The sequence below is a fragment of the Ceratotherium simum genome, chromosome X (assembly GCF_057802395.1).
Source record: "Ceratotherium simum simum isolate JZ-2026a chromosome X, ASM5780239v1, whole genome shotgun sequence".
Lineage (NCBI taxonomy): Eukaryota > Metazoa > Chordata > Mammalia > Perissodactyla > Rhinocerotidae > Ceratotherium > Ceratotherium simum.
This window is the reverse complement of record NC_141940.1, coordinates 114,439,525-114,690,061: the sequence shown is the minus strand read 5'-3', so window position 1 is coordinate 114,690,061 and position 250,537 is coordinate 114,439,525. Positions and strand designations below refer to the sequence as shown.

General features: G+C 39.7%; 3 protein-coding genes and 1 non-coding gene across 7 annotated transcripts; 2 read left to right on the top strand and 2 right to left on the bottom strand.

Moving 5' to 3' along the window:
- Positions 1–16,420: 16,420 nt before the first annotated feature.
- On the top strand, positions 16,421–179,894 carry CDKL5 (cyclin dependent kinase like 5). 4 transcript variants are annotated; one of them, XM_087427669.1, is made up of 19 exons: positions 16,421–16,547; positions 71,499–71,728; positions 74,277–74,311; positions 117,065–117,110; positions 126,994–127,130; positions 131,758–131,878; positions 133,822–133,881; positions 137,098–137,188; positions 140,548–140,737; positions 146,107–146,187; positions 150,854–151,005; positions 155,866–156,832; positions 160,793–160,894; positions 161,177–161,282; positions 164,651–164,774; positions 171,631–171,730; positions 175,649–175,771; positions 176,933–177,052; positions 179,495–179,894. In XM_087427669.1, the coding sequence occupies exons 2-19, from the start codon at positions 71,665–71,667 to the stop codon at positions 179,879–179,881; spliced, it is 3,006 nt and encodes a 1,001-aa protein (XP_087283795.1). In that variant the 5' UTR covers positions 16,421–16,547; positions 71,499–71,664; the 3' UTR covers positions 179,882–179,894. The 4 variants fall into 4 exon arrangements, with proteins under 4 accessions (XP_087283795.1, XP_087283797.1, XP_014646620.1 ...); XM_087427671.1 differs by lacking the exon at positions 175,649–175,771 and adding an exon at positions 174,479–174,538; XM_087427670.1 differs by lacking the exon at positions 16,421–16,547 and adding an exon at positions 43,254–43,293.
- LOC147912003 (gap junction alpha-1 protein-like) lies at positions 71,685–93,403 on the top strand. The gene is made up of 3 exons (XM_087427673.1): positions 71,685–71,728; positions 74,277–74,311; positions 91,471–93,403. The coding sequence occupies exon 3, from the start codon at positions 91,534–91,536 to the stop codon at positions 92,446–92,448; it is 915 nt and encodes a 304-aa protein (XP_087283799.1). The 5' UTR covers positions 71,685–71,728; positions 74,277–74,311; positions 91,471–91,533; the 3' UTR covers positions 92,449–93,403.
- Positions 179,895–192,271: 12,377 nt separating the features above from the next.
- Positions 192,272–206,299, bottom strand: RS1 (retinoschisin 1; the record flags this gene model as incomplete). The annotated part of the gene is made up of 5 exons (XM_004435223.3): positions 192,272–192,511; positions 194,603–194,798; positions 197,030–197,171; positions 205,560–205,665; positions 206,228–206,299. Coding segments are annotated over 5 exons (669 nt in total), but the record flags the coding sequence as incomplete, so codon positions are not given.
- A 12,051-nt stretch (positions 206,300–218,350) lies between these two features.
- On the bottom strand, positions 218,351–218,423 carry TRNAV-UAC (transfer RNA valine (anticodon UAC)). Its single transcript has one exon. It is a non-coding gene; the product is annotated as a tRNA-Val (tRNA).
- Between the last annotated feature and the right edge of the window lie 32,114 nt (positions 218,424–250,537).

Genomic DNA, 250,537 nt, shown 5'->3' with positions numbered 1-250,537 from the left:
AGATTTTTCCTGTTGCCCCCACCTAGGAGGGCTTCCATCAGAGAAGTGACAGCTAGAGGCTGTGGGTAGTGGCTCTGGGGATGGGAGCTGGAAGGGAGATTTACACCCATCATTCAGATACCCTCTATGCAGAGGTCAACTACAGCCAAGATGAGGGGTGGGGAGAAGTGGGTAGGAAAGTGGGGGGGTGATGTTCATGGGTTGTTAAGAGAAGAGCTGAGGGCTCCTTCTCCCCTCTACTTCCTATGAACCCCTGTGGTCAGAGGAATTAGGTTTGGTGAGGGAACTGAGCATGCCCTACAAGGAACTGGAGTAGAAACAAAAGGGCCCACCACACCCCCTGGTCACTTCAGGTGCCTTGAGCCACAAGCTAGGCAGGTGATGATGGCGGGAAGTGGGGCGTGGACACAGGATTTAAATCAAACGCAACATTCGAGTTTTAAATTGGATTGATTTTTAATAGCTGAAAAAGACCTTAGAGTCAGAAAAACTGTCCAAGATGTAAAGGGACACAAAAGGCAAATTCGCCAGAAAAACATGGTTCGAAGTCGTGATTGGTGAAAAATAAACTGCTTCAAGTTTATACCCCAGAGAATTGAGCCTGCTCAGTAACAGCTAATCCTCATAAAGTCCTTACCATGGGCCAGATACTCTGCTAGGCATTTCACAAATAGCCACTCACATAGACCTATGAGGTGAGCACTATTAGTATCATCATCATCCCCATTTTACAGAGGAGGAAACTGAGGCACAGAGAAGTTGAGCAATTTGCCCAAGGACATGACTAGAGCTGGCATTTAAATGCAGGCAATCTGGCTCCCGAGTCTGTGGTTTTAGCCACTAAGCTACACTGTGTTACCAACCATCCACTTTCATATGGCATTCTATTCTGATGTGGTTTTCCCTCTTGGGTCTTTTAAGGCTGACATTTCTGTTCTTTCTACACTGCTTGTGGTTAAACTTAGTGCCTGGAGGACAGGCAGAGAGGTTTTAATAGTTTAAAACGAGGTACTAGACTCACATTTCTAAAATGACATTTTCCCAAATGGTATGAACTTTAAATGAAAACATGTAAGATCTGACAGTCTGATTTAAGGTCTGAGCAGGGCCAAGGAATAACTAATGCTCACCTTTTCCTACAAACAATACAAATTTACACATTGATTTGATTCTTAAGCTTTTCTCCTAGGTCTTGATTGTATTATGAGGTCTAGGCCCAGATGGGCATTGCATAAGTACTTTTGACAAAGATTAGAAGGCTTGTTTCATTTTCTGGAATTGTCCCACATATATCTAGGATAAAAATCTCTTACATCTTGGTGACCACTTGTTTATTTATTATTGAGTCCCATAATGAGTAGCACACAGGGGATCTGTAGCAGGATGCTTCTGAGACATCTAATAGAAACTCTGACTCAAACTGTCTTAAATGCAAGGAAAAGGCAGAATTTGTTTAATTAAGCAACTCGGTGGTGTCATCAAGAACCCAGTTTTTTTTTCTCTTTCTTTCTATTTTTCAACCTGCCTCACTTAATATATAGGCTTTGACCTAGGCTGGTTTTCCTCGTACTCACAAAATGGCTGCCAGTGGCAACCGGGGTGCTTGCTTCCTTGTTCATCCAGCAGGATAGACAGGGAAAATCTCTCTCTCAAATCACAGGATGTTAAGTCCTTTCCTTTAGTCTAATTAGGCCAAACATTGATTAAGACTAATAAGCACCACTGCCCTGGAAGCGTGGATACCTGAACACAGTTGGGGTTCTATTATAAGGAGGAAGGAGCAAATAGAGGCTGGGGAGGCTCTGAAGCTGTTTCTTCATCTGGGAAAAGGTGACCTGACAGAGAATCTTGCAGAGAATCATGAGGCTCAGAGATAATGTATGTAGGGTTGCCAGATTTAGCAAATAAAAATAGAAGATGCCTAGTTAAATGTGAATTTCAGATAAAGAGTAAATAATTTTTTAGTATGAGTATGCGTGCCTCTTTCTACAAACACTACAAATTTACACATTGATTTGGCTCTTAAGCTTTTCTCCCAGATCCTGATTGCATTATGAGGTCTGCGTCCAGAGGGGCATTTCAAAAATGGTTTTTTTTTTTTTTTTGACAATGATTAGAAAGCTTATTTAGTCTTCTACCCTTGTCTCACATGTATCCAGGATAAAAATACATACTTCTACTAAAAAATTATTCCTTATCTGAAATTCAAATTAAACAGGCCTCCTGTATTTTATCTGGCAACTCTAAATGCATGTAAAGTTCTTGGCTCATATCAGGCTTTCATTCAGTGGTATTAGTGCTCTTTCTACATAAGAAAAGAGCTCAGTTAAATGGCAGCATGGTATTTTTAACTCTTACTAACCTAGAAAATACACGCTTTTGATCAAAATTGCAATTAATTGAACTGGATGTGGCTCCAAGAAACCCCTCACCACTACTCAAAGCCAGACCAGAGCAAACGTCCCTAAGTGGAAGGTCATATTTGTATATATGGGATGGCACATTATAAAGCATCTAATATTACCCCTTAAGATTAAATTGGACCTATATCAACAGATCTTCAGTCACTGGTTTTTCCTTATCTTATTCTGAAGCTATACAGATAAACCATTCTTCCTCTGATTCAAAGGTAATTGCTGCTGCAGTTCCTGGGACAAAGGCACTAACATACAGGGATGAAAATGGAGTGACTGCTCCAGGAATTCTGGCTCCACATGGGTGAAGCTTGAGGTCACAGTGCTGTTACTTTGCATCTGGAGGAGGCAGGAGACTAAAAAACTCTGTGCCGTTGCCTGACTCCATTTTCCCTCACTGCTAATTCATTGTTCCTACCTGTAAAATTTTCTAATATGCTTCCTGAAAAGCTGAAGAGAAAGCAGGCACCTTCGTTTCCTCATCAAATATTCACCATTTTATGAAAAAGAAAACCCTGTTGGCTTAGCAACCAGTGGCCAAACCCAGCATATTGTTACATATTGTTACCAGATTCATGACAGGAATAGATTAAGTGGATTTTATCCAAGATTATCTATTTTCCATTACAGTACAGTACTGCATATTTCTAATTTGGTGGCTGCTATGACCTCACACACTTATTTTCTATGCTTTCCCTAAATACTAGGAAAAAAATCTATTTTTCCTCTTTGCTTTAAGTGGGAATTATTATGCAGCTTTACATAGATTTGTCTGCAATGTCTTTTAAAAATTATTTTTCTTAATTTTCAAAAACTGGCATTGGAAATGTATCTCCTTCCATTTCATCACCTCTTCATCCTCATTGGAAACCTGATCCGTGGTAGGTATTAAGATCTGTACATTTCTACTGGTTGGGCGATGACTTCATTGCTTTCATGCCAGCTGGGGAATCTTGTGTGGCGGAGCATTGGACCGAAGCGGAGCTGTGGGTTGCTGCTGCTGCCACTGCTGCAACAGCCCTTCGCATGCATCCAGCTGCTGTGTAAGGAATCCTCAGACTACTAGTTCTTTGCTCCTAATTCACCCAAGGGATTGTAGGCTGATGGATGAGTGTACGTGTGAATGTGTGTATAAATGTGTGTATATATGTGCGTGTGTGTGCACGCGCAGCTGCAACAGTTGGGCAGCAGCAGCAATGGACTTCGATATCATTTTTACCATCTACAGAGATAAACCGTCCTCCATCCTTTATTTCCAAGTAGTGCCTCGGCTGTTGCCCCAAATGTGCTCTCCCCACTCTTCCCTACCCCCCCGCACGTGTTCCTCCGGAGGGAGGCCAGGATAGCTGCGCTGCAGGCAGGATTCCCCCTTTTTTTCCGCAGTGACAGGCGGATTCCCGGGCCTCCTCGGCCCCCCACCCCCGCAGCCGCCCCTTTCCCGGTCACGATCTTCTCGCCCCAACACCCCCTTCCCCCTATAGCTCGCGGCTGGGCCCCGCCCCGTCACCCAGCCCAGGTTGCTGGGGCCTGGCGGGGCAACCAAACCTGGCGCGCCAGAAGGCGCGACGCACGCGTGCGCGCGCAGGCGAGCTTATACAAGGAACCAGCCGTCTTCGGCTTCGGGAACCCGAGCACGAGCGGCACGGGCGGGGCGCGCGAGCCCGAACCCGAGGACGAGCGCTCTCTCCGCATTGGCTCCTATCAGAAGTGGGCGGGGCGGAGGCGGGACCTGGCGGGATATGAGGAGCTTCTGCATTGGCCCGAACGGGACGGCCGGGGCGGGGCAGTTAGCAAATTAGGCTGCGCATTCGCCTCTGCGAGAGGGCGGGGCCGGAGGTTTCGATTAGTTGTCGCCGCCGCTGGGGAAGGTAAAGCGGCGACGGCGGCCTCAGGAGCTGTGGGGTCTCCGGCTGGAGGTGGGGGACTCGGCGGGGTGAGTAGTCGCGCCGCCACCCGCCCTCCAGGCCCTCTTGCCTTCACATGCGCTCCGCGCCCACCTAGCTTCTCCCGAGAGAGGGGACCCACCCGGTCCCCCCGGGCAGACCTGAGAAGGGGCGGCGGCGCGGGTCGCCCCAGAACGGGGAGACGCGGCGAAGGGCGCCCCATCCCGGAGTGGCCCCTCCCCAGCGTCCCATTGCGCCGCTGGAAGGGCTTCCCCGGCGCGGGGCTGGGGCTGTATTTTGGGGGGTGGGAGACGGGAGGGTGTGAGGAGGGGCGGCGGGTCGAGGCCTCCCCGCGGGGCTCCCTTCTGCGGCGGGTTTGCGGCGTCCCCGCCCCGCCGCCCCCGCGGCACGAGCTCCCCCGGGCTTGCGGCGAGGGAAGCCCCTTCCCGCTGGCGCCGAGCACGAGCCTGCGCGCTGCAGCCCCCTGCCCGAGTTCCGAGGGAGCCCGGGACCCGCCGGGGGCTGCGAGCCGCGGCCCCGGCCCTGCTGACCTTGGCTGCCCGCGAGGGTGGGCGAGCGCCCCACTGCCTGCCCCGCGGCTCCTCCAGCCTCCCCCGAACAAGTTTCAGGCGTCGCTTTGAAGTTCACGACTGGCAGAGTGGGGAGAAGCCGAAATTGGCCCCTTCCCAGACCTTCATACCCGTTGCACACTCATAGAAATGAAATCCTGGGGTTTGGAACCATTTCCCAGAAAGAACAGGTCCAGCTCGCATTGACACGTTTTGTGCCCACGTTGGGGGAAAAATAACCTGAACATATTTCAGTGTAAAGGCAGATCTTCCTTTTGAAGCTTGTGTTTTTCGCTTCACGTGAGTGTTATAAAGCACATATGCCTGAATAAGAAAAGCCTGGCCTTAGTATCTCCACAGTGAGATTAGACGGATGCTGTGATATTTAAGTAGTTGCAGATCAGTGTTCTGTTAACACAATCTATTTTAATTGGCTGAAATTTAAGCTGATTTTAGAAAGTATTGCAGACAGAATAATTTCTTCCCGTGCATCTAAATTAGGTTCGTTTGGACGTAATGATTATGTAGTTAATGTAAAAGATTACACAAATTAATTTGAGAGCATTTGACTGAAACAGGAGACATAAGTATGTATAGAATAGGATTATCGTTTTAGGTAACATCTGCTGGAACATTTCCAGCTTGTTCCTTTCTTGCTGTAGGGTTACAAAAAAGACATCTTTACCGAGGCTATTCGGAATTATATGTAAATGACATTTAGATATAAATGTTTTTAATTCCCGTGTTTTCAAATGTTCATAAAATGTGAAGAACCTATGTTTACTTGTCTCTGTATGTTTAGTGTTGAAGGGGGGTAGTATAATCTTATATTTAACAGCTTAATTACGGTTCATTAATAATAAATTTTTTTAAAGGTGTGCCTCCTTTTGAGAACATGATAGTTGAGTACCTTAGCAATCCTTTTAATTTCTTTATTAAAAGTACTGTTTTAGGTTTGAGCATTTTTGGCGTTGACACTGGAACAGGAGTAAGGAAGCCTGCAGCGGTATTACCAGTTTGACACCGCCAGTGGGTGTTTCTGTTGACAAATGCAGAGAAGAGAACATTTGGGAAGGAAATCTGTTTTTTTTTTTTTTTTTTTTTTTGAGGGGTGGAAGGGGTGGGGGGTGGGTCAGGGGGGAAGGAGCCAGAAGAGAGAACTGTAGAACTAAAGCTGCCAGCACAGTGTATGCTGAGCATTTCACAAGTACAAGGAAACTTAATTAGGATAAAAAAATTCAGTTTGGCTGTATTAAGTAATAGAACGCCAAAAGAGGCATGCTAAATAAAGTTAATCATTCCAAGAGTGTTAAATAATCTACCATTTCAGAGGAGTTGGAGGGTCTTCAATTGGAGAGAATGTCAAATACTTTGAATTGTCTTGCCTTTTTAACATAATCAGTGCAACAATTAATTTGACATATATATATAAACAGTTTAGTATTCAAATTTTGCTTATTTAGTGTGTTTCCTAAGCCTAATTCTTAAAAACAAAACTTGATGGATTAAGAAAAACAATTAGAAATAAGCATTCTTTCTCCAGAAAGGAGTCCCCTTTTTTTTTCCTGCTCAGATTTATTCGTGGTTTAGGACTTGTGGTAGAGATTTTTACTTATGCAAGTTCCCTGGACTAAATATGCCATTATTTTTTCATAGTAATTTTCTTGGAGTCATTTAAATCGGAGTGTGGCATCTACAGTATTCCCTGGGGTTTTAAAAGAAAAGGCTCCCATTGAGGGAAATTGCAGGGCCATCTTGCATAGATGAGTAATAGAAGGTTGACTGATTGCGAATCAGATGTATTCTGTTCCAAATATGCTGCATGGGGTTAAGGCAGTCTCATTTAATGAGAACCAGATTTTGCATGGTATTTCTACTTTGAAGGTGCAGTACTGTTACATTACGAATTGAAATACAGAGGTGGAGAAATTCCTTCAAGTATGCTTTTTTTCCTCTCAGCCTTGCTTCACCACTGTGTCCAAGAATCTGTGAGAGACTCTCTTTCAACAATAGTTGCATTGTTGGAAATGACAGTGGCTTCTCTCGCAGAAATTTAACCTTTCATTGTGATTTACATTTCAATTTACTTTGGGATAGGAAATTCAGCTATATCTGAGAATATGGCTGTAGGAAATTTGTAAGGAAATGAGCAGAGAACATAAGCCGTCTTCAGTGTGACTGTTAAAAGTTCACCTATTTTCCCCTTCCATTTTGGTAACTTTGGTGGTGGTTTCCTTTATTTCTTCTGGATATTAGAAAGTATGCTAGTATAGTATTTTATTTTTGGCAGTTAGTGTAGGGACATGACTTTTTATGTAATAAATTTGTGTCAAATAATAACAAGGCATTTAAGAACAAACAAATCCACATGCATGGATCCAAAATGTGAGGGAAATCCTTTAGGTAACCCTTAACTTTGGTAAAAGAATAGCAAAATTTGAAGTATTAATTTGCTTTCTAAGTAGAAAAGGCTGTTTACTCAGAGTTTTATTTTAGGTTCTGAAGTTTTATTTTTTGGCAACATCAAATTCCTTGCTAGAGGAGGAGATAGAATCTGAAAAGTTCTTTATCATCTGATGATGGTGTCAGTTGGATCACATATTTCAATTTATGAAAATAATGCAATTAAAAGACAACAACATTTAAACTTTCTGTTTGGGAGGCTTTTTCAATTTACTTTCAATCTTAAACTCAACATTAGAAGTCTTTTGTTGGTGATGCATTACTTTAGTGTTTGAATTTAAGTTCTTGATAATTTCTAGAATATTTCTTTTATATAGAGCAGTGCATGGATGACTCAAAGGTCTGGCATCATTTCTAATTCAAGTTTGTACACTTATTTTTTCTTTTATATTTTTATTATTGAGGTCACAATGGTTTATAACATTGTGTAAATTTCAGGCATAGCACTTCTTTTAATACTGAGATATGAACTTGGATGTAATTCTGTTGGCGGGTGTGAAAGCTGCGAGTGAGGAGTTTCTACCTAAAGAGCCTGATAACATTTTGACAATTCAGATTTGGGAATTAACAGAAAATTATTTATTAGGTTAAAAGGACTTAGCCCATTCAGGTCTTTGAAATGGATTGTCAACACTTTGAATTAAGCTCTTAGAAACATTTGTGTTTGAGATAGATCTAATTAGAATCAAGTTTTGGATGTGATCTCTCTTTTGGGCAGTCTTCTCTATAATAGTTAAATTATAATATTCTATTTATTGAGCCTTACTGGATACTAGATACTATGGCAAATAATTTACTTGCATGAATATGTGTGTTCTCACAACATCTCTATGAGACAGATGTTTTTCTTATTTCCAGTATACACTTGACTAAATGGGCTCAGAGAGAAAATAATTTGCCCAGATTACCCAGCTAGTCAGCAGCAAAGGCCAAATTTCCATCCAAACCGGTCTAACTTGAACCTGGGCTCTTCAAAAACATGCTTTCTGCTTCTCTTTAGGAATCTGATTTCTCAAACATATTTTGAGTTCCTAAAGTAAGTCACCCCTGGGGCGGTACTAGAGGTATAAAATATGCCTCCTGGAGTTCACGCACTAAGTTGGCAAGACCTTCTGACCTTTAGTCATATGGGAGGCTGAACTCAGATTCATCAGCACTGCTGGATAGGACACCTGGCAGTGCACACTTTTCTAACATAGGGCCATTAGTTCTGTTGCTGCATAAATGAAGGTGGTACATAATTATTTACAACCAAAATGAGGTAGCTGTTTCTAATTAACGCTTGGTGTTTCATGTTTGTGCATGTTCCGTTATAACTTTTGACTGACTTTGATTAAATTTGCTACACTAATAAATGTTATGAAGATAATCCTTGAAGTCAATTTTGTGGTTTAGATGCACTCTTGAAGTAAAATGGCAGCCATTACAATTTGTAGATGGATATCTCTTCTGTGATTGTAATGACTTCAGTGAAATAAAATCTGGAGGTGAAGTCTACAGAGGTATATTATATTATTGCTGCTTCGTAATACATAGAAGTTGGATGCTGACAAAAATTTTTCTACTTGAAAGTAGAATTTTCTGCTGCTTAAAGCCTCTTGTGATTGTGTGTGTGTTTAAAGAAGACCCATCATAAGAGAGCTAAACAGTTGCTTAGCCCAAAGGATGCTCAGAGGTCCATGTTAGGGAGGAAAAGAACTTAACATCTTATTCTGTAATTGATGAAAATCACTTTTGTCACTTATTAAAGTTAGAAAGGAGTGATGAATATTGTAGAACCTCAGGGCTGGAAGTCATCTTGGCCAAAGCAGGACAGTTGTTCTACAAAGATGGGACCTATACATAAGTCCTTGTGGATTTCTTTGCCAAGTATGGGTTTTCAATATGCATTTTTAACAGCTTTATTGAGGTATACGTTACATACCATAAAATTCACCTGTTTTAAGTGTGTACTATTGAATGATTTTTTTGGGTAAATTTATGGAGTTGTGTAACCATCACTACAATCCAATTTTAGAACATTTCCATTACCCCGAAAAGATCCCTCCTGCCACACGCGCATTTTCTACCTTATTTACTTGCTTCCATCTAGATTTCTTTATCATCAGACACCGATAAATGAAGTCATGTAGATCTTTAAACATATCTTAATTAATTAATTAATTTATTTTGTGAGGAAGATCAGCCCTGAGCTAACATCCATGCTAATCCTCCTCTTTTTGCTGAGGAAGACCGGCTCTGAGCTAACATCTATTGCCAATCCTCCTCCTTTTTTTTTCCCCCCAAAGCCCCAGTAGATAGTTGTATGTCATAGTTGCACATCCTCCTAGTTGCTGTATGTGGGACGCGGCCTCAGCATGGCCGGAGAAGCGGTGCGTCGGTGCGCGCCCAGGATCCGAACCCCGGCCGCCAGTAGCGGAGCGCGCACACTTAACCGCTAAGCCACGGGGCGGGCCCCTTTAAACATATCTTTAAAACATAAAAGATATCTTTTAAAAATATCTTCTTGCACATATTACAATTTCTTAGCACTTTTTATATTTTCAAAAGTTTTTGCCTAAACTTAATACATAGCAGAATATAAAGGACAGTACTGCAAATGGTATAAATTATTGTCTTTGTGGTTTTGATTTGATTTTGTTGTGCTCTTTTTTAAACAAGCAAATAAAATACAATGTTCTTAGTGATATGTTGGAAAAGCAGGAATAAGAAATCAAGGTAAAATATAATTATTTTTTGCCCAATATAATTATTGGGCAAGAAAACATTCCTTTAAGATTTAAGACCATGGGCAAAATAATTGGTTTTCTTGATTTTAAGCCAATAACATTGTACATTTTATTGTTTGAGCGCTAATCCCCCCTGAGAGATTCATGTCTACTGTGCAAGCATAGAGCGGGCTTCATTAAATTCAGGTGTTCAACACATTGTCTACTTTCTGCATTGCTTCAGACTGGATTGTAGTGGGATTAAGCATCAACTTAACCTGCAAGGTACCATAGCTGCTTTTTCCTGCCTGCATCATTTTCTTTTTAGATACCCCCAAGGGTGGGCAGGGGAGTAAAGCTAACTTAGGAACGAGTTGTACAAGGTAGGCTGATCTCCCCCACATTTCCAGGTGTTCTCCTTGGCTCAGCGTACTGTGTGTAGATGGACACTGCTGATAGGATAGCTTAGGGATGTTGTTTTTGGAGTACACATAAGAGAGGAATGCAGTGGTTTGGTTGGAAGTAAAGTGTTTTGGAAACTGTCTAACTTTCATTGCTTTTATATGAACTTTTCTCTATGGAAAGTGACCCTTACAAGTGCCAGGCAGGTAAATCAATAACTCCTTGTGTGGTAGTTTGTGTCTGGATTTTTAATAACAAACAGATTGGGCACAGCACTGCTCTGATAATAATAATTTACTGTAAATTCAATCATAACTGGTTTGAAATAGGTTTATTTTTTTTTAACTGTTTAACAGCTATGGCTCTATGATTCTGTTGTTACTTTGTATCCTGTGTAAGAGAAAGGCCTAATATCAAATAGTAACATATGAAGTGCTTTCTGACAATGTAACTTTTTTTGACTTAGAGGGAAATAGTGATTTTGAAAGTAAGAACTTTGGTTTCTGGCAGTTAACAAAACATATGGATGAATACATTATGTTTTTTTTTTTTTTTTAAGACTGCCTTAAATTATTTTAGGTAAGTTGCAATTTTAGATCTCAGTTTTAGATTTTGTATTATGCCTAAAGATTAAGTTTTTGGCAGTGTAAAACCATATTATAATAATCAGATTAAGCACACACACAATCATGTGAGGAAGATATGGCAGATAAAAAATGGTGAAAAGTAATAGTTGAAGAACAACTTAACTTGAATTTGCCCAGATACCCCGATATTGACCAATAGTAGAAACTAGCTTCCTGATGAATGGAATCCTTCAGAGATTACAAAAGCTGGTTCATGTGTGACATATCCTAGACTTGATCCACACATGCCACCCTGGTTTGACAGCCTCTTGTGGAACATGGGACATATTAACTTTAATTGCTAGTAATTATTATTAGTAATATTACCAGTAAAATTTAAGATTAGCATTGCAAACGAAAAGAAGTTTTATTTTAATTGTTAATAATAAATTGAAAATAGTTGAGGTAGACAAAAGCTAATTTTGTGCAAATTGGTATTTCATACTTTATCGATTATTTCTTTCTAAGATAACCTGCCCTACATCCTGAGGATCTGTCCTTCATTTAGCAAATATTTATTGAGTGTCTATAGTGTACCAAACTGTGATAGAGGCTGGATAGAGTGGTACATACAAGGGAAGTAGGCCCTGCCCTCAAAGAATTTAGTCTTGAGATATAGGCAGAGGAGAAGTACAGGGCACTGTGGGAATATATAAACAGGATAGGGATGGGGGATTTGTCCTGGGGGGAGCAGGTAGGAAGGCCACACTGAGGAGGTAACATTAAAGTGAGACCTTAAGGATGAGAAAGACCTGGTCTAGTTGGGGAAATAAGTTTTCCTGTCTGAAGGTCCAAATGCCCTCAGGCAAGGTGAGAGAGAGGCTTTTGAAACACAACCTTTGAAAGAACTGAAAGAAATCCTGAATGGCTGGAACGTAGAAAAGCAGGTGACCAGCAGAAGTAGGCTGGGGCCAGGTCTTGAAAAGGCTTAGTAGGCTATCTGCTGGGTTTTTGAACTTGTCCTAAATCTTCTGGGAAGCTTTGAAGGTTTTAAGCAGGGATATGACGTGAAATGCCTCCCAAAACGAGTTTTAGCTCAATGGAACCTTGATAATTTAATAAAAAGGTCATAATCTCTGCAACGTAAAATATTCTTCCCTCATCTCATTAAAATTTTTGCAACTGCTTCCGTGATTGATTGTTGTCTATGATACTCTTTTCATTGTTTTTATAGAAATTACCTTTAATTTTCTAAAGGCTCCTCTCTTTCTTTTTCCTTCACCATTCTGTTAACCTTATATAGGAATGTCATTTCTATTTATAACTGAGTTAAAATTTTTTTTTCTAACAGTTTTAGCTTTCTTCCATATTTAAACTTATAACTTTTTGCTGGTTTTTTCCCCCAGACACTTTTAATCTGCTCAAGGTATTTAATATTTTAATGAAATGTTTCATTAAATATCAACGTTGAATTTGCTTTATTCTTTTTTCCCCCCAAATACAATGTCTTAGATCTAGTTTAATATTTTTCAGCATTTATGCTATTTCATATTTTATGAAATCTCATTTGAGCACCTACACTGTTTTTAGAGAATTTTGTTAATATTGTTTAGGAGCACTAATCTTTAACAAGAGTACCATTTTCAAGTTGGGTTCACATTCTTTGACCTTATCTTTTATGTTAAACTGGTCTCTGTCAAGCTGCTTATGTTCAAGCGAGCTTATGTATATAAAAGTGCTGTAAAGGTGTTATTTTATATATCCTGATTTGTTTCTTTCTCTTTCTGCAGTAAGAGTCCCTACATGTTCAGTTCTTTTTTGGAGATCTTCAGTCATGCTCAATTTTTGCTTGCCTTGATGACTGAATGAGCTTTCATCCAGGTCTCCCTTGGTGTAAAGTTGTCACTTGGTGCCTGTATAGAATGCTGTTGCCCGCTTTCCCCCTCCACATAGACCAAGAATAGCCACAGCATCACCTCCTTCTTCAAACATTTCCTTTGAAATCTATATTTTGATGCAGCCTCTAGCTTAGTTCACTTTGGCCTTGAGTTCTGAGGCTTTTTTGAACCATGCTATACCTGCTCTGTATTCTTTCCTCGTTGCTTTAATCTTTTTTTTTTTTTCCCCTGGCGCTGGTAGCTTGAAGAGTTTGCAGTGGTTTGTGTCATTACTTTTTTCACTTCCTATCCAGCCTAGGACATTTATTTTGAAAGTGTTGCCTCATCTCAGGTTTTAGAGTTTGAAGCTGATGATTTTGTGCTAGCAGCTTCTTGAGCATCCAAAGCGACTGCCCTTGATTTCGAGTTGTGCTTTCGAATCTGTCCCTCTGCACAGGGTTGGTAAAGGAAGGCCGTCCTTGTCTGTCTTTGGCTGACCTTATGATAGGGTAACGGTTTGGGGGTCTTGGTGTAAGTGTTCAGGCAACTGAACGGATGTCAGCATCATGGTAAGTGATGGAGATGCACAGCCAAGCTGCAGTGTTGTGCCCTCATGGAGTTTGTAATCCAGCAGAAGAGGCAGAAAACAATGGCTGAAGTCCAGGATGGTATGCACGTTCAGGTGGAAATACAGGGTGTTGGTGTTCTAGGCCAGGAGGGGTGCCCTTAATACAGATTTAAGGGAATAGGGAAAGGCAGTGATTCCTGACTGTTTGTGAAGAGTCTTAAAGGAGGCCCAGAATATCAGGTGGTGGGAAGGAGTTTTCCGGCAGATGGTGTATTCAAAGACATAGAGCTAAGAATGAACATATAAAGCTGGGAGGATAGCAAGAAATCACGTGGATTTATGTATTGCATGTCTTGCTTTGATGCCTTTACCCCAGCTCCATCCCAGGATCTTGATTTTCTTTCTTCATGGCCATCTTTTGGCTTTTTTCTGTCCATTTTTACTTTTCTCTGAGAGCATACGAAGTAAATACTAAGACCAGGAGTTTAAATAGGGGTGTGCCTTTCGAAAAATGGATCAACAGATGGAATTGGTTTTCTCATGTATGCTCCGTGGAGGCATGGAGTGTTGACTATTGTCTCCTCAGCATCTAGCCCATTGCCTGGCACATAGGAAATGCTCAATAAATAGTTCTCTTATGAAAGGTGCCTCTTTTCTGCCCCCTCCCTATCTTCTCATGTCAGTGCCTTCCTTGTTCAGTGGCTTCTCTTCTCTGTCAGGTACATATTTAGTGGATCTTCCTCTCTGCTTGCCCTGTTGACATGCTTGTCCTATATCTAGTCACTAGTCTCAGACATAACTGTGTTATAATTGGATCCATATTGGTGTATGACTAGGTGCTGATGACTCCCTGTGGGGCTCCTGAAACTTTTCTACCAATGTTTACAGTGTGGCAGATGAGGGGGAGGCCAAAGTCGACAACTGTGAGAGTGACATTTCTTTTGAGTTTTTTCATGATTAGTGCATGAATTCATTGAAATGCTGAGTTCTATTCCATAATAAACTCTTGTGTGTGTGTGCATAATTGTGTTTGGATATCTCTGCATTGTACACTACTTACCATTAACAAAACCACCATTCTGTGAAGATATTTGCTTATTTATCATGTGGCTTCACCCCCCCCCCCCCATTACTGCTTATGTCCCTCAGATTGGAAAGCTGGTTTTAAAAGTGTTACCACATTGAGGTAAAATATTTGCCTTACAGAAAGGCCCTCTGGGGATGCAATGACTTCACCAAAGAATCCACCATACAGTAATAGCTGGTCAGTTAGATGGATGGTTTTCTTTTTTTTTTTTTTAGCATGCTGTAGTAGACTTTTAAATATGCCCTCTACATTTTGGTAATTTCTTACATTATGGGTTCCACTTTCCCAGAAAACTCACAGCCCCAATCTCTTTTACAGCTAGGATACAGGCTTGTGACCTAGGTTTGACCAGTCATTTACATAGGTGAGACTTGCATATGGAGATGAGCATTGTGAGGTAGCCATCATGTGTAGTTGAATTGATGACCTGGTGATCATGTTGACAGAGGTGTTTGGTTTTTAAGGAGTGGCAATAGCAGAGCTTATGGAATCAGTCTCGAGTGGTGTTGGTGCTGAGTGGTGGCAATAATTTTTTTTTTTTTTTTTCGTATTTATCTTCCTTTCTAATCTCTGATCACCTGGGATTTAGATATCCCAGTGGTTAGATATCTCATTATTAATATTTTGGAATATTTTCAACCATTATCTCTTCAAATATTTCTTTTATCTCTTTCACTCTCCTATGTCTGTGTTTCCAATTACCAGTATGTTTGATAATGTCCCACAGCTCTTGAATGTTTTGTTTTCACTCAGTGTTTTGGTTGGGGTAATTTCTATTGACCTATCTTCAAGTTCATTGATTCTTTCCTTGACTAGGTTGAGTCTACTAAGAGTCCATTGAAGGCACTCTTCATTTCTCTTAACTGTGTTTTTCATTTTTAGCACTTTCATTTTATTCTTTCTTATAGTTCCCATCTCTCTACTGAATTACTCATTTGGTTTTGCATGTTGTTCTCCTTTTGGGTTAGATCCCTAAATATGTTACTCATAGTATTTTAAATTTCATTCTAGATATTTCCAACATCTGATTCTCTGTCTAGTTCTGATATGTTCTTTGTTTTTTCTGAGTGTTGTTTTTTCTTTGCCTTTTCTTATGCCTCATGATTTTTTTGTTGCAAGCCTGACTTATTTTGTAGAACAATAGAGACTGAGATACATAATATTTATGTCTATAAATGGGCATGTCTTTCCTTGTGCTAGGCCTTTAGTGCTGGGATTTGAGTTAATCTAGTTAGGAGTTGGGCTGGGTTTGAGTTTGGTTGTTGCAGTGGTTACCCTCAGTGTACCTCAGGCTTCAAATTCTCATAGACAGACTTGGTGATTAGGAGGAGTTGGTTTATTTTGTTTTGAGTTTCAGGTCTTCCTTTTGAACTGTGGCTTAGAGAGGGTCTCCTTACATGCTCTTGTTCTTCTCCTGTTTCTCTGCCAGTAGTATTCTGCTGTTTACTTATTACTGGAAGTTGGTGAGCTTGGAGGTAGGGAGTGATGGTGGGGTATGGTCTTTTGTTCTGATTAAACCTCAAGTTTAGACCTGCATCAGTGTCCCAAGATCTTGCCCCTCCCCTGGCTGTTGTGGTGGGCTCAATGTGGAATCCTGCCCCTCTCCCAGGAGTAGGGTGCCAACCCCTTCCCCCAGCTGCAGTGAGTTTTCACCAATGCTTTAAGGGTAGAAGTGCTTATTGGCCTTTCTTTCACGGGTGAAGGCTTTTCTTCCCTAGTGGAGATAGGGAGAGAAGGATCTGAGTGTATTTCTGGCTCCTGAGGCACAGCTGCAGTTCCCTTCCCCCCACGTTTGCATCACAATGGGCCCTCCTCAGGGCTCTTTCCTCTCTCTGAGTGCCTGGTGGGGCTGGTGGAGGAAGACCCTGCAGAAGGTTGGGGTCTCCCCAGTTTCTGCCACCCCCAGTGGTTTCACGCTGTCCCTTCAGCAAGCCACTTCAGGTTTTTATCAATTTGCCGGTTATTCTAGCTGAACTCCTCTTATCAGTATCCAGTTGCAGTCTACCCCAGGTGAGTACAAGGTTGTCTTCTCTTTCCTTGGAAGCCCTGTCTCTCCTAAGATTTTGAGCCAACTGGTTGTTCTATGAGGGATTTAAAGCAAGTCATGAATTTGAAATTAGTCCAGCTCTTTTTCATTGTAAGGGCAGGCGGCTATGATCCTTCCAGCTTTCTTATTCTAGGGTGGAAGACAGAAGTTTGGTTACCCTTAAAATTTTCACATGTACATTTAACTAAGTCTAAGCTTAATTATTATAACTATCCTCCTGAATAAGACAAAGATTTTAGAATAGTTTACCTTTTAACCCTCATCCCCTCTTCCATGTTAGTTATCTATGCTTTAGTTTTGCCTTAAGCTACCTGAAGCCTATGAAAATAGTGAATATTAACTAATCTACATGTTTTCCAAATTTCTTTGCTCACTGTTCTTCATTCACCTATTTCTTCCTTTTGGGTTCAGTTTCCTTCTTTATAAAAAAATGTTCTTAAGTGTTTCTTTCACTAAAGGCCTGTTAGTGGTAAACTTGGTCTTGGTGTTTCTGAAAGTGTCTTTACTTCACTTTTTCTCTTGAATGAGTGTTGAGCTGGGTACAGAATTTACATTGACAATTATTTTCCCTCAACACTTTGATAATGTTCTTCTCTTGTGTTTTGACAAGTCTTCTTAATAAGAAGTCTTTAGTCAGTTCAGGTGTAATTTCTTTGTAGGTAGGTAATTATCTCTTCTCTTGGGCTACCTTTAAGATTTTTTCCTTGTTTTTGATCTGCAGTTTCTTTGCGATATCTCTAGATGTAGATTGGTTTTTATTTATCCTGCTTTTATTTGGTGTACTCCGTCAGTCTGAAGACTCATGACGCCTTCAGTTGTGGAAAAAACTCTTAACCATTATCTTTTTATTTTTATATTTTTTGCTGGGAAAGATTTGCCGTGAGCTAATATCTGTTGCCACTCTTCCTCTTTTTTTTTTCCCTCCCCAAAGCCACAGTACATAGTTGTATAACTTAGTGGTAAGTCCTTCTAGTTCTTATATGTGAGCTGCTGCCACAGCATGGCTGCTGATGAGTGGTGTGGTTCCGTTACTGGGAACTGAATCCGGGCTGTGGGAGTGATGAGAGCACTGAGCTTTAATCACTAGGCCATCAGGGCTGGCTCGAGTTATTATCTTTTTAAACATTGCTTCTCCATTTTCGGAATGGTTATTTAGATATATATTGGAGTTTTTCATTGTATCCTCCATGTTGCTTACATTTTCTTTAATATTTTCCATTTTTACTTCTGGTGATTTTCTGACACCCATCTTAGACTTCACTAATTTCTCTTTAGCTATGTCTAGCAATGTTGAGCTATGTTTAGCAATAGACTCATTGGTTAATCTTATTTATTGAGAATTTTCCCTAAAAACATTTGACTGTATTTTTAAATGTAAAAATTTCTGTGTTGTTTTCTTTCAAATCTACTTTTTAATTTTTATAAGGGCATTTTCTCATCTTTTCTTGGAATATTTTAAAATATAGTTATGTTTGTCTCCTTTGGATTATTTTCTTAGTTGTTCTTGAGGAATGAAATCTCCCATTTGTCTTTCCTCTATCTCTCCAAGTTTTGCTTGTTTCTTTGTGTAGTTTGCAATATTTGACAATTTAGGAATTGTTTGCCTGGGCCTGTCTTTTGGGATGCTCCTTTGGGTGGTTTTGCATTTGTCTCTGATGGGACCCTTTGGGTTCACTGCTCCTGGAGAGGTTTGGTCTATTCTCAGATGGGTTTCTGGCATCCAGAGGTCAGATATTGAATTTAGAATCAATATCTGTGGTAGAGCAAAGACTTGGGTTTTCCTTTTTGCTTTGGTCATTCCTTCTACACAAAGTCCTGGGCTGCTGTGTGTAGCTTTTCTTTTTTCTTATTCGCCGAAGGACAACCTTTTGTATCTCTTGGCTTTATGCTGGTGGTTCACTTCCAGCTTCTTTCCCATGCATGGACTTGAGGCACTGTCTCCAATTTCCTGGTCCCATAATCATTTGAGTTTGCAGCCCTTGGTTTAGAGGGCAGGAGTGAGCAGGTCTTTGCCCTGTGAAGAATCTCGTTTAATAAGCTCTTGTCTTTTCAGCCACTCCTTTGTGTTCTAGTCTTCCTGACTGTTGGTCAGGAAGTAGTTCATCCAGTTAAGAACCAGGAAGTCGGGCCGGCCCCATGGCTTAGCGGTTGAGTGCATGCGCTCCGCTACTGGCAGCCTGAGTTCGGATCCCAGGCGTGCACCAACGCACCGCTTCTCTGGCCATGCTGAGGCCGCGTCCCACATACAGCAACTAGAAGGATGTGCAACTATGACATACAACTATCTACTGGGGCTTTGGGGAAAAAAAAGGAGGAGAATTGGCAATAGATGTTAGCTCAGAGCCAGTCTTCCTCAGCAAAAAGAGGAGGATTAGCATGGATGTTAGCTCAGGGCTGATCTTCCTCACAAAAAAAAAAAAAAAAAAGAACCAGGAAGTAATTGCAACTACAGGCAACCTCTAACTTGAACAGATTATTTTCCAGAAGTTCATTTAGATATTGATTGTATAGAACACAGTTCATATTATCTGATAGGAACTATGTTATTTAAAAAAATGGGGTTAGTTTCCCAGGTAAACCTCAGGAGTCTATTCTTTCCATGATGCTGTTAATTCATATAGACTTGTGAGCTCTTTGGGACTATAATCAGTATGTAGAAGGTGATTTCTATGGGAAGGTGCATTTTAGCATTCTCAGGGAGAGAAGGGAATATGATGGTTTCCAACTTCAATTGGTCTTCTCTGGTGTGACCTGCCAGCTACCAGTCCCTGTTAATTGTTACAATCCCTAGCCACTGTTCTCAACTCTGCCGCTAAATCGTCACCACTCATACTCAGCACACAGCCTTGCCTCCACTCCACTGCAAATATGGAGGGCCTTCTGGCTGATTTTCTGCAGCTTCTGGCTCCATCTGTAAATTGATTAATCCATCTCTCCCCAGAGCTGCTCTTTCCTCTTGTCTCAGAGGATGAGGTGCTTCTGCTGCTGTTTGAGGCCAGTCCCTTGCCCAGTGCCCTCTGTTTCAGTGCTGCTGCTTGGCAGTCTTTTTCCATCAGTTATTCCCTCTTATCCTCCCCATCCTGTATCCCAGTGGTTCTCAACCAGGGGCAATTTTGCTCCCCCAGGGGACATTTGGCAATGTCTGGAGACATTTTTGGTTGTCACAACTAGAGTGGTGGTAGTGGTGGTGGTGTGTGCTATCGGCATCTGGTGGGTAGAGGCCAGAGATGCTGCTAAACATCTTACAATGCACAGCACAGCCCTCTGCAGCAAAGAATTACCTGGTCCCAAATGTTGGTAGTGCCGAGGTTCAGTAACCTTGCTGTATCCCTAGAGTCTCGCTTTTGATTCCTCTGTTTTTCTCTGCCCGTTATCTTATTCCTAAGGTTCTCGTCCTAGAAAACCTTCCCTGAACCACTTGTCTCCTCCTCTCCTAGCTACCCAACCTTCTCCTCCCCTTCTCATCTAGACTCTGAGAGAGTGATCTATATAGTCTATCCATTTCTCTTTCGCTTCTCAAACTTCAGCTCTTGCTCTCTGACTTCCCACTCTCACACTAAAACTGGTGTTGCTGAGATCGCCTGTGACCTGTGTGCTGCATCTAGTGGATTCGTTTAGTCCTAATTTTACTTGACATTTCTGTTGCACCTGACGCTGTTAATCACTATCTCCTTGAAGCAGTGTGTTCCCTTGGCATCCTTGTTCTCCATGTCCTTCTCTTACATTTCTTTCTCTGCATCCTCTGTGAGCTCATCTCAATCCACTTACTCTTTACATACTGCTGTTGACTTGGGTTTGACTTCTTGGCCAAGTGTTATCATAGGTCATTGTTTCAATTAGACCCAGAGTTTCAGTTCTACTCATATGCAGATGTTTTTCTAAATTTCTGAGTTCTTCCTTGACTTTTCCCTACCAAGCTTCAGACTCATTCTTAATAACTTGCTGGAAATCTATACCTGAATATTCTGCCTATACCTTATACTCAGCTTGTCTAATGTGAAGTACAGCATCCTTTCCTCCAACTTGCTCCTCCTCCTTAATTGGAAGAAAAAAAAGAGAAAGGTTAATGGTTCCACCATCCAGCTAGCCTCCTAAGATAGATAGTTGAGTCTTGTCTAACTCAGATATATTATCCACAGTTGCTAGTATCATATAAAATGTGATTTTGATCATATCACCTGCAGTGGTGCTTTCTTGCTGACAGGAGAAGGAGAAAGTGAGAAGAAAGGCTGAATTCCCTTATATGGCCCATCAGGCTCTCTTTGGTATGTTCTCTGCCTATCAGCCTCTCCAGCCTCACATCCTTTCCCTGTCTGCCTCAAATGCTATGCTCAGGCTTGTAGAGTTCCCCATAAAATTCTGTTTCAAACATGATGTCTTTACTTAGGCTATCTCCTTTGCCTGGAGTGCAGGGTTTTTCTGTAGAGTGTGTAGGTCGCTAGCTTGCTGGGTGGTGGGACTTGCTATTCCTCATGGCACTTACAGTTAGTTGGCACCTTTCCCCACTTCTCTGGCCTCAATGTTATTGAGGAGTGTTCCTTGTCTGAACTATCATTTGCGAGAGGCAGGACTGGGTAAATGCTGGCAGTAGTCCTGCTGACAGGGCAGGGAGTGGGCACGGGGAAAGGTGTTTCACAACTCTCCAATTATGTGCTTTTCTATTAAGCCATTTCTTTTCTTAGTCCCTACTACCTATAATTTTGTTATCTTTCAAGGTTCTTCTGGAAAAATGTATCTTTTGGAGGAGATCTCTTTTATTTGCCTACATGAAGGTGTGGGTTCTTCAGCTCTGTTGGGCTTTGCCATCCATTCGATCTTAACCTGCTTCGTAGCTCCTTGGAATCCCTCACTGATCTATCTGCTGGGAGCATCTCCTACATTCCCAGGGCTGCTCTGGATTTAGTTTTATATTTCTTTTGCTTATTTCACTGGGTTTTAGTGTGGGAGGAAAGGTAAACACGTGGTGTTCGGTCAGCCATTTTAAAGCAGAGCTTCAGAGTCCTGTACCTCATGTGTTTTCTCCTTTTTCTCTTTTGTAGACATCATGGCAAAGAATGTCTTAAAGTGAATCCTCGAGTACATCTTTGATCATTTTCTTAGGACACTAGTCTTATAGCCCCCTTGAGAATCACAGGTGATGGTAGATGACACAGATGGGTGTGTGCCACACCTGTGAAGGGTGTAGAGGAAACACTACTGATTCACCTAAAGGGAAGGTTGCCAGTTAAAAATGTTTATTATTTTGGCCAATCTGGTCAAATGGTTTCTCATTATTGTTTTTTGTTGGATTTTAAAAAATTACTTGTAAGATTGAACATTTACAGAATTTATTTATTGGCCATTTATATTTTTCTTTGTATATTTTCATGTTAATAAATTTTTTTTTAATATCCTTTTGTGGGGTTCACTTGATTCTTTCCTTTTAACATGAAATAAGCAAACGCTGCCAAATGTAAGATCCGTTGCTAATTTTTTTAGTTTAGATTTATTATGATCTGATTCTTGGAAATGAAAATCCATTCCTGGTTTTGTGATTATTAATACATACCTCACAAGGTGGCTGTGAAAATTAAATGAAATAACATAGATGAAGTGCGCAACACAGTACTTGGTACATAATAGGCAGCAGTAAATATTAGTTCCTTTTGTGCATTCTTTTTCCTTTGCCAGATTATTAAAATAACTACAGTACTCCATACCTGAGAGAGAGAGAAAAAAAAATCACATGTATTTACTGAACCCTTATTAAATGAAGGGCAGTATGCCAAATGCCTTGAGGGATATAGAGATGTTTAAGGCTGCTTCCTGTCCAGGGATAAATAAATATTAGCTTACTATATATATTTTTACCTTTCTAGGCTTTTTTGTTTGTTTGTTTTCAGACATGCTGTTCTGAAAACCTTTCAATCTTTAAACTGTGTTTATTTGAGCACAGAACACTTTAAAGGTTGGTCTGCCACATTTAAGCCATTATATTTCTATGAGAATAGCTATTAGCTCCATTTTATAGATGGGGGCCTTGAAGGGTGATCTGCCCAGTTTCTGGCCAGGGTAAAAAAAGGATATATTGGGATGTAGAAGAATGCTAACCATTGTATTTCCAGCCTCAGTAGGTGCTGGATAAATATTTGTTGAATGAGTGAATTGTTTTATTAAATGGTATGTTAAGCCCATTCCTAAATCACGTCTTCATCTCTTACTGTTTTACTCTCCCCCTTTATAGTTTATGCTGCTAAAATCGTTAAAATAGGCTTTAAAATTCAGTGGTTGGTAGAGAAGACGTTGGAATTTGGAAGACAAATGCTCCACTGTTTTAGTCATAATGAAAAAAGGCTTCGAGAGAAGGTTTTTGTGCCGATACTGATTGTATGTGCCAATTTAATTTTTTGCCCTTGTGCTGATTCTTTGTAAGACCACCTTTCTGGTTCATGCAACAGCTGCAAGGAGCTTCCTAAGTTTGGGGCCGGAGTAAATGGCCCAATTTGTTGCACTCTAAGCATGACTCTGCTGTTAATAGTCAGGTTTTTCATTTAATCTCTAGTAAAGTAGGAAAAAATTAGCAATTATAATTAGGCTCTGGAGATTTGAGGGGAAAACTTCTTTTTTTTTTTTTTTAAAGATTTTATTTATTTATTTTTTCCCCCCAAAGCCCCAGTAGATAGTTGTGTGTCACAGCTGCACATCCTTCTAGTTGCTGTATGTGGGACGCGGCCTCAGCATGGCCGGAGAAGCAGCGCGCCGGTGGGAGCCCGGGATCCGAACTCGGGTCGCCAGCAGTGGAGCGCGCTCACTTAACCACCAAGCCACGGGGCCGGCCCGGGGAAAACTTCTTAATGGATGAACCAGCAAATATACAAACTTTAATGGAATAAGTGATTCACATCTCAGAGTTTGCTCTGTATTTAGCTTTTCGTAGTTGGTTGGCTTGAGTAGTGAAATAAGGGCTCTTAGTAAAATTAAGACCCTGTATAGCATTGGTGGTGTCAGCCTACAAATGACAGAAACCAATTTAAGAGGCAAAGCATTTATTGAATTGCTCTTAATGAATTGCTGTTTGAGGAGCACAGATTCACGTAGAAACCCAAATAGTGTCCCAATTACAGGAAAGAGGTTTAGGGTTTTTATGGGGAAAAGGGAGGATGAGGTGAGTTGTATTAAAGAAGAGGTCATTGGTGCTTGATAAGATAAGGCTAGGTTTGTCCTTCATTGATTGGTTAGCTATCTGGTCATCAGCAAAGTCCAATTTCATCAGGCCTTACGGACAGGTTATTCTTGTCCTTACTGACTTATTGGAATGCTGGCAGTTTGGTCCAGTTTGAAAGATAAAGAAAACAAGATGTGCAAGGCAATTCCTCTGAAATGGCTGCTCCGGCTCTATTTTAACATGGCTCTACTCATGTTATCTTTCACAGTGGTGGGACATCCATGGACCTATTGCAGACAGCGGTATTAACATATCTCCTTTGCCCTACACATGGAACATTCCATATTGTCTTAAGCAAGCTTGCTAAATTCACTTCTTTTTACAAATTTTTAGATAGATCTGTTGATCACATTTTTGGTTTTCCCAGTTCATTTTTCTACTCAGGATGCATTCAGTGAGGCTTACAAATAACCATTGTCTTATTTGTAAAATAACGTCAGAGTTAAAAATACCCCTTTGGGGGTTGGAAAAAACCTTGGTTTGATTCTGGCGTTGATACTTCCTAGCTGTGTGACCAGCGACAAGGTATTTAATGACTCTGGGACTGTTTTCTTATCTTTATAAAGTGTTAGGATTAAATTTGATAATGTGTAAACATACTTAGCATCATGGCCATGTATGGAAGTGCTCCAAAAGTACTGTTTTAAGCTATGTGACTTATCTGTTAAGGATATAGCATAGTGGCTAAGTATGGGGATTCTGGAGCCTGACTGCCTGGGTTTGAATTCCAGTTCTGACTGCTCTCTTAGTCTCCTTGTTGGTAAAATGAGATTTCTGGTAGCCAAGGACCATAAAAGGGTTTTTGGGAGGATTAAATAAATTAATATAAATAAAGCAGCTAGACCAGTGCTTAGCACAAAATGCTATCTATATGTTTTAGCTGTTATTATTTTATCACATTTGAATATCTGGTGTGCTACCAGATTTTTTGTTTGAAATATTTTGTTCTAATGGAATTTTTTGCATCTCTTAGGATTTTAAGCTCCATGAGGGCAGGGTCTGGTCTGTTTTGTTCACTACAGTACTGCTAACATCTGGTATAGTGACTAGCATCGAGTACTTACTGAGTAAATATTTGTGGAGTGGATGAATGATGAATGTTCCATTTTCCTTGAATTGTGTTTGCCAATATTCTAATTCAAGTAGTTTTTTCATTATGTCACTGTAAAAAAAAAAAAAAATCTGTAACAAAACTTGTAATAAGTTCCCAATGTTTACAGGCTGAAATCCAAGTTTCTTAGCTTTACATTCAAAAACCTGTGGAATCTAACCATACCCCAGTTTCTTCTCTTTTAAAATGTGGAATTTTGAACTTTCCCTATCTCATTTCAAGTGTATGATTCTCTGGGTTGTGAGTTAATTCCCTGGGTGGTTACCATGTCCAGTAAAATGGTAAACATGAAAGCACTTTGCATGTTATATAATATCATCATCATTATTTATAATAATCCTCTAGTGTTTTTAACCAAATTTTGCTGGAATGTGCCCTTTTCTTTTTGCTCAATTTAACTGTAACCCCACCCATTTTTCCAGTCCTAGTCCAAATCCTCTTTCTTGTGTAAAACATAACCTCCCCAGTCTAAAACAAGCACTCTTTTCTTTGAATGTTTATGACCATTGTGATTTGTATAGTTCATTTGGTAATCATGAATCTGAATCGTTTCATCTTGCCTGTTGTCTTGATGTATTAAGTGGGATCTTGAAATGTTTAATTCTTTTTTGTTTTTGTTTTTTTTTTTGCTGAGGAAGATTAGCCCTGAGCTAACATCTGTGTCAATCTTCCTCTATTTTGTTGTGGGTCGCCGCCACAGCATGGCTTGACGAGTGGTGTAGGTCCATGCCTGGGAACCGAACCTGAGCTGCTAAAGTGGAGCACGCTGAACTTAACCAGTCGGCCATGGGGCCAGCCCTGAAATGTTTATCTCTCAATGAAACCAGTAAACATTTATTGGACACCTATATTGTCCTAATCTCTGGGCACAAAATTTTCATGTATTAATTCCAGTTTTCACAATTGAATTGTAAGTTAGTGTTAAAAGGTAAACTGAGGCATATTAAAATTTTTGTGAGTTTGAGAAAAAATCAATTTGAATTGGGCAGTGCCAAACTGGCAGTGGTTAGGAGCTCTCTGCTGACAGGAGCCAGGGGAAAGACTTATATAGAGAAGATGCAGTAGCAAAGAGAGGAAATATTTGATTGGCTGTAGCTTAAGGCCTAGTTGACTGTTTGTGATTGGCTCTCCTTAGGTTTTGATTTCCTAACCTTGAGGCATTTACCGGCTTAGATTTTGGTTTGCCTATGTAGGCCACCACCTCAGTCTAATGGCCTCCTTGTTTAATTAATTTAACAATACTTTAAGAACAAAGACTATGATGTGTACTCCCTGGTTTCATGAATGATTCCTTTGTACATAATAAAATGTGGCAGTGGGTGATCAGTTGATGTATCATTAATGTTAAAATCAAGTTGCAAACATCATTTCCTTGTTAGAACCAGTCTAGCATTTGTCTGTGATATCTAGATTTTTGTTCGTATTGGTTCATATTTATATTTTCATCTTTAGTTTGTTTTCAAATATGTGGACTTATTTCCTACTTATTTCTCCTCCACCAAGGTAGAAATGTTATCTTTCTTTAAATTGTTTACCTTGGATTTTCACAGATCCTTTTGGACAACTACTATTTCCCCCACATGTTATCTTTGTAAGATCTATCTCTGCAGTGTTTTATGAGGTCATTTTGTTTTACTCTTTGTGCATCAAGATCAAAAGGAGAAAATGTTAGTAGAATTTTCATTATCCATAATGAATTTGTTTTTTAAAAAATTGTTTGAGGTTGAAACCAATAGCAGCAGCCTAGCCCCAGTTGAGGGTATTTTGAAGAGGCAGTTAGTAAATAGTCTTGGGGCTTTCTGAAGGAGGGGGCCTTTGTGCAGAGACTTGAAGGAATAAGTGTTAGCGCGATGTTTCTGATGGGAGCCCCCTTATTTGATGGATTGAAGTCAATAATTGGAAAGTTAATTTCAAAAATTGGTAAAGCTCTAAGTAATTCATTAAGAAGGCACAAATAACATAAATATTTTGCCATAAAGCATGTTTCTTTGCTAGTGTTTTGATGTAGGGCCCAGACCTTTTTTCTGAGTATGGATCAGCTGACTGAAGTTCAGTGTCATCTTTCTTGGGTGAACCGTTCTCATAATCCATCCTATCTGTACAGTAGGTCCAGTTTTAATTTCTTGAAAGTGGAGCAATAATATAGACAACTTATGAAACCACCTAGGGCAGAATTGTAGATTTTTACCATTTTCTTCTGTCTTTTAACATTATCTAACCCATATCTAATTTGACAGCCACATTTTTAAAGTGACTCATCACCTTTATTGAATCTTGCCAAAACATCCAATATAATTTTCACAGAAACTGCAACTTTCTTTTAATTGGTTTACATACTATTTAGTTGAAAATGATGTGATGGCTATTATAAGAGGAGTTGACAAATAGTTTTTGGGAAGAAATGCAACTGACTTTTGGATGCTAAGCCTTCAGCTCAATTTAAGGGAAGAGAGGTGTGAAATTGAACTAGTTAGCTATTAGCCAAAAACATTTGTACTGTTGGCACCAGCTGGTCTGTTTCACAGAGGTAATGGGAAGTTGGTAACTGTTAGGTCTGTTAAGAGACATGCCGGAGGGCCAATGCGGCTTGAGTGCACAGTGCAAATGGACTTTTGTAATGCATTTTGTACTTTTCAAAAAGTCCATTTTCCATGAATAACATGCTTTTTTACAATATAAGAGAGATAACTGAATATTTCACAGTGCCTCTCTGTGAGGCACTCTGTTCAAATAAGATCGCTGTGCAGGCTTTTCCCCAATTAGAATTTCCCCCTTCTCCCAGGCATACATAGTTTCTACCTCTTCTGGGCATGTAAAACACCTTGCATATACCTTATTTGCACTTCTCGTGTGTAGTTAATTCACCTGTTTGCCTCTTCTATGAGCTCTTCCTTTGAGGAGCTTTTGTACACAATGTCTGATCCACAGTTGGTGCCCAACAAATTGAATGGAAGAGAAGTTCTAGCCACTTCTCCTAGCTGAGATATGGTTTTGCTGAGTCTTGCTGAGCAAGTCTTGCTGCTGATATGGTCTTGCTGAGATATGGTTTTCATTGATGTGCCGTGAGTGAATAAGCTGTTATTATGTATAAATTCAGTCCAGAAAATATTTTAGTATAATTATACTCAACTGAGTATATTATATCCCATATGTTCAAGATACTGTGTTATGTCTACCAAGTACTGAGTTTAATAGTACATGGTTCTTGTCTGTGGACCTGTATCTTAATAGTACAATGGGAACATATGGGGAAGTGAGATTAATTAGAGCCTGGGGGAATCTGAGCGGTTTGAGAGTACGCAGGACCTGAACTGGATTGTGAGGAGTAACGTTAGGGCTTTTGGGCACATATTTACTACTTTATGGCATTTGGTAGTCTGGATGTCCTTCAACTCTCTTCCCTTCTTTTCTGTCACACACTCCCAGTCTTCCTACTTCCATTTCTAGCCTTCTTCCCCTGCAATATTTTTGTTTTCTTTAACAATCTGCCTTTGGCTGTCTTCTTCCTCTTTCTGACCTTTCATGCTTTATTGTTTTAACTCTAACCCTGAACTTCTGGGAATATGCTTTTCTTTCTTGTACACATCCATAACACTTCTTCAGTGTCTCTCTTACAGCATTTATAATTTTTTTGCCTGTAGTTACATACATAACATGCTGTCTACTGGACTGTAACTTCTGGAGAGCAAGTTGCATCTTTGTAGTTCTTAAAGTATTTAGCATACAGTTTTGTAAGTAGTAGGTGCCACGTGCCATTGTCTTAAATTGAGCTGCTTTCCCCAAACTCAGCTCCTCTTGCAGACTTTCTTTTTTCTGTTCATGGTACTAGAGTTCTCCCTTTAGTTCCACATTCTGGTCAGCAAGTTCTCCTGCTTCTGTCTTCAAAATGTTATTCGTAGCCGCACCATTCTTTCCACTTTTGTTATTGCATGCCAATTAAAAAACACAAATATTGGGTACATATTATATTCTGAGCACTGCATGGGTGCTGGGAATACAGATATTACAGATCCAGTCCCTTGCTCTTAGAATACCAGCGGGGAGAGAGAGACGCTTGTTTTGGCACTTTACTGAGCAAATGTTTATTGAACACCTTCTCTGTGCTGTGTGCTATTGTAAGCACAGATGTACTGGAGGGTTCTTTTTCACAGACTGCTCACTTCCAAAGGGAAGAGGCCTAGAAAACACAGCTACTGGATCTCCTCTGTTCTAAAGTGCATTTTGCTCCCCAGGCTTTAGCATTTCTGAAATCCAGATGAGTCTTAACCCTGCCATGTATGTTGAATGTAGTCTTTTATTCCCCCTTCAATAGCTATTAAATTGATGGTGCTTACAACTAGGAGAACCTTATCATTGGGGAACTACAGTATCAATGGTAAGTATTATGATAGAAGTATGTGTAGAATTGCACTGTCAAATATGGTAGCTTCTTAGCCACACGTGGCTACTTAAATATAAATTAAGTCAATCAATTAGACATTACATTGATTAAATTTAAGGTTAAATTAATTAAAATTAAATAAAATTAAAAGATTCAGTTCCTCAATTGCACTAGCCACAATTCAAGTAACCAATAATTTGACTAGCGGCTATTGTATTGGACAGTGCAGATATAGAACATTTCCATCATTGCAGAATGTTCCCTCGGATAGCACTGGTTAGAATGTGGTTCCACACTTAACCTGGAGAGTTGGAAAAGCTTTAGTCAGTTCCTTCCCAGCATTACTATTACCTGTTTTACTTCAGAGAGGTCAGGGGACTTGTCTTTTCCTTCTGTCTTTCTTTGGTTTTACCCTCAGGACCTGGGACAATAGATAGTAGGTACCCAGAAAAAGCTGGAGCATTGAAGCATTTGGATAAAAGAGGGAAAGGCTCTGCATTTTCATAACAGGGAGGCAGCTTAGCTGGCTTTATTCAATGTTTATCCTGGTGTCCTTTTTTAAAGAGTGTTTTTTTTTTTTTTTTTTTTTTAAGCAGGGTCATTCTTTTTCTCCCAGCTTTATTGAGGTATAATTGACAAATAAAATTGTATATATTTAAAGTGTACAGTGTGAGGATTTGATGTGCATATACATTGTGGAATGATTACCACAATCGGGTTAATTAACGCACTCATCCCCTCACAGTTACCTCTTTTTTTTTGGTGAGAGTACTTGAGATCTGCTCTCTTAGCAAATTTCAAGTATACAATCAGTATTAACTATAGTCACCATGCTGTACATTGGATCTTCAGAACTTATTCATCTTATAACTGAAAGTTTGTACCTTTTGACCAACATCTCCCCCATTTCCCCCATCCCCTGGCAACCAGCATTCTACTGTTTCTGTGAGTTTGACTTTTTAAAAAAATTTTAGATTCCACATACAAGTGATCCAATATTTGTCTTTCTCTGGCTTATCTCACTTAGCATAATGCCCTCTAGGTTCATCCATGTTGTCACAAATGGCAGAATTTCCTTATTTTTTTTTTATTGATGTTTTAATAGTTTTTAACATTGTGAAATTTTGGGTTGTACATTTTTGTTTGTCCATCACCATATATATGACTCCCTTCACCCCTTGTGCCCACCCCCCACCCCCCTTGCCCCTGGTAACCACAGTACAGTTTTCTCTGTCCATGTGTTGGTTTATATTCCACATATGAGTGAGATCATACGGTGTTTGTCTTTCTCTTTCTGGCTTATTTCACTTAACATAATACGCTCCAGGCCCATCCATGTTGTTGCAAATGGGACGATTTTGTCTTTTTTTATGGCTGAGTAGTATTCCATTGTATATATATATATACACCACATTTTCTTAATCCAATCGTCAGTCGAGGGACACTTAGGTTGCTTCCACTTCTTGGCTATGGTGAATAATGCTGCAATGAACATAGGGGTGCATAAGCCTCTTTGGATTGTTGATTTCAGGTTCGTTGGATAGATTCCCAGTAGTGGGATGGCTGGGTCATAGGGCATCTCTATTTTTAATTCTTTGAGGCATCTCCATACCGTTTTCCATGGAGGCTGCACCAGTTTGCATTCCCACCAGCTGTGTATGAGGGTTCCTGTTTCTCCACATCCTCTCCAACACTTGTTTTTTGTCTTGGTGATTATAGCCATTCTAACAGGCGTGAGGTGATATCTTAGTGTTGTTTTGATTTGCATTTCCCTGATGATTAGTGATGTTGAACATCTTTTCATGTGCCTATTGGCCATCTGTATATCTTCTTTGGAGAAGTGTCTGTTCATTTCCTCTGCCCATTTTCTGATCAGGTTGTTTGTTTTTTTGTTGTTCAGTTGTGTGAGTTCTTTATGTATTATGGAGATCAACCCCTTGTCAGATGTATGTTTTGCAAATATTCTCTCACAGCTGGTGGGTTGTCTGTTCATCTTGATTCTGGTTTCGTTTGTCTTACAGAAGCTCTTTAATCTGATGCGGTCCCACTTGTTTATTTTTTCTTTAGTTTCCCTAGTCTGGGTAGGCATGTCATCCGAAAAGATTCCTTTATGACCAATGTCAAATAATGTGTTGCCTATATTTTCTTCTATGCGTTTTATAGTTTCAGGTCTCACCTTCAGGTCTTTGATCCATTTTGAGTTAATTTTTGTGAATGGCGATAGCAGATGGTTCACTTTCATTCTTTTGCACGTGGCTGTCCAGTTTTCCCAACACCATTTATTGAAGAGACTTTCCTTTCTCCATTGTATGTTCTTAGCTCCTTTGTCGAAAATTAGCTGTCCGTATATGTGTGGTTTTATTTCTGGGCTTTCAGTTCTGTTCCATTGATCTGTGTGTCTGTTTTTGTACCAGTACCATGCTGTTTTGATTACTGTTGCTTTGTAGTATGTTTTGAAGTCAGGGATTGTGATGCCTCCTGCTTTGTTCTTTTTTCTTAGGATTGCTTTAGCTATTCGGAGTCTTTTGTTGCCCCATATAAATTTTAGTATTCTTTTTTCTATTTCTGTGAAGAATGTCATTGGGATTCTGATTGGGATTGCATTGAATCTGTAGATTGCTTTAGGTAATATAGACATTTTAACTATGTTTATTCTTCCAATCCACGTGCATGGGATATCTTTCAATTTCTTTGTGTCATCATTGATTTCTTTCAATAATGTCTTGTAGTTCTCATTGTATAGGTCCTTCACCTCCTTGGTAAGATTTATTCCTAGGTATTTTATTCTTTTTGATGCAATTGTAAATGGTATTATCTTTTTGAGCTCTCTTTCTGTTAGTTCATTATTAGCATACAGAAATGCAACTGATTTTTGTAGATTGATTTTGTACTGCAACTTTGCTGTAGTTGTTGATTATTTCTAATAGTTTTCCAATGGATTCTTTAGGGTTTTCTATGTATAAAATCATGTCATCTGCAAATAGTGAGAGTTTCACTTCTTCGTTACCTATTTGGATTCCTTTTATTCCTTTTTCTTGCCTAATTGCTCTGGCCAAAACCTCCAGTACTATGTTGAACAGGAGTGGTGAGAGTGGGCAGCCCTGCCTCGTTCCTATTCTCAGAGGAATGGCTTTCAGTCTTTCCCCGTTGAGTATGATGTTGGCTATGGGTTTGTCATAAATAGCCTTTATTATGTTGAGGTACTGTCCTTCTATTCCCATTTTGTTGAGAGTTTTTATCATAAATGGATGTTGTATCTTGTCAAATGCCTTCTCTGCGTCTATTGAGATGACCATGTGGTTTTTATTCTTTGTTTTGTTGATGTGATATATCATGTTGATTGATTTGCGGACGTTGAACCATCCCTGCGTCCCTGGTATAAATCCCACTTGATCATGGTGTATGATCTTTTTAATGTATTGCTGTATTCGGTTTGCCAATATTTTGTTGAGGATTTTTGCATCTATGTTCATCAGCGATATTGGCCTGTAATTTTCTTTCTTTGTATTGTCTTTGTCTGGCTTTGGTATCAGGGTGATGTTGGCCTCGTAGAATGATTTAGGAAGTGTTCCATCTTCCTCTGTTTTTTGGAATAGTTTGAGAAGGATGGGTATTAAATCTTCTTTGAATGTTTGGTAAAATTCACTGGAGAAGCCATCTGGTCCTGGACTTTTATTTTTTGGGAGGTTTTTGATTACTATTTCAATCTCTTTACTTGTGATTGGTCTATTCAGATTCTCCATTTCTTCTTGGTTCAGTTTTGGGAGGTTGTATGAGTCTAAGATTTTATCCATTTCTTCTAGATTGTCCAATTTGTTGGCATATAATTTCTCATAGTAATCTCTTATAATCCTCTGTATTTCCATGGTATCCATTGTAATTTCTCCTCTTTCATTTCTAATTTTATTTGCTTGAGCCTTTTCTCTTTTTTTCTTAGTAAGCCTGGCTAAGGGTTTGTCATTTTTGTTTATCTTCTCAAAGAACCAACTCTTTGTTTCTTTAATCCTTTCTACTGTTTTTTTTGTCTCAATTTCATTTATTTCTGCTCTGATTTTTATTATTTCTCTCCTTCTGCTGACTTTGGGCTTTGTTTGTTTTTCTTTTTCTAGTTCTGTTAGGTGTAATTTAAGGTTGCTTATTTGGGCTTTTTCTTATTTGTTAAGGTGGGCTTGTATCGCTATGAGTTTCCCTCTCAGGACCGCTTTTGCTGCATCCCATATGGTTTGGTATGGCATATTATCATTTTCGTTTGTTTCCAGATAGTTTTTGATTTCTCCTTTAATTTCATCAATGATCCATTGGTTGTTCAGTAGCATGTTGTTTAATCTCCACATTTTTGTCACTTTCCCAGTTTTTTTTTTTCATGGTTCATTTCCAGTTTCATAGCATTATGATCTGAAAAGATGCTTGTTATGATTTCAATCTTCTTAAATTTATTGAGGCTTGCTTTGTTTCCCAACATATGGTCTATCCTTGAGAATGTTCCATGTGCGCTTGAGAAGAATGTATAGTCAGCTGTTTTTGGATGGAGTGCTCTGTATATGTCTACTAGGTCCAACTCGTCCAGTTTTTCATTTAAGTCTACTGTTTCTTGATTGACTTTTTGTCTGGATGATCTATCCATTGATGTAAGTGGGGTATTAAGATCCCCTACTATTATTGTGTTGTTGTTAATGTCTCCTTTTAGGTTTTTTAATAGTTGCTTTATGTACATTGGTGCTTCTATGTTGGGTGCATGTGTAAGTGATATGTCTTCTTGGTGGAGTGTCCCTTTTATCATCATATATTTCCCTTCTTTGTCTTTCTTAACCTGTTTTATCTTGAAGTCTACTTTGTCTGATATGAGTATGGCAACACTTGCTTTCTTTTGTTTGCCATTAGCTTGGAGTATTATCTTCCATCCTTTCACTCTGAGCCTGTGCTTGTCTTGAGAGCTGAGATGTGTTTCCTGGAGGCAGCATATTGTTGGGTCTTGCTTTTTAATCCATCCTGCCACTCTGTATCTTTTGATTGGAGAGTTCAATCCATTTACATTTAGGGTAATTATTGATATATGAGTACTTAATGTTGCTGTTTTGTCACTTATTTTCTGGTTCTTTTGCATTTTCTTTGTTTCTTGTCCCATTTGTTTTGGACTGCCAATTTAGTTTGGTTGTTCTGTCTTATGACTCTTCTAGTTTTCTCTTTGTTTATCATATGTGGTTTTGTTTTGATTATTTGTTTAGTGGTTACCTTGAGGTTTGTGTAAAAAATCTTGTGTATGAGATATTCCATTATCTGATGGTCTCCTATTTCCTTATACTAAGTCAATTCAATCACTTTCCTCTTCCCCTTCTAAGTCGTTCTTGTTATACCTTATTCTATCTTGTGTTGTGGCTGTGTGTTTACAGTGATGAGGTTAATTTTATTTTTGATGAATTCTTTCCTTTGATCTTTGATTTTAGTATTTAAATGGTTGCTAACCTATTCTGGTAAAGATCTACTATTTTTCTGAGTTTATCTACTTATTTTTCTCCTTGCTCCAAGCTTTGTATTCCTTTTCTCTTCTTTTTTCCAGGCCTGAGGGCCTTCTTGAGTATTTCTTGTAGTGGGGGTCTCGTGGCCATGAACTCCCTTAGCTTTTGTTTATCTGGGAGAGTTACTGTTTCTCCATCATATTTGAAGGATATTTTTGCTGGATAGAGTATTCTTGGCTGAAAGTTTTTGTCTTGCAGTATTTTGAATATATCATTCCAGTCTCTCCTAGCCTGTAAACTTTCTGTGCAGAAATCCGCTGAGAGCCTGATGGGAGTTCCTTTGTACGTTATTTTTGTCTAGCTGCCCTTAATATTGTTTCTTTGTCATTGACTCTGGCTAGCCTTACCACTAGGTGTCGTGGAGAGGGCCTTTGCCTGATGATGTATTTAGGTGACCTGTTGGCTTCGCTTACTGGTATTTCCTGCTCCTTTCCCAGATTTTGGAAATTCTCAGCTATTATTTCCTTGAATAGGCTCTCTGTTCCTCTTTCCCTCTCTTCTCCCTCAGGGGTACCTATAATTTTTATGTTACATTTCCTAATAGAGTCAGATATTTCTTGGAGTCTTTCTTCATTTCTTTTTAGTCTTAGTTCTCACTCCTCTTCCATCTGGAGCATATCTGTATTCCTATCCTCTAAAATGCTAATTCTTTCCTCCATATTGTCAGCTCTGTTCTTTAAAGATTCCAGATTCTCCTTTGTCTCCTCCATTGTGTTCTTCATCTCCATCAGCACTGATTGGTTTTTTTTATGATTTCAATCTCTTGTGAAGAAACTCCTAATCTCATTGTATTGTTTGTCTGTGTTGTCTCGTATTTTGTTGAGTGTTTTTATGATAGCTATTTTGAAATCTCTGGTTTAGATTATGGATATCTGTGTCTTTAGGGTTAGTTTCTGAGTGCTTGTCATTTTCCTTCTGGTCTGATGATTTCATGTATCTTTGCATTGTGGTTCCTGTGTTGGCTTTGTTTTTCCTCATCCTGGAAATCTCTGGTTGCATTTTCCACCCGCCTCCACTGTGTGGTGGTAAAGGGCTGTGTACTCTAAGCCGCCTGTGCTCTGCCGGGGTTTTTCCGCTGCGATCTGCGGGTCGGATCGCTTGGTCCGGTCTGCCGTGGATTGCTTGGTCTGGTCTGGTCAGCTGAGCTGCAGGGTCCGGTTTGCCGGGAGGGGCGGGGCTCTCTCTTTTGCCCTCTGGGTCCCTGGCCCGGGGGGCTTCTCCTTCGCTCCTGGTTATCCGCTCTCTGGGGTGCTCAGATGTTGATGGTAGCCCTGTGGCTCTTCTGAGTCCTCTGTGTGGGAGTTTCCCACTGGCTGAGAGAGCCCGAAGAGCTACGGTTTCCCCGCAGAGGGCCGCCCCTCCCCCCTCCCTGGGAGTCGCACCAACTGGGATCGCTGATCTGATGGGGATGGAGAGGAGTTCTCCTTACCTCTCCCCACTTCCTCCGGGGGGCCCAGCACGTTCCACTCTCAGATGTGCGGCAGTGTGGATCTTTCTGATCTAGCTTTTCTCTGTCTGGGATTCTGTTGTTGGTCTGTGACTGTTCCTTTTGTTGTATCTTATCAGGGGAAGAGTTCACGGGAAACCTCACTCCGCCATGATGCTGACGTCCAGAATTTCCTTATTTTTTATAGCTGAATTGTATTCCAATACACCCTCCCCCCCTTCATTTTCTTTACATTCATCAGTGGACACTTGGGTTGTTTCTGTATCTTGGCTTTCTTGGCTGTTGTGAGTAATGCTGCAGTGAACATGGGAGTGCAGGTATCTCTTTGACATACTGATTTTGCTTCCTTCAGATATAAACCTAGAAGTGGGATTGCTGGATCATATATTAGTTCTATTTTTAATTATTTTAGGAACTACAGAGGATTTTTTAAACAAATTTTATCACATTGAAAATTTAAGAACTTTTACCTAGGTTCTTATCACTTACCAAGTGGCATTCAGCAGGTGGCCCACTATATTAGAAGGCTATGTTTGGTGGGATGTACCACAATGAAATTTTCCAAGTTTCCAAATTTGGTGTTTGTAGTACTATGTGTAATTTCTCAGGGAAGATATAATTGGACACAATGGAAGTATTTACGTGAATTGTTCACTCCCATGGATTTATTTGTCATTCAGTGAGTGTGGTTTGCAATGATTGGACCAAAAGTTTACTGAATCTTGTTTCCATTTTATTGTGTGGTAAAACACAATTTGTCCACTCTCTTATTAATGGATATTTAGATTGTTTCTTGTTTTTGGCTAACACAAATAAAACTACTAGGTACATGTCTTTTGATGGACAAATGCTTTCATTTCTCTGGGGTGCATACCTAAGAGGGAAGTTGCTAGGCCATAGCATACGTACATAATATCAAACAGCTTTCTAAAGTAGCTGCACCAATATATGTTGCTTTCTTTTTGACACCAGAAAAGATTAAAGTTTGTCATCTATGCATTTTACTATCTGAGTGTTTATTGTCCCCAAGCCTGTGTGAGTTAAGTCATTAATGACATGTCACAGACCTTTGGGGTCACCTTCAAATAAATCTGAAAATAATATAGACCTATCATATCATTCAAATAGCGTTAAAAGAGTTCAAAAACTAAGCATTCTATCCTTCTCTCCGTTAGCAGTCTTGATTGACTTTCAAGACACGTGGTCTTTGAAAAAACTGGTTCCTGCCTTTGTAAGTTGTTTTGAGTGCTGGGTTCCTGTTGCCTTTTGCTATGGGAACTAGTGTACTTTGCCTGTCATTGATATCATTAGCTACTATTTCAGGGCTTACAGTGTGAAGTGTGTAGCAGAATAAAGAACAAGACCCTTTTGAAATGCTACTAGTTTAATTCAGGAAGTTTCAAACTGAGTTCTTGATACTTGCAAGGTTCTGTCCTGGACATCTTCATGTCCAAAGACCAATGAGAATGAGTCTTCTAACCTCATAATCCTAGTTCAGTGGATCTAGGAGACACACGTAATGATACAAAACCAAATATATTGTCACTAGGATTACAAATACAGTGCTGTGGAGATTCCATATCACAGCATATCACATCTTATTTGGGTTGCAGAGAGGGGAAGGTACCTGTGTACAGATTCATGGAGGTGGATTGGTATATGAGGTAAATCTCGAACGGATTTCAATTGTGGTGGTTGTGTATGCCAAGGGAAGGGAATTGCTTGATGGAGTCATGGAGCAGGAAAGTATAATCTACACCAAGTAGACTGTGGTCCCCAGACCAGCTGCAGCAACAGCAGCATCACGTGGAAACTTGTTAGAGATGCAAATTCTTGGGCCCCACTCCAGGCCGACTGAACCAGAAACTCTGGGAGTCAATCCCAGAAATCTGGGTTTTAACAAGCCGTTCCAGGTACTGTGATGTGCTAAAGTTTGAGAACCACTGGCCTGCACTTGCTTGGTCAGAGAATAGTCAGTTGCCCTTTGGTTGGAGAGTAAGGTTTAAGAAAGGCAGTGATGAGAACAAAAAGGCAGGATTAGAGCAGGGAACTTGAATACTAGAATGTGAGTGTGTAGGGGCTGGGAAACCGTTTCAGTTAAGGAAGGGACATCCTAGGAGCCTACTTTAGGAAGAGTAAGCTGACAGACTTTTATAGGATGAGTTAAAACTAAAAGATATTGGAAGCGGTGAGGTAAATTAGGGGAGGAGTAGCCTTGGGAATTGAAAGGAGACTGCTGCTGAGGAGCAATTTGGCTGGGCTGGATAAGCCTTGACAGCCAGCTGGGTGTCAGGACAGAGGCAACTGCCTCAGAAGAAGTTGAGGCTTTGAACTGGGGTATTCGGAGAGCATGGTGCTGCCTTCTGAAGCATTGTGGGCAGAAGGTGGAGATGCCACATGGTATGGGATGTGGGATATGGGGGAAGCTCATTTCTTCTAAAAATAAGGATAACTTCTTCCCCCGAATGATACAACCTCATTGTAAGAAATTCAGACACTCAAGGGAAAGTGAAGAAGAAAGCAAAATCACCTCAAATCCCACATTCCAGAGAGAAGCAATACATTTTTCTGTTTAAATATTTATGACTATTCATTTGTGTATTTAAACTCAGTTTTGTATACATGGAATTATACAATTCTAAAAACAAAATTCTTTAGGCAAATTGATCTTGAACACTTGTCAATGTTTCATACATGAAAGAGTGTACTCAGGTCAGTTGTGTTTGGAAATTGATGGGTTTTATATTTGGGAAATAGTGTTTATATAAGCAGCTAATTGGTAAAGATTGCAATTTCATTTCACATGGTCAAATCTGGGGCAAAACAGTCTGAGATGCCTGGCGTGCCAACATTAGTCTGGGGAGAAGAATCCTAAATATATTTAAGACAAAAAAGATGAAACATTGTGACTTTTATTGGAATAACAATGTAATTCTTGTGTCTTATAAGAACCAATAATATCTGGCATAAACGGTCTCATATATAGGTCAATACCAAGTTCCAAAATTCTCCTTTTAAATAGGCAACCAGCTACTAGTGAATTTTCTAAGCAGCAAGCAAAGATACAGAATACAGTTTGCTCATTTCTTAGTTTTGTGAAGGAATTTTTTTTCATTGACAGAATATACCATGTTCTATAGCATGATTTTTTACTTAAGATATTATAGCCATTTTTCTCTATCAGTAAATATAGTTAAATAATTTTAATAGTGATGTGATTTTTCATTTATATTACATGACATCATTTACTTTATCGATCCTACCTTGACTAATATTGGGTTGTTCTTTGTTGTTGATTATTGTGAACAGCACTGCAGTATACAACCTTTGCAGTATCCATCTTTGCCCATTTGTCTGATGGTCTCCTTAGCATAAATCTCTGGAAATAGGATGGATTTTTGAATCAAATGGTACTCATACATTTAAAATGTTGATGCCTTTTGCCAGATTACCCTCCAGATACCCTCCAGAAACCTTTATATTCCTACCTCCTGTGAATGTGAGTTCACATTTTTCCATACCTATGAGAAGACACTAGATATTTATCAGTTACTTTAATTATTACCAGCCTGGTAGGTTAAAAATGATTTCTCTTTTTAAAAAATTTGATTACTAGTGAGATTGAACAGCTTTTCATAGGTTTATTAGATATTTGTATTTCGTGAAAGGCCTGTTTATATCTGTTCTTTTCCTGTTTTCTCTTTGAGTGCTTATATTATACTGATTTGTAAGATGCTAACTACAATTCTGGGACCAATTCCACTTCTGGTCACCAACTGGGATTTTGCACCCAATTCCACTGTGTGTGTGTTGGGGGAGGGGCCTGGGGGGCATTTCCACACCACCAAGCAATTCTCGGACACCAGCTGGGTATCCTACAATTCAACTCAATTCTGACACTATCTACCTGGAGATAGTATCAGATCCCACAGGTTAAGGGCTCAGTTATACAAGACTGCCCCCTCCCCCTTCAGATGCCAATCACAAGTCTAGGTGCTCACTGGTGCTTCTGACTAACCAGCTATAGATTGGAGGTTCCAATGACCCCCTCCTTGGGTTCGATTAATTTGCTAGAGTGGCTCACAGAACTCAGGGAAACATTTTACTTGCTAGATTACTGGTTTATTATAAAAGGATATAACTAAGGAACAGCCAGACAGGAAGAGATGCATAGGGCAAGGTATGGGGAAAAGCTTCGGAGCTTCTGTGACCTCTTCAGGCGTGCCATTCTCGCTGAATCTCCAGGTGTTCACCACCCAGAAGCTCTCCAAAGCCTCTCCTTTTGGGTTTTTATGGAGGCTTCATTACATAGGCATGATTGATTGAATCATTGGCCATTAGTGATTGAACTCAATCTCCAGCCCTTCTCCCCTCCCCGGAGGTGGGGTTGGGGTGGGACTGAAAGTTCCAGCCCTCTAATCAGATGGTTGGCTCCACTGGCAACCTGTCCCCATCCTTAGGTTACGAAAGGGCTTTCCAAAAGTCACCTTATTGACATAACCTTTGTTGTTCTCATCATTTAGGAAATTCCAAGGGTTTTAGGAGCTCTGTGCCAGAAACTGAAACAAAGACCAAATATATATTTCTTATTATATATCACAATATCACACTAACATGTTAACCTTTGTCTCAGGATATTCAACCTTGTCTCGTTTTTATTATTTTGTAAATCAAGAGGTGTACATACTCGCCCATTGACTTAAACACTTAATAAGGTATACAAGACCTCAGTGAACAGCTCAGTGAATTGTCACAAAACCAACATTCATGTAACTTGACCCAAGTGAAGACATAAAACATTGCAAACCCCCAAAAGTTAGTGGTGTATCAAGGGCTGGGAGTGAGGGGTGTGGTCTGTCCCAGGTTCAGACAATAACAGAGTGCATTTTCTATAGAGAATTTAAAATCAATACAATTATTGAGTAAAAGTTGGTCTGCTTTTTATTATCATCATGCATTGACCATTTAAAAAATGTATGTGTGTGTATGTAGTATCTGCTCTGTGGCTGACTAGGTCTCTCTCTTTTTGATGACTAGAAGTTCTTAATTTTAATATAGTCCAGTTTATCTGTCCTTTTTTTATGGTTGGTGCTTGTTGTATCCACAAAGAGATATTCTTCTACATTATCTTTTAGAAGCTTTATTGTTTTGACTTTTACATTGAGATCTGTAATCCATCTGAAATCAATGTTTATGTATGGTGCGAGTTAGAGGTCAAGTCTAATTTTGTTTTCTCTTATGCGTATCCAAATGACTTAGCATTGTTTATTGCAGAGACCAGACGTTCCTCGCTGGTCTGCAGGGCCAATTTTGTTGTACAACAAGCATCTATTTCATGTGTGATCTATTTCTATGCTTTCCATTCTTTCCCCTCATCTAGTTGTCTAATATACTGTCTTAATGACTGCTTTGTAGTAAGTCCTGATTTCTGGAGAGAGTCTTTTTGTTCTTCTTCAAGGGTGTCTTGTTTTCCTTGGTTGTTTGCATTTCTGTATACATTTTTGAATCAGCCTGTAAATTTCCATAAAAAACTTGTTAGGATTGATTAGGATTGCATTGGGTCTCTAGATCAATTTGGATAGAATTGACATCTTTACAATGTTAAATCTCGAGAACATTGACTATCCCTTCACTTGTTAGGTCTCCTTTAATTTTTTAAAATACTGTTTTCTTTTTTCTTTTTTTTTAATAATTTTACTTATTTATTTTTTCCCCCAAAGCCCCAGTAGAAAGTTGTAGGTCATAGCTGCACGTCCTTCTAGTTGCCGTATGTGGGACGCGGCCTCAGCATGGCCGGAGAAGCGGTGCGTCAGTGCGCACCCGGGATCGAACCCAGGCCGCCAGCAGCGGAGCGCGCGCACTTAACCGCTAAGCCACGGGGCCGGCCCTAAAATACTGTTTTCTATGTAGAGGTTTTCCACCTTTCTTTTTTTTTTTTTTTTTTTCTGCATTAGAACATTTTAATAGTATGATTTTATTACTGAGATTTAATCTTAAAACTCTAAAGTCTTTTCTTTGGGGCCATTTGGTGTCTTCAGGGAAGCATTTTCTGATCTGCCTCAGGAGTATCAACCTGGCTGCTGCCGTTCCGGTAGCTGGAAGGGGCCGGGGCTGAGGATCTCATTGTTCCAGAAGCAGACTCTTGACTTCATTCTTCAGTTTCCATTCCAGCATCTCCAACCAGCCTGAGTCCTTGGGCTGGAGCCTCCGTGAGCACCTACTGAGGGTGAGGGGTTATTATTGCACAGAGTAGGGGTCCAACTACTCAATCAGATTTCCAATCTCTTCCTTTTTGTAGTTCCATGCCTTACTCCCTCCTTAGTACTGGTGATTGCAATTCTTGAGCATTTCTGGTGATTTTTCAGGGAAGATCTGTGTGCTGCTTTTCAGTATGCCCTTTGTAAGCACTTGAGTTTTACCTTTCTTTTTTTTTTTTTTTTTTTAGTTTTTTGTTTATTGCAGTAACATTGGTTTATAACATTGTAAAAATTTCAGGTGTACCAAGCCAAGACTTGGAAGCAACCTAAGTGCCCATCAAGGGACGAATGGATAAAGAAGCTGTGGTATATATACACAATGGAATACTACTCAGCCATAAGAAACGACGAAATCCACCTTTCTTTTTGTTTATTTCTAGGAATGTGATATTTTTTGATCGTATTGGAAATGTTATTAAAAAACTCATTTTCTAACTTTATTGCTGGTATATAGAAATACAATTGATTTTTGGTTATTAACTTTTGTACCCCTCAGCTTTGATAAACTCATTTTTTCTGGTAGTTTATTTGTTGATTATTTTGGATTTTCTATATGTACAGTTGGTGAATAATGTTAGTTTTTTTCCCTTCATTACCAGTTGTCATATTTTTGTCCTGCTTTCTACTTGTTTGCAGTGGAAAGCTTTGCCTGAATTAACCAGTCAGCATTATTGGAAGCAGAGATTCTTCCTAAGTGGAAAATTAAAACTGCATCCCATTCTAATTTCTGAATTATCTTTGGATTTAAACCCAAATCTCTGGGTTCCTCAACAGCCATGAGGCCCAGTGAAAGGTAATAGTATCTTTTGGGACATCATAAAGATTCTTAAAGGCTGTATAAACAAATCTTATGAAATCTTTTATTTGAAATATTTAAAATTTAATTTTGATGGTGAGAACTCTGTGTGTATCCCAAGGACTTATATATGAAAGTTTATCAGTAGTTGAAAGAATTCTTCAAAGTAGTGGAGTCACGAGAGAAGCCACAGGGCACCTCTGATGTACTAATTTTTCTTAAGCATCATTCTTAGACGTCTCCTACCGGAGGTAGCCCAAGGAGCGCTCCACCTTGCAGAGAGCATTGGCTTGCTCGGGTAATGCTGTGTGGTGCCAGTAGAGATGAACTGCAGGAAGAACTCTCGAAACTGCGTGGGGAGAGAAGTGGCATGTGAGTGTCAGTGTGGGCAAGTGTCAGGTAGCGTTTCACAGAGGAAAATTCCAAGTCGACTAGTAAGTTGGTGGGTTGTAGCTGAGGGATCAGAGTCTTGTCGAAGCTTGTCCTCTGGCACTGTCATGCATGCTCCTGTGAGCTGGAGGAGTCTGTGGGCTGCTGTCGTCAAGGGAGTCTACAGACGCTGAGCAGTCTCAGGAAGATGATTGCAACTTAAAACAGACAACCTGTGCAGGGTCATCTCCGTTGGGGAGTCTGTGCTAGCCTGGTCGTGGTATTTCAACAGTAACATAATGGAGCTGTAGAGATGGACCGGCAAAAGGCCATGAGCAGGGCTGTATTGACTATTTGGGGAATTATGAGAGTGGGCAAACAAAAGCTGCAACTGTAATTAGTATTGTGGAATGAAAATCATTTTTCTCCTCCCCACTCTTTTGTTTTTCACAGCACTTTACACATGATAGGTATTTAATGTTGTATGTTTGTGAATCATTAAGACTTGGAAAACTTTTAGAAACTATTGCAAGTGATAACTCAAATGTGCTTGTTTAAAAAAAATTAATATCTTTAACCAGTCCAGCAAGTTAAATAATTTTATTATTCCTCTAGATTAAAATTTTTAAAAGATCAAGTTTAGAGGAAAATTGTATTCTAATTTTGGAGCATGATATATTTACATTCAATTTGCACTTTTCTAGTTAAAAAAATATAGCTGTAATTATAAACAGCAAGTGGATGGGATGTGAGACTGATTTAAGTTAAAAAAAAATTTGTGACCTTAATTAATTCAGAATGTTCTGTATTCTTTTCAAATATACTGACATTGTAAGAAAAATTTATCTTCATAGTAAATGTTTTAGGATTCTATAGGAAGCCACATAGAGTAAAATGCTACTTATTTCTTTTTCCAGTGGTGTTTTACTGAATCATTTTATTAGTTGTATGTGCCTGTCTTGAGTTGGGAATTTATGCAGAGGGCTAAAGACATTCTTTCCACCCAAAATATAAACTCTATTATACCATTTGTGGGTAGGGATCCAATGGTGGGCCTTTAGTAAGGACAACTGCTAGCTTTTACAATTATACGTGTTTTATAGAATAGCACTATCTTGTAAAATAGTCTGTTTCTCAGAGTTTTTCTAGATGGAATAATTTTAAACACTGTTTAGGAATCTTCCTTTCAGATAAATTATGAGGTGAATCTTTTTGTAAAACAAGGGTTCATTTATTAGTACAAATATTTCCTAATCTTCTCCTCTCCTTCCATATATATTCTAGCTAATTATAGGGCTGGGTTTTCATATATACTAAATTTTCTCAGTCACAAATAGTGCTTTAGAGGTTAGTACCTGAATCTGGTCTTTAATTATGGTTCTTGCTCATGGCAGAATGTCTTTTCAATTGTGAGTTGTTTTTATGCCCTTGAATATAGCAGGCTAACTATAGGATATCTTAATGTCACAGTCATGAAAGAAATAGTTGATAATTCATAAAAGCTGTATGAAAATGTATATTAGACCGTTAAGACTAAGTTCCAAATAGATCCTGGGAAATCTTTAGAAAAGGTGACTTAAAAAAAAATCATTGAATCAGACCTACTAGTGTCTGTTTCAGGACTTGAGTGCTTAGTATATATTCATTTCTTTTTGGGGAGAAGATGTTTCTAATGATTACTTCATAAGTTTTACATTTTTATTTTTTTTATTTTTCTTTTTTAAATTTTTGTGCTGAGGAAGATTTGCCCTGAGCTAACATCTTTGCCAATCTTCCTCTGTTTTTATGTGGATCGCTGCCACAGCATGGCTTGATGAGTGGTGTAGGTCTGTGCCTGGGAACCGAACCTGGGCCGCCGAAGCAGAGCACGCCGAACTTAACCACTAGGCCACGGGGCTGGCCCTATGTTTTTATAATTTTAAAGTTAGAATTCATGGGCTCGTTTCAGAGAAGACTTCTTAAAAATTACTAATTTTTAATACATTTGTCTCCTCTCTTAGCAAGTCCCCAAATGACAAATTGGTTAAAACAACACTTAAAAAACTGAAATATTAACAAATTACTCTATTAAAACAACTTAGAATAAATAACTATTATAATTTGGATTACTTAATATGTATTTTTTATGTGCTATATATAGGGAGATAAAGATAAATGTAACAGAGCAGTCTTTGTCTGGAATCATTTGATAGGAAAGAAAGCAGCAAACATTTCTCCCATATAGAAGTCAGTGGATAAAGTGAACCTGGTTACCTCAGGAAAAATTCAACTTAGTAGTGATAGGGAAGTGCCTTTCAGTAATTAAACCCATTCTGTTAATACTGCTGGATTACAGATTAATTGCTGAATTTTGAGTATTTTAGTCAGGATTCAGTCTGAGAAATAGAACCACTGTGAGTGTTATAAGGGATAAGGGATTTATTATAGTAATCAGAGTGTACACAATTGTGAGAGGAGCTGGGTATGTGAAAATCAGGAAGGGGAAGGATCAGAAAAACAATCACTAATAGATCCTTCTGAAGCACTGGTACAAGTGGATAAGTCAGAGCTTACTGGGAAGATTTTAAGAAGCCAAGTGTGCACAGCCATCAAAGTGGGAATGTAAAGAGGATGACTGTGGAGAGGTGTGTGGGAGGCTGTTGCCTCTGTAGCTACTGCCTCCGTGGATCCACAGCCCACAGCCAAGTATTTGTTGATAGGTCTTGGACCACTGTTGGTCAGGTGAGGAAGAAGAGCTGGACACAGAGGGGACGAGAGGAGAGTGAGGACAAACTGAACCCTGCCAGGCATCTCTGCATTTGTCCTCACCTTGTCTAACCATGACGATCTTCCAAGAGTTTGCCCATCTCTAACTTGGTGTACCATGCAGGAAAGGGAATTCTGGGAAACACAGTTCCCAGGTGGACCAAATTCACAATAGAATGATCCAATACATTGAGCTTCCCATTTTGGGTATCTCTTTTGGCCTCATCTCATCAGGAGGTGGTGGGAATACTTTGAGCCTCAAGATTTCTGTTTCTCTGTGGTATTTACTGAGGAAATGTTCATTTGCTATCGTCACTCTAGAATTTAAAATGCTGTACTTTGGATAACTTTTCTTCTTTTTCTTATTAATACCATGGCCTTTTCCTAATGTATTTTACTATATAATTTCTCTATATCTTATATACTGATTTTTCTCATTGTTATTAAAGTTTTACAAACCCAGTAAATGAATTCCAGATCAGAAAATATCATTCAAATTTTGGAGAGGAAAACAGGTACAAAATTCAAATATGAATAACTCTATATAGTCTTTGGTGGATTTGGGGTTAAAAATAACCAAGTGTGCCATAGGACTTTGTGCTGACTTTCTGAAATGTTAATACCCCACTCTAGTAATGGTGAATGAAAGGAGATGACTTTTTGCAAGAGATTTTAATTTGAGGACTTCTAGGCTCTTTGAAATACAGAGCCTCAAAATTTTGTCAGCTAGATTGATGCATTCAGCCAGCAAAATTAAGTGGTCTGCTATTCTCCGACTCCCACTATATTCTTTGTGTTCCAGGTCTGCCTTCTGTCTTTTGCAGTACACATGTAACATACATACCTGCTAGTTCTTGATTTTTTTTTTTTTTTCAATGGGTGATCTGACAGGGTAGGGGAGTAAGGGCATGGTAAAAGATAGAAAGTGCTGAAAATAATTTTCATTTATCTCTTTCCTGCAGTGCATAATGGGGGGGGATTCATTTGTCTCCTTGCGCTTTAATTTTCCTTTTTTTCTTCTCTAGGGTTGGAGAATCTCTTCTAATTTCTTTTAAGAACATTCACTGATAATGACAAGTGTTCTGGAGAGTTAGATGTACCTCTTAGATGTAGTCTTAGAATATTTAGTATATTCTAAGTTGGCTTCCAGTATCTGTTCACTTTTAGTATAGTAATTGAATTTTTTGGTTGGCGCTTGCCATCCAGGTAAAAACTACATTTCCCAGTCTCCTTTGCAGCCAGGTGTGGGTACAGGATTTGGTCTTGGCCAACAGGACATGAATGGAAACGTTGGGTACATCTTCTGTGTTGTGCCCTAAAAGGAAAGGAGTTTTGCCCTCCCTTTACCCCACTTTTTCCTCTTTGTGGCTGGGATGCAGGCAAAATGGTGAGGGCTGAAGCAGATATCTTGGACTGTGAGGTGGAAAGCACTGAACACTTACTCAGACTTTTACATGAGGGAGAAATAAACTTCTCTTTTATTTAAGCCACTATTATTTTGGGTCTCTCTGTTAGAGGAACCAAATTGATTATCTAATACATATATTACTATATTAATGGGGTATACTTCATATTATAATTAGGCAGTGTCTTAAGGAATAGAAACTTACTTAACAAAACATAAGTAAATGAGATTTTATTGTAAGAACCTGCGATATCTCTGACTCAATTGCAGGAAATAATCAGGCAGTTGCTTTTCTTGCCTACTGTCTCAGAATTGTTTCTCTCCAAGTCATTTTCAAATTTCTCACTCATTCACTTGCAGATAGTATGTTATGGCTGCCTCAAAATAGCAGCCTAAGCCCCTGAGTTTACAGGACCTTCTAATCAGCTTTCTGTAGCCTGTTACTGTCTTCGTCTCTGAGTTTGAATTCCCATCTCCTAGAAAGGAGAATATGATAGGTCCAGCTTTGGCCGGGGATTTTTCTCTAGTTCAGTAAGCTATGGCCAAGGGGCAGTGTTGCATGATGTGTACGACTGGCTTCGGGGACTATGGATGGAATCTTTTTTGTTTTTTTTTTTTTTAAAGAAAGGAGTGTGGCTGGGGGGAAAGGATTAGCATCTTGTGTAGACAAAAACTTAAGACAATTGAGGTTTTTTGAAATGTGTTCATACTTTCCCCTTATGGTTCAAGTGGTTCCTTAATTTTAGTAACATTTGGAAAGGTAAAAGTTTTGAAATATTGCAAGAGTCCTCTTAGTGTAGGCTAGGTCATAAGTCCTAAAATAAAATGCTAACATTGCTCATGAGAATGTACAAGAATATCGTGTAAACCTATGAATCATAATATATACCATGTAGTTTGAAAAATGCAATTTCTGTTATTTGACAAGACGGGAAAGATGATGATACAAATTGAAAGATAAGGAGTTGGTTTCTTTTTATATTATTTATCATTAGATAATATGATATAGCTTCTATTTGGTACCTTAATCTAGAACAATTTGGATAAAGTTGGCAATGAAGTATCCTTCCATACTAAATTTGTTTTCTGAATTTTGGAACATTTCTTGGAGTTTGTCCCTGTGGATGAAGAACACATATTGGCTGGGATTAGGAATGTTTATTAGGAGGTATAGATAATATTCATTTTATAGGTTATTAGAACATTTTCTTTAAATGCAGATCAAAACTGAATTAATATGACAGATGCTTCTATGCTTTCATGAAAAAAGGAAAACTAAAACTAACAGAGCACTTATTTTGTGTGCCACATTGTGCACACAATTAAAGACTCTTTAATAGAATATGTGAGGTAGGTAATTACTGTGAATTATATCCTTTTAAAACAAAAACTCTTGAGGCAGCCAGGACCCCTTGCTTAGTCACTGTGAAAGGTGCCTGACGTTATTTGATGTTGTTGCCTCAAAGAAGAAAGTAGAATAAGATGCTATACAAAAGGTAATGGCTTCAGGCAAAAGTTTTGTGGTTTTTATTTTTTCTTCCTATCCCTCTCCCCACCTCAGAGTTAACACCATTTCCTTTTGGTATCTTTCATTAGTGGTCCAGAAAAATCCAAGTTAGAAGTGAGACGTGTGAAACTAATCCTTTTACTTCTGATTGGCCATAAAGATGCTCTGTTTAGAACAAAATTTAAATTTCACTTCTTGCCTAACTTAGTCTCTGACATCTAATTTTATTTAAGTTTAAGAACTGTAGTATTTTTAAAGATCTGAGGAGAGGGGATGGTGTATGAAAAGTAGGCCATCAAAGGCCTACCTTCATTGATTCTAATGAAATAAAATCTCTACAGATTAAAATGATCATTTTTGTTCCCTTGATAACATCAGTCTAGATTTTGTCCATTTTTATAAGCATTTCTGGCAGTGATTATTCACCGCATAGTCTAGTTTGGTAACAGAAAAATTCTAAGGCTGTGGTGTATGTTAATTATTCCTCTAAAAACTATCCCATTTCTGTCTCTACTGCCACTACCTTAATTAAGGTCCATACTATCTCTCACCAGGCCTTTTGCAGTAATATCATAATTGTTTTGTTTGTCTCCAAGTTTCTACCTCTTACAAACCATGCACCCCATCCCCTACACCAGTACTTTCTGATTTACAAGTTTAGTGGTGTCACTAAACTTAGAAACCTTCAATAATTTCTAATGCCTACGGATTAAACTGTACACACTATAGTATTACAATCAAGGCCCTTTTACAGCATCTTAATTAAATTGTTGAAGTGACTTGCCCAATGTCACAGAATTAGTAGCAGAAGAAAGTAAAGGTGGAAGTGTGTTTTGCTGAACAGAAGAAATACAAAACTGTGAAAGTGGAATCCCTGCTCCTAGGGACCTTACTTAGTGAAAAGGCAATTCAGGCAGATAGGCAATTCACGGCTTAGGTGTTGACTAGTCCAAAGTTAGTATTCAAATGAACATAAGATGGTACCTGAAGTTTGGAGAAGCTGTTGACCAAACTTCTCTAAAGAAGTTGGATAACAAGTATCTTATATACTGAAACACAGTTTTCCCATACTGTGGTGTTTTTATATATTTTAAACCTTGTAATTTTTAAATAGAATTTTAAGAAAATGCTATTTGGAAAAATAGCATCTCTACTTTTTTCCTGTAAAGTGTTGTATACATCATTTGTAATACGTTTGAGCCTTTTAATGTTTAGTATTAATACAAATGAGAATGGATGGTGGTACTTTAACATTCCAAACTTGATCTGTTGCTTTTCTTGGAAAGGACAATATAAACAACTACTTTAATGTTTATGGTTATTCCTATTTTCTAATATCTGAATTTAAAATATATGTTATGTAGAGTTGTGTTTATTCATATAACAGATTTTAGATTTTGTTCCTGCAATATATTATTAAAAGAAGCAACATTACTATTTCTTAGTAACTTGTGTAACTCAAGACTAGAAAACTTATATTCATCAAAGTTGGAAATCAGAGTTAAGCACTGATACGTGAATAAAGGATGGGTCTCTTGAGTATTTTCTCTGCAGTTGATCCCTTATTACCTATCTCTTGCTTGTGCTCATCCAAATTTTCTTATTTCTTTGGTTCAATTTTTAAGTATCTTGGGACTCTGTTAGGTGCATATATGTTTATAATTTTTATATCTTCCTGATGGATTGATCCTTTTATCACAATAAAATATCCCTCCATCTTTAGTAATTTATTATTAAGTACTGATTACTGATTATTGATTACTGATATTGATTATTATCTTAGTTTTTACCTAGTAGTTTTTGTCTTAGTATCTATTTAGTCTGATTGTAATATAGCCATACCAGCTCTCATATGCATGGTATACATTTATCCTTTTTACTCTCAACATGTTTGTATCTTTGAATCTAAAATATGTCTCCTCTAGACAGCATATAGTAGGATCTTGTTTATTTATCCATTCTGACAATCTTTACCTTTTGATTGGATTGTTTAGTCTATTCACATTTAACATTGTTATTGATGTGGCTGGATTTCATCTATTATTTTGTTTTCTATATGTTTCATGTCTTTTTTCTCTTTTTTTTTTGTTGCTTTCTTTTATATTAAGGGAATATTTTCTAGTGTAGCATTTTAATTCCTTTAATGATTTTTTTTCACTATTTTGAGTTATTTTCTTAGTGATTGCTCTAGTGCTTACTATATACATACTTATAAGAATCTACTTCAGACTAATGCTAACTTAATTCCAGTGAGATATAGCAACATTCCTCCTATATAGTTCTATTCTCTCTTCCCCCATTTTGTGTTATTGTTATACATGTTATGTCTATATATGTTAAAACCCAACAATATGTTGTTATAATTATTACTTTATATAATTTTATCTGTTAAAGAAGCTGAGAGGATAAAGGAAAGCAATTGTTTATTTGTAGTTTGTTATATTAACCTTCTTATTTATCATTTATAGTTCTTTTCATTACTTCCTGTGGATTTGAGTTACCATCTGGTGTCGTTTCCTTACTCCAATGTAGCTTTGCTCCCACCCACCTCCTTTGTGCTTTTTTTTTTAATGTGGATTCACATTACTGTCTAGTGTCACTTGTTTTCAGCATGAAAAACTTCCTTTAATATTTCTTGTTAGGTGGGTCTTCTAGCAATAAATTCTCTCAAATTTTTATTTATCTGGATATGTCTGTATTTTGCCTTCATTTTTTAAACATAGTCTTGCTGGATATGTGATTCTTGGTTGACAGTTTTTTCTTTCAGCACTTTGAATGTGTCATCCTGCTGCCTTCTGGCCTCTATTGTTTCTAATCGGAAGTCAGCTATTAATCTTATTGAGGATCTCTTGTATATGACAAGTTGTTTTTCTCATGCTGCTTTCAAGATTTTCTCTTTGTCTTTCCACATTTTGACTATGGGGTATCTGGGTGTGAATCTCTTTGAATTCATCCTGAATTCATCCTACTTGGAGTTTGTTGAGCTTCTTAGGTGTGTAGATTAATGTTTTCATCAAATGTGGGGAGTTTTCAGACATTATTTCTTCAAGATTTTTTCTGTTTTTTTCCTCTCTCTCTTCTACTTTTATTATTCGCATTATGTATATGTTGGTCTGTGTATTAGTCTGAGTTCTCTAGGGAAACAGAACCAATAGGGGAGATAGATAGATAGATAGATGGATAGATAGATAGATAGATTGATTCTGATTGAGAGAGAGAAAGAGAAGGAGAGATATGGATAGATTTATTATAAGGAATTGGCTCTTGTGATTATGGAGGCTGAGAGGTCCAAAATTCTGCAGTCTGAAGGCCTGAGAATCAGGAGAGCCAATTGTGTAAGTTACAGTCCAAGTCTAAGGGAGGAGAAGACTGATATCCCAGTTTGAAGACCAGACCATCAAGCAGAGAGAGTGAATTATCTCTTGCTCAGACTTTTGTTCTATTCAGGCCTTCCATGGATTGGATGAGGCCCACCCACATTGAAGAGGGCATTCTGCTTTACTCAGTCTACAGATCTAAATGTTAATCTCATCCAGAAACACCCTCACAGACACACCCAGAATAATGTTTAACCAAATATCTGGGCACCTTGTGGCCCAGTCAAGTTGACATACAAAATTAACCATCACAGTGTGTTTATCAATGTCCCACATTTCTCTGAGGCTTTGCTTAGTTTTCTTCATTATTTTTTCTCTCTTTTCTTCAGATTGCATAATCTCTATCAATCTATCTTCAAGTTCACTGATTCTTCTGCCAACTGAAATTACTGTAGAGCCCCTCTAATGAGTTTTTAAAAAATAAACTTCATAATTTAGAATAGTTTTTGGTTTACAGAAAAATTGCAAAGATAGAGAAAGTTTTCATATACCCCACACCCTGTTTCCCCTATTATTAACTTTTTACATTAGTCTGGTACATTCATTACAATTAGTAAACCAATATTGATACTGATTATTGATTATTTTATTCAGATTGCCATAGTTTTTACCTAATGTCTTTTTTCTGTTCTAGAATCCTATCCAGGATACTACATTATATTTAGTTGTCATGTCTCCTTAGGCTCCTCTTGGCTGTTACAGATTCTCAGACTTTGTGATTTTGATGACCTTAACAGTTTTGAGTAGTACTCGTTAGGTATTTTATAGAATGTCCCTCAATTGGGACTTGTCTGATGTTTTTCTTGTGATTAGACTGATGTTATATGTTTTTGGGAGGAAGACTACAGAAGTGAAGTGCCATTTTCATCACCTCATATCAAGGGTATATACTGTCAACCTGACTTAATCACTGTTGATGTTAATCTTGATCACTTGGCTGAGGGAGTGTTGTCAGGTCTCTCCACTGTGAAGCTGTTCTTTCTTCCCTTTTCCATACTATCCTCTTTGGAAGGAAGTCACTTTATGCAGCCCACACTTAAGGAGTGGGGAGTTATACTCTACCTCCTTGAGGGTGGAGTATCTACATAAATTATTTGGAATTTTTCTGCATTGGAGATTTTTCCATTCCCCATTTATTTATTCAGTCATTTATTTATATTATTATGGACTCATGGATATTTATTTTATACTCTGGGTTATAATCCAAATACAATACTACTTAATTTTGTTGCTCAAATTGTTCCTGCTTTGGCCATTTGGAGCCCTTTCAGTTGCCTCATGTGCCACTTTGACATAACCTATCATTTTTTTTTTTTGAACACTTTCTGACACTACAAGATGTTCATCTTTTACATTTCTTGCCTCAGTCCTAGAATCTGCCATTTCTTTAAAAGGTTCTGGTTCCTTTTATTGGGGAATGGTATTAGAAACCAGGATGTGGGTGCCAGGTGTATGCTAATGAATTTTTCATTTTGGTTATTGTACCTTTCTACTCCAGAATTTCCATATGGTTCCATTTCCAGTATTTTCAGCCAATCTTGCCTAGGATAGAGCTTCTGCCCTGTGAGTGAGGGCTGGATGGAGGCAGGGAGCTCCTGTCCTCTCAGCCATGCTTCCCCGCAATAGAGTTTCTGCAACATGGAGCTGTGGGCAAGGGATGAGAAATGCTGCCAACCTGCAGCTCCCAGGGAGAAACTTTTCACCCTAGACTGGGAGCTAGGGTGAGAGGATGCCTTGTCTTCTTGGCTACCCTCACCTGGAGTAGATCTGGGGGTGGTGTGGAGGAAGGAAGTGGGTTGTGGCTCAAATGCCACAGATAGGTCATTCTTACCAAGATTCTAGTAGATTTTCTTGAATAAATGTTTCTGCATTTGCCATATGCTCTTAAGGCAATTTTGAAACACTGTAAATAGGTTTTTTTTTTAAATAATTTTTACCAGTTAGGATTGTTTTGCTGGGGAAGAAGGTCCATGTGGAGCTTCTCACACCACCATTCTGGAAGTGCTTCTCCTGTTTGGTTTAATTTTGTTGGATAAAGTATCACGTACGGAAACAGTGTTAGGAAAAGGTATTTCATCTATTCTAAATAATATTCTTCATTGCTTCCATCATGTTTTCTCTATCCTTTGATAGTAATTAATTGATAGCACGTTTCTTTATAGTTTAGACTCTGTAATTCACTTCTCGCTGTATTTTATTTTTTGAAAATGAAGCCTCATTTTATTTTTCCTAGCTCAGGCAGAATACTTCGATTTGTAGTCCTGTAACTATACCTTTTGTGTGTGTCTCGTTTCTGTGGTTTCTTTCATGAAACTTTTTAGGACTCAAGGTAATGGAAGTGCATTTGCTTTTCCTCCAGATGAAATGCTTTACAAATATACCTCATCACTTCTGCCAGATGCTCTTCCATTTGTCAAATTTTGCTTTTGTCTTGGCCCAACAGAAAATGTTTCACTTTATACAGTTAGTTGAAGGCATCTTTACTTATATAACTATAAATTATCAGTAATATTGATAGTGCACTGCAATTTCAGAAGTGGTTTTGGATTTAGCATAGTTCTAAATTGTTTAGGCTGAGTGGAAAATTTTCCAATGATACTGTTCAACTTAATAAAATAACATTGCTTTGCAAATACTTTAATTGTCATCAGAACTAAACACTAAAATATTGCTTGCCTTAAAAATGTTTTATTTACTTTAATAAAAATAGTTAAATATGCTAATAATTAAAAATGCTAATTATATTTCACAAATCTATTATTCCTTTTGGGTCTTGATGTAAGAATGTCTTTAAGTGCAGGTTCATAATTGAGATGATAAATCCCACTTTCTATAGTGTTAGCCTTCTTATTTCCATCATCTGTTGTGTTAAATTAGCGTTATTTAATTACTAATAATAGTTGTTTTTTATTATGTGGCTACTATGCATCAGAGGCTTTATTTATATAACGTTGAATCCTCACCATTAGCCTTTAAGTAGTTAGTATCAGTCCCTCCTAGTAAATGAGAAAATAGGCTTAAAGAGGTTAAATAACTTGCTCTTGGTCACATAATTAGTGAGTTGACACCCAGATGTGTGTATTCTAAGAATAGAAAGAGAGGTCTGGATAAAGGAAGAGTTGGTACCAACAGGCAGTGCACTGTGCCTGATTGTTCATCATCTTAATTGGTCTTGGGTTGTTGAAATAATGATTTTTCATCTTCTAAGGAGGACATATTATAGTTTAGAAACTAGAAGGAAATTCACTTTTGGTTTTTAAAATTATTAGGATATGTTAGCCTGTGTTAACATAGAGAAGCCTATTTTTGATTAATCAAAATAGAAGATAATAGACAATATTTAAGTTTGGAATGTGTGTGGGTTTCTTTAAAATACTGAATCCTGTGTCAATGGTTAAGTAAACTGGGAGTTGTTTCAAGGAAAGTGATGATACCATGCTCAGAAGCAGGCTCCGTGGTCAGCAGGAGGTTGTCTAGTTTTCCCACCTACTCTGTTGGGAATGGGGAGAGGGCCCTTCAGTCAAGCCAGAGCAGAGCTCCTCCTCAGAAGCTGATTAGGAGACCTGGATACAAGCTTTGTTTCCCCGTTTGTATAATGAATGGGTAGCGTTTACTCTAGCTTTCAGATTCTGTGATTCCCTGAACAGGAAGATAGTAGTTGGTATTTCTGGGGGCTTTACATCCTGTTTGCATGGAATTAAAAACACAAGTAATAAAGTTGGTTGGTACTATTAGAACTGTAAAGTAAAATGTACTGTAGATAACCCACATACAGATAGTAATTGACAGTAATATTGTTTACAAGTTCATTCTCTGTCAATTACTTTTATAAATATGCATAGTAAATTCTTAATTAAGAATTGTTAGAATGGTTTATCCCAAGCCCATTTCTTTTCTTTGTTTATATCTTTTGGAAATGTGGAATGTTATTAAGTTTTCCCTCAGTTGATAGGCAGAAAAGAATTGAAATGCAGATTGATTTTTTTTTAATACTTCATAAAAAGATTTGATACAAAGGATAATAAAACTGACACCTCTCCCCCCCATAAAGCTTTGGAAGTACCTGAGTTTTGTTTACGTATTTTGTCCTAGAAATAAAAAAAAGTTTTTGAGTACCTATTTCATATGCATGGCCCAGACCTAGGATATAGTAGAGATATGGTGTCTAGTTTCTAGGAAATTATGATTTACCTAAGGGAAATAGATATTCAAACAATAAATGTTTAAATAAGTATATGATGAATGTCATGTAAGTGCTGAATGTAAGAATTTATAGGTTATTCTTTTAAATTCTTATCATGGGAATCTATTAATTAGTCTTAGGAAACTAAAGAAAAAAACCCAGAGTTTATAGAGAATAACTTCTAACTGGGCTGAACAGAGAGAAGGTTATAATCTACTTGATTTTTAAAATGATGGCTAACATTTCAGTTGGCAAAGACTGGGGCCAGGGGTGGAGAAATGATCTGAACAAAGGCACAGAAGTGAGAAAGGGAAAGGCATGTTCTAGGTGTTGATGAGTAAGTATAGTTGGTTTGGAGCCAAGGATTCTTATAGGAGAGAAGTGGGCCAAAGGTTATTGATAAATTCACAGGAAAGCAATCACCGAAGTTTATAGTTAATTTCAGATTAAGTAACATAACTGCCCCAAGCCTAAATTTTCCTCTCTGTAAGATTAGGCCGGGTGAGATGATCCCTAACCTACTTAATAGGTGTTCAGTAGGTATTTGTTGAATGAATAAATGAGTGAGCAAGTGAAAGAGATGTCTTGAGCTATTTTCCTTGATATCATGCCGTAGGAATTTGGACTTTTTTTTGGTAAGCAGTGGGACATTAACAATTTTTGATAGGAACAACCTTAGTCTAAAAAGAGTAAGTCATGGTCTCTTCTTGTAAATAATGATTTTCTGTTTTTTAAAATTGTTTCTTTCTGTAGGAGTCAGTGGAATTAAGTTAAATCTTGATTTTCTCATATTTTCAACTTATATGGCTTATATTCCTTACTGTTGACCTGAAGTTCAACTTTGTATTCATGATATCTCTGTATTGTCCAGCATAAAACTTCCCATAATAAATAACAAATAAGACCCCATAGTTGTCATGTAATATTGTTTTCCGTATGCTCCTCTGTATTCCCAGTTTCACTTAGCAAGTGTCTTGATACACCCAATAGTCAAGGCAGAAATTTTGAAATCAGATGATTCTGCATTTCTCACTCATCAACTGTTTTTAAATTGTCACTGTCTTTTGAGTACACCTCCTAAATATCTCAAATCTATCCACCTTTTGTCTGTTCTCATTGTTGCTGCATTATTTGAGATTTTCATCATTTTGTGCCTGGCCTCTATCAGTAGCTTTCTGATTAGTGTCTCTGCCCTAACCCTCTTCCTGCCGCCATGGTGGTTTTTCAGAAACATAATACTGTTAAGTACTCACTAAAAAGCTTCTCTTGATTTACTGTTGTCTTGATTTACTGTTGTCTATTTTCTTGTAAAGCAGTTGAACTCTTTCTTCAGATATAGGGAAACACACCTGTGGCATGGCATACAAGGCTTTTTGTGATTTAGTCCCTGTCTCATGTCTCTACATTCCTGGACCTGTGCCCCAGATTTCAGATAAGCTGAATAACTTGAGTTCTACAAACACTCCTTGTTGGGGTTTTTTTCTTTTAACCTTTGGTTTAGCACACACTTCACCTAGAATGCCTAGAATGCCTTTACCCTTTTGTCTATCTAATATTCTGTTCTTATTTCAAGAATGTCACCTGAATCTCCTGAGTGATAAGAGTGTCTTTTGTATGCTAATAGGATGACTCCTGGCAGAGACCCCTAGATAACTAAAGGAAAGGGCCCCCTCACCAGAAGGACCAAGCCATGATTAGAAGGTTAGAACTTTCAGCCCCCTCCTCCCACCCCCACCTCTGGGGAAGGGAGAGGGATTGGAGATTGATTACATCATTGGCCATTGGTAATTGAACTCAATCATGCCTACATAATGAAACGGCCACAAAAACCCCTAAATGACAGGGTTTGGGAGCTTCTGGGTTGGTGAACACATCGAGGTGCTGGGAGATGCTGGGAGGTGGTGTTCCCTAAGAGGGCGTGAAAGCTCTGCCCTCCCCGCCCCATACCTTGCCCTATGCCTCTCTTCCATTTGGCTGTTTCTGAGTTGTATCCTTTATAATAAATCAGTAATGGTAAGTAAAGAGTATTCCTGAGTTCTGTGAATCATTCTGAAGAATTATCAAACCTGAGGAGGAGGTTTGGGAACCCCCACATTTTTAGCCAAGTCAGACAGAAGTAAAGGTGGCCTGGGGACCCAGGACTTGTGACTGGCTTCTGTAGTGAGGGAAGTCTTGAGGGACTGAGCCTTTAAACTTGTGGAGTCTGATGTTAACTCTGGGTAGTTAGTGTCAGAATAGATTGTAGGGCACCCAGTTGGTGACAGAGAATTGGTGTGGAAAAGACATCACGTATTTGGTGTCAAGGACACTTAACCCCAGTTTACAAATGGAAACAAACCAAATTTTCAGGAGACTGCTCAGCTCAACATTAAGTTAGTGTGTGGGAGAGCTGTAACTTAAAAGTCCTCTTAACCATATCTTTTTTTTAAAATTGTAATTTCCTTGAGGGAAAGAACATATCTATCTTTTCTGTTAACATATTAAATTTTTATTATTTATTAGTCATGTGTTCAAATCTCTTTCGAACTTAATTGGATGCCTTCATCAATTAATGGCCTTGATGAAATTGCTTGTAATTTTGATTGCTATTTGTTTGGTCAAAGTAATGTTACTTACCCTTCTAAAGTTAGCAGGACAAACAGCTGAGGAAGTACAAGATCTTTAGCTTGATTTTCTTCAGTTCATTTTATATTTTAAATAGGACACAATTATCTCTGTAAATAAAAATAACTTCCTCCCAAGCCATTTGGAAAATATCCCAGACTTCCTCTTCATGCTTTGCAAAGTTGCTGCTGTCTAGTCATTATTACTATTTGTTTTTTCCCTTTAACATAAGTGACCCTCTCAGGAATAGCTTCATCACCAGATGTTTGGCCAGCAGTATTTCACTTATTCTGGTTTTGCAGTTTTTCTGAAATAGGCTGGAAGGTAATCACTCCAGTCCTTCCCTTGTAAAATGATTTTACTCAACTGCCCTTGAAACTTACCTTGGTAAGTGATTTGGAACCGTAAGGAAAAGAGAGAGAAGGTAGGATATATATATTTTATATTGGTCCCTTATGAATTGACATCTATTAATTGAGGATTTTGACACTCATTTTCAGTTTGAGAGGTTCTGAGTGTTTAGAAATGAAATTGTGGGACTTGAAAGCTAGAAGGGACCTCAGAGATCGTCTAACAGAGGAGCCTTATTTTTTAACTGAGGAAATGCAAGTTCTCAAGGTCAACCATAAATCTGATACTTTGCCTTGGTGAGAGAAACCCAGGTTTCCAGAATCTCTCTGATGTAATCTCCAGTCTACAACTTCAAGGACCAGGAATCTAGAGACATGGTAAGAAGGTCAATTTGTGACAATGTTAACACCGTTTAGCCTGGAAGCAGCCTTTGTGAATTTTCCAGATTATTGACAGTGTTTGAAATTGCTTGATGTCTTCAGGCCCAATAAACTCCACCATGTACTTTTATACTTTTCAATTAGTAGATTTTCAAAAAACAGCAATAAACTTCCTTTTTCAAATATAATCTTACATAGAACCCGTGTACAAAACAGATATAAGTGGTATTTAATTAGAATACAATTTTAAGTATAATTTTGATTTATGGGAAAATAAATTAGAAAACTCAAATTTGTGAAATGCTGTATTAGAGTACATATGTATTTCACTTCTGTCTCTAGCTTAAAGTAACTGAATGGATGTATCATAATTCATTTAACCAGGCCCCTATTGATGTGTATTTAGGTGGTTTCCATTCTTTTGCTCTTATAAACAATGCTGCAGTGAATAATGTATGCTCACCGTGTGTGTGTGTGTGTGTGTGTGTGTGTTTCTGAGGATAAATTCCTAGAAATGTAATTGCTGTGTCATTAGAGTATGTTTATTTTTAGTTTGGAAAGATATTATCAAATTGGCCTCCAAAAAATTGTATCAATATACATTCCCACCAGCAATGTATGGGCAAGCTTAATTCCCTCGTGCTCTCATCATGGTGGTATGTTAATTTTGGTTTTTGCTAATCTGAAAAATTGTATCTCAGTGTGTAGTTTAAATCTTCAGTTTTTATTATATGTAAAGTTGAGTAACTTTTTATATGTTTAAGAGCCATTTGTGTTTCCTTTTCTGTGAACTATTTGTTCATATCACTTTGCCCATTTTTAAAATTGGGTTTCTACCCCTCTTATTGAGTAGTAGGAACCTTTTGTGTATTGGGATATTAACTCTTTGTGATATAAGTTGCAGATTCTTTTCCTCAGCTTTTTATTTCTCTTTTCCCTTTGGTTTTTGCCTTTTTCATTTTTATGGATATCTCAACGCAAACTTAACATGGTTAAAATGAAATCCTGGATTTCCTCCATTCCCTGAACCTGTTCCTTTTCTAGTCTTCCTCACATCAAGAAGCAGCAACCTCCATCTACTCATAGCTCAAGCCCCAAACCAAGAAGTTATCCTTGATTTCTCTTTCCCTCACTTCCCATCTCTAATCCATCCCCAGTTGTATTGGCTTCCCCTCCAAACATATCCCGAGTCTCTCCATTTGTCTTTATATCCACCAGTTTAGTTCATCCTGTCCTTATCCTTCACCTGGGTGGCTGCAATGGCTTCCGAGTTGTTATACCCCCAAACTGACATCTCCCCTTCCAGGCACCGAGCCATTCTCTACTCTGTAGTTTATATGATCTTTTCAAAATGCAAATCATCTGATTGTCATACCCGCTCTGAACCCACCCCTCCCATTCTTGTTCAAAACCCTCCAGTGGCTCCTTATGTCTCGTGAAAAAGATGAAACAACTTAAAATATCCCAATCTACTATTTCTCCAGCCTCACCTTGTACTAGGTTATTAACTACCCCACCCTCGCCTCCTTTGAGTCTCTTGTGTCTGCCATGTTCCCTCCTGACTTGGGACTTCCACATAAATCCTTATATCCTGGAGCATCCCTCCTCCTCCTCCATAAGTTTGTGTCGAATTGTCCTACAGATCTCAGCTCACTCATTGCTTTCTCTGGAAGAGCCAACCCTCCCTAATTAAGTGGAAAACCTCTGTTACAAGCCATTGTAACACCTTATATCTCTTTTTCATAGCACTTATATTTACAATTTTATACTTATTGTGTGATTCTTTGATAAACTCCAGGAGATAAGGGATCCTATCTGTTTCCTTTACTGATATGTCCCCAGCGTCTAGCAAAATGCCTGCATGGTATATGGTTAGCTCTCAAGACAGAGTTATTGAATGATTGCTTTAATTGTAGGTTCTTAGGTGTAGGGTTTACAGAATGTACGGTTTTACCTTTTCCGAAAAATGTGACTACATTTGCTCTTGGCCAGTCTTCATTCTCATCTTCTTTTCCCTGTGACTTTCCCCAGACCACTAAGGTTCAGCAATCTCATCTCCAAAGCCTTAATGCATTTCAGGGATGAAGTTTATCTAGGCCAATGGTCTTGAATTCATTTAAAGCCTGTAAGTATTCTTTAATAGTCTTGGATTTCAGTTCCTTCTATCCTTTTTCATCTGAAGGTTATTTTATTTGGAGTAGAGGATAATAACTTAGACCACATTTTCTGACCCATATCAACCTGGCAAGATCTATGTGGTCCCCAACTTCTGTTAAATTTATTTTAAATTCAGTTATTTAGAATTTGGAGAGCAGAACAAATTATCCCATAGAAACCGTGATCAAGTTGATACTTACATTTTCCTGAAGGTACCTTGAAAACCTTTTCAACCAATAGTGTAACTTAAATAGTACAGTATTAGTATGAATCCTAAATTTCTCTGATCCCAGTTTAGCTCTTTTTTCCATTCTGAACACTGAGGCCCTCATATTCTCAGGAAAGGCTGGGAGTTTAATAGGATTGGCAGTGCTGGGAAAAAAATTGAGTAGTTAGGTGGGAGATACATTGAGTTGATGTTGGGTTTCCTGCCTTGTGGAAGGATTCTAAAGGTAAAGGATGGGGAGGCAAGCTACATGTTTGGTAGTTTAAAATTTTTATGCTATTAAACTGTGTGTATGTTACTCATGATAGTCAAATATCAGTTTGATTTACTAATAGGAACTGAATTATAGAGAATGGATTGATAAATCAAATTACTCCCCACTATTGGGGTAATAAAGCAAAATGAAGAGCCTATTAATTATGGGTCAAGTGGTCCCATCTAGGAAGAAAACTAAGTAGGAGTGCATTATCTCCTCGCTTATATTCAACACGGAGAATTCTCTACAAGAGAGTAATTAGGATGTTTTTTTCACAAGGCTGGGCTTTCCATAGAAATGGTTTCCTTCCATGCATGGATCACGAGTTTTAAGATGCTTTCAAACCATTTGAACTCTCTTATTATAACAGAAGTTTTGTCATGTACCAAATTCATTCCTGTGCAGTTTTCAGTGACAAAATGGTTCTCTCATTTCTATGTATTAAAAAAATGCTAGAAACAAAAACAAAACTCATGATTCAACTGATTTTGTACTCTCTTTGGGAAGAAGAAAAGACCCGTTGAGATGAAGATTATAATTTCAGCAACAAAGGAAACATTCAAGGCCCAGGCAACTCTTAAATTGAATACTAATAATACATGAAATAAATTATAAGCCTTATGTTTCTGTCAGTTCTTGTAGGTACCTGCTTACTTGCCAATGCAGAAACAAGATTGCTTAATTCTAGGTGTATTTCTTAGTGCAAGACAAAATCCACTTTAAAATGCATTCTCTTATTTGTTTACAAAGTTAATGGTGAGTAATCAAAAACTCAAACGATTTTTGAGAGATTCTTAGCAGCTTCACGTGGGAAAGGACCTTAGAGGACATCTAGTTTAGTACATGACTGTTTTCTACCACGATCAAACTGCTTCCAGTGGCTTCTTACTGCCCCCTGCTGGTCCCCTACTTGTCTGCTATGCTTCAGATTGCAGATGGTCTCTGTTCCTTGAATTTATCAAGGTCTGTAAGACTCTCTGTACTACCTGGAGTGCTCTTCTCACATCCCTATTCCCGTGGCTTGCTTCTTTACATTAAACATTTCATTCAAATCTTACCTCCTCAGATAGACCTTTCTCAGACCATCATATCTAAAGGGCCCTTCCTTCTCAATTGCCATAACTCTCTATCATAAGACTATTTTCTTTCCTTTATAACACTTGTCACTGTCTGGAATGGTCATGTTTGTTTGTTTATTGTCTGTCTCCCCTCACTAGGCTCCATGAGAGCAGGGGTTTGCTCTATCCTGAAGCATCTACAAGTTGGCTGGCCCACTGTGTGTATCTGACAGATATTTACAGAATGAATGAGTAACCGTTGATGGTTCATTGTTGTCCAATCACCACTAAGCTGAAATCTGTCTCCTTTTCACTTCTACCACTGATCTTAGTTCTTCCCTCTGAAATCGCTCAAATCACGTGCTCTACTCTCTCTTTTTTGAAGGGTCTTCAGACATTTGGATGTCAGTTATCTCTCGAGGCCAAACTCACCCAGTTTCCTCACCAGCTTCTTAGGAGAGAGGGTTTTGGAGTGCAGTCATCATCCAGGTTATGCATCACTGGGAGGTTTTGGTTTTGTTGTCGATACCCAGCACTAGACACAGTACATTATGTGGAGTCTGAGCCTCAGAGAGAGAGAGTTCAGTTAACCTTTTTTGTTAATGTAATATTGAAATGCTTTATCTTGGATGGAAATTCTTTTACCTCCCTATAAATGACCAGGGAACTATTTATATATGATGTCATTATCAGAATTACTCTTTGAGTTCTTAAAAACCTGTTTTATTGTGAAATATAACAACATAGAAATACATAAAATATAAATATACACTCTAATTAATGTCTATTTAACTATGAAGTGAAGAAATAGAATATTACCAGTGTCCCAGAAAGCCCTTTTATGTATCTTTTGTCCATCTCAACTCCTCCCTGGAGGTAATTTATATCCTGATTTTTATAAGAAACACTTCCTTGGTCACTTATTTTTTATAGATTTACCACTTATAAATGCATACTTAAGCAGTATAGTTCATAGTTCAGCTTTGCCTGTTTTAGAACTGTATATAGGGGGCCGGCCTGGTGGCGAAGTGGTTAAGTGCATGCGCTCCGCTGTGGCGGCCCGGGGTTCGCAGGTTCAGATCCCGGGTGCGCACCAATGCACCGCTCATCAAGCCATGCTGTGACGGCGTCCCATATAAAGTAGAGGAAGATGGGCATGGATGCTAGCCCAGGGCCAGTCTTCCTCGGCAAAAAGAGGAGGATTGGCATCGGATGTTAGCTCAGGGCTGATCTTCCTCACAAAAAAAAAAAAAGAACTGTATATAAACAAAATGATACTGTTAGTTTTCTGTTGTTTTGCAATGAATTACCACAAGCTTAGCGGCATAAGACAGCACCCATATATTAGCTCACAGTTCTATAGGGCAGAAGTCCCTCATGGTGTGGCTGGGTTCAGTTGATTTCTAAGATCCAGCTCTTTGTTCTTTTTTTGTGTGTTTGTGAGAAAGACTAGCCCAGAGCTAACATCTGATGCCAATCCTCCTCTTTTTTTTTTTTTTTTTTGCTGAGGAAGATTATTTTCATTTTTTAAATATTTTCTTTTTTTTTTTTTTTTTAAAGATTTATTTATTTATTTTTTTCCCCCCAAAGCCCCAGTAGATAGTTGTATGTCACAGCTGCACATCCTTCCAGTTGCTGCATGTGGGACGCGGCCTCAGCATAGCCGGAGAAGTGGTGTGTCGGTGCGCGCCCGGGATCCGAACCCGGGCCGCCAGCAGCGGAGCGCGAGCACTTAACCGCTAAGCCACGGGGCCGGCCCTAAATATTTTCTGATATATGCATATGTAATGCTCTCAGTTCTCTCCAAGCATTGCTTTAGCTTCTTCCCATAAATTTGTATTTTTGTTATTTTTAAATATATTATGATTTCTTCTTTGACTTACTTATGGATTATTTTAAGAATATATTTGTTAATTTCCAAACACATGAATATTTTCTAATTATTTCTTTTGTGATTGATTTCTTGTATACTTGCACTGTGGAGAGAGAACATCCTCAGACTTCAATCTTTGTAATTTGTTTTGGATTGTGTTATGGCCTAGCACATTATCAGTTTTTGTAAATGTTCTGTATGTGCTTGGGGAAAAAAAGATATTCTTCAGTTCTTTGCTACAGTTTGTAAGTTCATTTGGTCAAGTTTTAAAAATATGTTTAAAATCTTCTGTATCCTGATATTTGTCTTTAAAACTGTCCATTGAGTTCCTTTGCTGTTATTCTATCTTTCAGTTCTAGAATTCTAATTTATTTTTCAAATTTGGTCTTTCACCTTTTGGACCTTCCAGTTCTGTCAAAATGTTCAATTCTTGGGTTTTTATTAATTCAACCCTGTAGTAGTTTTGTAGTCTATTGATTCTTGTTCATGGTGTCTTTTCACCTTGTGTGTCTGGCTCTCTTGATGATGTACTGCACAAAGTAAATGAGAAGTTATCTGTAGAAGTTATATTGTGAGGCCAGGTTGATGTTATCTTCCTGCAGAGACTTTCTTTTTTTTTTTACCCCCTCCTTTGCTTTCACCAGACAACTGCTGGCACTACCAATCTGAATGTGGGACCACCTCAATCCAAGGTACACTTCGAGGTTTATTTAGGTCACCCGGTTGACAGAAAGCTACAATTCAAGTCTGTCCAATGGCTGATTTCTCTCTGGTTTCCTGTATCTTGGGGGTATAGCTCTTTGGGGTTTCGGCTTGAAGTGAGTGATGGCTCGCTTCCTCCTTTGAAACACTCTTGCCTTTGACTTTTTTGCCCCTGGATTTGTACGTGTTTCAAGAGCAGGCCTGCTTTTCTTCCATTTTTTTCTGGATCTTCAAGTGTCTGAGGGCTAAAACCCTTTTGGGTGGTTTGGATTACCTCCCTGGGTTCTCTTCTTTTACCTTGATTTCAGCCAGGTAATTATTTATAATCTTGTTAAGTTTGGGGGGTTTTTAGACTGTTTTTAAAAAGTGTTTCCTCCAGTATTTGTATTTGTCCTTAAAGAGACATTTCATCCAATGTCATCCAATTTACCTGAAGCTAAGTTGTCTGAGTTTTTATGCCTTAAAAAATTAATCTGCATTATTCACATACAATTATAGTTAAATTCAATTTGGCATACATTTTTTTTTCTCAATATGAATACTGGTAATTAAAAGACTGTCTTGATACCTATGTTATGTATTTCCTCGCACATTTGAATTCTGATTCCCAATTTGCATTACTCGATTTTGATTTCCACAGAGAATAGGTGAGACCAAATGTTCTTTATGTATACTTACATACAGAGTTTTTGGGGTGCTGAGTCGTCTTAGTGGGAATGATTTAATTTTTATCTCTAGTTTCCTTTGAAATGAGCCATACCGTTATTGGCCGAGAGTGGAATATTTAAATGTCTCCTGAGTGTTCTTCCAAATCAGCCACAGAAAATGAAAGAATGATTCATTCTCAGAAACACTCTGAACATCTTTTACCTGGAATGTAACTGACTTAGATCTTCATGTGGCTGGCTCCTTCTTGTTATTGATATTTCACCTCAGATGTCACCTTTTTAGGGAGGCCTCTCTTGTCTGAGTAATGACTCCTTTTTTCCGCTTTCGTTACGTGTATCGGTGTCTGATAAAATCTTGTATTTTTTCCTCCCTCAGCAAAATGTAATCTCCATGAGGACAAGGACCTTGCCTATCTTGTCTGCCACTGTCTTGTGTGTCTTACTTACTCATTCTCTGAAACATGTTAGTAATTATTCATTTAATAAATGAATGAATAGAATAAATGTTTATTTTCTTCTGATATTGTGACATTGTTTTCTCTAAATGTCACAGTTATCCTTTAAAAATTTGTGATTCCATTGAATTAAAGTTAAATTTTCTAAAATAAGTATTGTGTCTACTTTCTCTTGCCTTCCTTTTTGCAAAAACATTTTGTAAATGTTGAATGAAAAATCAGATAATAAGAATCTGACCTGAAGTATATGTTAGAGTGTCAAAGATATTTAGCATTAGGGACAACTGTGCCTTTGTTATATATTGAACTGAAAGGAGGTCAGTGTGGCTGGAGTGAAGCAAGCCAAGGGAGAGAATAGTTGGAGATGATATCAGAGGAGGGGAGGGGAAGGCCTTGTGGCTCATGCGGACTTTGACTTGCACTCTCACTGATAGGGGAGGCCATTGGAGGGTTTTGAGCAGAGAAGTGACATGATCTGACTTATCCTAAAGACTTTTGTGTTGAGAACAGACTGAAGGGGGAGGTGAGTGTGGAGCTGTAGGGATGTTTAAGTATGGTCTACTTCTGGGCTCTCATGTCAGTTCCACTGGCTGAGTTGTCTGTCTCTGCCAAGAAGACACTGTCTTAATTTGTATAGCTCAATTGTAACCCTCAATGTATTTGGTAGGCCATCCTGCCAGATCCTACCCTCAAGGCTGAGCCTTCTTTTCTTATTCAGGAGGGTGTTGGTTGTACTTGGAACTCCGCTCTTTCATACATATTTTAGAATCGGCTTATCTGAATTCCTCAGAAAACCATGTTGGGATTTTGATTAGAATTACACTGACTGTATAGATTAATATGGAGAGAACTGACATCTTTGTAGTATTGAATCTTCCTAGCCTTGAAATTGGGATAACTCCATTTATTTAGGTCGTCTTTAATGCCTTTGAATAATATATAAATGTATACATATAACAAATATATATGTAAATATATATATTTGAATAGAGATCTTGAATATCTTTTGTTAAATCCTAAGTGCCTTTTTTGTTTTGTAAATGTGATTTTAAAAAATTACATGTTCCTTATTGATGTTTACAAATTAGTTGATATTTGTATTTTAAACGTATATTCAACTACCTTGCTAGCACTTATAATTCTAATAATTTGTAAATCCTTTGAATTTTCTATGTAGACAATAATATCTAATCCTATTTTGCTTGCCTCTTTCCAATCCTATATATTTTATTCATTTGTTTTTTCTTATTTTACTGAGCTGGCTAGAACCCACCAGAATAATGTTAATAAGTATTAATTGTAGGACTTCTTGTCATGTTCTTAATTTTTAAAGGGACTGTGTCTAATATTCACATTTAAGAATGATGTTGTAGGTTTTTGTCAGATACTTTGATAAGTTTGGACATATTAAAAGCATTTAATTATGGACATATTGCTCTTTAGAAAGCTTGTACCAGTTTACATTCCTACCATCAGTGTATGAAAAGGCACATTTCTTCTTGTCAATACTTGTCCACATCACATGGGGTACACATTTTTTAAAAGTTTCAAATTTCATAGGCAGCAAAGAAAATTTCTTTACTGGTTTTGATTTATTTCTTCCTTTTAAACCAATATTTTGTGTTGATACAGCTGTTATTCTTAAAGATAGGATAGGTTTTTTGAAACAGAGAACTTATTTTGAAATAATTTCAGATTTAGAGAAGAGTTGCAAAGATGGTACAAAGAATTTCCTGTTTCATAGACCCTTGACCCAGATTCCCCAAATGTTAACATTTTACCATATTTGCTTTATGACTCTCTCTCTTCTTTTCTTCCTTCATACACATGTACATATTTTTTCTGAATGGTTTGAGTTGCAAGCTTTATGTCTAAAAACTTTGATGTTCTTTAATCTTTTTTTGTTTGTTAAACTTTATATTAAACTGTCTTATTCTAGAGATTCTGGGCTGTGCCTTATTTAATCTAAATATAATTGACATATAACATATTAGTTTCAAGTGTACAACATAATGATTCGATGTTTGTATATATTGTGAAATGATCACCACAATAAATCTAGTTAACATCCATCACCACACATGGTTACAAATTTTTTTCTTGTGATGACAACTTTTGAGATTTACTCTCTTAGCAACTTTCAAATATGTGATACAGTATTATTAACGATAGTCCCCATGCTGTACATTACATCCCTAGGACCTATGTATTTTATAACTAGGAGTTTGTACCTTTTGACCACCTTTACCCATTTCGCTATTTCTTAAAACAAGGGCATTGTTTTATAGAACCACCGTACTATTATCAAAGTAAAAAATTATCATTGATACAATATTATTATCTAATCCATAGACATTTAAATTTTATTAGTTACCCTTTATAGCAAAAACTCTTTTTTCTTGTCCGAGATCCAATCCAGGATCATACATTATGTTTAGCTATCATGACTCTTAATCTTCTTTTCTGGAACAGTTATTTGGTTGTTCCTTGTCTTTCATGACCTAGATATTTTTAACGAATACAGGCCAGTTACTTAGTAGAATGTCCCTCAGTTTGGGCTTGTCTTTGCTGCCTGTGGTTAGGTTCAGGTTTTACTTTTTTGGAAGGAATGCCACAGAAGAAGTGATGTTGTGATGCATCCCATCAGCAGGCATATGATGTTGACTTGTCCTATTATTGATGATGTTCACTCTGATCACTTAATTAAGGTAGCGTCTAGCAGGATTCTTCACTATGAAATTACTATTTTTCCCTTTGTAATTAAGAGATATCTTACAGGGAGCTACTTTCAGACTAGATAATATCCTGTTTTCCATCAAACTTTCAACCACTAGTTTTAGCACATATTGGTGATACTTGCCTGAAATAATTATTACCACGGTGCTTGCCAAGTGGTGATTTTCTAATTCTATCACTACATTTATTATTTGGAATTATACTCTAAGGAAGAACTTCTCCTTGTCCCCCATTTATTTATTTATATCATTAAGGTCTGGTGCTTTTTTATTTTATTCTTTGGATTGTAATCTGCTACTATCCTTATTTATTTTGTTGTTCAAATATTCCTCGTTTGATCAGTGGAAGTCTCTTCAAGATGATTCCTGTGTCCTTTAGACATGCCCCCATCATTCTTTGAGCATTTCCGTACTTTCTGGCACCACAAAAATATATCCTGGGCTCATATTGTACTTTTCCCTGCCCTAGCTTGGGAATCAGCCATTTCTCCAAGGAACCTGGGTGCCTTTTATTGGCTCACTAGCTGTGCTCATGGCTGTTGGAGTGTCATTGCTTCTAGGCCCCCTCAGCAGACAGAGCTAAGGAGTATATGTTTGTGTCTATGCGTATTTACACACTTATATTGATTTCTACATCTCTCTATATTAAGAACTGAGCTTATATGGTTAACTCTGATTCCAAACCTTCCTCTTTTTCATATTTGTAACTTCCTTTTATGAGAATAAGAGACCAAACTCATTATCCACAATATATTTACTTATTTGTTCAATCCTAGACTACACATAAAGAAGTTTCTTATCTCTGTGTAAAAACAAATGTCTAAGTAGTTGTAATATTTATGTTTCTTTTTGTCTTTAGCTTGAGGAGAGTATGTAGTTAAAATACTGATTTCAAAAGTTACCTGGGGTTAATTCTTTTCCCCCTGGCCCCCTTCAGTGTGGTTGTTATTCATTTCAAATATAGTTAGGTACATTTGTTCGTTTGGGTTCCATTTTGGGTTCTTTCCTTCTATTCTTTCTTTCTTTCTTCTTTTTTTTTTCTTAGTGTATGAAACATTAACGTGGTAAAAGAATTGTGCAAAAAAGTAGGATAGGTTATTAGAGTACTGAGATATAAAACTTATGGCTTTTAATTGTGTTTGTTCTTTCAGGGGGATCACTTAACACTTCACAGTAGAACAAATATGTGAAAGTTCCACCGACCTGTGAGAATTTCTTCCTTCAGACATTTTGTGTTCTACTTACTGCACAACTGTCTCAGAAGTTCTTTTTTGATGCCATGTTCTGTGGCTTACATAAAAAGAGGAGTTTGTCTTCATGAAGATTCCTAACATTGGTAATGTGATGAATAAATTTGAGATCCTTGGGGTTGTAGGTGAAGGTAAGTTTAGCGTTCTTTGACTTTTTGAGCAATGTACAGTTATACCTACCACCAAAAAAGTTGCTAATTCAGAGCCTGTTAATTTAACCTATGTTCATTCATATGTGTGCCTAAGAGTAAAATATTTAAGGTAAAATTACTCTTAAACTATTTGAGTCTTATTTTCCAATGGGAAGTTAATAACATTTTAAAACCCTTTAAAGTTCAGTAAATCAGGGATTTCTTGAGGCCGCCTTCATTTCATTCTTTTCGTTAGCAATCGTGGTTTCTTTAGTCTACAGTTTTTTGGTTACATTTTATTTTTATATAAGCTAGGCTTATTTTGAATAACTTAAAAATTTTTTGTATAAGTTAAATTTTACTTAATACATGGTAAATAAATGAATGAGTAACTTCTGTTTGTCTTTGAGTGGGACAAACCGCATTTTATAAATTCTGAGGCATACAATTTGGTTGTATTTTAACATCTCTGAAATCAAGATGTGTGTTATAATAATCAGTAGCATGTCATGGTTTAATAGGCAGCACTTTTTTTCCCCTAGTAGTATACAAAATAATGCTTATAATTAATGACGTCATCGATTTGATGAAATATGGTAATTTATTTTTCATAAGTCTTTCTGATTTTTCCTTCTTAGTAATTTTTTTCTCTTAAAGATAACTTTATGGAGATTTTGATAAATGATTCTGTTAACAGAGATAAGTGATTGTGATTATGATAATTTCTTAACATTCATATCTTTAAAGAAAATGTTACAAAAATTTTATATTTCAGAATTTTCAAATAAATTTTGAATTTCAAACTAAGTTAAAAATTTACCTATGTGAACAGCAAAGCTGTTCTAGATTTTAATATTAAGTTGTTAAGTCCTTTTCAAGTCAATAGAAACAATTAAAATATTGTCTAATTATTGGTTGTTTGCTTCAAGGTCTGAAGTTGAAACTGTGTATAAAGAATGGATCTTTCTTCCTTCACCAGTCAACTCCTTTTTCTTTTCTTCATTGATGTTAATTATGTAAATAAAATTCATTCTCAATGTCTTATCTACTATCTGTTTTATAATAGCTGCCTTTTTTATTTACTTGTTTTTTGTTTTTTCAAAAGTGTTACAGTTAGAGACTTATACAATAAAGCTACTGACTGGAGAAGGTCAGCTCATAGTGTGTAACAGGGTTGGAATGTTCCAGATTCTGGACCAAAGTTTTTCTGGATCATAACCTTATTTTTCTTAGTATACCATAGGTGATCATCTTCTCAGGGATTGGCTCAGGTTAACTCAAACTACCAGACTGTTATATGAATCAGAATATGTCAGTTTAAGTTGTAGTCAAACCATCATTGCCGTATATTTTTTTCTTTGTAAACTATCTCAGATGCTTTTTGGCTAAGAAATACAAATATATTAAGGAAATTAAAAACTGTCAAGCAAACTCGACATTCCTATAGCCTATACAGTGTATTTTCATCCTGTAGAAAAACTAGCATGGGCACTTAAGTGAGGATTGGATGATTGCCTGGTGATTGTGGAGTTAAGTTGGATAACTATAATGGCTGGTTCCATCCTAACTGTGATAATAAGATTCATCCATCTCCACCAAAATGAGGGAGATTTGTTCTGGTTCCCCAGGCTCTATTGGAGACACGTTTCCCAGTTTCATCTCCCTGAAGTCCCTTTCTCATAGATACATGCAGGCTTTGCTTGTCTGTTGATGTCAGTGTTCTTGACATTTTTACAAACGTCAGTTATCATTCATTACATTTTGATTCTCCTAATTAGGTTTTTCACAATATAACTTTAACCTCAGTTTCCTGGGTACCTTGCTGTCAACTCGGTGTTCTGCCTCTAAGGAAGTAGTTTATTGGCTAGGTAATAGGATATGTAACCCAAAAGGTAGTGAATCTCATTGAAATATACCAAAGTAAGTGGGAGTACTTGGCTATAAATGGCCAGAGATCCTTGGACTGCTTGTGGCCTGTGCCCTTGTATTGAGTATTTATTTATGGCAAAAATGTAGCAACTCCTACCAGTTATTAATTGGAATGCGAGGGATGTACTATTTTCCCAGTTGGGAAAAACACTCCAGTACCCTAGAAGAGGATTCAAATGTCTTCTAGGAGAGAACATACTTGGTAGGCTCTGTGCTTGAGCTTACTATTGGGAAATCATTAGCTCTTAAATTTTAAGGTCGCTAGAATCTTTTGAGTTAATTTTCATTTACTCTTAAAGTTCTTATGTCCAAATCTTGTCTCCAGAAATTTTTAGCTGAAATTAAAAAAATGTCTCAAGTGAAATTTTCTTTAAAATGAGAAACATTTAAAAATACTTGCTGGGAAGAGGGTTGCTTATACTCTTGGTTTATAAAAAATATATAATAAATATCCATGCTCTCTTTATATGTGGCTCATTGCTTTATCACTGCAGCATATTGTCATTTTAGGAATCATTATTATATGCTGATAACCAATGTAAATATAATAGAACTTTGATTTCTCCAAGAGCTGTTGTTTGTTTATGTGCTCCTAACTGTTTACTTCTTTTTATTATAGGAGCCTATGGAGTTGTACTTAAATGCAGGCACAAGGCAAGTACATGGTTTTTAATAAGAAGAAAATGTCTGTATATGTTTAACTATTTTGAAACTAATGTATTCTGTACATGTGGATATATAATTAAAACTTTATGGCTATGATGGTGATGCTTAATGAAGTAGAATTAATATGTGAACACAGAAAAAGGAGACTACTTGTGGACAAGCTTTATCATGATTAGGTAGTCATTAATTCTTTGCAATGGCGTGCTATTTTTTCAACCGACCTATGTAAGGGTTAAAAGCTGCCTAATAGGAAGAGAGAATAGGTGGTAGAGAAGAAATCAAGGTTGTGACATTTAATTTATATTCAAGTACTTAGAGCAAGGAGGAGTTGCAGTCAGTCAGTATTTTTCACATAGACCAATAATTTAGATTGGGTGAGGGACCTGAATACAGATTTTGAAGAGTAGTAGATAGGTGTTGGTTATGAAATAGGGCTTGAGATAATAGTGTATGATTATGATTATTGGCTGTAGTTGATCACTCTTGGACAGTCTTCAAATGAATCTTATTATATAGATATTTGACTATGATAATAATCACCAATTATTCAGGGAAGTTACTGCAAGTTTCCATAGCTGTTGCTCAGTAGTGAGCATGTTTTACTTAGAGACTAACTGTAAGATGGCAGGTGTTCAAATATCAAATCATTATGTTGTACACCTGAAACTAATATGTCAATTATACCTTAATTAAAAAAAATGGCAGGTGTTGAAACTATAACAGTTTCAAACATTAAGTTAAATATTTTTCTATTATGATATACCTAGTCTGAATATTAATATCTGGCCTTGTGCTATTTTGTGTATAATTTGTTAAGACCAAGGTTTAAAATTTTTTGTGATATTATATAATGATATAATTTATGTCTGAGATGAGTTTAGCAATTTAGCCCAAGCCATTTAGTTTAAACTCTCAAATCAATCTATTTATCTGTCTGTCTGTCTATATCTATCATAACATGTATGTACAGTCATGCGTCGCTTAATGACGGGGATATCTTCTGATAAATGCATCATTAGGTAATTTTGTCATTGTGAGAACATCATGGAGTGTACTTATACAAACCTAGATGGTATAACCTACTACACATCTAGGCTATATGATACTAATCTTATGAGACCACCATTGTATATGCAGTCCGTCATTGACTGAAGCATCGTTATGTGGCACGTGACTATGTAGAAATATGTGTATACGTAAATAAAGATGATATAATTTTTGTTTGCTTTTTCTTTCCTATAGTACAAAATATTACTTACATTTTGGATTTAAGGCTTCATGACAGTTGATATATTTTGGAGTTTTAGATCACAAATTGCATACTTTAATTCAATGAGTTTTTTATTCTTGAAATTCGGTGTTTGAATTATTTTATGTTGGTAATAGTTGGCTGAAGATCTCTGCCAGTAAATCCTCAAGAAATGGTTTGAATACTATTGATTCTTGATTCAGGTTGGTTAAGAATTTAAAATAATAAATATAATCAAAATAAATGTAGCACCTTGAATACTTCGTTAAGAAATATTACCACAGTTTGAAATTAAACAAATGGAAAGCTCTAATGAAATGCAGTGCTTTTAGTGAGTTGCCTTGAGTTACAATAAATTTCTGAAGCTTTAAGAAACTAAAATTCCTGGGTAGGTACTACTCAGGGGAAATAGATCGTTAGTTTCCAAGTTAAATTTGACTCTTTCATGAACATAATACCTCCTTTTGTACTTTGGCTCTGTTTATATAACATAACAAATGGAAGCTTCAGCTTTTAATCTTAATCTTGGAGTTTTAAAATCCAAAGATTTCTGATATATAATGCAAATCTCCCAACAGTGTTTTCTGTGAGTCTTTGTCACACTTCTTCCTGTGACCTTTTTCCCTATACTTTCTTTTGACACTCTAAGCTCTCCTTCTGCCTTTTATGTAAAAATAAAGTTTATTAGTTGAATATATTGTTTTTATCTTTCCTTATGTCTGGTTTACTCGTTTGTTAGAATATGCTTGCTACCTGTACCTAGTTCTTGTGATGCACACTGTTGGTGCCAGCAAGATGGGCCCAGAGTGAAAGTGGATGAGAACAGGCATCTCTGCTCTTGGGAAACCAACTCTAAATGTGAACTGTGATTCCTAGTGGCTATGTGTAGGGCACTTTGAGTTACAAGGATGAATAAACCATGGTTTTCTTGCCCTTATATGGCTTATGATCTGTCTTAAGAGATAGAAGAACAGATACTTTAAAAAATAACCTGGGAGGTTGCTACAAATGATAGTGCATCTGAAAACCCCCTTTTTACTGCCCTTCACTAAATGAGGGACTCACAGCCCAGCTCTCCAAGTATTGTTGCTTTTTCCTTTCATTCGCCTAAAAAGATATTGCTGAATGGAAAATTGAAAGCATAAATTAGTGCCTAACACAGAGTAATATAAAACTCTTTTTAGAATCTGCAGCTCTTTAGTCATTAGACTTGTTATAAAGAATTTGATACTTCTGGTAAGATTTACCCTTTAGGACCAAACAAATGGATTACTATGAAATCTCATTATAGTTAAAAATGGATATAATCTTCCTTATTGTATGTATTATATGTAAAATAATCATGCTCATATATTTTGCATACGTTTAAAAAATTTAATAAAATGCTTATAAAAGTGTATAAATCGGGTCTGTGTGATTACATATGCATAGGTCTGTGTGATCACTTATGCATAAATTTGATCCTTTTTTGAAAAGGTTGGCTGTGGATGTGTATATAATTAAATAATTCCTAACATTGTATATTTGAGCAAGTGTGAAAGGAAGTCGTAGTTTGCATCTGTGTACTGTTGCAGGAAATGTAAAGGTCATGTTTATAAACAGATATATCTTGCTTTTGTGAATACAATACGATGTTGGGCTATTCCAGGCCAAAGACCATATTTCTTAATTTACTGAAATAAATGCTGCCCAATTAAAAAATAAAAATGTAACTGTACTCTTTTTGACAGTTTCTGTTTATTGTTGTGTGTACACATTGGCATGTATATGAAAACTCTTAGCAATGACTGTTCAGCTGTTTATGGGGCCTTATGACTACTTACATTTGGAAGAAGTTCTTGTTGGACTTTACCCTGCAGATATGCATTGCAGATTTTCTTTTTATTTGCATGTCTGCTTTGAAGTGCCTATGAGGAGGGAGGCATGTTTTACCGCACACTTTTCTTTACAGAAGCCCAAAGAGGTATCCTTACGACAAAGTAGGGAGATTGGAATGGAGTTGAAATACGGCGATGCGATTAGAACTTGAGGCAGGAGAGGTTGTGCAGCCAGATAGAGGTTGGAGGGCGAGGAAGTGTTGATTCATGTAGTTCCTTTACTGTGGCTGGGATTGGCTTGTGAGAAGTTTTTCTGTTTGTTTTGAAGTAGTAGGTGACATATACTCTTGAGATAGCTAATTATACAAAGCCATGAACAATCCAGTATTGTGGTACAGCCTATAAGTGTTCAATAAATAATAAAGTTGACTTAAATTACAGAACCAAAAATAAAGGACACTATAGAGGACTGTTGCAGAGTAGCAGGTCCCTATGGAGGGATTAAAGATGATCTCAAGGATTTGTGGTAAACTGGAAAAGCATTGGTATCATTTAGCTGACTGAAAAACGTCAAAGAGTATATAAGTTTGGGGGAAGAAATAATGAATTTGGCTTTCGTAATAAAGATTAAAATGGCAGCAGAATGCCAAACCTGATATTAATAAATACCACACATATTGAGCATCTACCATATGCTAGGCACTCTACTAGATGTATTACATTTAATCCCCACAATGACCCTATTCTTGTTCCCATTTTACAGATGAGGAAACTAAGTCAGAGAGAGGTTCTGTAACAGGGCCAAGGTTATGCAGCTGTTAAGAGATGGAGCCAGGCTTTGATCTGACTCCAGAAATAGCTAACTTGAGCATGAAATGGAACTGTGAATGATATGAACCTTCCAAGAGGGAGTGCAGAGCAGAGTGAAGGCCATGTTTAAAATGTCTCGAAAGGAGAGGGAGGCAGGTCTCTTGAAAGTAAGGAAGAAAGATAGTCTAAAAATAGTATTCACCAACAGTGTAAAAATTCATAAAAGATGCATAATGGCATTCTGCTGCCATTTTAAATGAAAATCCATTTCATTTAACAATGCCGTTTATTAATGACCTCTTTAAGTGAAACGGTACGTTGAATGCCAAATTGCAAGGGGTTAAGGAGAGAGTAGATAGAGAAAATCTGGATTGTGCCATTTTTCCTTTTTGAGAGTTGAGAAATTGAGATTGAGTGTAGAAGGAACTAGAGGAGATTTGATTAAATATTTACTAGTCAGGAATATCTGTATTTCCCCTTATTAAAACACATTCTTTGGCTGTTTGTTATTACTTAATATTCACAATTTGGCTTTTGATACAAGGCTTCATTTTTAGCAAGCATTATACATTTTGAATTAGTGATTCCTTTTTTCTTTTTCAGATTAATTTTATTTTTCCACTAAAAAGCTGAATGATCATTTGGTTACTTTTTTTTAACTTTAAACCAAACTATTTTAAGAAGGTACTTGAGGAAAAGTCAGTGAACCATCACAAATATAACAGATTATTTATAGTCTTCCATCTAAAACCACATAGTTATTTTCTACTTAAAATAAACTTTTCTTTTTTCAGGGTTCTTTTCCACGTTAAATAAAACAAGTGTTTTTGTTTAATTTTTAGTTTTAGGTTTTACATGTGAATTGAGATTTTAAAACAAAACTTAAATAGATGAGTCAACAATGAGAAACTGAATATATGGGATTAATTATGTTATTCATCATCACTTTCCTTCTTATTTAAATAAAAATAAGATGTGGGTTCTTGTTTTTTGCGTGCAAAATTTCTAGCATTTGAAGAAAATTATAGAGAGGCTTGGAGTTTTTAATACAGATTGTAAGAACCTAGAAATAATTCAATATTAATTGATTATTTCATCATAATCATTTTTTTAAGTAATTACTCTCTCCTAAATAACATTAATATACTGCAGGTAATGGAGATTAATAAGATGCCAATGTTAAACTGGACTTCGGGTCAGGAGCAAAGACAGTAGGAATCATTAGTGGAGGAAGACATCTTCTGTCTCCTCTTACAGAGCCACTCATATAGAAACATTACTTCTGTGTGGTTTCCTCTCTCGACTTGGTTTTTGTTGCTGATCTAATTAATTGTAGAACAGTCTCTGGAATACTACAAAAGTCTCACTAAAATCATACTTCTTTGTATTATAATATTTTATATATCCGATTCTGCTAGTCTGTTGATATAGGAAGAATGACCCATGTTTCTATTGTCTTGATATCAATAAAGGATATACTGGCTCATGTGTCAATTTCCAGGTGAGTCTGACTTCTTTAGGGAACTAGAAGAATTTTGGGCTTTTGCAGGCTTTCTGGTTGCCTTTATCCTCATCATCCTAATCTGGATTTGTTTTTTTGTTTATTTTTTAGTAAATGAGATAAGGGGATGGTCATATTAGAACTAGCCAGTACTAGCTCTGCATGCATTGTCTACACAGAAGACTTGACCTCATTCATCCTTCTTACAGTGACTCAACTTCTAAATGATCATCCCTCCGTTCCCCCAGCCTAGAGGATGAGTTGGCTGGGGCACTAGATGGACTTTAAAGTCCCCTTTTCTTCTAATCATAAAAACATAATTAGTTCAAAGAAGAGAACATTCTTTCTACAGCTTTTGAGGATGAGTAATTTCATTAGTCTCTGATAAATGTCTGTGGTTAAGGGATTTATACTAATAGCTCTTTAATGTGACTTTTCTTCAAAACTTTAAGAGCAAAAATGAGTGTGAATCATTTTTCTACACAGGCCTGAAATATACATTCACTGGAAATATAAGAAAAGGAACTGATCAACAAATGCCCATATAGTGGACACTTTTAAGTAGTTAAGCATAACTCTTTATCAGTTGTTGAAATCAGCGACTGGGAAGTAGCACATGGTGATCTATTGCTACGTAAAAAGAAATCCGCCCCCCCAAAAAAGAAACCCAACCCTGAAATACTCTTAGAAGCTATAATTCATATTATACGATGCTTTTGAGCTTTACTATTTCTTTTTTTTTTTTTTAAAGATTTTATTTATTTATTTTTTCCCCCCAAAGACCCAGTAGATAGTTGTGTGTCATAGCTGCATATCCTTCTAGTTGCTGTATGTGGGACGCGGCCTCAGCATGGCCAGAGAAGCAGCGCGTCGGTGTGAGCCCGGGATCCGAACCCGGGTCGCCAGCAGTGGAGCGCGCTCACTTAACCACTAAGCCACGGGGCCGGCCCTGAGCTTTACTATTTCTTAATTTAAAGGTTTGTTTCATATGTTAAAGCATTTTAATTTAAAAAATCAAATTAAAAATTTTTTTCTACCTCCTGTACTTAAAGCACTGTGTTCTAGGCATGGCATTGTAAAGTAAAATTCAACCAAATATCTGTTTAAGAAAAATCTATTGAGTGCCTACAAAATGTCAGGCACTCTACTAGGCACTGGCTCTGCAAAAATCATTAAGATGTAATTCCTGTTTTTGAGGAATTTAGTCGAGCATGTATAAATTAAGAAATATAAGATCGTGTTTTCTTTTGTCAGGGAACGTAAAATATAGTTCGGGAGAGGTAAATTTGAGAGAAGATTGTGGTTGAAATGATAGTGTGAAACCTTCTTTCCCATTTTTTTCAATAAATTCTCCATTAAAGACTGCTTAGGAAAAAACTCATGTATAAATAAAGAAATAAAGAAAAAAAAGAAATAAGCATTTCCCAGAAATCCATAAGAGAACTACCATAAAGATGGGAATAGAATTAGGAAATGGCACTATTAGCTGATGACAGCTGAACGAGAATGGTGTCGTGAGAACCTTTGTTTACCTCTGAGTGTCAGAGGGCCTGGAATCCTAGGTGCAATGTTGATGGATTGTAGAACCTTCCCCAAATGGCACAAATGAAACTTGATCCACGTGGCCCAGGTCATTTCCTTTAGGACCACCATATTATGATGGGCAGGAGAGCCTACCCTGACAACGTAGATCCGGAGTTGGCAAACTACTGCCTGTGGGCCAAATCTGGCCTGCCGCCCATTTTATAAATAAAGTTTTGTTGGAATACAGCCACACTCATTCATTTATGTATTTTCTATGGATGCTTTTGTGCTAAAATGACAGAGTTGAGTAGTTGTAACGGAGACTGTATGACATACAAAGCCTAAAATATTTATTTTGTGGCCCTTAACAGAAATAGTTTGCTGACTTCTGATGTTGAGCAAGCCCTAACTAGGAGAATAGAGTGGAAACAGCATAGTGGCCTCAGTGGACCAACAACCTCAATTTCTATTTGTCTCTTTGCCCTTGGTGCTCCTGGAGCCTGAGGAATAGAGTTAATAAAGTGTGAGACTTCCACTGACAACTACTTTTCCCTTGAGCTGGACTTAGGTAAATCCTTTGAATGGCTGGAAATTTTATATTGGTTACCTCTTTCACATATCAACTGTCAGAACAGAGAAGTGGACTTTGCTAGGTACGGGGCATACAGAGACACGTACAATCTATTCACCTTGACTGTGTTCCATCACTGGCCTGAGTAGCTCTTTTTATCCAAAGATGAATACAAAGAAGAAAACAGTCTCCATGAGGCTATGAAAGATTACTTGAGTCTAAGAGAAGGACATTCTCAAAAAATATGAAAAGTAAAATTCTTTGGAGACAAAAAACTTGAGATATCTTCCTAATTATAATTCAAGTGGATGTAAATGAGAAGTTAAGAAGAAATAGCAATAATTTGTGTTTCAAGTACCTCTTAACTTCCAGGCATTGTGCTAGGTGCTTTGTTTTTACTACTCTTTAAATTCTCATAACAACTATAAAAGTTAGAATTATCTTCCTTTTACATGGGGGAAACTAATGCTCAAATGGGTCCATTTTCTGAAGGCCATCTAAGTTAGTAGATGGTAGAGCCAGGAATTAAGCCATTTTAGGCCCATCTTTTTTTTTTTTTAGTTGAGATTAAATTCACATAATATAAAACCAACCGTTTTAACGTGGCATTTAGTACATTCACAATGTTGTACAATCACTACCTCTATCAAGTTCCAAAACATTTTCATCACCCTAAAAGAAACCTTGTACCCATTAAGCACTCACTCCCCATATCTCCCTCTACCTATCCCTGGCAACCACCAATCTGCTTTCTGTCTCTATGGATTTACCTATTCTGGATATTTCATATAAGCGGAATCATATACAATGTGTGATCTTTTGAGTTTGACTTATTTCACTTAGCATAATGTTTTTGAGATTCATCCATGTTGTAGCCTGTATGAGTACTTTGTTCCTTTTTATGACTGAACAATATTCCATTGTATGCATATACCACATTTTGTTTATCCATTCATCTGTCGATGGACATTTGGGTTGTTTCCACCTTTTGACTATAGTGAGTAGTGTTGTGAACTTTCATGTACAAGTTTTGAGTCCCTGTTTTCAGTTCTTTTTGGGTGTGTACCTAGGAGTGGAAATGCTAGGTAATATGGGAATTCTTTGTTTAACTTTTTGAGGAACCTCAAAACTTTTCCACAGCAGATGTACCATTTTACATTACCGTCAGCAATGTACAAGGGTTCCAATTTCTCCACATCCTTGCCAACACTTCTTTCCTTATTTTTTTTTTATTGTAGCCATCCTAGTGGATGTAAAGTAGTATCATATTGTGGTTTTGATTTGCATGTCACTAATGATTAGTGATGAGCATCTTTTCATGTGCTCGCTGGCTATTTGTATGCCTTTTTTAGAAAAATGTCTATTCAAGTCCTTTGCCTATTTTTCCATGGGTTTCAACCATTTGTTGAAAAGACTTCTTTCTCCATTGGATTGCCTCTGCTTCTTTGTCAAGGATCAACTGTGTTTGTGTTTAGCTGTTTGGGGGCTCTCTATTATCTGTTCCATTGATCTATGCGTCTGTTCTTCACCAATACCGTGCTATCTTGATTACTGTAGCTTTATAGTAAGTCTTAAAGTTAGGTAGTGTCAGTCCTCCAATTTTGTTCTTTTTCAGTATTGTGTTGGCTATTCTAGGTCTTTTGCCTTTCCATATTATCTTTAAAATCAATTTGTTGATATCCACAAAATAGCTTGCCGGGATTGGGGTTGCATTGAATCTGTACATCAAGTAGAGAAGAATTGACATCTTAACCATATTGAGTCTTACAATCCATGAATACAGAATATCTCTCCATTTATGTAGATCTTTGATTTCTTTCAACAGAGTTCTATAGTTTTTCGCATACAGATCTTGGAAATATTTTGTCAGATTTATACCTAAGTACTTCTTTTTTTTTCTTTTGGTGGTAATGTAAATGGTGTTGCTTTTAATTTTAATTTCCAATTTTTCATTGGTGGTATATAGGAAAGCGATTATCTTTTATATATTAACCTTGTATCCTGTGACCTTGCTAGAATTGCTTATTAGTTCCAGGAGTTTTTTTGGTAGATTCTTTGGGATTTTCTCTATAGACAATCATGTCATCTGTGAACAAAATAATTTTGTTTCTTCTTTCCCAATCTGTATTTCTTTTCTTTTCTTGTCTTGTCTTTTTGTATTAGTTATGGCTTCCAGTACAATGTTGAATACAAATCGTGAGAGCTTATCTTGTTCTTATCTTGTTCCTGAGCTTAGTGGGAAGGCATGCAGTTTCTCACCATTAAGTATGATGTTAGCTGTAGGTTTTTTGTAGATGTTCTTTATCAAGTTGAGAAAGTTCTCTCTATTCCTAGATTGCTGAGAATTTTTATCACGAATGGGTGTTGAATTTTGTTAAACGCTTTTATACATCAATTGGTATGATCATATGATGTTTCTACTTTAGTCTGTTGATGGTGGTAGATTACATGAATTGATTTTAGAATGTTGAACCAAGCTTGCACACCTGGGGTAAATCCCACTTGGTCATGTTGTACACTTCTTTTTATACATTGCTGAATTTGATTTGCTAGTATTTGTTGAGGATTTGACATCTGTGTTCATGAGAGATATTCATCTGTAGTTTGCCTGTCTTTTAATGTCTTTATCTGGTTTTGGTATTAGGGTAATACTGGCCTCATAGAGTGAGTTAGGAAGTGTTTCTCTGCTTCTCTTTTCTGGAAAAGATTGTAGAGAATTGGTATCATTTCTTCCCTTAAATGTTTGGTAGCATTCACCAGTGAAACTATCTGGGTATGGGACTTTCTTTTTTGGAAGGTTATTAATTATTGATTGATTGTCTTCCATAGAAATAGGCCTATTTAGATTGTCTGTTATTCCTTGTGTAAGTTTTGGTAGTTTGTATCTTTCAAGGAATTGGTCCATTTATCTAAGTTATCAAATTTGTAGGCATAGATTTGTTCATAATATTCCTTTATTATAAATCCTTTTGATGTCCATGTGATAGTGATGACTCTTCTTTCATTTCTAATATTAATAATTTGTGTCTTCTCTCTTTTCTTGATTAGCCTGGCTAGAGGTTTATCAATTTTATTGATCTTTTCAAAGTACCAGCTTTTGTTTTCATTGATTTTCACTATTGAGTTCCTCTTTTACCGCTATAATTTTTATTATTCTTTTCTTTTCCTTGCTTTTGGCTTAAGTTGTCTTTTGTCTTATTGCCTAAGGTAGAAGCTTAGGTTATTGATTTTAGGTCTGTGTCCTTTTCTAATATATGCATTCATATGCATTCAGGGCTATAAACTTTTCTTTAAGCACTGTTTGCTACATCACACAAATTTTGATTTGTATTTTCATTTAGTTCAAAAAATTTTAAAATTCCTCTTGAGATTTCTTTTTTAACCTATGTGTTATTTAGAAGTGTATTGTTTAATCTTTAAATATTTTGAGATTTTCCAGCTATCTTTTAGTTTTTGATTTCTAGTTTAATTCCTAGTTTAATAGTGGTGTGAGAGTATACTTTGTATGATTTTTATTCTTTAAAATTAGTTAAGTTGTGTTTTATGGCCCAGGATTTGGTCTGTCTTGATGAATGTCCCATGTGAGCTTGAAAAGAATATGTATTCTGCTGTTCTTGGGTAAAGTGTTATGTAAATGTCAAGTAGATCTGGTTGATTGATGGTGCTGTTCAATTCACCTATATCCTTACTCATTTTTTTGCCTGCTGGATCTGTCAGTTACTGAAAGAGGGATGTTGAAGTCTCCAAATATAATAGTTGATTTGTCTATTTCTCTTTGCAGTTCTATCATTATTTGCCTCACATATTTTGATGCTCTCTCATCTGGTGCATACATATTAAGGATTGTTATGTCTTCTTGGAGAATGTATCATTTTGTAATTTCCCTCTTTATCCCTAATGATTTTCTTTGTTCTGAAATCTGTTTTGTCTAAAATTGATATAGCGACTCCAGCTTTCTTTTGATTAGTGTTAACATGGTATGTCTTTCTCCATCCCTTTGCTTTTAACCTATCTGTATCTTTATATTTAAAGTGGGTTTTTTAAATCCACCCTGGCAGTCTCTTTTAATTGGTGTGTTTAGGCCATTTACATTTAAAGTGATTATTAATATATTTGGATTAATATGAACCATGTTTGTAACTTTTCTATGTGTTATACTTTTTTTGTTTTTAAACAAAAATAGTCCCCTCTTTTTCTGCGTTCTCTGATTTTAATTGACCATTTTCTATGATTCTGTTTTCTCTCCTGTCTTAGCATATCCATTATACTTCTTTTGAAAAAGGTTTTTGGTTGTTGCTCTAGAGTTTGCTACTGCTACATTTGCAACTTATCTAAGTCCCCTATCAGATAACTCTATTCTGCCTCCTGGGTAGGACAAGGACCCTGTACCAGAATTTTCCTAATTCCTCCCTCTCATCCCTTGTAACATTGCTGTCATTCATTTCACTTATCCAAATGCTATAATCAGCAAATACATTTTTACTATTATTACTTTGAACAGTTATCTATTAAGAATAGGAAAAATCAATTTTATTTTACCCTCAATTATTCCTTTTCCCATTCTCTTCCTTTCTTTGTGTAGATCTGACTTTTTGACCTAAATCGTTGTCCTTCTCTCTGAAGAACTTTTTTAAACAGTTTTTACTAGGCAGGTCTACTGGTGACAAATTCCCTCAGTTTTTGTTTCTCTGAGAAAGTCTTTATTTCTCCTTCACTTTTGAAGGATAATTTCACTGAATACCTTCTAGGTTGGTGTTTTTTTCGTTCAGCACTTTAAATATTTCACTTCATGGCTTCTGACAAGAAGTTGGATGTACTTGTTATCCTTGTTCTCTATAGGTAAGATGTTTTTTTCCCCTCTGGCTTCTTTCATGATTTTCTCTTTGTGTTTGGTTTTCTGTAGTTTGAATATGGTGTATTGAAGTGTAGGCTTTTTGGTATTTATCTTGCTTGGTGTGCTCTATGCTTCCTGGAAGTGTGGTTTGATGTCTGTTATTAATTTTGGAAGATTCTCAGCTATTATTGCTTCAAATATTTCCTTTGTCTTATTCTTCTTCTTCTGGTGTTCTAGTTATGCCTCTTATAATTGTTCCATAGTTCTTGGATATTCTGTTCTGCTTTTTTAAATTCTTTTTTTCTCTTTGCATATTAGTTTGGGAAGTTTCTATTGACATATCTTTAAGTTCACTGATTCTTTCCTTGGCCATGTCCAATCTACTGATGAGTCTATTAAAGGCATTATTCATTTTTGTTATAGTGTTTTTGATTTCTAGCATTTTCTTTTAATTCTTCCTTAGAGTTGTGAATGCTTACATTACTCATCTGTTCTTGCATGTTTTCTACTTTTACATTAGTGCTCTTAACATGGTAATCATAGTTATTTTAAATTCTCTATCTGAAATTATCCGTGATAATCCCTAAATCTATGCCTTATCTGAGTCTGGTTCTGATGCTTGCTTTGTCTCCTCAGACTTTGTTTTTTCTTGCCTTTTAGCATGCTTTTTAATGTTTTTAAGAAGCAAGATAGGATATATTGGGTAATAGGAACTGTGGTAAATAGGCCTTTAGTGAAAGGTTTTATGTTAATTGGCTAGGAGCTGGGCTGTGTTTAATGTTTGTTGTAGGTGTAGGTGCCAGAGGCTTCAGTTTCCTCTAGTGTCTTTTTCTTTTGTTTATTTTTCTCTCCCATTGTCTTTGGGTTTTCCTATGAACTTCTTTTTAAATAGAGTCTGTTTCTTGCAACTCTTTCAGTTGTAATCCACTGTTACTGTACTGGAACCCTAGTGACATGGTGGTAAAGTGTAGGGAAGGGGAAGTGTTCTATACTCTTAGGACTAAATCTTAGTCTTTTGGTGGCCCTGAGTCCTGGGCTGCAACCTTCAGAAATATTTCTTAGCCATTTTCCCCCTCTTCCTTTTAGGTGAAACAAAAAGGCTAGAGGGGGCTGCAGTTGGCTAATTTCTGCTTTCCCAGGAAAACATATAAGGCTCTGGTAAATTTTTCCTTGGAGTGTTAGCCTTTGTTAAGGAGAACATTCTGGGCTTATTTTAAAACTGTTACTTTTTCCCTGGGCATATTTCATAATGGTTACTTTTCCCTTCCTCTTACCCAAAAGGGAGAGGATTTTTATTGGATCTTCACCCTGGGCGTATTCAAAATTGTTACATTTCTCTCTTCTTGTTAGCCTTTGTTAAGGAGAACATTCTGGGCTTATTTTAAAACTGTTACTTTTTCCCTGGGCATATTTCATAATGGTTACTTTTCCCTTCCTCTTACCCAAAAGGGAGAGGATTTTTATTGGATCTTCACCCTGGGCATATTCAAAATTGTTACATTTCTCTCTTCTTACTCAAAAGAGGAGGAGACTGTTCCTGGATCTTCACAGTCAGAACCTGGTGAGGTTCCTGGAGGTAAAGCCACGAGAGTGTGGAGGCTCTCCTAAGATTGTGCCCCCAGGAGTTCTTCCTCGCAAACCTTTGTTAAAATTACCATTTACATTTTCTTACTAGTGTGTTACTCCAGCACCTTCTGCTCCAGGTAAGCTGATCTTGGATGTGATTCTCTGTATTTGCCTGTCTCTCCAGATTTCAGTTCAGTTTGCCCTTTGTCTTGAATTCTCTGATAAGCCTAAGAAAAGTTTTTGATTTCCAGTTTGTTCAGGTTTTTTCTTGTAAAGACAGCAGTGATGATATCCAAGCACTTTACATGTTGGAGCTGAGACCTGAAATCTTACGTTTATATTTTAAAATTGGAAATATCTTGTCCGGTTTAAAAATAATGTTCAGCAAGAGGTTTTTAATTTTCCTATGAACTGTTTGCTTAGCTGAGATGACTTATTCTCAGTTGTTTTTATCCCTTTGAATCTCAGATCTATATATTTTCAAAATGCTTAGTAAGAACTTTTTCACAACAAAATATTTGAAAAACTTAAGAACTTCATGTAGTTTTAGAAAATTGCTAATAACTTGATCCTAAATTAACTAGAATTATTGATTTTTTTTCCCCCACAGCACTGTTTTTTGTTTCATCAGATACCTTCCATAAACCCTGCTAAAGTAGTTTCAGGATTATTTTCTTTAACCTTCACTTGTAATTATTTTACCCCACTTGTTTTTGAAGAAATAACTCAATTTTCTAAGGCACTTTGAAATCTCTGGAGACTAAGCTCTGTTTAAATTTGAAAAAGTAATGAGAATAAATGCCCAACTCTCATGCTGCTAAAGGTTTATTTTCAATTAACCTTGAAGAATGTATTAATTATAAGCTATAGATCTTGGTGACTTTAGCTTAGTAGGATTACTTGCAGAATCTGTGTGATAGAGGACAATTTGGCTAAAATGCGTTATTTAAGTAACTGAGAAAGTACTGTGTGTACTTTAAAGTCATGTAATTTGATTACTTGCTAAAAAATTACATTTTGGGAGGCTTCAGTTTTTATCCTTGGAGAATAGTTGTAACCAACTCAAGCAATTGAGACATTGTAAATTGCATTAACCTTGCCCCTTTTTTAGGTTTCATTTTAAGTTTTATTTTTCTCACTGAATCTACTGTGAGGAATAGCCGTTAAACCAAGAAACAAGTTAGCTGCATAGTATTTAAGATTGCTTATTAGTTGGCAAATTCATATTAAGTTTATTTTAAGAAATATTTTTCTCTTTTAATTTTCCTAATGGTTTAAGATGAATATCTATCTTTGGGAATTAAAGATTTTGTTTTTTGAAGAGAGAATTAAAATATTAAACATTATGAATGTTATCTTAATATACTAAATAAAATTTGTTTTAAAAAATGATGAGTCGATGCTGTGTTGAAATGATTTGGTTGAAAATAATTATTTTTTGCCATGTAGTAATCAATTAGCTGTGGTCCATTTTAAGGTAAGATCCATTTGTCTAGCATGCTCTGAATTAGAGGCAGAAGCCTTTCCCTAGGCTTTTGCTTAGAAACATTTCTTATAAAGAAATGAGGCTGTCAGGAGGAAATGGAGAAAGAATAGCAGGTCTTCAGTAGTGGCACAGTCATGTGCTATGCCCCAGGCCAGTTTCCACCCACCCTCAACAGATTAGTGGGTGATATCAGTGTTGTTCCTCCTGAAATAAAAAAAAAAAAACAACAAAAAACCTCTTGCTATATTATAACAATATCCTAGAAGAAACCCATAAGAATGAACGCAGCATATCAGTGTTTTAGTCCTAACAAAAAAGTTTCCATGTGCTAACGATTCAACTGAAGATAATGGTTCACATTCAATAAATAAGTATTTAAATTGAGGCCCCTGTTGGCAGGGCCCTGACTTCTAATCCCCAGATAAGGAGGCAGCGGCAGCTCCTCTTTTTTTGTCCTGGTCTTGCTACTTCCTGCTAACTGGGATGGCACCTATCTTTGCGAAATGCCCCCTCATTCACCACAGCATTCAGCACCACAGCTGCAGTGTTGATCGCCTGTTCCCCTCCCCAGAGACTCTCAGGACCAGCCCCATGATTCTTGACATCCTCTTTTACTTTTTCTCACCGTCAAAACTCACTGGCTGTCCATTAGCAGAGAACCCTCATCCCTGTACTGCTCTGTACATCCTTCAATCGCATCCTGTCTCTTCCCCCAGCCCTCCCACTGTTCCCTCAAGCTGCCACTGTTCCCTCAACTGCCATTAGAAATTTCTCCCATGGCCTCAGTCTTGCTCCAGCCTCGCAGTATAATCCCGCTTTCTGCTTCTGGGCTTCTCTGCTGCTGTCAAGCGGAGGCCTGAGGAGCCCCCTCCGGCACCAGTTGGCTACTTCTGCCTCTACCTGGTAACCATGCTGCTGCCTTTCAGCTCCTTGAGTACCATGAGTTCTTCTCCCTTCAGACTTTTGCCCATGCTGCTTCCTTCACATGCAGCAGTTTTTCCACTCTTCGCTTGGCTGACTATACAGTCCGATCTGGGTTTCCTTACGTTAATCTCTGTCAGTGCCAGTTTGTTTCCTTCTTGGCACTTATTTAAATTTGCAATTGTACATTCACTTACTCACTTAGCCTTTTTCACTGATTCTAAGATATACATTACCCCCCAATTTTCTGAAATTGGGGCACATCTTATACTGGTTGCCTTGATTGCTTTCTGAATGGTAAGTAAAATAATGGTTTATCGTACAATCAGTTGTGTCTGAGAATTAATAAAATACTGCACCTTTAATTATCTGTTTCCCCCAGTTGATCGTGAGTTCCACAGGAATTCTGTCTGTTTTACTCACCAGAGGAATCAGTGCCCAGTACAGTACCTAGCACCTAGTAGCACTGAATAAATAATGCTCGAATGAACATCATTACCTATTTGGGAGGTGATGGCCCTAATATGTCTGAAGATAAATCAGTCAATATATGTGAACTTTTAAGTCAGTTTCTGTGTTTGAGCCTTTTCTTTGGAGATTGCTTTATTCTGGAATTGAAGGAGACCTTTAGATGTGTCTATTTTGTTCCCCCAATTATGTAACTTGTCCTATTATCGATATGTGTACATCCTTATTTAAAAGTATTTACTCACCATGTATGAAATGAATCCACATAAGCTTTTATCAGGTATCAGCAACTGTCTTTCATTAGGGGGAAGAGTGAGGAAGGTACCAAATAGCAGACTTGTAAACTTGAGATGATTTTGAGTGCTTGAACTTACTCTTTCATTTTACTTCATCCTCCAAGGAGTGCAATCACTTGGCGTGCCTACTTCACTTCTTTTAAGCGAAAGAACAGCGAACAGGCAACATGAGTGACTGGAGTGCCTTAGGCCAACTCCACGACAAGGTTCAAGCTTACTCTACCGCTGGAGGGAAGGTGTGGCTCTCAGTCATTTTCATTTTTCGAGTCCTGCTACTGGGGACAGCGGTTGAGTCAGCCTGGGATGATGAGCAGTTTGGCTTTCGTTGTAACACTCGACAGCCTGGTTGTGAAAACGTCTGTTATGATAAGTCCTTTCCAATCTCTCACGTGCGCTTCTGGGTCCTGCAGATCATATTTGTGTCTATTCCCACACTCTTGTACCTAGCTCACGTGTTCTATGTCATGCGAAAAGAAGAGAAGTTGAACAAGAAAGAGGAGGAACTCAAAGTTGCCCAAACCAACGGTGTCAACGTGGAGATGCGCTTGCAGGAAATTGAAATGAAGAAGTTAAAGTATGGCATTGAAGAACACGGCAAGGTGAAACTCAGGGGGGGCTTGCTGCGAACCTATACCATCAGTATCTTCTTCAAGTCTCTCTTCGAGGTGGCGTTCCTGCTGATCCAGTGGTACCTCTATGGCTTCAGCCTGAATGCGGTTTACACTTGCAAACGAGACCCCTGCCCGCATCAGGTGGACTGCTTCCTCTCTCGCCCCACAGAGAAAAGCATCTTCACCCTCTTCATGCTAGTGGTGTCCTTGGTGTCTCTTGCCTTGAACATCATCGAGCTATTCTGTGTCTTATTCAAGGGCATTAAGGACCATGCAAAGGGTCTGGAATGTGAGACTTACCACAATACATCTGTTCTGCCGAGCCCTTCCAATGGCTCCTCATCAACTGTTCCTCTCTCCACCGTGTCCCCTCCCAGGGACAAGCTGGTTCTTGGAGACAGAAACAGTTCTTCCTGCCGCAATTACAACAAACAAGGAAGTGAGCAAAACCGTGCTAATTACAGCGCATAGCAAGATCAAATGGGGCAGGCAGGAAGCACCACCTCTAACTCACACATACAACCTTTGATCTCCTTCATGATAAACAGAATTCTAAAAAACCTAACTACTGGGCACTAGCCATTGTAGACCAGCAGCTGTTCTGTAGAGCCAGCGGTCATGCCAGCAGCAGCCTAATGACCTAGAGATCTAGACACATGCTTGAAAGCATTACGATTCTGCTCAACTGTTAAAGAAAAGGAAGGTGCAGTAGAAAGTGTACTTTTGTTCCAGTGGAGGTGGTACTCAGCAACCCCAGTCTTAAGGCTTAGCAGACTAAAGACATTGGACTACCAGGGTTCTTTTGGGGTATCTGGGATAGGAGGATGAAAAGAGAGGGATTAATGGAGGTACATGTTGGTATTTAAAGACTCAAAGAACTTACCTTCTAAATAAAAGTTGCATTAGGTGAGACATAAGTAAGGGCTTTTTCTCCCATACTCCCCTAGAATGGTTCAGTGTTTGTGAAAGAGTGATAGGTATTTGCCACGTATTGGTACGAACAGATGCAGTATAAACTCAAGAACATAGATTTTAAAATAATGCATACACAGTGTTCAAATTCCAGCCTTTCTCATGGATTTTGTGGTGTAGGCCACATGATGTTTACATTACACAATTCCTACTGTGAAAGTAAAGAACTCTTTCTTTTTCCTAACCCCTTCACCCCATGTATCCTATTATGGATACTGGTTCTGTTCATTATGATTTTTGGTCTTTTGTAGAAAGATGTCGTGAATGATTTCCTTTTTCTGGAATGTAATCATTGATGTTTAAATGATAGAATTTTAGTACTGTAAACAGCACTCATTAATGTGAGAAACTTAAATGCTTGTAGAGTTGGACTGTTAAATGTTCTTACATGAATTTTGCAGTAACTGATAGTTCTTGGCTTTATCCTACTTAATAAACATTATTTCAAAACTTGTATTCTGTTATGAGTTTGGCAGTCTGTCTTTTGGGGGCGACCAACATTTTTGGTGTTTGTACTAAGATTTTATTTGGAATGCAAGAGAGGTTGAAAGAGGTTTGAATATTACCCATGTAACTAATTTTTTTGAAATACATACCCTACTAAATAAATCTAATCATTTCTCCAAATGCCTTTTTTAAAGCTCATCACAGAAGCTTGGTGAAAATGCTGAGCTTAATATTTTGTTCTTGCATGACAGCTACATAAGCAATTTTGTACACTAGTTACATTTCTTGTTAAACTACAGTCGTGTTCAGCTTTATTGCATGCAACGTAGACCTAGTCTATCATATATTCTAAAAAGTGTTCTTTATTCAATACAGTTTTAAGAGAGCAACCCACATGTCTGCCTCCTCTGAGAACTTCTGACTGCACTGATCTTTCCTAGTCTTTTGCACTCTTCATTGGTACATCTTAATCGAAGCAAAATACACTAGAATCAGATTTTTAGAAATGGAATTGCAGTGACTACGTTACAGAAGGTTTTAGTATTACATCTTTAATCATATGTAGCAGGATCACAGATATACTCACTACTTCCAGATGTGCAAAGAACGTAGCTTCTTTTTTTCTTTTAACTGATCTACTCTTCATCAGAAGCTTCCTCCCGCCCCACAGGGCACTGCGGGAAGGAGAAAATGCGGACAATTTAAACATTAAATCTGCCAATCCACACCATTTTGCTCTGACAGTTTAAACAGTCTCATTTGGAAAACCCAGTCTCTTGGTTCAACGAAGAGTCTTTCTGATTTTCTTCTCACAAACCGTTTCATGAGGAATAATCCCCATTACTTGTGAATGGGATGTGTGTTTCTGTGGGGCGCTGCAAAACTTTTGAAACTTTGGAATCATATTGAACACTGCCACCCTCACTTCCTGTTTCACATTCATCTTCACATATTGCTTGCTTGGTTTTCTTTAACATTTTTATCTTGAGATAATTATAGATTCACATACAATTGTAAGAAATAACAGATTCCGTATATCCTTTAATCTCTCCCAATAGTAACATCTTGCATAATTATAGTAGAATATCGTAACCAGAAAACTGACATTAATATAATTCATCGACTTATTCAGATTTCGCCTGTTTTATGTGCACTTATTCGTGTGTGTGTGTGTGTGTGTGTGTGTGTGTAGATTGTGTAGATTTGTGTGACCACCACAATAAAGATACAGAATAGTTTTATCAAAAGAATCCCTTGTGCTCTTTTTATAGCCACAGCCACATCCCTCCCTTCCCCTCTCCCTAACCCCTGGCAACCACTAATCTGTTCATCTCTATAATTTTGTCATTTCAAGAATGCTGTTTAAATGGAATGATACAGCATATAACCTTTTGAGATTGACTTTTTTTCACTCAGCATAACTCTCTTGAGACCAATCTAAGTTTTTGTGTGAACCAATAGTTTGTTCTTTTTTATTGCTGAGGAGTAGTCTATAGAATGGAGGTACCACGGTTTATTCACCTCTTGAAGGTTGTTTCCAGTTTTGGCCTATTACAAATAAAGCTGCTGTGAACATTCGTGTACAGGTTTTTTTGTGAACATAAGTTTTCATTTCCCTGGGATAAATGGCCAAGAGTGTAATTGCTGAGTTGTATGGTTAAGTCAATGTATAGTTTTGTAAGAAACTGGCATACTCTCTTTCTGGAGTGGTCTACATTCCCATCAGCAATATATGAGTGATCTCATTTCTTTACTTGCTCACCAGCATTTGCTATTATCACTATTTTTTATTTTAAGCATTCTAATGGAGTGTAGGTGATCTCACTGTAGTTTAAATTTACATTTCTCTAATGGCTAATAATGTTGAACATCTTTTCATGCTTATTTGGCATCTGTGCATCCTCTTCAGCGAAATACCCATGTGTGTTTTTTCCATTTTCCAATTGGATTGTTTGTTTTATTACTGTTGAGTTTTTTTTTTTTTAAGTTCTTTTTTTTAAAGATTTTATTTATTTACTCCCCCCCCCCCCCCCAAAGCCCCAGTAGATAGTTGTAGGTCATAGCTGCACATCCTTCTAGCTGCTGTATGTGGGACGTGGCCCCAGCATGGCCGGAGAAGCGGTGCGTCGGTGCGCGCCCGGGATCCGAACCCGGGCCGCCAGCAGCGGAGCGCGCACACTCAACCGCTAAGCCATGGGGCCGGCCCTATTACTGTTGAGTTTAAGGAATTTTTAAAATATATATATACAGGCATACCTTGGAGATATTGTGGGTTTGGTTCCAGACCACTGCCATGAAGCAAATATTACAATAAAACGAATCACACGAATTTTTTGGTTTCCCAGTGCATATAAAAGTTGTTTACACTATATTGTAGTCTATTAAGTGTGCAATAGCATTATGTCTAAGAAAACAATGTACATACCTTAATTAAAAAATACTTTATTGCTAAAAAATGCTAACCATCATCTGAGCCTTCAGTGAGTCGTAATCTTTTTGCTGGTGGAGGGTCTTGTAAAAATCGCAGTATCTGCAAAGTGCAATAAAATGATTATGCCTGTATTCTGGATTAAAAATCCTTTGCCAGATATGTTTGAAAATATTTTCTCCCGGCTTGTAGCTTGTCTTTTCGTCACTTAATAGGGTCTTTCACAGAGAAAATATTTTAATTTTGATAAGGTCATTTATCAATTTTTCCTTTCATGGATTGTGTTTTTGGTGGTAAGTCTAAGAACTCTGTCTAGTCCTAAAGATTTTCTCCTTTGTTTGCTTCTAAAAGTTTTATTGATTTCTATTTTGCATTTAAGTCCATGATCTATTTTGAGTTAATTTTTGTATAACTTGTGAGAGCTAGGTTGAGGTGTTTTTTGTTTTTGTTTTTGTTTTTGGCGTATGGATATCCGGTTGCTCTAGCACCATTTGTTGAAAAGTCTGTCTATCCTTCCTCCGTTGAATTGCTTTTACAGGCAAAAATCAGTTGAGCATATTTGTGTGGCCCTATTTCTGGGTTCTCTGATCTATCCCATCGATCTATGTGTTTATCCTTCTGCCGGTATCATACTATCTTATTGTTAGTGCCGTCAAGTCGATTCCGACTCCTGGTGGCCCTGTGGACAGCAGAGTGGAACCCTGCCTGGTCTTTTTGCACCATCCTCTCACCTTCTGGCATTGTATCAGCCAGTGCTCCACTGCTCTTCATAGAGTTTTCATGGCAAATTTTTTCAGAAGTGGGCGGCCAGGTTCTTCTTCGTCTGTCTTAGTCTGGAAGCTCCGCTGAAACCTGTCCCCCATGGGTGACTCTGCTGGTGTTTAAAATACCAGTGGCATAGCTTTCAGCATCACAGCAACAAGCAGCTGCCACAGTATGACAACCAACTGATGGGTTTTTTGATTCCCTGACCAGGAAACAAACCTGGGCTGCAGTGGTGAGAGTGCCGAATCTTAACCACTAGACCAGCAGGCCTGGCTATAGTAAGCCTTAATATCAGGTATAATGATTCCTCCCACTTTATTCTGCTTTTTCAAAATTTCTTTAGCTATTCCAGGTCATGTGCCTTTCCATTTCAATTTTAGAATAAGCTTGCCTATGTCTATAAAACACTTGCTGGGATTTTGGTAGGAATTGCATTAAACCTGTATATCAATTTGGGGAGAATTGGCATCTTGTTAAGTCTTCTAATACATGAGTACAAATGTTTCTCTAATTTATTTAGGTTCTCTTCAGTTTTTTTCATCAGCAATAATTTTATAATTTTCGGGATACAGATCCTATACATATTTCATTAGGTTTATATCTGACTTTCATTTCCTTGGAGCAATTATAAATGGTATTTTGCTTTTAATTTCTGTCTTCACATTTTTGTTGTTTGTATATAGAAATGTGATTGATTTATGTGTGTTGATCTTGTATCCTACGACCTTGCTAAACTCACTAGTTCTAGGAGTCCTTTGGTTGATTCCTTAGGATTTTCTGTGTAGACAATCGTGTCATCTAAATAGTGTCAGTTTTATTCCTTCATTTACAATCTGTATCCTTTTTGTTTCTTTTTCTTCGCTTATTACTCTTATTAGAACTTCTAATACTGTGTTAAGTAACAGTGATGAGAGCAGATATTCTTGTCTTGTTTCTAATCTTAGGGAAAAGACATTCAGTCTTTCACCATTAAATGTCATGTTAGCTGTAGGGTTTTGTGGATGATATTTATCAAGTTGAGGAAATTATCTTCTATTCCTAGTTTGCCAGAGAGTGTTTTTTTAAATCACGAATGGGTGTTGGATTTTGTCAAATTCTTTTATCGCATCAATTGATATGATCATATGATTTTTCTTCTTTACCCTGTTGATATGGTTTCCAAATGTTGAATCAGCCTTGCATATCTGGGATAAATCCAACTTGGTCGTGGTGTATGTAGGTCTTATTATACATCACTGAATTTGATTTGCTAATATTTTGTTGAGGATTTTTGTGCCTGAGTTCATGAGAAATATTGGTCTATAGTTTCTGGTTTATTATTTCCTTCTTTCTTTCTTTGGGTTTATTTTCCCTTTCTAGTATTCAGGTAAGAATTTAGATTATTGATTTGAGACCTTTCCTCTTTTCTAATGTGTGCATTTAGTGCTGTACACTTCTGTCTTAGTACTGCTTTAGCTGCATCCCACGTATTTTGGTATAATGTATTTTCATTAAGTTCTATAAAATTAAAATTTCCTTTGAGACTTCCTCTTTATATGATGGTTGCTTTGAAATCCTTGTCAGATAATTCTGACATCTCTGTGTTAGCATCTCTTGATAGTCTTTTCTCATTCATGTTGAGGTTTTCCTGGTTCTTAGTATGATGAGTGATTTCCTATTGAAACCTGGACGTTTTGGGTGTTATGCATTAGACTCTGAATTTTATTTAATCTTGTGTTTTATCTGGCCTCCTTTGACACTGCTCTGGTAAGGGGGGGCGGGTGCCAGATGGGGATGGCAGTCCAGTTTCCTCACTCTCCCTCTGTTGACACCCGCTGGGGAGGGGCTTCTTGTTACTGGTATAGTTGGGAGTTTGGCTCCCCACTAGGCCTCTGCTGACCACCCTGGCTAGGAGAGGCAGGAATCCCTTTTCACTGCTCCCCACGTAGCCTCCACTGGCACTCCTCTGGCAGAGGGTTGGACATGCTCCCCACTCTGCCTTTGCTGGTGTGAACGGGGCCACAATTTGCACTGTTTCATTTGGCTGGAGTAGAGTGGTTATTGTCTAAAAGTTTTCCATCTTGCTAGGCTTCTCCTTTCCTGGTCCTTTAGCTTGAGAGAAGCAGGCTATTATTGGGGCTATTTTTTGTCTGTGCCCATGGGCATTTCTGAGTTGCTTGTTGAAGTAGTTTTATTAGGATTGCTTTAAAATCCTCATCAGATAATTCCAACAACTGATTCATCTTGGTGTTGATGTCTCTTGTCTTTTCTCCTTCAAGTTCTGACTTGCATGGTCCTTGGTATGACGAGTGATTTTTGATTGCATCCTGGTCATTTGCATATTAAGAGACTCTGGATCCTTAATCTTTTTTGTTTAGCAGGCAGCCTCCCTGTTGAGGGATAGCATGAGGGCCGGGGGTGTGTGTCTGTTCAGCTTCCCGCTTGGCCTCCTTGACACCACCTCTGCGGAAGTGTTGCTCTTACTCCACTGCCTCCTTGCAGACGGGTGGGGTGGATGTTCAGCTCCTCACTTGGCCCTGCTAACACCTTCCGAGCGAAAGTGGACCACTGACTCACACTGCCTATTGCCTCTGCTCCGTTCTGCAGACACTACCCTGGCAGGGGCCTGGGAGGAGATGGAAGGTCAGCTCCTGACTGGACCCATCAACACCATGAGGTGGGGAATGGGAGCCCTGCCTGTTACTGCCAGGCAGGGCATGGGAGATTAGCTCCCTGCTCAGCCCCACCAACAGGGACAGCATCAGGCGGGGGAGCTGGAGCAGTGCTGCCTGCTTTTTAGGAGTGTATGGAGTGAGTGAGTATGTGTTTGTGTAAGACTGTCTACCTGATTAGCCCCACTGAAACCTCAGTGGAAAGACGGTGCAGTTTTTCCATTGATGTTTGCCTGGAGTAGGGTAAATATTGCCCAAAAGATTCTCTGTTGTTAGCCCATCCTTTTCCTGGTCTTTTGGCTGTGGAAACAGGCTTTTCTTGGTACTTTTTTGGAACCTCTTGTCGGTTCCAGGTTGGAGGCTTCTGCAGCACCCTATTGGGATACATGGGAGACAATGAGGAAGCCCAGGGAGCGTACTGCCGTGGTGTTCCTCAAGTCCCGAAGTCCCTAGGCAGTCGTCCTCCTCCTTTCCACCTTGTCTTCCGGAGCATGTTTGTGTGTTATGTACGGGGATTTTTAGTTTTAAGAGGAAGAACCTGGGAGGAATGGGGCTACTCCACCTTTACCAAAACTAGAAGTCTCCACGTGTGTGTGAAAATTCTGTAAACACTGCTTTTTATGATAATAACATCAGTTCATTTTTCAAATATACCATGTATCGGGCACTGTGATTGACTCTGGGGACTACAGATAGGACTGAGACATAGTCCTTGCCTTGAGAGACCTCACAGTTTTGTAAAGTTCAAAGACCTATGAAGTAGATTTTAATTTGCACCATGATACTCAGGTAGAAAACACAATTCTTTGTTTTAGAGATAAAACTAAATCTAGCTCCACACCACCAGGCTTGTGGTATTATTGGAGCTCCTTTGCCTCCCATTGACTGATAAGCCTCCTTTGGTTTATGAGGTACCAGGCAAATGGGGAAGGGGCCTAGTCCTTAGCGCCTTGTTGTTTCTATGTTTAGGGTTACCATTTTTTGCCAGGAGCTGCCCTCCAGTGGGCGTTGTGTCCCAGACCCCACCTCTCCAGGCTATGGTGCTTCGTGATCAGACTGGAGGAATCTCTCCAAGTACCATGACTGTCCGACAAGTCCTGGACATCCCTCTGCCTCATACAGAAGCCACAGCCCTGTGATCCTCCCAGTCCTAGAGGATCCTCCAGTCCTGGAGGAATGTCAGCTCTCTTTGACATTAGCCTATTAGCTGGGAAGTTCGGCTCTACTACCTTTGTGAGTCTGGGTTTATAATAGTAAGGCCTGTTAGTTCTCCCCAGGGCCAGGAGAAGCCCCTCAGGGGCCAACTCCATGCTCTCTGAGTTCCTTTGGAAACTTGCTTTGGTGATTTGGGAATGCCCCAAAGTAGAGCATTTTGAACTGTCTCCCTGATGATGATAATAGTGGTAGTAACATTTTAGCTCATGTGTTGTTCTGAGCATTTTACTTATATCCTCTCATTCAGTCCTAATAGCAACCTCAGGAATAAGTGATATTATTAGACCTAATTTTCAACAAAGGAAATTGAGGCACCGAGAAGTTAAGTATCTTGCCTAAGGTCACTCAGCTAGTAGGTGATAGAGCCAGGATTCAAATCCAGGCAATTTGGTTCTAGATCTGAAGTTCTTGCCCTCCTTCTGGGTGTGTAACAACCTTTGAATTTCACTTTGCTTTATTATTGTTTGTTTGAAATTAAGATTGTGTCTGAAAGAAGTGCTTCTAAAAGGTATCACAAAATTAAGTGTAATTAAAGAATGTTTCTAATTAGAAACACTTTGTTTTCTTTCTTATGAAACCACATGGGTAGATCTGGCAACAGGAGTATGAAAAACAACTCACCCAGTACATATCTTATATTTTAAACTGTTTGGAGTATCATCCTCTAATGAGATTTTTTTATTTGTTTCTGAAAGTAGGAAATAATGATTTTGTTAGAAATTTCTGCTTTTTTGTTTATTGTTTAGAAAATTTAACCAGATTATTTTTTATTATATATATCTATTATATATCACATCTTTTTATACATTTGTGATGTTTTCTATTGCTTTAGGTGCCTTTTTGTTCAAATGCAGGTAGGAGAATAACTAGAAGGATGTGATTCACAAGTCGTTATATAAATATTTTCCGTGCTATTAGATTGAAAGTCTACTTTAGGGGCTTATTGTAAAGCAGTTATAATGTAGCCAAGTTCCTCTGTTCAGAAAAGATTCATGCTGCCCTTTATCTTGCTTTTTCAGTGAAATGTTTAAATTTTCCATTCATTTAAAATGTGGAATCAAGTTTTATTTACATACATATTTGATGTGCTTGGTAATATAATCTAACAGTTTGTTCTATTCCTTATAAACACAGAGTGTTAAATATAAAATTTCTGCCATGTTTTGTTAGAGAATAATGTATAATTTCTCCTAAAGTCATCCACTTTCTTTTTCTGTACCATTGGTTCTTAAATTGCCACAGGCACATACCCACTATGTGATTTATCTGAATCACTATGTGATTTATCTGAAGTAGATATCTTTTTCAAATTTGTAATTAATTTATCATCCATGCTGTTTGAACACATTCTTTGTTGATATATAAAGAATCTTTGTTAGTTCTAGCTCAAGATAAACCACAGGACTGAGCTTTAAAACTTTAAATTAATTCATTAAGCAGACATTTGCTAAGGCATCTGCTATAGCGAGTCTTGCTGGATGTTTGGGATGAAGGACGGGAAGGACATAGTTAGTGATTATAGAGAGCCCACATTCTAGAAGGGAAAGGCTTGTGACAACATAGTGATTGAGATGTGGTCTCTGCCCTTGAGGAGTTCACAGACTGTCAGAGAATGAAAATGTCAAAAAAACAGCTCATTTATTTTCAAAACTCAGGTGATTGGTCCTTTTAACAAGATAATGTTTCAGTCTTTATTTTCTACGATGTTTTTAGTTACAATAAAATTTACATATCTCATTTCTATGCCCTGTGTGTCCATTGCCTCATTTCTTCTTGGTCCCTATAAGATCCTTAAGAGGTATTCAGGGCAGCTGAACTTCCGAACTCCTCCACCCCACCCTTTTGGTGTGCCTTTCTGCTAGGTCTTCGGGGCACAGAGTTGTGTGAAGCGCCTACGCTCACAGATCTTAATTACGGTCTGGGGTGAGAAGTGAAGCCGAATGGCAAATCACAGATTCCAGTGCAGTTGTGGTAAGAGCTTGGTTGGAGGTATGGCTAGGGTGCTGGGGACCACAAAAGAGGAGCACACAAAACAAGCTGAGGGACCCAGCAGTGCTTCCTGAAGGAGGGTTTTGAAGGAGAAAAAAGAATTCACCAGAAGTGGCAGAGTTGGCGTCTTGTCATTTAAGTAACAGCTAAAAACATCACCTCCTGAGTACTCCCTCACTCAGATAAATACTCTATTGAATTGCCCTGTTTTGCTTTCTTTATAGCAGTTACCGTTATCTTCTTGTCTGTTACTTGTTTACTTATTATATGTCTCTTCCCTCCAGAATGTAGCTGCCATAAGAACAGGGACCCCCTTTGTCTGTTTCCTATGTATCCCCAGTGCTTAGCCCAAAGCCCTTCACGCAGTAGGGGCTTGGAAAATGTTTGTTGATTGAGTAAATGAAGAAAGGATGAATGCTGGAGGCAGAGTATGAGCAGATAAAAGCAAGTATGTATGAAGGTTCAGTTGAGAAACTGCAAATAATTAGGTGTGATAGGTATAGGGGTGCTTTTTCTTAAAAGTTAGGAGATGAAGCATGGAATTAAAACTTTATCCTGGAAGCCTTGAAAAGCCTCCAGGCCACGTGATATGTAATACATCTTTTTTTCCCCCAGTCCAGTGATTGACAGCAGAGTATGTTTGAAGTATCTGTTATGTTCAAAACTGACGACCTCACTGAGGCCTTTGGAGAATATTACTAGAAGAGGATTTCAACTACAATGCTTCAGTGATATTCTTGATGTCAAGGAACCAGACATACAAGAATTTTGTTAGGTTTATAGTGTTCCTTGGCTAATTCTCTTGAGACATTGGACTGCTTGAGACTTACATTCCACGGTTGTTTCAAAGGCATGACCACTTTTCGGATTTTTGTCTCTTCCTCCTCCTCCTCTTTTTTGCTTTAGCACTCAAGGTGGCATATATGAGGTCGACCAGCTTCCTTATGTGGTGGTGGTAAACAGCTCCTCTTCCGTGCCTGTATAACAAAATGGTACAGTTCGCTTCTGCAGACATTTTATTACATGCCTAGCATGTGTAAGATGAAGTGCTGAATACTTGGATATAAAGATAAACCAGGCTTAGCTCTTTCAAAAATATCACAGGCTGCTGCTGATTTATGTTTGATACTCATCTCTTTCTATGGTAAGAGAAAGCGAATCTGGCGTTTTCTAGTTTTCTCCATAATGCATAATATAAGATATAACAAGTTTTCACTAAATTAACTAGATACTTTGAAAATAAGTTTTTAAGAAAAGAGAAGAAAAAATTGTTGCTACCTATGTTGAATGTATTTTTCAGTTTTGTACATGGATATAGTTATGGCAAAAAGCAGTGACTTGGAACTTTTTTCAGATTTTGCTCGTACCATTCTGTTTCCTTGTCTCCTTATGTGTGAGCATATCTGTCAGAAAGCATGCTCACGTGGAGGTAATCCAGTGCAGTTGTTGGAATAGAGAACTTCTAAGTTTCTCTTACTATACCTATCAATCTTTCACATCTTGCTGTTATTATAGTAATCCTGTACCTGAGAACCTTATGCCTTAGTAGCCTAAAGATATTAGACAGAACATAATTTCTGTTGCTTTTGAACTTTGGAGTTTCTTTAAGTATGTTTCTGTCCTAAAACCCAGGCATATTTCTCATGAATTGTAAAAAACTAAACTTTGGTGTGTTGGCTTTCTTTACCAGATTTCAGTACTCTCATTTTCTTATTTTATAGGAAAATGTAAAATTAAGGCAAAATATTTGCCAAAAATCAAGAATTATGGATTTTATATTTTATATACACACATGCTTGATTCATCAGCTTATTGATGAATAAAAACAAAATAGAATCAGATATTCTTTCAAGTCGGGATTTTATAACCATTTTAGCCTAACTGTCTCTAACTTCAGCAGAAAGTATGAGTAGATGTTCATGGATCTGGTTTTTGTTAGGCCTCCCAGGAAGCAGTAAGCCACTTGCCTCTGTAGTAGCTCTGCTAGTGTTAGCTTTCTGTACATTGTTTACCCACCAGTGTCTACAAAACTTAAGTGTGCTGACTTCAATGGTATCTACATAATTTACCGGAATAATTGGCCTTGAGAAAGTTAGGCACAGTCTGTTCTTCCCTCAATAAAGGAATCTGGAGCAAGCTGTCTATTACTAGTTCAACAGAACAATAGATTTTTGTCTTCGTTTGGACCATGTATTTTTATGTTGATCATCCATCTATTTTAATTTTAAACCTTTCTTTGTTTTTTTCTTCTATTATTATAGCTGAATCTTTATACATTTAACGGGAGTAATATTTCTGGAATACCTGGTGATGTATCTTTGGTCAATAAATTGGTTTTTCTCTCCTGACTGTTTCCTCTATCATGGTTCCAGGTAAGAGGGGAGGGTGAATGCCTCTACGTTTGTAGGGGAAATTCCTTTGAGACTTAAAGTCGAAATGAAAGATGGCCCTTCCAGGTGCCAAAGGAATGTGGGCAGAAGAGGCAGAGTTAGGGCATGCAAGTCTTGACATGTCTTTCCCCTTACCCCTCCCACCACCTCAGGGAACAGAAATTGTGGGTGTAGGGGGACAGAAGGTTGAGAGTAAAGCCAAAAGTGAAGGAAGCTTATGCCCCACTTCCCTCTGGGAACTCAGAGAAGAAACTACTTTGCAAGGTTGCCTCATCACAATGGAAGCAGCGACAGCAGAGTAAAATGTGGCATACTGTGGTTAGGTGGAGAGAGGATTCCTGGGCCTCCTTCAGCTTGTGAGTGGCTTCTAAGGAATCCACGTTACCGCACACGCCAGGTACCTGGATTGAGAGCCAGTGAACCTGTCAGTGGAGATGCTATATCGAGGGGCAGGCTGATACCAACACTATACAGTCATGCATAGCTTAAGGTTGGGGAAACATCCTGAGAAATGCATCATTAGGTGATTTTGTCGTCGTGCGAACGTCATAGAGTGTACTTACACAAACCTAGACGTTATAGCCTACTACACAGCTAGGCTGTATGGTACTAATCTTATGGCACCACCATTGTATATGTGATTTGTCATTGATCAAAACGTCATATGATTCTAGTTGGTGGCCAGGTCATGGGTGTAAATGAGATGGCAGAGTCTAGATGTCTTCACCAATTAAAGCTGAGAAGGAGCCAAACAACCAGGTCAGACCTCTGGGCTCTAAGCCAAGAGCACTTCCCTGAGTTCACAGCACCCATGGGGTCCAACAGCCACCTGGGCTAATGTCCAGGGTCCAGGCCTATAAGGAATCTTTTCTTGGAGACCAGAGAGCTCTAGGGGACAGCACAGGGGCCTGTGTGTGTTTATCTGAGAGCCCTTCCCTTACCACAGTGAAGTTATATAACCCACCCACATCCATACATCCGGCTGCCATCTTGGTAGAAGCAGCGAGAAAATCTGAGGGGAAAACTGAGCATTTACCTGAAAGAGACTCTAAACCAGAAAGGACTGAGCTACCGTAGAATGCAAGTCAAAGTCAAGGTCAGAGCTTGAAAAGCAGGGTTAAATCAGTTATTGGAAATTAAAAAGGTACATTTTCTCGGCACATCTTAGATTTAGTCTTGGAGGATATATTTAAATTTTGTACTCCTTGTTCACTATTGAGCACAACTTAAGTCCAATGATTGTCTGATTGAGGTTGTAGATTGCCTGCATTTGGCATTCTTAATTAATACTATCTTTGTCTCAATCACTTGATCACTAGAAGTGGAATTTTAATTTTCTCATTATCTACCCATTGTTATAAAATAAAATAGTACTTACAGTTGCACAATAACTACACTATGGACATGATGGTTAATATTACTAAACTGAAGTGCTGTCTGGCAGGTATCGTTATATCATGTATATAATTCGTATATATAATTCCTTCTGAACTTTAAGAGATTAGTCAAATTCCTGCCTCCTAAAGGACTTCTGGAGAGGGCCAGATGAAGTTTTGAAGGATCTTATCTTCATTATCTTCATTTTTTGAATGTACTCTTTGAAATTTCTATTCACTTGCTGATATCCCACAGTCTGAGTCTGGTGTAGACACAGCAGTTGGAGAGCATCTGTATATAATGTCTGAAAGTGTGGGTTATATGAAAATCAAGTGTATTTTGAATTTTGTGTGATCTGTAAATACAGAGCTAAATTGTGTTTGAAAGTTCACCTGTCTCCCTTTCTATTGAAAAGAGTTGCTATTTGCTCTGCCAGAGACGTTAGTGAAAATTCTTCTTTGGATGCCTCATTTTCATTTTGATAACTACATTTTATTTTTTGAACATTTTATCAATTACCTAATCTTTAATATTAACATAAGGCAGTAAATTTATATCAGTCTATAACTATGAGGTGAATTATTTTTAAATGATTCATTGTAAATCAACTTAATTGAGGTACAATTTACATACAAGAATGTACCTTCTTATATACAATAAAATGTACCCATTTTAAGTGTACAGTTCTGTATGAACTAGTTTCCTTAGTTCATCATGGTTACATCCTCTGACATCATCAGCCAGTGTCCCTTCAGGTTGATGTTGATCCGCTAATAGTTACACTGAGCCGTATTAAAAGTACTTACTAAGGCTTTCTGGGTGTGTAGGTTTGTCGCACTTAGCAACTAAATGCTCCTAGACTTTGATGTTTTTTATTCTTATATTTGTGGCATTCAAATGTCAGCAATCTAGGTGGTCCCAAGTCTCACAGCCTTACTGGATCCGCTCACTTTTAATGTTCGAGTAAAAATAGTTCAAGACTTTACTGCGTGAATTCCAGTGGCCTCCTTAAGAATGTGGCTTACATTTTCAAGAGTCTCTCCCTTTGATTTTCTCTTCCCTCTAAACTCATGTTCTTATGTCTCACCTCTAGAGGCTCTTCCCTTCTTTCTTTTCCACATCAGCTCAAGCTTTCCCCCTTTTCCTTCATTTCCCCAAAGTGCCACTAATGTGAAATGACTGAATGTTTGTAGCACATTTGCACTGAGGATTTGGTGACCATGTTACTATACAGCACTGTAAGCAATGTTAAGTGTTAGCCAGTTCCCAGGTCTGTGTTCCAGGTCTGTGTTCCCAGGTCAATGTTAAGTGTTAGCCAGTTTCCATCACTAAGAATGTCTCACACTGCACAGCTGTTAGATATTGGTGGTTATGTGATGTCTCTGTTCTCGTATTACTTTTTGCCAGGGTAGAGGAAATCTAAGTTTTGTTACAGAATAGAATAGAGGTGACAATGAAGGAGAACAATCCTTATTTTATTGTTTCACGTGGAGAAATCAACAATGATTTTTTAATTTGGTAAGCTTTCTGATATAACTTGATAAATATTGGCAACCTAGTAACTGCAGCCATTTTATGGTAATACTGTGGAAGAAATGTTTGACAGAAAGAAAACAATATTGGTTCTGCAGTATATTTTTAAGATCTGCAGGAGGCCAGAGTAGCCAAGTAGCAAAAGAAGTTTTTAATCAAGACAGTGTATGTAATTCCTTCTGAACTTTAAGAGCTTAGTCAAATTCCTGCCTATTAAAGGACTTCTGGAGAGGGCCAGATGAAGTTTTAAAGGATATTATCTTAATTTTTTGAAACTTTCTGAAGAAAGAAAGAAACAGATCTATTTTAATATGTCTCCTGGGGATATACTGTCCTTAAAGAAATGTGAATGTGTATATTTGTATTCCATGTTCATGTTTTTTTTTTTTTAATTCCTTGTATACGTCTTTTTTTCTTTTTAAAATTATGGTAGAAAAAGGTGTTTCTCTGTTAAGCTGTAGTGGAATTAGGAAATGATGTCCAAAAAGAAGGATGGTCTGGGCCTGCAGGATGTAAGTACTGCAATGCAGTACAGTGAGACATTTGTGCTGGATCTTCCTCTGTCTTGCTCAGCACACTTTTGGACCAGTCATATGTTTATTTCTCACCCATGTGCTTGCAGTCCAGTGGCAGAATCAGACCTTTATCAGATGGTCATATAAATATGTGAAGGTGTCACTTTAGTAAAAGTTATGAAGGACAGGTGTTTGCTAAGAGAGCATATGGGGCTTCAGACCTAGTCACGGGGAAGGCTTCCCTGAGGAAGTGGGGATTGAGCCAAGGCCTGAAGGATAATGTAAAGCTGAGTGGGGCAAGAGAGGGCAAAGCTTTTAGGAGCGAAGGGAACAGGCCCTATAGCAAGAGAGGTCACAGTGAGAATGGTGGGGCTCATCAAGCAAGAGAGACCTAGGGAGAGGAGGCTGGAGAGCATCCCAGTGGTCCCTGGGTCTACCTTGTTGGGCATGTGAGGGGGCTTTGACATAGTTCTTAGGGTCGGGGAGTTTTGGGAGAATTTTAAGGGAAATGGTGGGGCATTGAAATCAGATTTCCGTTTCCAAACGAAGAGCCTGATTGCTGAGTGGCGGACATATTAGAAGGGTTAGGAGGCTAGGAGTACTCCAGGTAGGAATGCCAAGGACTCGAACTGGGATAGCAGTGCTCAGATAGAGAAGAACAGTGGACCGATTTGAAAAAGATTTAGGAGGCAAAAATCAATGGCACTTGGTGATAGACTGGGTGGATTTGGGGGTGCAGACAAGGGAGAAGTGAAGAGTGATCCTAAATTTCTGGCCAGCGTTCACTGAGGTGTGGGGACAGGGGACAGGACCAGGTTCAGAGGGAGAAGATGAGGGAATGGTTAGGCATTCTGTCTAAGTATTTTTTACTCATTTATTCTCATTTTACATCTCAATAAAGTTGTATGGAGGGCAGATCCAGCCCAGAGGGGGTAGAAGGGATTTGATATTTTCATGGAAATATATGAGAAAATAGATTTTGTTACATAGGAATTTTATTACTGACTTGGCTTGAAGGCAGTTGTTTTCTGTATGAGTCTTTCTTGGTAAGATCTCACTTCCCACATCTTCCCTTTTTGGCTGCATGCTATCTCATGTTCTTGATAATGTATTAATATTTTCTTAAGACTATCCTCTTTTTAGAGGCTGAGCATGAAGTAAAATCATTTTGAGTTTTCCTTGTAATGCTTTTCAAAATGTAAGAGTTTTCTTGAAGTACTCTTAGCATACAAATTATGAACAGTTTAGAGTTAACACCAATATTTCCTGTGACAATATCCCTATGATGTGAACCTTTGTAGCAGTTTTGCTAGCTATTGGTGTAGATTTTGTGTGACTCTGCCAAATTGTTTTAGGCCAAATGAAAAGTATCACTGAATTTTTAACAAAAAAAGTAAATAATATGTTTTTATATGTCTTTTGGTATATTTCACTAAATACTGTTTTAATGGAACCATGTTACACAAGTTATTATAAAAGTAATCATTGTTTTATGAAAATGAGATGAGTAGAGATTTTAGTGCCATGACTAATAGCTTTAATAATTTTTGAATAATTTTTTAATCATCTAATTTTCAACTAAAATTTCTTTTCACAGTATATTAGTCTTTTCAAAAGCTTTACCATATCTCCTCAACAAGTGGTCAGTCTGTCTTTTAAGGAGGAGTGTTTATAGTGGAATACCACAAAATAGTTAAAATGAATAAACTAGAGCAGAGTTTCTCAATGTCAGCACTTTTGACATTTGGAGACGGGGAACTCTGTGTTGTGGGGCTGTCCTGTGCACTATAGGATGTTCAGCAGCATCCCTGGCCTCCACCCACTAGATGCCAGGAGCCTCTACACATTGTGACAACCAAAAGTGTCTTCAGGCTTTGCCAGATGTCTCCTGGAGGCACAGTCATCCCCAGTTGAGTACCAGTGAACTAGATTTATGTTTAAATCTCAGATACACAATGTTGTGCTTAAAAAAAAAAGAGCTGTGTGCAATATTGTGCCAGCTACGTGATTTTCAGTGTACAAAACGGTAAAATTGCTAATGGGTAGATTCATTTGTAGTAATAAAAATGTGCATGGGAATGGTACATACCAACTTCAGGATTAAAATTACCCCTGGGGAGAGAAGGAATGAGAATGAACAAAGGTATGTTTATGACATTTTATATTTCAGAGAGAGAGATCAGAAGCAAATAAACCAACATATTATCAACTTAAATCTGAAAAGGGTGTACATTTTTTCTGTATATTTACATGATCAATCTGTTTTGAACTCCTGTGGCATACCATATAACATTTGTTGTACTTTTTAACTTTTTTCATAAATTTTAACTTTCTGTTGTGAATTATTACGTACCAGGGTGTAAGCTTCTGTGTATATGGGACGCTTCATTTACTCACTCATGTCAAACTTAGGATGTGTCACATAAGCCTCACATAAAGCAGGGCCCCAGTAAACAGTTCTTAGCTGACTGGCTGGAATGCTCCCTTTCTTTGCTCTAGATTGTTTCCTTCCTGATTCGGTCTGAAGTACTTAAATTCAGTAGTTAATCTAACTTTTAGTATTGGCAAACTGTGGTAGTTTATAACTAAAAAATAGTGCAACTTAAGTAAAGATCTTTAAGAGATTTCTTGGAAAACAGTCTAGTTTTTATCATTGCGTATCCTGAATAATGTTTTGTATTTCTACGGTACGTGGCAAACACATATTAGCTCCATTGTGTCTACCTACTATGGAATGTATCTTGTGCTTGAATTTACTTCCATTTTATAATTTAGCTCATAATGTAAAAATAACTTAAATAATTTGTTATTTTAGAAGGTTTCCATGAATTAAAAGAATAAAGTTAAAGATGGAAAGAATGAAATATTTGTATATACTTTTAGGTGTAAATATTATAACAGGCATTATTAGAAAACCCTTTGAAAATTTTTGTTGGTACTAACATGTATTTTTGAGAAAACACAGAAGAGAAATAATGATGCCTCTCCAGTGGTGTGTATGTGTTTAAGAATATATCCTTATCAACAACAAAACTTACATATGTGGCTTGCAAAGGCAGTATAGCATGGCCGTGGATGAGAAATGGCCTCCAGAATCAGTCCTCCTGGATTTAAAATCTTAGCTCTATTATGTAGCTGTATGGTCTTGGGGCAAATTATGAAACCTCATTAAAACTCAGTATATCTTCATCTGTAAAATGAGCATGATGAAAAGATCCTCTTCAGGGTGTTGATTTGGGGATCAAATGAGATAATACATGGGAAGCACTTAGTACAGGGCCTGGCACAGAAGTGCTTAAAAATAATAACCTAAAACAAAGCTTACTTTTTCAAGTCCCATATCGATCTATAAGGTGATAGTGTCTGTGTTTGTAGGGTTTTGCTCCTGCTGGAGGAGCGTGTCAGTGTGTGAAAGCACTTAGACAGTTGGACATTTGCATACAAAACAAGGGTTGAAATATTTTTAAATGCTTTAGCAGTCAAGTAATATTTCCTGCTATTTGGATGAAGAAATAAGGAATTTCCCCCAAGGAAGGGCTTCCTCAGAGAGTAATTAGAGAACGAATTGTAGAGTATAACCTTTGGAGTGGTTTAACCCATGAATAGTAGAGTAAAATAAAATCAATATTTTTTTCTGTTCTGTTTTATAATGCATGTTGGATATTTTAAATTACAGAGCAAAACGTTTAGAACAATGACTCCTGCTACTTCCTTATACAGTGTATGATCGGTTTAGAGAATTCACTGTTCCAGAGCATAAGTAAATCAAGTTATGTAACTGCATTTTAAGTAAGTTAGTAAATTTTATGATTATTAATACCAATTAGTTGCTTTGCCAACATCTTAAGAAGGGACAGTTGATTCTGGGAATAAACCAGTGACTCAGGACCTTTAGACAGTCAGCAGCAGGAGTGAGTTTTGGTTACAAGTCTCTGTGTCCAGTATGGTTGTTCAGTAATTGAGGCATGATTTTTATGGGGTGGAGATCTTGAGAATACTGGAAGAAATACAGGCCCTCCAGATATTTTTCTATTTGTCACTACTCATAAAATTTATTTTTCATTCTCTTAAGTTTTTTTTCAGCTGAGGAAATTTATTCTGGAAAGTGTTAAATGTCTTGATATAGCTTGCTCACTTGTGGAGATAGCGGTACAATCAGGAACTCTTATCTTTTTGCATTCCAAAGTAATATAATTCCAATTCTGAGGCAGAATTAAGGGTGAGGTATGGAATTATCATTAATGGTTTACTTATATATTTTATCACATCCTTGGCTTGTTGTTTAAAATGTCAGCTTTTAACTAGCTCATTGTTTAAACAAAGCAAGACACTGAAACAAGTAGCAAATCTGCCTATCATGCTAACTACAGCTTGTGACATTCTGTTGCAGATGTTGTGGGGGCAATGGCATGCTTTTGTGAATAAATTGAATTTAAAACAGTTTTTTAGAGTTATTTTTCATATATTTTTCTTTTTTTGTCTACACTTATGTGTAGCATTTCTGGGTGGTGGTAGTACAAGTAATAAAACTTGGTGTATCACCTCCTACCTCTCCGTTAAATACTCATGAAGATATTAAAAAAAAAACAACTCATAGAAGTTCTGTAAATTAAGAAATTAAATGTTGAAGATCATTGGCAAAGTCCAGGGAGATGGATTGAAAAATGCAACCTTGAATGTCATGCTATTTATTCTACTTTCTGAGCCAGAATAGGGCAAACTATCCAAAGAGTAGGAAACCACAGGGGCTAGAAATAGGCAGCCATCTACAGTGGTAACCATCATCTGACCCTGCGCGAGCTGGAGTTCTTTGTCTCCCACCAGCCCACATCAGCACCTGTATTGCCAGATCTTTTCAGAGACTAAATGCCCCAAATACAGTAAGGCAAGAAGTAGAGAAGGATTGGAAGTGGCATGTTGCATCCGAGGATTCATAGATCCCCATGGCGAGATGTGGTGAACGTAGAGCAGTGGGAGCAGGATGTGCTAGGAAGTGTGGGCTTGGCAAAGAGCTTATTCAGAGAACCCTGCCCAGGTGGTCTAGTCTCAGACCAGCCAACCCGGTGAGAAGGGTTGCCAGGAATCCAGGATTTGAAAATGGGCTCGGGTGCATCAGTCTGCTGTTGAAATTCAGGTGGTGAAATACCCAACTACCCTTTTTGCTGCCAGATGCCAGGTCTGTTGGATCTCTTCCTGTCTTTGTAAGGATGAGTTAAGGAGGTGGGGGGACCTTATGAAAAGACATGGGAAGATAAAGAAAACACTGCTCTGAAGATTTAGAAGCAACACATAGTTCTAAAAATGATTTTTTGTAACAAGCAGATGAAGTTAAGTCTCCTAAAGGAGAGCCAGAAGGAGATATGACCTCTATAGTGAGAACAAGCTGAAACAAGGCAAAAATTGCAGAAGTTGGCTGAGATAAGGAAAGAAGATAAAGAAACCTAAAATGGAGGGAGTAAAAGAACAAAACACCTATTTATCGAACACCTACTGTGTGCCTGCTATTCTAGGCACTTATGATGCCTAGCAAACAAAATATACGAAACAATTATGAAAGATCTAACCTGAAAGTTACAAGGTTTCTAGTGGAAAATATTAGAAAAATAGGAGTAGAAACAGCATTTAAGGTTGCTGGAAAAAAACTTTTCTAAGTCCTTGATTTCCAGGTAATATTAGTTCAACACACACACACAAAAGTAGTGGGCATGTATCAATAAATTTGACTATGTAATAATAAGTTATATTCAACAACAACAACAACAAGACCCTAAATAATTCAATGACCACAACAATCTGGGGAAAATATTTGTAGCAAAATTTGGCAACAGCTTCGCATCCATGAATCAGTAAAAAAAAAAAAAAAATTAACCTTAGTAGACCTTATTTCACTTACCAGTTGACAGAAGAAAAACTTCTTGGATCTCATTGACATCTCAAGACTTTCTTTAATGATTGTATTCAGTGTTGGCTGTGGTTATAGAGTGGGAATTCTCATATACTGCTGAAGAGAACTGTGAAATGATATATTTTTGGATATTAGTTTGGCAGTAATGTTTATACCCTTTGACCCAATTATATCACTTACAGAATTTACTCTATGGGAATAAAGATGCAGATGTTGAATTATGTTCATTGATAGACTGGTTAAATAACCATCTATTAAAAATGGTTTTAAGATTTGTGGTTACCAGAGGGGAAGGGAGGCAGGGGGAGAGCGAAAGGGGTAAAGGGGGACATGTGTATGGTGACACATGGAAACTAGACTTTTGGTGGTGAACACAACGCAGTCTGTATGGAAGTCAAAATATAATGACGTACACCTAAAATTTATACAATGTTATAAATCAACGTGACCTCAAAAAAAATGATGGTTTTAAATATTACTTAATGACAGATCAAAATGTTCCTCATACAATATCAGGTGAAAGAAAAACAATATACAACGCTATAATACAATATTACTATTCCAATTTGAGAAAAATTTACTGGAAGAAAATATACCAAAATGCTAGCAAGGGTGACATGAATAGTTTTTGATTTCTTCTTTCTATTCCTTTTATACTCTTCTCATTTTATACCCTTTATATTCATTTATATTTTCTGTAATGAGTTTGTATTATTTTTATAAGCAGTTTGAATAAAAGTGAAATGTGAAATTCTTTCCAGCATCTTCTGCTCTTAATCGCATGTGTTTTCCACCAAACACTGAATTGATTTTATGTAGAAAACTACATCTACTTGGCTTCCTTCTTTAAGTAAATATATAAACCGTATTGAGTGTGTGTGTGTGTGTGTGTGTGTGTGTTAAGACGGGATTTCCATGGTATTGGTGAAAGGATAAATAAAAGAATAAACATTTCATTTTATTTGATCCCCTTTCAGGCAACTGTTTTATACAGTAAATTCTATTTATGAGATGCCAGAAACTAATGAATGGATTTCTTTCTTTAAGATGGTGTAAGTGTGCTAGTTATAAGTTTAAATTTGTAGTTGTATCAGGGGACAGATTTGAACTAAGCAAGACCTTTTATAAAAAGACGAAGTTAACACTTAGGATGCAATAAAAAGATGTAGGTGGGACTCTGAGTTTAGAGTGCAGTATAGGATGAAACACTGCCTGGAACAACTCGAAGTTGAGATGTGAGCAGTTTTATTCTCTTCCTGGACACATATCATGCTACCCCTTTCTTTGTGCTGTTAGTGGAGTTTCCTGACAGGGTTTTTTTTTTTTTTTTGGTGATGAAGATCAGCCCTGTGCTATGCCGTAGGTAGGTTGCTAGCCAGAACCATTTGAAAAGGAGCAGGGTAAGAAAATGGTATCAGTGTATTAAGAGAGAGTAGGTACCTAGAACAGTTACCTGGTTCCACCTGTACTGATCTTCTAGCTGATCATCCCCCACATCACTTTGAATTAGTAGTTATTCCTTCCCAATAACAAAACAGTTACAATATCAGAAAGTACCTGGAAGAGTGAGTACAAATAAATTGTATCCCAAAAGCTGTCTGTACTCTACAGTTCTATCTATTCCTCTATTAAAAACAAAAACGTAGTACTTTTAAGAAGAATCTTTTTCCTCAATAGCCTATAGCACTTATCAGATAAATTTTTTTCCTTTAACACAAATATGAAAGCTGTTATTTTCTTCTTTTTTTAAGGGGCAGGTGAGAAACAGAAAGTGTTTGATTTACAGACATAATTACAACTCAGGGTTTGTCTTTCAGCGTAATGATTAAAATGGTCACTTTTTTTTTCGCATTCATGATCCTCCTTGCTTTTGTAAAGAACTAAAGAAAAGCATATATTTTTAATACATTAAGGATTTGTACCTTGTTGGTTATTGCCTGGTATTGTGTCCAGTTTTAAAGCCTTTGTTTTGATGCAGGGACAATCTTTTATTAAATGATTTGCTCCTACAGATCTAAAAGTGTACCCACATAGAGTAAAAAAGAGCAGACCTGAGTCATTCAGAAGACCTTTCTGTATGACATGTTGGCTTTGAAGAACCTGTGTATTATTTTACCAAAAGCTTTTTTATTCCTTTTATAGACCAGAATTAGACATGAGTTATTTAATCTAATGGTACTTAGTTCTTAGCGTTTCCATTTTCTTTCCAACCCTTATTTTCTTCTCCTCCAACCTAAAAAGACAAAAAAAAAAAAAAAAAAAAAGACTTGTGGTGTTTCAGTTTAAAGTAGGGTCCTGCTCACAAACTACTTCTGTTAGTCCAGGAGAGCTAAATAAGGGCAGGGGGAAGGTGGAGATTCGTATTTGGTGGCAAATGTTTATCCCACTTTGGATTCACAATGACCATGGATAGTGAAGAGCTGCTGAACAACTAAATCTGTTAGGAAAAGGGAAGTGAAAGGAGGAGACTCAGGAGAGGCATTCTGCTACCAGCAACTACCAAGTATTGTAGAAGCCTGTTCTCTGGTCTTCGAAGCCCGAGTAAAATGTGTCCCTGGGCTTCAGAGGGCAGTACAGATGCTGCTCTGTTGTCAGTCATCCTGGCACTTTTGTGTAGCCTAAAGACATTGACACTTCTGGTTTATTCATGTTCTATCACCTTCTCTGCTCTTTGCCTCCCAACCCCTACCCCTTCTCCTTTTCCTTCCCTGACAATGTCTGCGGAGTGGTAAGAAAGAGAATTTTGTGAACCAAGAAATGAAGAACTGAGAAGGAGGAGGATCTGTTTTTTACTCTCTGGGTTCTTGCTACTCTTTCCCAGAATATACCCCCAGACAATTGGAATTCTTAATTTGAAAAACACTGGAGAATGACTTATTTCTGCTTCTTTTCCTTTGCAGGAAACACATGAAATTGTGGCAATCAAGAAATTCAAGGACAGTGAAGGTATATATACATATATATATATATATATTTGTTTTTTTTCTTTCTGTATTTAGTTTTTGTGAATAGAATGGTGGTAGAGATAGGATCTAGCTGATTAGACTCTGTTCCTGAGATTTTAAAGTCTTAATCTCAGAAAGTGAATATAGTTTATTTATTATCATGCTTTGCTTTGAAACATCTAGTTCCTTCTGTGTGAATCTTTTCAAACCTCATGATATTAGAAAACTCATCTTGTATTTTAAGGTATTGGAAATCTTGCTTCAAATGCTGGGTAGAAGGCATACTATTTACACTGTTTCTAAGTATTACTGAAATGAGAAAACTAATTTGAAGTAAATACTTCTGTGGGTTCACACAAGTAGGAAGTGCTATGTGAAAGGTTTCAGTATTGGTTACTGTGCTCTCTGGTTCCTAGTCAGTTAGAAATACAAGGATAAGTGGTATGTAGACAGTATTGAGGGAGTGATTTCATATTTAGAATAACTCATTGGAAGAATAAAAGCTTTACAAGAAGAAATACCATACTTGGAGGCTTTGGTCACACATCCAGACCATTTCAAATGGAGTATTAAAATTACCCTATGCTAGGCAAGATAGTTTAAGGTAAAGCATTAAAAAAACAGTAATGTACACAAAAAAAGTAAGGTACAAAAACAATAAATACATAAAGCATTTCAGTAGTTCATTAGGTTTTAAATCTAGACTATTTGCCGTCCAAAGATAACCAAGTAGAAAAACTGACCACAAAGACACCTATGGCCTTTAAGAAGCTCTAAGCAGGATTTTTCCATCTTTTTTTCACAGAGACCTACAGTAGAAATATTTTTTACATCCTAACTCATTATCTACATACATGATGTCCTATATATAACTGAAGCAAAAGCGTCACAGAACTACTTTATTTTAGGAATGTGAGGTTCTCCACTTTCCGTTCTTTCCTGCTCATATAAATTCATATAAATGCCTATTGTGGCATCAAATACATTGATTTCACCACTAATGAGTCACAACCTGCCATTTGAAAAATAGTGCTCCAGGAGTAAGAGGCACCAGCATAGCATCAACCCCCATATCTAAGTGGAAGTATGACAATAGCAGTCATAGCCTACCTTCATCAGTACACATTGCCTAAGTACTGTAAGACACCAGCCTCTCTATTTGTGAACAGTTTCATCACCCTTACCTTAGAGACTTAGCAAATATTAAATCACAAAAAAGGCTCACTAACAAAATCCTGGGATAGATTCAGCAGTGTTTGATGTGCTGATTATGTGGAGCGGGGAGCTTGAGCAGCCATTGTCTCTGCAGCCTTAAAGAGAAGGCAGTAAAAAACGCTTTTAGCTTGTTCTAAAAACAAAACAAAACAAAACAAAACAGAAGTGCTTCAAATGGTGTACCTGTAGTCTAACAAGGAAGCAGTAGCCCCAGGCCAACCCACTATGAGATCATTGGAAATGAGCTCTTTGAGCAGTGGCTTTGGGTTAACCACAGGCGGCTGAGAGACAAGTGGTGATCTACTAAAACTAGTGGTTGCAACAGTAGATCAAAGCACAACCTTCTCATGTGTGTAAAGACTTCTGGCTGTGCATTCATCTTGTAAGGCATATCATCAAGCGTCAGTTGCCACTAAAAATAATAGTTGTCATCAAATTTTTGAAAAGCATCTAGGCCACGTATGCCATTGCTTTTTTTAAAAAACACTAACATATTCTTCACAATGTCTATCCTATGTATACCAATTTTTAGCTTCAATTAAATGATATATTTGTACCTGTGTTAATGATACCTTCAAAGTGGCAATCAAGAGTGTATCTGTTGAAATTCATTGAGCACTGAGCCAGAGCTATGAAGGTAAATCAGGTTCAGATACTTTAAAGAAGCTTATGACCTGTTAGTAGAATTAAGACCTGTAAATAAATAGCAGTAAAACAGAGTAGAAAACAATCAGTGCCTGAATGAATTTGTATAATTTTGAAGGGTTAGAGATTGTTTCTAGCTGTGGCATCCTGGGAGTGTATGAATAGCCGACACATTATAGGAAACATTTGATCAGCCCTTATTTTACGGAGCTGACAAAACATGAATCCACTCTGCCCTCATCTCTGCCTGACCATTATCAGTTACCATTACCTTGCAGGCGTGCAGTCTTCCCCCCTACCCAACTTGCAGATGGACACCTTTGTAGGTGTGCCTGTACATACTTCTAGAGGGACACTTCCTAAACATTTCTGTGATCGAATCTGGAGACATATCCAATTATTCATAACTTTTAAGTTCCAATCCTATTCTAGGCACACTTTCCTACTGGTTCCAGTTCTTCCTGGGAGATCTCATACTCTCTTTTCTGTCTTTACCCTTTTCGTCCTGTCAGAGTAGTACCTTGCTTAATGGAAAGTAAGGGAACATGAGTGGTGAACAACCTTTTTGGAGTGTGAAGTGTGCATAGATAGTCTAGTACAGATGAGGATGTCCATGCAACCCTTATGTAAACCACTTAATTCTGAATCAGTTTATCATCTTAAATTTCAGTCAAGCCAATTATAATAAAAAATAGAGTTTCATGATAATTTTGCCCTTATTGTCATATAGCTCTCTTTAATCTGTTCTATTATTCTGAAAATATTCTTTTGATATTATGATAGTGACTTTTCTAAATCCAGTGTTTAAAAATCTTTGTGAAGATAGTAAAATAATCCTATAAAAACATTGTTAAACTGAAATAGGATCTGAACTTGGTCTGACCCATGTTCAAGCTAATCAAATGTTCTCACACTGATGGTATCAAGGGATATTTTATGAGAGTATATATTACCTCTCTTAGCTTTAAGAGATTATGATAATGCCCTATTTTCTTGTTAAATTCGTATGTATCCACAAATTTGAAAAAAACGTTTTTGAAACTACATTTTAAGGTAGACTACTATGTAGTTCAAGAGGTCCTTGTTGTCCCAGGATAATAGATCATTATTTAAAACGGGAACCAAAATTTTATAGTAAATAAAAGGTTAGATTGGGACTTTTTAAGTTGGGAAAATGAAACTAAAATTATGAAAATAAGTTTACTTTATCTTATAGTTAACACAATTTAGGTTATAATAGCAATTATGTGCTATTTCTGAGAAGAAAAAACCAAGTGTTATCTTTTGGGGAGGAGGGGCAATTTTTACAGTAAAATTGTAGGCTAGGTCAATGAATGACTTTCACGGTAAAAGAGGATCATTAAAAAATACACAAAAAGCTTTGTCAGTTTACTCTTCATTTTTGTATGTTCTTGTCTTTCTATCTTCATCCTCGTCAGTTTTTTATTCTCCAGTTGTTAGCTGATATAACTCAATCAGATCATTTATCAGGGTCTTTGCCTATGATCCTTCCTGAAAGACTTTGACACACTGGTTGGGGATAAAAACTCCTGTTAAAAAGGAGGAATGTTTTGAGTGATGACATTTTTATCTGAGATTGCTTCATTAGTTAATATTTTATTGTTTTGATGACTTTTGCTTCTTTATACATGATCATAAATATGGAGTCTCGATAATGAATTCTTAATGATACCCTGAGTGATAGTATTATGTTTGTCTATTAATGTAGGTTCCCACAGAGAAACATTAATTAATAAATACCTAACCAACTAGAAGTCTCCATAGAATTAGTTCTGCTCAGTATTTGGATTTTCTGAGAGGAGAAAAATGACCACAGACCAAACAGATACTAGAGATTATTTAGTTAAAAGGTACTTTTCAGACTATGTATAATGATAAATTTAGCCTAATTCTCCTACCCTTCCTATAACTCTAATCTTGAACAATGAGATTTGATGTTCAGATGTTCTACTCTTCTATCACTATTGGATCATCATTCTCATGCACACACATGTATAAGTGTCTGCCAGCCTCAATTTATTAAATAATCCAAGAGCACTGATTTAGACTAGATAGCTTTGGACCAGAAAGAATTAAAAACATTGTCTGTTCAACATTTACTTGAGAGGGTCCTATGGTCTAGAATTTATTTTTTTATTTTTATTTTGTGAGGAAGATCAGGCCTGAGCTAACATCCAGGCCAATCCTCCTCTTTTTTTTTTTTTTTTTTTTTTTTTTGCTGAGAAAGACTGGCCCTGGGCTAACATCTGTGCCCATCTTCCTCCACTTTATATGGGACGCCACCACAGCATGACCTGACAAGCGGTGCATCGGTGCGTGCCCGGGATCTGAACCCCGGCCGCCAGCAATGGAGCGCGCACACTTAACTGCTACGCCATGGGGCCAGCCCCTAGAATTTATTTTTGATATACATTTGGATCTTCTGATGTGACAACACCTTTTGCTTTTTTGGACTTTTCAGTCTTTCCCCAAATTTACAGGTGATGGGGTGAGGAGGGATCCTCCCTACTTGTCAGTGGGCCTAGGTACATGGTAAGGAGGCTGACTCTCAGGGCGCTGTGTAGCGGTCCACGGTTAAGATGGAATTTAGGTTGTGCCTCTGCTTTTATATCAAATAAAATTGCTTGCATTTCATATCCTGCTGCTGCTTATGTTTTCTGTAAATAAATATTTTTCTCTTGGAATGGACATATTTATTCTTCTTAATCATAAGAAAATGTTTAACTGATCGTCCATTCTTTCCTTCAATTTATTTCATCCTTATTTTTACACAGACACTGGAAAGCTCTCTCCTGATCTCTGGATCGAGGGAACTCTGGTTTCTTATTTTGAATAATGGTACAAAACAAGAATTCATAATCTTTGGTCCTTAAATTCAAGAACCTGATTTCTCTGTAAGAGAGACCTTGAAACAAAGTTTCCAACCCTGGTTAAACAGAGAATTCAGTTAACTAAGCTGGAGCATTCTGGCTACTCCTGGTTTCCCCACACTTCCTTTTAATGTCCAAAGTGGGTCTCGTTCAAACTTCAGGGATTCTTCTAGGATTTGGTGAACATTTTGCAGTTTTCATAATTTAATAAGTTCCCATTGTGCTTTACCTCGCCTTCATCTCTGAAGATTTCAGGGTTCTCATCTTTTTTGATATATATGACAGCTGCACCACCATTCAACTCCCCCTGGCCATGTTAATTGTCCTCCTGTTGATATTTCTTCTTCAGTCAGGGCAACCAGACTCAAACATGGTACCCTTATGGTTTTGTGCAAAGATGGGTTGACTATCTTCATCCCCCACATTGTACCTGTTTAAAGGTCCATTTTTGGGGCCCTCTTTGGCTATACAAGAATGTCAGGTTTGTGATTTCATAAAGTAGGTTACAGCTATTTCTGGATTTCTTTTCTAAGCCCACAGTTCTTTAAAAATAGAGCTACAATAGAGTTTTTGCTCATCTTTAGATTTTTCTCTTTTCATCACTTATTTATCTTTGCATTTCTTTTGCGTCTGTGATCTTTCTTCTTAAAAGTTGTTTTCTTTTACTTTAGTGAATCTCCCTTCTTGATTTTTAGATGTGTTAGCTTGCCTAACTAGCAAGCTTAGAAGTAGGTTAGTTTTTGGTTTTTTTTACATAATGTCCTTTTTCTACGCTGCCATTTAGTCATCACTCAGTAGAATTTATATAACTTTGTCAGAGTTGCTGCCTGAACTAAGCCAAACACCCACAGTGGTAACTGATGACCAGGTCCACCGGCATGCACTGAAGCAGGAATCACATGGAAGTACCAGCTCTTAGAGCTGGAAGGACCTTCAGAATCATCTAGTAGGACCCCAACTCTAGTTTACAGCCAAGGAACCCAAGGCCCCAAACTGCACAGTTAGTATGTGATTAACTGGGACTAAGATGCAGACCCCAGGATCTTTGTTGAGTTTTTCTTCCACCCATACCACGCTGCTTTGCCACTCAGCTAAGGAGTAGCAGAGTCTAGACCTGAACCTGGGTGTTCCTGCTCACTCTCCAAAGCTCACTCACTGCCTTACGCCATGTCGCCCATGTCCCTGTGTTCTGCTCAGTGTGATATTCTCTTCATTCATCCTGAGAGAGTTATTCTTTCTAGACTTGGTTTCTTCATTTGTAAACTAGAGGAGCCTAGCCTAAATAAAGAATCCATGGGATTATTTCAGCTGGAAGGCAGGGATTTTTGTGCTCACTTCAGTTGGCTGTGCTACCACCTTTAAAAAACTGCCTCACTGAAGAGCTTTGCTACTTTCTGAACCTCTGAGGAAAGAAGCACGTGTAAGTGGAACGTGCATTCCTTTTCCCCATCATCTGGTCGTTTAGTGCCACAATTTTCATCATAAAGTACAGGGTAGGCCAGGAACCTTAAAAGTACTCAGAGAAGGAAAAATGATAGGATATATCAAGTCATGAAATAATGAAAAGTAGACCATTTTGCTTGCACTTAGGGAATTAATAACTCCACTTCCCGCCTGTTCCCATTCATTACAATCTTAGTGCTGAAGCACTTACCTCAACTTTTAATACCTATGACTGGCATGAATTAGAGAAGCCTTCATTTCCTAAAAAAGATAGGCTACTCAAATGAGGTGGCTTTGGCACTGCGTGCTAGGTGATTTTGTGAGCTTCTTTTTGAAGGTTCGTTTTTCTTCTCTCTATACCATTGTTAAGTAGAGTCAGTATAGATTTGAATGATGTATATATAACAAAGTACCAAAATTTAATGAGGTTTAGGCTCATAATCAATGAGATTTTAATGAAAAGAAATCACAGATCATTAGATTTGGAAAAGACCATGGGATTTTTAGGGTGTGTATGGGGGGATGCCTGTGGCTTGCCCATAGTCACATGTCGCGGTGTTAGGTGATTAAAAGGATTCAAAATCGAGGTCTCCTGAATCCTACTCCAATGTTCCTTCTGCTAAAGCCATTCTGCTTCAGTCATTCTGAGGTGGCTTTATCTGTTAGTCAAAGTGAAACCGCCACAAGTTGCTAATAATACAAAGCTCCCTTTTTTCAGTGGCTTTTTAGGCACCAAGAATCCACCAAGCATTTGATTAGAAAAGATACACCAGCTGTATTTACTTTGGACTTTGTTGCAACATTTATTTGTACCCAACTCCAGCATAGCATATGGATGTTTTTAATGATTCAGTATATATGTGTTCTTGACCCTTAGTGCTGTCAGTTTTCTGGGGCCTCCATTTTTCATAATCACATATTGTAGAAGACAACCAGGGGTAGAGGTGAACAGGGGAAAATAAATTCAGTTTGTCTTATTGCCTGAAAAGCTGCCCTTTCAAAGTTCTAGCGAGAGGAGATTGAAAGCACTGTACTCAAAACTGAGAGGGCAAAGTGCCTATTTGCCATCACATTGCTGCTTCCCATAAGTCTTAAGGGAATAAGAGCTAGCCACATATGAGCAAAGATTTCCTCAGGGCGCCAGTGAAAGCATTCACGTAGGAAGTATTTATTGATCCCCTCTTTGTGGCAGGTATAGTGCTCAGTGATAGGGTGTGAACTGTTGAACAGCAGAACTTAGACCTGTGCTCCTAGAGCTCTCAGTTTAGCAGGAGTGGCCACACAAGTGGTAAACCAGTAGGCAAACAAATACAGTAATACAAGTGGTGAAAGAAAAGTTCGGAGGACTGCAATAAGGAATAACGGGAGTGGAGGCCTGCTTTGGTTTAGTGGTCTGGGCACGGCTTGTGAGGAGTGCCATTTAAACTGAAACTTGAAGGAGCCAGCCCTGTAAAGAGTCTGGGTAGTAGAATGCGAGTTCTAGCAGAGGGACCAAGTTCAAAGGCCCTAAGGTTGAAAAATAAAGTTTGGGGCTATTTTGGGAACTGAAAGACTAACGTGAAGGAGGAGGAGAAGGGCATGAGATGGGGATGGAAAAGCAGACAGGGACCAGGTCATGAGTTGTCTCTTGCTGAATTACTTCCTTGTTGGAAGATCATTTGCTTCTTATTGAGATCTGCATGGCATTCTGTGTCTTGGAGATAGGTGGATTTTAGTTTGATTACCCCAACCTTGAGAGTAACTCAGATGGGATAGCAGAGGAGCAGGTTAGCCTTCTTCGGAAGACTAAAAGCTTTTAGCATTCCCTAGACTTTAGCAGTTCTAACAGTCACAAGACACCACTTCTCTTTCTCAGCCCCAACTTGCAGAACAGCTGGACCTCTGTCCCCCAACCCCCCAACCCCCACAATCCTCTAAGCCACTTTGGGAAGTCCCCTGATCACATTGCATCTCCCTATTGCCAGGTGGCCCCCACTGTTTTGTGCTCTTTTCCCCTGCCATGGGCCCTGTGAGTACCCAGTTTCCAGTTGACCCCCCTGATGTGGGCTGGTTCACTGCTTATGCCACTGTTGGCCTTTGCTCCTGCTAGTTCTTGCCTTCTGACAGGCAGTATCTCTCTCTCTTCTTTCCTAATCTGTGCTCCAGCATTCTCCAACAGTTTTCTTGCTGAGGTAGGGAGAATATTTCACTTGTGTAACCAGTTCACAAAGGAGTGTTGACTTCATGTTCCCTGTTTGTTACAGATCCTCTGGTGCTACAAAGACCCTGCTTTTATTACAGTCTAATTTCTTTAAACTCGGTTTGAATGGGGGTTGGGAGAGGGGCTGGGATAGAAAATAATCGAAGTACTACTGGCACTGCATTTAGAATCTCCCCTCCTGCTTTGGCCCCCTTCAGGCTTTTTCCTCTTGTGTGTCTTGCCTAGGAAGCATTTCTTCCTAGAAGGCATCTTAATCTTTCTCACCGCTTTCCCCAAACTCCATTTTCTTCCTCCCCAGACATGTCTGAACCTGAGGGTCACACAACTTAGACTCTCAAGCTAGGATTCTGACCCTTACCTAAAACCTTGGAGCCAAATGTGTTGTAGACTTCATAACTTTTGGATTTTAGAATGGAAATATAGCATGTTACGTTAGCACCCCTTAATCAGATACTATTTCTAAAGCATATCATGAATATTCATACTAAATGGGATAAACAAAGACTGTAAGTGGTCTCATGTCAGTTCAGGTTTTGCCTCTAAAGAGATTTGCCATAAACTTAGAAAAAGCGTTCAGGTTTTAGACTGATTTTGGGGTTTTTGAAATTGCAGATAAGGAATTATGAACCTGTATCCTTGTTTATACATACGTAAACATGATAGGTAGACTTTCCTGGCTAAATCTAAAGCTGTCATAAAAACTTATTTAAAATGAACTATTACTTTCCCTGCCAATTAATCCATTAGAGTTACTGTGACTTCTGTCCTTCCTCCGTGTCTGTGGGGGTTAGCATGAGTGAAGTTGATGATATGGAAGGGTATATTGGTTCAGCATTAGTTCTCCAGCCCAGTACAGCTGTACCATCTGGGATGGACAGACGGACATGCCACAGGAGGACAACAGGAACCTATAGCAGCTGCTATTTAGAGAGAAGATCAGACACTCTTAAAATTCCCTGCAACTTGACTGTGAGCTGCATTGTGCATGCCTGGCACGTGACCTCTGTTCACTAAGGTGGCTCACATGCAGCCTGAGGAATAAAATGCTCTTTTAGGCCAAACTTGAAAACATCAACCTGCTACAGATGCTTCACAGAGGTTCCTCTGCCCACTGAGACTGTTGATTTCTTTTTACCCTTTTAAACTCCCTCCTTCCCCAGTATGTAGTGTTAGAGTTAAAATGACACTGGAGTCATATGTCGTATCTATAAGTCTATGTTGTACACATACGTTATGCTCTAAGGAATATAATAAAATAGAAGCAGAAAATTAGGTTTGTGCTGATCAAGTAAGCCTTTTCTTCTTTAAGTTTCTTTTTCTTGATCCTTTCACTAAAAAAATGTGATATTTAATATTCCACCCTTGGACTTTTTATGCAGAAGTACTCAAAGTGGAATGTGAAATTGGTATGTTTTCAGTGTTCTTACAATTTTTTGAACAGTGGTTTGAAAGCTTTAATTTTACTCTATTCACCATCATTTACATTCTAGAAAATGAAGAAGTCAAGGAAACGACTTTACGCGAGCTTAAAATGCTTCGTACTCTCAAACAGGAAAATATTGTGGAGCTGAAGGAAGCCTTTCGTCGGAGGGGGAAGTTGTACTTGGTGTTTGAGTATGTTGAAAAAGTAAGTCACTAATGGACTCTCTGGAGATTTGCCTGACTCTTTTATTTAGGGCTGTCTCTGACATTCTTCAAGGAAGTAGTATTATCTAGTATGAGTTGTCAATGTACTCATAATCTGAAGACTTTAAAAATGAAAATATCCATAATCATTAAAAATCCTGAAGTATATTGAAGGATTTTGTACGATTTTACTGTACAGAGATAATTTTAAATAGTGTATTGATTTGGCTTCTGAAGTCTTAGAATCTGTGTTCAGCAAGTAATGTTTAGATTGGTTTATTTTAATTAAACCTAAGCAAGGCCTTTGAGGGAGAAACAAGTAAATTGACAGTGACGGTACAGGATGATAGAGGTATGTGTAAGATACCTCGCAAGCGTAGGATGGGTGTCTGAATCAGACCTAGAGTGGCGACTGAATGGGCTCATGAAGCAGCCTTTTGTGAATTGCCAGTGCTTTGGCTTCAAGGGAAGAAGATGTGCCAGGGGGCACAAGGTGAGGCTTGAGGAGGTAGATGAGACCACAAGAAAGGAATTGGAAGCATGGGAGAAAAGAAGAAAAGCACACATTGTTCAAGTTTTCTGCGTACTTGCTTTAGTAATTTTTTAAAAAATTGTTAACTGTTAGTGACAATTTTAATGATGTGACTTAAGGGCAAATGTACCCTACAGTAGTCAGTATTGTGTGCCTATGAATTTCTTGGAGAGCAGCTGACCTACAGCAGTTATTGTCAAGAACTTAAATAAGTGCCTTAACAAGAGTAGAATCAACTAGAGCCAGGCAGACCTTTAGAGGTTTCCTTGATGAGTAAATTAGGGGGCTCCTGCTAAACTCCTATTTTATTATCTAAAGAAGATTAAGACTGGAGAGGTCTATGTTTGCTCTGGGCCAATTCCCAGGTGCTTTGTATGTCATAAACAACAGTGTCACCACCACCACCATTGTCACAAAATGGAAATCAGTGGTGCCAAGATGACTCACCAGTAATGTGCCTTTTGAATTAATTCAGCCTTTAAAAATTATTTTTCTAATTAAAAAAATATATATAGTGATTTCATTACAAGCAAAGCTTGAAAAATATTACAGGGCTCTTTGTTGTTTTAAAACACTGTTTTATGTTTCTTTTCCAAAATCTGTATTAAGATTTCTTTTTCTGTGTCAACGTAGGTATTTTCCTAAGGGACTTTCTCCACCAAAATAAAACTGAAATTTGATATTTAAAAAAAGTTATTAAAAAAGGATGGCTGTAAAATCAGATGTTCGTTATATTAATTTTTAGTTGTCAAAAATAATCATGCAGTTTGCAGTTTTCCCTGCCAAATAATAAAATTCTGACAGATCTATTTCAGTTTATCTGTTTTATTTCTGTTCTACTCATGGTGATTGTTGACAATTAATAACAATTTAGTATGAACAAATGGAGAAATCGCCTCTGTGTATCAGACCATTTGTCGTGTCTGAGATCTCTCTGCTGGTAAGTGGCAGAGCTGCTGTCAGAACTCCCATCTTCTGACGCTCAGACCTGGGATTCTTGCCCTGGCCCTGTGGTTTTTCAGTGGAAGGTGACTATCACACCCTCCCATCAGTGGCAATGCCTAACAATTGACAATGAGTCTCAAGAGGGCAAGGAGAAAGATGCTCTTAAAGGGTAGGAGGTTGTAACAGAGACCCAGGATTACAGTGACTTAAACAAAATAGAAATTTCTTTCTCCCTCCTGTACAAATACAAAGGTAGGCAGTACCAGGCTGGTATGGTAGCTCTGCTCCACAGCCGTAGGAGACCCAGGTTGCTTCTGCCTTTTTTGCTCTACCACCCCTGAGATGTTGCCCTTGTCTAGCTCTCATATCCCATTGGCCAGGACTTAGTTTTATGGCCACACTAACTGCAAGGCAGAGGGGAAATGTACTCTTCATTCTGGGCACCTGTGCATCTACTTACAAATTGTATTACTGTGGAATAAGGGAAGAATGGATATTGGGGGCCATTCCTCTCTGCTGCTGAGGAATTTAGAGTTGAACATGAAATGAAACATACAATTTATTTTCTATATTACAAAGCCCTCTTATTCCTCCTGTGTATTGGGTACCTCCTGTGCATTTGTTACTTGAAAAAGGCAATTCAAGTGGAGAATCGTTAAAAAAAAAATGATGCATGCATACTTTAAACATTTTATTTTAACTGAAAATATATCGATATATATTCATTTACCACTCTTTAGAGGTAAAGTCAAGGTCTGTTGAGTATTGATCTTCTGATTGGAGTTCTGATGTGTCTTTCTTGCATACATCATACCCATAACACATCAACTGTGAGATCCTGTGTCAGCTTCTTTAAAGTGAAGCAAAAGTTTAAAAATATTGCAAAGCAATCCTCACCCCCACCAGCAGCCACCCCTTGCCAGTGTTTATAGTTGTTGCATTCACATTTGATTAGATGGAGGCAATATGTTTAGTGGCTTTCCTTTATTAAATCTTTCCAAAGTATTAAACTTTGTTTTCTTATAAACAGCAACTCTGTTTTTTTAAAACATTATTTCATTGGTTTATTTGATATTTAATTATATTAAAATAACAAGTGCATCTGTTATAAGTAGGTATGGAAGTGTTATAAACAAACAACTGATTGTTTCTATGTATACAACTTGATTGGTGGGAACAAAATCGTCAAGTTGTATTAGAGCAGCGATTTTCTAACTTTTTGGTCTTAGGACTCCTTTACACTCTTAACATTACTGGGCACCCTAAGAGCTTTTTATTTATGTGGGTTTTATCTATTAATATTTATCATATTAGGAGTCAAAATTGAGCAATATAAAATGTTTATTCATTTAAAAATAATAGTAATAAACCTATCACATGTTAACATAAATACGTTTATGTTAAATACGTTTATGTGTCAGTCATTCATTCAAGTAAAACATGGTGTTCCACAAGAAAAGTGGCTGGTTCAGTTTGCAACTTGATTGCCTAAGTGCGTTTCCTCAAGACAACGATCAGACTTTGATATGCAGCAGAAGTGCTTTATGCATATTCCTCATTTTATCATGTAGATTCCTAAAAAGACATGTACTCAAGAATTGAAATTTAATAAAAGTAATAATTTTTACTGCTTCATCAAAGACATCCTTAACTAAAACTGGCTTTTTTTTTTTAACTGAAAGGGTTGTGGCATTGAAGAATCCAATGCCTTGATTCATGCTAAGGTGCCACCAGTTTACCCATCGTTGCTTTGTGCCATCAGTGTAAATGCCAACAGTGAAAAAGACAGACAGCTGGGTGTTACTCTGAATATAGTTTTGACTTCATGGGCTCTCAGCAAAGTCTGAGAACCCCCTCCAGAGATCCACAGATCACACTTTGAGAAGTGCTGTCCTAGATGGTCATCTACAAACAATAGGCTCTAATTCTGCCATAGGCCTTAGTCTTGTGCTTTATAGAGGGAATGGAGACTGGTTGGTTGATCTGGAAATCCAGTGGAGACTGGTTAAGTGGAGTTTCTACTTAGTAAAAAATTCTGCATGAATGTCTCTGACTCCAGACTAAGATTTTTTTTGTGTGTGTGAGGAAGATCAGCCCTGAGCTAACATCCGTGCTAATCCTCCTCTTTTTGCTGAGGAAGACTGGCTCTGAGCTAACATCTATTGCCAGTCCTCCTTTTTTTTTTTTCCCCAAAGCCCCCGTAGATAGTTGTACGTCATAGTTGCACATCCTTCTAGTTGCTGTATGTGGGATGCCGCCTCAGCATGGCCGGACAAGCGGTGCGTTGGTGCGCGCCCGAGATCCGAACCCGGGCCGCCAGTAGCGGAGCGTGCGCACTTAACCGCTAAGCCACGGGGCCGGCCCCCAGACTAAGATTTTTGAATTTTGATTTGTTTGGGGTCTGTGAATTTTTATTTCAACAGTATTTTCTAGCCTGTTTTAATTTCTTAATGATTGTATTGATCACTGCGAATTTTAGGGATCATTTCCTTTAAGAATATTTTCCAGGGCCGGCCCCGTGGCTTAGCCGTTAAGTGTGTGCGCAACTAGAAGCAACTAGAAGCAACTAGCAACTTCTAGTACAGCAACTAGAAGGAGGTGCAACTATGACGTACAACTATCTACTGGGGCTTTGGGGAAAAAAAGGAGGAGGATTGGCAATAGATGTTAGCTCAGGACTGATCTTCCTCACAAAAAAAAAAAAAAGAATATTTTCCGGGTCTCCCAGAAATATCTTTAAGGCTTGATTTGCAAAATTCTATTAAACACGTATAGTGCACTGTGTTAAAATGACTGTTTCCCTCCTCCTTTATACATTACAGTGTGTTGTCTCTACTTTGATTGCTTTTCCCTTGAAATTATGCTGAAATGATGCCTGAAAGGTTTTAGGGAAAGTGAAAAGTGCACAGGGTTTTTATTTGGGACAGCACTGGGGAGTAGTAAAAATGGAATTTCTCTTAGAAGAGAACCTTGATTTAATACAAGATCCTGCTTCAGCATGGAAAAGGTTGTAGATGGAAAGCAAAACAATTAAAAAATGCATGCTGTGTATTGGATGAATTATCATCCAAGATGCTATTTTAAATTGTTAATACATGATTTATGGGCCTGCCTAATTTTGGAGATTAATGACTGCCTATTTAATTTTTAGAATATGCTTGAATTGCTAGAAGAAATGCCAAATGGAGTTCCACCTGAAAAAGTAAAAAGTTATATCTATCAGCTAATCAAAGCTATTCACTGGTGCCATAAGAATGATATTGTCCATCGGGGTAAGTATGGAATTTTTGAAATGGAAAATATTAAGGGAAACATCAAATCAAGTTAACAATAGAATATGTCACGTATTACTGTCTTAAGAATATTTCCATAGACACTGACGTTCCATTTAAATTAAATACATTTTGAACGTACAGGATATGAGACATTGTTTGGCCTCCATGTCTCCTTTTGTATTACCGAAAGGACGGACTGCAAATTTATTTGGATATTATGGTGAGATCTCTGTTTGTATAACCAGATCCACTCTCAACTGTAGAAACACCTAGTGATATAAAAAACTCAATAGATGCGAACTTTGAAGCTTGCTTGGTGGGGAAAAGACCCTCTCCATTGCCTTTTTGTCCTGCAGGTAGACCAGGTAATGTGAAACAATCCAGAATCAGGCTTTAGAGGTGGTCCCTAAGTCACTGACCCCCCTTAACAGTCACCTCTCATTTCCTCTCAGACCCAGGTCCTCCAGTCTGAACCTTTACCCTCTGATTTTCCCTACCCATTAGTGAAGAGTGCCCATTGTTTGCAGGTTGCGGGCATGACCAACCTTGCATAAAGGCCATGATTATACTTCCTTAAGCTGTTTTATTTTGTTCTTTATTGACATGAGGTGGATAGTTTATAGCAATAAAAGGCAAATTACTTGCTCAGCACCATTTTTGACTCTACACCATTTATCTTCTCCTGATAATCTCTCTTGCATTCTAGAGTTTTACAGTAATGGGACACAAATTGATACAATAATGAAGCTAAAAGATTGCAACATTATCAGAAAATGTTGCAGTATCCACTTCTTGTCTTTGAACTGTCAAATAAATGAATACTACATTTAATTTACCTATACAGACACACAAGGATATCACTTTAAAAAGAGTCTCACTTTAAGAATAGCTTAAAGGTCGTGTGAAGAGTGCCAAGTCCTATTATTTCTAGAAAGAGAGAGTATATGTTTCTCTTGTGTTTGACTTTCATAGCAGTTACCTTATCAAGGTTGTTGGTGGCATGGATAGATCTCCAAGTCAAATGGACATCTAGTGTCAAGGGTAATGATTCTAATAACAGTCTATACTCGAGTTTGAGGATATTAACAAGGAACAGATTTAGCTGCATTTCCGTAGTGATACTGTGATTTGGTTAAATGTATAGTGAATTAATGGTTGTGAATTAGCAGTAGAAACCATGATTCTGAAATCTACAGATTTCACTCCTACCTCTTCCCTTTCTCCATTTTCACCTCTACCATATGATATAGATGACGGATACTCTAAAAATAGAATTGTGAGATGCCTTTCAAGGGGAGAATTAAACTGCATCTTTTGTGTATTTTTATTCTTCAACTCCCACATCTTCAAAAGATACATGGAAAAAATGAGAAATCTTATCTTGACTCATTTAGTATAGCTTCAGATTAGATATTTATAATTGTGAACCACACAGAAAAGCTAAAGAGATATGTAAATATAGAAATTATACAGAAAATTGTAACAGAAAATATATCTTATATGTATTTTTTCTTACAGTAAATATAATGCTATCTACTTACTTTCATGTGTGTTTTTAAGGTATCTTGTGGGTGTAAACATTTTATAGTCTATCTCCAAAAATTTGTATTATTAGTATTTTATAAAGTAAGAATAGTCCTTCAAATGTGATGGCCTAGATTCAATTATTCTTACATTCCTTTCAGAGATCCAATTAATACCTTTAAGATTTAAAGGGAAAAAATATTTTTGAAATTGTGGTCTGCGTGCTTCTCAAAAAGAAATTAATTGAAACTTTTATGTACCAGCATAAAATGTATCACTCTGCTTTTCGCTGCTACAGGTTTCAGTTCAAGTTACTCTGGATATTTCTAATTAGGGGCTGTTACAGTGATCTAACAGTGTCAATCAGCAGACTTGGAACATTTTTTAATAATTGTCTTTTAATCTTGATACTCCAGATATAAAGCCAGAAAATCTCTTAATCAGCCACAATGATGTTTTGAAACTGTGTGACTTTGGTAAGTTAAAAAGAAATTGAGCCCTGTAAGTACAGAATTAATTTAATATAACACATAGGTAGCTTTTACAGGCATATTAAAAGTATTTATTGTGTTTTGACTTAAATTAGCAGGGGAACATTCTGTTGGGTCAGATGTTAAAAAATCGATTGCTGGAAGAGTACTACTCTCTTTTTGCTCTGCATAATATTGTCTACTATTTTAAAAAATTCATCATGCAGTATTTGTTTAATGAGAATTCAAAGCAAATACATATATATGCATGTATTCGTAAGCCCAGCATTTAATCACCCCAGAAAAAGAATTTTCTAGGAAATACCACTATGGCCTTGTGGTTTGAGTAGGATAAAAAAATATTAAAAAATTTTTTTCTTAATGTTGATAGAAATTGTTTTAGGTGTAATCAGAAACACTGAAAAGATGCCTATGTAAATATACACATACGTATTGTGTACATGCAATAGTTATATATCTGTAAGGTCAAAAGGCATTTTTATTTATTTATTTTATTTATTTATTTTTGTGTATGAGGAAGAGTAGCCCTGAGCTAACAACTGTTGCCAATCCTCCTCTTTTTTTTTTTTTTTTTCTGAGGAAGATTGGCCCTGGGCTAACATCCGTGCCCACCTTCCTCTACTTTATATGGGAGGCTGCCACAGCATGGCTTGATGAATGGTGCGTAAGTCCACACCCGAGATCCGAACCCGCGAACCCTGGGTCACTGAAGCGGAGTGCGTGAACTTCATCACTATGCCACTGGGCCAGCCCCTCAAAAGACATTTTTAGAACAATTCCATTTATTCCCTTTAAATGTTCAATGAATGAGATTAGTAACTGATGTATAATATTCCAGCTCCTGGTTGAGTATACAAGGATGTTTTTGTTTTGTTTTGTTTTTTGATTTTCTGATTTTAGTTTTAGATGCTGTCTTGCTAAGGCTAGAACAGTTTAAACACCAAACACATTCCAATCTAATCAGAGAGAGACACACACTGAACTCCAAAATGATAAACACAAATTCAAGATGAATTGAGATGAACGAATACAGAACCACTTTGTTTTTTTTTTTTTTTTTTTTTTTTTTTGGGGAGGACCAGCCCTGAGCTAACATCCAATGCCAATCCTCCTCTTTTTTGCTGAGGAAGACTGGCCCTGGGCTAACATCCATGCCCATCTTCCTCCACTTTATATGGGACGCCGCCACAGCATGGCTTAACAAGCGGTGCGTCGGTGTACCTGGGATCCGAACCGGCGAACCCCGGGCCACCGCAGCGGAACGTGCGCACTTAACCGCTTGCGCCACCGGGCTGGCCCCTCAGAACCACTTTGAAAAAGACTTTGCAGTATAATGACTCAAGGAAGTGTTTGAGTTGTTCTCTCTCTTAGTAGAAAATTCTGTATTGTTTCCCGTAGATATAAAACTCTGTATTAAGTGCTATTAAACATTTAAATTAAAATAATTCAGAAAAGTTTTAAAACTATAAATTAGGGTGTTTAGGTTGTGGGTCACTTTTTAAAATTATACTTTTGCCTAATACATATGCTGAGAAATGACTTTTTTTAAATGTTATTTTTTCATATATTCAAATATAATCACAAATACAATGTAGACCTCTGCATATAAATGAGAATGCATTGCCTTATCATAAGCATGAGTTAGATTAATGCTTAGGAGATGGATCGCACAAGTGAGAAATGGAAGCATTCTAAGAATTCACTTGGTAGAATGACCGATTTTGTCCAGTGTAGCAATTGGAAGCATGCATAGCTGTTTTCAAAGAATTTGAATATTATGAATCTGCTTGCCTGAGGAAAATGTTTTACCGGGCTTAATTTTCTTCATACTTTATGATAAGGAATATTGCAAAGAAGAGTCCTGCTGTATCCTAAACATCTTAAGTGCTTAGAAGAATAAAAAAGGAAAAGATTTTGATCTTGGCATTTTTAGCATTTCCTTAGCATTATGATTTTCAGGAACAATATCTATTTCTGAGTTCCTATCCGTGATTGTGATTCCCACCCAATTCTGAGCCTTTGTGCACCTTATACTCCCTTTGCTATGCATCCATGATTCTGTGGGTTGGTGATCTGTTTAAGCTTCCAAGTTACTGAAATTTGTAAAACAAGTTATAAATACAAAAGAGATGCCCGTAGAGTGGTTAATAATAGGAAAAGAGTATCCTTGGTCTAGCATCATTTCTTAAAGAAAAGACAATTTTAAATGGTCAGGAAATTCCACATGGCAGCACCACACGTGGCATTCTGTGCCCTGTGCATCCCCGACGAGGACTTCCTAACTGTTTTCCCTCCCAGAGCATGTAGCTCCTTTGTTTGGCTTGAAGAACCCAGATCAAAAATATGAATATTTCTTCAGAATATGTCTTACAAAGAAGTATTGATTAACCGAAGTTAGTTTTTTTTTTTTTTTTTTGCTGTGGTTTTTATTTTTTACTGTTCCATTTTAAGAAACACTATTTTCTACTTTTCAAAGCTGACATGCACCTTAATTTTTACCCCTAACTTTAATGTTCTGGTTCTCTATAAATATTCATAATGAACCCATATTGCTTTTGGTGAGTTCGATGGGTAATTAACTTACCTGCTGGTTTATTTTGTGGCCCCAAAACCTTTTGAAAGGGTTAGGGGAGAGGAATAATGATAAAAGTCTATAAGGTAATTAAGATATCCCTAATATGCTTCTCAGTCACATTAGGAGATGAAAATAATTTTGGCCTGCTTTATTTCCATCATTGCCAACCATTAGTTGTTTACTAACTGATCAGCAACAATAGATATACAAATACTATGTAAGTGCCGCATAGCAGAATTACTGACTGGCTGCGATATGCTAGTTCAGCTTTGACTTCTGGCTCTTGTGGAGACTTCATTTTGTTCCTAAGATTTACATTTATGGGGAGAGCTGATTTAAAAGTATGCTCTGAATGCTTATAAAAATATGCGATGACTTTGAAAACATGGATTTCTTTAGCCTAGAGGAGAGACTGGTTTTATAGTGAATACATTGTATATTTTACTTAATGTATGAACAATGGACTAACTTTTTTAAGTAACAAGGACACTGATAAACAGCTCATTCAGTACCAGTCATTATGTTCTTTTGATGTTGCTTTAGGATATTACTTGCACAGAAATATTTTGCCAAAATGAAATTATTTCTTTTTCAAAGTTACACCTTTGGGCTTTGCTATCTTTCAGGTTTTGCTCGGAATCTGTCAGAAGGCAATAATGCCAATTATACAGAGTATGTGGCCACCAGGTGGTATCGGTCCCCAGAACTCTTACTTGGGTGAGTTGCCTTCCCCAAATAGAATGACGTCTACATATCTGCTGATCCTATATCATTAGCTTTGAGACCATCTATGGAAGATAAGAACTTCAGTTCATTAAATGCCAATTACCTATTGTAGTGTAACAAACTACCTAAAAACTTAATGACATAAAACAAGCACCATTTTATTTGCCATGATTTGGGGTGCCAGCAATTGGGGGGAGTCAGCAATTCGAGTTCAACTGGACGATTCTTCTGCTGGTCTCACTTGGAGTCGCTCATGTAGCTATAGTCAGTCAGCAGGTCATCTGGAGGCTGGTTGGTTTAGGGGGTCTCAGCTGGAACAGACCATCTCTGTTCCATGGGGACTCATCCTCCAGTAGGCTAGTCCAAGTTTCTTCATATGATAGCAGAAGAATTGCCTGAGCAAGAGGGCAAGCCCCAAAGCAAAGGTGGTTTTCAAGCCTCTGTTTGCATGACTTTTGCCTCATTGGCCAAAGCATGTTGTTTGGCTAAGCCCTGATCCAAGGGATAGAGAAATAAATTCCACCTCTTGATGGGTGGAGTGGCAGGTGTACAGAAATGGGAGGAATTATTGCTGCCGTCTTTGCTAATAATCTTCCACATTAAGAATGTGGATATCCACAGAATTTCACATTATGGCTCATCTGTTTGTTAATTCATTCATTCAGCAATTACTTACAGAGTATCTCTTATGTTCAGCCACTTGGCTAGACACATGGTGTAAATATTGAACCAATTGCCATTCTTTTTCTGAACAATGTAAATCCCCTTTGATGATAAATGGCTATTCAAACTAGCACTGCATTGATATTTTCCTCAGCAATACCTCCATGTCCATCCACTTTGTGCCCATCCTTCCACTTTCAATGCTGTTTCATTCATCTGTCAACACCAGAAAAGAGTCTTCTGATAAGGTTCTTCTTTTTAATACGTTTTAACTTTAGAGCCTAAGAAGGAGCCTGTAGTCTTGACTTCCATCATTGTTTCATTAACAATTCTCTACCTACCCTAGTTGTATTTTCTTATTTTCCCTAGATTGTATTTCCTTCTTTGGGACCATCTAAGGATGGAGAAAGAAGGCACACTCTACAAATAATTTTAGATAAATTATGGTGGTAGTGATGACCAGTGCGTTTCATGTCTTTTCTTTAGTTTGCCATACATGTATCTGGGAGACATGAGAAATTTAATTTTTAAAAGATACTTTTTATATAATAGAAATATAAATTTCTGTATTTCTTCTGAAGGTCATGATGACTATATGTTTAAGTTACTCACTGAGGGTTTATTTTTATGTTAGCAATTGATTTCCTAGTGTCTACCAACCATTTGGTGGTAATCCCTGATTCATTGCTGACCTAGCCTGTAAGAATTATTGGTGTCAGTTATTGAAAGCTTTGCTGTTTTTTTGAAATCAAAAGCTTGCACTTTATCCTGGGAAACAAATGTTGGTTAGTCACTTCATTATTTCTCTTTGTGTGGATAGATTTTAGAATTTCTATGCTCATTTTTAAACTTGGATTTAGGATTGATTTTCTTTCTGTGATTCTTCTGTGTACCTCTTTTTAGATTCACTGTGATGCATAGTCCATTTTCTTTTGGGAGGGATTGGAATTTGAGTTTGGATAAATACTGGACAGTATTTGCCAAAGAAGAAATGAGTATGAAGTAGATCATTCTTAGAACCCCATCTGAGAATTCAAGTATGGTAGAAAGACTTGTTATAATATGGTTTTGTCTATAAGATGGCCCCAAGGAGTTAATTCTGAGAACAACCTTATTGTGAAACTTCAGAGAGTATTTGCTGCCTAATAATAGCTATCAGAAAATGGAAATTATGTTGAGAGATATGTGGGAGCTACCAAAGTAGATGGGGACTCCAACTAATTTGAGCCAAATTGAATATTGCCAATTAAACGGTTGTCAAGTACTAGTTGAAGAACCATATTATTTGTGTAAAAATCCCATTGAAATCAGTTGATATTTGATTAACATTAAAAATTTACATTTTTGTACTTCTCAAGACTGTCCTTGACATTACAAATAGTTCCAGCTGCATAAATTATTCAAATCAGTTGACAGAAGAAAAATAGCTTGTAGTGGGTATGTGGAGATTTTCCATAGGTTTTTCCATCTAGCACTTTTCTCTCTCTCATACTTGGGTGAAAGAAAGATCAGTATCCTTCCCTCCCCAACAAGCTACCAAAAAAATTTAAATGAAGTTTCCTAATATGATCCTTAGGTTTTTGTGGGAAGGAAATGAGATAAATAAAATATTGACTTATTGTTACAATGATTTATTATCCTAGAAACATATTCTGTATTATATTAATAATGCTTTACAGTATTTGTTAAAAGTTTTATATTACTACTATATCATTATGGCATTCTAGAATTTCATCCCATATATTTTTCAAGTATTTTATTTTGGCTTTTCCTTCTCAAAGTTTAGATTATTTGTGTTTGAAACTAAAGAAAATATGGTTTCTTAATCTACGGTATATAATTTGACTTAAGGCTATAGATATTGGGGTATACATAATTTGACTTAAGGCTATAGATATTGGGGTATACATATAAAGCTTTTTGGAGGATACCTAGATTTTTGTGTATAGCCTCCATTTATTAATAACAGTAACATTCCTAAAGCCCTCTGGTAAACTCAGATCCTAGAAGAGAGCTATAAACCCCTAAGTAAATGGAAAAATGGTTAGAGGGAAATAGCTGTCATAAAGCCCCATATACGTAGGGTACAAATAGATTCAGGTAAATAATCCAATAGAGTTTAGCACAATCTTAGCTATTACAAATTGTGACTCTGTGCAGTCAGAGGTTAAATAATATTCAGTGTTCGTTTAAGAAGACACATAAGTCAGTAGTACATTTTAATAGACTGAATTCAAAAATGGATAAGATGTAACTTGTTGACCTGTAGAGAGCTTAAAGGATAATTACCTAGAAAATACATTTCCTGGGAGCATTTCATTCCCCAAGTGAGGTGTTAACTCATCAGATGTTTGTGCTGTATTAGGGTTTTTTAAGCCATTCATGTTCAAAATATGCCTGGATGTGAATAGATTTCAAATCAGTGTATATTAACTAAATTGTTATTAGTTTATTAACTATAATAAACTATTATGGGTTTATTAGCATAGATTTATTCACTTGTGTTCTGAATTTTTACTTGGATATCCATAATTCCTTTTTTTCAACTTCACTTTTGTCCACATGGCACTTTTTAATTCCTTAAATACACAAATGTGTTTTAAATCATGAATCTGTTAAAAATAATTTGGAAATTATTAAAACATGTTTCTTCAGTTGCCAAGATAATCTCTCCCTTTGTTTTTCAGAGCTCCCTATGGAAAGTCCGTAGATATGTGGTCAGTGGGCTGTATTCTTGGGGAGCTTAGTGATGGACAGCCTTTATTTCCTGGAGAAAGTGAAATTGACCAACTTTTTACTATTCAGAAGGTGCTAGGACCACTTCCATCTGAGCAGATGAAACTCTTCTACAGTAATCCTCGCTTCCACGGGCTCCGGGTAAGAGGCTTTGCGAAAACTCAAAATGGAATCAATACAGCAGTATTTAAATAATTGTTCATTGCACAATGGAATGCTAAGCTATCCATCAAATACTATTCCCTTTCCCATTACAATGTTTATAATCCCTGTTATAATATTTTATTTTTGAATCGTATATAGTATTTGTGAATTTTAAAAAGTGATCTGAATTTGAAAATGGGAACTGCTAACGTTTTTCCTAATTTTTAAATTCCAATTTTTCAAAATCTTTTCTAGCATATGCATTATTATATTCTAAACTTTGATTACCTCAGAATGTTTCTTTATCCAAAATATTAAGCATCCCCCAAAAATACAAAAATGTGTGAATGGCTGTTGCTTATTTGACCAAACATATTTGTAGTGATTTGAGGAAGACTGTGAATACTTGCATTCGCAGATTTAAAGGTGCTGTTCTAGCAGGTATTTCTTGTCCATTGACAGTGAAACATCAAATCTTCTTTTCAAACTAATGTATTGTCTTGGGCAGCCTTTCCTAAACTTGCTAACTTTGTACAAAACTTATTTTCTGAGAATATGCTAAAAAGGATCTTCAAGTATAAACCTTCCCCAAATGAGGGACAACCAGCTTGCAGAGGCACCTTATTGGAGTGGCCAGTTATAGGCTGCTTCTCTCTTCCATCTACCCCAAAAGCTACTTTTTGGTTTTCAACTACCCTGTTTGGGCCAACATGCCAATTGGTGGCCATTGTGGGAACTATAAAATAAACTCACCACTTCCTTTCTTTCTCTTAAATGCATAATTCTCCAACCATGTTTTCTTGACATGTGCTAAGCACTTTGGTTATTTCTTTGACTTTCTGGACCTCGGTTCATTTCACTTTGAAGAGCACGCCTCCTCACACATGAGTGCCTAACACACTAACCGCTCCTGCTAGGCTCAGTGAGTCTGGAAGAAATGAATGAACAGAAGTGCAAACAGTTTCTCTTTCATCTTCTTCCTGCTTTCTCTCTCTTCCAAATCATGTGAGTTACCCAGGCAAGTTTCTCTTTTCTCCTTTTACTTTTGCCTTTGTAAGCCAAAAATTAGCTAAATTATGACCATTAATTAGAGTGCAAATGGTTCAGCAGTTATTGAGCATTTGTCATACTAGATGCTGAATATAGGACATTAAATAGGACTTGCCCTCAGTCTAGCAGAAAGAAAAATCAATTCTATTCAGAAATGAAGTTAGTCATAATTAATGAATTCCTGTTTTACTGAGACTATATCCAAACTCCTTCCCATCAGACCTTGCCTGTTTTGGGCTCTCTAGCTCCCTGGCCTCAGCTCATACCTCTCTCCATTCCCCTCTCACTCTAAATTCTCACCACACTTGCCTTCCTTTTTCTTTGACTTCTATAAACATTCCAAGGTTTTTCCAGCTTCATGAATTTGGGACTTGTGGCTTCTTCTCCTGGGAAGGCACTTTCCTTGCGTGGCCCCTTCTCATTTTGTAAATCTCAGCTCCAAGAGTGCCCCCTCTTTCTGCCCTCCCAAGATACTGCCCCCACCTCCTTCTTGGTCTCTCTCATAGCACTCTTCTTTTTCCCATCATAACACTTATCATAGTATGTAATTATTTTGTTTATTTACTTGTTAATTATTAACTGTTGGAAGTCATCTGTTTTCTCAATGTATTTCCAGCATCTAACACAGAGCCCAGCATGTCTAGTTAGGGACTCAATGAATATTTGAATAATCGCTTGAACCAATCTGTGTTGTCAGTACTCAAGCGCAACCATATTTCCCTTCTCTCCATCTCTAATGCTTCTTTCACTCTTATCACCTTTTACCTGAACTATTGACAACTGCTCCCATATTGATCTCTCCAACTTGCTTTCTTCACTTCAGTCTTTTCGCATTGTTTTTAGAATGATAGGCGCAAACTGCACATTTAGTTCAATCTCCTTTGTGTTTAAGAGCCTCTACAGGATTGCTGATTAAGTTTAAACTCCTTAGGGTAGCATTGAAAACCACTTGCTCCTAGCCCTCCAGCCATTTCTCCCACCGTTTCTCACCCCGTGCCCCCTATTCTGCAGCCACATTGAACTTCTTCCCGTTTCCTTGACATGTTGCTTCTACAGTGCTACATGTTTACTTCTACAATTCTCCTAGTACTCACCTTGCTTCCCGGAAAGCTCTTCCTCCTCCCTCCCCCAGGCTCAGGTCAAATGTCCGCCCTCCATGAAGCCCTTCTAGACTCCTCCAGGGGGAATGGGTGACTCCCCCTTCTGTGCTCCTATAGCACTCTGGTCATACCTCTTTTGTAGCACTCATTGCAGTCTCTTTTAAATAGCTGTTTGCAAGTATGTATCCTCACTGGACTAATGAATTTCCTGAAGAAATGAACAACCATGTTCGCCATTACGTTCACAACACACCTAGAATAGTGCCTGTAAGGTTGAATAGTGTTCAATGATTGAATATTTGACCTGGAACATCAAGCTTGGTCTGCTGGCTGCCTTGTTCTTTGCCTGGGTAAAGAGGCTCTAGGCTGGATTTTCTGAAGAGAGTGTAAACAGATCTGCCGTGGTACCTGGCCTTAATAACTTACAAGCTAGCTGAAGAATTAAGACTTTTACACTTGAAATAATTAGAAAACAATACAATTTATAAGAAAGTGTGGTATATAATAAAGTACTGCATTCTTTATTACATTGTACTCTTTTTAATACATCGCCATATATTGAGACCATAAGAGTGTTCTGGAAAGTTAGAAATCATGGTTGGCTGGATTCAAAGAAAGATTTATGGAGGATTTGAAATTTGAAATGAAGATTGAAGAATGAGTAGCATTTGAATTAGATAGGCCACACGAAGGCTATCTTTTCCTCATTTGTCTCTGGTCATGTTTGTTCACAGACGTCCTCACTAAACAGTATTATCTGTAAAATGCTAGACAGCACATGATGATGCTGCTTATAAATATCCTTCAGAGAAATTGCTGTTTCCATGACACTTTAATTTTCAGAAACCTTAATATTTTTACATTTTAGTCTGAAAGTGTTTGTGGTATCTTAACTAAATGAGTTTAACCTTTTTGGAGGTTTAACAACGTCTTTTGAGGGAAATGTCTTCTTTTATCATTTTACTGGAGAATGTCTGTGACAGCTAAGCATATGGGGTGTGTGAACTGCAACTGCCGTGAAACATGGACTCGCCAGTAACCAGTCCACGGTTATTTGCATTTTGATTCGGTTGTGTACAGATTGGAAAATCAACAAGATGTTGCTCTAATGGTATGCATTGCTTTGAAAAAGTAACAATTGCTATCCCAGAGTATAGGGCATAGACTCTGGAGTTAGACTGCTGGGGTTCAAAGCCTGACTCCATATTTACTACACGATTGACCTTGGACAAGTTTCTTGTGCCTCTGTTTCTTCGTGTGTGAAATGATGATAACAGATAGCACCTGATGGGGTTGTTGTGTAGATGAAATGTTATAATATACATAAAATGCCCAGACCAGTGCCTGACGCATAGTGACTGCTGGGTTAAAGAGGCACTGTCATTGTAGTGTATTGGCCAAGTGCTTAAGAAAGAAAGAAAGGAAACAAACAAACAAACTACTGATTGGGATATACTTTAAACTTCTATGCTTGGGTTTTGGTTATTTGTTGAATTATCTCGTAGCAGAATGGTGGCTTTCATTCAAAAGCACACAAATTAACTTTTTTTAAGTTAGGAGTTTGCTTGGTCATTTTTTATCATACTATTTCTAATACCTTTTGACTTTCAGCATTAATTTTTTTATCAATGAAATATTACTTCTGAAAATAAAAGGAGGGGTTATCTGGTAGCATAAGATAGACCTCATAAGGAAAATATTAATTAAAATGTGCCGGTATGGAGTTTGTTTTCACAGCGTGACAGGTGTCTCTCTCTTTGGGCTGATATTTAATGTTCCAACAACATCCAAAGGAACCTCTCTACCTCTCAGGAGACGCAACTGGGTTTAGAAAGAGTGTGCGTTTAGATCACAGACCTGGGTGCAAATACTAGTTCTACTGCTTTTTAATTATGTAACTTACCTTGAACCACTTATTTGAACTTTCTGATCGTCACCTTCCTCATCTCTAAAATAAGACGAGTAATTGCTAAAATGCCTCACATAGCATCACTTCCCTCAGAAATCAGTTTTAGATTATTGCCTGTGTCTGTGTTAAGTTCATGTTATTCCTTCTGCTTTCTCTATCTAGAAGGTGCTGTCCTACTTTTCTGTGTCCTCACATTTTTCTTACCTTTCAAAATCTAGTTCAAATATTATCTATGGATTCCTTCTTCTACAGCTGCAAACCACCTTGGTATCTCCTTTCTCTGAGCTTTGATTAGAATTTGCAGCTGCACCGTTTAGTTCTGATTGCTTTCCCAACCAGACTGCAGATTGCTTCAGTGTGAGGTTTAGATCTTACCCATATTATATGTCTCCTGCCGTACCTAGCACAGTGTGGGGATGATGTCATAATCTCTCCTTAGATACCTCGGTTGAATTTTCCTCCATAGCTAGTCCTCCCATCCACTTATTTAGCATCTTCAGGGATTTCAGTACTTTGAAATGGTGTCACGTTGGTATAAAGGAAATATATATTTAAAGCAACGTAGCCCTCCCATTGAGGGGGAATGCGTGGCACTGGACTCTAATACTTTACCATCTACTTAGATATTGCAAAATGTGAATTGGCAGAGGGAAGGACAGAGCTTCTAAATAAACCTGACCTCTTCCCTTCATTTTATTTAAAAATGTCTTTGTTAATTTAGGAGCCTATTTGCCTTCTGTTCCAACTTACATAAATGAAGGAACTGAAAACAGGTCAATAAAAGAGTATATTAAAAGCAATAATAGAGCGTGTGTCTGAATTCGCTATTTCTACTTCTCTGGCCTTTCAGGTACTGGCCTCTCTCCCTTTTTTTTTTCACTTCTCTAATTTTCAGAAGTAAATATGTTATTGTGAAAAAGGCTTAAGAATTGTCTGTATAAGCAGACATATTCTGTTTAAACTATTATAACTGGATTGTCTATATAGGTAGACAATTCTGTGTAAACTGTACAAATTGAGTTTCAAATTTTTATATTTTGGTTTGTTTTATGTGCTTCAGTATTGTCTGACTAGATTGAATTATCATCTTTCACATGTGAGTTTTCCTGTTATTTAATACCCAGTCCTATTAATCCATACTTCAAATATATAGACACCAAAGGTAATACACATATGGAATAAATTTGACTTGGATTGGCACTAGGGCAATAACTTCTAGTCATCTGCTACCTTCTTCTGCACTCACAGCACATGCACACAAACACCCTTCCCCGTGTGCTAACGCTTCTCTCACGTTGTTCTTGCAGTTTCCAGCTGTTAACCATCCTCAGTCATTGGAGAGAAGATACCTTGGAATTTTAAATAGCGTTTTACTTGACTTAATGAAGGTGGGACAAGTTGATGTTGTCTGTATAAAATGTCTTTTGGGTTGTGGGTTTTCTTGTGTCTACATATGACCATAGCCTGCTTTTATGAATAAAATGTTTTCTTAATAGATGTATAATGGTGAATAATGGGGGACTGTGTCATGTTAAAAGGCATGTAATTTATTTAAAATCGCAGCAGTATCTGGTATTGTAACATTTCATCTAGATAGGACCATGAGATACCTAAATTATGTTCTTAAAATGGACAGAATAATAACAATCTAAATATAAATAATAAGAATGAAATAAAAAAATTTATTCAGCATTTGAGCTGCTCAGGCATAACGTTTTAAAACAAATCTGAAAATGAATGTTGAAAGAAAAGAGATTCTAACATTTTTTATTTAAGGCCTCTCATAAGATTATTTTTATCAGTGAACCTAATTCTGCCCTTTTTCTAACTTGGCCTCTTCTCTCCGAGACAGATGGGCTCTTTCTGGCTCTTCTCACACAGCAGGAGCACTGCTGCTGGCATGCCTGAGCGTTCCTCCTTGTGCTAGTGCCCCCATCCCGGTCTTCCCGCTCTGGACTACTGAAAACATTCTCATCATTTCTCTTCAAGTTTTTCTTTCCCAGTAGATAGTCAGCCCCTTGAGTGAGAACTATTTTTTCATATTTCTCCAGCTTTCATTGTCGCCAGCCAGTGCATAAGCAAGTGCTGGTTGTTTGATAGTAGACCTTCAAAAACCACTTGTTAATGAATCAATTTTATTTTCTGCCCAGTCAACCCGTGAAAATCAGAGAGGTTACACTGTGCACAGAGCCTTTAAAGGTGTACTTAGCACAGTTGGAATTTGCTGAGCAACACTCTCAGAACTTTGCTGTGCTTTAAACTATGTTAATCTGTGTTCCAAGGAACACTGTGTAAATAGGTGTGGGGGCAGAGGTGGGCGAGGGAGGCGTGGCCTTTGGGAAAGGCCACATACCACATAACCTCTTGTAGAGATTCACAATATTCATTAACCTATAACGGCTTTCAGAAATCCCACAGTAAAGAAGCATTTCTGTCACATCCAACACTTCCCAAATTTAAATACTGAATGCTTTTTTTTTTTTTTTAAATAAAACTCTACAGCACTAGTGTTCTTCTGAACACAGATTGAGAGATGCTATTAAAAAAAGAACCCTCAAGGCTCTTTCAGGTTAATTAGGCATAAATTATCTTTTAAATCAGTTGGGTTTTGTCAATATGTTCTTTCACACAATCAATATTTATTTATCAGGGCCTTAATTATGTGGTAACTTTTAAAATGTAAATAGAATAAAGTAGGAGAACTGAATTAAATATAATTTCATGTTTTCTGCTTTCTGTCTTTTTTTAGTTAAAAATAATTGAACTTTGGGGCTGGCCTGGTGGTGTAGTGGTTAAGTTCACACACTCCACTTCAGCAGCCCAGGGTTTGTGGGTTCAGATCTGGGGCACAAACCTACATACCGCTCATCAAGCCATGCTGTGGCAGCATCCCACATACAAAATAGAGGAAGATTGGCACAGATGTTAGCTCATGGACAATCTTCCTCAGCAAAAAAATAATAAATAATTTAATTATTATTTACCAAATGTAAATTATTATCAAATGTAATTACCAAACATCAGTGTGATACCTGGTAAAATCTAGCCGAGATAAAAGTACAAAGGTAACCTGAATCTTTCTGCATTTATACCATTTTGGAAGTTATACAGTCTAATTCCTATTCATTTAATATATTTACCCTTAAATTTCTTTAACATTAAGTGAACGTTTTCATTGAAATGTATATTCATAAGGTATAAAAATTATGTGTACATCTCAGTTAATTTTTATAATGTAAACATATCTATGTAACCCCACCCAAACTGAGATAGAATTATTAACACCCCAGAAGTCTCCTCACGACCCCCTCCCAGGCTCTACACCCCTGCTGGTCCCCACTCCTGGGAACCACGAGTCTGACTTCTATCACCAAAGATTAATATTGCCTTGTTATTATTGTTATATAAATAGAATTATTCCTTTTGTCTTTTAGCTATTTTTGAAAATGAATTTGAAAAATAAATAACACCATTTATCCTGTCATGAAGAAATATATTCTCTATGCCGTTCCCTAAGGCAGATTTGATAATTCTGTCTGTATATAAGTACCTGAAATGGCCATCTCATCTTGCATCTGTTTATACATATCAGCCATTTTAGTAGGGATACAAGTCACCAGAATTAATCAAAGCCCCTAATAACTTAAAGAACACCTACAATAATTATATGGGCTCTGTTTTAGTAAAAAAACAAAACAAAGCAAAACAATAATAATGTTGTTTTTTCCCCCCGTGTACTGAATTTTGAAACTGTTTACTCAGTAAGTTCTATACTTTCCTCATAATGACTTCATCTTTCCAAGTAATTTGAAAATTAACAGCTGTATTCATAAATATAGAAATAGTTCTTTGGGTGTGTGTGCAGTAACATTTTAAGTTAAAATAGCTTGTTAATGCTAGTAGATATTTGGCTTCTGAAAGGTCATATGTACTTCTAATTGAAAATACTACTCAGGGGCCGACTTTCCTTTGTTTTTAACTAGTATTGAAACCATTTTGATGATAACTCTTTTAACTGCCAGTGAGACCAAAAGCATTTTATATACCTCTATAGTTTTTATTTTTTAGTAAGAAGAAAGAATTGGGATGCTTTTAGAGGTGTCTGAGTCAACATGAGTGTAAATGTGCTTGCATGTAAGCAGTGGCTTGGATTACCGGAATCTTTTGATCCAAAGTGAATGTTTCAGTATCTGATAGGATCAGAATTCATATTTTCTGTGGCGCTGGGTTGAAGGTGGTTATCTGAAACTGACTTCTGGCTTATTGGGAGCAAATCTAGGTGTGCTTTTGCTGTTCAACAGTGGATCACAAAGAAATTAACTGTGGGCAAAACCAATGAAAGTGAGCTCGAGATGCATTTGGGAATGCTGGAATTTCACCCTTCTTCCTTTCTCTGAGAGAGAATGCCCATCACTCAAAAAGCAAATTTCAGTGTGATCTATAGAGATGTGTTAGGTTATATAGGTTATATTTCTTTATATATTTGCTTAATTTTTCAATAAAAATCAATTAGTGTTAATAATGAGTCACCTTTTAAAATCTTGTCCAATTACTAATAAGATTAATATTAGAAGAAAACATTTTAGTTGTAAAAAAATCTAATATGTGCAACATAAAAGGAGTAGTACCTTAAAGAATAAAGGACACTTACAAATAAATTAACACAGATACACAAATAGAAAAATAAGAAAAGAAAGAATATAAGCAACCAAAAAACATGATTTACCTCACTAGTAATCAAAGACATGAGTTAAAACAGCTGTGAGATACCATTTTTTAAATAATTTATAAATGCTAAAAAGGATGATAATGCCTATTGTTGATGAGGGTGCCAGGAAACTGGTAGACTCTCAATTGCTGAGAGGAGTATCATTTGGAACAACCGTCCTAAGGGGTAATTTGGCAACACATAGAAAATAATCCTTAAAAGTTTGCATGCCTACCAGTTCCATCTCTAGGAGTTTATCCTATGAAAGGGACCATGGATATACTCAAAGATTTCAGATGTTCATCACAGCATTAATTATAATAGTGAAAAGTGGTAGCCATCTAAATGTCCAACAGTAAGAGACTGGTTTAATAGTATATCCCTACCACAAACTTCTACATAGTCATTTAGAAACATGTTGTAAAGTTATTTGTTACAGCACTGTTCATAATAATAAAAGAAGGGAAACAAATGAAATGTTTATCATTAGGGAATTGCTAAAAACAACCTACGATACATCCATAGAGTTGAAGCTCTTTACTAATATGGAATGATCTCTTACGATCTAATGTCCAGTGAAAAGAAAGCTAAGTGCAGGCCATTGTGTGTATGCTACTGTCTGGGTAAGATAAAAGCAGATGGAGATGTGTACAGAGTATCTATGGAAAGATGTACAAGAAACTGGTAACATGGGCCTCCAGAGAGGGGGACAGGAGAAAGATGAAGAATGTATATTCTTTCATGTGAGTATATACTTACACAAAAATATATTTAAAATGTTTAAATTATGTTGTAAAAAATGTTTTTGATTAGTAAGTGAAAAGTACAGGATACAAAACTCATGTGTATAATAAGAGCCAGATTTTGTAAAAGAAAATATGTATATATGATAATCGCAAAAGGGCTGAGAGGTCATATCCCTAGAGGACAACAATGATAAGATTATGGGTGATTTCGGGCCGGCCCTGTGGCTTAGTGGTTAAGTGCGTGTGCTCCACTGCTGGCGGCCCGGGTTCGGATCCCTGGCGCGCACTGACACACCACTTCTCCGGCCATGCTGAGGCCGCGTCCCATATACAGCACCTAGAAGGATGTGCAGCTATGGCATACAACTATCTACTGGGGCTTTGGGGGAAAAAAATAAATAAGTAAACTTAAAAAAAAAAAAAAAAAGGTTATGGGTGATTTAGATAGTCCTTTAAAAAATTTTTTTTGGACTAAACTGTGTTTGCTGGATATTCTTCCATGACCACACATTTCTTTTATAAGAAAAAGAAATAAGGTTTTTATTACGATTTAAATTTAACTTTGTAATGTTCTTTCCAATCCTAATTTTATTTCCTAAGAATTTACTGAAGTTGGACCCAGCTGACAGATACTTGACAGAACAGTGTTTGAATCACCCTACATTTCAAACCCAGAGACTTTTGGATCGCTCCCCTTCAAGGTCAGCAAAAAGAAAACCTTACCACGTGGAAAGCAGCACTTTGTCTAATAGGTAAATATTCCCTTTTAAGGAAATATAGATGCAGTGTTGGTCTTACAAGTAGGTGGAGGAGGTGGCTGCTTAAATGATACAATTAGAGAAAAGAAGGAAAGCCCTCTTTATTCAAAAATATCTTCCTTATGCTTATTACATGATTCAGAACCACAATTAAAGAGTTGTGTGGGTCTTAAAGACTTTATCTTTAACAAGTATATTATGGAAACCTATGCATTCCTTGGGAAAGGTGGCATGGGTTATCAACTAAGGGGGTTTCTAACCTCATGAGCTAGAAGATTCTGTGTAAATGGGACCCAGTGGGTGATGCTTGGAGGAAGAAGGGTGGGTGAGGGCAAGGGGATTTCTGGAGGGAGAAGAGGAGGCCAAACACAGGTGAGTGGGAAGGCACGTAGGACAATCTTTGCAACCAAACTCAGTCAGTCTGCTCTATAGAAGGGTCTTGTGTTTTTGTTGCTCTTGTCTATTTATCATTGAGTTGAGAAGTTTTTTTTCCCCATAAGAATAAGAATAAGGAAGTAGTAAAGTCAGTTTGGTAGATAGTGATTAAAATTGGTGCTTTTTAAAATATAACTTTTCAACATAATCTTAAAAAAAGAAATCTCTATTTCCTGAGGGAAAAAACTCACAAGGGATTGGACTATGCAATCAGGTTCTCTCTCCAGAACTGATGTTCCGTGATTCTGTTGGCTGCATTTACAGGAGGGCAGTGTGCTTGTCACTGTCTCCTTGTCTTCCTTCCTCTCCCAAGAAGCTGGTCTTGTCATCTGGCATTGCTTAGACTATGGGAGATAGGAGATAGTTTCTCTCATCTACTGTTAAGAAGAGAAATAGAAAACAATAATTCTTAATGTGGACCTTTTTGAATATAAATTTTCTCCCATTTTCCCCCAATTTTCTCTCCTTGTAGAACAATTGTTCTTAATCCATTGGAATTTTGAAAGCTCAAGACCTGGTACTTTTTAGAACTGTGAGCACATCCATAAATTGGCAATAACCATTTATTCTCTATTTTCTCTGCTTAACTGCGATGGTGTAATTGTGTTTTACAGCTCTTTACTTTCTTTAAAATGACTGGTTTTAGTTATTGTTTCCCTCACATCTTATAGACAATTCTTACTTTTCAAGGAGGTCTGGAATCAGATTCAAATTCCCTTTAACCAAGTTTGTGTTCACCTTGTTGTCTGTTTCTATGAGATTTTAGTACACTAAGTCAAGGAATAGTATTCATCGTTTGGTTGCTCCTTTGCATTTAGGAGTTTCACATTATGCCTGTCTTATCTGGGGTCACTCCCAGTTCAGGTGCTTTTCTCTCCCTTCTACCTTGTCACTTGACTCCTCTAGTTTACATTTGCAAAGAGAAAGGATCCCAGTGATATAAAGGTTGGTAGACCGATGATAAATTTTTGATTTGTGCTATAGTGATTAGTGGTATAACCCATATCATGAAAGGGGGCCTGTGTATTCGTCCTCTAGTGACTCACTTGAGAGAGATCCCAGTGGGGATTTGAGGTTCTCCCTGGGAACCCTCTTTAGGGATCTGTCAAGGAGGATGTGTGTAGTGATGAGGATATGGTTTATATGGATCTTTGAGGAGTCCTGCCAAATCCCCTTTTCAAGTAGATGAGAATAGAAATTATAAGTAAATAAAAAGCTCTGGAGGAATTTGTTTTTAGGTCTTGACAATGTACTAACTATATTAAAGAAAAAGTCCTAAATGGTTTCTCTAGGAACGATCTTAGCTCAGTTTACATGCATCTGGAAATGTCCTTTTGTCCACACTTGTCTGTGGTCCGTATTTCCTCTATGGAAACCCTTCTTGTTAGAGACACTACTTCTTTTCTTTTCTTTCTTTTTTTTTTTTTTTGAGGAAGATTGGCCCTGAGCTAAATCTGTTGCCAATCCTCCTCTATTTTATATGTGGGATACCACCACAGCATGGCTTGATGAGTGGTGTATGTCTGCACCCGGGATCTGAACCCACAAACCCCGGGCCACCGAAGCGGAGCATGTGAACTTAACCACTACACCACTGGGCCAGCCCCTAGGGACACTGATTCTTCATAGACCATGGCTCCCTTAGACTTCCCAGCACCATTGTAGAGATGTTCATGGCACCGTATCATGGTGGCTGCCACTTACACACTCCCCTGACTTGTCCCTGAGACACACTCACATACCCTCTCTTCTGTCATCCAGGTTCCTGTCTCTGTAGGAGAAGCAGTGGGCTCTTGCATTACCTAGCCCCTGCCTAAGCCTGCTTCAAACTCTCCTGAGGTTCTGCTCACCTTGGACATGGCGGGATGGTGCTTCAGCCTGCCCTGCACTGCCCTCTCGCCAGTCCTGCTTTGCCAACCTTCTCCATAAAAATGTCGCTTTGCATCTTTGATGTTTGTTTTGAAAAGTTATTTTGCCTAAAGAGATTAACTATCTATCTATCCTGCCAACCATTTAAGAAGGGTTTATATATAAAATCCTCTCAAGTGGTTGGCAGTTTAACACAGATTCTTTACAGTTGTGTGTCAAAGAGATCTATGGAATTTTTCAAGCAGTTTTTTATTGTTGTGCTTTGGCAGAGCTCCAATTTGAAGACAATTTGATGCCCTTTCTACGTAGGAATTAGGTACAAAACTCAATGGCATCAGATTAATATCAATACAGAAACTTTCAGAATAGCAATTTAGGTTCTTTGTACATTTATGTCAACCTAAATCTTTAACAAATGTTTCTACCTTAACTTTATAGACTCCCTTTTCACGTTAGAAATTGTGTCTTACATTGCTATGAACATGTTCTTTCTAACATGTAGGTTTGTGCTTCACATTGAGAGCAGTGTTTCCAAGAGTTTCAAAAGCTCGAGCAGCTGTCTTCACTCTTCTCCTTTTCTGGTCCTCTTGGGAGCTTCAGACGTTTCACAATATCTGCATGTGTTATCTCTGCTATTACTCTCTCTAAGCCTGAAGGAGAGAAAGTGTTGGCAATAGGGTTCTGAGAGCCCAGGCGAGCCAGGCAGGAGGAGCCACCCCGTGGAAGCTGTGATCTGGAGGGACACAGTTCCCATCTAAGCCCGGGTGCTGATGCTGGGAAGGAGCAGGGAAGACAGGCGCCAGCTTCTTGCACTGCTAAGCCCCACTGGGAGTTAGGCGGTAAGGGAGCCTGGGTGCAGCAGTCTGCAGTGTTGGGCTCCTGAGGCCCAGGATGGGGCAAGAGAGGAGTGGAAAATGGATTGGGGGTTGGGCAAATGGAGAATAACCAGCACATTTAGATCTATTTATGGGTGAGACTGTTCGTCTATCATCGTTTGGGTTTTTGAAAAGTTGCTGAGATGTTTTAATTACCGAGAATAAGTTGACAAACGACTCTGATGGTTTAAAACCTGATGCCTTTAGGGTACGACGACTGTCCTTTATTGATCTGGGGAGACTCTGTTGACATCATTTAACAGAAAGTGCAACTTTCCTTTCTTTATCATTTCTCTCTAGGTCTGGGATCTGCCATTTAGTTAGCTCATATTTAAATGACCATATTTAATGCTGCAATTCTTGTGCCCCAACTGGGAGAGCTTAGTGAGTGCATTTAGGAGATGATGCCTTCCACATTGTTATAGGCTTGCTTGATATCAGATACTTTTTAACCCTGGAAGGTAGGACGAGAGGAAAAGGGCCCTGACCCTTGATGCCTGAGCAAGTGTGGATTCTCACAGGGAAAATGGGAAGGCATAGTTTCACAGATTACCATTCTACAGAAAACAAAATGTGACTTTTCTTCCAATTAGTGTGTGATGGGAACAAAACTCTCCCAAATCAAACCATCTTAGCAATAGAAATATTTGCAGCAAAATTTTATGAATGCATAGTAAAAAGGGAATTGTGTAAATTATTTTTCATTTGAAAACATTCTCAGCTATCTCAAACTACAATTTGGTCCTTTAAATAGTTACAATAGAACAAACTGACTTGGCTGTGATGTCATTTTCAGCTTTCAAATAGAGGACAAGGTTTTCCTCTGGATTTATATTTTGTATTTTAAACCAAGTAGGAAATGAAGCTTTAAATCCTAAAGAAGGCCCCAGATGCTTTGGAATAATGACATGTGAAATGAAGAAGAGAATAAATTGTGTCTTTTGGAAAGAAATTAACTCTTTAGATCCCTCTGATCCAGTTAGAGACATGTTCCTGTTTAGTGTACATGAAGGTGTCTGAGTACAAGTACTCCAAATAGTGCCACTTCTCTAAAACATAAACATTGATCACCATGTTTTCCCGACAAACCTCACCAGGCAATTTACATTTCTTTTTAGAGTACCATTTTCTTTTATTGAGTACATTGCTAGAATTCTCATTGTTTGATGATACAGGCTAAAGACAAAAGAGACGCTGGTGTCTGTAAGTATGTATCTCTGAGGCAGGCTGTGAGTTTTATAAATAAAAATGAAGTTGAAGGAACACAGTGACCTTCAAGTCTAAATGTTGCCATCTGACATTCAAGCAGGCAAGAGTTATAAAGAGTTTGTCTATAGCTCAGCTCTCTTCTCCTTAGCAGGCGTTCTATAACAAACACTCATGTGAGCACCAATATAGCAAAAGCACGTTTCCTCAGATTATCACTTCGAAACTGTGTTGGCAGCAAGTTAGCCGAGCATTTAAGGATGCCAAAATCATTTCATGAGGACCGATGCTTTGTTGCAGAGTGACTTGATCTAAGGAACTTACTTCTGAGAGTTATTTGTTGGCACATGTTAGAGAGAGTTTTTTAGTCTTTGAGGTGTTTTAGGTATTTGTCCTTTTTTTTTTAATGATACTTTTTGTGTGTCTGCTATTGAGGGAAACTGATATACTTCTTTCGTTTTTCACATAGAAACCAGGCCAGCAAAAGTGCTGCTTTGCAGTCTCACCACAGATCTAACAGCAAAGACATCCAGAACCTAAGTGTGGGTCTGCCCCGGGCTGACGAAGGTCTTCCTGCCAATGAAAGCTTCCTAAATGGAAACCTCGCTGGAGCTACTCTTAGTCCCATGCACACCAAAACCTACCAGGCAAGCAGCCAGCCTGGGTCTTCGGGTAAAGATCTTACCAACAACAACTTACCACACCTTCTCAGCCCAAAAGAAGCCAAGTCAAAGGCAGAGTTTGATTTTAACATTGACCCAAAGCCTTCAGAAGGCCCAGGCACAAAGTACCTTAAGTCAAGCAGCAGATCTCAGCAAAACCGGCACTCGTTTATGGAAAGCTCTCAGAGCAAAGCGGGAACACTGCAGCCCATTGAAAAACAGAGTCGACATAGCTACATTGACACCATTCCCCAGTCCTCCAGGAGTCCCTCCTACAGGACCAAGACCAAAAGCCATGGGGCCTTGAGTGACTCCAAGTCGGTGAGCAACCTTTCCGAAGCCAGGGCCCAAATTGCAGAGTCCAATACCAGCAGGTACTTCCCGTCCAGCTGCTTGGACTTGAACTCTCCCACCAGCCCAACCCCCACCAGGCACAGCGACACGAGAACTTTGCTCAGCCCCTCCGGGAGAAATAACCGAAGTGAGGGCACTCTCGACTCACGCCGAACCACAACCAGGCATTCTAAAACAATGGAGGAGTTAAAGCTGCCCGAGCACATGGACAGCAGCCATTCCCATTCACTGTCTGCACCTCATGAATCGTTTTCTTATGGGCTGGGCTACACCAGCCCCTTCTCTTCCCAGCAGCGTCCACACAGGCATTCCATGTACGTGACCCGGGACAAAGTGAGAGCCAAAGGCTTGGACGGAAGCTTGAGCGTAGGGCAAGGGATGGCGACCAGAGCCAACAGCCTGCAGCTCTTATCACCTCAGGTACAGCTTAGGACCTTGACCCGATCTGTTGGTGCTCGTCATGGGAAGGTGGTGCAGGGGTGTGAACAGGGTCAGTCTGCAATTTTCCCTACTGCAGGAGGTTGTACTTTCTCGATAGGATACATTTAGGGAAGCAATATTTAAAGGACTAATCTGTAAAAAAAATAAAAATAATTTTCTTATTTAAGCCAATTATTGAGTACTCAAGAGAACTCAAAAAGCTCGTTTTTAGAAATCTGTTTCCTTTCTTAAATGTTCCTTTCTGGCATATTTTGTAGAGAGAATCCTATTTTGATTTATTACAGAATTTATCAGCTATATGAGTTAGTTTTTAATTTTCTCAAAATTCAGTGTGAATTTATGGGGATTTTCTCTAATCTCTCCCAACCACATTTGCTTAAGTCAAACTCTTTTGCTAATGCCTTACTCGATATCTTAACTGAATTGAAAAGTTTTAAATTTAACTAGAACTATAGGTAAATTTAACTTCAGGATAAATGTTAATTTTCAGTCTTTTAGATTGTTTTTAAATCTCAAGGCAGTGTTTTTAGCATAATGCTTCCTCCATCTTACTGATCTTTAGACTCTAAAACTGACACTAACCTGTTTAAAAGAAGTAGCATGCTTACAACAGAACACATGTTTTTTAAATTATGTTTTTGTGATCTATAACATTCACCTGCATCAAAGAAATGAAGGTGGAGAAAAGCCAATGTCAGAAGGCAGAGTTTCACATAGGGAAAGTGCTCCCTTTTAGAGGATATGAAAATAGGTTCATCAGCATGTGTCAGAACTCCAGGAAATATGGATGGAGTCTGTCATGGGAGGCTTAGCAAGATGAGCGCTGGGGACGGGTAGACCGTCAGTAACTGAGCAGTCGGTGTAGCAAAGCAGCTAAGAGCTCAGGCTGGAAAGCCAGACAGACCTGGGTTTGTATCCAGTTCTGCAATGTGCTTCAAACTGTGTAAATTTGGGAAAGTGATGTAATTTCTCTGTGCCTCAGATTACTCATCTGGGTGGTGTTATGAAGATTAAACACAGTGTATAAAGCACTGTGCCCGGTGCCCGGCACAGAGTTAAGTGTTGAACAAATTTTAGTTGTTGCTGCTTCTGTGATGGTGGGGGCTGTTCTTTAGACATTGAACACCTCCTCTGTGCTGGGTATTCTCAGGCACTCAAAAGAGTCTGACATAGGGTCCTTGCCCTTGAGAAACTTATCTTCTCTTAGGGAAGATTAAATTATACATGATAACAATGAAATAATTAAGAACCAAATTACTGTGGCACTGGCTATAAATAGGAGTTGAGAACAGGGAGAGATCATTGTGAGCAGGAGCAGTCAGAAGTGGCTTTAGGGGCAACTAAAGGTCTTGCTCTGAGCTAGGGTGTAGGTAGAGGTTTTAAATGGCTAAAGAATGAAGATGTGTTCAGGCATTTACTGAGTGAGGCACCATGATAGGCTCTAATTAGAGTGATGAAAAAGATGTGGTCCCTGTCCTCTTGGAGTGTGTGGGCTGGGGGCGGGGGGCTGGCACCCACTTGCCAACGGATAGGCTGTTGCAATACTGTGAGGCTGCGTGCCGCGCTGCACTGTGCTGGAGGTATGCGCGCCTATGGACAGCCTAGGGACAGAGAGGAGCGGCACAGTCCCGGCAGGGGGTTGTGGGAGGCCCCCAGGGGAGGTGGCATCTGAGCAGAGACTTCTGGGATTTAGCTAGGGGAAGAAAGCGGAGACGACATCAGGAAAGAGGCTTGAAGGGAGGGTGGGAAAGAGCGCTGCGAGGAAAAGAGGGTAATAGAGACATTAAATAGCGTGGTGTGCTGTGGGGATTGCAACTTGTTCCACGTTGCTGGAGTGAAAAATGCAAGATTTGGGGTGGCTTTTGCAATAATCCAAGCATGAGGTAGGGAGAGTATGTTCTGGACTAAGTCAGTGCCAGTGGGAAGACAGAGAAAGAGTGGGTCTTAAAGACTCCTCAGAAGTAGAAACAATGGGACTTGTGAATTGCAAGGTTCAATATAGGAAAGAGAAAGACTTCACAGTTTCTTTTTGGGGGCTCCTTTTCAGAGGCGAAGAGAGGACTTTTGAAGTCACCTAATTCAACCCCTTTATTTCACAGATGAGCATGCTGAGGCTCCAAGAAGTTGAGTGGGTTGCCCAGGTTTACCCCACTAGTTCAGGGCACAGCTGGGATCATGAGGCAGTGTCTAGTTTCCTAGGCCAGCACTCTTCACGCTGTATTATGCTGGCATGTTGAGGTTGAAGTGACCCTGGGCCCCTAAGCAGAGTTGTTCTCCCCGAGGTTGGAAAGACCATCTGGTGCTCAGGTGAGAGGAAGGGCAGGAGATACACGCTTGCACGTGGAAGAGATACACATGGCAGGAGATGCCGTGATCGGAGTCAGAGGAGCCCCTGTGGAGTCCATCTAGAGAGCAGAGAATCTCTAGGGCCTAGAAAGATCTCTATAGAGCCTGGCAGCTACCAATAGATGCTACATGGAGGTCAAAACCAGATAAAGTAAGCTGGCATTAAGCATAGTGTAAACAGAGAAGAAGTAAGAAAAACAAAAAGCTATAACTTGGAAAAGGCAAATGGACCAACTCTCTGAGAGATCCAGAAAAAAAACTTTGTGAACATGGTGGAAATAAGCTAATTCTAAACAGTTACTGTGGGCTAAGCACAGATCCAACTGTTACTGAATTTTAAGTCCAGTTCGGGCGGTACAGTGCCAAGCTGCAAGAAAGTACAAGTTTAAAGACACAAAGATGGCAGACGGCTTGACAAGTAACCAAAGCTGTAAATAAATGACGAGAATCACGCTCTTGCAAAGTATTGTAGCCACCTTCAAGAGCAAGGGGACTGGACTGGCACTGTCACTTAAGAGTTTAGGTTAGATGTAAATCATTTGTTTTCTAAAATACTTTTCTATAGGCCTTTGTAAACAATACAGGTGATAAAATTCAAGTAAGTTCTTTTTACAAAGTAGAAAGAAGAAAGGCTACATTAGATGATTTCCTGCCCAGAATCCTTTCATAGTACATTTGGGGACTGAGGGGGAGAAAGAGAGAATCATATTTTAAATTTTAAATAAAATGTTTTTGATACATCACGAAAGGCTCAAGATAATACTCTTTCTGTGCTTAATGTACAGATATGCAATGCAGCTAACTCCTCCTAATGGCTTGGTAATTTTGTTCCTTAATCTTTTTTTTCCAAGGGTAGAAAATGCTACTTTCACCCTCAATGAACACCATGGTGGACCAAGGCTGCTCTTAGCTGTGACTCACTTCCTTAAGAGAAATAGATAGTGTCTCCAGAGATGAGCACTGTCATGATTATGGTTAAGAAAATACATGAAATATAAGTACTGTTATCCTTGAGAAGATTAAGAAGAGAACTTAAGTACATAAACTACAGTAGTTAGGGAATTAAGATAATACAGTAGTTAGTTATTGAGTACTGATTCTATTCCTTGATATACTCAAAGACCATTTGTTTTCATCTGAATCTGCTATATAAGTCCTTCTTAAAAAATAATTTTGGATCTACGCAGTTCTTTTTGGAGAACTCAGCCTAAAATCTGCTAGAGAAATTTTGGATTAACTAATAGAATCTCGAATTAGAGTACTGCTCAGAACCATGACTATCTAGATATTAGGAAGATAATTCTCTTTGTTTTTAATAATTAATTGAACTATTTTCAGAGTAATTCAATCCCAGCTCGCCTTTACTTTAATGAGAATTTCACTTTCCATCTGTGTGACATTTGTTTGACTTATTTTACATTCATCAGATGATTCACTCTTTTACGGGACAATTTGTGTTTCAGCCAAGTAACATTTTTTATTTTAGCCAGTTGAGGTACTGGTTATATACCAAGTAAAGCCCCTGGTGATTTAGGTGATTTTCATTCCTAGGAACAGGACACTCTTATAAATCCTTTTAAATTTGACTTGCAGCCTGGAGAACAGCTTCCTCCAGAGATGACTGTGGCACGATCTTCCGTTAAAGAATCCTCCAGAGAAGGGCCCTCTTCGTTCCATGCACGGCAGAAGTCTGAGGTATGAATTCTCCAGAGTTGCTACCTTTTATGATAAAATGTGCCATAAAGGTAGATTGTAATGATGTCAAATGACCAATCTTTTAAAATGTATTCATACCCAATCTTCCGCAAATAATTTGTACTGGCTTGTAAAGTAAGTGGTTTTCCTCAAGCCATACTTCTGAGTTTTCTCTTTAAAAGAGCCTAGAGTAAATTATAGACCAGTTAGGTACTGTTCTAAGTTTACAGGCCCTGTCATCGCTCTGTCATTTACTTTTTATAAACCTGTTTCCTGTCTCAGGGCGGATCGTATCATGACCCGCACTCTGATGATGGCACTGCCCCTAAAGAAAATAGACACCTATACAATGATCCTGTTCCAAGGAGAGTTGGTAGCTTCTACCGAGGTAAGCCTGGCCCCTAGCACCCACCAGGGCCCTCTCTCCTCTCCCCCTCACTACACCTCCAGGCCGCGCCCCCCACTACATTTCGCTGCCCTGACTGCCATCAGACCAGCGTCATTCTTGCGTGTGCGGTTGCCTACCAACGCTTCTCCCTGCCTCCGGTCCTGCTGTCTTAGTTCAGGCCCTCGTGGTTTCTGACTTGGGTTCTTTGAGTAGCCTGCCAACTGGTCTGCCTATCTCCAAGGTTGCCATCAAAACAGTCCATGGAATAATTCTTCTGAAGCTGTGTTCTGACCCCACCACTCATTCATTCAGTTAAGTCATAAAATATTTATTGACGTCACCTGTCTGCCTGACACTGTCCTAGCTTAGAACATGTCAGTGAACGAGACAGCCAATGGTCTCCACCCTCATGGAGCTCACGTTCTCATGAGGAAAGAGCAACACTAAATGTAATAATTATATAGAGCAGTAAAAGATAATAAATGCTACAGGGACAAAAATAGAGCAAGGCAACCCATTGCCCCTACCACGCTGCCCCCCCGCCTCCCCAGTCCTCTCTCTCACCTGCTGAGAGTCCTCTCGTGGCTTCCCACTGGCATCAGGACAAAATCTGAATTCCCTAAGATGCCATTTCAGGCTTTCCGTGCCCTGGCCCTTGCCATCCTCTCCAGCTGCTCTGCCTCCTCTCTGGTGCCCAGCCTGTGGGACTCACACCCATGCCATGCTCTTCTCTGGCCTGAAACATACTCCTCGCCCTCCTTGGTAGCTTGTTTCTGTTCTTTTAAGATTCTACTTTGAGGGCCGGCCCTGTGGCTTGGTGGTTAAGTGCGCGCGCTGCAATGCTGGTGGCCCGGGTTCGGATCCCGGGTGCGCATTGAGGCACCACTTCTCCGTCCATCCTGAGGCCGAGTCCCACATACAGCAACTAGAAGGATGTGCAGCTATGGCATACAACTATCTACTGGGGCTTTGGGGGGAAAAAATAAAATAAATAAAATCTTTAAGATTCTACTTTGAGGTCCTCTGCAATGTGATGTCTTCCCTGCCCACCCAGACGAAGTGAAGTGTTTCCTCCTCTGTTCCACCCATGGTTCCTTGTCTAGGCCTCTAACATGACACAGACCACATGGCACTGATTCTTTGCGTTTCTCACGAGATTGCAAGGCCCTCAAAGACATTGAGTTCTCTTTATTTTTTCCTCTTTTACTCTCATCGACTAGCACACTGCCTAGCAGTTTCATAAATATTTGTTTGTTTGTTTGTTTATTTTTGTGAGGAAGATCAACCCTGAGCTAACATCCATGCCAATCCTCCTCTTTTTGCTGAGGAAGACTGGCCCTGAGCTAACATCTAATGCCGATCCTCCTCCTTTTTTTTCCCTTTTTCTCCCCAAAGCCCCAGTAGATAGTTGTACCCCAAAGCCCCAGTAGATAGTTGTACGTCGTAGTTGCACATCCTGCTAGTTGCTGTATGTGGGACACCGCCTCAGCATGGCCCAACAAGCGGTGCGTCGGTGCGCGCCCGGGATCCGAACCTGGGCCGCCAGTAGTGGAGTGCGCGCACTTAACCACTGAGCCACAGGGCCGGCCCCAATATTTGTTGACTGAATAAAAGAAAATCTTCAGGTGTACTTGCACAACCTTATAAATGTACTTCAATGTTTAATAGAGAACTAAAACAGATGCTTCGAGGGCTGTGTGGATTTAGGAGACATTGACAGAGAAAGGCATCTCCTTTGAGGAGCTATGCAGTGATAAAGTGAGAGCCCCCGGGAAGCCCCAGCCACTAGTAGGTAGACTGACACCAAGCCCATCGAGGTGGGGGCAATGTCCTAGCTCCAGGAGGCACAGCTTCTCAAAGCCTTCAAGAGTCACTACGACCTTCTAGAGACACCCATGCCCACATTGCCTGGCTTCTGACTATTCTGTTGATTAGGGAGGACAGCTGGAAAGAGGCAGGAATTGGGAGGGAACGTGGACAACTGCTTGGTCATTTTAATTAGGAACCTGAGCTAAATACATTTATTTAGGACTAAATGTATATTGAATGATGAGGCTACTCTGTTCCCTCCCAGCCCCACCTTTGAAAAAAGCATAAGGCATCCAGTATGCCTTTTAATGCATTTATTTATTTTTTTTTCTGATGCCATGGTTACTTTAGAATTCTATGGAACTAAAATTTTAATTCAGATTAAAGTTAATTAAAACAAAATATTGTAGTTTATATGAGCAAAAGCCTTTTCTTCTATTACTGTAAGTTTTACTTCCAAAATGGACCATACACGTTATTTCTATAGATGTCTGGAGAATATACTTGAATATAAAATGTTAGCAAAGTTTTAAATTAATTAATCAATTAGTCTTTGACCTCTGGAAACACCATTTTATTTTGATTGCAAGTGAATTAAATTGGTTAATATCAGTAAAGCCCCTCAGTGGTCTTCCTCATAATCCACTTCAGGGTTTGGCAGGTAGAACATTTTTATTTTAGGAAGTCTAGAAATAGGAAAAAATTTAGGTGAAACATCTGGAGACTAAATCTTGATTTGGTGATATCATTGAAATGGCAGATGTTTCCATAATACTTCCCGTTTCCAGTCCTACTGGTCAAGGGTCAAGTGAAATGGTGTCATTTATCTTGGTATACAGCCTGTAGATTCCTTTTGTGATGAAATTTGCAGTATATTTTGATTTATGACCAAGCTTACAAATTGACAGAAAAAGGTAATAACCACCCCTCCTCCCTCCCCAAAAAAGGCAGAAAAGTGTTTAGTCACATACATTGTGGTTTGTCTTTCTGTTCATTCTTGGATTGAGAACCTAGAGAAAAATAGTATTTTTATGCAAATAAATTTCTTTGGAATTTAGTTTAAAAAAATATAAAATTGATGCTGCCTCCCAAGTGTCAAGGATTAAATTGTAGTTTGTATATTCCAGCACACATATTATTAGGAATCACTTCAGACTAAGAATGGATTTTGCATAGTTGGGTCTGTGATGTAAGAAAGCCTCAACTTCAAAGAATGTCAAAACAGTGGCAGGGGGTAGGGGGTGCTATCATGTTCATACTTGTAAATATCCTACAGGGTTCTTCAGTTTATCAGCTGGCAGGTCAGTTTATGTTTTGAATCCATAATTACCCAGGTGTTAACTGACCCTTGCAAGTTACTGTTGTGAGCAGTAGAGGGAGGGAGAATGTTCCCTGGAATGCCTCCACCCTCAGAAACCACAAAAGTTATATGAAGGGCAGATGAGGATTTTATCTGTTTGTTAATTTATTTTATTTGTGTGAGAGAAAATGCAGTAGAATAACATGAGAACTGCTTTGACCAAAAGAGTACATCAGTGGCTTATTTTTTCTTTATTCAGTGCCGTCTCCACGTCCAGACAATTCTTTCCATGAAAATAACGTGTCAACTCGAGTTTCTTCCCTACCATCAGAAAGCGGCTCTGGAACTAACCACTCAAAGCGACAACCAGCGTTCGATCCATGGTGAGTATTTTGGTTTGTTTTTTTTCCTAATCATAGATTTGAGATTTCAAAGAAATTTTGCATAAACTTTTTAGCTTTCTTTCTCCTGCTAGGCCTTTCTTTCTTGAGAGAGATTGTTTGATGAGGAAAATGTGATTTGTCGTTCTTTGTAGTGGTCTCTTTCAAGTTCAGCATTTATATTAAATATCATGTAAAAGAAAAAAAATCTCCCGGGTCAGCAAATACCTCCTCAGTCTTCCATTGCGTTCTCCTGATGTGATGGATGTCTTCTGCTGTCTCCTCTCTTGTTGCTCTTGAATCACGTAGCAGACACTTGGGTTAGCACTTTGTGTGCACTGCTCACTCAGTCCTCACAATCAGCCTTTGAAGTAGGGGTGGCTCAATTCTACAGGTGAGGACACTACAGCTTAGAAAAGGTAAGGAGCTTACCTGGTGCTGGACAGTCAGTAACAGGGTGGAGGGAGCCAGGATCTAGACCTAGACAGGCTTTGACTCCAAAGCTCGTGTCTTTCCCCTCTATGCCGCCTGACTTTCATTCAGGGTGAAAAGAGAGAAATAAGGATACAACCCTGTATGTTACCACAAAAGCATAATGGTAGTCAGAGGTTAAAATGAGGCACCAACTTTGTTTATGCTTTTCTCTTTTTGTGTCATATGTAATAAAAATTTAGGGAGAGAATTATAACATGTATCAAGTCTCATTAGCAGATCTATCTGGAGAGTAAGGACTTTTTTTTTTTTTTAATAATAATGTAGACTTTATATTCTCAGCTGCCCACAAAGACTGCCCAGAATCTAGGTGTGAGGGGCATTTATGTGTACTTCACAGAACTACTAAGTTCTTCACCAAGAGAATAAAATGGCATATCTCTGTAACACACCGAATTTAGAATTAGATCAGTCTGTCAGAGATTCCATCTCTTGTTTGTTGCCAGAAGTCACAGAAGGGCCTAGGTCGGTACTCTTAACACTATATGGTTTCACAGTTTGGACCCTGTTGGCAGGGTTGTATCGAGGTTTCAATATTACTGTGCCCTATGGTGAAAATAGCTTAATTATTTTAAAAATAATAATAAAAACGATGTTTTTTAAAGCTGTAAATACTTTTTGTTTTATAAGCACACTTTACATCCATTGCCTTATTTATAAAATGAGAGTTTTAACGTTAGTGACGAGGTTAGACTCTGGAAATAGAGTATCTTGATTAGTGTCACCTTCTGGCCATGTAACTTGAACCTCTCTGCCCCTTGGTTTCCTCATCTGTAAAAATAGGGCTAAGAATAGCACCTCCCTCCTAGGGTTGATGTGATCATTAAAGGAGGAAAACCATCAAAAGCACCTAGATCCGGCCTGGCGCCGTTGTGACTTGTTAACAGTAGCCATTTGTATCGTTAACATACTCTGACTTCAGTATGACTCGTCAGGTGTCTCCCCTCCACTTACTTGGCTGATAAACTTTGGTGCATTCTTTCTCCCTGTGACTGTAGACAAGATCTCCTATACATTAACCTGAGAGCACACGTACAGCTTCTCTTAGTTACCAGCGTTGACAGTTTTCAAGTGTGGCTTTGACAAGCCCTGAGAATAGTGTCTAAATTGTGAGAATACAGAAGTACAGAAGGAATTGTTCTTCCTCCTGGTCATTGCATGAGGAAGTTGTGATGGTTTAAAAGAGCATCAGTTACAGATTAACATAGTCCTGTGAAAATTAGGTGGGTCAGATCAAAACTGAATCCAAATATAGGATAGGTAGTGTTAACAACATATTGTTTCTGTCTTTTTGATAATCAGTTTGAGTAGAACTTGTTTAGACCTGGATATGTATAGACACCTGAAAACAGTTGTTGTAAAAATTGAGATGTTGAACTTTACACAAATCTTCAAGTCATCCTTACTCTGATATTGCTGTTTTGAGGCTTGAGAGAGTTCCAGAATTGCCAGTGATGAATTGGCTCTATTCTTTTGTTCCCACTACCCCTCATGATAATGCTGCTATGGTACTTTTCCTTCATGCATTACATCTAACTTAGTCTAAGTCATTCATTAAGCTTGATTTGTCTTGTTTTTTTTTTTTTCCTTGAACAAGATTTCTCATTGGTTCACTATATTGTGTATGTTTGAGAGAAATGCAGTTTGATAACTGTTACAAACACACGAACGAGCCTTGCTATGGTAACAGCGAATTGCTTTTCCTAAATTATTGCTTACCTAAGGGCAGTCTATTTCTCCTTGATAGTAGTACTTTACATTTCTTTTGGGAAGAGATTATTTATTTGTACAGTGTACACATTTCTTGCAATGGAAAAATCAAGCTACTATATCATATTTTAAAGAGATAAATAGATATTGTAGTATAACATCCAGAGTGGTGGTTCTGGCCATCTCAGCTATCCAGAATCCAGTTAAAAACTGGGAGATAAGCCAAAATATTGCAGAACAAGAGAAATAGAGTTAACGTGGTCAGATTCATCATCTTTACTAACGGGAAAACACCTCCACCCTCCTTATGAACCTGTTTGTTCTACTTTTATGCACAGTTCTAGCAGTTGGCTCTGAGGTTGTCGGGCAAGAAATAATCCCAGGTAACAATACAGAGTGCAGAGGAGAAAGATCCCAAGCAATATTGTGGAGAGAAGAGGGTATTTTTGCCTTTTCTCAGGCCCCCCGTGGGAAAATCATTTCTAGCCTTTATGGTTTCATACATAGAATAGATATCCATGTAGAGTATATATTTATAAAATAGGCTGCTCTTTGCTTAAAAAGACAAAGTATATAAATATGTTTAGAAAGACTACTGTCAAAATTGGGTTAAAAATTGACACTTAAACAGTAAATCAAATTAATTAGAAATCCTAGTAGTTAAGTGAAGAATTGCTGTCACTCGTACAATCCCAGGCTTTTTCTTCTTGTAAAGTTATGAATATACTGGTATCCATTATTGCTTGCCGCCGTTAACTCACAAAATTATTCCCTAATTTTCTCTTCTCAGATAATTAGCTAACCACCCTAGCCACACTACCAGGGCAGGGAAAGTGTCACCCAGAAATGCCCCTCTCCTCTCCATCTCACCTTCACACTGCTCCCAGAGGGATTATACTGAAGCCCCGGAAGTCTGGCCCCCTGTTAAACCTGTGGGTCTCCCGCCTGGAGTCTGTAAGCAGCTTGAGGTCACACTCCTTATTGTATTTTTCTCCGTAGCTCCAACACCTAACACGGGGCCTGGCACATACAGAATACTCCGTAGATACTGGTTGACTTTGATTCAGTCAGTTTAATTCCTTCCCTTTTTAGATGTCTTTTGAATTCTTTCTTTCCTTTTGACCCCTTATGGAAATAGCTGTTGTGTTAGATAATATTTGAGTCCCAAGACTGTGCAGGAAGGAGACCGTTACCCCTGTTAGCCCCGTACCATCATTCTCGCCCCCTGCTGTTTTATCAGCCCTGGAAAATGTGCCAGGTGACTAGCTGGATGGTCCTTCTCAAAGCTCCTGTCCCTGAGATTTATGTGGTCACCCACTTGCCCTTCTTTTGCGCTGCCCCTCTTAGACCCACCTGTTGCCTATACAGTTAGCTCAGGTCAGCATGCAGTTGCTGGCTGTACCAGGTAAAATCGCAGGGTCCAGAATTCACAAATGAGATAAATTATGGGGCTCGCTCTTACCCATTTGGCACAGTACCAGTTGTAAATGTCCAAGTCTCTCTCTTCATTCTCTGGTACAACACACAGCTTTTCAGATGCCTGTGTTCCAGGCAGCTTCTCTCCATCTCTCTGAGTCTCTCTCCCAGGCTTTTTCTCCCTTCTGTTTCTCTGTTAATTCTGTGTGTGTGTATGTTTCAGTGTAGCTTCTCCCTCTCTCTCTCCCACTTGCACTCTTTCTCTTTGTCTCTGACTTCCTTCTGTGTCTTTTGTGATGCATGCACACTCACACTTCACTCCTGTCATCCTCTAGTTCAAGGGTAATTTATTTCCTTGTTTGTCTTGGCCTCTGAGATCTTTCCCTACCTGGATCTTGGCCCCACTGCCTCTACTCCGCTTCAGTTTGAAGATGTTTTCCCCATCACTCCCCCTTCTCTGCCAGCTCTAGTTTATCCGGTGCCTCTGAAAAGACACTGCAGAGGGGCTTTGATTCCTCTTCCCTGTGTTTTGGGGACACAGGAACTGCAAACACTGGGCTTTTTGTCCTGCTCCGTCTCCTCTTTCCTTAGCCTGCCCCCATCCTTGTACTTTCATCTTATTGGATAGGGACTCTTCTTCCCACTCAAATCCTGCTCCTCCTAGGACTTAAGCCTTCGCTTACTCTCGCACCAGCATTAGTGTTCTTATAGTAACGCCCATTCCCATCCTGAGGTTGCAGTCATGATGAGCGTGTTCCTCAAAGATTTCCTGGGTCGGCAGAAAGCACTTTTACTACTGACCCTCGGCAGACCTTTGAGATTTTGTTGACTTTCATTCTGATTAGTAAAAACTTCTACCCGTTAATCTGAATACTCTGCTGTGCTTCTAGGTTATGTGCAGAACCCATTATGCCAAGATGTAAGCTGTATAATAAGCAAATAATTCTTTAACTTCCAGAAGTTACAGAACATTAAAAATAGTGTGGCTGGTTGGATTAGATGATCGCTGAGGTTCCTGGGAACCCTCACATGACTGGATGCAGTGGCCTGGACTTGAGTTTAGAGCAGTCTGTGTTTAGGCCCTGTGCAATGGTTTCATCTCCTTAATCCCAAAAGTACTTGTAATAAGAAACTTGGACCGAATTCCCAGGGTCTAGGCCCACCCTGTCATTGGGATGCGAGTGTTTTCCCAACAGTACAACACTGCATTTAAAGAATTTTTAACTTCTCACTATTCCATTCTCACCCATTCCATCATGTCTGAAATTTGCTAGCTTTCAAAATTATAAATGCGGGGCAGGCCCCGTGGTTTAGTGGTTAAGTGCACGCGCTGGGCTGCTGGCGGCCCGGGTTCGGATCCCGGGTGCGCGCCGACGCACCGCTTGTCCAGCCACGCTGAGGCCGAGTCCCACATACAGCAACTAGAAGGATGTGTAGCTATGACATGCAGCTATCTGCTGGGGCTTTGGGGGAAAAATAAATAAATAAAATTATTAAAAAAAAAAATTATAAATGCGTCATTCTGAGTTCCAATGCTGGCTGTTTTATTGGTTGTGTTGTATTATAAAACTTTCACTTCAGAACTTGGAACTCTCTCAATGATGTTCAAAATTGCCAGTCTTAATGAGTTTCAGGAACACTTGGATCTACAGTACATGTTTTTACTTCCTTCAAGTTCTCGTTAACTTTTAGGCTGAGCACTTAAATGATTATTGCTCCTTCAAACAGTCATGGGTTTTACTTCCTGTTTTTTGTCTGTCCTCTCTCTCTCTAAATCTTTTCCCTTGTTCTCTTTGATCTTGAGTTCTTGATTTTTCAAATAAATTTTCTGTGGTTTGTAAAACCTTTTTATTATATCTGTAGTATGTTTGTTGTTGAAATTAAAAAGAAACCATAAATCACCAATAATCCTGCTACTGAGAGATGATTGCTATTTAGATTTTATTCCTGCCTTTTTAAAAATGTGTGTATATGTACACATACATACCCTTTTTTATACAATTGGGCTCATATTATGGAGAAAGTTTTGAATCTTGCTGTTTTCACTTAGTATTGTAGTTTGAATATTCCTTCATATCAGTGAAAATTATTTGAAAATGTGATGCAATTTTAATAGTTTTAGGGTGTTTTCTATCATGTGGCTCAATAATAGTTTATATAGATGTTTTCTGCCTTCACACAGATTTAATCAAGTAAAGGATGCTGCTTTGCTCATAGTTTCTTAGATGTTCTAGTAACTTCATCACTGTTGGGTATTCTAAAACCATAAATATGAATGATTTTAGGGAAATCGTTTTACTCTTGATTTTAGGGAATAGCTAATAGAAGGAATCCAATCATTTGAGAAAATGGTTTTCCACAGTCATTTAGATATTCAGATTTAAAATAGAGCCCACAGAAGGTGTCTTTTTCAAGAATAACACCAGTTGAGTTGCTTTTTAAAGACTGTAAATTAAATTAAGTAATACAGGGCCTCTGTTAACATACAAGTAGCCAACTTGTTGGGGCCAAGATATCTTGTCTATTGTCTTTTAATATCTCCTATTTGTATTAAAACACCTGGTGGTGTCAGTGGTATGAAGCTTAATGTCAGTATTTTCAGTTAGAAGTTTGTTTCCAGAAGAGTGCTTTGTATTAAAACATTCCTCCTGTCTACATTTTTTTCTTACCTTATCTATTTTTTTATTTAATTTTAATAAATAGGTATAAGATTTTTATAAAGGAATTTTCCTGTTTCAGGCTATTTTTGCTTTTATTTGTAATGTTTCTGTAGCAGCATTTTTTTTTTTTTTTTTTAATGTTCAATATCATGGCAAGCCACTAATAATGAACTTGTTGAGCTGGTTTTAAAAAGGTGAATAGGAAAATGAAGATATTGAAAATATTTCTGCTATTTCCCTCGGAGGGTTACAGAAAAGGCATCTTTTAAACCATGTGCTTTTCAGACTCGCTAATCCTGAGGTTTTCAACAGTGTGAAATGGTCCTACAGCACAGTTACAGATCATTTGTAATAATGCTCAAATTGCTAGTTGGAGTGAGCCTGTGCCAAAGGCTAATCATTAACCGTGGTTGATTCGATTCAGTTCCTCCTGTGCTTTTTAGAGGCTCTTTGCCTATGTGCTTGATTCTTCATGGTTATTTGAACCTGGTGTCATGCATTTTTAGTCTTCATTATATTTTTCATATAATGGCAGGAGAATGACTGAAAGATCAATATGATAAAAATGTCTTCTCATTTAGGAAAAGCCCTGAAAACATTAGTCATTCTGAACAACTCAAGGAAAAGGAAAAACAAGGTTTTTTCAGGTCAATGAAAAAGAAAAAGAAGAAATCTCAAACAGTAAGTAGATGGCCAATTTCTATAGACAATGGCATACGAGTCTGCATTAGTCTGTGGGTACTTTACACTTTGTACATGGCAAAGTGAATTGTTTTCTTGTTGAGACTTGACATGCGTACACTGTGTATGTTTTTTTCTTAAATTCTCTATAACTATCCTCCTGTCGCAGAGCCTTTTCTAGATTCAACAGAATCTCCAGGAATAGAAGAAATTTAATTTGGATGAGAGAGAACACTTTAAGCATCTCTCAATAAACGTCTTATCCATGTGGATTTATATTCATGCAAAAACTATGAAGCTGCAGGATTTATTTCTCTCTGGGGGTTAAAGATATGCAAAAACTTAGGAAATGGTTTTGGTTTATGTTTAAATCTTGAAATTCATAACTAGCCATCATTTATTATTCTCCCCTGGCTGGTTATCCAATTCCCATGTTGACAAGTGCATTTCTGGGCTGCACAGTCATAGAGAAGAGATAGTATTTGACATTTCAGGGCTTGCTTTAGTAGGAAGACATGTTTGTCCCGTGATTGAACTGTGAAATGGAATGAGTCTTATCTCCTGGGAGCCCTCCGCCTGAATCAGGGCTGGCTCCGTAGAACCATGCCCATCACATCACTTGAACCACCCAAGCAAGGATTCTGCTGGTTAGTGACATGAGAAAACGTGGGGAAGCCGGGCCGCCAGGCCAGCAGGAGCTTCTTCACCCATGTGAGGCCTGCTTCCCCCTTTGCTTTGTGGCACCTTCAAGACTAGACAAGGTTGAGTCAGCCATTTTAAATGATTTTGTTTCTAGTTTTATTTCATACATGATTGACTCTCATTTGTTTAAAAAGGAAAAAGCCATAATCAAAATGGCCTGCTCGGATGGACTTCATTGATTTCATCTGTAAGATGGGTAGATTAGACTCAGTGTTTCTGAAGTCCATTCTATTATGAAAATTCTAGGATTTTGACTCAATGGTAAGTAAAGATGAGATAGATGATAGTTGCAAAGAATATAATACCTAAAGTAAGAATTTTTATCTCACAGATGTTCTAGAAGTATTAATAAAGACCTTACTAGATTACCTTTCTAGATTATTCTTTCACTTGCTTGTTTGTTAAATTTATGTGTTTCATTATAAAATATGAGCTCATTATAGAAAAATTGAGGAAAAAAATGATCATTTCTAATCTTACCACCCTATCACAACTAGTAGTAGGATTATGGTGTATTTCCTCCTAGCTTTTTAGCCTGTGCATATGTTTGGGAAAGAAGGTGGTTATTTAGTTTGGTTTAAATAATAGTGATCATTCTAGTACAATTTTGTATTCTGGCTTTTAATAGTATTTCTGTCTCTCTATCACACATACACCCATACACACAATATGTATGTTACTACATAAATTTTATCATCTTCATTTTAATGGCTGCATAATATTCCTGAAATGTTCATTAAAAAAACAACTGCCTGTATCTCTAACTGAAACTCACTTAAAGCAGGATATCAAATCAAAATGCCACTCAATCAAATATTACTACATTTGTTATTTAGACTGGATGAACAAAATAGACCTGATTTAAAGTAGAGAAGCTTAGGGGCAGCTGGGTGGCGTAGTGGTTGGGTTCTCGCATTCCACTTCGGCGGCCCAGGGTTCGCTGATTCAGATCCTTGGCGCAGACCTACTCACCACTCATCAAGCCATGCTGAGGTGGTGCCCCACATAGAAGAGCTATAACTCTACAACTGTGGCACACAACTATGTACTGGGGCTTTGGGGAGAAAAAAGAAAGAGGAAGATTGGCAACAGATGTTAGCTCAGGGCCAATCTTCCTCCAAAAAAATTAATTCATTAAAAATAATAAAGTAGAGAAGCTTAAAATATTTAACGTGCTAATCAAATAAACATTTTATCATTGTCTATAGAACATAGTTCTCCATCATGAACATTAAATTAGACCGCCTCCTCCTAACTGCTATTATTTTGATTTTGAGGTTTTTGTTTTTGTTTTGAACCTCAGGCCTGTAGCCACTGTGGGCTGATTAAGTGGAAGAAAGTAGCAAGAACCAAGGGAGTGAAGGTGTTGTGTGCATAGATTTAGCTTTTGCTGTCTGTCTGCCTTAGACCCATGTTAGACCTCACGCCCCTGGCTCGCTCTGGCCTGAGTCGAGTATATACATGTTGACTGACTCTATTTTTCAGGATCAAGTTCAAATTTTAGATGTTTAAATAGTATAGATTGGAGTAAATAAGAAAATTACTATTCTCTAACATCCTCTCCACTTGAACTTACTCTTTTTTAGGTTTTCACAAGTTTCATTTTTGATATGTAAAGTAACTGCCAAAATATCTCTGCACAGGCCACAATGACTTAAGCCTTCCAAACCAAAAGTTGTTTATATCTCTGCATTTTTTAATTAAAGGAAAAAAAAAATCTTTAAAGGACTTTGGTATCTAGAGTAAGGTTTCCAAAGAGCACTCAGTATATCCTGCCAGACCTCAGGCTCTTAAGCCTGACATTGTGTTAACTCTGTCTACTTCGAATAAGCATTCAAACAGAAGTAAAGTTAGCTTTTTTTCACTCTCTAGAACTCAGCAAAAGAAAACTAGGTAAACGAGGTTTGAAAGATTTAAAGCGTTGCGGCTTTTGCATGAGATTCAACGAAGTGGAAATCTGACGCCCAGCGCACATAGAGAAGCAGGACATTTTAAAGCCTCCGAGGGTCCTAAATCTAGTTTAACTCCTTTATTTCACTGCTGTAGGAACTGCCCAGGCAAGTTGTGACCTACCTGAAGTCGCACAATCAGTTGGGTGAACTAGAGGTGGGTTCTCCTGAATAGCAGGCCCAGGCTCAGTCCGTGCCACAGGCCCACTTGTGTGGAGAGCCTCCGGCTGCTTGTTTCTGGGCTCTCTTGTGACCTCTGTGCTGATGCAAGTTAAACTCTGCCCTGAGATCCCTGTCATGGGAACAGGAAACTTTCTGGGCTGTTGTACTCAAATGTCTTCGTACACATACCCGTAAAAGATGATCTGAATCCCTCATATACATTCTAGTTCTGACAATTGAGATATCCAAAACAGGGAAAAGTGGTGCCAAAAAATAATTCTGTATTGTAAAGGTGCCTGCTTTGACTCAAGCAAATCTGGAAGCCGTCTTGGGAAATCTGGCTTCAGTTCCATATCCAGAGAGTTACGTAAGCCCTCAGAGCATATGGTGACTTTGCCAACTTGGTAATTGTACCCTAGTTAGTATCTTAACTGGAATCATGCTTCAGTTTAAATATTGAACTTTCTGTTTCTTCACTTTGAAAACCCATATTCTGAATTGCGGCAGATATTTTCCACGTGGTGAATATTTCTAACAGTGTAGAACCAGGCTTCTTCCTCAATGGTAGAATCCTGCAACAGTGATACTCCTCTTCCAAGTGACGTTTTCTGGTTCAAGAGTTGACCATGTTCAAAAGGGTTTGCAGTATCTTTTTCTTTTTTTTTTCCTACTAGGCAGAATTATGGTAGATTATTTAGTTGCTGAAGTCCTCTCTAGCAATTAGGAAAAGATTGAAATTCATCAATAGCTCTTTAAACACATTCTTTATAATAATCATATTTCTGATAATAAATCCTTAAATGTTTTTTAAGCTTAATGTGAATAGATGTGTGTAGATCTCTAGGCATTCCTACTATAGGTATGGATCACGACCACATGTTCTTTATATACATGGAAGTTTGTGCGTGTCTTGAATTTACATTGTTGGCATCTTCATATCCAGGTGAGAAATGACACAGAACCCCTCTAGATACACACACAGCACAGATTCTTCCAGTGACTGTTAATATTTCACAATTTGAGGGCTTCCAAGGGCTAGGAGTTTCATAAGAACACCTTTTTTTTTTTTTTTTTGCAATTAGTTTATTTGTATCTTATGTTGCAGACAGATTCCACCAACGGGGAGAATCCAAGCATCAAGAAATCCCTCTTTCCTCTTTTTAATTCAAAGAATCATTTAAAGCATAGTTCTTCTTTGAAAAAGCTTCCTGTAGTCACTCCACCCATGGTACCCATTTTTACGTATGGTAGCCCTGAAAACTGCTCCAGTAAACTTGTTTTACTGATGACAACAGCATGTCTTTTATTTTCATGGGGTCATATTCTCTTTGTGCTAGTTAAGTACCTGAGCCAGTTCCATAAATTCACCGAGATATCAATTCTTTGCCATTCTGGATTTTCTGAATCAGTTAAGGAGGTTGACACATCAAAGGCTATTATTGAACAAACAAACTAGCGAAAGGCTAGCTTGGGTTGTCTGATTAGCCAGTTGTCAGCAGACAGCATTCATAAAATCCCTTATTTCCTGTAAAGAATTTGATTAACATTTACAATTAACAGATGTCTTTTCGTTTGGCTCCCAAAGTTTATTAACACTTGGTTGGCAGTTTGTTTCTTTGAAACCAAGTGGAATTGACCAAATTGAGTGAGCTAGCAGGCTCCATGAAAAACAGCTTCTGTTAGTTGGTGATTTGCTCTTTCCTTGCCTGGTTCTAGTTTTTGCTGGTCACTTAGTTTAAAGCCAGAGCTTTTGCTTGGCATTTGGCATTACTCTCCTGTGTTCACCAAAATTGGTGAATGGACCAATTGCATTCGTTTAGAATTCATGCCACAGATTTCCAGCATTTTCATAGTGCATAATGCTAGACCCAGATTTACTGGGCAGTGTCTTGGGAATCTGATTCAAACCATACTTTCCCACTTCGCTATCCTTGAAAAACCTGCTAGACTTCTTTGACACCACCAAATACAGCGTTTGGATCACTTTCCCAGCAGAAACAAATTTTTGTTTTATTGAACTGGTTCATAACCTAACTGCAATATGGAATGAGGATACGACAGCAATTCCTGGTACAGCCCAATTTAACTGCTCTCTCTTACAGCGACTAAAACTAACAGCATGGGAATGCTTTAAGGTTGAGGTTTTAACAAAGCTGCATGACATCTGCCAATTTTTCCTAATGCGGGGAAAATTATTAAGAGGGCAGTAGAACTTAACTAGCATCACTTGCATTGTGAACATCGGGAGAATTTTGGTTTCCTTTTTATTGGGTCCTTTTTTTTTTGAGTTTTGGTTTGATTTGCTTTTGTTCTCCTCTTGGGTGTAGTTGTATATCTTAATTAGGCTTATTGGTGTGCTTATTGAATCCTTGTTCATGTTCTGCTCTAGGTGCCCAATTCTGATGGCCCCGATCTTCTGACATTACAGAAAGCCATTCACTCTGCTAGCACTCCGAGCAGCAGACCAAAGGAGTGGCGTCCTGAGAAGATCTCTGATCTACAGACCCAAGTGAGTGGTGCTTGCATCACTCCTAGGCTCTCAGACTCTGCAGTGACCGGCTCTCCTGAGGGGAGGGCAGGGTTGAGAAACTTAGCCTCTCAATGTTACGACAAGGCTGAGAGCCTCCCTATATTATACCCTCACTAATAGCCAGATGCATCTTAGGAGTCCAGATGAATCTTGCTTCAGTGACCATGTCCTACAGGAGATCCATTAGCCTTCACCTAGCTGGGGGGTTGGAGAGGATTAACAGGGGATGATTAAGACATCCCAGCCCACAAATACTCTGCAACCTAACAGAGAAAATCCATAAATAACCATAATTCATGGTAAAAAGTGAGGCGTGCCATAAAACGTAGGGGAGAGTGAGAGGAGGTAGTGGGAAGACTAAGGTTTCATTGAAGGTGGTAGCGTACGAATTGTGCCTTGAAAGACAGATATGACAACCTTTCTTGAAAGAATACTTAAACTTCTGAAATCCATACTATTTTTGATGCAAAACTGGAAAACAGTTGCATTAGGAGCTGTATGTTAGACAGTATTGTATAATCACGTTTATTTGCCGTAGTGGGGGAATGAGCAGAAATTGAATCAGTAAATTTTTCAGGTAGCTGAGGTTTATCTCCTTTGAACAACTATTTTGATTAGAAATGTTTTAATATTGTATCTTTTCAATATCCCATAATGAGCACAGTAACATAATCTAACTTATTTTTTGATCATATTCAATATTTTATAAATCCATTATTCTCCTATACTATAATTTCTGACAACCCTCATGGGCTTTTGAGGCTGTACAGTTACTGGTGCCTATAAATGACCATAGATTTCTGTGATTTGGAGGAGAGTCTGTTTTTATAGGATCGTTGTTTACTTTCTTTAACTGTAAGGTGTTACTTAGAGTTGCTCAGGAGTTTCCCAAATTTCGATTGTATTTGCCCAACCATTTATAGTTTCTGCTTCTAACATAATGGGGGGTGGAGAGGATGTAGAGAACCAGATATCCAAGTTATTGGATATGTATAGGAACTAAGAGCACAAGGCTCTGAGCGAGGGCCTGATGTTCTGTTCCCAATTTACAAAAAAAGAATATGGGGCTTTAGAACTTTCTTTGTATAGCCATTTCTTTTGCCAAGAAGCTCTTTTCAGGTAATTTTCTTTCCAGCTGAACCCAGGTTATTGTAATTGCTTAATAGTTACATGTAGTCAGGGCTACAAAAATCACCAGGAATCTCATTATATTATCATACCAATTTCATTTAAAAAAAAAACAGCAAAGAACACACTTTTGAGCATTTATGGTGTGCAGTGTACTATGCCACCTCCGATGGGGGCCACAAAGCTTTCTTGGACAGACTTTGGAATGGCCATGGAGGATGCTTCCCCAGGAGCAATTTCTACTTGAGTCAATTCTCAAGCAGTTTCCCTTGGATTTCAGTGCCCTCTTCCTTCAAATCTTGCAGTGTTCGTTGAGATCGTCAACGAACTCATTAAAACTTTGCTGAGCCCTTGGATGCATGGCCCTTGAAGATTGGCAGCCAAAGGTGCCCCAAGGCTAGGGCTGCAGCCTGAGTCCCATTGTCCCCGGTGAGGGCCTTGAATTTCAGAGTCCTTTAGCATGCCTCTTCTGTGGGGAGCCCGCAGGGCAGATGGCTTCCAAGACCCTCCCTTCTGCCTTGAGACACAGTCCCCCTCCACAGTACAACACCCAGTGGGGCCCAGGCATCAGCCACATAGCAGACAGGCCCATGTTAGGAATGGAAGGCCTCCTGTGTTTTAGGGTCTGTAGGGCTTTTGCTTGTTTCTCTGTGCTTTGCATTTTTTAACGCCCAAACCTTACCTTCCTCCTGCCGCAAAAAAAATGAAAACAAAAACCAAAAAAAGTAAAAGTGCAGAAAGGGAACATTCAGATTTTGCAATGTCAAGGGAAAAGGGGACTCAGAGAGATAAGAACAGAAAGGGATATACAATTTTTAGCTGAGTACGTTGCTACCTAATTGAAACATTACATTTTTTCAGTTTCTCTTGCAGCTAGATGTGGTCGTATGGCTGAGTTCTGGCTGGTGAAATACAAGTGGCAACTTTACGTGAAGCTGTTAGAAGGTCTTCTCAGAGTGATGGGCATACCCCTTCTAGTGCTTCTTCCTGCTGCTTGAAGCACGAGATCCCAGTAAAGCTGGGCTGCAGCCAGGTAGAGGGGCTAGGCCTTTGATCAGCCACCACACCAGGTCCAGATTTCTCGTCTAGACTTCTAGGCTTTTTCACTAAAAAAAAAAACTTTGGTCTTATCTGAAAAGAACAAAGGAACAGATAAGGCTGAACTAGCTCCTCCTCTCCCATGGCAGCCCTCCCTGGCTACATGCAGTCCTCTCAGATCTCCCTTCCATCTCCCCCTGGCTTTGGAGTCTACTCTAAATTAAATCCTCCATGTACTCTCATCTTTTCTTTCAGAACCAGCCATTAAAATCACTGCGCAAGCTGTTACATCTCTCTTCAGCCTCAAATCACCCGGCTTCCTCAGACACCCGCTTCCAACCCTTAGCAACTCAGCAAACCAAAAATTCCTTCTCAGAAATTCGGATTCACCCCTTGAGCCAGGCCTCTGGCGGGAGCAGTAACATCCGGCAGGAGCCCACACCAAAGGGCAGGCCAGCCCTCCAGCTGCCAGGTCAGATGGACCCTGGTTGGCACGTGTCCTCTGTGACCCGGAGTGCCACAGAGGGGCCTTCCTACTCTGAACAGCTGGGTGCCAAGAGTGGGCCAAACGGGCACCCTTATAACAGAACAAATCGGTCCCGAATGCCAAATCTGAATGATTTAAAAGAGACAGCCTTGTAATGTGTGCTGGGTGGGTGGGTGGGTGGGGAGACGGGGGGGGGCAGGGGGGCGAGGGACAGCACAAGCCAGTTGGGAGGGGAGGGGAGGGGTGGGATGGTTGGGGAATGGGCTGGTCCCGGGTGGTAAGCCAGTATTTTCAGCTTTATGAAGGTGTGTGCAATATTGTATGTGTGGAGCTCTGGCTCCTCACGGCCACAAATGCTAGTCAGGGATCTTAGAGCCACAGGAGTTCCTTAGGGATTGCCAGTCCCCACGGGTCTTTCGTGAGAATGGATAGAGTGTGCCATTGAGGAATAAGACATTCTTGCCAGTTTCTCCCCCTTACTTTCCAGCTTTAGTGCAATCCCTGTTGAACTTGGGAAAGCCAGGACATGTTCTGGCGCTGCAAGGGATAGAAGAATTTGTGTTGACCGATGCCCTCACCACAGATTTTTTTCTGCCTAGACTAAATGTGGGGTTTATTGTAATCCAAGAGTATCCCTTTGAAGGGTTAGCAGATGAACTAACTGTATGTCTTAAATTGTTTTCTAAACTTCCATATTTGATAGGATTTGTAACATTTATTTATAATTAATTAATATTGTACTGTTATAATCATACCTTTTATGTTAAATGTAAAGTTATTTTGAGCTGTTTGGAACATTGTGAAGCAGTGGGACAGCTACAGTAGTTTCTATAAAAACTAAACAGTAACATTTATATATTGCATCAGGAGTATTTTATTCTATATATAAATATATATATATGGTAAATATCTGTCTGTTTTATAAATATAATCATTTAAAGAAAGTATCGTTATGACACTATCTGCCATATTTTTATACATTTGTGATATGAAGTGAGTATTATACTTCTAATCAAGGGAGTTTAATTGTGGCTATATGTGACTGTAACAGTAGGAACCTTGCTCAACCTTTAGGCTCCAGCAGTAGCCTCCAGACATGATCCTTGTTAGCAGATGAGATGCAGCGTTTCTTTCTGACCCAAAGTTGGCTAGGCCAGTGAGAACTCCAGAAGGCCTCATCTCTGTCCTCACACAGTTGACTCTTGTTCGTGTCCAGGGACGTTCCTTGCACCTGAGGGGAGAACAGATCCAAGGTTACTCATGGGTCTTCATAGAGAGAATATGCTCTTCTACTTAGCATTAGCAGAGAGCATAAACCAAAGATTTGCCAATGAACATTCCTAGTTGCGAGGTTGTAAGAGGCACCTGTCTGCACATCTGGTAAACCAGCTCTATGCTTCTGAATCCTGTGCACTGTACCGGAGACTCTTGGTTGGTGTGCTGTGAGATACATGTGTGGCATTTCTATTTCTAAATGCTTTTTTTGTTATTGCTCTTTCCAGTATATTTAAAAGGCCCCTGAAGCAATTCCAGATGTAGAGAAAATTCTATACCCATTTTTTTCTTCCTGGGACTGTCCATTTATACCAAGGTTATCATGCACATAATACACACACATGGTCAGACAGAACAGGACTCATCTTTCCCTCATTTGATCTCCTTCAACTCCCAAGTTACTCCCAAATGTCATCAAGGCCTTTGGCCAACAAGGGTTATAGCCCCGTGTCTCTGGGCCATCCTTGACAGAAATCAGCTCAACACCATCATCCATCAAGAATATTAGATTTTTAGAAGTAGTCTCTTAGCAATAATATTTTTAAAGATTCCCTCCCACCCCACAAAGAGGTAACTTTTCGGTATTTCTGACTTGTCCCAGGATTCTGAGAGTGTCAGCCCCGGAATCACGTCAGCTGTAATTGAAGTGTGCTGAGTTACTGTTCCCCCTCCCCCAGATTTTGAGAATCATAGCGCTGATGATTATGAAGATTATAAAGAAAGAGGTCTTAGTTTCCTTGAAGCTTAAATTGTGTGCATATTGCATTTTTATATAACTACTATAATGATGTGTATTGATTATATATAGAGGTCATTTTAAGGTGCTTTTTATTTAATTTTAATAAGTGTGATAGGCACTAAAATGAAACTCAACTGGGTACTATCAATCATTGAAACGATTTGATTCTAACCAATAGTTTGCATGCTCTTCAGTTCTTTTTATATCTTGTGTCTTTCACCAGTTCAGTACTGTTCGAGTAGCTCTGACTTTTGGCTTTTCCCAGGCAGCTGCTCAGTTATATAAGTGGTGTGGACCCCTAGCAGTTTTTGCCTGGATACTAATGACTCTAAAAGGGTGTGTAACTCTTCTTTTTCATACTAGATCTGTACCTTGTATTCCCCCTTGCAAACCAGAAACTACATTTTTTCCTCTGGAATGACTTCTCACTGTGCTGTGTGCTTAGGAACTGCGCAGTCACATTGCCATACTGTGGCATTTGAGGCTCGTTGTCACCTAGGGGCTGGTTTCCCATGTTTTCATCCTTGCTAACACTGGGATCTCAGATGTTATGCAGAACATTTATGTTTATGATGGTTCTTCAAAGAAGGGCTAGAATAATTGCCTTCTACCTAGAGCAAAGTAAACCTAACCGATGAAGAGTCAATACGTACTTTTCGTACATTCCCAGATTTGAGCCGGAAAATATCTACAGTGTTTTCAACTGGTGTTTTTGAGGTAGCTCTTTTATCCTCTTCTCAGCTTTCGTCCATTCTGACTTTTCATTGACCTCGGTAAGCTATAAGTGAACTACAATCCGCATTTCTAGCATGGATAATTCTCTTCTTCTCGTAGAGGGGAATGGTAAAGTTTTCTCTCAAATCTAATGGGCTTTCTCTTAGTTTTTAACTGTTGTTTTCCTCTGGTTGATGAATTGTTGACCTCACAAAGATTACCATCCATGACAAGAAGGACTTGATTTAAAGTCAGAAAAGTCTGCATTTTCTTTAGGAAGGGAAATTTGTGATATCCATATTCTATTATCTGCCCTAACTTCCTAAAGGATAAAAAGGCTGAAGGAAGGCTTATTAATTACTTTGTTTTGTGGAAGTATCACTGATCTCCTTTTGAAAAGAAACTCTGCTTTGCTGTTTTTCTGCTTTTGCTTTACTACCATCCTCATTTTTCTTCTTAGAAGTTCTAAATGAATTTTTACTGAACCTTGTTTGGTCTCGATCTGAGGTTTAGCCTCTCTCCAGAATCCAAGACCAAAAGTGCTCCATGCTAAGGGGCTCAAGTGAGCTGTGTCTACAGCAGTGGTTCTCAACCAGGGCCACTCTTGTCTCCCGGGGACATTTGGCAATATCAAGAGACATATTTGGTTGTCACAACTGGGGCTGGTGCTGTGCTACTGGCATCTAGTGGGTAGAGGCCAGGGAGGCTGCTAAACATCCTACATGCACAGGACCCACCCCCACCACCCCTCAAATGAAGAATGATCCAGCCCCAAATATCAGTAGTGCTGAGGTTGAGAATCCCTGCTCTACCATATTCCAAGCCCAGCAGTCTGCTGAGTTCGGCCCTGTCCTTGTTCTCTCCAGGCTACGAAACTGCATCAGTCAGTGACTTCTTCAGCATCAGTCTTCTACCACTCTTCTTGAATCCCTGGAATCCTATCGCTCGTTTCCATCGTCTTGGGCCTGCTAAAATATACATCCTTCGAGAGGAGACCAGAGTTACTTTATAGGTGTTTGAGAACTTAAATTCTAGGTCAGCATCCTTAGAAAATCTTGCATAGAGCCATGAGGCTTATATTTAGAAGTAAGCAGCAGCCTAGCAGATTGGCATGATTTTTACCAACTGCTCAAAGGTATCCATGGGTTTTAGCTGTGTCTCCCAAAAGAAAATGTCTTTGTTTTTTATTCAAGTCATTTAATAGCTCTTTACAAATAATGGCATACGACAGACCGATTAGAAGCAAAAAATTCTTTATTGGTGGTTGTGATGTGGCTGTTATAGGAGTATTTGTGCTGTACGCTTTGGTTAATCTGTTTTAAACCATGCTTTAAGATGCACCATATACGGTTGTACTGTAATTCTCGGCTCAGAGCTACGCTGGTTAGTTTCTAGTCACGTCATGTATTATAAAGTATGCTGTGGTTATAGAGTTAGCCAGTTAAGCATGTTCTTAACCTGAAAATTAGTGGACTTTGCTAGGAAATGCTATCCCATTTTCCCTTCCCAGCACCTCTTAGTTAACGTTAGTATCCTCAATTCTTAAACTAGTTTTTAGAGTAAATAAGGAAAAAAGCCATTTATTTTCTTCTAGCTGTGTATTGAGAATGACTCATAAGTGTACAGCTTTTCTTAAAGGCCAGAGGATTACTTTCCAAGTTTGTAGAAGGCTCCGTCTATTTCTGTTCACCTAGGTCCTGGTGGTGACCCAACTTTCAGCAAGGGCGATCGCTCATTGCGACTTATTCCTAGAGCTCAGCTGGGACTCAGCAATCTGCGTATTCTCTCCTGGTCAGAACATTGTTTTCTGGAGAGCACTGCTTTTCTATCTAGAAGTTTGTTACCTCCTGCATTATAGTGGGATATTGCGCTCCCTGTGAGCACTAAGATCCATAGACTCATCCTTTTGTGAACTGGGAATGTGGTATGATACACTGAACCAAGTCCGAAAATATTGAAATATTTCCTCGCCTCCTTCAGTTCATCACTAATAAAGTGTGTAGGCAGAGAAAACTTATTCATAGTTTAAAAAAAATGGTTTCTTTCAAAGGGGCTGCAGAAAAGACAGTACAAATGTTTTAAGTGTCCTGTCGCCAATCCCCAGGGCCAGAATCTCACAAGAAGTTTCTCTCAGAGACTTAAAGGGCCAACTTACAAAACAAAAACTTGTAAGTGGTTCTGATTTCTTCCTTGTGCATCTTGACCAGCTGAGATATAGAATATCTTGTGGTCTGATTCCACTGGGTAACAAATTCTGTCTTAGAAACCATGAGTAAATGCAAGAAAATGAAGCCGTGACAGGATGAGTCTCTCGTCTGTCTGTATACACACAATGTGGTAGAAGTAAGGTGGCTAGGAAACTCTGGGCCTGCTGCCCTAGAATATTCTATTTCTTCTTTTTTAATCAAATGTACTATAAAAGATCATAGACTTTTGTGCCAAGTCAGTTATCGCGTGAATATTCATTTCTTCCCATAGTGCTTTGTTAATTCGTCAGCATTGGTTGGGCCTGGTCCTGGCTCCACCTTTCTCCGCTCCAGGCGCTGACCCACCTTTCTGTGTATTTCCTATAGGCTAGTAAATATGATCACGACCTGCCTTGTATTTTCATTCATTAACTGTTTACTCCCAAATTTGAGGGAGGTTTGTCATCTATTTTGCCAGAAAAAATTTGTAATAGTCTGCACGTAGGACTTCTAGGGCCAAAGAACCGCGATGGTGAAACTGGTTTTGCTTTGAAGGCCCTTCATTCCCCACAAGGTGAAGCTCTCTGAACCCCATTTGATCCTTAGGTTGGATTTCCATCCTCCTTTGGAATCTTACAAAATCGGTCTCTATGTTGTATGCAGATTAGAAGTTGCCTTGTTTGCTACTCTTCCAGCGCTGAGTATCAGGGAGAAAGAGGCCTTATCTGCTCCTCCGTTTGACAGACTGCTAAGAATTCCTCAGGACTTCCTTTGGTTTGGGATTTTACTTTCCCAAAAGCCTGATCTGGTTCATTTCAGGCATAGACAAGCTTGTTCTAGTGCTCTGCTTCAGAGCTAATCGGACGAAACCCAGGAATAGAAAAGGTAGATGCCTTGACTTTTGTCCCTGTTGAGGGATTAAAGTGTTTATCGCCAGAGTTGTCAAAATCTCCAGTTACAAAGCATTCAGGGTTTCCAGGAAAAAAACAATGCTTTTCCTCCTGGAGAACTTTTAAGTTCTCCACAATGGCTTAGATTTTCCAAAATGGAAAGCGAAGCTTGTTGAAAATCCATTTTCACAACAGATACACAATTAATTATAGTCATGTCAGTCTACTTCCCTCTCCTTGTTTCCTCCTTGGTCACGGATTGAGTCAGGCTGGAGGGGTAATGCTGTGATTGCAAGAAGGACATTCTCACGGTAAACGTGGATTGATTAACAGAAACAATTAAACCAAACAAAATAGTTGCCCCTAATTCCTATCTCCAAGAATTAATTGCTTTGTGCCATTTTGAATTCAGGTAGTTATTCTGTATATACTTAGAAGACTATTCTGAGCTTCTTCAATCTCTAGGAAGTTTGAAGGGGGAATCTGGGAAGACACAGAGCAGGGTCACTTTTGAGAGCCCTGCTCATGCATGAAAACAAAAATAGGGATAAGCCAGAATGATGTAACATCCAAATTTGGTAGATGATGAATCAGTGGAAATTCTTAATTGCACAGACTTTATAATCCATAATACAGAGTGTAATTCCATACTTTTTACTGTGGCAAGGGTGTGACGTGGTGTTAACCTTTTTAATGTTTGAATCCAAACTGAATTTAAAGTGTTGACTATTTAAATTCCTCACAAGCTAATTATGAACCATTTGTAAAGTGTTTCTATGACTCTTTGTATCATGTGTTGGTGCATCTTATCAAGTTTTTTCTGGCATGTATTCCATTCTAAACTTATGTAAAATTTCTATTGTTGCTGTAAATATTATACAAATATCTATTCCGTGGTAACCTTAATTATCAGCATGAAATGGTTAATTTTTACTGAGCACAATGTATTTTTGAATGGATCTTCTCAAATGTCTTTAATAAAATGCAGATTTTGCACTGACTGATGTGATTGCCAGGCTGTCCCCATCTTGAGCACTGTGGCCCCTCATATTTGAACAGCAAGCAACTCTGTTAGTTCCTTCTTTGTAAAGAACTCGTTTGAATTCAAATGAGGGATAATGGGCCTTTGAAGTTGGAATCAGTTTAAGGGACAGAAATTAATGTAAAGCAGGGCAAATCCTGTTGTTTAATGATGTTGATAATTTTTTTTTTTTTTTTTTTGTATTTATAAAGCTTTTTTCCCTTCTGGCATTTTGAAAACTTTGGTTTCTTTTACATCTGAGTGTTGTCTCCTTTGCGTGTTGCTAGATGCTCACTTGGTGGTTTGGGGAGGATGGGAAGAGATGCCAACCTCCTGCTCAGTGCCCGGGAGAAAGCAAAGACGGACAGCTTCGTAAGGGTTTCTTCATGTTTTAGAGCAGGAGGTTGGCAAACTTTCTGTGAAGGGCTAGATAGTAGATATTTGAGGCTCTGCGGGCCATAGGGTTTCTGACACAACTACTCAACTCTACCACTACACAACTGTGCCATTGTAGTGCAAAAGCAGCCCTGAGGATATGTAAATGATGGGTGTGGCTGTGTTCCAATCAAACTCCATTTACAAAAACAGGCTGGAGGCCAGTTTACTGACCAGTTTTAGGCCCTCACTTTTGTCTTTAAGGATAAGAAGACCAACTGAGTTAAATGCTGAGTCAGGGGGGAAAGAACTTAAATTTTGTGATAACATATAAATATTCCCCAACTTTATCTTTCTAAACAAATGATACGAGCCGAAACCCCGTGCATTGCATTCTTAAAAGCACTGTCACCAATTTCTTCACTCCAAGTTTCTCCTTAAGTGTCATGGAAACTTGGGGTCTGTGATTTCAACTAGACTTTTTTTATCAAGACTGAATCAAAGTATCTGGGGCTTGTCATTTTTTTGTGTTCATAGCACTTACTATGGCTGGGCACAATGCCAAGCGTTTTACTTTTATTATTACATTTACTTTTCACAACAACGCAATGAAGTGGGTAGTATCCCCATTTATAGATGAGTAAGCTGAGGTTCGTGGACTTGATGTTAACTTACCCAAGGTCACCCAGCTGGGATTTGAAGCTGAGTATGTTCACTGTAAAGCCCATACCCTTCAACACTACTAAACAGTGCAGCCGCTGTGTCTCCGTGTATAGAAACTGACATAGGGTTCATGACATGGGACTATTCATGTACCACCTTTCCTCCCATCTCCCAGCAGGTGGTAATTGGTTTGATTTGAGAATGGAACATTTCACTGAAACAAGTCACTAGAGGTTCAGAGACTGATGAAGTGGCTAAAAGCTCAGGATCTGGACTCAGAGTGCCTGAGTGGAATCTTAGCCCCATCACCTACATCTTGTGTGGTTTGAGGCACATCATTTAACTTTCTATGCCTCGGTTTCTTATCTTTAAATGGAAATAATAATAGTACCTACCCCATAGGACTCTTATGAGGATTTAATGAGATGATAACCTGCAAAGCACTTGATAGATTCTCAATAAATATTAGCTATTACAACATTATTGCTATTATTTGTGCCCCAGTTGGGAGCCCTGTGAGGTTGAAAAGGAATGTCACTGAATCATGATGGCTGGTTATGGAGAGCTCGTTAGGCCCTTTAGCTGCACTTATCCTATTTGATCTTCACTTCAGCCCTGCAAATTTGTCTAGGTTAAGACCTCCCAGCTTGGAGCTACTCTTGGGATCATAGGGGAAGCAGCAGCCCTTACAGCTGTGTGTGTGTCAGCAGGCCTCCACAACCCACTCCAGATAGACAAGAAGATAGGCTTCTGTTGGTGTCTGTTCAAAGGCTCGCTTTAGGGGGCCAATCTTCTGGGCTCTGAGACTGGATTCATAGTGGTACCTTTATTTTGAAATACCTTTGCTTCGTCCAAGTAACCTCCTCCCACACTGAATACCAAAATCAGCTCAGATTTTCTTAATCTTGGCAACACTTAATGCTACTTCTTTTTTCATAGCACTTCATTTAGTTGTTTAAAAATCTCCTGCAATATGTTGTGAATATTTTACCACAGTTAAAATCTCCTGCAAGTGTAGACCACATTCTAGCATTTCTGAAAATAAAAGTAAATATGTTAATGTAAGGTAAGAGAATGAGTTTTTGCTACATTATATATATTTAATTGAAAGTTTCCCCCACAAAAGAATACTGCAAACATAGTTCATGTGTTTAATAGTAAGATTCTGTTAGGCTTCAGATGTCCCTCAATAAAAGTTTTATTTTTTATATATTCTGTCATAAATGAAGTAAATAATTTACATGCTGTCCTAAACAAATGACCTGCAGAGAAACATTTTACATATCTCAGTATCTCATTGTTTATTAAATTCTGAAGTATTGACCAATTTCCAATGTGAAATCTCAGCTGGCTTCTTTGCAGAAATTGACAAGTTGATCCCAAAATTCATATGGAAATTTGAGGGACTCAATAGGCAAAACAACCTTGAAGAAGAACAAAGTTGGAGGACTCACACGTTCCAATTTCCACAACTACAAAAGTTGTAGTAAGTTCCAACTTACTACAAAGCTACAATATGATACTACTACAATATGATAGCTACAAAGACAATATGGTACTGGCATAAGGACAGACATAGATCAATGGAATAGAACTGAGAGTCTAGAAATAAACCCTCACCTTTATGGTCAATTGATTTTCCATAAGGGTGTCAAGGCCATTCAATGGGGAAAGAAGAGTCTTTTTGACTAATGGTGCTGGGACAACTGGACACCCACATGCAAAGAATGAAGCTGGACGCCTACCTCATACCATATACAAAAATTAAAATGGATCAAAGATCTAAATGTAAGAGGTAAAACTATAAAACTCTTGGAAGAAAACATAGGAGTAAATCTTCATGATCTGCATTTGGCAATGGTTTTTCAGGTATTACACCAAAAGCTCAAGCAACAAAAGAGAAAAATAAATTGGACTTCATCAAAATTAAAAAATGTGTATTTCAAAGGACTCCATCAAGAGAGTAAAAAGCCAACTCACAGAATAGGGGAAAATATTTGCAAATCATATATCTGATAAGGGAATTGTATCTAAAATATATAAAGAATTCTTACAACTTAATAATAACCTGATTTTAAAATAGGCAAAAGGATCTGAATAGACATTTCTCCAAAGAAGGTGTACAAATGGCCAGTAAACACATGAAAGTATGCTTAGTATCATAAATCATAGGGAAATGCAAGTCAAAACCACAATGAGATACTACTTCATACACACCAGGACGGCTATCATCAAAAAGATGGTAACAAGTGAAGAGAAATTGGAACCCTCATACACTGCTGGTGGGAATGGAGCCACTTTGGAAAATCATCTGACAGTTCCTCAAAAGGTTAAACATAAAGTTACCGTATGACCCAGCAATTCCACTCCTAGGTATATACCCAAGATAAATGAGAACATATGTCCACACGAAAATTTGTACGCAATTGTTCATAGCAGCATTATTCGTAATAGTCAAAACGTGGAAACAACCCAAATGTGCATCAATGGATGAATGGGTAAACACAATGTGGTCTCTCCATACAATGGAATGATATTTAGCCATAAAAAGGAATGAAGTCCTGATACATGCTATAACATGGATGAACCTTGAAAACACTGCTAAGTGAAAGAAGCCAGACAGAAAAGACCACATATTGTATAATTCCATTTATATGAAATGTCCAGAATAGGCAAATCTACAGAGACAGAAAGTAGATCAGTGGTGGCCTAGGGCTGGGATGGGCAAGTCGGTTGGGGGGTGATGGCTAATGGGTACAGAGTTTCTTTTTGGGGTGATGAAATTTTTCTAAAATTGATTGTGATAATTGTTGCTCAATTCTGAATATACTAAAAGTCATTGAATTGTGCACTTTAAATGGGTGAAATTTGTATGTTACGTGAACTTGATCTCAATAAAGTTGTTATAAAACAAAAATTTCCAACATGAACAATTATTTGGAGAACCTTTATCTGTGCCTTACACTTGCGTTCTTTTCTTTTTTCCCTTAACTCTACTTCCTTCCTGTGTCTGGAGTGCCAATTGTAGACCTGAACTCTTAGGCTACCGCCATTTTCTTTGACAATCCGTGTCATGATAAAAGTTCATTCAACTTTCCCAATAAGGGTCTCTGATCAGGCATTCTGTTCAAAATGGATTTGTCCACGAGTCCTAAGGCCAGACAAGGATTTTTTTCCCCACCCTGAATTGATATGTTTACATTTGAGATTGAGCAGTGAAAAGCGTTTTTCCAGGTTCAAGTATACAGCATGGGGTTAGACAGATGCTGGGTTAAATATGAAGCTGTTCTAAGCCCAAAAACACCAGGGGAGAGATTTGGGGCCTTTAGGAGGCTACCCACTCACAGAAAAGGTGAATGTGATGTTCAGGATGGTGTTAGTGTGAGTCCATTTGCTGGACTTGGCATTTGAAAACAGAAAGTAACTCAAAGAAACGAGCTGCCGGCAAAGGCTGCACCGCGTCAGGGCCAGGACAGTCTTGGATTCCCCAGTCTCGTTAGAGGGCCTGCATCCTCTGATTCCATCCCTTCTCAGCCCCTACTTTCAAATCCTCTCCTGCCCATCCCCCATGTCATCAGCCTGTCCCAGGGAAGCGTCTGAAAACTCAGATTGAGCTATAAATGACCAAGGAGACTTAACACTGTTCCCCCAGCTCCCTGCTTAAGGAGCTCCTCCAGGAGGGGAAGGCCAGGCCTGTTCCTTCCCAGGGAGGTTTCAGCGTCAGGAACAGGTGTGTTTGCGTGTTGCAAGACAAGGGGGCAGAGGTTGGAAGGTTGGGTTCTCCAGGAGTGTAGCCACGTTGGCTGTCTTAGGATGTTGGTCCTGACCGCTTCCTGCAAAGCATGTAGTCAGCTAATGGGCCTCCTCCGAGTAGCCAGTGATAGCTCCTGGGCCAACTGTTGTCAAAGTGTGAAGCTTGTTGAAAAATGGTAGCCCTAGATAAAGGGAAATGTCGGTGTGTTCTGGTCATTTGGGGTTCCTCAATAGAGGGAAATTGCTACTTACACGTACAGCCTGCCCCGTGTATTCACCTAAATAGTGACCATGGAAGGATAATTTGCTTGAATGGGCTGCAGAATGGAACTGTATGGATGAGTGCTCTGGACCCCCCAATCCCTGTGTGCATATGGGTGAGAGCTCAGAGCAGGGGAGGCCCTCCTACCTGGGTGTTTGGGCGTGTCCGGCTCTCTGGAGACCGGGACACGGGCTCCCACACACTGTACTCATCGCCACCACCCAGTCACCTCCAAAACTTTCAGTCTGCTTACCCGGTGCTCTAAAGTCCTAAAAGGCCCTGATTTAATGAAAACCTAGCTAGGAGAAACCGCAAGCTTGCTCCCCCTTTGTATTCAAAGCGAGGCTTTATGAAACTCTGTGTTCCTGTCTTGAATGTGGGAAAGCAGGAGAAGTCTCAAGTGATCAGCGCTGCTTTGTGTTCCCCTGGGACTGCACCTTTCACAGTGTCACTGAGACAAAAAACCCGAGAGCAGCAAATTATCCCGCTGCTTAGGCTTTTGTCTGAAAATTGTGTTCAGGGACATTTTCTTTGTTCGTATTTTCTTTGGCCCTGAGTGGGGAATAAGTTCATTTTTCTTTTTTTTTTTCATTGAAATTGGAAACTATATCTTCAAAAAGGAAAGAAATATTCTCTGCCCAGCTCTGCATTGAAAAGAGCTTGTAAATACAGCCTTGTTTGTCACCGTGGTGTGTTGCGGTCCCCTGGGACCCTGCGCCCTCCCCGCCGCAGGCCCGGGCTGAGGCAGGAGGCGTCAGGCACACTTGCTGACACACTCCAGAAGCTCCATCCGGATGGCGATGCGGACGTGCCAGCCCAGCGGGATCAGCCGGATGAAGCGGGAAATGATGGGGGGCCGCAGCAGGTTCTGGACTGTGGAGGTTCGGTCCGAGTTTCCGTAGAAGACCTAAAGAGAGGGAGAAAATCCTGTCACCATCACATCAAGGGAGAGAAAAGGAAGAACGATTCCTGTCTGAAGCTGGCCTCAACTTCTAACTGGAAAATCTCAGAAAATGGCTTAAGTGCAGAGAATTGGCAGATTCTCCCCCCGGCAAAATCTAACCTTGCGTGATTGTTAGCACCTACATCCTTGGGGCATCTCCAAGTCACTATATGGGGACATCTAGAACAGCACCATCCAGTATGGTAGCCACTAGCCATGTGTGACTGTTTAAATTTAAATGAATTAAAATTAGATAACTATTCAGTTCCTCAGTCACACCAGCCAAGGTTCAAGTGCTCAGTAGCTACATGTGATTAGTGGCTGCCGTATTGGACAGTGCAGATATTAACATTTCCATCATCGCAGAAAGTTCTATTGGACGGCGCTGATAAAATGCCTCTTGATTATGACCAATTTTGTCTTTTAATCCTCTGCATTTTGACAAATTTTGCAAAGGGCTATATCACACAAGAGGAATGTTACCTTGTTCCAAAGGTATCCAAAGTGGGGTTCGAGTAAAAACTCATGAGTTGGCCCTGAAGTTGTGAGCCAAAGCTTAAGTGTGTCTCTACATTCATAGAAATGGCAAGTACTTTTTAAACTTGGAAAAATGTTTTAGAAAAAAAAAAAGATGTAAAAACTGGAGGGAAGATTCTGGATGGGAGAGGGTAGTGCCCAGAATAGAGAGAAAAAGGGTTTGCTTCGTGTTTTTTGGGATGTAACAAAAAGGTGCAGTGGATGTTTGGCTATATTTCCAAAGAAATCATTCTTTGCACTCTTTCCAGAGTCATAGTGCTCTGCCTGATGACACCGGAACGTTTCATTTCCTTCTGGGATAATCTCCTGAAAAAATCTGGCTGCCACATTGGCTTCATCCATGGACAAGACAAGAAGGACCTCAGCTGCCATGATCTTGCCTTTCTTCCCAATAGCAGTTTCCCACCCCCCTTCTCTAAGCTGTTTGCCCTTGAACCTATGCAAGCCAGGAGTCAGATGTGAGGGAGGATGGAAGCTCCTCCAGACTGCATGAGTGCCCGAGCACAGTGCCTCTTTGCAAAGAACCATCAAGGCCTTCAGAAACACAGAGAGGGCTTGAAAAATAATTCTCATATCTTTTTGAAAAGCCAACTAATAAGAACAAAAATGAAATAAAATGTCCAAGTATCAAGATGGTTTTTCCCATTGTGTTCAAACTCCTTGAAATCTCAACCCGTGAATGTCTTGCTCTGCAAATTGTCATCAGAGAGTACAAAGCCTTCTGAAGCTTTTCAGCCACGCACGTCTACCTAAACTGACTAAATGTCCAGATTAGCCGGGGAAGCCCTTGCTCTCAAGCAAAAGGACATTAACATTTAACATTTCTAAACAGCTACTGAGGTTTTAATTCATTGCAAATATACTTTATATATATAATATTGATTAGATGTGTTTATATATATATATAAATAAGAGCCTACTCTGTTCAGCCTATGATGAACAAGACTTGGGGCTCGGCCCTCAGAGATGAGTAAGATATAAAGTCGCTCCAAGGGTTAAGGGCCTCCGTGTCTGCACTGCGGGAGTCCTTTTAACCACTTATGTGGTTTCCTGGCTGACTTGCTGGGGCATAGAAAGCTTCCCAGCAGTTGGTCTCCATCAATAGTAAGGAGAGGCCAGATCTACATAAATGGACAAGGACCCGCCCGCATGAGTAATAGATCAAGTCAGGCCCATGCAGCAAAGTCTTCAATGGTCCGGCGAGTTCGGAATAGTCCAAATGGCCGCTTTTGATTATTCAAGCAGCTATACAGTGATAGGAGAATTCAAAGATGTCTTTCGCACACAAGAGTGGCAAACAGATGAGCAAAACTCATTGGCAAACAAACGGCACTAGGCACCACAACTTGCCTTGTCGTCAGAGAGCGGCCTGTGTTGTAGGGAAGAAGCACTGATGACTCACCACGCCTTGGGGTCAGTGCTCTGACAGAGGGCTGCCGACAGGAGCACAGGGACAGGGACCGCAGGGGAGTCCCAGAGAGTGCGAGCTGAAGGTGGTTTGGGGGAAGCCCATCTTACCCGGTTGTTTCCGGTCTGGTCCTTGTAGTAAATCCAGTTCAAACTCTCATCAGTCCTGTACTGCACGCTGTACTTGGTCATCCACTCGTCGATGTCACAGCGCCCCTGAGTGAGGATCCCTGAAATCACCTTCACCTCCTTCAGATCGATCTGTAACCACTGGCTGCTGTCCTGGAACTTGGAGAGCCAGGCGCACCTGCCGGAAACACCGCGAATCACTGGAGCCTTTCCCCAGAAGTGCCTCTGAAAAGCCGGGGGGCGCAGTCTGAGGGGACTCCAGTGCCTGCAGAGCCCCCACAAGCTCAGGCAGGCTGAGCTGCAATCTGCTAAGCACCCAGATGCTTGTCTCCGAGAAGTGTCCAGCCCCTGTGATACCTAGATCCTCCTCTCTCCCTGTATCTCCACCACCAGAGGAAAAATTGCCAAATTCAGCTAATTTGTCAAAGAAAAGCCTTTGAGTGTAGCTGAAATCACCTTTGGGGTGTGGTTGAGCATGTCTTTCTTTAAAACATGCGAATGCATGATTACTGTACCCGCCAGCCCACTTCCCTTTTCTTGGTCTCTCCTGATGTTTCTCTCCATGTCTTGTTTTTTTCTTTAATTCACTCTCTTCATACGTATCTGCGTCTCCTTCACGTGCTGTCTTGCGTGGCTTTCAGGGAGTGTCTACCATGTGTAGAACACTGAACCAAGTGGCTCTGGAAGGGCTTTTGACAATTGTAAAGCAAACCAACCATTGAAGGAACTGATTCGTTTTTTAGCTATATCCCTCAAAAATTGTAGAAACCTACAGTTTCCCCTTTGTTGTTGTTTTTTTAAATTTTATTTTATTGTGTATTAATTAGCTCCTTGGGACTCAGTCTTTGGCTGCCTTCGCTTCTAATTCTGGACTTGCTCCTTGGGAGGCCCCTGACTTTTTACTTGCATCCCAGACCTTACCGAAATTCCAAATCCCGAGAATCCGTTGCTGGCTAGACAACTTCTCCTGGATGCCTTACAGCATCTCAAATGAAACTTGTCCAAAAGTGAGCTCCTAATTACCCCGCCCCAACCCCTCCTTCCAGTATTCATCTCTCTGGATGCCACCCCCAGCCTCCCAGGTGTTCCTGCCAGCGGTCTGAGAGCCATCCTTGGCCGCTTCCTCTCTGTCACCTCAAGCATGCAATCCATCTATTGGCTCCATCTCCAAATGTTTCTCAAAGTCATTTGCTTCTCTCCGTTTCACTGCCACCACTCTAGCCCATGTCACACTCTATTCTCGCCTGGACTGCTGTGTAGTTTACTTAACTAGTCCCCCTGAATTACTCTTGCTCCCCTCCAACACAGGAGCCAGCAGATTTTTCTTAAAATACAAATCTGATTGTGATACTCCCCAACTTCAAATCTTTCTCTGGTAGAGTCTGCTAATTGTCTCCCAATATCTTCTTCCCATCTTTCTTTAGTAATAGAACTCCTGGGTTTTCTCTGGGCAAATGGCCACCCAGCTAAGATTGCATTTCCTGGTCTCCGTTGCGGTTAGGTGAGGCCATTGGGCCAAGTTCTGATCAATGGGATGCGGGCAGAAGTGGCCCATAGGATTATGTTTGTGTCCTTAAAGGAAAAGTGTGTGTTCTCTGCTCTTCTTTTTTCTCTACTGACTAGTGTGCAGGTGTGATAGTGGAAGCTAGAGCAGCCATCTTGAACAAGGTAGAAAGAGTCTGGGCCTCAGATACCATCCAGCTGCCTTAACACACCTAGACTGCCTCATGAAAATTTTAGATGAGCAAGAAATATACCTCTCCATTGTTTAAGTCTCTGTACTTTGTTAGTTACAGCAGCACAAACCTGTATTCTAACTAATGCATATTCAGGGTCCTCCCGTTATCCCTAAAATAAGGACCACAATCCTTACCATGATGTATAAGGCCCTACACGATCTGACTTCTGCCTACCTCTCCAGCCTTATCTCACCTGTGCTCTAACCTTGCTGCTCTTCTCTATGGTCCCCATCCATTCCCTTGAAGGATCTTCCCGACTCAGGGCCTTTGCACCTGCTGTACCTTGTGCCTCTCCCCCCATCACCTGGCCAACTGCAGGTCTCAGGTCTCAGGTTAAATATCGTTTCCTTAGAAAGCCTTCCCTGATGCTTCAAATGGACAGGTCTTTCTTCCCTCTTTGTCTCCTCCCCAGCCCTCACCACACTTATTAAATGATCAGTTGTGTGATTGTGTGCTTAGAGTCCGCCTCCCCCCCTAAACTGGGTGCTTCTTGAAGGCCAAGCCCTCATCCACCTTGTTCACTGCTGTATCCACAGTCCTTGGCACATGGAAGGCGCTCAGTTAATATTTGTTGAATAAATAAAGGTATTCTGTGTCATTCATTTATTATAGAGCCTGCTTTTTCAAATCACAGGGGAAAAAAAACTCCTGAGCCACCTTCCCTGCTTACCCAAAGCCTTGACTGTTGAGCCGGGCCTTGTTGGCGGTCCACGAAGAGTACCAGCCCACGTACTGCTCCGGGTTGGAGCAGGTGATCTGGTCTGGGGTCACCTCTCCTGACTCAAAACCCAGGGGCTTATGATATGGGCATTCTGCGAAAGGAAAACCCGTGCACATTAGAGCCCTCATAGCGCATGGCAGTACTCAACAAACACGGCCTGACTGAAATGACCAATCAAACCGTCTCATTTGCACTTTGGAAGGTGGAGAACGTCTTACTTGTCAGCGTGGTTCGCAGCGGCGGGGCTGGGTCTTCCACCCAGTCACTGCGAGAAGAGGGTGAAGATGAAGTGAAGGGATTGCCATAGAGACACGACATTTGTAAAAGCAGACAGAAGTGGTTCTATGGCAACCTCATGGGGGGGGGGGGTAGAAATACTTCGCCTGCTCCACAAACTTAGAGACCTGAAAACCAAGAGGTTCGCAGCGAAATATCATACTTAAATGCCTTACTTTTTATTTTGCTCATTAACACAGGGTTAGCCATCCTGCATGATGACATCAGGGTCCCTAATTGTCCTCAGGCAGCATATGATGCCAATCATAGGAACAAAACAGTGGTGAGAGGCAAGAAAGGCAATTATATATTAAGACTGAATTCCCACTTATAAATTTTCTCACTAGTCTAATGGAAAAAAAAGAGGGTGAAATATGCCTGAGTGACTATTGAATAAGGAACAGTTGAAAAGAAGTGCTTTTTCCAAAGAAGAATAGCCAAAGCTGGTTCTTGTGTGTTCTATGCTTCTTCTCATGTATTTCCTCTCATATTTAGTGTTGTGTTACCTGGCCAGAGACTGCCAATTGCTCACCCAGTATTCGTTCTCCCCTTCTTTTTGACTAAAGAACCCTAATTTTGTTGGAGGCAGCAATGTGGCCAGCTCAAAAAACAATCTTTCCCAGTCTCCCTTGCAGTTAGAAGTGACCATGTGACACAATTTCTGACCAGTAGATATAATGGGATGTCTGCTGGAGATTTCCGATCAGGTTTTGCTTGCTTCTTCTTTCTTCCTGTTGCCTATAAGGAAGACCTGATGGCTGGTGCAACAGTAGCCATCTTGCACTAAAGGAGTAAGGCCAGGAGAACTGCAGAAACCTCAGCCCTGATATCCTTAAGCAACTCCCTACTCCTAGTCTTTTTACCATGTGAGTCAAAACAAAACTCCTCATTCAATAAGCCGCTATTTAGAGGGTCTCTTATTTATAACCAACCCGGTCTCTAGCTGAATTTCTGTAGAAAACAAATGATAAACTTATGCAAATACATTTTCCTAGTTTTCTGATTGTGGGTGATAAACTTCAAGTAAGGTAAATCAAATTATTTTTTTTCCATGTGTAAATTTGAGTTCAGATTGAAGAGCTGAACATATTTACTGCAGCATCATCACCTTCAACAGTAAAATGAGTGCTGAGGTCTTTCTGGAGGATGATTTTCAAAAGTCAGTAAAACTGAATGAAGCATGCAAAACCTTGAACGCCATTTTGCGGCTCCAGAATGCCTGTAGGGATAGTCATGCCCTGTCCCCAGGGGCTGAAGACAGAAGGACAGCTTCAGACCTCTGGCCAGGGGGGCTTAACAGCCTTTCTGCCCAATGCACCAAAGGAGGAGGGCCCACTCCCACCAGCAGCTGCAGCTCAGTGGGGCCTGCACTGTAGGCAAACTACAGCATTTGTAGTTTATCAAGTACCTGAGGCTTCTGGGGCCTATTAAAATAATGTCAATGCCTGAGAGAGAGAACAGGAGCATTTTATAGGCCACTCGATCACGCCTTGTGTGGCCGAATCTTCAGGGAAGCATTGTTAAGAGTGCAGTTTCTGGGGCCGGCCCGGTGGCGCAAGCGGTTAAGTGCTCGCTCTCCGCTGTGGCGGCCTGGGGTTCGCCGGTTCGGATCCTGGGTGCGCACCGATGCACCGCTTGGCAAGCCATGCTGTGGCGGTGTCCCATATAGAGTGGAGGAAGATGGGCATGGATGTTAGCCCAGGGCCAGTCTTCTTCAGCAAAAAATGAGGAGGATTGGCAGATGTTAGCACAGGGCTGATCTTCCTCACAAAAAAAAAAAAAAAAAAAAAGAATGCAGTTTCCAGGATTCTACCCCCAGAGCGGCCGCATTTTTAATAAGCACACTTTCAAAGCGCATTCTGGAAACCTTGGCCTGCCAAAGAAGGCATCTGTCGGCTGGTGGATTCAGGGGTCTAGTGCCTGTGGCCTTGGGGGCTCCTCCGCCTCCTCAACTCCCCTCCGACCTGGAAGACAAGCCCGTGCTTCCGGAAGGAGGGACAAGGCCCCAGCGTCAGGAAGCTGGGTTTCAGTTAGGCCCTTGGTCGACACTTAAATTCTAACCGTGGGTGTCTCTAAGGCCCCTCCATCCTGAAACGCCAGTTCCTCGCTCCGCGGCCACCAGCTCCGAGGGAGGGGGCAGAGGAGAAGGAAAAGCCATCATTCTCTCTCTGATCGCTTTATTCTTGTCATTTTGCCCTTTCTCTGTTTTCCCCTCACATCTCCTTTGCCATTTCTTCCCAATTAGCACATCTACCAGTTAAGAGGGGGCTATAGACCTGCAGGGACCTGGCCAGTGGCAATGGCCTTGGAGGCCTGTGAGGGCTTGTTCAGACGTGGATCCTGCCTGCTCTCCAGGGGAGGCGATGATCTCACTGTCCCCGTGGCTTCAGCTGGCGTCTGGGAGCCAATGCCTGACTCCCAGGCCCCAAGCCTCGTCCCACTGCCCCCTGAATATTTTCCAGGTGAACAGCTCCATATGGGTGACCCAAAATCTCTTCACACCCCATATGTCCACAACTGACCCCTCAGCAGCCAAGCCCAAGACAGCCCCGGACCAGTGCTCCCGTCTCAGGCATCGGTGCCTCCAGCTACCCGGCTACTAACCCAGAAACTTGTGGGTCTGGCCCAGGGCACAAAGCAGAGACTCCCAGGCTGGCTGCCCCCTGGAGTCAGCGGGAGAATTGCAGAAGCGCTGATGCTCGGGCCACACCCCCAGAGACTCTGATGGCATTGGTCTGGGGCAGCGCCTAGGCATGGAGTAAAGCCGCAGTGGTTATAATGGGCAGCCGAGGTCAAGAACGCCTGCTTACAGCTAATGCGACCTGGGATTGGATCCCACTCTCCCTCTGCGTCAATTTAGGCAAGCGGCTTAACCTCTGTGGGTCTCAGTTTCCTCATCTGTGAAATGAGCACGACACTAGTAACTGCCTTCATAACGTTGCCATGGGGTTACGTGAAATAACATTTGTGGAGTGTAGAACCTGCGGCACCTGGCCGAAAAGTAGCAGCTAATATTGGTGTAATTGGGTGAATTTGTGAGAATACATTGATGACTTCTTGAGTGTTGCATGTTTGTTTTTCCGGTGAAGACCACCAGGGAAGGAATCTAACACCCCTCTACCCCACTGTGACCTGCCCCCATTATTCCCCTTACAGCTCCCCGAGAAGGAGGCCAGCTTCATGTTTCTAGAGAGTTGGGCTCTCCTTGCCCCAGGAAGGAATAAGCCGTGTGTGTGTGTGTGTGTGTGTGTGTGTGTGTGTGCGTGTGTGTGATATTTGAGACAGGAGAAGCCTACTGACAGCATCTCTCCTCAGGCTTATGGATTTGGAAGGTCTAGGCCTCCACAGGAATTAGCTGCTTGTCCCAGAGGAGGAGGTAGCTAGAGACTCTGGGCTTTGACCCCTGTGTGTGGGGGTGGGGGCCTCGTGGTAGGGGCATGAGCTCAGCGGGGACGTAGTTCTTCTGAGGGGGCCGGACCACAGATGGGGCCTGGGAGTCCTGAACTCTGGACATCCTCAGGAAACTTGGGAAGGTCCCCAAGTTGAGCTTAGTTCAGAGGGAGAAGAGCCACCAACAAGGTGTCTTCCTTCAAGTGGGGCTGTGGGCCGGGCAGGGAGCTGCCGCCCAGCCTGAGCCCAGGCCCTGCCCCCCGGCAGCTGTCGCAAGCCCGTGGGGCTTTCATGTAGTCAAAGGAGAGAGGAAAAACCTTCAACAACCCTGTCTGTAGACTCCTCACAGGCCATAACAAAGGGGAACTCAAACTGGAGTTATTTGAACTTGAAAAAATAGAAAATGTGACATTTCTCGCACTCTGTGTGCTGTGGCGTAAACTCCAGTTATGTTATTATTATTTTTCCTGACTCCTTTCCCCCTCTCCTCCTCCTTCCATGGTCCTGGCTGAGCTCCCTTCAGATCCTCATGCAGGCCTGGAGGCCTTCCCTTGAGGCCGTTCCCTCTGCCTGTGACACTCCTGTCCCCTCTCCTCCCCCTTCAGCTGGACAACTCTACTCATCCTTCAGATCTCTGCCCACTTCCACTGCCCACCCTGAGCAGGGTAAGGGCCTCCCGGTGCTGCCTCCCCTGCACCCTGCACCTGTCCCTTATCCCTCCTCTGGGTGATTATTTCATTGTCTGCTCCCCGGGTCTGTCTTGCTCGCCATTCTATCCTCTGAGCCAAGCAGAATGCCTGCACCTGCTGGGCACTCAGTAGTTATTGATTGGATGGATGAATGAAGGGATAAACCAACATCATGACTCCATCTTGGGTGGCCACTAGGGATAAGCCAAGAAAATGGCAGAAACAGGAAGCAGAGAGCTCAGGGAGGAAGTAGAAGTTGACCAGCCCAGAGAATTTGCACCGGCCTAATCAAAAAGAAACTGTCAATTGAGTATAAGCTAGTATTAAGCAACGTGAATAATGTTGCTGAAGGAATTAAGGGGATCCTCACCAGACACACACAGAATATGTCCTTCCCAAGTTTTCTGCCCAATGGAAGTTTGTTACTGTAGCTATTAAGCCTGTTTCTACACACATTTTAAGTGGAAAAAGAATGTTTCTACAGGGCCGGCCCTGTGGCGTAGTGGTTAAGTTTGGCGAGCTCTGCTTCTGTGGCCTGGGTTCGCAGGCTTGGATCCTGGGCATGGACCTACTCCAATCATCAGCCATGCTGTGGCGGCGTCCCACATACAAAAACAGAGGAAGATGTTAGCTCAGGGCTAATCTTGCTCAAGAAAAATAAAAGAATGTTTCTACATTCATTTTAAGGAAAACCCTGCATCTTCTGTGGCACAAGTGGCTCTTCTGAGTGATGATTTGATAATTAGATGGATAAAGGCTTATTCACAATGTGCTGCTAATCCAGGCTACGTATCCTTAACATGCTAGCCTTTCTCGTTCGGTAGATAATTTCTTGATTTGTAGGCATGAGGGCCAGACATGCTTATGAAGAATGTTAACCTAAAAGAGCAAAGAGAGGTCAGCATCATTTTTGACAAGAGAGATGTGAATATTATTATGCACATGTATTAGACTTGAATATATATGACAAGGTATAGAATATAGAATAATATTTATAGGGGCCGGCCCCGTGGCTTAGCAGTTAAGTGCGTGCTCCGCTACTGGCAGCCAGGGTTCGGATCCCGGGCGTGCACTGTCGCACTGCTTCTCCGGCCATGCTGAGGCCGTGTCCCACATACAGCAACTAGAAGGATGTGCAACTATGACATACAACTATCTACTGAGGCTTTGGGGAAAAAAAAAAAAGGAGGAGGATTGGCAATAGATGTTAGCTCAGAGCCGGTCTTCCTCAGCAAAAAGAGGAGGATTAGCACGGATGTTAGCTCAGGGCTGATCTTCCTCACAAAAAAAAACAAAAAAGAATATTTATAGAAGAGTGAGTATAAAGTTGAATATAATATAGAAATATGAAATCTAGAATAAAAGTAAAGCATTGAGTCATTGGATTTCTTATACTTTGATACCTTCCCTACCCTGGTCTCCCCTCTCAGAGAGCTGAGGTAGTCATGGCTCAACTGTAGAAAAGCAGACGTTTTAGTATTTTTAATAGCATTAAGCTGAAGATTAGGAGGCTGTAATGCACCTAGCCGGTCACCTTCTGCTCCGTGGGTGGGGCCTCTGGGCAGTAACCACCAGTGTGCACCTGGGAGGGCCTCCTGGCAGCTCTGAATGACCCTCCTTTCCTTCTGTGCTTTCTAGGCCTTTCTCCCCTAAGGCGGACTCCGGCGCAAGAGCTGAAACTCAGGGTCCGGAGAGACCAAGATGTGTTCTTTATATTCCCCTGAAGATCTGAGGCACTGATGGGCAAGTGACTTCTGGAAGGTTGTGGCTAGTCCTGCCCTGAATCATCCTTCTTGAAAAAACCAATTAACCCCAATGAATCAACCATTTAACACCGAGGTCGTATTTTTTTCCTTCCTGGAAATATCTGTGTTGTTAAAAAACAAAACAAAACAAAACAAAAAAACCAGCGGGGAGGGGAGAACACTTAAGCTAAAAGAATTTCTGATATCAGAACTTCAAGCTCACAACAACACTGTAGGGGAGAAAGCTTGAGGGACCAGAATCGTCTTCACATTCCTCAAACAGACGGCCCTTCTCAGCTTCGCAGTTGATTGGGTCAATGAAGCCAATCCGCATAATCTCTTTTCAATTTCTTCTTAGAAAGCGCTTCCTTGGAATAGAATTCCAGTAGGTCTCATGTCTCTAGTGAAGAGAACATTTGTTTCCACTAAATGGTAAACTCCTCCAGGGTGGAGGCAAAGCCTTCATTTTTGTCTCCCCATCAGTGCCTGGCACATAACAGGCACATGGTGAAAGAGAGTGGAATTGAATTCTAAATGGATTATTAAGGAGGGCGCTTCACTATTTTTTTTTTTTTAAAGATTTTATTTATTTTATTTTTTCCCCCCAAAGCCCCAGTGGATAGTTGTGTGTCGTAGCTGCACATCCTTCTAGTTGCTGCATGTGGGACTCGGCCTCAGGATGAACGGAGAAGTGATGCCTCGATGCGCACCCGGGATCCGAACCCGGGCCGCCAGCATCGCAGCGCGCACACTTAACCACCAAGCCACAGGGCCGGCCCGGGCGCTTCACTATTGACTGGGCAGATCACATCAACGCATAATGGCTGCAGGAGCTCCTGCCATGGAGCTCAGTGGGACATCCTGGGGGGAAGCCCACCGAACTAAACAGCCCTTACTGCTTTCCTCACTGTGGGGATCCTGCTGTTCCCTTCCAGAAGACAGTTCAGAAACAACCTCCTACTCCTTTAGTAAAGAGGAAAACGAAGGCAGTAAAAGCCTTTGTAGACTGCCCCTCCTCCCCCACAATGTGCTATTTTAATGCAAATTTAATGAAATAATGAAGAGAAGCTCACATACATACACACAAACTTGCCTCTCCTGGACCTATGATAGGTGATTGTGTAAAGTGAATGATGTTGCGTGGCACCTTCACAACCCTGGAGAGGGTGGCAAGGACAGTTTCATGCAAAAGAGCCTCTGGGCCCTGGAAAGCACTGAGCATTGCAAACACTTGCTGGGCTGCCCAACCTTCTGCAAGTCACTGTGAGCTCTTAGGAGGCAGGAAGACGAGCTGACCTTTATGAAATGGTACCGTTTGCCAGGTGCAACACAAGGTGCTTTATGCCTCATCAGCTTTATTCCTCACAACTCCCTAGAGCAGGGGCTGGCAAACAGTGGCCCTTGGGCTAACTGTGGCTCACCGTCTGCTTTTGTAAATAAAGTTTTATTGGAACGCAGCCATGCTCATGCATTTACACATCGTCTATGGCTGCTTTCCCACTACAATGGCAGAATTGAGGAGTTGAGACCACATGGCCCACAAAGCCACAAATATTTATGGTCTGGTCCTCTACAGACCAAGTTGCTGGCCCTGCCTTAGAGGAAGGCATTCATATTAGTCAGGAAAGCCTGTGTTATGCTGCAGAACAAATTGTCCCAGAAATTTCAGAAGCTTAACACAGCAAAGGTTTCTTTTTCACTCAGGCAACTTGCCCATGAAGGGTCTGCAGGGAGTTCTGCTCCACTTACCCTCCCAGGCACCCAGGGGAAGGACAAGCCACTTTCTCAAGCAGGGAAAGGGTGAGCCGTAGAGTCAAGTACCAGCCCTTAAGGGCCTCATTTCGGAAGGGACGCTGCTCACTTTGGCTGGAAGGAACTGCTCCTACGGAACCACCTGACAGCAAGGGGGCTGGAATGTGGGGAAGTGCATGGTTGTCTAGTGAGCAATTAATACCCAGGCCCACTACTGTTACCTCCATTTGACAGAAAAAGAGCAAAGCGGAAGTCCCAGATAAGACATGAGGCAGCCAGCATTCCAACTCTGGTCTCTCGGGCTCAAAAGCCTGTGCTCTTCTCAAAATACCCACCATTAATTTATTGTCAATAAATTCCACTGATCTCTTTATTGACAATCAGATCCCACCTTATCATCTCATCCAGGCCAAGTAGAGATCCAGGAAGCTGTTTTTGAATAGTGACGTCATTGGAGTTGGTTGGAGCAGTGGCCATTGTGAGATCTGAAGCTCAGAGGCCAACTGGAGAAAACCCAGAGCTTGGCATTCGGGGGTGTAATTCAGCTGGGTTGAGAGAAGGAGGAGAAACAGGGTGTTCCCAAGGACACTCCAAGGATCTGGTGTCCCAAGGAGAGGGGACACTCACCCGGTATGCAGTCTAAGGAGGTGGCACCCACAGACCACAGGGCGTTGGTGCCTCCTTGGCAATCGCACTTGCACGCTTTGTGATACCAGGGGTCCTCGCCCTCATCCTGTGGGAGGCCAGAGGGGCAGGAGCATCAGAAAAGTCACAGTCAAAGGCAACTGCAGTCAGCACCACAGGAGAAGCCTTGCTCATTCATTGCCTATTGACTATGGCTGCTTTCCCACTACTGTAGCACAGCTGAATTCTTAATCCAGCCTTAACACACAGTTGCCACTCAGCTTTCAGTCTAGATAAACCAATGTCTGCCACTGTGGGTGACCAGCTAGTGATCTCACAGACACACCCGTGTAGAGGGCCATGTTATCTTCGGGGGCTTGGGGAGCCCAAATCCGAGGTCAGGCTCCTTGCATCCCCTGGAAGTCCCTTCTGGGGATCCAATTTTAAAAAGTGCTGGATTCGAGATTATGCCATCTGAGTTAAGACTTGCTTTACTTGCATTCTCTCATTAAAACACCAATCTTGGAGTTTGCCCAGAAAAAACGTGCTATTGCCACTACCAGAAAAGATAAATTTTTTTAAAAAAGTGATAATCCTATACATCATTTTTGGCTAGGAAAATCTTCAAAAACAGTATCCACATAAATTCCAGCCTTCCTACTGTAACGTACCTCTGTAGACGATAATCCCAGTGTGGCTGAACAGAAGGACGAGAGAGGAAAAATCAAGTTAAAAAAAGAAAGAGAAATTCAATAAAATGATTCATGACATGGAAAAGCGAAATGAAAATAGTCACATATAAGTTAACAGACCCCTTGGGAAGAAGTCGAACTAAGTAAATGTCTACCAGGAAAAACCTCTGCAGACGCTGAGAAACTAGGGGCAGTAAAATTAAACAGAAAGACAAGGATAATTATTATTATTTTTGTTCATTACAGAATTTTGGAAAATACATTAATGTAGCAAAGAGAAAAAAAAAGCACCTATATTTTTTTACCACCAAAGGCAACACTGTTAACATCTTAGTGTAAATCTTTCCTGTCTTTTTTCTACGCGTATTTTAAAAACATATATGAGAACCTACTATCTAAACAATGTTTACAACATTTTTTTTCCACTTAACATTAACAGTGCAAGTTTTTCCCTCTACTTATTACCTCTCCATCATCATCATCATCATTCCTAGTGTCTGCCGAATGTGCTATTCAGGAGTCGATTCCCGGTCCCCCTACTGTGACATATTTACATTTAGGACATTGTTTAGAAAATCTTTTTTAGGCTTGCCTATATTGTACAGAAAATATCAAACCACAATATTAGCATAAATACTGTATAAATGATGTGGGAAAACTGAAAGTGTGCAAAATTTAACATAAAACTAACATATAAACTATCTTTATAGAAGTATGAATAAAAAGAATGAATGCCTAATTTGATAGGAAAAGAGTTTGTATGTATTAACATAAACCGATGGTTTAAAGCTGCACTGTCCAATTCCATAGCCACTAGTCCTGTGTGGCTGTTTGAATTTAAATGAATTAAAATTAATAAAATTAAAAATTCAATTCCTCTGTCACACCAGCCACATTTCAAGGGCTTACTGGCCACATGTGGCTATTGGCTACTGTACCGGACGGCACAGATACAGAACGTTTCCACTCTCGCAGAAGGTTCCGTTAGACATGGCTGGTTTAAAGCACCAAAGCTCCATTTCCCATTTTCACCAAAACAAATACCTTCATTTCTTTTCTGATTATAAAAGTAACACATACCTATTAAAAAAATCTCAAACAAAACCTGAGTGTAGACAGTAAGAAATAAAAGTCCTTCCTTAACCACTTTCCTATCTAATACTTGAATGTGATGCCCACAAAAACTTTCAGATTTGTTGTAGAGAGTAGAGGAATAGTCTCATCTTTTTCATCACAGTTATAAAGCTATCTTTTTAAAATTGTGCCTTCATTTAAATAATACATATTTACCCATTCCACAAACCACTTCTGCATGTCTGCTGTGAGCCGGGCACTGCTCCACGGCCTGGGCCTTCTGAAATGGAAGCCTCACTCTTTGCCCACAAGGGGCTTGAGGACCCAGGAGAAGATGGACCACTGGACAATGCATGTGGTGAGTACTCTGCCGGCTCATGCATAGGTTGCAGTGGGAGTCAAGCCTGGGCAGATTCAGGGCCACCCCTCACCCGTGGTCACCAAACTGCTGTCTCTCCTGGGCCCCTGTCCACTGGCTAGTCATTCCTAGAGACTCCTTGGTCCACATGCTATGGGCAGAAGGACCCCCTCAGGTAGCAGTGAAGGTTAGGGAGCGCCATCTTGAGAGGAGGCCAAGCCCTGTGCTGGCAAAGGAAGTTACCAACAACTTCTTACTTTCACATCCGATGGGCTCTTCCCAACACTGACCTTATGTCTTTTCACTCTGCAACGTTGGGTGCTGTCAGTCCCTCCAATCTTCCTTTAGCTTCCATCACACTGCTCACCTGGTTCTTCTCCCACCACTCTGAATAATCCTCAATCTCTCTTGAGAGCTCTGCTTCCTATCCCCTCCACCCCCATAAATGTTGCTAAATCCAAGATTCTGACACCTGCATTGAATGGCTTATTGGATATCTCCCCGTAGATGTCTCTTACTGTCTAAAACTAGACCCAACCAAGTGTTGGCAAGGTCATGGAGCAACCTGAACTCCCATATGTTGAAGGTAGGGGTGTAGGTTGGTCTAACCTCTTTGAAAAACTGTTTGGCAATTTATGCTAAGGCTGGACATATATGTTCCCTATATATGGGGAACCAGAAATTCCACTCCTAAGAATTTGCCCACCAGAAGTGCATACATATGTTCTCCAACAAACAAAAACATGTACTAGATTATTCATCGCAGCAGTATCTGTAATAACCCCAAACTGGAAACACTCATATGCCCATCAAGAATAGAATAGTACAGGAGCCAGCCCCGTGGCCTAGTGGTTAAGTTTGGCATGCTCCGCTTTGGTGTCGGCTGCCTGGGCTCAGTTCCTGGGTGCAGACCTGCACCACTCGTTGGTGGCCACGCTGTGGCAGCGACCCACATACCAAACAGAGGAAGACTGGCACAGATGTTAGCTCAGGGAGAATCTTCCTCAGAAAAAAAAAAAAGAGTAGAATAGTACAATATTGTGATTTATAAGAAATTTATAAGAAATATATATTTGGTCATTCAGATGACCAGAATATTTCTCATATATATTTGGTCTTGTCCACAGTTCCTGGTTCACAGCTCCCCAAACCCTTGGAATTTCCTAAGTGTTGAAGAGTGACAAAGGTATCTCTTGATATGTTAACGAGGTGACTTTTGAAAAGCACCCAAGGGTGGGAGCTGGTTGCCAGTGGAGCCAGTCATGTGATCAGAGGATTGGAACTTTCAGTCCTACCCCCTGATTTCTGGGGAGGGGAGGGGACTGCAGGTTGAATCAGTTGCCAATGGCCAATGTCTTAGTCAGTCATGACTATGTAATGAAGCCTCCATAAGAACCCGAAAGGACAGCTTGTTGGCCTTTTTCAGAGAGCTTCCACGTTGGGGAACCAGAACACTTCCATATGCCACCGTGCTGGGCCCCAAGCTCCATGAAGACAGAAGTTCCTTTGTCTGGGACCTCACCCTATGTATCTGTCCATCTGGCTGTTGATTCATATCTTTTAATATCCTTTGTAATAAATCAGTAATCTAGTGAGTAAATGGGTTTTCTTCAGTTCTGTGAGCTGTTTTAGCAAATCACTTGAACCAGAAGAGGGATCTTGGGAACCTCTGATTTACAGCCCTTGAATCAGAAGCACACAACATGGATGGACATTGAGGGTATTATGCAAAGTGAAATAAGTCAGAGGGAGAAGGTCAAATACCATATGATCTCACTCATTAAGTAGTAGATAATAACAACAACAAACAAACACATAGAGACAGAGATTGGATTGGTGGTTACCAGAGGGGAAGAGGGGAGTGAGGAGGGCAAAGGGATGATTAGGTACATGTGTGTGATGACGGATTGTAATTAGTATTCGGGTGGTGAACATGATGTAATCCATGCAGAAATAGAAGTATAATGATGTACACCTGAAATTTACAGAATGTTATAAACCAATGTGACCACACACAAAAAAATTATTGAAAAAAATAAGCACAGGTAACAAGCTGGGCTTGTGACTGGCATCTCAAGTGGAGGGCGGTCTTGTGGGACTGAGCCCTTTTCCTGTGGAATCTGATTCTATCTCTGGGTAGATAGTGTCAGAATTGAGTTGAATTCTCACATACCCTGCTAGCATCAGAGATCTGCTTGTTGGTGTGGGGAAGCCTCCACACACACACATCAGAATTGGGTCTGAGAATCCTTTGCAAATGGATACATGTAGGGGCCGGCCCTGTGGCTTAGTAGTTAAGTGCACGTGCTCTACTACTGGTGGCCTGGGTTCGGATCCCGGGCGTGCACCGACACACCACTTCTCCGGCCATGCTGAGGCGGGGTCCCACATATAGCAACTAGAAAGATGTGCAACTATGACATACAACTATATACTGGGGATTTGGGGAAAAAAAGGAGGAGGATTGGCAATAGATGTTAGCTCAGAGCCGGTCTTCCTCAGCAAAAAGAGGAGGATTGGCATGGATGTTAGCTCAGAGCTGATCTTCCTCACAAAAAAAAAAAAAAAGGATACATGTGGTAAATTCACACGGTAGAACACTATACTGCAATGAAAATGGATGATCTACAACTCCACACCTCAATACGGTTGCATGTCACAAGACTGAGTGAAAAGTCAGATGCTAAAGTGGACACACCATATGAATCCATTTAAAATGTACAAAAACAGGCAAAAGTAATCTATGCCGTTAGACATTAGGGTCCTGGTCACACTAGGGGCAGGGAGTGGCAGAGAGGAAACCCAGGGAGGGTGTCTGGGGGCCTGATAACGTTCTGTTACTTGATCTGAGTGTTGGTTATGTGGGTGTGATCAGTAGTGAAAATTCACTGGGCTGTACACCTACCTGCACTTTTCTGTGTATATATTATACTTAAATGTATGTATGTTATACTGCAATATAAAGTTTTTTAAAAAACCGAACTCATTACATCCTTCCTCAGATTGTTCTTCTCCTTTGTCTATTTCTCATCCTGCTGAATGACTCCGCCACCCACCTACCACCCCATCCAGAGACCTGGGACTCGTCTTTGTCGCCTCTTTTTCCTAAACCCCCACATCCAGTGTCTCCCAGGGGCCTTTTTCCTCTCCACCTCCACTACCACTTCCTGTTTTAGGCCTTACTGGATACTCTCCCCGCTAAAGAGAGACCTCGCCTCATCCATCCTCCGTGCTGCCAAGAGAATGGAATGCAAACCTGATCCAGCCACTTGCTTGCTCCAAACCCTTTGGTGGGTCCCCGTTGCCACGACCCAAGTCCCACCTCTGACATTTATTAGTTGTATGACCACATCTTTCCACTTCCTCATCTCTGAAATGGGTATAATAATAATGTGTCTTTCAAGGGGTTGCCGTGATCTATCTCCCGCCTACCTCTCCAGATTGATCTTTTGCACTCTCTACTACTTGCAACTCATCGAACGTGCCAGGCGGTTTCATGCCTCCGTGGCCTTGTCCGGATGATTTCTTGGCCTCAAATGCCCTCCCCTCCCTACTCTCCTGCGCTTATCCCCTTCCCGATGAAGAGGACCTTGTCCCCTGTGTAGAACTCACCACTTGCTCTGGCCTTTGTCTCCCACCTCTTTCTTTCTTTTTTTTTTTTTTAATTTTTTGTTTATTACAGTAACATTGGTTTATAACATTGTATAAATTTCAGGTGTACATCATTATACTTCTATTTCTGCATAGATTACATCATGTTCACCACCCAAATACTAATTACAACCCATCACCACACACATGTGCAGAATTATCCCTTTCGCCCTCCTCCCTTCCCCCTTCCCCTCTGGGAACCACCAATCCAATCTCTGTCTCTATGTGTTTGTTTATTGTTGTTATTATCTACTACTTAATGAAGGAAATCATATGGTATTTGACCTTCTCCCTCTGACTTATTTCACTTTGCATTATACCCTCAATGTCCATCCATGTTGTCACAAATGGCTGGATTTCATCGTTTCTTATGGCTGAGTAGTATTCCATTGTGTATATATACCAGGAAACAACATGTGTTGGAGAGGATGTGGAGAGAAGGGAACTCGCATACACTGCTGGTGGGAGTGCAAACTGGTGCAGCCACTATGGAAAACAGTATGGAGATTCCTCAAAAAATCAAGGATAGAACTACCATATGATCCAGCTATTCCCCTGCTGGGTACTTATCCAAAGAACTTGAAAACACCAATGTGTAAAGATGCATGCACCCCTGTGTTCATTGCAGCGTTATTCACACCTCTTTCTTGTCCACAGGTTTATCTAAGCACCTGTACGAGTATAGAAATTGATGTAAAAGACAGCTGGTAATGACTGGTCCCAAAGCATTCGTTCATTAATATTCATTGAGTATCTACTATATTCCAGGCCCAGCTTTAGGTGCTGGGGATATAGCAGCAAACAAACCTGGAAAAACACCTGCCTTCACAGAGCTTATAGTCCAGTGTGGGGGAAGATAATGAATGAATGAATGAATGAATAAAATATATAGTATGTAAAATAACGATGACAGCTATGGAGGAAAATAAAGCAGAAAAGGGAGGGGACAGAGAGTGGGACTTTTCGGCTTAGGGAAGCCTGCACTGAGAAGGTGATGTTGGAGCAAAGAGCCGAAGGAGGTGAGAGACCTGTGGGCAGAGGGAGGAGCAAGTGCAAAGACCCTGAGGTGGGCGGGTGCTTGGCATGTGCCAGGAAGAGCAAGGAGACCCTGGGGCGAGAGCCAGTGAATAAAGGAGAGTTTTAGGAGATGAAGCGGGTTAGAGGAGGCAGTCTGTGCAGGGCCTTGTGGGCACATAAGGACTGTGGCATTTACCCTGAGTGAGATGTCGGCAGGGTTCAAAGGGAGGAGAGACAAGACTGCCTGCGGTTTACAAGGCTCCCTCGGGCTGCTGGGTATAGACCAGACTGCCCGGGACAAGGCTGGAAGCAGGGAGCCTAGTCAGGCGAGTGCAGTCATCCAAAGGAGAGATGACGGTGGCTTGGCCCAGCGTGGTGGCAGTGGAGGTGATGAGAAGCGGCTGGATTCTGACTGTATTTGGAAGGTCGCGCCAACAGGATTTGCTGACAGATGACACGGGTGTGAAAGAGAGAGAGGTCGGAGGCCTAAGTAACTGGGAGGATAGAGCTACCATTTACTGGGGGAGGACAAGGTTCCAAGGGGAGCAGCGATTTGGGGGCATGGGTGGAGATGTTCTGTTTGAGAGGCCTATGGGGACACTCAAGTGTTGACGTTGAGTGGGCAGCTGGCTGGAAGCTTCTGGAGCTCAGGGGAAATCCCAAATAGGCTGGGTGGTGCCCTGTGCTCCTTGCAGTTAATTCGTACGTGAACTCATAGCCTCAGGCCCGCAGCTGCTCCCCAAGAACTGCAAAGTAGATGAGCAGCTGGCATCTAGTTGACTTGGGAGGCACTCGGTTCCATCCCATCTCAGGAGAAGCTGGGGAGGGCTGAAATGCAGAACGGCCCTGCCAGTTGGGCAAACATCAAGTGTGCCAAGATCCTCTTTTGGGGGGACCAAAGGCAAGGCGAGTGGGTCACTGACAGCGTGGCCTTAATAACCAAATCAGTTTGGCCCAGAGGGGGCACCTGTCACTGAAGAGGGTCTATGCAGCTGCAACTGAGCAAACCCAGAGTTCAAAAGAGGCCCCTCTAATTGCCCTGGCCTTCAGGGCCTTTTGTGTTACTTGGTCCACGGTGGGGCCCTGGAGGGGCTCCGCATTCTGCAGAAACAAAGTGTAAGGCAAAAAGGAAAGGGCGAGGAGGCTCTGCCACTGTCTGCCTGTGGGGAGGAAGAGACTAAGAGGAAGGCCTGGTTTCAGAGCCACTTCCTGTGCTCAGTCACTTGTTGGGCAGATTTCTGGCATTTTTTCCCCCTCCCAGGCTCCCCTCCCCAGAAAGCCATCGTCTGTAGGCAGCCTGGGGTTCTGAGACACCAGATCCTCATGGAAATGAACAGAGAGGGCAGGAACAACAAGCATTTTACAGGAAAAGCTGTCACCGAGGGAGCAGCAACGTGGCTGCTGTAGCCCCCAAATGATTCAATCACCAAAAAGCTGGCGAACAAAAGCATATTTGACTACAACATCTTATAATACCAGGAAATAACGTAGTTGAAATGAGCAAAAGAAAATAGGTCAGCCTTTAAAGGAAAAAGGAAAAGATTTAGATGACGTGGTTGCGTATTTTTTTCCTACTCGGATTGTTTTCAAGATTCCTCTACGGTATGGGTTTCTGCTAGAGCATCTGAGATCTCTGCCACTCCCCAATCTTGGATGTATGCAATATGGGATCATTCTGCCCTTTTGCTCAAAGGGCCATGCCATGGGGAAAGCCTTGTTACCACAGCAAGAAAATTCAAGGCATGCTATTTCTCGAAATGTACCTTGCAAGCCCAAGAGAAAAAGTGCCCATTAGACACACATCGGAAAGATTATTTTAGTCTTTTTGATTGGCTGTCACTAAATACAGCGCTTTCCTTCCCATGGAAACAGACGAAGCCAAGGAGAAAGCATAAGATTATGAATGATTAAAACTGTAACCAGCTTCCAATCTACTTGAGAAACAAGAATAAGACACAGGAGAAAAACGGCAGGCTGCAGTAACGACCCTCTTGAAGAAGAAAGAAGGAAATTGCTTCTGGTGTGAAAGTGTTACTATTTTAGGCGACAGGCAAATTCATGGGTAAATCTGTTCTTTGGACATGCTTCAACACAGATGAACCTCACAAACATATGCTGAATGAAAGACAAAAGACCACATGTAGCATGATTCCATTTAAATGAAACGTCCAGAGTAGGCAAATCTATGGAGACAGAAAGTAGATCAGCGGTTGGGGGGAGGGGGAAAAGGGGAGTGAGTGCTTCACGTGTACAAGTTTCTTTATGGGGTGATGAAAATGTTCTAAAAAATAGATTGTGTGCTCCACAAATCCGTAAATATACTAAAAACCATTGAATTGCACACTTTAAATGGGGGAATTTAATGGTATGTAAATTACATCTCAATAAAACTGCTTTAAAAAAAATCTGCTGTCCCTGATGTTGACACACCTGCATAGAGGACACCCTCACCTGTAAGATGAAGTTTGGTGATTCTTTTCTTGTTTTTATATAATGACCATGACCAAGTACTGAACCAATATAATTTAATAAGGTGGATGTTTTCAAAATCATCATTGGCATTGAATCCAAAAGTACAACATAAGATAAATAGAAGCCTGCCTCAGTTATAAGACATAGGCAGTGTTTTACTATGATGATTTGTGCATTCCCAAATGAACCTTCCTCCAATGTATCAGTGGAGTCAATCCAAAAGCATCTTAAAGTATTAAGAGTTTCTGGGACAAGTTGCTGACTCTTAATTGCAAAGGGAAAAAAAAGAGACAATTGGTCTAAATGACCCCTACTTAGAAATATATTTGGGTTTGCAAAATGACCTTGGGATTATATTTTTACAAATCTTTCCAAATAGTGAGAAATGTGACTAAATAACAACAGTCATGAGATTGGGGAATCATGAAAGCAAGTAATCTACCAATAAAATATAAGGAAAGGGTAGAAAGGAAAGTGATTTAAACCAGGGATTCTGACTCTACTTGTGTGAGTTTCATCGTGTCTGTCCCTCAGGTTACTGGCAGAGCTGAGAGGCCACGCCCTTCCTGCCCTCCTTATCTCCTGTAATACACATAGATAAACAGTGACCACAAAGAAGACATTCAACCAATTTCTGATGTTCAGAATGAAGCTAAAAAGGAATTCTGAGCTGATGGGTCCTTGAGAGTTGAGAGAGGCATGAAAGAATATTACTTCAAAGATTGAAAGAGAACTTGAAAGTTGAATTGGATAATGTTTTAGAGATTTGCCTTTAATTTCTCCTCACTCCTTTAAGCATATCACTCCTGCTAGGATACTTAGAAATTTAAAAATGATTGAGGAGTCTATTGAGTCTTCAGGAGTTCTTGACTCTCAGATGGATTATGCTTTCTATTAGAGTCCAGTGGTACTTGGCCTGTTATGTTAATCCATATTTAAACTAGGGTGACCTCACGTCCCAATTTGCCCGGGACTTCTTGACTCTCAGATGGATTATGCTTTCTATTAGAGTCCAGTGGTACTTGGCCTGTTATGTTAATCCATATTTAAACTAGGGTGACCTCACGTCCCAATTTGCCCGGGACAGTCCTGGTTTACACCTGTTGTCCCAGCAGAATTATTAATAGCATCTTCTTCCATTCTCAATAACGTCCTGGTTTGGAAGATTAAATTCTACAATCACTCTAACTTTGACTCCAAAAAATACTCAAGAATATGCCACACTTTCTTATTAATTGTTACAATTTATAGCTACAATTTCTGAGACCCTTCCTTCTCTCTGTCCCATTTAAAGCATTGTTTGAACTTTAGAAGGCTCCTCACAAAACTAGAAAGCCAGTGGCGAGACAAAGAGGACTGCATCCATATCAAGACAACTGTTGTTCATTAACAATGCATATTACTTAATTAACATGCCTTGCTAATTAATAATATTTTAATTATTCAGGTTGCATTTCTATTAATCAGCTATATTATTAATTCAATTGTATTATTAAGTATTTAATGAACCCTAATGGTTGGATAGCACATACCTTCATAGCCAAAGAGAAGTAAAAACAAGAAGCCTTCTATCTTGCGTGGCATTCTCCCCTTGTCCTTGGCTGCAGCTCTACCTTCTCGAAGTGGAGAGCTTCTCCAGGAGCAGGAGCTTAACTTGAGCACTGGCCTCATTAAGCATCTTATTCCATTTAGTTCTTAGGGCTTTCGCTGAGCCCCACCAAGTTAACCCACATAGTTACCTGCCTCAACAAGGAAGTCTCAGAGAAAAATCTAATGTCAACGGAGGTCAGTTTAGCAAAGGAAGATATTGGTTTTATTTTTAAATGGAAGGGGAGCAGTGGAGGGAAATAGCAACTAGAATCAGAAGGCCCAGGTCTTAATCCTTTCCGTGCCATCATCTTCTAGGGGGTGACCTTGAGCAATTTCCCGCTGAATAAGCACTAACATTCTCAAATTCCATGAAAATGACATGGATTCCCCTCTTAGAAAGCACATTGGCATCAATGTTCATACCTATTCACTCAGGAAAATACTAAATTTGGGCGGGGGGGACAGTTACACACAAAGATGTATATTGCTGCATTATTTATAATAACAAAAAATGGGAAACAATCTACATGGCCAAGGTTAGGATGTTCAGCGCAGCAGGTAGTTAACTGTTAAGAGCAGAGATTCCCAAGACAGACTGGGGGCAAATCCCTGCTCAACCACTTGTTATGAGACCTTGGGCAAGTTACTTAAGGTCTCTGTGCCTCAACTTTCTCATCTGTAAGATGGTGATAATAATGCCTACTTCATAGAGTTAGTCTGAGGCTTAAATGAGAGAGAGATATATATATATACATACGTAAAATACTTAGAACAGTAATTGAAATAATTAGCTATTATTATTATATAGCCATTAATAATAAAGTTGATGAGGGGAAGGGGAGTTGTTTAATGAATATAGAGTTTCAGTTTTGCAAGATGAAAAAGTTCTGGAGATCTTTTTCACAACAATGTGAATATACTTAACATTACTGAACAGTACACTTAACAAGGATTAAGATGGTAAAAAAAAAAAAGAATCAAGTTAATGAAGTGATTGTAGTAACAGGGGCAATCATGTGTTATACTCTTGAATTAGAAAAGGATGCAATTGTACACACTGCATGAGCAAAACTACTTGGAAAAATGCAGAGAAAAATGCTGTTTCGTTTTCCCTTTTTAGTTCTTGGCCACCACTATCCCACCTCAGCCCCCAGAGTCCCAGACACCTTTCCTTCATTCCTCTTGTGGAAGACGAAACAGACCAATATTAAAAAGATAATAATAACCCCCCAAACGAAACTGTAATGAACTAGTAAGGAGAAACAAAAAGGAACTAGGGTAACGTTTAGTCATTCAATCAGCATTTATGGAGTATCTACAAGGCTGACATTTATTCTATATTGTGTGTATGGATTCTTCACTGAACAGACGAAGGTCTATTCAACAAACTCTACTGCTGTATTAAAAAGAAAAGGACTATTTTTTCCCCTGCTCTGCATTTTAGAGTTTAGTGAAAAACCTTTAATAATCATGATGATGATGACGATGATAATAATAAACGTTTAATAATTCAACTGCAGTCAAAGAGCTGCTGTATTGCCATATTTTAGCTGGAGGCTTTGGGGGGGCCGGCCTGTCCTGGTTTGCAGGGAAAGGGCCGCGCCCGGTGGTCTTGCTTCCCACGAGTGCTGGATTTTCCGAGGCCGCTCGGGAGTACCGGAGAAGAGATGGGGGTAGGGCCCGGGCGAGGCGGGGGCGTCCTCGGGACTACGACACGGCCGGGACCCTACCTCTGCTGTTTGTCAGGTAGGGCGATGGCGGCGGGGATGGGAGGAGAAGGTATCTGTCATTACGCTTGTGATAAAAAGATGCCAAAAAATAGAAAAATAAAATAAATAAATTAAAAAATAAAAGGAGAAAGAAAAGCACCTTGTCTTTGCTTTCCATGTTTCTACCCAGGCACTCAAAGTAGTAAAACTGAAAAACTAGCTACCCGGCCATGGTTCCACTGGGGCTCGAACCCAGGACCTTCTGCGTGTAAAGCAGACGTGATAACCACTACACTATGGAACCTTCACGTGGGAGCGTCTCATCGTTGGTTTATTCATAGTCTGACATCATAAACAGCGCCTCCGGGGAAACCGGCTCCCTCCGCCGTGGCCCCGCCCCCGCCGTGGCCCCGCCCCTCCTGCGAGGTACGGCGTTCGCGGCCAGGCCGCGGGCTCCGGCTCCCGTTCCGGTGTCTGGGCTGCTCGCGGTGCTCGTGTGCCGGGTTCGTCGCTCTGCGACCAGGCAGGCCAGAGCCTGGCTTACCCCCCTGGCCGAGAGTTCCGTCGCACTAATGACCCGTCCCCAAACTTTCCCTCAGCCGGGGCGTCGGCGAGGCCGGCCCGGCGGGCGCAAGCGGACCATGCTCGCGGCACGGCCCGTTCTGGCAGCTTCCCTCAGCTCGGGAGGGCCCCGCGCTTTCCCCATTTTCCCCACGGACACACTGAGTCGCTTCGGGCACATTGGAGGCCTTGAGTCCGGAGCAGGGCGGACGGGAGCCCCACTTGGAGCCAAGATTCAGCAGCGCGGGGTTTGGGGGTGCGCTGGGGGTCATTTCTATATTGGCATTCATTTTGCCAGGGTTGGAAAAGGCCGCTCGTCAGTCGGCCTCTTGCCGGAGGATGTAGGCTCTTAATGCGCCCCTGACTTTTTCCACAACATTCTTCCCCTCAGAGAGGGGCGAAAAATGACCGGGCTTTTGTTTGCTCTGATTCGCCTGGGGTTGGGTGGGGTTGGGGGTGCGGTGTAGACAGGCCACCCCTTTATGGCTGGGGGGGATGCAGGACCGGCCACAAGATTCGAGGGGCCAGTGCAAAATGCAAATGCCAGGTTCCTCGTTCATAAGTTATTGCGAATTCCAAAACGGTGACAGCAGAGCATTAACCCCAGCGCGGCCCGTGCGAGGCCCGCGAACCTGCCGCTGTGCTTCCAGGACTGTGGTCCCCACGGGGTGCTGGGACTCGCCGTTACAAAGGGCTCCTGTATGGTCTCGCTTCTTGGTTTTCATTGTCAGTGCTGTTTGCCCTCCCCAGTGCTTCTGGATGGATCTTCGTCACCATCCTAGGATTTCCCGCCATCCTCAAGCTTGAAAACCCACTTAAAACCATTTGGGGGGCATCTTTAAGTGCTGAATTGGACATGGCTGAAGGCTGCAGCCGGCCTTTTCCCTGACGTCTTCCTCTGAGGCTCCCAGAATGGTGGAGAAATGATACTGATTGTACGAAAGCAACCCCTTCAGCCAACTCCTGTCTTCCTGGGAAAGCCCCTGGAAGAAACAGGTGGGTGGAAGGTGCACTAATCGGAGGGGCATGATCTGGATTCTAGTCCTGTCTTGGCTACTCTTGAACTAGTCAGTTCTCCTCCCAAGCCTCAGTGTCCTCCTTTGTGAAATGCATGGGTTGGACTAGACACCCCCACTTTGCCCTCTGGGTCTAAATGTCATCCCTACTTTCCAGGTGGGGAAATGGAGGCTGTTATCTGCCCTGTATGTTTTTCTACAGAAATAGAGGCAGGCCTGCAGCTAGTGCTTGGGTTGTCTAGGACCAGATTTCCTGTGTCCTGGTTAGCGCCCTGTAATATTCATCGTGGGGCCTCTTCCAGAATGCCTTTTTGTTGATACATTTCGAGAGGCCTCTTGAGCACTTGATGTTTAGATTATGAGCCATGAGATGACCATGGGTGGACAGCCACTAGCCAGAGGATGCATTCATGAAAGCTCCGTGTTTCTGCTAGTCAATGAACTCTGACTCCGGGATGCCCAATATTAAGTATATCCCACCTGTTGCCAAACCCCTCTCAGTTCAAAACAAGGCTACCAAGAATTGGGCCTGAAATTACACTCACCAGTTGTATTTTGGTTTGTCTCCAGGGAACGCTTTGCTCTCCCTCCAGCTTTGTCTGCACTTGCTATAAGGGTGGGTTCACCAAGTGCAAGCCTTGGCCAAGTTCCCGCACGTACACTCTCTGTAGAAAAGAAGCTGGTGTACCTCTGATGCACGTGACACAGGTTTCTGCCCTTAGTGAAAAACTCGTGTTCCATTTCTCCATTCTGACAAGGAGGGAGACTCTTGTTCCACTCTCCCGGTGCCCTCAAGGAGTAGTCACAATCTCTATTATTAGTAAAGTGCAATATGGTTTACAAAGCACTTTCACATACATTCCTATGAGATAGCCATGGTAAGTGTTACTATCTCCATTTTTCAGCTGAAGAAGTTGAAGCTGAAAAGCTTGCCTTGTCTGAGACCATTCTACAGGTGAGTGGCAGGGCTGGGCTCAAACTCAGCCTTCTGATACTTAAGTGATTTCGGGAGGCCCATGTCCAGAAAGACTACATGTTGTTGTTCCCATACGAGTGCCATTGGTCTCGTAATATATTGTATGCATGCCAGTGAGGAGGTGGATACCTTTTATTTTTCATCTTCTGTAGTTTTTAAATGAAATCCTCAAAAGCAGGAACCAAGAGCCTGCTGGAAACAACTGTTGATGACTTGTACCTTGAAACCACCAGTGTCCTGGATAGTGCCTCAGCTGGCCACATTTTTGCCTGGCACTTCAGTCTTTTCAGTCAGATTGGTGAGGCCTGTCCCCCTCCCAGGTATACCCATAAGCAGCTGAACAACGATAAGACAAATACATCAACAAACTAGTAAATAAACACAGAAGTCACTTCAAACGTTTTGAGTCCTCTGATTTCTCAGATGTTTAGTGTGGCTTCCCCAGTATTAGGCTTCACTGATGGAGAGTAATGCAACCAAAGAAACCACAGCCCCAAACGCTGAGCTGACTTAGGAAGCTGATTTCATTTCATTTCATTTAGAAATGATTGTACTCTGTCTTTCAGTGAATACTCAAGTATTTACTAAGAAAAGTGAGTCATTATCATAGTATGGCAGAGCTCGCCTTATTTTTCCCCTTTTGTAGCTCTCCAAGTTGAGAACATTTGAAACTAGCCTATTGGAATGGATATTTGTTGCTTTCTGCCCACCTACCTTTTCATAGTCACTTACATCCCTCTGTCTTCTTACCCAGCTCAAGTTCTGTGGTGGTTTTTATCACTCGTTTGCCCCTTTGTTGCTTGTATTTGTTGGCAAAACCACAACCTGTTAAATCCAACTCTCTCCCTACTCCGCCCCTGAATATGGCCCCAAGAAGAACACACATTCAGGCCAACTGGTTTTACGTTAAATTCTTGACTACTTACCTCAAGTGAGCCTTTAATGTAGCCTAGAATCTGTCTGCTTCCCCTGTCCATTCATTCTCTACCTCTCCTAAAGGGCAGTTTCATATCTTCTCTCCCTAAACTTCCTGTACCTCCTTCCCCAACCTCACTTACAGCTGATGGACTTGCTGCCTTATTTCAGTGCAAGAATGGAAGCAATCAGAAGAGAACTTCTACAAGTACCCGCCACATCTGCCCACCTACCTGCATGTGTGCCCTCATAGATCTAGACCAGGGCTCTTCGTCTAGATCAGGGCTTCTCCACCACAGCCCTGTTGACATTTCGGACTGGGTAACTCTTTGTCGTTGGGAACTGTTCTGTGTGTTGTAGAATGTTTCACAGTGACCCTGGCCTCTACTCACTAGATGCCCATAGCACCCCTCCCCCAGTTGTGACAACTCAAAATATCCCCTGGGGGGGCAAAATCTTGGGGGCTATTTGGCAATGTCTGCAGACACTTTTGGTTGTCATGACTGGGAGGGGTTGGTGTGCTACTGGCATCCAGTCGGTAGAGACCAAGGATGCCGTGAAACATCTTGCAATGCACAGAACAGCCTCTCACAACAAAAAATGACCCAGTTTCACATGTCAATAGTGTCACGGTTGAGAAATCCTGTCCTAGATGAGTGGTCTGCATTCCTATCAAAAGCCAGCCTGCTCTCACCTACTCAAGGAAACCACCCCAACAGTTCCACCCTCTTTCAACTACATCATTATTTAACTTCTCCATTGGATCATTTTGATCAGCATGCAAATATTACACATTTCTCTCATCACTGAAAAAATAATCTCTTAATTCCATTTCTGCCTCTAGCTACTTCCATTTCTCTGCTCTCCTTATAGCAAAACTCTTAGAAAGATTTGTCTGTAGGTGCTCTCCCCAATTCCTCTCCTGTTGGAAGCACTTTCCCTCCCCTGCCTTTAGGATACCATCCTCTCCTGATTTTTGTTTCCTACCTCACTGGTTGCTCCTTCTCAGTCACCTTTGCTGGATCCTCATCTCTTTGACCTCTGAACATGGGTGGACCTCAGGTCTTGGTTCTTGGACTTCTCTATTCATTCTCACCACCTTGGCAACCTCATTCAATCTAATACCTTTAAATATCATCTATAACCTAGATGACTTCCAAATTTATATCTCTAATCCAGACTTTTCTCCCAGACTCCAAATCTACCTACTCAGCATCTCCATTTACATGTCTAATAGGCATCTCAAACCTAATATGTCTGTATCTAAGCTTTTGAGCTCTATCCTCTGAATCTGCTCCTCTCTCAGTCTTCCTTGTCTCAGATAAGAGCAACTCCATCTTTCCAGTTATTTAGGCCTAAAACTTAGAATCATACTTGATTCTTCTTTTTCTCACAACTCAATTCTAACCTCACTAGCAAATCCTATTGGCTTCACCTTCAAGATCTACCTGGAATCTGATCACTTTCTACCATCTCACCTGCTACCATACTAATCAAAGCCACGGTCACTTTTTGCTTAGATCATTGCCAAGAACCTCATCTCCTGTCTCCCAGCTTCTGCGTTTTTTTCCCTACAGACTATTCTCCACACAGTAGCCAGAGTTATCCTTTTAAAACCCAAGTTAGATCTTGTCACTCCTCTGCTCAGAGCCCTTCAGTAGCTCCTCACCTTAACTAGAATGAAAGCCACAGCCTTATAGTGGCCTGCAAGGCCCCGCTTGATCTGACCTATCTGTTACCTCTCTGATCATATATCCTATTACTTTGCCTTTTCTTTTACTCTCTTCCGGCCACATTTGCCTGCTTGCTGTTCTTCAAACACACTAGGCCTCTTCTGCCTCAGGGCCTTTGCATCTGCTGTTCTCTCAGCCTTGAATGCTCTTTCCCTGGGTCACCCTTTGCCCTCTCACCTTGCTCAAATATCTTCTCAGTGAGGTCTTTCCTGACTGCCCTATTTAAAATTGCTCTTTTCCTTTCCCCGTCACACTAGAAACTCAGTATCCCCCTTTCCTGCTTTATTTTTCTCTACAGCATTTATCACCATCTGATTTTCTAGATATTTAGTTATTTATTTTGTTGATTGCCAGTCCCCCACCATCCTCAACTAGAATGAAAGTTCCTTGAAGGCATGGATTTGGTTTTGTTCACTGCTGTATTCCACAGAGCCTAAGTAGTGCCTAGCACACAGTAGGTGCTCGATAAATATGTCTTGACTGAATCTGTGCAGGGTTGGGGATGACTCCAGCCAGGTCAGTCCGTCCCCATAAGAGCCAATCCTGGGGCTTTTGCTTGAATTCCCCAGAAGAGACATTTCCTTGTTCACCTTGGACTTGAACGTGAGATAATCCAGAGGCTGGAGGTTCTGCTGCCGTCTTACTATTGCATTGTGTCAGACAGGGCTCTTAGTTGCATACAGCAGAGCCCTCTTGTCCAAAATAGTCACTGCTCTTCCCCATGGAGGATTTTTACACCATGGCCCCACTGATAGGCTTGACCGAGTGTCTTGCTTTGGCCGTTTGAATGTAGGCAGAGGTGATGTGTATCGCTTCCAAGCAAAAGCGTGAAGAGCCAGCTTGTGGTTCGCTACCTCAGTGTCTCCTCTTTGCTGTGAGAACAGCAGTGCCCCAGAGAGAGGTTAGCCTGAGTCTTAGAGGGAAGACCTCATGTTATGGAACTGCAGCCAACCTGCGCTGGCCGTGGAACAGGAGTGAAAAATAAACCTTGATTAACGTAATCAATTGATTATCGTAAGCCATTAAGATTTTGGGTTGTTTGTTACCAAAGCGTAATGTCACCTAAGCTGATTCAACATTCCTGCTAGTTTAAGAAGACAGTGAGTTCATTAAAGGGTATTTGGTGGCTCGCAGGATCTCCGAGAAGGCCTTGGAGACTCCAAAGCCAGAAATAATGTCTAAATCTCAGTGCGGGGCAGCAAAGATGCCCAGTGCTACACCCTCTGAGTACAGGTTAGCAACTCAACCAGTGAGGGAGCCTCTCTGCAGAATCTCTCAGAATCTCTATCACTGCTGCCTCTGAAAATTGGACCCCTCGGCCATTAATCTTCTCAGAAGATGGCTTTCGTAACCCCTCGACTCCTCGTGTTGCCCTTTTCTCAGTTGAGGCCTCTGGCAGAGCCTGGGTTACATACCTGTGGTCTTGCCATGAGAAAGGCTGGAAAAAGCAAATTTCTTATTCTCTTTCGGGGAAGTAGGAGTCAAATGTGGGGAACTACCAAAACACAGGGAGGATGTTGAGAAGTTAGCGGGTGACCACAAAGCATGAAAGAGATCCGCTGCCTGCCCGAAGCCTGAAAATGGAGCCAACAGCAACGGATTGGAGCTGAGAAATAGAGCAACCAGGTGCCATCATTTAAGGCCTCGACCAAGTCATGCTTTAAGTATAGCCGTTGACTCTCCAGTTATTTGAAGGATACATTCCCAGTTGTGCTCAGGCCAGCTGGGATTGGGTTCACTGACACGTGGAACAGAAGGCCTCCTAATGATTCATGTCTAAAACGGCTGGGCAGCAGCACAGTGGCTGGCAGTGGTGCCCTGCTCGGACGCTGGGAAGTTTTGGTTGCCCTCAGTTCCCAGTAAGTGGGAATGAGGCTGATGGTCATGGAATCGTTACTTCTGGCAGGGCAGGGGTTTGGTTTCCCTGTCGCCCGGGAGACAGCAGTTCTCCATGCGGCAGGGCACTTGCTCACACGTAGCACAGTTACCAGGACAGTTAAAGTTATAGAGTGGGTGACACATCTGTGGCAGATACTGCTAGTTGCTTATCTCGTATCCGGTTTTCTTTTCCTCAATGATAAAAATTAGAAGAATAAACACTCGTATAATACTTGTTATGTATCAGAGACTATTCTAAACCCTTTATTCATATTAACTCATTTAATCCTTACAAGAACCCTGTGAGAAAGGTACTGTTATTATGCTTACTTTACACATGAGAAAACCGAAGCACAGAATAGTTAGGTAACTTGAGTACTCACACAGCTAGTAAATGAAGGAGCAGGGTTTTGCACCCAGGCCATCTGGCTCCATAGGCTGTATTTAACCTCTACGTTGCACTGCCTGATTTTGTTTGATTAGGCATGTGTCCAGCTAAAACAGCTTGATTTCCCAAGCTCCCTTACAGCTAGAAGAGACTGTATGCCATAATTCTAGCCAATGAGATGTATAGAAGTAGGTTGGCTTCCAAAACTATTTCTTTAAAAGGAAGTAGACTCGGTTGGTATGCCCTCTTTTGCCCTTACTTCTTTGCTTTCTGCCTGGAATGTAAATGTGATGCTGGAAGTAGAGCTGCCACTTTGTGACCATGAGTTGACAATTATGAAGAAGAAAGCTACATGGTTCAGCTGAAAGAAGGAAGTGCCTGGATCCCTGCCCCAGATTTCCTACTTCCAGATTCCTTGTTACATGTGAAAAATAAAACCCCTCATTTTTTAAAAAAATAATTATTTATTTATTTTTCCCCCCCAAAGCCCCAGTAGATAGTTGTATGTCATAGCTGCACATCCTTCTAGTTGCTGTACGTGGGACGTGGCCTCAGCATGGCCGGAGAAGCGGTGTGTCGGTGCGCGCCCGGGATCCGAACCCCGGCCGCCAGCAGCGGAGCACGCGCACTTAACTGCTAAGCCACGGGGCTGGCCCAAAACCCCTCATTTTCAATACCATTGTTTAGTGGGAGTTTCAGTTACATGAGAGAAAATACAATCCCTACTGATTCAACATTTCCACATTTCTCACCCTTAGCTGTCTCCTGTACCATTTTGACCAAGTCTTTAATCTGCCCACCAGCTACTGAGGGACTGCCCTGTGTTCCCGTCCCCTGATTGAAATTGTTTATGTCGCATGCCTGCAATATGTCTAGAAGCACAGTGTTGGACAGTGTGGGAGTTTAAAAAAACAGTATATGATATGGCCCCATCTCATGGAGTCTGAAGAACATTAGTTTACCCAAAGGACTCATTTGTTCCAAGATGTTAATGGATGATAATGGCTTGATGTGGTTTTCCTAATGCGGGATGCTATCGGATTTTAATTAGACTCTGTCTCCTCTCTCTTAAAGAGGAAACTCAAAAGAGGAGAAGGCAGAGGGGAGAGGGGGACAGGGTGATATGTGAAAACCTGTCTAATATTAGAGATTGCCTCGTGGTATTCCTCTCAACACCAGCTATCTGTAATCTCCAAAATCACCCCCAGTCACATTCAATGAGTTGAGATTTGATAGAGATAGCCACTCAAGTGAGAAACAGATCAGCTCAAAATACTTTGTCTCTCCCTCCCTTATTTATATGTCTTGAGATGCTTCCACTTTCTAAAGTCACTCCCCTGGGACTGTGGAACTGAGCATAGAACAACTTGGCTACTCACCACTCCTACAGAACTCCACTTAAAAGGAAGTGTCTGATAGCAGCATCCAGACAGTGCTACTTGGTGATGGAAATGAAATTGGTTACTCCCTCTACTTCCCCAACACTTACTGTCTTCTTTAGATTTACAAGTGGATTCAAGTGTGCACACCATGGGACTTGCCTGCAAGCTGTTCCTCAGAGTCTAATGGGAAGATTTCAAGAGTGAGGCAGGTGTTAAACAAAAATCATATTATGTGCCTTTATTAGTGATTTTAAGTATTTGTAATTTTGGGGGATACAATTAGAGTATAGTCTGAAGGCTATATATAATAAAACCAAAACCAATTAGTAGGTTAACTCAGAGGCTGTCTGCAGGCTAGCAGCTTCCCTCTGCTAAATCCTGTTAAAATGCAGTGGGTTCTATTTTGTGCAGAATGAGCAGGCTGCCATGACAACTGTCTGTGAATATTATTTCAATAGTAGTTATAGGATTCCAGTGTCTGCCTCTGGGTCCAACATTCGTTCTAAAATCCAGACGTACGTCTATTCTTAAAGGAGTTCTCCGGGACGTGTTTACAAAAAACAAAAACACAACACTTTCAACTGGCTGGGTTGTTTTTCTTTTGGAACAGAAATTCGAATGAATTTACACAATTGCATATTGTAGATTTTATTGCTGTTCTTTTCTTTTGGAAAGGTGGTTTTGGTATGAATTTATATTGTACTTGACTATATATTTGATTAAATAGATGCACTAGACCAGTTTGGAAAGTTCCCCTCTAGGTCTGTAATCCTTACATCAAATTATTCTTTTCTTCATGTAACAGTATCAGAAGGAATCTTGTGGTTGCAAATGACAGAGGATTCAACCCAAACTGAGTTAGCAAAACCAGTCTCAAATGAATCTGACTTGAAATTCCAGAGGTAAAATTTCAACTGGAGATTTATGAGGGAGGGCTCCAGCTCCATTTCCCTGCCCTTCTCTTGGTCTGCCCTTCTCCGTGTAACAATTGCATCCCCCACACTGGCTCTCCTCATGGTGACAGCCTTGCTCAGAGCACCACACTTGGGGGAGAAGAGTGAGTCTATGTCCCAGTGCTCTCTCCAGGAGCCCTGAGACTCACTCATATTGCCTGTCTTTAGCTATGTGCCCATATGAACCCTCCCTTTTGCCAGGAGAAGAGGGTGTGCTACCTGCCTTAGGCCTGAGTTATGTGCTATCCCTGGACAATCACTGTTGCTGGGGAAGTGGGCTGTGCTAATTGGCTTAAGCCAATCAGGGCCCACACTCACAGTGGGGGGTGGTCAATCCCATGCAAACCATGGGGCTGAGAATAGGGAGAGGGTTGATTTCAAAAGGACAATTGGGGTACTATTGCAAGGCAATGAGGGGAATACTTAGTAGCCACCTGGTTAGGGAACAGAATGCTGGGCAAATAATAATAGCTAAGATTTATTGACTACTAACTATGAGCCAGTCACCACTCAAACCGCTTTACAAGTGTATTGGTTAGAGAATGTGTTTGGCTGCATGTAATAAGGTAAATGAAATAGCAGGGACTTAACACAGAGGGGTTGGTTTTTATTTCACATGATGTGAGGCCAGGAAAGAAGCAGCTTCACATTGTCATCCATGTCTCAGGCTCATCTTCCATCTTTCTGCTCTCTTCCTAATGTGCACAAGAGGGCTGCTCCACCTCCAGGCGTTGTGTCTTGGTTCCAGGCAGAAAGGGGTAAGGGCAAAGAGGAAAGGGCTCATGCCAGCTAAGTCTTATCTTTTTATTAGGAAAACAGCTTTTCTGGGAGCCTCAGCCAGCAGATTTCTGCTTATATCTCACTGGACAGAACTGAGTCATGTGACCACCCCTAACTGCAAGGGATCCTACCAAATCAAGTTTTGTGTGCCCATTGCCACCTAGAACAAAATTAGGGTTTTATTGGTTAGGAGAAGAAAGGGAGAATGGATATTGGTTAGGCAACTATCAGTAGCTGCCACAATATGTATTAACCCATTTATTCCTTACATCAACCCAGTGTGGGCGGTACTATTACTATCTCTGTTTTCTAAGAAACAGGCACAGAGAGGTTATGTAATTTTCCCAAGCTCACCTACCGCTGTTACGCGGTGGAGCTAGAAAATGACCCCAAGCAATCTGAGTCTAGAACCAGATTCTATCATGCTCCCAGACACATCCTGACCCACAGGCCAGACCACATTTCTTCTCTAGGATGTGTATCCACTTAGGGAATGAAGGTCTCTCCTAGAAATGGTAGCTAATATCTGTTTAGCACTTTATAGTTTCTGAAGAATATTCCACTTAGATTATTCCATTTAAATATTATTCCATTTTTCAAATGAGGAAACTGAGGCTCAGAGAAGTTACATAAGTTGCCTAAGTTCCCCAGGTCATAAGTAGCAGAGCTGATATTTCCTTGAAGTTACGAAAACTTACTCCTGGTCCCCTTTCCTAATCCTCCTATTCTTCCATGCACAGAGACTTCATTTTTAATTTTTTAAAAGGACAATTCTTGGCTCCAGGCCCTATATTAACTTCATGACCTTCTCAGGAAAACAATCCAGAGAAATCTTGGATCTCTCACCAACTGGCTTTCCTAGTGTCCTTTTCCCGTAGCCACACCAGCAGGAACATGGCATCTCAGCAGGAATTGTGTTCAGCAGGGAGAAACAAAGACCTAAACAGGGAGGTTGTTTTTATCTCATGTAATATAAAATCCAGAGCTTCGTTCAAAATATTAAAGTGCTCAGTACAAAGGGCTCTTATCTACCTGTTAAAAAGTCATTAAACATATAGAAATTTCCTGTCCTTAGTTACGTCAGGTTAATTTGTATTACATTTCCTTAAAACTACTTTGTAAATCAGACTTTTCGCTAAGGATGACGGTCCACCTCACTGGGGTACATTAATGAAGTTTCACTACGTTACTGATACCTCAGTTTGCTTATAATTGTTATTTCTCTCATTCTTGCCAAATATTTGAAATCTTTAGCTCTTTCCAAATATTTGAAATCTTTAGCTTATGGCATGGTTTTATTTATATATCACAACATTCTCTTGTTCTGGTGTTACTCCTGAATTGACCCTAAAAATCACAAGAACATTGTAGAATATAGTTTGACTTTAAAAAGTCATGAAAGAGTGGGTTGAAAAAGTAATAGAGATTTAAATAAAAATCATAATAGGGGCCGGCCCCCTGGTGTAGTGGTTAGGTTCAGTGTGCTCCAGGTGTTCGCAGGTTCAGATCCCGGGCTTGGGCCTCATCAGCCATGCTGTGGCGGCGACCCACGTACAAAATAGAGAAAGACTGGCACAGATGTTAGCTCAAGGTAAATCTTCCTCACCAAAAAACAGAAAAGCAAAAAACCCTACTGCATGGTAGAGCAGTGCCTCTCGAAGTATGCTCCATCACTTGGGAGTTTATTAGAAATACAGATTCATGGGCCCTACTGCAGACCTGCTGAATCAGAACCTCTAGGGGCTGGGCCAGGGAATCTGTGTTTTAACAAGATCCCCAGGTGATTTATAAGCACATTAAAGTTTGAGAAGCCCTGCTTTAGAGAGTTTTATGTAAATGAGACACACAGATTGTACACTCTTCGGAATATTGGTGAAAATACTAACTTCAGCTTTAGTAAACTAAGACCTATATTAAACCCTAGATTCTCCTTTGCAAGTCCCCAAATCCTAGGCTCCAGTTATCTACTCTGGGTCACCGAGCCTTAACTCAAGTGTATGCTTGACTCCATCCCCCATCAACACCTTCACCTAATTAACTAGTATTTGTCTTTCAGACATCAGTTCAAAGGCTACTTCCTCAGAGAAGCCTTTGCTTGACCTCCTGACTCATTCTCATGATACATGTACTTCTCCTTTGCAATTTCCTATTTATTTTTGGGATTATTTCATTAATGTTTATTTCCCCCACTAGATTATAAACTTCATGAGGGAAGGACCTTGTCAGTTCTGTTAATTGGTGTATCCCCAGGGTCTAGAACAGTACCTGGCACACAATAGGTGCTCAACAAATATGTGTGGGTTTTTTGTTTGTTTTTGTTTTTTGCTGAGGAAGATTTGCCCTGAGCTAACATCTATTGCCAATCTTCTTTTTGTGCTGAGGAAGATTTGTCCTGAGCTAACATCTGTTGTCAATCTTCCTCTTTTTGTATGTGAACCACCGCCACAGCATGGCCACTGACAGAGGTGTAGGTCCGTGCCTGGGAACTGAATCCAGGCTGCCAAAGTGGAGTGCGCCAAACTTAACCACTAGGCAACCAGGGCTGGCCCTCAACAAATATTTGTTGAATGAATATATGAATAAAACCAAGATAAGAATAAGTGCTCTTAGAGAAAATTCTCTAAAAACTTTCCCAAAGGCTTCACCATAAACCCTTAGTTGTCTGAGGCAATAGTAGCAGGGGTTTTGAAAAGAAAGCCATGGATATGTCCCAGGCTTTGTTTTAGCTAATAGTTTCAACATTCCTCCAAAAAATCAACTGTTCCTTGTTTTATATGTTCATAAACACAAAAATGGTTGACAGGGAGGCAGTGGTGGCAAAACGAAAGCTTGACGAACCTGGAACCTGCCTTTCTAATAAGCAGGAAGTAGTTCTGTCATCCAGGTGGTGTTGTTGACATTACTGTTGGTAGGTACTGTCATACCTGTATCTGACATTGTGGGGTTGCCACAGAAACCTATTAAAGAATCATTCTAGAATCTACCTCTGGAAAATTCCAGATGAGGCTGAGGAATCCTCTTCAAGTAAGACCTATCAGTGTGACGATGGATTGTGTCCTGAGCCTACAGATCAGGCTGAAAGATACAGCAGCCAGCAAAATGAAGATCTAGGAGTCTGTTTTCCTGGAACCTGTGTGGAACTGATACAACTTAGAGGGAAGGGTAAGAACTCTTAAAGGAGCAGATGAATTGAATGAAATCTGGGTAGTCATAGAATCATATGACTGAATGTTAACCTTCTTCCTCTGTTTGCTTAGTTGTTTGGCCAATTCTTGTGGACTTTATGTTTTGTGTATGGAGTTTATCATACTTTAATGTATATTATATTCAAGCTATCTTTATAGGGTAGAACTGGGTCATTTTGATGTAATGGATAGAGTACTGGCCACCAAGTCATAAGACTGTGACGTTGGGGAGGCCACCTAACCTGTCTGGGCCTGGTTTCCTCTCCTATAAAATGAAGGGCCTTTCTGAACAAGTCCAGAGGACCAGAGTATCTTACCACATCACAGGCTCACCTGTTACAGAGCTCTAGGCCAAGAACCTCATGATTTTCTTGCAAGGGGACTCCACCGTCTGTGCCTAGGTCAGTTGCCCAATTCCCAGTGCTTTGACATGAGAGGGAGTTGCATAAATGTATGTTTTTCGTTTTACTTTTGTCTTGGAATGGCAGATTATAGCTCCTGCAGAAGGGAAATAAGAAGTAAGGAATTAACATTGCTCTGCCATTGACTCATGCTAGATGTCAAACTGCAATACATGCAAAACGCCAGCACATACAAGCTAAAGGAACAGATTGTGGCAATATTTAAAAATATCACAACTCTCTAAATAAGAAGCAGTTCTGATAAGCCTGAATTTGGAGTTCATGCAAAACACCCTTAACTCTGAAAATCTGAGTTGTACATTGCCAAGGTCAATTACTTTTGTGCAGTAATTATAGATAAAGGTATTTTGGATTATGTGGTAATACCTGTCTGCCTTGGTTTACAGACGCTCCTCTCTCCTGGGCTCCTTCCTGTCCAGATTGTCCCTTGTTTAGTCTCCTTTGCTCCTTCCTCCTCATTCCTTTTATTTATTTATTTTTTTATAATTTTACTTATTTATTTTTTCCCCCAAAGGCCCGGTAGATACTTGTATGTCATAGTTGCACATCCTTTTAGTTGCTGTATGTGGGACGCGGCCCCAGCATGGCGGGACAAGGGGTGCGTCAGTGCACGCCCGGGCTCCGAACCCGGGCTGCCAGTAGCTGAGCGCACGCACTTAACCGCTAAGCCACGGGGCCGGTCCCTCCTCATTCCTTTTTTTTTTTTTTAAAGATTTTATTTATTTATTTTTTTCCCTCCAAAGCCCCAGTAGATAGTTGTATGTCATAGCTGCACATCCTTCTAGTTGCTGTATGTGGGATGCGGCCTCAGCATGGCCGGAGGGGCGGTGCGTCGGTGTGCGCCCGGGATCTGAACCCCGGGCCGCCAGCAGCGGGAGCGCACGCACTTAACCGCTAAGCCACGGGGCCGGCCCCTCATTCCTTTTAAATGTTTCTATTCCCCAGGCTTCTGCTTTCGCCCCTATTGCCTTCTTACTCTACAAGCTCACCTTGGCTATTGTATCTGTTCTAATCACTTCAGCTGTTATTGGTAACCTGATGACCACTTTAATCAGAATCCGCAAGACCTGATTTATTTCCTGGGCTCTAAACACAATCTTTTACTGCCTATGGGACATTTCAACTCGTTATTTTTCTCCACCGTAAACACACTTGTCCCTCTTCTTGTCCTACCCCTGTACCCGTTCATACTCTACCGCAATTAATGATATCACCCACTAGACTGTAAATGACAGGAGGGCAGAGATCATGTCTGTCTTGTCCACCATTGTACCCCCAGTGCCCAGCATAGTGCCTGGCACATGGTAGACACCCAGTAAGTGTTGTTGAAGAAGTGAGGAATCCATCTATTATTCCAAACTAGAAATCTTGGAATCATTCTTGATGCCTCCCTCTCCCTCACTCCCTCTGCCCAGGCTGGGGCCTGTGGGGTTTATTACATAAAAGGCTTTCACCTTTGGCCCTCCTCTCCATCCCCACTGTCACTGCTTTAATTCAGCCCTTATCCTCTCTCTCCTGGATTGTTGCAGGAGCTTCCTCACTGGTCTTCCTTTGGCTGGCTTTTTCCCAGCTCATCACCATCTGACCTGAGATGATCTTCCTGAAGCTTAAATCTAATCACATTACCCTCAGGCTCCCCTTCACTTAAACAGAGTTTGCAATCTGGCAGCCTCACGCTCAATCCATGGAGTCTATACAGTGTTTTGAGAAAATGAGAATTACTGCACTTCATTGATTCTAAGATGCACATTTTTTCACATTTTAGCACCTCTGAAATTGGAATGTGTCTTAAAATCGATGGAGTGTCATAGTTTGATGGGTGGCTTTTTTCTTTCTTATTGGTACATAAAATAATGATGCTCCTTGAAATCGACGGCATCTTCAAATTTGCAGAAATATACTCATACTGACATTTAAAAATAGGGAGATTTTCCATAAAAATATGTTCAGCTTCTCTTGAAAAATTACATCGGGCAACACTGGGCCAGGATTTTTGGATGGCAGCCCAAGAGGGAGCTACCGGTAAGTAGCATCTGCCTCATGTAGACAGAATCTCTCCAGAATGTCCCATCGTTTCCACCCAGGCTGCTTTATGCATTTATATTATCTGTCCCAGCCCATGTAAGCATTTGAAATTGCAATCCCTGACTGACAGCTTCAAGTCTGAATTCTTCGTTGTGATTTACAGGAATGATCACAGTTGGCACCAGTCTACCTCTCCAGGTTCACGTCCCCATCCTCCACTCTATACACCCTCTATCTCCCAGTCTCAGGAAACATCACTCAAATATAGCATGCTCCCGTGTTCCCCAGAATGCCTTTCCCCACCTTTCATGCTCTATGAAACATTACTCGACTTGCCCTAGCAGAGCTGATATCCTTCTGGACTCTAAAAGAACGTGGGCATATCTCTTTACCTACACCTCCTGTCTTGAAATTATTGTGGACAGGTCCGTTTCCCTCATTACACTGTGAAGCTAGTAGGGAAATGAATCAGAATGTATTCATCTTTGTACCCTGCCTCGTCGCTAGAACATGCTCAGTAAGTACTTGTTGAGTAAAGAATGGATGGGGTGCGTTTCCTGACTGGGATCTCTGTTTTTTGAGTTGTGCCCGTGGATGGAGAGCTAAAAGTGAAGTCAGAGAGAAGCGTAAGTGTTTTCCTTAGTGCTCAGAGTTTACAGCAGAAGACACTGCTTCTGGTTGTGATTTAGGAATGCCCTTGGCAGTCAAAGTCAGCCCATGGGGACTTAATATCTGCAGACCCAAAGGCACTAAACCAGAGCCAGCTCTGAAGCTTTTTTAAAAATTTATTTTTAAATTAGTGTACAGTAAAATCGACCTGTTTTACAGTTCTGTGGATTTTGACACTTGGAGATTAGTATAACCACCACCTTATTCAGGATACAGAACATTGCCCCCAAAACTCCCTCTTGCTGTCCCTTTGTAGTCATACCCTCCCCCACCCATAAACCCTGGCAACCACTGATCAGTTCTCCATCATCATAGTTTTGTCTTTTCAAGAATGTCATATAAATGTATGCGGCCTTTTAAATCCGGCTTCTTTCACTCAGCATAATGCCTTTGAGATTTATCCAGGTTGTGTGTATCAATAGTTTGTTCCTTTTTATTGCTAAATAGTATTCCATTGTATGGATGTCCTACAGTTTGTGTATCCATTCACCCATTGAAGGACATTTGGGCTGTTTTCAGTATTTGACCACATGAACCTGTGTACAGGTTTTTGTGTGAATATAGGCTTTCATTTCTCTAAAGTAAATACCCAGGGGTAGGATTGCTGTGTCATATGGTAAGTGTATGTTCAGCTTTATAAGAAACTACCAAACTATTTTTCAGAGTGGCTGTACCATTTTGCATTCCCACCAGCGAAGTGTGAGAGTTTTAGTTACTCCACATCCTAACCAGCACTGGGTATTATTAGAATTTTTTTTAAACCATTCTAATAGGTGTGCAGTATTATCTCATTTTGGTTTTTTTTTTTTTTTTTGTGAGGAGATCAGCCCTGTGCTAACATCCGCCAATCCTCCTCTTTTTTTTTTTTTTTTTTGCTGAGGAAGACGGCCCTGGGCTAACATCTGTGCCCATCTTCCTCCACTTTATATGGGACGCCGCCACAGCATGGCTTGCCAAGCAGTGCGTCGGTGCGCACCCGGGATCCGAACCAGCGAACCCCGGGCCGCCGCAGCAGAGCGCGCGCACCTAACCGCTTGCGCCACTGGGCCGGCCCCTATCTCATTTTGGTTTTAATTTGAATTTCTGCTTCCTTGAATCCAGTCTGGGGGAACTGGATGGAAAAAATGGTCAACTCACCACCAGTTTGGTGGTACTTCAAACTCTGATCTTCTTCCTCATTCTGTTTTTTGCTATTTACTTTTCAGAGTCCTTGTGTTACTTATTTATTGCCGTGTAACAAATTACTAAAAAACTTAGAGGCTTAAAACAGATAGATATGATCTCACAGCTTCTGTGAGTCAGGAATCTGGGCATGTCTTACCTGGGTCCTCTACTTCAGGATCTCTCACAAGCTGTTGCAGTCGACATGTTGGCTGGGCTGCAGGCATCTTAAGGCTTAACTGGGGAAAGATCCACTTCCAGGCTCACAGGGTTGTGGGCAGGATTCAGTTCCTTGACGTCTGTTTGACTGAGGGCCTCAGTTCCTTGCTGGCTTTTGGCCAGAGACTTTCCTCAGTCCTGTGCCATGTGGGCCTCTCCAACATGGCGGCTTGCTTTATCAAAAGCACACAATTTACAAAGGCAATAGAGAGAGTCTGCTAGCAAGACAGAAAGTCACAATCTTTTATAACCTAGTCACAGAAGTGACATCCCAAATACCTTTGCCATATTCTGTTGATTAGAAGTCAGTCACGAGGTCCAGCCTTACACTGAAAGGGAGGGGATAACACAAGGGCATGAATACCAGGAGGCGGGGATCGTTGGGGACCATCTTGGTGTCTGCCTGCCGCAGTGCTCCCTGGATTCTCTCCGGGATTTGTGGCTTCATTCAATGGGAGAGACAGGGTACAGCGGGTAGACTGTCCTTATTCCATCTTACCCAGACTGGAACTCTCTGTGAAGCTTTTGATTTGATTTATGAACATTCAGGGTTAATTTAAGGAGAATTTTATTTTATTTTATTTTTTTTAACTCAAGCCATCTAGGACCAAGCTAGGGTTAGATTAAGCAGTGGTCAAAATTTAAATTCTGCTATCTACTAATCTTCTATTTATGAGATCACAACCATGGAAAGCTCAACTTTTGTACCCAGGATGGAGCCTTTTCAAAGCCGAACGTATAAACTTCAACACGTGACAGCTGTTTCAGCCTGTCATTGTGGCTGCTGACCAGGTGACCCCAACAGACACATCTGGCCAGCACTGGCCTTTATGAATTTCTTTCACCTGATAGTGACTTGTAACCCACCTTTGATTTCTTTTAATGACTTTCTAATGACTTGCCAAATCTGGCCTCTCTTTTCTCCTACTTAATGTGGTTTTTCAATACCCAGAACTCATCCCTGAAAATATGCTTGATCCTTTCTCTTTATGGAGATGTAAAATTCCTTGGTATTCCTTACCTCTGTTCAAAAGGAAGCAGGCCCTTTAAATCAAGGTTCTTCAAATGTTTTTGATCATGAACCTCTCACAGTAAAAGCTTTTTGAGAATGGACCCCTAATACAGGTATATTTATTTATTTACGACTAATACTACTGAACTCATATACTGTGTACATTACCAAACATACCTGAAATTAGAAAATTTGAAAAGATTAAGAAAATAGATAAAAATATGAGTTCTAATATTTTGCTTTCTACTGTCCCACAGATCTTCTGTGCATCTGCTGTGGGGCAGGTACCCCCATTTAGAGACTACTAGGTGTTAGGAAGCCGGGACTAGGTGTGATTGCTTACCACTGGGCCCAGCACTGGAAGGCTGGCTGAGAGTTGCCAGAGCTGGGAGGCCAGCCCCGTGCGAGCTTCCTCACTTTGGTGCTATTGGGCATTGATGTATCAGGGACCATGAGTGGACAGACACCTTAAGTACTCACCACCCAACAGATCTGCACACATCATTTTTTTGTCAGTCTATTCCCAAATCCAGCTGCTTTGCCTAGATTCTAGCATACTCCCCAGTGTGTGTAGGAGCTGCCTGTTAGAATTACTTCTCCTTGGGAGAAACTGGAGCTGTGGCCAGCTCCAGGAAGCTTGTGAAACAGGAGAGGTTTGCCTGCAATGCCCAACCAGCCTTCTCCATTCCCCTCTGCCTTTCTATAGCTTGCTACTACCATAGACTAACTGAGTGTCCTGGTTTGGGTTCCCTCAGAAGCAGACACTGAGACAAGCATTTGACAGTAAGTTTATTTGGAGGGTGAAAGCAAACCCAGTAGGGGAGTGGGGAAGTGAGAAAGGAAAGAAAGACAGCCAAAGCAGCCAAGAAAGAGTAAGTCCAGCCTGCAGAGGTGGAGAGGCTGCCATTTTTCAATCACAGCAGACGGGCACTTTTCTCTACCCACTTATAAGTCTAATTGCAGCATTATAATTAGGAACTCAGTTTGTTTTGATTTTTATTTCACCTCTCCCCTTTCACATCCTTGTTAAGTACTGTAAAATCTACGTTTCTACAAGAACACCCTCTTCCCTCCCTCACCTCTTTTCTTCTGGTTAACTCCTAACTTCTTGCTGCACAATCCTCAGGTCTCAGCTGGGGCATCAGTTCTTCTAGAAAGCCTTCCTTCATCCCCCTTTCTGGCATAGGGCTCTTTCTCTGCACCCCCTATCTGTCCTATTAGAGATTTTGTCATACTGTATTGCTTTCATTTATTCATTTAATAAATATCTATGATGTGTCTGGCACTGTTTTAGGTACCTGGAGCTTATATTCCAATAGGGGAGACAGATTTTAATTTGTAATTTGATTTTAATTTCTTATTTACCTGTGTGTTTGCCCCAGGTCGTGTCCATTTTGTTCACACTTTCTGTCCCTGTCCCTCAGCACAGTGCCTCCCACATAGGGAGTGCTCAGTAAAGAGGTATTGAATTGAATAGAAAAGCACAAGACCTCTTAGCTAAGGAGGACTTGGTGTCGCCATGGCCTTCTCCGAGGGGGAAGGTGAACTCTCACCTTTCCTTTTGGCTGTTTTCATCCGATGGTGTGCCCATTGAGATATAAATTGACCCACCTTGACTGTTAGGGGGATAAGTCTGTTAATCAGTGAGTTTAGAACTGTTAACATTACATTGCCCTTTATTTTTTCTTTTTTCAGGCTGAGAGAACACATCCCTGCTTAGCTGGAAGAAAGCCAGAGAATATCTGAGAAGAGGCTGGAACTTTCATTTTGCAACCACACAAGGTGCTGACCAAGACAACATAGTGTAATGATCATAAGTAGGGGTTCTAGAGTCAAAGTGTCTGAGTTCAAACTCCTGCTCTACCACTCATTTGCTGTTTGACGTTGGGCTGTAGTTCCTAACGCGTGAAGAGGGATAATAATAGTATTCACTAGTCCCCCCTTATCTGCAGGGGATACCTTCCAAGACCCCCAGTGGATGCCTGAAACTGTGGATAGTACTGAGCCCTGTATATGCTATGTTTATTCTTATACATACATACCTATGATAAAGTTTAATTTATAAATTAGGCACAGTAAGAGATTAACAACAGTAACTAATAATAAAATGGAAGAATTACAACAATATACTGTAGTAAAATTTACCATAGATCCTAGCCACCTCAGTGTACCATTTTTTTCTTTCCTTATTAAGTCGAGAGCTTTTACCTTTTCACTTAAAGGAAGCACTTTATGGCTTGTCTTTGGCATGTCCAAATTGCCAGCATCACTACTCTTGTGCTTTGGGGCCATTACTAAGTAAAATAAGGGTGACTTGAACACAAGCACTGCAATACTATGATAGTCGATTTGATAACCCAGACAGCTAAGTGACTAACGGGCGGGTCACGGATACAGCGTGGATCTGCTGGACAAAGAGATGAGTCATGTCTCAAGCAAGACAGAGCGGAACGAGACAAGATTTCATCACGCTACTCAGAACAGCATGCAATTTAAAACTTATGAATTTTTTATTTCTGGAATTTTCCATTTAATATTTTTGGACAGCGGTTGACTGCGGGTAACTGAAACCGTGGAAAGTGAAACTTTGGATAAGGGGGGACTACTGTACCTCACAGGATGATGTGTGGATTAAATAAGATTAACAGGGCCGGCCCTGTGGCTTAGCGGTTAAGTCCACGCACTCCGCTGTTGGCGGCCCAGGTTCGGATCCTCGGCGCACACTGACGCACTGCTTCTCCTGCCATGCTGAGGCCACGTCCCACATACAGCAACTAGAAGGATGTGCAACTATGACATACCACTATCTAGTGGGGATTTGGGGAAAAAAAGGAGGAGGATTGGCAATAGATGTTAGCTCAGAGCTGGTCTTGCTCAGCAAAAAGAGGAGGATTAGCATGGATGTTAGCTCAGGGCTGATCTTCCTCACGAAATAAATAAATAAATAAATAAATAAATAAATAAGATCAACACATGTAAAATTGACAAGTGCCTACAACACAGTAAGTGCTCAATAAATGTTATTATCGTTGTTGTGATGTATACACATATATCAGTGCTGGTTCATTTAGCAATTAGAGGCTGGCTATAGGACTCTTTGTGGTGCTCAAAGTAACATTTTAGTTTTCTTTGTACAATGGAAAAATACGGTGAAGTTCTTCCTTTTAAGCAAATTCTAAATTTTAGACAAGTCATATAAAGGGCACAACCAATCCAATTCATGATCCGGAGACTGACCATTATAACAACCACCTAAATCATGAGTTCTTTCCCTCCTTTCCTTTCTTTCTGTGATTAAACAAATATTTGGTGAGTACCTCTTATGCATTTGGTGCTGGGGGTGCCAAGAGGAATGAAATGGATCCTTTTCCTTTGGGATTTCATATGTAAAAGGACAAATTACAGTGCACTTTGGGAAGCTCTATAATTGGACACACACATGGCTTTGAGAGCCAGAAGACAGAATGACTACCTCCCCTTTGGTGATTCAGGAAAGGCTTCACACAGAGGAGGTGACATTTGAACAACTGTGTCTAGACAGCCATCACTGTGGACTGACTAGGCATTTGGCCGGAAACCCAGCCGTATAGCTACATTGTCCACTATTTTTCAGGAGCCTGGGTAGTTATGCTATCATTTACAATGTGTATGGCAGCCTTATCAGGTCCTAGTCTTGGAGTCCCTACCATGGAAAGCTGTATGGTTGTATTGCCTCATAATGAGGCCCTCTGATAATATTTAATATGCTAATAGGAGTACAGAAGCCCAGAGCTGCCTTTCCAGTTATTTTTAAAGTGATTCCATTAGATTAAATAGCAAGCTAGGTAACCACTTTACTGGATCTCCTGTGGTTCTCAATTGCAGAAAGGAATTGGCTAAAGAGCAGCTTGGGTGGGGTTATGAAATGACTATGGCTGGAGTTCTTCAAATCCCAGCTTGAGATGCCTAAGGCCAGTAAGCTCGAAAACACATATGCTGTGTAACCAGCTAGGAAGAGTTTGGGAGGAAAATTGCTGCCAGTGTAGCTGCAGTCAACGTGAAACTCTGGGAACAAGATCACCTCTGGATTGCCTCGAAAGACAGCAGAACTGTGGCTGGTGGCATCCAGTACCGACATTGGCACTTCGATTTTTCAAATGTCTTCCTCCTCTTCCTTTTCAAACTCAGCAAAATTACAGGTCAGCTTTCCTTTTCCTTTCTGCTGATGAAGAGAGATGAATCTCCCTTTCACAGACAGGTTCTCCAACAAGCAGCTAATTGAATGGCTGGAGGAATAAAAACGGCATATAAATAAATTTGCAGCACAGCACCCAACAGCTGCTCCCTTAAACCCGTGCCTTTTCAAGTCCTAAAGAGGAATGTTTTGTTTTTCCACTTCCTTCTCTTAATCATACCCAGGTTACTGTAATGTTTCCTAAAAATCATCCTCGGTTGACCTAAAGAGTCAGCCACTGAATGCTTTCCTGCTCTTATTTACCAAAATTCATTTTGTATTTTGTACTGATGCAGATTATTTATGCAAACATCGGCCTGGTCCTGCCTGTACAGAGCCTGGTCCCCTTGGAAGCAGTCATGTGACCACAGCCCATCACTTGAGAGCATCCGTTTATCTCCTAGCCTGGAATAGGGCAGGGTTGGGGCAGACAGCTGCGGCTCACTGCCCAGCCCAGCCTCTCCCAGATCTGCTGCTCTGGGCTCGCCTTCCAGGCTGAAAGGCAAAGCAGCTGTGGCACGTTCGAGTTATTTCTTTGTGTGCTTGTGTGTATTTATTTCTTGATTCATTTAAGCAAGAGCTCTCTCTGCAGAGAACTGCAGAGATATGAGATGTGTGGAGTGTGTGTGTGTAGGGGTGGTGCTCCAGAGAGAGCTAGAATTGTACTTCTTCTCTTTCAGACCTCTGCATCCCTCATAGAGAAGGTTTTTTCTCGTTTTTGTTTCTCTTGAAACACCTGGAGTGAGGAACAACCTCTGCATTGGCCAAGCAGAAGAAACAGGTAATACATTTATTTCTTCTCAGGTATTTTGGGCAAGCAGAAGTCTACATTATAAACATACATTGTGTAGCAACGGAACAGGGAACATGCACTCCTTGGAGTTTATTTTATTGCTTTGCAATTTCTTGGAATGATTTTTCTCACAGATGCTGATTGCAAATTAGTTGTCATCATCTTAAAAAGGTACAGATGACTTTGCAATCCGAAGGGTTGTGGCCTATTCCAAATGAACTCGATATTTGGAAAAACTCTGTGGTTACTTGGGTGAGAGCTAGAAAATGAGGGAAAGGATACTTTGAGAAACCCTTCTAGGCCCTTCATGGGGCCTTCCCCAAACCCCACTATACAACTTCATGTTCAGAAGTCTTCTTTTAGCTCCTTTGGCCTCTTGCTGTCTTAGAGGACCACAGGGTTTCCATCTATCTGTACGAAAGGGAAACAAAATTCCTTGCAGTGTTCAAGAATTCTCTTTAGTGATTTAGTGCTTACACAGATTGATCAGATTGGATCCTGAAACAAAGGCATAGCTAACCTTTTAGTGGATGGACATTTTCGTTCTTTAATCATTAAACAGAGTGGGTCTGTAGTTCTGTCACTGATCAGCTATGCCATGGAGTAGGCTATTTAATTTCTGAGTCTCAGTTTCTTCATCTGTAATATGGGAGTGATGATACCACCTTGAAGGTTGCTGTGAAGATTAACTAGAATAATAGAAATATAAAGCACCCATTGTGTGGGTAAATGTAGTCCTTTAATAAATACTAGTGATTTGCCCTATTATTATTATTACTGGTATAACATTCTTTCAGATGTTAGTGCTCTCAGGGGAAAAGAGTCCATTTCTTTGTGAATCTACAATTATCCCGGAACCGGTAGATACCCAAGGGGTTTCGTCTCTGGGAGGGCCCAGACAACGCCTTCTGAAGGAAGAGACTTGAGCAAACACAGGTTTCGTTTCAATCTTCTACCACAGTGGGTATCCGCGCATGCATGGCCCCTTCTAACTCATCTGCTGAGAATTGCTCTTTGTTCAAGTTGGTTTTTTCCACCTCGTTAGTCCTCAGTACAAGTAAGGTATGCGTTATTATCCCTATTTTCTTTCTTTCTTTTTTTTTTTGAGGAAGATTGGCCCTGAGCTAACATCTGTTGCCAATCTTCCTCCTTTTTTTCCTTTTTTCTCCCCAAAGCCCCAGTAGATAGTTGTATGTCATGGTTGTACATCCCTCTGGTTGCTGTATATGGGACACCACCTCAGCATGGCTTGATGAGCGGTGTGTAGGTCCGCTCCCAGGATCCGAACCTGTGAACCCTGGGGCACCAAAGCAGAGTGTGTGAACTTAACCGCTATGCCACCAGGCTGGCCCCCATCCTATTTTCTTATGAGAAAACCGAGGTGCAGAGGAATTAATGACTAGCTGAGAAGAATTTAAACTCCGGTCTGACTTCTAAACCCCGGGCTCCACTGCGCCAGCATTAGGCGGTTAGGAACAATAGATGTTCTTGAGATGCTTTACCTCAAAAGGGTCCCCTGCTAGGCTGTTTGGGAAACAGTGGACACCATAGCTCTTTCTTAGAGATTCATATTAGAGACACATATTAACATATTGAAGGCTCTGAGGAATCCTGCAGTAAAGAAACCTGTTTAATCCTGCTTCTCCTGAACTTGTTTGTTGGTGGGACCTTTTTTGCCTTATTCCTAGAATCATAAACCACATAGAACTACTCTTCCACAAACAGACTTTGGAAAACCTGGCACCAGGCTAAGCTGCCTCCTGATTACCATCCTGTCTGATATAACAACAGATACCCTCAGACACCTTCTGGTGGTAGGTAGTTCCCTCCCTTTTCTTATCCTTTCATCTCATGAGATCCAGGAAGAGTCACCAGTTCAGTCTTACAGACTCTTCTTATTCATTTAAGACCCCAGACACAAGCAAATGCTACAGTGTTCTACTGGAAAGGTGGTGGTGGAAGGGGCCTTTTTAGTGCCGTCTGCCGGGGACTCCTCTACCCCTCTCTGTGCCCCTTAGTTATATTTAGGCCACAGACATCAGGCTCTGTGACCCTTGTTTTGATGAATACCAAAGAGAATGTAGCAGGGTGAGCCTGAAGAGGTAACTGTTCTCCATGCCCTTGTCTACACAGGCCAACGGGGAAGAATTAGACCTGCCTACCTAACTCCCACTTTGAGAGCTGGGGTGTGTGCCAGTTGAATGGCTATGGGTTCTAGATTTGGGTTCCTCAGGGCTAGAGCTAGAGTAGGAATTTCTCACAAAAGCCAGCATCTTGAGGAAAAGCTGAGTTTCTAAGGTGGGAAGCCACACAATTCACATCTAGAATACCAGAGGTGGAATCAAGGTCAAGGTGGCTGAGCCCTGTGGGAGTTCGAGATGCACTTTGAAATAAAATAAAGTTAAGAATGAATAAGAACCACTTGGGGAGGCTCCAAAGGCCATCTTTTGTTCTTTCCTTGTGTTTTCACCTTGGGAAATGCAAAGTGGTTAGGATGAAAAGAACTGAACATCATCAAACAGTTCCACCCTCCAGTTCTCCCCACTTAGCCCCTGACACACACGCAGTAAAAACCTTTTAGCAGAAGTCTTAGAAACCTTTCCTTTTGCAGATTAGGAGTGAGTGCCAATGATGAGTCACTATTTTATGTTTATGCTTTAAAACCATCCTTGGTATATATTGGTAGGGGCAGCAGCACTGGGCAAGTTTCAAGCTGTTTTTTGCCAAGATCCACCTTTTCAGTGGTTCGTGTCACTGACTATAGCACTCTTGGGTCTTTGTGAACGCTGCAGAAACTCCCCACATCTTGGGCTGGAGAACCCCTTCCAGGCCCCAGGGAATCATTTCTTCAGAGAGTTCTTTAGCATGCTAAGTGCTTTTCTAATGCTGACAGAGGGCGGGAAATGGAAGAAGGTTAGATTTTTCCCAATAATGGAAAATCTCCAAATCATTTTTATCAGCTTTGCAGCAGCCAGAGATGTCCTCAAAGGCACATACACGTGTAAAAATTCGCTTCCCTCACTGCCCTTAAGTAGGTGATTACAGTCTAGGTTGGGCAGTTGTCGGAGTGGTAAATGGCACCTGGCCTTAGCCAGCTCTTGTTTTGGCAAGAATTAAAATGAGTACTTGTTTTTTTTTTTTTTACCTGTTACCTGAGGGAGAAAAACAGTTTAAAAATAAGTTGCTTAATAATAATTACTTAATCATGTAAAAATTCTAACAGCAAATTATTTTTTCTAATAACCAAAGAGTTCTAGAACAATTCTCATTTCTTTCCATCATGATTTAAAACTTTTCTTTAAAAATGGGTGTATAGGTACTACCCATTTTCTGGTTTAATAAAAGGCTTTTGTATAATCAAGTGGTATGTATCTGCACAAAACGATGGATGAATAATGACTTTTATCAATTTTAAAAAAGACTCTGGCTTAGAAATATTCATTCTTTTATTCATTCATTCATTTAGCATTTATCAAACACCTGCTATGTGAAAGGCACTGTGTAGGTGGCAGAGATTCAAGGAGTATTTAGAAAGAAAGATACGTGTAGAGCTTACAGTCTAGCAGAAATATACTCAAGTTTGATACTTTTTAGTTCCTAGTGAATCTTTTTAATGGAATTTGGTTTGTTGTGTAGTGAATTAACTAAGAGGTGGCTGAGAACCAAATGCCCTTGGAGAGATATTACTGTATTTATTTATTTTCTGGAAAAAGAAAATCGTGATTGAAATACAGATCTTCCTTGACTTACAATGGGGTTACATCCCAATAAACCCATTGTAAGTTGAAAATATTGTAAATTGAAAATGCATTTAATATACCTAACCTACCAAACCTCATAGCTTAGCCTAGCCTACCTTAAAGGAGCTCAGACATGTTACATTAGCCTGCAGTTGGGCAAAATCATCCAACACAAAGCCTGTTTTATAGTAAAGTATTGAATAGCTCATGTAATTGATTGACTACTGTACTGAAAATGAAAAACAGAATGGTTGTATGGGGACGGAATGGTTGTAGGTGTATCGGTTGTTTACCCTCATGATCGCCGGGCTGACTGGGAGCTGCAGCTCACTGCCACTGCCCAGCATCATGAGGGAGGATCAGACCACATGTTTCTAGCCCAGGAGAAGATCAAATTCAAAATTCGAAGTCGAGTTTCTACTGAATGCATATTGCTTTCGCACCATGGTAAAGTCGAAAAATCATGAGTCGACCGTTTTAAGTTGGGAACCATCTGCATATCACTTCTTATTGTTGAGTCAGTGTTTGTTGCTTACTCAATGCCCAACTCTTGCGTACTGATAAAAAGGGGTAGAAAAAATAGCATAAAGATGGAAGTGAAGCCCAAGGGAGATATGGAGAGCAATGTTTCTCAAACTGAGATACAGGGAGTGCCTGCGTCAAAGTCCCCTGAAGGGTGCACTTTAATTGCAGATTCCCAGGCCTCCCGGACTTCTTGAATCCAAGTATTGGCAGTCTGCATTAGGAGTCTGCATTTTTTTTAAATAAGCTGCCCTGATAAGTCTTGTGCTATTTATATTGGAGAGCACTAATCTAGGCACTTGGAGAAGGTCACTAGAAGTAGATGAACTACTTCAAAGGGTGATGAAGAACCCGGCAGATGTGTTCTCATAGGCACTGCAGATAACCTTTGAGAAATTTCTGAATATGGAGAGAAGGCAGGTGATGGGTAAATAGTTTCTCATTCTCAAAAATGACAAAAGAGTAGATGCCAGAAGCCACAGCCTTATAACCCTGACATGACCTCTGGAAAAATTCTGTTCCAAACAAATGGAGTCAGAGCAGTTAGAGGAAAATCGGATGGTCATTAGGCATCATCATGGGTTTGCTAAAACATTGTCTCTGTTAGAGGTTGTCAAACTTTGTTGTGCATTAGAATCATCTGGGGAGCTTTAAAAAAATCTTGATGCCCAACCCCTACTCAATACCTATTATATCAGAATCTCTGGGGATGGGACCCAGGCATCAGTATTTTTTAAACCTCCAAAGATTCTGATTTAATGAGGTGCTTTTTGAGTACTGGGAGTTTTAAAAGCTCCCCTGGTGATGCTAATATGCGACGAATGTCTATATGACATTAGGCAAGTTGCTTAACTTCCTTGCACTTTGTGTAAATTCTAGGTAACTTTAAAGGTGTCTCCCATGTTTAAACTTCTATGATTCTGTTATTAAAAATCATGCCAAACTGATTTCCTTCCTTTCGTTCTTCCTCTCTTCTTCCTTCTCCTTCCTTCCTTCCCTCTTTTCCTTCCTCCCTCACTCCTTCCTTCTCCTCTTCCTCTTCTTTTTCTTCTTCTTCTGCTGCTAGGATAGGCTGGAATGTCAAGGTGTCAAATTATATACCTTAATTTCATTAAAATATTTAGCAAAATTTCTAGGATGTCTCATAGATAAATAAGATGATAGTTATGATGGGTAAATTTACCACCTAACTGAACAAATATGCTTAGAGAGTGTGAATGTAATGGATCTGTAGTAGCCCTAAAGAATGGTCTGGAGTGGAATGCCACAAGAGTTGTTCTGCCCTAGTTGCTGACCTTGTTAACATTTTTTATCCGTGATGTGGATAAGAAAGATATGAAAGAAATGCCTATCAAATTTGGAAATAATCCAAAGTTTTGGAGGGTTAGTTAATTCAATACGTAAAAGAATCAGGCCTGATTACAATATCTGATTAGATATTAGATATTAACAGATATTAGAATATCTGTTTTTTAAGGTTATTATTGTTTTAAAAATATTTCCATAATTCAGATACTTTGCTCATTTTATTTTGCCCCTCACTTTGAGTCGAAATTTTGAAGCTTTTAGTGTAGTTCTAATGGAAAAATAGACATGGCTAGTAGGGTCCTGAGTCAGTTGGTCTCTGACTTTGTTCCTGTCAAGAAATGCAAATAGATTAGATCGGGCTGGTTTGGAGCATCACAAAATAAAGGAAACATCACCCAAAAAAGCAATGAGGTGGGATACTATGGAAAGGAATTGTGTTGAGAACTCCCATGGAGTGATTGTGGGAGATCCAATTTAGCAGTTGCAGAGAACTCATCAGAAGGCCTGGTAAGCATGAGGGTAGACTTCGGAGGGGCCTCAGAAACACTTGGAGAACTTGTTTAAAAAGGCACTCTCACACATTCTGATGCCTTAGTCTGGGGGGAGGCCTTGAGCTTCTTTTTCTTAAAACAAGCATCCCAACTGATTCTGAGAAATATGGTCAAAGAACTCACTTTAATTTTAATTTTGGCATAGTTGTTTAAATATGTTGTTTTTGTTTCATAGAAAGTCAGCCTCCAATTTGTGTTTTTAAAAGCCCAGATAGATTTAATTATTTTGAGCTTAAAACAAAAACAGTTAAATTATATCAGATGCTCCATATCCCATTCCCTGTATTTCAATTAGAAAATTGTAAGCTCTTACATTTCCATTTTTCTTTTCATTTTTAATGCTTTATTTTATACAGATCTTGATCTGACCTAGACACGGGGAAAATATAACTCATGTGTAGCAGAGAAGCAATCGATAGCTGCTCTGTTGCTGCTGCTGTGTTTTGGAAAATAAACCAGGATTAGATTATGTCTGATCACTTTCTACATCACATGATGAACAGCAGTTGAGAAGAAGCATAAGATGAATCCTGCTGAGCAGTCCTCAGATACCGTGTTAACGGACGCTTTCCTCTCTCCCTCCTGTGTCTTCCTCATCAGGATCTATGACTGAAGGGGATCAGCCACGAGTGGCTCCTCACAGCATAAAGGGAGGCACTTTGCTCGCTCTGTCTTGGAATGAGAAGTTGAATTCACAAACACACAATTGAGAAGACATGGGCTGTGGTACATCTTCAGTGAAAGACAGGAAATCTGAGAGAGGTGAGTGCTAGGATCATGCCTGTCTATGAATGAAAAGGGCAGAGTGAGCTGGATTCACCCTCTCCCCCTTTCTCATTCACTCACGTGGTGCTCAAGCTGCCCTCTGTGATTTTGCACAAGGCAACATCACTTTAACTGAAGGTGAAATATTAGGGTAACATGGGAAACTACCTTTAGGAAGATGTAGCTTTGAATTTATGATGTACCATAAAGTATTATCTAAGAGATATTTTATGTTTGATTTGATTTTGGTTGAAAATGTACCAATATAAAATCTCAATTTAAAACTCAGTGGCAGGGAACCAGAAAGCCTCTGTACATTTATGTCTATTTATTCAGTACACTTATAAATAGATGTATCCATACCTATGTCACATTTAGTAGCATCATTGAATTTTTATTAGATTTTATAACTCAATGATCAGATTATTTTTTATAGCTTTTCAACACAGAACTTCATTAGATTTGCCTCATGTTTTTAGAATATTCTAGGTAGAATTTGGGAAATGCTAGATCATCTGTTTGCCAAAAAGCGTGTTGTTCTAAATGGATGACATGCCCCCTACTACCCCCATATAATTAGAGGCTTATAATATTTCCTTTGTTTATTTTGTACTGAGGTTCTTTCTCATAGCTACTAGAATCTAGATGAAACTTACTTGAGTGTTTAAGGGACATAGTTTCCACAAGCAAATTAAAATAAAAACAAACAAATAAACTAGGACAATTATGTGAATAATTTGCTCCTAAACTCCGTTCCTTTGTTATCTAGGTTAGAGATAATTTTCCCAATTTCTATTCCACATCTTGGTTTTGGAAGTTTCTCAGGCTTAAGATGGAGAGTTTAGGATGCAGAGTATTCTATACTAATTAGTGTGGGATGTTTTCCTTTGGGAAGCAAATGCTGTTCTCCCTCCCAGCTGACTTGTGCTGGTGAGTTAGCAAGCTAATCTCTGACAGTAGAGACACGGGAGATGCACTAACTCTTTCATATCTGTAAGCACGTCATGAAATAAATTTTTCAGAAGCTCCAGCTGAACTAATTCCATAGTAGTAAGAGTCAAGAGAGTAATTATCTTTTTATGTCTGAGACTACCCAGAGTTCTTTAAATTTAGCCAAATTTCCTAGGTTAAAAAAGGCCAAGCCCAACTTGTAAAAGTTAATTCTCTCTTTTGGAAATATTTTTCAACTTTTAACATGTTGCATGGAAATGGAAATATTAGCTTAGATTTTTTGAATTGCTTTTTCTTTTA

Bases quoted from the DNA above. Each gene is read 5' to 3' on its own strand.
- CDKL5 (XM_087427669.1), top strand. From the start codon at position 71,665: ATGAAGATTCCTAACATTGGTAATGTGATGAATAAATTTGAGATCCTT. The intron at 140,738-146,106 runs GTAAGAGGCTTT...TTGTTCTTGCAG, and splicing joins CTCGCTTCCACGGGCTCCGG to TTTCCAGCTGTTAACCATCC. The intron at 146,188-150,853 runs GTGGGACAAGTT...TTATTTCCTAAG, and splicing joins TTTTACTTGACTTAATGAAG to AATTTACTGAAGTTGGACCC.
- LOC147912003 (XM_087427673.1), top strand. From the start codon at position 91,534: ATGAGTGACTGGAGTGCCTTAGGCCAACTCCACGACAAGGTTCAAGCT.